Source organism: Piliocolobus tephrosceles, chromosome 14 (assembly GCF_002776525.5).
Source record: "Piliocolobus tephrosceles isolate RC106 chromosome 14, ASM277652v3, whole genome shotgun sequence".
Taxonomy (NCBI): Eukaryota; Metazoa; Chordata; class Mammalia; order Primates; family Cercopithecidae; genus Piliocolobus; species Piliocolobus tephrosceles.
This window is the reverse complement of record NC_045447.1, coordinates 88,506,769-88,795,126: the sequence shown is the minus strand read 5'-3', so window position 1 is coordinate 88,795,126 and position 288,358 is coordinate 88,506,769. Positions and strand designations below refer to the sequence as shown.

Sequence of the window (288,358 nt, the reverse complement as noted above, 5' to 3'; positions counted from 1 at the left end):
CATTTTCTGTGTGAATGAGAGTATAACCACTGAGCTCATTTTGCTCACCAACTCTTACTGTCCTTTTGTTTTTTCACACATTACTCATTCAGAGCCATTTATAAGATTGTTACATGGGTGCCTTTTCCTATAGGGTTTTAGTAGGATCTGGGGCCCCACATGGCTAAATAGTACTAGGTCATGTGAGATAGCTCCCTGGTAAAGCCACTATAGTTACTCTCAAACTTGACTACAATTTACAGACTCCTTTCCATATTCTTGACTCCTTGATGTAAAGGCACCTTCATCTTCTGTATTCTTGTTCCATCACACTTTCTTGGGTTTCCAGTATTCCCTCACCTGCTTTGCAGTTGATTCCTTCTCCTCAGCCTACTAATAAATTTAGGTTGTTTTCTATACAAAAGAAACAAATAGTCTTTTTCTTGATTTACCTAGCTTTCAAGCTGCCACTCTAACCCTTCACCTCCAGATTAATTGAAAGAGCAATTAACATTTGATCTTCAGCCCATGGAGTGTGCCCCATCACTTTCCTGAAACTCCACTATGACTACCAACTTGCTTGACTCTTCTCAGTTCTCACTGAACTCGTGGCATTTGATATTGACCATTTTTCCTTCATGGCACCCTCTCTTTTCTATGTTTCCTTAAGACTCTTCTTCTTTGGCTGTTCTACTTCTTTGTCGACTTACTTTTGGTCTTTCTGAGAGCCTCTTGTTCCTTCATACAAGCTGGAAATCTTAGTCATTTACAATCTCCTTCCCACCCCATTGCTCTTAGCTATTAACCTTGCCTTCTAACTCCGTCCCTCCCCAGCCATTCCTCACCCCCACATCTTCAAAGCGATCTGTTTGGTCTACCCTACTGCTCCTACCTTAAAACCACCATTATTTATTTTCCAAAACAAAAGTGTATACTTTCATTTGCCCTTGAGTTTGTCTTAGCATTCTGATTGGGTTGTCTCCTTTTAAACTTTCCTGTGTTTCTATCAGAATTATCTTTATGAATGCTAAATCGTCACTCAGGTAGAAGCCTTCAATGACTTCCTGTTACCCAAAGACAGACTGCAAACCCCTTGAGTTTTTCTTCAATGCTCTTGAAAGCTTGATCTCAATTCAAATTTCCAGGCTCATAAGCATGATCTCTTTCATTCACTATTTCTGCCTTGCAGAATATGACTGACCACATAGTAACACCTCCCTGTGGAGGTCTAAAAGGTGTCTCAAACAAAATGTTCCAACACTGTCCTCTCTCATCTCAGGAAATGGCAACTCTGTCCTCCCAGTTCCTGAGGCTAAAGTCTTACAATACTTGTCCTCCATTTTTTCATATCCCTACATCCCATCTATCAGTAAATCTTTCAAAATATATCAAGACTCTGATCATGTTTTGCTACTTCCACATAACACCGTTTTTAAGCAATCATAATCTCTTCCTTGGATTATAGTATGGCCTCCAAACTATTGCTCTCTAGTAGTCTTTTTCCAGAAACAGCCAGAATAATCCTTTTAAACTGAAAGTTGAACTGAGTCACTCTTGCTTAAATGGCATTCCTCCTCACTTTGCAAAAGCAAAGTCCAAACAGAGTCTACAACACCCTGTTCTGCTCTCCAGCCACCCCCCAACCTCATTTCTCTCAGTGCATTTCACTGTGGCTACACCCTCCTCCTTAAACATGACAAGCATGGACCTGCCCCAGGACATTGGCACTTGCTGTTACCTATCACCGGAATACTCTTCATTTATTCATATTGCTGCCCCTCTCTTCCTTCAACTCTGTGCTCAAATTTCACCTTATGAGAGAGACTTTGCCTAACCATCCTATATAAAACAGGAACTTTCCTATTCCCAATGCTTTCTAACTCTTAAGTTGATGCGTACACACACACACACACACACACACTATACTATACTATATGTACTATATATTTATTTTCTATTTCCTTTTACTAGAATGTAACTAGAAACTTTATCTGTTTTGATTACCGCTCTTCCTCTTGAGCATAGACCAGTGCCTGGCACATAGTAGGTACTCAATAAATGTATAATGAGTAAATATGAATATAGTCTCACAACTCCTTAAGTAGTGAAGCCAAGACTGAAACTCAGTTTTATCAGACTCAGATGCCCATACACTTTAAGCATTTCACACTGTTTATGAAGGCCCTACCTTCCAGGTGGAATTAATGTGTTCCATAAACCTCTGTATATACCTTTATTACGTCTGTTACTTTAACTGTGTTGTGATTATAGTTACCTGTCTCTCTGTCCTAATACATTTGCTTTTCTGTAAGGTGGGAACCACATCTTACCCATATCTCTCACGCCTAATATGATCCATAGTGGGAGTGGAATACTTTTTGTTTTTAGTGATGACTTCAGAAAGGAGCCATCTTTTCTGCTGATCTTACTTTTTGCCAACACTCCCCAAAGGAAGTGATTTTCATTCCTTTCCTTATGCAGCAACAAAAACCCAGAGAGATGTGCAAAATTGGGCTCATTATGCTGCTTACTCTCCTAGGTATAAAGCAGTTGCCATCATGAGACCAAAGTTCTCCACTTTAATTTTGATTTTATGAAATAGCAAAACTGTTGCAGGGGATTTCTCTAGAGCCTTGTAATTTAGGACTGAAGCAGACAGAAGAGAATGAGTTAAACTTGGAAGAGGTGTTCCCAACACATAGTCCTTGTGTAACCAAACAAATCTCTTGGTGCTATATTATCCACCCTCTTCTTTGTTTCCAGTATATAGCTCTTAATGTGTTTTCAGCATTTTGTTGTTATTTTAGGTCAGTGAAGTAGTCTGTTAATAACTTGGTATTAATACTGTCTTTCTACGGGTACTGCATCTTGGTAGGGAGCTCAGAGAATCATGCTTCTGGGATGTCGTGAAGTATGATGGGCAGCTGAGTGCCTTCTGCAGCCCAGAGGTGTAATTGGTTCAGAGGAAATACATCTTTGAGGCTAATATTACCTGTCTTTCTTCAATTCCCTATATAAATATGTTTGGAGATATTACATTGATGATTGGAAGCTGTCAGGATACCATGCGCAATAATGTGGTTAAAAGATATTAGGCAAGCTTTTTCTAATACTGAGAAGCCATTCTGATTAACCTGTTCAATAATAACTTTGAAGGCAGTATATTCATAAGCATGTATTTATCTCCAGCCACATAATTAAAATGCCAATCTTCTCTCTAATTTCAGAGATCTCAGCCTCCTTAAAAAGCCCTCAAGAGCCTCACCATCATTATTCAGGTAGGATGCATGTGCACATAGACATGTCAGCTGAGCTAAACATCTGTGCTTCTGCTTTTGTAAACAGAAACATTGACAAATTCCGTGTTACTGACATGGCTCCCAACTTGAAAAGTTATTGTTTGCTTTGATGGGAAGAACATTCCAATGTCTAACTTTGCCATTGACTTGGGAAAACAAGTTTTCAGAATTTAAGAGAATTTGGATTTTTGCAAAATATTTGCATTCTCAAGTCCCAGACTGCGAAGTAGAAAGATGACCTTGAGATCTAAAAATTCTTTGCAAGCTCAAAGCCAGCCCCAAACCAGAGATCTCAATGTTTTGGACTGGGGAAAAGGCAGACCTGAAAGTAGTTCCTTGAGGGAGGGTTTTGTACCCTCAGTGGGGCCTCAGTGAGTAAGATCACTGAATGAATGCCAGCCCCACGGAGTGAGTTCAACAAAGATGTTATTAAACAAAGATGTCAAGGGTCTTGACTCTTTTAAGTAACATCACTTCCCAGTGCTTCAGTTGTCTTTCTTTCAAAGTGGGAATAATTGTACTTGCCCTTCCTGAGGAACAGTCTGCCAAAGGGCTAGTTGAGAATTAAGAGGAAAACACTTTGAAATGCAAAGCAATATAAAAACCAACTGGACTGGTGCCATTGGGTGGTTTCTTGGGAGTCATTGCTCTCAGCGTTGGACGAGATAATACATGGGTAAGCCTTTTACAAATCTAAAGCTCAATACATGAGTAAGAACTTATTGGTGTGATAATTACTGTTATAATTACATGAGGTTGTTTGTTCAGGGTCTAGTAATAGATTGCCTTATCCTGAATTCTCCTTTGTAGTGAATGGAGTTGCAGTAGATTCCAGACTCCTCAATCCGGGCTCTTACAACTGAGTCTTTCAGCTCCGCAGTAATCTATTATTTTGACTCCAGCCGTCAACTTAAGAAAGTCTCTAGTGAGGAATACTGTAACTCATGTTGACTCTGATCTGTTAGGCTATAGCTCTTAACAGGAAAATGCAGATCACTCGCTTCTAATTAAAATCGGTCTTCAGCTCTCTCTGGAAAAAGAAGATGAACTGTGCAAAGTGAACAATAGGTGTCCCCACAGTCCACTGTGCTTTGGATTTGCTTTGGAAAGGAAAACCAAAGTTCACAGATTAAAATGCCATTTAAAAGAAAGTTCCACATATGTATGGATTAGTATGTGATTTGGTATTCAGGAGAGTGGAGGTGACAGTCCTACCTCAGACCATGTGACATAATCTCACATTAAATGCCTCTAAAATTGGGATTTCTTTCCTGTTTAAGGCATAGTTTATTTTTTAGACTATATTATAGATTATATTTTTGATAATGGCAGAAATAAGAGGTCTTTGAAATTAAATAGCATTATATGAATATATTGATGTGGAGAGGCTTTCTGTAAATTCGGCCCATTGATGCATACTTAAAATAGAAAATCTGTTTTTGTTTGCAGCCACTGAAAGGAATAATTTAATGAGGCTTTCTCAGACCATACCATTTACACCAATCCAACTGTTTGGTGAGTAGCATTTCTACCTTCTTGAGGTTATGCCAGGACAGAGGCATAAAATCTGAGTGAATCACAGGAGAAACCACATTGCATTATTTTAGTTGAACATTTCGTTTTGTCTATGGTTGTAGTTTAGTGAGATTCATTTCCTAAAATGGAAACTCTTGTTAACTGTCATGGCCAGCATTCAGGGACAAAATCTAATACTATGGGAATAAGACCTATAATGAGCAGCAGTTGGGAAGAAAGCAATAATATTGCACCTGGCATTCACTGACTCAAGACTGGAAGTAAGTAGGAAAGAAAAGAACAAACCAACCATTTATAATAAGCACAGGAGAAAGCGATAAATGTCAATATGGTGAAAGCCAACAGGCATCTGAAGAGAAATGTTTTGTGTATTGTTTTTTGTTTATTTTGTTTTGTGTACACTAATTGCTCTTACCTCAAACTGCAAATGTCATTTTAAAAGTCTAGAGTAGTAAAGAAAAACAAGCTCACACTGGCGAAGCCTACCAAAATTTCTCTGTCTGGCAGGATAAGGCATGAGCAAGTTGACAATATAGCAAGGGTCCCCAAAGTGTCCTTGAGCTTGATTCTTCTCACACTGTTCACAGGGGCACAGACCGGGTTGACTTTTGATTGTTTGTATTTATTTATTTATTTTTATTTTAATATTTTTTTTGAGATGGAGTTTCGCTCTCGTTGCCCAGGCTGGAGTGCAATGGTGGGATCTCGGCTCACTGCAACCTCTGCCTCCTGGGTTCGAGTGATTCTCCTGCCTCAGCCTCCCATGCAGCTGGGATTACAGGCATGCACCACCATGCCCAGCTAATTTTTGTATTTTTAGTAGAGACGGGGTTTCACCATGTTAGTCAGGCTGGTCTCAAACTCCTAACCTCAGGTGATCCACCTGGCCCAGCCTCCCAAAGTGCTGGGATTACAGGCGTGAGCCACCACACTCGGCCTGGCTTCTGACTGTTAATGCAGATGCCTTCCCCTTCCATTTGGCCCCATGGCTGGCTTTGCAAATCAATAGCTCTGCTCTAAAGCCTCTAAGGATTTAGAACTTCAAAGAGATCTTCAGTGGCATTTATCTGGGCACCAAGAATAAATATTTGAGAGGTTTGAAAAGTTGTTACTGAGCATTACCTAGATGTGTTTATTGGTGAGGAATTAGATGCAGGAGTGAGGGATTGGATTCCTTTCTTGGTAAACCAGTACTGTGTTCATTAAAAAAAAAAAAAAAATGAAGCAAAGGTGTAAGGGGGAAATGAAACACCAGCTGAAACTGGACAGAAGTTGTGTATAGAGTATGTTGCTCTGTTAAGGAACATTAAACACCGACTTGGTAGCGTTTCGGTTCAATAGGAATTTTTCCCTCTTCAACAGCCTAAAAGTGGAAGCTATGTAGCAGTTAAGTAGTATTTTGTGTCTAAAATCCTTTAAGTGGGATTGAGTTTGTATCTGAGGTTGTAATTCACTTTGGCCATATTAGCCTATTTAACCTTTACAACAGCCCAATGAAAACAGTATTTTCATCCCCATTTTTCTGATGGGGAAATTGAGGTTTTAAGTAACTTGTCCAAAGACACAAAGGAAGGAAGGAGAGGCTCTGGGATATGACGTTGATACTATTTGACTCCAGCTGAGTTAAACCATGCATTTTCAATGGAGTATTATCACCCCCAGAAAAAAAATAAGTTTTTTTTTAAATGATATAAAGCACAGATCTACATAGAGTACACATAAGCAGATATACAGAATTTTTTAATACAAGTTGAGCTTGTATTAAATTCAAGCTGAAATGCATCTGAAATCTAAAATGCTCCAAAGTCTGAAACTTTTTGAGTGCTAATGTGATGCCACAAGTGGAAAACTCCCACACCTGACCTCCTGTGACAGGTCAGAGTCAAGACACTTTCAAAACTTTGTTTCGTGCACAAGATTATTAAAAATACTGTATACCATTACTATGAGGCTATATGTATAAGGTGTATGTGAAACAAATGAATTTTGTGTTTGGGCTTGGGCCCCATCCCCAAGATATGTCATTATATATACATACATATTCCAAAAATCTGAAAAAACCTGAAATTTGAAACACTTCTGGTCCTAAGCATTTTGGATAAAGGATATGCAACCTGTATTAATAGGTCATGAGAAGAACAATTAGAAAAGAATGTCTAATTAGGCCCTTAGGGGGATGATAATGAGCAACACCATCAGGTTAAACCGTCTCTTTAGAAGGATTTATCTTTAACAGAAGAAGCATATCCTTACTACTTTGCTTTTGTACAGTTTAACAGCTTAATTCTTTTGTATCCTCTGATACTTGTCCCTTCTCCCCTTCCCCACATCTACTAGACAATAAATAACATAGAAACATGGCCAGATCCATGTCCTTATTCTGTTCTGTTCCCTGCTAGTCCCATCCTCCTCTGGTCGTTTGGATAACTGAACTGATTCTGCATTGATATTTAGGATACTATCCATGTCACAGACATGGCGATCTTACTGAATTCCTTGCCTTCACTTCTCTTTGCAGCAGGGGAAGAAATAACTGTCTACAGGTTGGAGGAGAGTTCCCCTTTAAACCTTGATAAAAGCATGTCCTCTTGGTCTCAGCATGGGAGAGCTGCAATGATACAGGTGTTGTCCCGAGAAGAGATGGATGGGGGCCTCCGTAAAGCTATGAGAGTTGTCAGCACTTGGTCTGAGGATGACATTCTCAAGCCGGGACAGGTTTTCATTGTCAAGTCCTTTCTTCCTGAGGTTGTGCGGACATGGCATAAAATCTTCCAGGAGAGCACTGTGCTTCATCTTTGCCTCAGGGTAAGTCTGAAACTCGGAGACCCATAGCCCAGAGGGACAGGTCAAAGAAAAGAGATCTGGTTACATCCTTATCTGAGGCCATTATCTTCAACCCAAAGGGGAGCCTATTATTTTTTAGAGGTAGTATTGTTTTGTAGGACTTTTGCTTTTGGGGCAGGCAGTGGTGGGAGTTGAATAAGGCTAAAAATCACATTCAGGTAGCCTATCTTAATTTTATGATCATAGCTGTACAACAGTAAACCAATATTTTTATCAATGCTCCCTATTTTGTAGGAAATTCAACAACAAAGAGCTGCTCAAAAATTGATCTATATCTTCAACCAAGTGAAACCACAAACCATTCCCTATACACCAAGGTAAGAAAATCTGGGCATCTTGGCCCTTTATTTTAAGTAGGAATTTCTATCTATCTCATCTCAGCCCATTACTCATGAGAAATCTTATCCATGGGGAAATTCCCCATGATCTTATTTTTGGATTCTTCCTTCCATAATTTCAGAGACTGGCAAAAGGAGAATTAGAGACCCCAGAGATACCTTGGTGTTAATCATTGGACTTAAACATGAGTGGAAAAAAGAGATTCAGAGGCTATAACTAAGATTTCAGTTATGGGAAACAGACAGATCTTGGGTGTTATTATTAATGTGCAGGGGCATTATGGCAGAAAAATTATTCTTATTGTAAGCATGGTCTCTTCCCCCAATATCTTATAGAAAGTAAGAATTTTGTAAGAATAAACTCTTGTTACTTTCACTTGAGTGTTTTCATACACTTGGATTCATTTATTGAGACAGAGATCATAATTTGGTGCTGGACTTAGAGTAAAGCTTCATTCTTTGATTTATAAGGAACTTTATAGAGCACAGCAAGAAAAGTTGGGTCTGGTACTCATGAAAGAGTTGGAAAGTTGCCTCAAAGCGAAGGGAGGTGGGTAAGCATGGCAAGAAAAATTAACAATATTTGCATCCTATCCCTTCCATAGAAAGGGCAAGGGCATGTGCATTGAGGCTGCATCATACCAGGGTTAGGTAATCTTTCCTGCTGATGACTGTTCAGTAAGGTAAGTCCCACTTTTGCTGTATTGTCGGGGATCAATGGCCTCTTTTTCCCTGACAGGTTCCTGGAAGTTTTCTTAATCTACTGCCATTCAGCCAATCAGTGGTTGACCATTGAGAAGTATATGACAGGGGAGTTCCGGAAGTATAACAACAACAATGGTGATGAAATCACCCCCACCAACACTCTGGAGGAGCTGATGTTGGCTTTCTCTCACTGGACCTATGAGTACACTCGGGGAGAGCTGCTGGTTTTAGATTTGCAAGGTGATTGATGATGTAGGATTTGATACAACAAGCATGAGGCAAAGTGTAAAGAGATCTTGCAAGAGCAAGGATGGGTAATATATGGAGTTGCTCTGTTTAGCTTTGAAGGGAGGTGGGCACATTTATTTCGAGACATTGTAAAGTGATAATCATGGAATCTGCTATGTTATTTCCCACTTAGGTAGAGGGAAAAATGTAGGCAGATGATTTTCTGTTTAAAATGCAAAGACATCTAAATTTTTGAGCAAAATGAGAAATGATTTTTGTAACAAATTTTTCAGTTTTATGACCTCACCTTAGTCTTATGTTAATATTTAGGCATGCATTTATATGCATAGGAACATTTAAATTCTGAGTGTTTTTCATGATTTTGAGCTCATTGCTTTAGCAATTTATAATTTAGCTTGCTCTCTTTGCTGTGTCCCTTGTTATAACAGTTCATGAAAATACACAGACTGAGAGAGGCAATGCAGCATACTCTTATTTAATGGAAGCCTTTGATCAGCACATCTCCTGACTATCAACACCTCACATGTGACTTATAATTCTGCGGCACAAAACAGAGTGTCTCCAGCAGGCTTGCCTAGCAGGGACAGAACAAAATATGTATTGAGGTCAAAGTTTAGTCCTTAGGCTCACTGACTGGGGCTTTGGTTTTAAATAAGAGATTTAGTCCAGGAAGTTTCCTAGAAGTTACCTCATTTTAATCCTAGAAGCAGCACCTTGAGGTAAATATTATGGGAATTTAGGCCCAGAAAGTTTAATGACTTGCCCAGAGTTGCACAGCTACTTAAGGGGGAGCCAGGATGCAGACTTAAGCTATTCTTAACACATCCCTGTTCTTTTCTTTTCATTGCTCTTTTATTTCTTTTAAGAGTTTCATATGTAGAGGGTATAACCATCTTACGGTTTGTTTGAACAACTTGGGCCTTTTTCTTGTCCTGTCTGACTTTCCCAGCCTCTGGTTCTGGGATTCTATGCTGAAAGCTGGGTTTGGAGGTTGGAGAATGTAGAGATAAGCAGACAGTCCTGGGGCATCATGAGCCATGTCTGCTAAGACTGCAAAGTCACTTTGATTGAAACTTCTGTCACATGCTCAAGGATGTGACACAAATTTTTAAACTACATATAAGTGCATTTTTTAAATGACATATAAGTGCTTCTGTCCTTTCAGATTGATGCTACTCACAGAGTTGAATTATATTTCTAATTCAATTCAAACCCAATATTTTAGGAAGCAATATAAACAAAGTTAAAATGACCAAGTTGATTCCACTTTTAAACCAGCAAGTACTTGATCCATATAAACCCAGAGCATTGATGCCCAAGGCATCTATTTTTGTAGCTCAAATTGGAGAGAGGTTGATTGTTTTCATCTGTATTTGACTGTGCTTTTGAGTTTTGGGTGGAGTTGTTTAAAAAAGAAAAACAGAAACACAAAACAAAACAACCAAAGAAAAACTTTAAGGAATTAATGATGACTCTTCAGTGTGTTTTGTATTCCACTTGAATAGGTTTTTGTTTAATGATGTTTATGTTTGGGGATTTTTATGTCTCTTAGTAATCTGAAGTAACATTAAACAGAACAAATGCTGTGTTGACAGTCTTGAGGGAAAAAAAGAATTAACTTTATTCTTTTACTGGGCAATTATGTGAATTGCAGAAATAGGCCACTCCAAATAAACAATGTCAAAACATTGACCTTCAAAGAAGGGAGGAGTGGACATCATAGAATGAGTGTGATGAAATTTGAGATACTTATTGGAGAGTTTTGGTCAATTGGTTAGACCTGGATTTATGGAAGAATGTGAATCCTATAATAGTAATTATGAGCAGTTACACTACTACTACTAGCTAACATTTACTATGTTTGTGCCAGGCACTTGGCTAAAGGCTTATGTGCATTATTATATTTAATCCAAACCAGGTTGGAAAGGGAAAATGGAATGTAATTTTTAAAATCTCTTGATGGTTTTTGGTTCAGTTTTATATGATCTTTAATTTATTTGTATTTGTAGTCTTGGAGAGATGATGCACCTTGTCTGGGTGGTGTAAGTGGAGACAGAGGCTCACGTGCAGCAGTTAGGAGGAGGAGCTCTAGAGTTGCAATGCCGGAGTCTGACTTCTGGCTCCACTGTGAATTAGCTGCATAACACGGAGGAGCAACCACTTGGAGTCCCACTTCCCTCATTTGTAAATGGGGAAAATAATATTAGACACTTAAGCCATAGAGTTGTTAAGGGCAAGAATTGAGACAAGTTCCTGATACACAGCCTTCAGTAAATGTTAGTAATTGTTGCTGTTAGTATTAGTCTCTGTGTGACTCTTTAATATGGAGGTTAATCTGCAGTTGCAGGCAGTCTGTGGTCCTGTTGGTGCTGCAGAGAGACTGCAGCCTCTGCTTCTATAGAAGAAGGCTCTGCTCAGCGTGCTGTGGTTCCCTACCGCTTTGAGAGAGAGAAGGAGTGTAAAACACTCGAGGAGTTTATTCTTTCAGTTTCTTTTCTTCTCCTCTTTGCTTTCTTCCAAGGGAGTACCAATAACTAACCCCAGAAGCTGCCACACCAGGCCAGAAACTGTACTCTAAGGAGAGACTTGACCAATTTCCAATCACTTGTAATTACGCTGAAGTTTTTTGGTCTCTTTCCACTTAAAAATATCCTACATGTGAGGGCCTGAATCATCATCATTAAAATCCAACATTTAATTCCCAGCAACAGAAATTGAAAACAATTGTATTTCAAATTCCAGTGGTTTATAGCATTTTTTAGCTCATTGTATTTTTCAACATTAATTTGGAGATAAAAGTTTTAGAGTTATTAATTTTTTATTCAACACAACAAAGCAGTTTCCAGAATGGCAGCATTGGCATCGACGTCATCATCATCATAAATTCTGCTACTACAAAAAAGGTAGCTCCTTTCCACCAATGTACAAGTTCATTGATGTACTCAAAAGTGGTTGGGATCAGAATGTCAATCTCTGAGTTCCTCATAAAGACATGCCGCGTATTACCTGACATGAGCATTTACTCTCTTTAAGTCAGATTGGTATTTGGGGCTGCTCTTTTTTCTTTTCTTTTCTTTTCTTTTCTTTTCTTTTCTTTTCTTTTCTTTTCTTTTTTCTTTTTTTCCTTCTTTTCTTCTCTTCTCTTCTCTTTCCTTACCTTCTTTTCTTTCCTTACCTTCTTTTCTTTTCTTTTCTTTTTTCTTGTGGGGGGACAAGGTCTCCCTGCGTAGCCAGTGCAGTCAGACAATCATGGCTCACTGCAGCTTCAGCCTTCCTGGGCTCAAACAATACTCCACCTCAGCTTCCCGAGTAGCTGGGACCACAGGCGCGTGCTGCCATACCTGGCCAATTTTTGTAGGTGTAGTGATGGGGTTTCACTATGTTGGCCAGGCCAGTCTCAAACTCCTGGGCTCAAGAGATCTGCCTGCCTCTGCCTCCCCAAGTGCTGGGATTACAGGTATGAGCCACCGTGCCTGGCCTATTCTCTATTTTCACACAATGAAAGGTCCTTCTGCCATTTGTGTGCCCCAAAATATGTATATATTAATCTTTGGACTGTCAGATTGGATTTAGGGGTATAAAGGTTTGTGGATACTCTTTACCCTCTTTCTTATAAGGAGTTCTGTTCCTTAGGGAACATAGTACTTTAGGGAAATGAGATAATCAATCAGAAACATGATTTTACTAGTGGTAAGGAAATAAAATTTCACTTCACAAGAAGTTCTTGATAGTAGAAGAATGATACAAGTAACAGTGAACATTTTTTCAGCTTCCTAGGGGGCAGACACTTTGCTAAGCAGTTTGTGTCCAGTAGTTCATTTAATCCTCTCAGTAACCCTTTAAGATAAGGCCCATTATTATTCACAATTTCAGATGACAAAACTGAGGTTCAGAGAGATTAAGGGAGCTATCCAGGTCACCCAATTTCAAGCTCTAGGTTATTTTTCTAAGGAAGTCAGTTTCATAGGGTAAAAGTCTATAAGGATTACATTTTCTTATGAAAGGTTTAGTGTATTGTAAAACATACAGACAATAGCAAAAATCTTTTTAAAACATATTGGTTAGAAAACATGAGTTTTCTCAACAAATAGAAATACACTAAAATTTACAAATTTTATATAATGTTAAAATAATCTTCCCTCAAGGTTAGTTGCTTTCAAGCAAAGAGAAGCAGAGCTGACTAGAGAATGATCTCAGAAATCACTGGATTGTGCCCAAATCTTACTGGCTGGCTTGGAATATTTCCACCAGTGGAAATCAGCCTCCTCACCACTAGTATTTTATAAGAGATCCACTTTAGGTGCTGATTCCTGTTTTGATAAATTTTAACTTTACATTGCACCTATGTTACCTTTTTAGGCTTTAGTGTCATCTTTTTTTCAAAGGTAAATTTTATTGAAGACTTATATACATTTAGAAAATTCACATAGCATAAGCATACATCTCAAAGAATTTTCACAACTGAATACACAGTTGTAACCATCACCAAGATCAGTAATTTAGTGGTTTCTATTCTACTGTTTATAAGTAGAATAAAAGTATAAATATGTGACCAGGCATGGTGGCTCAGGCTTGTAATCCCAGCACTTTGGAAGGTCGAGGTGGGCAGATCATCTAAGGTCGGGAGATCGAGACCAGCTTGACCAACATGGAGAAGCCCTGTCTCTACTAAAAATGCAAAATTAGCTGGGCATGGTGGCGCATGCCTATAGACCAGCTACTCAGGAGGCTGAGGCAGGAGAATCGCTTGAACCTGGGAGGCGGAGGTTGTGGTGAGCCGAGATCATGCCACTGCACTCCAGCCTGGGCAACAAGAGCAAAACTCCGTCTCAAAAAAAAAAAAAAAAAAAAAGTATAAGTATGTGTCTCTTTGATGGAGCAGAAGTTGTACCTGCAAAACCACGCAGCACCATGCACCTTGCTGAGCACTGATGGAATCCATCCAAGGAGACCAGAGACCAATGTTAGGAACACAAACTTTGGCTCAGCGTTAATCCTGTTATGACCATGTATGGACTGTGCAACCTCTGACAGATGACATAATTGGTTTGAACATCGGTGTACTCATTGATGTAAATGAGGATAAAATGTAAAGTGAGACTATGAGGATAACACTTTTCTTTTATAATTGCTGAGAATTAGAGAAAATAAAATTAGAATATCTGATATATGCAAGTGGTAAATGAATGACAGATGCCATTATCAGTAACTGTGAACACACCACTAAAACAATCATTTACGGCCTAGAAATTTATTATAACAGAGGGTTTGTGGGAAACAGCACATTAACTAAAATTTTCAAACATTTCTGAACAATTTTTATAGTGCATTTAATTTACATGATTTTTTTGAGAATTAAAATATTTCATTTTTTTATATTTAGTTTTTATATATCTTTTTATATTTAGGGGGTACAAGTACAGATTTTTTTTTACATGCCCTTTTTTTTTCTTTGAGGTGGAGTTAAGCTCTGCTGCCCAGGCTTGAGTGCAGTGGCGTGATCTCAACTCACTGCAACCTCTGCCTCTCTGGTTCAAATGATTCTTCTGCCTCAGCCTTCCGAGTAGCTGAGATTACAGGCAAGCGCCATCAAACCCGGCTAATTTTTGTACTTTTAGTAGAGATGGGGTTTCACCATGTTGGCCAGGCTGGTCTCAAACTCTTAATCTCAGGTCATCTGCCCGCCTGCAACTCCCAAAGAGCTGGGATTACAGGCGTGAGCCACCGTGCCCAGCCAAATTTCTTACATGCCAGTGTTGCTTAGTGGTGAAGTATGGGCTCATGATGTTTGATTTACTACAGAGTGACTGTGAGTTTTAAATTAAGAAATTAGAATTTCATTATTATTTTCTTGAATTTCTAAGAAAATGAAATCTCTATTTGCTAAATGAATTTTGTTTCTTCTTTTGAGGTGTTGGAGAAAATTTGACAGATCCATCTGTTATAAAACCTGAAGTCAAACAGTAAGTTAACTTATATGTTATCATTTAGAAAATTGCATTTAACACATAGTAAATGGTTTTAAAAATAATTTACAAACATATATGTTCCCTGCCTAGATTCTAGAAAGGTTTTTAGGTAGCTTATGTATATAGACCAAAAACAATATGATTATAAAAAAGCATAGATTAGGAAATGGGGGTAAAAAGAAAATACAGAAATATGTAAAATGATATTAAATCTGCAGTTAGATTTGTACACATAAATGGAAATTATAAGGACTAATGCAAATTCGACTGGGTTTCCAATGTGTAAGTTTAGCTTCTGCGGGTTTGATATGAGAACAATGTCATAGCGGAAGCACAGTTTCCTTTGTTGTCTTCACAATGGAGTCATTGCATCTTATCATGGGCAGCATCTTCATTCATATGCTTATAAAATGAAAGCTGAGGGCATAAAGTGTGCTATTTAGTAACAGCAAATCTTATGAGAGGACAAAACAATGGAGTTTAAATATGAACCGTCAGATAATCTGACTTAATTAAGAGCTGAATTTTAAATTCTATAGAGAAATGACTCAACCTGTCCCTTGAATTCCCATGGGTATTTTATCCCAGAAGCAGGCTTTTGGGAAGACTTGGCAGTAAAGGATCTCAGGTTGTATTCTTGTATTCAAGGTGGGGTAGAAAGAAGTGATGGTGAGGGTTAAACACTGATCAATATGGCAGGCAACAATGGTTCTCAAATAAGAACTTACATCACAATCACCAGGAGAGCCTGTGAAAACACAGATTGCTGGGCCTCACTCCCAGAGTTTCTGCTTCAGTAGGTTTGGGGTAGGGCCAAATAATCTGCATTTCTTACAAGTTCCCAGGGAATTATGATGCTGCTGGTCCAGAGACCACTCTTGAGAACTGCCAGCATACATTTTTACTTCTTAGTTGTCATAATTGTGTACACTTGGCCCCTGGGTAGTAGTTATATGTATATAACTACATAAGTGGGCAATCAATAAAATCAGAAATTTTTACTTTCCCTCCCCAAGAACTCATAAATATTCACTGCTTTAGTGCTCTGTTATTTTACTGAGTGATTTAATCTAAATATGTAGGCTTCTATGCAAAGAGGCCCATCTAAAAGTGTATTAGATATTTAATTGGACTAGGTGAACTAGAGAACATAAAGGTGATCCGTATTGAACATACACATTTAATTCCTATGATATTTATTTGACTGTGGCATCCATGTTACCACGCTATGTACATAAAGACTTTATTATTTTTCACTTAAGCTCTGCTTAGGTGTTTTTAGCTAAGAATATTATTTCTTCAGTAGCCCTGTATGCCTAAGGGTTAGTAGTAAGAATCTTATACTGAAAGTACTTTATAATTTTGCAGTGGAAATTTTTTGCATATATAATGAACCAAGTTTATGTATACCCCATCTATCATTTATTAAATTTTGACCTTGGCATATGTCACTTAATATGACCTGAATATTCTGTCATTTAGAATTCTAAGATTATATTATCCCCCTTGACAGGTAGGTATTTAATTGCATGCTATAGGCCAGTGGGCCTCAGTTTCTGTTAAAGTCACCTGGGGAACTTAAAAAAAATTGCCAAGGATTGGCATCAAATTAGAATCTCTGAAGATAGGGCCCTGATATCTGTATTTTTTTAAAGTTCCTCATGTGATTCTATGGACAACCAGGGTTGAGAAACTCTGTCTTATGGCAACTTTATTTTTTTATGACTTAAGGATAGTAACTCTGGAAACTGATAGGACGGCTTCGTTGTGGCCTGCCTGGTTTTGTGGGGTGACCCAATTTTGGATGTAGTTGGCCTTCATGGTCAAGATAACAAGAACTACTATTTTTCTCATGCTCATGAGGAATTATGTCCGATTAGTTCCATGGGGCTCACATTTCGAATGCCTTATGTGTCTGAAGCACTTGCTACACGAAGCATGGGACATGGACCAACAAGGTCAGCATCATCGGGAAGAGGGTTAGACATGCAGAATCTCAGGACCCTGCCCAGACATACTGAATCAAAATCTGAATTTCCACAAGATCCTCAGGTGATCCGGTGTGAATTAAAGTTTGGAAAGCACTGATTTAAGCAAGTGCTTTCACAGGTTATTTATTTTAACCTTTGCAACAACAATGAAAGGAAGCATTTTCAATCCCAGTTCACAAATGAGAAAACTTAGGCTCAGTGAAGATGGTGACTTTCCTATGAGGAGAAGGGGTCAATGAGAGGACAACCCTCTACCAAAAGAGAAAATATTCTTGTGTTGTAAATTCTCATATCGTTTCTAATGCTTATTGTCTCTTAACTTTCCCTAACCTTCTGCCTTGGTTATTGGTCATTTGGGATTAGTTTTTTAGCTTGCTGCTTTGATAGTTTTGGGCATTTGACAAGTATGAAACGATGATGAGATGTTCTTTAGTAAATCTATGTATAGATGGCACTAATTAGCGTTTCCTCGCATGTGGAACCAAGCTACCACCTGCTTTTCCTGTGTTGTGAAAAATCTGGAAAACAGCTCCTTGTATTTTTTTTAAAACCTGGTTATCTAAGACTGCAAGGCTCTAGGCGTGCTGTAGCGGGTAGATGCAAATGAATTTCCCTACAACTCCCCTTCATTCTCCCCTGCACTGGGAGTGGTCGAACTCCTGCTATATGCATTTTGTAGTAATTTTGATTCTTTTGTCTTAACTTTCCCAGAGCTCATAGAGGGAAATCATTTAACTTACAGCTTTTATCTGAGATTTAGTGTTGCATCTCTAAGTTGGGGATTTTTGTGTTTTACTGGGAGAAAGAAATGGCAGGTATTGAAAGCAAATGAATGAAATATTCTAACAGGGTCATGTTGGAGAGACTATGAAAAGGCATTCTTCAATTTAAACGACTAAAATAACACTGTGTTTCACTTTATTGGCATCGTAGAATCCCGGTCTAAATGCTGAGTGCTTTGACTTTTTTGCCACCTTCAGTTTCACCTTATTGAAGTGGTACCTTACCAGATGGACAGAGAGAGAGGAATAGTTAACAAGAGGCAGCTTATGCAGCCGGGTAAATACCACCAGAGCTGTGCTCTGTAAGAGCGATTGAGTGACCAGGAAAGTTAATCCTGGGTGTCTGTTCACTTGGTATTCCCGAAAGAGTTCCTCCACCTACTCGCCTCGGAGCAAAGAGGCAATCTGAGATCAAACTGACATCAGCCCTCATTCTGAGCTTGGCACATCTTCAGAGCAGCTACTGTTATTCTGCCAAAAGGAAGTGGAAATTGAGATAAATGTTTCAATCCTTGGATGGAAAAAAGTCCATTTTTACACCACGTCCCTTTCGAAAAACCGCATTCCTTAGAAGCGAAGTTTATTGTTTCCTTTTGCGATAGTTTGCTTTACTTTTTTCTTAAGACGTATTTAAGAGCGGTAATTGAGTTCAGATTTTAAAATGTGCTGTTTCCACTCTGCTTGTCATTAAAATAAAATATTAGCTTTCATAAAGTTTCTTGGGAAATGTTTCTGGTGTGCTCTGCTCTGTGGTGTGCTGTGTCAACGTCCAAAGATTGATGGTCGCCTTTGATATGATAACGGATGAACACTGATCTTAGAATCTGCTGGGAATTTGTTATGATTATAGAGTATTCAAAAGGTGCCTTATATATACTGATTCTATTTGTAACTCTGTCACCTACATCGAGCATATGTACTTTACTTCCACCAACACATTGTGTCATAGTCTTGTCTTTCCACAAAAAGCCCAGCTAGAGCAGTTTGCCGGAGAGCAAGTGGCTTTGAAAAAGCCATGAGTACGGATCTGGGGTTTACTCGGGTGTTTGTTTTTGAGGATGGCTATTTTCGGAAAAGTATTTGGGTTGGAAGCAATGTCTATGCATCGTTTTAGAAGGAGTGTCCCAAAAGCAAGTGTATTTTACTTTATATCTTACCTTTGGGGTATTCTAGTAAAACATTTGGTAATGAATGTCACTCTTTCACCCCATGTTCATTAAAAAGGATTTCACTGTATTTTGTTTTAATGTGGTACATAGAAAATTCACTCTTCTATCAGATTAGCGTTGAAATGCGTTTCACAGTAGGTCTTGGAGTTGGGAACAAAGATTTAAGTGCATTTGAATTTTAAATTTGCAAACCTAACATTGTTGTTTCCCCAAAGTGCTCTGTTCTTTGTTGGCTCCTTTAAGTTTACTGGGTTACTATGGGATACTGTTCGGTATCTCAGAGAATCCTAGTTGAGCTCCTTTTTCTTAGCTGTGATCTAATTGATATTCTGATATTTCCTCTAGATCAAGAGGAATGGTGTTTGGACCGGCCAATTTGGGGGAAGATGCAATTAGAAACTTCATTGCAAAACATAATTGTAACTCCTGCTGCCGGAAGCTCAAACTCCCGGGTATGCCACTAACAGTTCTGTTTTTCTCTAAGTAAATCTCTCGTAGAACAACATCCTTTGTAACCTGGGATAAAGTAGAAAATTGTAATCACATTTTTATCTCATTCACAGTCATTCGCAGGGCCTGACTTTCTGACTGCAAAATTTTCAAGTATCTAAAGGGATTAAAAGGACAGGGATTTACTTTGGGTTCTGCCAAAATGTGATAAAACAACATGGGGCCCAATAGTTGTCACAGTCACTCCAAAGGAAAAGTTCCACTGACTTTCAATGGGATGAAATCTGACAGAGGCAGGTCTTTGCCCTCCCCACCCCCAACTTTGGGTCCTGCCAGCTGCCGGCGGCCTCAGGGTGTTGTCCACAGCGTTTCTGTTTCTATTCTATTCTAATTTACCCATTGGGTACTTGGGAGGGTGTGGTATGGAGGGAAATGACACCCTCAATCAAAGTAGTGCTTTTTACTGTAAAAATCTGCTGCTACTTTAAACACGCATTGCAACATGTATTTTTAAAAATCTGATTTGATAACATGACGTACTTAAAAATTCCTACTATAAAAGCAAGCAGCTGGAGGCCTGTGCCCTCCAAATGGGCAGTCCCAGCCCTGTTGCATTCCTTTCTTTTGTCCCAGAAGGGAAGCATCATGTGTACCTCAGCTTGCCCACTACTTTTAGTCACACCAAACTTGTCCTTACAGTGGGATTTCACTTATCTTAAGCGAGTAGCTCTTCTTGCCTTATAATAAATGATCATACCCTGAATTTGAAGTCAGTGAAAGAGCACAATCCATTGTAACCTGGGATGGGGCAGATGTAAATTTACAACAAACAAAGGTGATTTTTTTTTTTTTGAGACGGGGTCTCACTATGTCGCCCAGGCTGGAGTGCAGTATCGCAGTCTCGGCTCACTGCAACCTCTGCCTCCCAGGTTCAAACGATTCTCCTGCCTCAGCTTCCTGAGTAGCTGGGACTACAGACACTCGCCACCATGCCCAGCTAATTTTTTTGTATTTTTAGTAGAGACAGGGTTTCACCATGTTGGCCAGGATGGTCTCAAACTCCTGACCTCGTGATCCGCCCACCTCAGCCTCCCCCAAAGTGCTGGGATTACAGGTATGAGCCACTGCGCCCAGCCACAAGGGTGATTTCTAATCTTGTTGGAGTTAGAGGTACGGGGAGCTCCCGTGGTGAAGGCATAGAGAGACAGAGCAGGAGCAGGCTTCCAGTTCCACTGGGAATATAGTGGTCAGTCAGCGGTGGGGAGATCAAAATGCAGCAGTCAGAGAGGGGAGGGCCATAACTCTCACAACTGGCCAGGACTCACTCTCACAAATCACGTACCTGACGTGGCAAAGAGATTGTGCACAACCGAGCTGCCCGCTGGCTTCTCTGGTCAAAAGGAGCTCAGGAAGGGGCTGGGACTGGACTGAGAGTCATCAGGACCTCCAGGTAAGGGCCCTCTGGAAGGCAGGAGCTGACAACGATCAGAGTCATTCCTTGATGGCAGGCTGGAGTCCGGCTCATTCACTCAGCATCCTCCAGTACTGTCCTTTTCCCAGGTCTGATTCATTCTTACCCTGGAAGGGTAGCCTGCATTCTTGAAGATACAAGGACTACATCTAAGGAGCCAGGATACAGGGAGACTTGAGACAGAACTCACTGCTTCCAATCCTTGAGCTCAGTTAGTAGTCCTGTAGGATTAAACTTGAGATAATTTTTTTACATTACACTGGTAGGTGTTTTGTTTGTTTGTTTGAGACAGAGTTTTGCTCTTGTCGCCCAGGCTGGAGTGTAATGGGGCAATCTCAGCTCACTGCAACCTCCGCCTCCCGGGTTCAAGTGATTCTCCTGCCTCAGCCTCCCGAGTAGCTGGGATTACAGGTGCCTGCTGCCACGCCCAGTTAATTTTTGTATTTTTAGTAGAGATGGGGTTTCACCATGTTGGCCAGGCTGGTCTTGAACTCTTGACATCAGGTTATCCACCTGCCTCGGCCTCCCAAAGTGCTGGGATTACAAGCATGATAGACTGGTAGGTTTTGAGTAATTCAGCAATTCCACCATCTCTAGTCCTAATTCATCTTTTCTTTCAAAACCTTAGCTTTTGACCGACATTTAAGTGGAAATAAGAAATATCCTTGTTTATTCAGACATTTGGTAATCTAAATAAAAGAGAGTTTTGTCTGGAAAATAGGATTAGAGGTGATTTTTCATTTTTGTTTGATTACATTTCCCTTCATATTTTTTTTTATATGAGAGGCAGTTTAGGATAGTATAAAGGGCATAGGCCCTGTAGCCAGAGAGGCCGAACTCACATTTCAGTTCTGCTTTTTACCAGCTGTATGACCTTGGGCTTCAGTTTCCTCATCTGTAAAACAGGCATAATAACACCTGTTTCATAAAGTTTGTGTGAAGATTGAATTATGTAGTATACGTATTAGTCTGTTTTTATGCTGTTGATAAAGAAAATACGTGAGACTGGGCAATTTATAAGAGAAAGAGGTTTAATAAACTTACAGTTTCACATGGCTGGGGAGGCCTCACAATCATGGCAGAAGACAAGGAGGAACAAGTCTCTTCTCACATGGATGGCAGCAGGCAAAGAGAGAGCTTGTGTAAGGAAACTCTCGTTTTTAAAACTATCAGATCTTGTGAGACTCATTCACTATCACGAAAAGAGTGCAGGAAAGATCCATCCCCATAATTCAGTCACCTCCCAGTGGATTCCCCCCATGACATGTAGGAATTGTGGGAGTTACAAGTCAAGATGAAATCTGGGGAGGGGACATGGCCAAACCATATCAACATACATGTTCAATAAATGTTGATTGTTTTATTATTAATATATAATTGTATTAGTTTTATGTCCACATAATCCTCATTTAGCATTAAAAATAATACAAGAAATACATGTTCTAGGCTAGCAAATACAATCAGTATAGCACAAAAAGGTCACAAACATTTTAACCCCATTTTCCTCCATACCTATCTTACAAAGGTTATGCCTCTTAATATTTTCTTTTAACTTTTTTCTTTTCAGATGGAAGGAGGGCTTAGGAAGCATAGGATCTGATAACTGTATGGAACTTTTATTGGCTGTACCAAACCTGAGGTGCAGGTTTTGTCACAGAAAACTGACCACTGAGATGAGGAGTCAGCCTTCTTGGCTGACCTCTCTGCCTCTGCCTGTCATTCAACAGTAAAATGCCCCATTTCCCATTTGGTCTCACTTAACCCTGGCCAGATTATGCCTCATAGGGCACTGTGTATTGAAGCAAGCAACCAAGTCTATCTTCCCTGCCCCCATAAACAGCGCCCAAACAGCATAGGGAAGGGAGAGGGGATATTGGGGTGGGAAAGGAGGCTTAATTTAGACATGGTCGAGGGTTTGAGTTCCACATATCTATGGTCTGAGGAAGAGGAGATCTCTCTGAACACTTGGCAAAGCCTAAAGTCCCATTTGTCTTCATGAGCAGTAGGTTATTGGAGTTCCACTATAACCTTTTTACTTGTCCTCCTTGCAGATTTAAAAAGAAATGACTATTCCCCTGAAAGGATAAATTCCACCTTTGGACTTGAGATAAAAATAGAATCAGCTGAGAAGCCTCCAGCAAGGGAGAGGGGTAGAAATTCCCCAGAAGATGATATGCAACTATAAAAAGGGAGGAGCAAGAAGATCCCAGTGCTTGCCCTGCCTGCCAGGAACTCTGTGATAACATAGATTGATTGATGTGACATTGATTACATCAGCATCTCCTTGGAACACGCCTTCTGAGCCTCACATCTCCTTCTGTCCAAAGGCCTCATTGGTATATGATCAATGGGTTCTCCTGACCTCTGTCCAGGACTGACCTCTGTCCAGGACACTTTGCAGCTCCATCCTCAAGTTCCACATGAAGACGCTTGGATGAGTCAGCTGGGAATATTGTTCTTGTATACCTCATTGCTTTAGCTGGTCACTTGGAACCTTGGAGCAGAATCCTGCACATTGAAGAATGGTGAGGGGGAGATACATTTATTTTATTTTCTTACTATGTGTGCAGACCGGACCCCCTACTGCTGTTTGTCACCTCACCCACAGATTGTATTTATGTCTATATATATGTTCATAAAAAGTTATGTGATTTCCTCCTCTGTCTTTTCGACGGCACAGGACTTTGAATAGCAGTGATAGGAAAAACAGTGGAATGAGGGTGGATTTGCACAGATTGGAGCACATTCCTGCACAAACCACCAAGTATACTGGCAAAATCTATATGGGTTTCACATATTGTCAGTGAATCATATAATGCCTGGATATTTCAGGTTTCTGTAAAAGAAAGGGAAATTTAAAACAAATACCTTTCCATATATACATGGAGTATATATTTTATATATATATATTTTTTTTGAGATGAAGGTTTGCTCTTTTGGCCCAGGCTAGAGTGCAATGGTGTGATCTCGGCTCACTTCAACCTCTGCCTCCCAGGCTTAAGTGATTCTTGTGCCTCAGCCTCCCGAGTGTGCACACCACAGGTGTGCACCACTATGCCTGGCTAATTTTGTCTTTTTAGTAGAGACGGGGTTTCACCACGTTGGCCAGGCTGGTCTCAAACTCCTGACCTTAAGTGATCCGCCTGCCTTGGCTTCCCAAAGTGCTGGGATAACAGGTGTGAGCCACTGCGCCTGGCCTATTTTTTTTTTTTTTTTTTTTCTTTTTTAAACAAGAGAGCAAGAATATGAAGAACTGGAAATTACTAAAAAAGGGTTTCCCTTCCTTTAAGCGCAGGGGTACTATTAGTTAGGAGTTGACTAGCTCAGCCTGTAAAACACCACTCCTCTTTCTAAAGTTGTATATGTAATATTGAAGGTTAAATTACTTTATGTCAGGTCCTATGAAGAAAGATAAGGTTTCAGACTGAAAACATGTTTCACAGGTGTTTGCTTCCTTCCAGGGCAGAGTTCCCTATTCCCCTGGAGTAAAGAATGTATATATATTTTGAAATATGGCTAAGAACATGTCATTGGTTTATGAGGCCCAAGGTGAAGGACTCCTGGAAGCCACACTGTAGCGTATTTGAGGGATCAGTCATCCCTCTTGTATGCTGGGCCTGGTTGCCCTACCTCGAACAAGCACCAGCTTTTCACATAAGGAGAGATTGGGGGCTGGGAGTCCACTCCCCATCCTATTGCATCCCCTTTCTTATTATAAGGTGCCGCAGTCCACTGGCAGCAAACCTCCTGGGTTTGAAAAATTCAAACTTGTTTTTATCTTTAATCCTGACATTAGCTGACTTGCTACTGAGCTTGCTTTAAAAAGCTATACTCCTACATTCTTAGGTATACAGGGGAAATGTTGAATAGGAGGGTGGAAAACCAAGAACTTAGTATGCCAATGATTGCCTCTGATTCTTGTAAGTTTGAGTTCCACAAGGGTTACTTTATACCCCTTTTACTTGGGTTTTTGGTTGGTGGAAGGTGGGAAATTTGGGTGATTTATTGATTGGCAATGAGGATAAAATGTTAATATTTTTGGGGGGGCTTAACAACTTTATCTTATTCTACAAATCAGTAAAGGAACAATTGGTACTCACCTCAGTGCAGCACTCAACTATGAAAAAAGGCAGAGTTTGCCTGCCCAATGGCCAAAGTAAAGACATCAGTTCATTGGTCAAATATTTGTTACCTGGAATGGAACTTGAAAGAAAATACATTTGGATTTCACATTTCTGTGGTGTGCTTTTTCTTTTGTTTGTTTTAAGAAAAATCAACAGAATAACATTTTTAAAAGATGAACTGCTGAGCAAAAGTCATTGTGGGAATACATGAATGCAAATACCAGTGCAGCAGTCTTGACTTTGAGTGGTCCATGACCACAAAAGGGTGGAGTATTCATTCAGTCAGTCGATTTTATTCAACAGATATTAAGTGCCTTCTCTGTACTGCATTAGTGATGAGGATGTGGTGGTGCACATGGCATGTTTTTGTCCTCAGAAAGCTTTGTCTCATGTTTCTTTTTGTTTGTTTGTTTTGTTCCACGTTTGGATTTCTAAGCAAATAAATTTAACTTCTGGCCAAATGTCAAATTCAGAAATGTGTTTCATATCCTATCTGCCAGTGGGCGGTAGGTTTGGACTGGGTAAGAGAATTAGGACAAATAAGAAGCCATGGCTGGGGCTGGTTTTAGGATCTACTGAGGAAAAGCAGACCACATAATCCTTGTCTGAGCACAAAGGCCGTATCACAGACAGGATCTGAATTTGACTTTGGCAACCAGAGAAGCAGCCACGTTCCAGAGAGACCTCTCCTGAAGGCATCCAGTGCATAGGATTTTCTTTGCACAAGGCCATATGGTCCTGGAGTGACTCCTGCCCCCTACTATCTTAAAGCTTCTTAGAGCTCTGGGGAATGGAATCAGATATAATTTTGGGTATTTTTTGCCCTGTTATTATTTTCTGCAGTTTTGCAAAACAAATACCAGGTGACTAAGAATTCCCAGCAACCATTTAGTCAATGCTTTCAAAGAATTTTTTTGAGTTGTTGTTGTTTGTTACTGTAGTTTTAGATGAGATCTATTGCTCTGGTTCTAGAAATCATGACACAGATTCCCTTGTTGTCTCTCGTTGTCCTTCTCAATTAGTCACCAACATCGAGCACAAAGGAAAGCACATAATATGCTTTCAACAATATTTGTTGAAAGAAAAAAATCTTCAAATAATAGTGGATTTCATTCACTAGGTAATAAACCAGATTTGCACTTTTAATCTAAAATTAATTACTTACTTTAATCTAGAAGGAAGTAATTACCAATTCCTTAAGACCCAACACAATTCTTTTGATCTTTCTCTGTTTTAATTTTCTAGGAAATAGCTTTTAACAACCTACACCTTGTCTATTGAATTCTCACCCAGTTCTTGCCCTTATCACCGTTGGTGAGAATGCCAGAGTGCAGTCCTTCACTGGTGACTATTGAAATGAGATGATAACTTTCCAGAAACTGCCTAGAAATAATCATCACTTTATTACCTTTTGAAAAGAAGGTTGATAGAAAAGATTGTTCATTACCATACCCTAGTATGATTTCTTTACTCACATCTCTCTAAAGCATGAGAAAGGGAGGATTATTCTCTGAGGTCAGAATTTGAAGGCTGTGTGTTTGCCTCTTTGAAGTCTTGGTATTTAATTTTCTGTAGTCATTTCTTGGGCAATTTTCTAAGAAACTAGTTGAAGCTAATTTATCATAAGTTAAAGTCAAATGACAGAAAGGATTTTTCCCCCTTAACAGCATTTTATTCCACAGAGGTTAGCTTCTGAAGGAAAATGAGACTTAAATAGCATTTCGAATCTCTAGCCACATGGGTGGGTACACAGAACAGAAAGGATTCTGGAAACCACACTGATTTTTCATTTAGCATGGTTATTATTTTGTGACTTTTCTTTATAGACTATGATGTAGACATAAAGTACTGTATTTTTATGAAACATCCTCCTAAAAATAATTAGATAAGTTGCTTAATTTTTCAAAGAAAGACTTTTAGTTCTCAAAGGATAATAAACCTTGGTCTCTTGTTCTCAAACATTTAATATAACTTTATATAATTCATTTAACCTTTCTGTTAACCCCTAATGCTGAAATGGAGATGAAGATACTTTTTCAAATGAAGGTGAGTGATAATGAGAGATCATTTATGAAGTTCTCTGAGAATCTCATTTAAAAGGCTTCTTGTGAGCATGGAATTCAGTTCAATAAATAATAAGGGGTTTTCATTTTTGATATTATGTGATAGTGATTTAATGTTTGCAGAGGATGCTCAGTGGACCTATTTCAGCATGAACCCAGGTGATTTCTGCTATTTCTCCCTTTCCCAGAGGAAAGAACTCATTGCTGCCTTTTTGTTTTAAAACTTAATTAAATAGTTCAAGATGAGAAAACTCACCATTTCACAGTATGTCTTATTTATTTTGCTTTTTGATGGATTTGGGTTTACTCAGCTAATTTCTTTTGCCATCCTTTGCCCAAAGAGAGCGTTCCAGGAGAAAAAGTAAAGCGCCAAGCTGGCACCATCATTGGTGGCATTTTGAGGCATGAAAAGAGAGTAGGTTTAGAATCTTGATACTTATAAAACTTGAAGGTTTAAAAAAAATTGACTGGGTGCAGTGGCACACACCTGTAATCCCAGCACTTTGGGAGGCCGAGGCAGGCGGATCAGGAGGTCAGGAGGCTGAGACCATCCTGGCCAAAATGATGAAACCCTGTCTCTACCAAAAATACAAAAATCAGCTGGGTGTGGTGGCGGGCACCAGTAATCCCAGCTACTTGGGAGGCTGAGGCAGGAGAATTGCTTGAACCCGGGAGGCGGAGGTTGCAGTGAGCCGAGATCACACCACCGCACTCTGCCTGGGTGACAAAGTGAGACTCCATCTCAAAAAAAAAAACAAAAAATTAATTTTAATGGTGATTTAAATTTTGTCAGTATTGGGTTGTTTAGGAATAAGAAAATTCTGGTCTATAAGTTACCAGCATCTGCTTTTAGCAACTGACTTTCTTTAGGATTTTCATCTTATAGTGCATTTTTTCTTTGTAATTTTAAAAAATTCCATCTGCTAAATTAGTCACAAAGTTCTTCCAAATATTATGGTGGAGACTCTTTTGCCAATGCCTCTCCCTGTATGGACATAACAGTTGCCTTTGGTTGGAGGGATTTGGGGAAAGCAGCAGTGATGTCACGTGACTGCACTTTGGCTTTGAATAAATCTTTTCTTCTGTATCCTAATGGTCACCCCCCAGCAGGTCACAGGACTTCAGGATGCTTTGGTAACCAAAAGAAACCCTTGGTATGTTGCCATGTTTTAGAACTCCCTAGTCAGCCTGGAAATTTTGTCGATAAGGACTTGGGGAGCAGAGGTGCTGGTAAAAACGATGAAGAGGAGGAGGAGAAACGATCATCAGATGTGTGTGTCTGTTATGGGTGAGGTTAGAGAGTGTCATAGATGGTGGCAGGATTGGTGAATTATTTTACTGAGAAAGTAGGGAGTGGTGTGTTCTGGAAGATCACATGTATCTTGCAGATGAAAACAAATATGGGCTGGGCTTCATGGGATGGGGTGTTTGCCTACCACAAAAGGGCTTCTGGGGATATCTTAGAAGGTGGGGTGGAAAGAAAGGTGTGGTGGTGATCTGTGATTAGGTCCTTAGTTTTGTGCAACTGTTCACTGTATATCCTACTTAAGAAATATTTTTTGAGCATTACCACATGTTATTCTCTGACACTAAGATTAAACTTATTAGATAAGATCCACTTCTGTCTTTAAGGATCTCTAAAACAAATAAGGAGTTTACAATATGCTGATTCATCATTGCTCAGCCATGATCATTATAATGGTTGTAATACGTATTGAGCAGTCATTATGTCTTAGGCATTGTGCTAAATGTGCACTATACATAATTTCATTTAATCTGAATAATGACTTAATGGGCCAGAACTATTATTCCCATTATAAATATTTTAAAATACTGCTTATGAATTAAGTAACTTGATTAAATCAGCTACCAAAGGGAGAGCTGGGATTTGAAGTTAGATCAAATTGATGACGTAGAATTCTATGCAATGCTAGCCAGCACACTTAAAAGTACTAGAGCATGAATCCCTATGATGGTTTGAAAGATAAGATTTGAAAATCAGGACCTAACTTAGGCTATCAGAAGAGAAAAAACAAAATGAAGTCTATAGAATGTTTCCTGATGTCTTCTCTGCTCCTGTCATGTCAGGAAAATCTTTCTTGCACAGTTAATGGCCATCTGTGGACCCCGTGAGTCCATGGGAAAGCCAGTCCCTCTTGGCATGTCATGAGGGAATGGGTGGGTTCTTTCGAGTCTGGTGCTGTCAGCTGCTGAATTTTTCTGCCTCCATTTGTATGTCTGCCCCTCCCCTCCTTTTTTTGGCTCCTTAGACAATTTGTTGGTCAACACAATAATACTTACCATTTGAAAGCATTTAGTGACCTGCAGTGTATCAATTTATAGTGAGAAGTAGAACCTATGCAAGTTACAAAACTTTTATCAGCCTGACCATCATACGGTGTCCCTGGAGGCCATGGAAGCTGGATTATAATCAAGAGGTTGCTTGAAGTGCATGGAATCAGAACAAAGAGAGGTAGATAAATCAAATTTTTACTGGTGTCAGGCTAAGACATCCTGTTTCATCTCATCTTCTCTGGAAGGATGGGCCTGCCAGTGGGAGTGGAATACTTCAGACTCATTCCAAAGGATGCAACAGAATTTCAAGCAACTCTTAGATCAGCCTTGAGAAACATGGACCATGATAAGAAAATATTTATTTTCTCTTTTTCCACCCTCTCTCACCTTTCTCCCTCTCTCTCACTCTTTCTCTTTTTTTCTCTTTCTCCTCCCTTCTTTATTCCTTTATTCTTTCTCTGATGCCCTCTTTATGTTACCTCTTTTTACACTTATTGGCTACAAATGTGGATCAATAAACATCACTGATTTTAAGAGATACCAGTTTTCCCAAAAATGTAAAATTAGAAAATGTGAGAGCTAAAAGGATAAATAAGAAAAATTAAATCCAAAGAAATTGTGCTTCACCCAAAGTTAATTTCTGTAACTATTGTTAGAAGACAGACTATAACTCGGGCCTCCTAAGTCACCCTTATTTAGTCTAATAATAGCCTCATTTGTATGTTAAAGCAAATAATTTTCTCTTGTGTTAAAATTTTAGTTTTCCTGAAAAATATTCAGATATGTATATAGTTAAATTTTAAACTTGGAGATCTTTTTAAGACTGTCATTAAGATGAGCCAAGTGATATTTTAGTTGTCTATGTCTTTTAATGAGGATAATTCATTAGATATGTGATTTCAGAACTCTAGTTGCAAAATGTTATTACAAATTAATGATTTTTACCAATTCTCTTTGCTTATTTGTATGTGCCTCTGTGTGTGTGTGTGTGTATGTGTATATATAAATAAAAGGTAAACTATCTGGGTGATTTTTCAAGTGAAAAAACCCTGTAAGATTTGGATTTCAAATATTTCATTTATTTAAATAATTTATAATTATTTTCCATTGTCATTAAAAAAACCTATTAGGCTTGTGGTGCCTTGAATTTTTCTAGGGAAAAACTGGGATTATAGAAAATTCTCTAGGCCTTGGAGCCAGATGGATTTGGGTTTGAAATGAAGCTCTGCCGCTGAGTAGTTTGTGGTCTTGGGCAACTCGTTTCACCTCTCTGAACCTCAATCTGTTATCTGAACATGGCAGGAAAATCTGTAAGTATACCGAATTGTTATTCCTTCTTGCTGTTTTCTATCCCAACAAGGTAGTGGATGGTCATGCCTCAGGACGTTAATGGCATACCACAGAGCTGGCAAGGCCCCAGTATGACAACCTCCCTCCAAGACTTCTGGAAATGGAATGGAGCTGTTATTGGAGTTGCTGAGGCAGAAGGTGTCTTCCTGTGGTAAAGAGAAGAGAGATTCATTTATGGAGATAGGGAAGACGATGATGTTTTTGGTAAGAAGTGTAGGCTAGTGCATAGATACCAGGAGGACTGACCATAGCTATAGCCTAAGAAGTCATAGGAAGCAATAATGTCCATGCCAATCATGGAGCAGATGGAGTCACTTGCCTGGGAATCAACTACAGGGCTCTAAACCGTAGGCCTGATGACTTAAAGGTGAGAAGACCTCCCATATCTTCCAGGCCTCCTGTGAACTACCTTTGTCCTCACCCAAATTTGACTGACAGTAATTCTCTCATCATTTACAGAGGGGACCTATGTCTAGATTTAGACAAATAAGGTAGTGTGCCATTTCTTGCGACAGAGTGTTATAGAGCAAATTCATCTGCGTAAATTAATGTCTAACAAGCATGGTTATTGCTAGAATTAGGGATGATGTACATAAGGCACTTGGTACAGTGTCTGGCACACAAATAGGCATGATGGGAAATTATGAAAAATGTCATATTATGAATAATTTTATTTCCAAATCATGAATTATTATTTAAGTTATTTTTTAATCACCAAAACTATCTCAAACCCAAGATTGGTAAAGCTGGAGCTGCTTCTCTTTTTCAAAGACTAAATAGTTCATGACATAGATATTAGAATGTCAGTATTGAAATGGTTCTCTATGATGTGGGCTAGGCAACATAATATATAGGCACCGAAATGTGAAGACTTAACACAGTGAGTAGTTATTTCTTGCCTACTTAAAAGTCCAGGGCAGTGGCAAGTCATTGGGTTCTCTGCTCCACACAGTCTTTCTGGGATCCAGGCTGACAGGGTTCTGCCGTCTTCAACAGATGGATCTCAAGGTAACCCTGGGGTTTCTCAGCCCAGTCACCTGAAGAGGAAAAGAACATGGAGGAACACACACGAGAAATTTTAGGGGCCAGCCCTAGAAGTGGTACACATCCTTTTGTTCACATACCACTGGCTAGAACTCAATCAGAAGGCCATGCCCACCCACAAAAATGCCTTCTAGTAGTGTGTCCAAGAAAAAGAGAAAAATGATTTTAATGAACGGTTAGCAATCTCTGCCAAATTAAGGATTACCTATTCTGGTCTAATTCTTCATTTAATTGTGTGTAGCTCTGGAAGTTGGAGTTTTTTTGGGGATGGCTTTTCCAAGTGGGTTTTTTCTTTATACAGAAGTACCTAACACAGAGTTTTTCTTAGTTGGAACGTGGTAGCCTTTCTACTAGCTCTCCATGTCTTCTTGCACCAGGCATCTTCAAAATCTCATCAGACATACTCCCTTTTATTTTCTCATAATTCATTTATAATGGCCAAATCTGTTGGATCCAGGAAGTAAAATCTAATTGTAATGAGAGTGGCTTTATTGAGTACTGTTGGTTTTTGACAGCTATAAAATATTCCCATTGTAACTCTCCTCTTGCTGCTTGACACCTATCTGTACCCTCTGCCTCCCCATCATTCTAAGCAACATCATGTGAAATCAAACATTTCTTGTCCTCCTTTCTAAGTTGTATACAACCAGCTAGCAGGCAAATAGGCCGTGAGGTAAAAGCAGAAATTTACATAAGGATCCTATTAATATACCATACAAATGAGGGTCCTGTGGAGAATGTTTATTCATTTCCTATACTGAATGGCCATGATCACTGTAAATTTTCACCATGGTAAGACCTAATATGGAAGTAGAGAGCTTGGATATACGTAAGAGATGGTAATTGACTAAATTTTATAAAGAGAGTTTTTTTGTTTGTTTGTTTTTTTGGGGTTTGAGGTGGAGTCTTGCTCTGTTGCCCAGGAGGGCAGTGGTGTCATCTCAGCTCACTTCAACCTCCGCTTCCTGAGTTCAAGTGATCCTCCTGCCTCAGCCTCCCAAGTAGTTGGGATCACAGGTATGCACCAACACACCCAGCTAGTTTTTGTATTTTTAGTATTTAATTTTTGTATTTTTAGTCGAACTCCTGACCTCTGGTGATCCGCCTGCCTCGGCCTCCCAAAGTGCTGGGATTACAGGTGTGAGCCATCACACCCTGCCAAAGAGAGTTAATGATCATGTACCTTTTCCACACAGTAGAAGACCTTAAAGAGCGCTCCAACTTTAAAGGTTGTATTTATAAGCTTGAAAATGATTTTTAAGCTTGGATCATTTCTTGAAGGGCAATGGGTGGGGAATTGAAATCTTATAATGAAATGTTACAATTCATCAAATTTTAAAATTGAAGACATTTCTAGAGTACTATTGTGAAAATTTATGATCTGCCGGGTGAGGTGGCTCACACCTGTAATCCCAGCACTTTTGGGAGGCCGAGGCAGGCAGATCACCTGAGGTCAGGAATTCAACACCAGCCTGGCCAACATGGTGAAACCCCGTCTCTCCTAAAGATACAAAAATTAGCCAGGAGTGGTGGCAGACACCTGTAATCCCAGCTACTTGGGAGGCTGAGGCAGGAGAATTGCTTGAACCTGGGAGGCGGAGGTTGCAGAGAGCCGAGATCGCACCATTGCACTCCAGCCTGGGGGACAAGAGTGAGACTTCATTTCAAAAAAAAAGAAAAGAAAAGAAAAGAAAATTTATGATCTACCTTTTTTTTAAGCCCCAAGAACCACAGATGACAGAACATAGCTGAGACAGAGCATGTGATCTTTTCATAACTCCCCGGTGGCTGCTTGGTTTTTATTTGTTCAATTATTGACTTATGATTTAACTAAGATCAATTTTGTGCCTAGTATTTGCAAGGCACTATGCCCCGATTAGTAAGGTGGACACTCACAGGTTCATAAGAAGACAGACATAAAATAATCTCCTTGCACCAAAAGCTATAGTGGAGGCATTTGCAAAATGCTATTGGAGTTTAGCTAAGGAGAGACTTTCTTTTTCGAGTGGGAAGGGAGGGCTTAACAAAGAATGATAAACGGTTTACTTGGTAGAGGAAACAGCATCTGGGGGAGATGTTTAGGGAATGGTGAATAGTTGTGTGGCTAGTTCATAGAGCATACCTTGGGATAAGGTAGAGAAGATAGCAAAAGATGAAGGTGGAAAGAATGGGTAAATGTGTTAAAAGCCTTTTATGTAATTATAAGGAGTTAAGTTTTGTCATGCAGGTTAGAGAAGTTAGCAGATGTTTTAAGCATAATTAATTCTAAGTCAATTTACTGATTAATTACTTCTGCAAACATTTATGAATCGTCCACTGAGTGCGAACTACTTGGCCTTAGAAGTGTAACAGTGAATAAGATGTGGACTCCGCCCATGGGAACTTATAGTTTGGTGAATGATTATAACCAATAGAGATAGTTCTAAGGTTTCTTGGGAAGAGTGTTAGTTGCTCATATCATCAACCTCTTCCAAATGCATTTGATTTCACCATTAATCTCATTATTAACTTTTATGTGGCTGATGGAAGTTTCCTCAATCTTTGTCACGTGCGTTTTTGAAAATACTGCTATCTTATTGATCTATAATGTAAACCCTGTGTGAAAACAATGTGCTTCATGTACAAGCAAGAAAAAAATCCCTCATCCATCCTTTCAATCTGGTTGTCCCCTCCTCACACCTGTCCCGTAAAGGAAGCCTAGAGTAGCCAACAGTGACAGGTTTTACTGTACTCTGAGACAAGTTGCTGTAACTATGTGTGCACTGAGGGATACACAGCCCCAAATTAATTGTTCTGGCACAAGGTGGTAAATGTAGAGAGAGAGACAAGGTACATCAGAAGCTATTCTGTGGGCACGTAGTATGTGTAGCCGGGGTTGGGGGTAGGGGCATGCGGAGGCTTCCTGGAGAAGGTATTGCAGAAGAAGATAGGAAAAGGACATTTTGAGCAGAAGGTGTGTCTGGGGAAAAGGAGTGGTTTGCTTTGATTGGAGCATCAAATGTTTCAGAACGACTGTTTTGTTTGCTTCATGGAGGAGAAATTAGAGGCTGAAAGTGGGAGAATGATGTGGTCATCTTAATAAATACAGGATTTTAAAGATAGTGCTCAGGTTCATTTGACCAACATCTCTTCCTTTATGGCCATCCAGTGAATTCAAGAGAGATGTGAGAGGGAGAAAGGAAACACTTTTATTGACTCAACAAAGCTCTCCCATAAGTTCATATTCTTGCTTCAAGAAATCTCATAAAACAATGAAAATCATGGCCCTAGTATAAACTACCAAACATTTCTTCTGCCATGGTCTAGTTTTTAACGTTGTTGGCATCTTTTATACGACCTGTGTCTTTTCTGAGATTTTGAGCGTCACATATTTGACTTTGCTTGGTTTCCCTGGACTGAATGAACCGCCTGCATTAGTGATAGATTTTGAATGGACCAGAGAGTCTGAACCTGGGCATTCAGGAGAAGCATGCTGAGAAAAAAAAAACACTTAAAAAGGACTGCAGAGCCACATGTGGTGGCTTGCGCCTGTAATCCCAACACTTTGGGAGGCCGAGGTGGGCAGATCACTTGAGGTCAAGGAGTTCGAGACCAGCCTGGCCAACATGGTGAAACCCCGTCTCTACTAAAAATACAAAAATTAGCTGGTTGTGGTGGCGCATGCCTGTAATCCCAGCTACTCGGGAGGCTGAGGCACGAGAATCAGTCAAACTTGGGAGGCAGAGGCTGCAGTGAGCCAAAATCACACCACTGCACTCCTGCCTGGTTGACAGAGAGAAACTCTGTCTCAAAAACAAACAAATAAACAATGGCCTGCAGGTGTGCATAATTTTAAAAGGTAGAAAATGGCCTTGCCCCTATATACTTTTAGAGTAAGGAAAGACAACTAAATGTTAAAAGTTCTAAGCAGGGAAGTGGAATTTCCTCAGGTCTCTGAACCTTGACCCTGCTCAAAGCAATTCCTAAATGATGAGTAGATTATAAAATTGTGTATCTCTGACTGATGTACTTTTGAGTCCCCAGAGAAAATATTTCAATAGGCTTTGGCGAATTAGCCAAAAACTCTGCACTATTCTCTGGGTGAGGGAGGATTTAACTGCCCAGGGCTCTGCTCGCGGCCACTTGCCTACCTGGGAAGAATGCTTTGGCATTCTTTGGGAGGAAGAAGGCCATATAAGGTTAAGGCAGTACCAGCAAGCTCTTGCCCTGTCTGCTGACACAGAAAGCTTCTGTGCCTTCTCATCTTGTGTTTGGCCTCACTCAGTTACAGTAACCTCCTGCTGGTCCCGCTGTGATCAAGACACTCACCCCAGCCTCCATCCTGAGCCTCCCAGCCCCAGCTAGGATTTGAACTCATGGTCCCGAGAGCAGAATGGATTAGTGCTCAAGGGCTCCCATGCTGACTTCATCAAAGCTTTTCTGTGCACATCTCCATTATGTGAACAGCTCTGTTAACCAAACCTATTATCTTTCCCCCTTGGTTTTCAACTTGAGAAAGGGAAAGCAACTTCTTTAATGGCCCACAGATTGATGATTAACATTTTACATGTCCCTGCTGCTAAGTAAAAGAACTGCTTTGTGGACAGTGAAAATGCCTAGGAGAAGGAAGCGGGAGTCAACTTGGTTTATTAAGTTGTGCTGCTTCATTAATCACCATCTTTTTTTATGGCAGCGCTTAAAGGCCCATCCATTGTACTTCTCAGGAATGGGGTAGATCAAAACCAAGTGCTTTTAGTGCACCTTTGACATCTGGCATAGCAGCCGGCTATCTGCGATATTGCTCTCAAGCAGTATGGGGAGCGGCATTTACTGTGACCATGCTGGCCCCTCTGATTTAAGCTACTGCAGAGGGCAATGAATTACCTTAAAGGAGCTCCACTGCAGAACTCCAAGTTTTATGCCGGACCCCTGCCAGCTTCCCCACTTTGTGAGTATGAACAATCAGACAATTGAACTGATTTGACTTTGCCACTCCCGGAGTTTCATTGCTGCGAACCTGGGGATGTAATGATGGCAATGCCATGCTAAGTGCCTCTCTGACTAGCAGCCGTGCCTGCTGCCCATTCAAGTAGGGCACCCATTCTTGTTAGCTGAAAACTGCTCTGATTTGCAGCAAGGGGGAAAAGAGATCCCATGCAATCAGATTAACTCAATTCTGAATGTTATTTTCATTTAACACTGTGGAACCAGGCAGTGTCCCAATTTCTTTTTTTTAATGGTAAACTCATTAAAAGGCAGGGCTCTTTTGCAAGATGCCGTATAGCACTGATGTGGAAGGCACCTGCTAAGTCCTGATACAGATTGCAGACACACACATTCCTAGAAACTTAGAGATTGCAGACACACACGTTCATAGAAACTTACAGATTGCAGACACACACATTCATGGAAACTTACATATATAACACACGTATATTCCTACTCCATAGACAGGCTGTCTTATACAAAGAATCAGCACCATAAATATTTATTGAATTGATTAATTAATCCAAGAAGATAAAACATTTCCCCATCCAGGGACAAAAATTTCATTGACTTCTGCAACAATAAGTGTTAGAAGACAATAAAATGCTATTTACCAGCTTTCAGGGAAAAAGTTAAAATTTATTATCCAAGAATCCTCTACTCCACCAATTTATTGTTACTGTGTGAAAATGCAAAAAAAAAAAAAAAAAAAAAAAATCCAAATAAACAGGATTGCAAAAGAATAGTAACTACATGGTTTTCTTAGATAATGGAAAAAAAGACTATTTTCAAAGACATTTGTCAGACCACTGAAAGATGAATCAAATGCAAAGACAGGAGGAAATAATAATAATAATTAACAGTGCTTGCTATGTGCTGGGTACTCTTCTGGGTCCATATATTAATTTATTTAATTATTCTTGTGCAAACCAATGAGATGTAGCTACTATTATTATTCCCCATTTCCAGTGAGGAAGCTGAGGCATAAAGAAGTTCACTTTCTTGCTCAAAACCATCCATCCAATAAAAGGTGGGGCCAGGATTTGAACCCCAGCATTTTGGGCTTCAAACTTTGCACTCTTTTTTTTTTTGAGACGGAGTCTCGCTCTGTCGCCCAGGCTGGAGTGCAGTGGCCGGATCTCAGCTCACTGCAAGCTCCGCCTCCCGGGTTTTACGCCATTCTCCTGCCTCAGCCTCCCGAGTAGCTGGGACTACAGGCGCCCGCCACCTCGCCCGGCTAGTTTTTTTTTTTTGTATTTTTTAGTAGAGACGGGGTTTCACCGTGTTAGCCAGGATGGCAAACTTCGCACTCTTAACCCTTACACTATGCTGCCTCTAATAAGACTTTAAACATAATCACAGAAATTAATATTGATGATTCTAAATTATTACCTCACTTATTATTTATAAAACTGAATGCTAAAAATATTTTTGTTCTAAATGATATGCTGCAAAACCCAAGAAAAAGATAATAAGGACAAAGGAAGTAGAGTAACTCGTCTTTTAAGCAAAGATACTAAATATACAGCTTAAAACAAAAAATAAAAAATAATTGTTTTGACTTTGAAGTTGATGATTGCATGAATATAGGCTTAAGCACATTCTTAAAGAAAAGAAAGATTTACTGTAACCACTCATAAAACATTTAAAAGAATATCTAGCTATAATTCAGATCAAATATCTATGAAAGACATCTAAAAACACTGGAAAAAGACATAACATAAAATAAGAGAATCTCTAGCTAATATATTATGACTTAGGATTAACAGGACCGAAAGACAGCTATGTAGAAAAAAAAATAGAAAACAAAAATCTAGAAATCAGTCAATGTAACAATTATTTATAGTAATAAACATAATTTATAATGTCCCAGAGCTGACATGGGACAAAAGATGGGAGAAGTGGGTGGATACTTTACCTGGAGAAAAAAAAAAAGAAAAAAAAATATATATATATGTATATATGTATGGAATATATATATAGAATATATATATATATTTTAAATTTTTTGAAATGGAATATCTTCTGTCACCCAGGCTGGCACAATCTTGGCTCACTGCAACCTCCGCCTCCCAGGTTCAAGTGATTCTCTGGTCTCAGCCTCGCAAGTACCTTGGATTACAGTGGACCTGGTATATTTTAAAGAAAGAACAATCAGGATTTGCTGATAGATTGGATTCCTGAAGATTCCTCATTTTACCATGCAAACATTTACTGCATTTAATTAGGCATGCTTTTTTTTTTTTTTCCAAGTAAATGGCCTGAAGCACAGTGACCCTTCTCAATCTGAAACATCTTTTTTGCTTTAGCCTGAATTATTCCTCCTATTCCAAATTTTTTCTGTTCTCTTCCTTAATTGGCTAGATCCCTCTGACTTGTTCTTTGTATCCAGTTATTATTTTCTCAAATCATTTTTATCCCTTCATTCTTTTCTTTGCATTCCCTAAGTGCTTCTCAGGTTTATTTCTTATTTTGTTCGTTGGTTTATTTTGTTAATCGGGGTTGACATTTTTGCAGTCCCAAGGAATGCATCCATGGCTAGACAGTCAGATCAGTGGTCACTCCTGAGACATGGTAGACTGCAGTCTTGTGACTGGGGACAAGGAGGGAGATAGCAACAGAGGGCCCCAACCTTCAGTAGATGGGGAACATTCAAGCCTAGGGATCCTGGCAGATGGAAACACAGGATCAGCAGCAAGGAGAGTTCATGCTTACCTGTCAAAGATAGTGCTTGATCCCATAGATTCTCCTCTCTGAGTCAGCAAACAGGGTTCAAGCAGGCTCAGTTGCTGGGAGTTTTTTTAAAAAAAAATTATTTTAAAAGCTGTGCTGCTTAGAAGCCTAAGAGGAAGAAACTGATAAAATCAACAGCACAGATGTATATGTAATTAAATTCTCATACTAATTGGTGATATCTGTTTGTAGCTCTCTCCCACTGTACCCAATAATCTGATCTGTCAGAAGCTTCTTTTACAACTTTTTCAAAAAGTCAACTTTTTGTTTTATTGATCAATTCTACATAGTTTGGATTAATTTCTGCTCTTTATATTATTTTCCTTTTTCAATTTTATTTGTGTTTATTTTAACTTCTTGAGCTGAAAACTTAGTTCAGTTTAGATATTGCTTTCTAAACTGTATACACATATATGTGTGTTCCACTAAGTTCCACTTGGTTACATCCCATAAATATTGGTATTTAGAACTCACATTATTTTCATTTCTAAATCATTTGTAATTTGATTTCTCCTTTAATCCAATAATTACTTAGAAATTTATTCTTAAATTTCTAGGTGCTTTGATTTTTGTTGTTGTTGGTGGTGATGGGGTCTTTATTTTCTTGTTTAACTTTTCTAATTTTTCTGTTATGGTAATTTCATGCTTTTGGAATTTATTGAGACTTTTTGTGAGTCAATACAAAGTAAATTTTTATGAATGTTCCATGTGTTTGAAAATAATGTGCATTTTTCCCAGGGCTTTAAAAAAAGAAAATAATGTCCATTTTTTCTTTATTGGGTACAGAGTTAAAAATTTTTATGTAGTAGATTAAACTCGTTAACTGTGTTATTAAAATATTTTCTAAATTTTATTTTAAAAAAAACCTGTTTGATCTAGGATCTGAGAACTGTATGATTTTTGTCTTTTGTGGGTTTTTCAATTTCCCCTTGGAACGCAAATAGATTTTGCTTTATATATTTCAAAACTGCATGGTTAGATACACGGCAAAAGTAGATGATGGTCGGGCACAGTGGCTCACGCCTGTAATCCCAGGACTTTGGGAGGTTGAGGTGGGCGGATTACTTGAGCCCAGGAGCTCAAGACCAGCCTAGTCAACATGGCAAAACCCCATCTCTAAAAAAAAAAAAAAAAAAAAGGCTGGTCATGATGATGTGCACCTGTAGTTCCAGCTACTCAGTAGGCTAAGGTGGGAGGGTCACCTGAGCCTGGGAGGTCGAGGCTTCATTGAGCCGTGATCACGTCACTGCACTCCAGCCTGGGCAACAGAGTGAGACCCTGTCTTGAAAAAAAAACAAAAAAGTAAATGACTATAGATGAATTTAACTTTTTGAAATGCTAAATAATCCAAACTACAATTTTCTTGATTTTTTTTGTCTGATTACTATTTCTGCATACTAAAAAAACTTCTTGCTAGCATTTGTCTATGACATTTTTTTCCATTAATTTCTGTCAGTTATGAGGTCAACACAAATACCAATTAGATATTTGAAGAAGTTTTTCTCCATTGGTGGAAACCTATGGGATATTTTTTCCAATATTTAATTTTTGATTTTTATGGATACATAATAGTTACACATATTTATAGGTACATGTAATATTTTGACACAAACATACAATGTGTAATGATAAAATCAGGATAATTGGGGTATCTAGCACCTCAAATATTTATTTCTTTGAATTGGGAGCATTCCATTTCACTCTTTTAGTTATTTTGAAATATACAATAAATTATTGTTAACTATAGTTGCTGTATTGTGCTACTGAACACTAGACCTTATTCCTTCTCCCTAACTGTATTTTTGTACCCGGTAATCATCCCTTCTTTATCTCCCCATCCCCACTACGCTTCCTAGCTTCTGGTAACCATTATTCTACTCTCTACCTTCATTTATTTTTTCAGCTCCTATGTATTAGTGAGAACATGCAATATTTGTTTTTTTGTGTCTGACTTATTTCATTTAACATAATATCCTTCAGTTCTATCTGTGTTGTTGCAAATGACAGGATTTCATTCTTTTTCATGACTAAGTAATATTTCATCATGCATATGTACCACATTTTCTTTATCCGTTTATCAACTGATGGGCCCTTAGATTGATTCCATATCTTGGTTATCTTGAATAGTGGTGCTATAAATATGGTGATGTGGCTGTCTAGATATTTCTTTTTTTTTATTTTTTTTATTTTTTTTTGAGACAGAATCTCACCAGGCTGGAGTGCACTGGTGCAATCTCGGCTCACTGCAACCTCCACCTCCTGGGTTCAAGCGATTCTCGTGCCTCAGCCTCCCGAGCAGATGAGACTACAGGTGTACACTGCCACCCCTGGCTAACTTTTTGTATTTTTAGTAGAGACGGGGTTTAGCCATGTTGGCTAGGCTGGCCTCGAACTTTTGGTCTCAAGTGATCCGCACATCAGCCTCCCCAAGTGTTGGAATTATAGGCATGAGCCACTGTGCCTGACCTAGATATCTCTTTGATATATTGTTGTCTTTTGGATAAGTCATTTTACCTGGAGTAAGATGATATCTAATTGTAATTTTAATTTGCATTTCTTTGATTTTTAGTGATATTGAGCATTTTTTTCCATACGTGTTAATCATTTGTATGTCTTTCTTTTTTTTTTTTGAGACAGAGTTTTGCTCTGTCGCCTAAGCTGGAGTGGAGTGATGTGATCTCGGCTCACTGCAACCTCCACCTCCCCGGTTCAAGTGTTTCTCATGCCTCAGCCTCCTGAGTAGCTGGGATTTTAGGCACACGCCACCACACCCGGCTAATTTTTGTATTTTTTGTAAACCCTAGGTTTCACCATGTTGGCCAGGCTGGTCTCAAACTCCTGACCTCAAATGATCCCCCTATCTTGGCCTCCCAAAGTACTGGGATTAGAAGTGCGAGCCACTGTGCCTGGCTTGTATGTCTTCTTTTGACAAATGTCTATTCAAATCTTTTGCCCATTTTAAAATCAGATTATTATTTTTTTGCTATTGAGTTTTTACTGATATTTTATATAGTCTGGTTATTAATCCCTTGTCAGATGAGTAGTTTGCAAATGTTTTCTTCCATTCTGTGGGTTGTGTCTTCACTGTGTCAATTGTTTCCCTTGCTGTGCAGAAGCTTTTCAGCTTGACATGACCCCATTCGTCCATTTTTGCTTCTGGTGCCTGTGCTTTTGAAGTCTTACTCAAAAAATCTTTTTTTTTTAAATATTTGTTTTTATTTTTCTTTTCTTTTCTTATTATTATTATACTTTAAGTTCTAGGGTACATGTGCACAGCGTGCAGGTTTGTTACATGTGTATACATGTGCCATGTTTGTGTGCTGCACCCATTAACTTGTCATTTACACTAGGTATATCTCCTAATGCTATCCCTCCCCACTCCCTGCTCCCCACAATAGGCCCTGGTGTGTGATGTTCCTCTTCCTGTGTCCAAGTGATCTCATTGTTCACTTCCCACCTATGAGTGAGAACATGCGGTGTCTGGTTTTCTGTTCTTGTGATAGTTTGCTCAGAATGATGGTTTCCAGCTGCATCCATGTCCCTACAAAGGACATGAACTCATCATTTTTTATGGCTGCATAGTATTCCATGTGTATATGTGCCACATTTTCTTAATTCAGTCTGTCACTGATGGACATTTGGGTTGATTCCAAGTCTTTGCTATTGTGAGTAGTGCCGCAATGAACATACGTGTGCATGTGTCTTTATAGCAGCATGTTTTATAATCCTTTGGGTATATGCCCAGTAATGGGATGGCTGGGTCAAATGGTATTTCTAGTTCTAGATCCTTGAGGAATCGCCACACTGTTTTCCACAATGGTTGAACTAGTTTACAATCCCACCAACAGTGTAAAAGTGTTCCTATTTCTCCACATCCTCCCCAGCACCTATTGTTTCCTGATTTTTTAATGATTGCCATTCTAACTGGTGTACTAGTGTGAGATGGTATCTCATTGTGGTTTTGATTTGCATTTCTCTGATGGAGAGTGATGATGAGCATTTTTTCATGTTCTGTTGGCTGTATGAATGTTATACACCAGTAACAGACAAACAGAGAGCCAAATCATGAATGAACTCCCATTCACAATAGCTTCAAAGATAATAAAATACCTAGGAATCCAACTTACAAGGGATGTAAAGGACCTCTTCAAGGAGAACTACAAACCACTGCTCAGTGAAATGAAAGAGGACACAAACAAATGGAAGAACATACCATGCTCATGGATAGAAAGAATCAGTATCATGAAAATGACCATACTGCCCAAGGTAATTTATAGATTCAATGCCATCCCCATTAAGCTACCAATGACTTTCTTCACAGAATTGGAAAAAACTACTTTAAAGTTCATATGGAACCAAAAAAGACCCCGCATTGCCAAGACAATCCTCAGCCAAAAGAACAAAGCTGGAGGCATCACGCTACCTGACTTCAAACTATACTACAAGGCTACAGTAACCAAAACAGCATGGTACTGGTACCAAAACAGAGATATAGACCAATGGAACAGAAATTCTGAGAGCCCTCAGAAATAATACCACACATCTACAGTCATCTGATCTTTGACAAACCTGAAAAAAACAAGAAATGGGGAAAGGATTCCTATTTAATAAATGGTGCTGGGAAAATTGGCTAGCCGTAAGTAGAAAGCTGAAACTGGATCCTTTCCTTACTCCTTATACAAAAATTAATTCAAGATGGATTAGAGACTTAAATGTTACACCTAAAACCATAAAAACCCTAGAAGAAAACCTAGGTAATACCATTCAGGACATAAGCATGGGCAAGGACTTCATGTCTAAAACACCAAAAGCAATGGCAACAAAAGCCAAAATTGACAAATGGGATCGAATTAAACTAAAGAGCTTCTGCACAGCAAGAGAAACTACCATCAGAGTGAACAGGCAACCTATAAAATGGGAGAAAATTTTTGCAATCTATTCATCTGACAAAGGGCTAATATCTAGAACCTACAAAGAACTCAGACAAATTTACAAGAAAAAAACAACCCACCCCATCAAAAAGTGGGCAAAGGATATGAACAAACACTTACTCAAAAAATCTTTACTCAGACCAGTGTTCTGAAGTGTTTCTGCAATGTTTTCTTCTCAAGAAATGTTTTTAGTTTCAGGTCTCAGACTTAAGTCTTTAATCCACTTTGATTTGACTTTTATATATGACAAGAGATAGGCATCTAGTTTCATTCTGCTGTGTTTGGATATCCAGTTTTGTGAGCACCATTCACTGAAGAGACGGTTCTTTCCCTAATGTATGTTCTTGGTATCTCTGTCAAGAAAGATTTGGCTTTAAATACATGGATTTATCTCCGTGTTCTCTATTCTGTTCTGTTGGTCTATGTGTCTGTTTTTATGCCAATATCATATTGTTTTGGCTACTATAGCTTTGTAGTATAATTTGAAGTCAGGTAATGTAATGCTTCCAGCTTTGTTCTTTTTGCTCAGTATTGTTTTGGCTATCCTAGGTGTTTTGTGGTTCCATTTAAATTTTTGGATTTTTCTATTTCTGTGAAGCATGTCATTGATAGGGATTGCACTTAATCTGGAGATTGCTTTTGATAATACAAACATTTAAAACAATTTTAAATGTTTTTATTTCAATAGGTTTTTGGGGGAACAGGTGGTGTTTGGTTACACGAATAAGTTCTTTAGTGGTAATTTCTGAGATTTGGGTGCATTCATCACTTGAGCAGTGTACACTGTACCCAATGTGTAGTCTTTTATCCCTCTCCACCCCTCACCCTTTCCTTCAAGTCCCCAAAGTCCAATGTATCATTCTTATGGCTTTCCATACTCATAGCTTAACTCCCACATATGAGTGATAACATGTGATGTTTAGTTTTCCATTCCTGAGTTACTTCACTTAGAATAATAGTCTCTGATTCCATCCAGGTTGCTGCAAAAGCCGTTATTTTGTTCCTTTTTATTCCTAAGTAGTATTCCATTGTCTGTGTGTGTGTGTATATATGTGTGTGTATATATATATACGCCACATATATGTGCCATACGTGTGTGTGTGTGTGTGTGTGTGTGTGTGTGTGTATGTATATGCCACATTTTCCTTATCCACTTGTTGACTGATGGGATTGGAGCTGGTTCCATATTTTTGCAACTGCAAATAGTGCTGCTATAAACATGAGTGTGCAAGTATCTTTTTTTATGTCTGTTTTCAATAGTGTGTTGGTGCACACCTACTCCACCTACTCAGGAGGCTGAGGCACAAGAATTGCTTGAGCCCATAAGCCTAGATCACACCACTGCACTCCAGCCTGGGTGACAGAGAGAGAGTCCATCTCAAGATATACAGATGGTCAAAAAGGATATGGAAAAACACTCAACATCATCACTAATTATCAGGGAAATGCAAATCAAAACCATAATGTGCTACCAACTCACTTCTGCAAGAATGGCCATAATAAAAAATCAAAAGATAATAGATGTTGGCATGGATGCAGTGAAAAGGGAACACTTTTACACTGTTGGTGGGAATGTAAACTAGTACAGCCACTGTGGAAAACAGTGTGGTGATTCCTTAAAGAACTAAAAGTAGATCTACCATTTGATTCAGCAATCCCCTGTTAGGTATCTACCCAGAGGAAAAGAAGTCATGATATGAAAAACATACTTTCAGTATTTTATAGTTTTCATTGTAGAGATCTTTTACAGCTTTGGTTAATTCCTAGGTATTTTATTTTATTTGTAGCTATTATTAGCAGAATTAGTTTCTTGGTTTATTTTTCAGATTGTTCACTGTTGGCATATATAAATGTTACTGATTTTTTGTATGTTGATTTTGTATCCTAAAACTTTACTGAATTTATCAGTTTTAATAGATTTTTGTGGAGTCTGTAGGTTTTTTTCCAAAATATAGATCATATAATCTTCAAAAAAGGATAATTTTACTTTTTATTTTCCAGTGTGGATGTCCTTTATTTCTTTCTCTTGTTCTAATTGCTCTGCCTAGGACTCCTAGTACTGTGTTCAATAACAGTGGTGAAAGTGGGCATCCTTGTCTTGTTCCAAATCTTAGAGGAAAGACTTTCAGTTTTTCCCATTCAGTATGATACCAGATATCGGCTTGTCATATATAGCTTTTATCAAGTTGAGGTATGTTCCTTCTATACCCAGTTTTTTAAGGGTTTTTATCATGAAGTGATGTTGAATTTTACTGAATGCTTTTTTGGCATCTATTGAAATGATCATATGGTTTTGTGTTGTTCATTCTGTTGATATGATGTATTACAATTCTTGATTTGCATATGTCGAGCCATCCTTGCATCCCTGGGATGAATTCTACTTGATTATGATGAATGATCTTCTCAATATGTTGTTGGATTTGGTTTGATAATATATTGTTGAGGATTTCTGCATCTATGTTCACCAGAGATATTGGTCTGCAGCTAGTGGTGAAGCTAGCTAGGACTGAGCTCCTCCTACCAGGGCAGGGAATTACCCTCCAGGCTAAAATGCTTCCCCAGTGAGCACTTGCAGAACTCTTCCCTGTGCTGTGTTCTTCTGTGATAGGGAAATGCTAAGTTCCAATGCAAAGTTCCACACTCACTTCACTCTCCCTCCCCCAACACATGGATTTTCTCTCTGTGTGGCATTGTCTGGGGTTGGGAGACGGGTGGAGCAGAAATTCAAGACTGTCCTTCCTACCCTCTTCAATGACTCTTTCCCTGAAATTATATTCCAATTAGGTACTGTGATTGCTCACTTTATTTTTTTAGTCCCATGAAAGTGCTTTTTGCATGGATAATTGTTTAATGTTGTGTTCCTGCAGGGAGACAATCACTGGAGGGCTCTCTTAGACTATCTTGCTCCGCCTTCTCCCTTAAGGTTCTCTTTTAAAATAACACATATTTAGATTAAAAAAAAAAAAAAAACCTGATTTGTGATTCTATATATTCTTTCTTTTTAGTTTTCTTTTCATTCTTTGCCTTGCTATAAAACTCTATAAAGGGTAATTAACACATCTGTTACAAATTAGTGCATATAAATTTATTTTGTGTCATTTTATTATATATTTTCTGTTCATTATGCTGTCTGTTGTTTCTCTTTTTTCCAGGAATGTAGTATGCTTCTCCATGTACTTCAATTTTTTTTCCGTCTTACAATAAGAGTTTGTAAGTGTGATCATATGAGATTTTGTACATTATGCTATTTATTACTGTAGTCAGTGAATTTTCTTCATTTCATTTCTTACTGATACAGTACTTTAAAATGTAGATTTTTGCGTATGTTTCATCAATGCCACTATCTAATAAAATTATCTTTTTACTTTGAATAGATTGTTGGAAAATAGTCTTTTTGTGTTTTGTAGATATACAATAATATTGCTTATAACACAAAGATGATTTTTTTCTTTTATTCTCATATTTATTCCAAATATATAATTCTTTTTATCAGGTATATATAGTTTCCTTCTATTCATATATTAGTCAGAGGTTTTTTTTTATGACGTATGTCTTTTTGGAGGCTATTAGTAAAACTGTAGGCTCTTCTTTAATCAATTCTTATATAATATTTATTTCAACCTAAATTTTATGTGGAAAGTTTATTTTATAGCTTTTAGGAATCATTTTTCTTTCCTTTCAGCATCTGCATACAATAAAGCAGGTAATATTACTACAATAATAATACAATGTGATGTATCATTTATTTAATGGTATAATTTAATAACTATAAATAATCTTAAATTTCTAGTAATCTAAAGATCTGAAGTTCTTTATATTTCTCATTTGTACTTTACTTCATTTTATAGTGGGAAATTGTACTTCAAAGCTGGATTTTGGAAGTACTGTTTGCAAATACTAATTTTCTGTAATACTTGTTTTTCTCATAATGGGCTGTTGTGTTCAGATAAAAATATATGTGAAAGATGTCATAAGATATAAAGAACTCTGCAGTGGTTATTCACTGTTAGTATACTAAGTGCTCAATCAGTATCTGTTAATTCAATTTGATACCTAACTTGGCCACCTTAACAGCATATTTCCTTTTTCAATAATCTATGTCCTTTTAAAAAGGAATATGTGATCCTGTGCCCAGGGATGCGTTAGGTATGTAGGAATTATTTACTTACAGATGAATTACAACATAAAGCCTTTTCTAAAGGCAGATTTTAGGGCTTGTTTTTACTGTCGATGCTGACAACACATCTGTGAAATACATGCTTCCCAGTGGTCATTTTGGTCAAACATGAAGCTGAGCAGATGCATGCTTGAGCTCCAACCACCTGGCAGGCCTTTGTTGACTTGGCAAGAGTCTCCAGGCTGGGAAATTTGAAGAACACATTTCATTCCAGCTGAAGGCAGGATTATGAGTTGATGATTTGCTGTGAGACCCAAGGTTTACTGTAGGGATTTATATTCGGAATGAAATGGGAAGCTTGGGGATTTGTATCCATCGGGCACAAGGACCAGGAGCCAGAAGGTGAATTATAGACTAAAGCTGTTTCACCAGCTGGTGAGACTTTGCAATTCAATTCCAATGCAGGTAGAACTGCATTCATTAACAACGGGCAATCAGGCAAATTGGCATAGACCTTGCCAGAGTCTTTACCTACAAGGGAAACATCTTTCCACAAGGTAAGTGGAGACTTAGAAAATATTCCCTGTGGTTTCTCCTAGGTTGAGTTTCATGAACCATTTCCCAAGTAAAGAACCTCAGAATGTCTTCTTCTGCTTTGTGGTCATCAGATGTGTTCAGGTATCAGAGCTCCTGGGAGTCACATGCTCCTTACAGAAAAATAATACCTCATTATCAAATATTACTATTAGTCATAAAATAATTTAATAAACATTTTGGTTTTAAATATTATTTCATTGGTGGTTAAATTCTAGTATAAACTTAATATTAGCCAAGGCTTTCTTATTTTATGAGCTCTAGCTTCAACACACAATTCCTTGCCCATGGACAGCTAAAACTCTTTTCAGGATTTCTGTGAGTTTCTGGGTATTTAAATCCTCAGCATCACAGAAATCATTTTGAGGTTTTTACAAAAAAAATTGAAAGTGCACGGGAATGACATTGTTCACTGAGCAGCAAACAACTTAAAAACTATACCTGAGCCATCCCTGTTCTTAAAATCCTCTGGGCCATTCTGCCATCAAGAGTTTCTCGTTGACCTGTTGGTTCATCAGTGCCCAAATTGCATGATCTCATTGAGGCTTTTCTTGGTGTCTCCTCCCCTGGTTTCTTTATGCACTTCTTCTGTCTTAGAGAGCCTTGGAAACTGAATTATTCTCTTAAACTTTTAAGTACAAAGCCATACAGAATGGCTTTGTACTTAATGGACAGAATGGAACATTTTGTGTTCAACGGACATTGTCTTTCTGAGCAGGTAGTTGTGATTTTAAGTAACAGGTATTTTTTCCTGGTTCACCAATATAGATGAGTGGCATCCAGTCCTAATATTTTAAAAAAGAATTATAAGAGAGAACAATCAACGATTGATCTAGCTTGTGGATGACCAGTCTGGTGAGGGAATAGTGGTAGAAACACTGGGCTAAAAATAAGCTTCCCAGGTAGGTATACTGAGCCTCTGTAACCAGCCTACTTCTGACCTTCCTCCTCCACTCTCCCTCCATCACTGCTCACCATGTATTCAACTGCCTATGGAGCCAGGCAGGCAGCAAATGCTCACAAGAAGAAAACCAGAGAAAATGTGTCCTGTCTAAAGGGAACAGCCTTGACTGGGCTCTCATCAATTTTTGCATGTGGGAATGTGGGAACCATGTTGCCATATCTTCTGGTTTTTACAAAATAATCTAGAAATTTTGATTTGATACAAAATTTTCTAATTAGGATAAGCCTAACAAAACATGTCTGGGGGCAACATTTAGAATGCAGCTACCAGTTATTCTATATTCTAGACCTTTGTCTCTGTCTCAACATGCTTCTTTCACTACATGTTGTGACAAACATCTTGGCATCCTTCAGGGCTGAGTTCAAATGGCCCCTTTTCTCTGTTTTGTCATTCTCTCCTATAGATATTCCCAAATAGTTTTACGCACTTCTTCACCACTACTACTTCTCCTTGTCCTTCTCCTCCTCCTCCTCCTCCTCCTCCTCCTCCTCCTCCTCCTCCTCCTTCTCTCTGTCTCTCTGTCTCTCTCTCTCTCTTTTTTTTCCAAGTCTTGCTCTGTCATCAAAACTGGAGTGTAGTGGCATGATCTCAGCTCAGGGCAACCTCTGCCTCCTGGGTTCACGTGATTCTTGTGGCTCAGCCTCCCGAGTAGCTGGGATTACAGATGTGCGCCGTCACCCCACCTGGCTAATTTTTGTATTTTTAGTAGAGACAGGGTTTTGCCACGTTGATCAGGCTGGTACTTCTTTGCGGTTCCCAGAATTATCTCTTCAAATACCTCTTTCTAAATGTGTCACGGCATTTTTTTTCTTTTTTTTCTTTTTGCTGGTCTGCTTGCTTTGCTACATTGTGAAAAACTTAAAGATAGGGACCATGTTAACCATCCTTTCGTCCTTAGAATCTGGCATAGTACTTAGCACATAGTAAGCTCTCAACATTTGTTGAATGCATGAAGGAAATAGACATGATTCTGGGATCTGAGACCTGAGATCTGTTTTCTGCTTTACCTCTCAAATTCTTTTTGCTATAAGGCAAGGCATTGTGATCAAGTGTAATGTACATTGCCTTTGAAAAATTGTTATTCCTAATCTTTGGGGGCAAGCAAAACAAATAGCTGATACAATCTATATGGAAAACTAATGTGAAAAAAACTTACCGGTTGTATTGATCAAATGTCTGGGCTCTTTCCTTGAAAAGTCTGTTTTTGAAGAGTATTTTCCTGTGCAGTTTATTGACAGCGACTGGGCAGGCATTTGTTCTTGCCAGGGTTGGGGGGAATGTGTGAGCAAAGTACAAGGTGGAAGCTGGATGAAACTGTAAGCATCTGGAACTCTTTTTTTCTGGAATGTGAATTAGAAAGAGCAATTTAACTGCTACCTTGAATCTATGTAAAAAAGAGATTTAAATTTTACTAAGGAATAAATTAGTATTTCCCCCAAAATACTCTCAGATGGTCATTCAACCATCTGAGAATTGAGGTCTCCACAAGTTTAGATTAAAATTACTTTTAAAATTTAAAATCCTAACTTCAGGGAGGAATGGTATTTTCAAAAGGAGGATTTAAATAGAGAAAACTTAGAGCCCCCTCCCTGTTATCCTGAAATAATTCGTTTGATTAAAAAAATCAATAAACGTGAAGATTGTCTTTTAGTTGGAAGATGTAGAATTAAGATCTGTGCCAAGGGATTATTTTAATAGCAAACATTTTTATGACTTTTTTCTTCAAGACTAGAAACATTTTAGGGCTTAATGGCTTTAAGCACAAGACAAAAAAATCAAGTTTCTGTGTATGTCACGTTTTTAGATTGTCTACTATGTGTGCAGGGAATTTTGAGGTGTAATGAACAAGAATTCTCTAGCCAATGATGTGGATGTGTGGTTTGAGAAGAAAAGGTTTCCGGCAACTGAGGGGCGTGAGAGTTGCTATTTATTTTGGGAAAGTCTTTCCTGACTCTTCTCTCTCCACTCGCCTACTTCCAACCCATCCCACCTTAAAATAATGTTTAATCTTTCCAAAGGGGGAAAAATCCAAGTGGCATTAAAGCCAAGCGAGTTTGAAGACTGCAGGACTTTAGGCTTGTAACATGTGGTGAGGATGGAAAGTACAGAGGAGGAAGTTGTTAACAGTCTAGAGGATACCAGGTGGTAGCTCAGTATGGCTCACAGCTCGGGTAGAACTTGTCCTGCCATTTGGTGAGTCTCTTCTGCTGCCACTTGGAGCTGTAAAGGAATTCTTAATTCCCCTCTTCATCCTCCTGGTTAAATATTTTTACCTTGCTGCGCGAAGGTGTTGTAAATTCTTTTGGTTCATGTTTAAATACACAGTGGGCCATTCAATCCCTGGGAAATCTGCATGAGTTAATAAACAAATACCCTCTTCACATCGGAGGCCTCTGTGGTATCTAGAATTTGAGATTAAGTGCCTGTGTTCTAGAGTCATCTTAATCACTGCATATTCCTTCATGATCCAACCCTTGCAGATTGAAAATTCTTCTCTTTGGTGCCCCATGTGAGACATAGTAATCTTTGCAAAGCCCTCAGGAGCCTGGGAGTCAGCTTTCTACCCAGTAAAAGTCCTTGAGGGAAGGAAGTACAAAGAGGCTTAGGTATGAGTCAGAGGAGGGAAAATGAAGGGGGAAAAGTACAGATGAAGTTCTCAAAAAAATTCTCTTCCGTGATGGACAGATATTCCTTTATTCTTCATACATAAGGTTTGAGATCAGGTATTTTCCCACCATGGGCCAACATGCACAAATCAATCTGTGTTGAGCATCTTTTTATCCTGGTGCTTTGACATCATGGGCCTCACTGATGCAGGAAAGACTGCCCTTTCCGGGGCTACCCAGTTCCTTGAGGCAGTTAATTATTTGCCTCTGAGCCCACTTTTTGAATGCAAATTCACCAATCCAGAGTCCATACTCCCCACCATCTTTATTGAGCTCTCACACAGGGTAACATTAGCCCCCTTGCCTAATCGCCTAGAGCCAGGTACTAAACAACTAGAGACCACCACCACACCACAGAGTCAACTGAAATTATTCAAATTAGTCAATCCTAAACCTCCTTAGTCTACTTTACCTGTTCCTTTTCACAACCACAATAAAGGGTCTTACCCACATGTCCCCCTTGTTCCCTCTGCCTCCTGGCACTTACACCGGTGCTTCCCCTTGTGCTCTGTGTGGTGTGGCATATCCCCTTCTCTTGGAAACTGTGAGTAACAAACTATCTTCTCAATGGTAATTGTCTCCTGATCTCCTGGCTTCACAATACCTGAATATTACTAAAACCTACATTGTAACACAAGTGCCTGCAAAAACCATGTTCTAAATGGGTATGACTGGCATCGATGACTTAGACAGGATCCCTGATTGGTCTCCATGTCAAGAATCTGTGTTCCTGGTTGTTCTGATGATGTTCTTCAAATGAACACAACTTGTTTTTATGAGCAGATTAAATTGTGAGGGATAGCAGGGATAAGAGAGAATTTTTATTGTGCAAACAACCAGACTGCGAGCAAGGATTGAAAGATGTATCAATTTTATTAAAAGTTTTTTAAAAATACTTTAAGTTCTAGGGTACATGTGCACAGTGTGCAGGTTTGTTACATATGTATACATGTGCCATGTTGGTGTGCTGCACCCATTAACTCGTCATTTACATTAGGTATATCTCCTAATGCTATCTCTCCCCGCTCCCCACTACCCCACGACAGGCGTGTGAGTTAATAAGACAGAGATAGGTTTGGACATGCACTTGCTCTGCTTAGTCTCAATGAGCAGAACTAGCTATAACTTGGGGAAAAGATATGAGAGGAAAGATTTTTATCTCACTATTAAGAAACTAATTAAACAATTAACATTATTAAAAAACCAAATGGGCTGTGGTGGGTAACAATGAATTCAAGAGTAGAGCTAAATAGAGAATAACAGATCATCTGTAGTGACATCTTATAATTTTCTTTGTAGCTGGTGTAGCAGTTGTAATAAGGGTTACTCTTTATAATTATTTATATTATATCTTTTTCCTCTGTATATCCACCTTTCTTGGACCCAGACCATAGATTCCATGAGGACTAAGTCTGTACCTGTCATATTTCACGATTGCATTATTAGTGACTTTGTTGGAATTGTAGTGGGTCAATAAATACGTATTGAATAAATAAGTTGAATACATGTTTGTTGCAGTATCTGACGGAAGATGAAATTAGAGACTTTCCTGAATTTCTTTCATATTTGGATCAGGACTTCTAACTGTTCCTAAACCCTGTTTACTTTTCTTTGTGGGCACACAGAACTAACTAGGCTATGTATCTCAGCCCCCTCCACTGCTGTGGTGCTATGGGATTAATTCTGGGTGATGAAGTGTGGGTAGGCCTAGCCCATGTAAATCTGCTGTGTAATCCTGCATGTTCTTTCTTGCTTCCTTCATCTTCTAACCACATGCAAGGCATCTAGCGACTAGATAGACATCTAAAATGACATTTGATCTGCTGTTCTGACTGCTGTAACAGGAACATATGATCACAGATATAATGGTTTCCATCTCTTAAAAAGTAGGAACTTTTCTAAAATTTCTTACCTGGGCAGGGATATACTTCAATAAGTAATCAGTTATCCAGATTCTCTACTTTTTGACTGAGATTTTGTGATTTGATCAAACCAGACTGGAAAGTTGCAAAAGGGCGTGCCAACACCAGGCTCTGATGCCGAATTTGCTTTACACATTAACCTCCCAGATCTCTCTGTTTCTTGTTTCCTGCCCAGCTGAGTCTTCTGTGAAAATCCGAGAAGATATGTCTAATATCAAGCTCCTTCTCTTGTTGCTTTTGGCTAAATCTCTGGAGAAAGGGAAAGACCATTCTTTCAATGTCCATTGCCAGTGGGCTACCACTTTCCTTTTCATTGCTTATGGTGAAAAGCATGTCTATGTCTGATGATTCTGCTGGAGGGTGATTTTCTCAAGGGCAAAATCAGTGAAATCACAGCAAATAGTCGGGAAGCTAGAAGTAGAAAAGGAGAGCAGACTCCAATAAATGTAGTTGACACATGTATTGAGTGCCACCATGCCATGACCTACCTCATGATCCCAGGTGGTTTAAAGGTCTCTGAGACACAGCTGTCAAGAATTTTACAGTCTCTGGGAATAATATTGAGTCAACCAGTTAAGCTTAGCAAGTTCAAGTTCAGAAAACAATGAGAGAAAACTTACAGCATGGTGGCTTTGTAATCTGAGACATCTCACTGCTAAGATGTTATTAGAAGTTTCACTTCACTTCTGCCTCTTCTCTAAATGGATTAAGGAGCTGCTGCCACCTGGAATATGTGGCCACACCCGGGCTATGTCTTTGATAGTTGCCATGCCTCATGCACACTGGCCTAGTGTGATTGTGGGAATGTGTCACCAGGACTTGCTCTTAATTAAAGAAGAGGATCTATGAACAGAACAAAGCTTTGTGCATAAAACATACTTAATTTATGAATTTTGATAACTCTATCAAAAGCTAATAATTATCATGTTGTATGGTCCAAGCTGAATTTTAAAAATGGTAAGTTTTATCTTGTATTGCAATGCTGCCTAGATCTAGGTTTCTGAAAAAACTTTAGATAACTTTTTAGCCAAGAGTTCTATGACCAGTCATTGACGACAATTGACATGAGCCTGGGATAGGTTGAGGTAATATGTTTGCCATCTCTGACTAGACACTTGAAGACCTCATTATAAACCAAGGGACCTACATGGTACTCTCACAGAACCATCAGTGCAGTTCTCTGTTTCTGTAATCTCTGAGCAGAGCCACATGGGATCTGAACGTCTTGAGTAGAGATATGGCTTGAAACATACTGGAAGCTTTTCATTGGTTCCAAAGACCAGCAAAGGCTGGAAGAAACTTTATAGAAGGGTTTCCAGGGCTCATCCTGTCACTTGCATCAGTGCTTTTACTTTTAAAATCTGTTAAATCTTGCTTTAAACTACTGTACTTGGAGCATTTCAGCTCTGGGGACCCCAATCTGCAGCAACTTCCAAGCACCTGAAAAATTGCTGACCTGTCTTGGAGCTACCTTTTTCAACATCACTGTGAGTCTGTGATTATCTTCAATTGCTTCCTAATCCAGCTCCAAATGAGATTCAGAGCATTCATATGTTGGTGGGCATTGATTTTGGTAGTGGAGCAGCTTGATTCAAAACAAAACAAAAAAATCAGATGCAGAGACTTAATCATTAATTATCTGAAAGCGTTCATCAGATGTAGGGATTGTCACATCCATTTCAAACCTGCTGCACGTTATTTCAACAAAGTGCTTGCAAGGGAGTTGCTTATGGTTCTGCTAGCTGGGGCTTCCTTTTATTAAAGTGCTGAGAAAAAGAGAGTTATTATCTTTGAGAGATGCTGCTCTCATTTTAATTGTAACTTGGTAAGCTATTTGGCTAGAATGGATTCTGAGTCTTTTCTCAATGAATATTTCTAACTCAGGCCAGGTCCCTGAGGACACAAGAATTTCCTGAAAAAAAAAAAAAAAAAAATTAACCATTACTTACTAGAAAAAGGAAAACTCTGTAGGTAAGAACCCATGGGATAATGTTTTCAAAGCTAAATCTTATCTTTTCTACCCATTCCTTGTTCCCAGGGGTGAGAGTGGGAATTGGGGTGGGGAGGAAAGAAAACCATTAGGCGGGTCCTTTTTTCTTTTTCTTCTTTTAATTTTGTTCAGCATTAAAGGAGGGAACTTCATAAACATTGATTGTCATTTACAGAAAACATTCAGAAATCATGTGTGCATTATCCGGGAATGCTAACAGTATTGAACTAATAATTTACAGGACATAAAATAAGGACAAAAACCTATTACATTCTAAAGTAATATAAAACTCTTTTTTAATTGTTAGGGAGTGCTGTTTTATTCTAGTATATTTATAATTAAAAAAACTCAATGCTTACTTCCTAAATGACTCAGGCTGCAGTTTTACTCACATACACAGAAATTAGGGCTTATATATTAAACAAGGAGAGCGAGATCAAAAAATTGTAGATTTTAAAACTATGTATGTCACTGGGTTTATTTGTGATTTGCCTTTTGCCTCTACAGGCCAATAAGAATACCTGGTAATAATGTAATTAAACTCCAGAAAAATCAGTGGTGACTATAAGAGACATTATTGTTTTAAAAAAGTAGAATTATTATGCTTTTTAGAGTGAATATTTTTATTTTACATACTTGTGGCAACACAACTTTCATGCATTGCCAACAGTGGTGTGCATGCTAATGAGATGCAAACTGTGCCCCTCCCATGCTGCCCCCCAGGCGCAGTAGGTTAATGGGCACAGCCAAGCCCCAGGCAGCCCAAGGTTTCACAGGACTTAGAGTCGCTCTTCACTTTACAAGTGTAGGCTGGAGCTGAGGTGAAAACATTAAATCTCTGAATGTTGGAAGTATATGAAAATCATTTCTCTCAATCCTAAAAGCAAGGAAGCATTGTCAGGGATTTCAAAAATATTGGAATGTCTCATTTAAATCTAAATATCTTTTTATTATTATAAATCGATCATCATAAAATACTAGCCTTTTAAAGTCATATTTGGGATGCAGGAAAAGCATCAGTTTCAACGACTTGCTCCTGCCTGTGTTGCTATAGCTCATGACACCTTGGATTTTCCTCCCTCTCAGTCTCTCCCCAACCCTCCCCCAGGTTCTTTACAACATTTATTTGGTGAAGGTCAGTTATGGCTTCAGCAAATGTGTGGTCTGACCTCAGGTTATTAATAAGAAATAAATGTGTACAAAAATATTTTGTTCATCAGAAAGCAGAGTTTGTTTTCTTTAAGCTATTCCATGCAGAAAGGATTTGGACAAAGCCATTTGCTACAAGGAAAGATGACTTAACTCAGGCAATTTTTTCTTTTTTTTAAATTTTCCTTTTTCATATTGTCTAGTTAGAGATGGAGTTTGCAGGTCTTAGGCCGATCTTCAATACAAACTCTTTGGAGCAGATTTAATTGACAGCCCTGTCCCTTTCTCAGTCATATTACAAAAAGAAGCATACACTTAACACCAATGACCCGTCAAGATGCTTAAACTGTTACAACCAGTTTCCATTAAAAAACTGAGAAGTACATAACACGCAGAAAGGAAGCAAGTACATATTTGCTCTTTGTTGATTTCCCCCTCTAAAAAAATTGTTACAAAGTCTTATGCTTAAACAGAGACATAGAAAAATCCGTGTACTCACTGTCTCCAGTTATTTACAGCAAAAAGTACAGAGACAGCATACATTGTATTAGACCTTCCACAAGCATATATTAAAAGTAATTACATTTGAAAAAATATGTTTATTTTTCCTCTACATTTCTACAATACATACTCAGTTTTCTGTGGGTGTAATTTTTCTTTCTTGTGTGTGTGTTAATCAGATGAAGCAGACGGCACTGTGCTTGGATGTGGGATTTGTAGCTTTCCAGATGTACCTAATGTGTGTCTACGCATGGTTGTGACAGAGGCACGCGAATGCTTGCCACTAACCACTGCCAGAAGAGTATAGTTGAATACAAGGATCGTGCTGCCCAGCTGGGGTGCAGATGCCCTGTGCTGCCCTGAGCAGGGCTCATTCAATTCCGGTAACCCTTGTGCTTTATTTTTGGCCATGAGAACAATCACTGAGCTGCTTTCTCTGATCCACTGGAGGCCATGCTTACGGTCACGCAGGAGGCAAAGATTGCTATGGCCCATTCACATCGGAGGAATTTCAGCAGCTTAGGAAAAAAGTGCACAAACAGAAAACCCCCATCTGCTGCATAGGTCCACGGTCTGCACTTCCAAACAATGGAGGACTACATGATCACGACTATAGAATAAATTCTTCACATACGACGAAGGGAAAATAAACACTTGTCACAGATATTGAAGTCACACAGTTAAAGAAACACGTCGAGACCCAAAAGAATAAAAGTCACGTATTTGCCTTTCAGAAAAAAGTCGCAAGAAATCTAGCCCCCTGGCTCTATGAAGAAGGGAGTTTGGGCAAGACAAGTTGAAGTACCTTTTAGAAACCATCACTAAATTGAATTGTTTTCATTTTTAGACTGTTGGCTATTTTGTAAACTGACCTCCTGTTATATCCTCTAGTTGTGACAATCAAATACGAAAACAAAATAGAGTATCATAAGGGGAAGATCTCCATCCCCTCCTTCCAAAACTAATATCATTCTAATATTGCCCAGGGTTGAATCTGGCCGGACTTGCTGCAGTTGAGCTGGTCCCAGATGCGATGTTGCTTTAAACCAGAGGCTGCAAGCTGACCATTTATGGGCCCTCTTCTGCTCAGTGATGTATTTGTTTGGTCTGCACTAAGCTCTGAATCAACTGCCATTATGTATAATTTCGGAGACTTTATAAAATTCAGAAGCTCTAGCAGCATTCAGCTTCAGCTAAATCGTGGATGTCCCTTTTTCCACAGGGCATTTCCTGGCCAGCTTGTCACTGGGCTGCTTCACCCATTTGCATTAAGCCCCCTGGCCGTTTTAGGCTTTCGAATTTTCAGCCCCTGCTTTAAATGGCAAACTACCCTCTACCCTGTACCCTCTGGTCCTGAGAGCCAAAAACGAATAGAGTGTCAGCTTTTTTTTTGAAAGACCCCCATAGGTTCCCACATCAGGTCTTTACTCTAGTTGCTGCTTATACTGGCAGTTGGAAACAGAACATCAAATAGCACTTCATCTAAAGCAGATGGTGGGCTTTCCCCTCTTCTTTATACAGGGGACTTTGTGCAGAGTTTCACTACAGAAGCACACTTTAAAATTATTGCTGTTCTGTTGGATGGTGCTTCTGTCAGGGCACAGACATCCATGGCCTGAATTAACTGTCAATTGTAGCAGCTTCCTTGGAAATAAAAGTTTATAGAAAAAAAAGAGTCAGGAAGAAATTATTTCTTCTAATTTCCGATAGAAGTAGACTTTTTCCTTGCTTCTATAATGAAGAGAAACAAAGAACATAGAACAACACTGCCATTATTTGCATCTGATTGCTGTTTTCGAAAAAAGCTGGTAAGTTTTAGGTTGTCCTTGGGACCCAGGACTTGTTTTTGCCTTCAAGCCTGGGACACACTGCATTGTAGAGAGTGAGCGTGAATTGATCTTTGTGGTTTTCTACAAACTGTTTAACTTGACTGCTGTGAAGTTACGCTTTGAACAAGGCAGCTATGATAGGAAATGTACTGACACCTCCCTGGGACCTCTTGTTAATATGCAGAGTATACTAGGATTTAAAATGTCTTAGAATCTACCAAAGAAATCTAATCACTCAGGAGATCGTTATAGTCTCTGATTTTACCTACTCAGAGGCATTTTAGTCCAGAGCCCTGAACGCAGTGCTAAAACAAGGGAAATTCAGAAAGGGTGTGTTTGTGGAGAACATCTCCACCTTCAGCTTTCAGTCTTTGGGGGATAAAAGAACCACCGAAGGCAGGGTGGGGTGGCTCATGCCTGTAATCCTAGCACTTTGGGAGGCCAAGGTGGGTGGATCATGCGAGGTCAGGAGTTCAAGACCAGCCTGGCCAACATGGTGAAACCCCATCTCTACTAAAAATACAAAAATTAGCCGGGTGTGGGGGCATGTGCCTGTAATCCCAGTTATTCGGGAGGCTGAGGCAGGAGAATCACTTGAACCCGGGAGGCAGAGGTTGCAGTGAGCTGAGATCTCACACCGCTGCATTGCAGCCTGAGCAAAATGTTGAACAAGATCTGTCTCAAAACAGAAAAGGAGCCACAGAACAAGGGGCACAAAGATTAGCTGAGTCATGGACAGTACGGGTATATGCGAGTGTCAACCCAGATTTGGAATCCTTTCCTGTTCTATTTTCCCTCCAAAATTTCCCTTTCTTTTTATGGACCACAAATACACTGAAGTTTGAATTTACCCAGTTTCACCTCCCTTGTCCATTTTATCTAATGCCAGTGAGATTTCTGTAATTTCCTTGTTCAGGATTTGTATAGAAAAGTTTGGATTTGCAGGGAGATAAAAATTCCTCTGAACGGGACAGCTAGATTATTTGGCTCTTAGCGGAGTTTAGAAAATGAGACCAAGTTGTCCTTACTTGGGTGCAACTTTTCAGCAAGTCCAAATAATTCAATCCAGTTTATGACATGAAGTTACTGCTTGTTGGCCTGAAAGCCTTGTCAGAGAGGTGCTCTCAGCGGCATAGTTAATGTGTACCATTCACGTTTTGTTGTCATTTTCCCGTTTTTAACTTTTTCCTCCTTCTTGATGTATTTTTTTTTAATGAAACATCCCTGAGTGGACACAGTGCAACATCTGCATCAAGCAGTGATTGTCATTTATGAAGCATGAAGTGAGAAGCCCAGATCGTGGATTTTTTTCTTCCAGTGCACACTTGATCATGACTGTTGTGAACATTTGTTAGTCCTCATGGGGAAGGAACAAAGTTCTGGGATTGTAGGTACAAAATACCTTGACATGCAGTCATAGGAGATCTTCGAAGGGCAGCTTTTTAAGGCTTTTTGCCATTGAAAACATGACTGGATTCTCTTTTAAGGGAAGGTTGGGCAACTGTAACCCAAACTAGAAATCTCTTCTCTCAACTAAGTGGGCTGAGTACTTCCTGGTTGCCATTGTTTTGTTCTGGTTCAGATGCTAGCTCTGTTTCCTTCCTCCCAGCTTCAAAAGGTCCATGCTGTCCCAATGAAATGCTTACACTAGTGGAAACAACACAAATTCAAAAGCAGTATCTCCCAAGGTAAATGTGGGGAGCAATCTTTTCCCTATATCACTCATGGGAAAAGGGAGGAAAAAATTCTGAGCCACTTCATCAATTGAGCCAATTTAAATCCTCTAAGGTAAATTGGAGGAAATAAATAATTCCCTCTGCAACTGAGCAGGAATTACAGGCTGACAATGGAAAACACCAGGCCAACAGAACAATGAAAACAAAGTTTGACATAAGTTCAAAGCTCAAAGGGAAACACCAAGTAGACACATGAAGCATCGCGTATCACAAGCCAATCATAAAACATACATTGCATTTGGAAATGGCTTGGTTTAATTGAGTGCCTTCCATTACCCTGTTTTCCTAGCAATCAGTAGAGTAATCTTTCCATTAGAAGGAAATATGACTCTGGGAATTAATTCTTTATACAAAGAGCTAGCAGGAGTGACATTTACACCAAAAAGAATTGAGTCCCTGTAGCAGCATAATAAGCAGTCTACAGCTGTCTTCTTAGAACCAAAGGTAATTTGGTTCAATGTAGTTAAATTAATTGAATATAACAGTAGTTGAGAAACAGATTCATTATTTTAAAGCCTTTTTGTTTTTCCCCATTGGTTTAGAATTCATCAATCATGAGGTGAGAAAATGTTCCATTTTCTAAAAGGAAAAGGCGACACTACTGTTTTGATCATCAATCAAGAGTTCTGTGGTATCTTGGAGATGCTGCTTAACCATGAACTTCAGGAGAGCACAGAGATTAAAAAAAAAATAATCAAAGTTTCCACTGATGGAAACTTACAAAGCAGGTGTGTGTGTGTGTGTGTTTAACAAGGAGAAAAGGGCAGTTATTTAGGAGTTGGTGGCTGGGATATGCTTACAGGAGACCATAATTGTCATTGTCTTATACACAAACTTCTCTCCTAGCTTGCTTTTTTTTTTTTTTTTTAAGTTTTATTTTAAATCAGAAAATACCAAAGGTATAGGTCTCCAGGACACAGACAGAACAAATTTCTTGGAATATATGCTTTTCTTATGATTAATTTCATTGGTGAACAGGTGGAGAAGTGAGAATTTGTATAAGGAAGTCTAAAATCTCTGATCCCAATGTCATCCTTGTATTCTTTACTTCTAAAAGTTGCTAAAAAAATAATTCTAGGGTAAATGGCTGATATAATTGTAAACTGCATAGGAATTAGTTTTGCCTTTGGGGTACGTTAGTTCTCCAGAATAACACAGATCTTTTTTTTCTAATCTGTCAAGTTTTTGCTACATTTTTATATTACAGCATTTTATAATATGCCTCCTCCTTTATTGCCGCTTTTCCTAATAAAGGTATTAAAGAGAAGGAATATAAAGATTACTTCTTTACTTTGGGTCTTCTCTTTCTATCTTTTCTTGCCAAAACATGGTGAGAGAGAAAATGTTTACATGAAATGGCATTGTTGCCCTGGGTTTATTCTTTTAATGTTTCTAGAAAAAAATTGCTGGTAGTCATAATCCACGGATTGTAGTTTTCAGTTGAAGACACAATAAGCACTGAAATCAAGCTTCCTTTACAACTGGAAATCCAAAAGAAAAAAGTGTTTTTATGTGTTCTGGTGAAAAATAGAAAATACCTACTGTTTGGTCAAAAAAGTCTTGGACCTTGCAATATTATCTGTGGCCTAATTCTTGAAACAGGAAAATGGCTCCAAATACTGCCCCCTTCCCAATATGTACCATCTTGACAAGGCTTTGATGTCACTGACAGAAATAGAGTTTGTATATAGAGGCCACACATTATGTTTATTCCTTTGTAGACTTATTTCTGAGTTCGTACCGTCCTGCCATTGACTATAGATGAAAACTCTGGCTGGGAAAACAACATCCTGATTGTCTAACATAAAGGTAACATATAACACAGAAGGTAAATCATAGAAGAGAGCCTGACTGAACCTCCATTGCTAGTAGGTATGGTATTTAAGCCACAGTGCATGTGCATGTATAAGTAATAGTCATATATAATATTCTCACATATTATATACTTATTACATACATGCACAGTACTTTCCAAGACAGCTACAAATTTACACATGCATCAACTACCTAAAAACATAGAAATAGGTAAGCCTATTAAGTGGAATTTTCTTAAATTATATTTGAACAATCAACAGGAAAAGTAATCATGTAAAGTACCGCTCTTTTCTTGTATATATCTACAATAAAATTCTATAAACAGTTGTCTCCCAAAACATACCCGAATAAAATTAAAAAAAGGATAACACCCAGTGTCCTATATTTGTATATTTATGGTCATTTCAAAAACAAACAAACAAATAAAAGAGCCCCACTCAGGTGCATATTTACATTCTTCAAACTGTAGCGGTGAAAAATAATTCTATTAAGTGCAGGACATTCCTAATGTTGCAGTAGTGACATTTTTCTTAAGTCTTCATGAACACATTGCTTTTGTCTTAATGGTGATGCATTCCATGACTATGAGACAGTTCTCTTGTCCCCTTCATTTGCAGCCGGTGGCACAGTCAGGATTAAAGAGCTCCTTGTATAACGGAGGAAACAGTGTATTCACTATCTCTGGATGAGATTGCTTAAATACCTGCAGCTTCTCCCCGTGCAAGTTGCAAACTGCCGTGATGGTTGGTATCTTGGCTATTAACTGCAGAACGGAGAGACAGAGAGGGAGATAGAGAGGGAAGCTCATTAGTGGAATCAGTGTCCTTTCTGGCCCCAGATGAAGGTAAACGGCTTTGGAAAAAGCTGTTCAGAAAGAAAGAAGGCTCAATTTCAGCTTTTTCTCTTAGAACAAAACAAAATAAAACATACTCCCTGCCCCTCGCCACTCCATCTCCTAAAGGAAAAATAAAGAGTAAGGAAGCAAGCAAGAAAGCAGGACCAAGATCCCTGATTCATTGCTCTTAAATAAGTATTTATGAGAGGTTTTCTAGTTAATAGTTTTCCAGTTTAATAGTTGCAAGTGGGTGCTCTGTAGGCAGGCTACCTGAGTTCCAAAAGAGCTTAGGAATGGTGTAGCTGTCACTTTGTCTGTGTCTCAGTTTTCTCATTTGTAAAATGGGCTCACTAACAGTACCTACTTCATTGGGTTGTTGTGTGGACTGAGGGAGGCAATTCCTATAAAAGCGTTAAGAACACTGGAGATGTGAAGTGTAATTGTTAGTGAACATTATTATCACCCATCATTTCCCATAGATTTTTGCAACATGAATATTAGATTTGCAGCTTTGGAAGATGATAATATTTAGGGATATACAACCAAACTGTATGAGGTGTAATCTATAATAATCTGGACTGCTTGGCGATCAAGCTCACTAACCCACTTGTATAGGGGCTCTCTAATCCATTTCCACTGTAATGCATAATATGAAACACACAGAGAATTTGGGAGGTCACTGGCACTCAGCTTCCTTAGGAAGGTGTTCTGAAAATGAGTGCAAGGATATCCACTTATACTCGTTAGGTTTTGATGTACGTATCATGTAAGATGTAATTTTTTGGGTTAAGATACCCAGAAGACAGTGTTCTATAATAATTTAAATGCTGTATGGGTCTTAGGAGATGAACAATTCCAGCTTTTAACACACTTATAGTTTAGGAACACTTCGAATCCATCACTTTTGTGTCAAAATTAGCTTAAACAACAGTCACTGTGATTAAATTATTGTGAGAGAAATGTTCTTGTGTAGAGAACACTCTTATAAAAGATAAGCATGATAGCTCATATAGCTGACTAAAGACACACTTGGAAGTGATGAAAAATACAATTAAACAAAACCTATCTCGTCACCAGTTAGGTTCATCATCATATTCCCTACCCTGTTCAATAACAAGAATCCATTTCAGCCTTTGAAATAAGAGAGAAAATAGATAATTAGTTGCCTTGTGGTTTTTAAAAATCAGAAACTTCCACTCTTTCATTAACTTTCCTTTTAACAATTAATGACTATATAACCATACTAGGAGCAATTTAAAAACAGCATCAGGATTCGAACTGTTGGCACATTCAGTAAAGGGATCTAGAACATGTAAAGAAGTTTAGAGTTCAGACTTTCCAATCTTAACCATCTCCACTGCTATTTAAAGATGGGGATGGACATGAAAAATGAGGAATCTTTGTCAATAGAATGGATGCTAAATTTTACACTGAGAATCAAAACTTTATCTCCAACATTATTAATTTTTTTTTCATTCTTGATACACCACAAGGAATTGCATGCCTAATAAGTAGCAGGCACCTTGGCTAAACACCAGAACGCACAAAACATTATGACTCTTGTTTCTAGTCTACTTGATGAGACTGATGAAATAAGTTTACCACGCAGTCAAAAGCAGACTGAAAAACTGTGGTGAGTGCCAAGAAGAACAGCGGGAGGAAAAGTGGGATGTAAGAAGGTGCTCTGACTTGTGGCAGGCCCGGGAAGGCTGCTCTGAGAAAGTGACATTGAAGCTGAGCTCTGATGGAAGAGTGAGAGAGCTAATCAGGAGCTGGGGCAGAGGGTACATAACATGCCCTAGGATCACGCGCAAAGATGCTGCAGCACTTGGCACTCTGGAAGAACCGAAGGCAGTTCAGGGTCGCTGGAGCAGTGGGTGAGGTAATGCCAGAGGGGTGTGCATGGCCAGATTATGTAAGCCCTCATAGTTCACGTTATGTTCTCTGAGAGGGTTTTAAGCAAAAAAGAAAGATGATTCAGAGTCCCATTCTGAAAGACTCACTTTGGGTCCAGGGTGGAAAACTGTGTCTTTTCTATATTTTCATAGGTACAGAGTGTTCAAGTGTCCACTTAACTAGAGTCGCTTGGGAAATTATTCAAACTCTCTTAACCAGCTGGCTCACACAGAAGGAGACTACAAGAATTTAGGAACAGTTCTTGTACATTGTAATTCTCCCTGAAATAGCTGTTGAATGCAGAGTGGCTCTGAACGCTTTCTACAATCATCTGCAGTTGAATTGATGACGTGCAGAGCTCCTGAAACTTCCAGATGCAACTCTATAATTATTGTCAATCTTGTCAAGAAGAGTGGCTGAGGTGCTTCTTAAAAATGCAGATTACTGGGACCTACTCCTGGAGGATTCAGGTTCAGTGAGTTTGGGTGAAGCTCAGACTCCATGTTTGGAGCAAACACGCCCTGCAGACACTGATGCAGTGGGTTCGTGGGATCAACTTTGAAAAACACGGCTTCCGGGGTTCAAATTTTATACATTTACAACTGGTTTTCAAAACTGAAAAGTTGAGCCAGGCACAGTGGCCCAGTTCTGTAATCCCAACTACTCAGGAGGCAGGAGCAAGAAGATTGCTTGAAGCCAGGAGTTCGAGACCAACCTGGCCAACATAGCAAGATTTTGTACCTTAAAAAGTTTTTAAAAAAGTAAATTATACATTGAATTTGAAACAGTCCTGTGAACTACGTGTAGAATTAGCTGGTTTTCCAGGAGGCAGACATGGAAGTTCTCACATGTAGAGAGGAAAGGTTCCATGTGCTTAGAGCTGTTAGTTTGGTGGGGGTCAAGTAATGAAATTCCTGAGTTTCCTGTGATACACGAATACTACATAGAGAGGATTAGTCTGTTGATAAAGAACATGGGCTTTGGAGTTGGGCTGCCTGGGTTTGAATCCTATTTCTGTCCTTTACAGCTATGTGATCTCAGGCAAGTCACTTAACCTCTCAGCTTTCTTATCCATCAGATGGCGATTATAACAGTCCCTGCCTCAGAGGGAGGTTGTGAGGATTAAGTGAGTCAACAAAAATTTTTTTATAGTGGTTCCTGACACACAATGGTGATCTATGTGGTAGCTGTCATGCTTCCACTCCCACAGCCTGAGAGAGCTCTCTTCCTTTCAGGAGAGGAAGAGTCAAGGCCATGCTTTTCAGTCAGAGGACATGGAGGGCAGGAAGCCAGCTTAGCTCTGAACCAAACTCCAAAAGTGGAGGAGTCATTAACCAAAAGTTAATGCATGGCAAAGTCAGCCATCGACGTTTATTGAAATGAAAAAGCAAAATCATATTGATTTTTCATTTTCTTATAGCAATGCAAGTAAGTTGCTTATTTTACTAACTGTGACTCACAATGTAGAATCCTATGTATAACAATTCTTGAAGCGTTTTTTGGCTCCTTTAGTGACAGGGTGGTGTGGGACATGAAATGTATAAGAGGATGACTGAAACCCTTTTATAGTTGCTCATTTGCCCTGGAAATATTTAATTACGTGTCTGGTTTTGGGATGTTAATATGAACTCTTCCTCCTTTCCTGGAAAAAAACTGGGATTTAAGAGTCTGGTTCAGGACCCAGTTCTGCCTTCTTTTATGTGATTTGGATCTAGTTCCTGTTGCTCATCTGTAGAATGGGCCAGATGGTGGGAATTGCTTTCTGTTAAAGAGCACCCAGACCGCTTCAGCAAACAGCACCGAGAAGGCAAAGAGCTCTACCAGTGTCCGTGCTCTTGGAATAGGCTGACTGCAAGACACCCAGGCGGCTGGAAACAGAAGTGCCGACAGGGGTATCCATCACTCTGAGGCATGGTGGGCCAGGAGGCCATGCGGAGGCGGCAGCAGCACTTGTCAGAGCCCAGAAGAGCCTGGTGTAGAGAGCAGCAGGCAATCACTTACTGCTCATTAATATTATGTACTGCAGCCAGGGGACCCCCATTTCAAAGGGAGCTCAGAGCAGCCTCCACAGCAGTTAATAGCTCAACAACTTTTTAAACAGCTGGGGAAGTGATCCAGAAGCACTTGGACATGGAGGGGGTAGTCAATTTTAAATCATCATAAAATTCCTTCATGTTTAAATAATCCCCATAGCAGAAGTAGACAGAGGGTCTATCAAAAGGCATTTTCACACCCATCTCTTTCTTATGACGAGCATTTCTTATGAGAAGGGAGCTTTAGCTTACACCTACAGGGGTCTACAAGAAGAAAAAGCAGCTGTTTGAGAAGAGATAATAATCCTATGCTTCTCTCCAGAGGGCAGTTTTATGAGAAAATTCACAATTTTATAACTGGTACATTTGATGTTAGAAAAATGGAACATGCAGAGGGTAAAACTAGTGATCTTGTTCATGCAGGATTCCAGGCCACCAAGTGCCCTCCAACCTAAAGCAGGAAGCCAGCAATGGTTTGATCAAATTGGAAGAAGCTTCAGGAGCACTAATGAAAACAGGACACATAAAGTGAAGCTGAACACATCAATTTCACATGTCCATTTGATTTTCTTTTCTTTGTTTCTTTTTCTTTTTTTTGTTTTTGGTTTTTGTTGAGCCAAATCTAGTTGGATTTGAATTATAACATTAAACTTGAGATATCTTTCCAGGTCATAAGCTCTGCCCCGACTATCCTGACCCCATCCTTAGCATCTGTGTGGCAGTGCCTGTACTTTCTACCCTGGGCATGGCTGACCAAAGTGGAAGTGGACACTTGACTCAGCTGGGGCTGGAATAGGAAATCAGACTGAGAGTCAGCAAGCTGCTTTCTAATTGTAGCAGAAACTACCGGTAACCTACGGAGCAAAGAACTAGCCATATTTCATCACGTGAACCAGGGAAGCACAGAAAACTGGTACTCAGAGAGGGAGAAGAATGATCCCTACGGAGAGATAAGTGTATAAGATGAATAATTTGGAAGGCTTCCCAATTCATCATTCCAGTACTTTCCCGATTGATGCTGCATTTTAAACCTTGGGTTCTGTGAGATACTGCTTCATTATTTGTTTTATTTTTATTTTTTATACTTTTGCTTAACCTAGTTGGAGTTGGTTCCTCTTGTAACCAAAGAGTCTTTTTTTTTTTTTTTTTTTTTTTTTGACAGAGTCTTGCTGTGTTGACAGGCTGGAATGCAGTGGTGTGATCTCGACTCACTGCAACTTCTACCTCCGGGTTCAAGCAATTCTCCTGCCTCAGCTTCCCGAGTAGCTGGGACTACAGGTGCACACCACCACGCCCAGCTACTTTTTGTATTTTTAGTAGAGATGGGGTTTCACCACGTTGGCCAGGATGGTCTCGATCTCTTGACCTTGTGATCCTCCCACCTCAGCCTCCCAAAGTGCTGGGCTTACAGGCCAAAGAGTCTTAACGAATACATCAACTTGCAATTTGATGAATGAGGAGTAATATCAAAAGCTTTCTTCTCATTTACGGGCCATTAATCTGATGGACAACTCTTGGAATTTCTGGATGTTGTACCATTAGTATATGCCAGCAAACCATAAACAGTTAAAATACATTGAAATAATCTGGCTTATCAGTGGAGTTCCTCAAGGAAACCCGCCATGTGTTATTCACCATTGTCTCCTTGCACCTGGCACGTAGTACGTATTCATAATAAATGCAGGTTCAAACAGAAAACTATCCCAGGAGAGAGCTGTGTTTTTTCAGTCTAGATTTGAAATTTAAAAACTTGGGGGATCTGTTGAACCGTTTTCTATAATTTTGCCTATTCTTGCATTGGTTTAAAGTATATTGACTGTTGGGAGGAAGCCTGAGGGAGGCTTTGGGGATGCCAGTTTTACCTCGGCAGTGGTCACACGGGTATGCTAACTTTGTGATAATTCACTAAGGTATGTACTTACGACTTGGGAACTTTTCCCTATGTGTGTTATACTTTTTAAAAGTATAGACATTTCAAAATATGAAACAAAGTCCTGACCAAATAGAAATGCGAATGGGGAGACTAAGACCAAGAGTCACATCATCTGGGTAAGGGCTCCTCGAGTGCTGATTAGACAGACTATGCTGTTCAAGATGAAAGTGAACCCAAATCTCTAGTCACACCTGCTAGGAATTCTAATATAACACCCAGGGTTTTTTTGTTTTGTTTTTTGGGACAGAGCCTTGTTCTGTCTCTCAGGCTGGAGTGTAGTGGCGCGATCTCGGCTCACTGCCACCTCCGCTTCATGGGTTCAAGCGATTCTCCTGCCTTAGCCTCTTGAGTAGCTGGGATTACAGGCGCCTGCCACCATGCCAGGCTAATTTTTATATTTTTGATAAACATGTGGTTTCACCGTGTTGACCAGGGCTGGTCTTGAACTGACCTTAGGTGATCCGCCCACCTCGGTCTCCCAAATGCTGGGATTATAGGCATGAGCAATGGTGCCTGGCCCATCCCATTATTAATCATAGTGAAGTCTATTTTGATCTCAGTGAGAAAGCAATAAAAATCACTATAAATATCTTTTGCAGTTTTCATTGATCTCTCAATCACTGGTCCATAGAGTCCATCTACAAATCAACATGATTGTTTTCCCTAAATCTGAACGATAATGCACTACCAATGTGACCAGAAATGATTTCTTTCAAGTACAATTTCAATTATTAACATGCAAAATAGGATTGTTTAAGCCTTCCATCTTTTAAGCTTTTTTTTTTTTTTTTTTTTTTTTTTTTTTTGGTAATTCATCATTGTTATAATAGGAAGACAAGCTTCTCTCTCATATTGAGGATATAGTTTTGTTATCTTTATGCTAGAAACAAACATAGGAGTTAAGAAGTTAGTGAATCTCTTGGCATGTACCTTTCCCAGCTCAGCTTACTGCAATTCTCCCTGGGAACGTGCAGAGGTCTGAGCTGGAAAGAGACTTTTTCTGGGCCTCTCAAACATTTAGGAGTAGCTGCCAAAACATTAAGAGTTCAGGTGCTGGAAGCGGCTTAACTGGGTTCAAATTCTGGCTCTCCCACTTAGAAGCTGCTTAACCTTAGGCAAGATATGTAATCACTTGAAGTTTCAACTAATGAGAGTATAGTTTTGAGAATTAAATGTTAATCTATTTAGAATCTATCAGCACAGTGCCTGGCCCAAAGTAAATGCTCAATTCCTTTCAATTTTTGCCATTCTTTTTATCAGTCATGTGATTCTGATCGTGTATTTCTTTTCACTGTAGTCAGTGAGGCACTTATTTTTTCCTCCACAGCATGTGAACTTGTATCTCATCTATGTCTATTTATCTTGCATATTTGACCTGCAGTAAATATTTATTGAGTGAACAAAAATGATAAAAATGAATTTTAGAAACACTTCCTACTTTGCCCTATTTCCACGTGAATGTTTCTTTTGCAATATGAAAGCTGTGGCTCTGATGTTGTGTCAATATATCACATTATCATTATATCCTGCAAAGTGAAGGCTGCATACTCTAGATAGTGTCTCGCCTGAAAGCTGAAGGTAATGCTCAGGTTCCTCACCTGGATAAGAGGATTTTGCTCAGAGAGAATGATGAAAGCAAGAGAATGTGTCTGGAGTAGGCAGGTGAATCTCCCTCTTGTCTGAACCTCAGAGATTCTAGATCAGCCATGTCCAATAAAAATAAAATGTGGACTACAGATGTAACCTAAAACTTTGCAGCAGCCACATTATACAAAGTTAAAAGAAAGAACAGGTGGAAATTAATTTTATAATATATTTTATGTAACTTGAAGTACCTAAAACATTATTATTTCAACATAGAATCATAAAAAGTATGAATGAGATATTTTCCATTCTGTTTTAAATCTGAACTCTTTGAAATTAGTACATATAAGTCTAAAGGCTTAGGAAGGAGAATCTTGTACCATAGATGCCCAAGGTAGTGCTGGCCACGGCATAGTAAGTCAGAAGTCAGGAAATCAAGGGAATGCCTCCCTTTCTCGTCTTTCTGCACCTTGTTGGAATGGGATGGGTGCATGATGGGGAAAGGTGGACTTTGTACACTTGATTATCTGGAGTTAGACCAATCTCCTCTCTCTATGTCGTAGCCTGTATGGATTACGTCTTTTTGAGAAGTCTGGCTTCTTAGCAGTCTGTGGGGGACCCAGAGAAAGCCTAGTGTTTACTCTGGGGCTCAGCTGTGTGCGGGAGGATCTGCCTCCTCTGTGGCCCACGTGGCAATGGCAGTGAATCAAGCAAACTATTTGAGGAGACGAACTTCAAAGTTCAAAGTTAGCACAGGCTTCAGTCATTCTTCTAAGTCAGGATATTCTCTTTCCATGGCTACCCTTAGATTCCCACTGCATTTTCATTAACATGACATAACCTGGGACTACACTAATTCCTTGTGGATGCAGGTGTGTGGTTAGGACATCTACATGGTTAGCAGGAGCTTAGAAAGAATGATGGGAAAAGAGAGAGCCCCACAGGGGACAGGATATAACGTTCTGACCAGCCAGAAACAGGAAGAGAGAGAGGGAGATTGTGAACTTCAGCAAAGTGACTATAGACTCCTCTACATCCTAGGAGAATTAGAAAGGATTTATCAGCATAGAGGTATGGGCCTAAAATCACCCAGAGGCGTGGTGTGGCCCATGATTCCTGGAAAGCTTGCATGTAAAGCACATGGTGAGGCACAAGCACTTGAACATGTTTTCAGAAGTGAATTGAAGGCATGGTACTCGCTGAATGTTAGTTGTGAGAAAATAAAAAGCAACATTCTCTCTAAGCCTGCATATGGTGAGCTGAGTGGGTTTTGCCTCTGAGGGATATCAGCAGTTCTTTATGCCTTCCTGTTGGATATATGTGTTGTTATAAAGTTAGCTATTTTCAAACTTCTCGATACAGCTTTGGGCAAGAACACACCTCCAGGAGTGTTGTATCTATTTTCAGGAGTGCTGGGAAAAATAAATATGCTATCTAACAATATTTCATGACTCTAATTAACCAGGAGGCACAAAAGGAGGGGCTAGACTGGGGAAGGCCAACATTAAGCAAGGCTTCAGCTATGGGCCTGACCTGGAGACTGCATTTGGGAAAGGGCTGGACACATGCATCTGAGGACAAGATGTGAGCCTGACACCACAGATCCAAGCTTTGGCCTTGGCTGTGAGCACACTGCCACAGCCTGGTCCCAGCTGGACTGGCCTTCCTTATCCTCCACCCTCTGCACCTCCCGTCAGGGCAACAAGAATGGCAGACTCAGGGACTTTAATAGAGAAAGCCCTAGAATGGAAGCATCAACAGTCTTTACAGTTCAAACATTTACTGCCCTATCTCTTACCCTGTCTCTACCACTGGCAGTGGTCCTGCTGTTCTAAACTGAGTGGGGAAAGAGCATCACAGGTTCCTAATCCCCACGGCTGTCTTCACTGAGGAAGTAAACCTCCGAAAGTGAGTCATGGCGACATCCAAAGCCCAAGTCACGGAGCTCTTCCTGGAAGCCTCCCGGGCATGCTGACCTCTGGACCTGGGCTTTGCACACACTGGATGCTTTGCAGCTTTGAGGCTGGAGTATTGTTCTCAACTGAATGACCATAGTGCACTGAGTACTAATTTGGATCCTTAAGACTTGGCAAAATCAGTCTTTTTCTTCACTTATTATAACAGTAAAATATCAAAAGAGTCCCTAAAACAATCCCACTGGACTGGATATTGGAAGGCAACACAAGATGTCAGGAAGAACCTTTGTTTGTCTCTTTAGGGAGTCAAAGAAGATAATACTGAAGAGACCTTAAAGACCATGCAGCCCAACCTACTCATTTCCCAGACAAGAAAAGTGAAGCCCGGAGAACAGATGGGCTGCCTCCTCTAGTCATATGGGGATTAAAAATATATATGTATATTTATTTTTTATATATATATATGTGTGTTTTTTTTCCATGAGCTTTAGTGAAAGTGACCAGTGTTATCTCATTTCCTGGCTTCTCAAATCCAAGATCCAGCCAAATCTAACTATTATTTATAGACTGAATATACCTTATGCTTTCCTACCTCCATGCCATTGCCCCCATCACTTGGAATGCCATCCTGCACTTCTTCAACCTCCCAACTTCCATCTTTTGAAATAATTTTCATCTATCAGTGATTAGCTCAAATATGCCATCTCTTAGATAAAAATTTCTCTGTGAAATAATTTTTTTTTTTCTGTCAACAACAACAGCTATCACACAGCAACAGCACTTACATATTACCTATTATGGACTGGGCAGCTTACTTATATTTTATCTCATCTAGTTCTCAAAATAGCCATATATTGGTATATCTTTAGTCACATGTCCAGGGACACTCAACTAGCAAGTGGCTTTGATGGTTTATTATAAATATGCTATGTACCATAATTATGCTGATAAGGAGAAGAAACTAGATTCTTTAATAGGGTTTTTTCCCCCCTAATCAACTCTCTCTTTTCCCCAAACCAAAATACAAGTTAACACATGGGGATTGAAATCTTCTAGTTAGTATTAGGATACATAATCCTCACATTTTCAAACCTTCTAAGGTTAGAGTTTGGCCCAAAGTAGAAGGCACTGCTACCTGAACTTTAATTTCAGGAAGTAGGCATGTGGAAAGTGTGTTGGAAAGTGTGCTCCTGCAGGATGCAGTTCAGTGATTGTGGATGAGCCCTGTACCTCTAACCTAGTGTGTGTTAACACCTATTCAGGGTTGAATACGTCAGCGGTAGAAATAATCTGTGCACACGTCACAGAAGGCAGATGTACCCTCTACCTACTGGAGATTTCATGGAGCCCCTGGACTTCAACACAACATTTTGGGAACATGTGCATTTTTTTAGAGACAGGTTTCACAACATTCACTGGAGTCCCCAAGGGATCTATGAATAACAAATATTAAGAATGGCCCTGTTTTAGAGGTATTGTGGAAGGCAGAAGAGCTCCACGACTACGATGGCATAAGGAGCCTTTCTGAAAAGATAAGAAGAATCTGTGGTGGGATGAAACAATTTCTCTCTCATTTAAATAAAATATTCCTTTTTGGGAATTTATTGAGAGGGCATCCTAGACAGTGATGGTACATTTGTCCAGAGTGTTAAAGCAGTCAGGAGCTAACAGGGCTCACTCCATATTCCTAACCCTCCAGGATTTGATAATGGACATTTGAGACTTAGACAAATGCAGTGACTATCAGAAGCCGCAAAGATCAGAGCTGTGGTAAATGAAAATTCAGTTCTCATTCAATTTCATGGTCAGTCCGCATTCGTTCAGATAACACCCTATTAAAATGATAACTGTTAGAAGAAAGGAGCCACACAAAAACCCAATATCTGCATGTGGCCTACAGAAGCAATGCTTTGTCACCTGGTTCTAGCCAATTTTATCCAAGAAATGATCCTCTTCCAATGCTTTTTCAACTTTGCAACATTACCTGTCTATAAGAAAAGAACCAAATTGTGTACTTTTCCAAATAAAGATGGAGAAAGGGAAGTTAATCTGATCTACAGCTGATATAATTTTCTTTCTTGCCTTCAAATATCTTTTGTTCTTCAATTTCTGTCTTCTTCCTACCTCGCATACCTGAAATCATAACCAGGACAGTGGGAGGTAGAAAGTGGTGAAGCATAAACGTTTTACCCTCCTAGGGGAGTAATAATCACCATTTCGCAACGTGCTAGAATCTCATTTGAACATCACAGCACATCTGTACAGGAGAAGAAATGGTCATCTTTATTTTATAGATGATGAGACCATGGTTTTCATACAAGCAGACAATCCTCCCAAGCAAGCAGAATAGCAAGAATTTTCATCTAACTTTGTGTTTTTTCAAGACTTTAATTTTAGGATGGTAAATATGGGGACAAAAGTCTTCAGGAGATCCCAAATGCAGAAAACATCCCTCCACATTAATTAACAAGATGTATTTATGCATGTACGCTACCAAGCAACTATAGAGACACACGCATATATTTACATTATTGTCTTTTCTGCCCAGTGAATCTGAAAGAAAGCATGTTGAAGTTCTGCTATTGACTGGAGAATACAGGTGCAGAGAGTAGGTGATTTGTCCTTGACCACCTAATAAATGAAAAGTTACGTCAAAGAGAACTATTGCTCTATAATGTGGAAATGTTCTTGCTAGTGATGCGTTAATTTTAACAAAATGTTACCATAATGAAGCAGCATATTTAACTCATGGAGGTTTTTTTATAGCAGTACTCTGTATGTGCAAAGTAAAATCTGATGGTGTTTCCAAATAGAGTCTTTACCATCCCCCTTTCTAAAACAAAGAACTTCAAGGGCAGAGTGGGAAGGTTTTAATGATAAAAATATAAAGAGTAGGATTCCTATGATCTTTAACCAAGAATAAGCTCAATTTCTTAATTTCTTACCCTCTAAAATATTCTGGTTCTTAAGAAATCAAAGATACTTTAAAATCTAAGATAATTCTGGCTGCCCAAAAATTTCAGATCTTGAGAAATCAAAGGTACTTTAAGATATAAAATAATGCTGACTACCAATCATTGAGAATTACCTTTTCATTTGGGATTATTTTACTTTGGTAAACACTTTTTTTCGGTACTCTAATTAAAGATCATTCTTAATTAAGCTGAATCAAGAAACTGATGGCATGTTGCATGAATTTTGTTCCAGGGAAACTTGCCCATTTTGAAAGAACCTCTCAGCATGAAGAGATCAGCATTGCAGGGAAATTTACAAGTCATCCGTCTAATCTTGTACTCTGGGTAGGAATGTCATTTATAACATACCTGAGAAGTGACTAGGTAGTACCTACTAGAACATGACCTATGACACGGAGCTCACTGCTTTACACAGAAGTCCACCCCGCTGTGTAACAATTCTCATCATTTGATGGTTCTTATTTTGAATAAAAATCTACCTACTTTTAACTTTGTCCAAGACCTGGCTCCTGAACCAGCACAAAGCCCTCTCTTTCTTCACATATGAATTTTGAAGACTTGTTTCCTTGCTTTGAGTGTTTGTTCTTCCGATAAAACACCCTTGGTTTCTTTGATTTGTCTTCCTGCACCTTGGGTTCAGATCTGTCAGTATCATCCCTCTACAAGAAAGCCCTTTTTGCAATCTATGACAATTCACTAGTCTCTCTTTTAAATTGCATACCTCAAAATTTACGCAGTCTTTGGTAACTTTCAGAAATTGTTGCTGCTGAGAAATTTCCCTTGATTTATAAGCAGGCCTTTTTGCTCACTGTGCTCTCTTTTGGTTGTGGTGGCTCTGTGATCTGGGGACCTACCTTTGCCAAGGTCTCATCATCCAGGTGATTCTTCTGAATCACATGTTGAAGTGCAAAATAAATTTTTTCCTGAAGCTTCTGGACCTTCCTTGGTTCTATAAGCCAGGCTCGGTCTGATGAAAGAAAGAGTAGATAAGTGGAGGGAACATCAACTTTATTTTGCTTCACCCACATATATAAGTGCCAAACTTCAGACCCATTTCGTATTACTTAGTTCTAAGTTGCTTCTGAAGACATGTCATTATTTACATAAAACATAAGTATTTCATAGGCAATACCAACATGCCAGGAATGCACAATGTTATGACACGGGAAGTCACTTTGCAGAAAAGGACACAATGGTTCAGATGATCTGCTTCTTTGTTTCTTATTGTCTGTGACAATTTACATCTCTCACTCTTTGCTTTGGACATATGCTTAGGTTTTCTTTCAAAGTAGAAGTTAGCGATTTGTGAAGAAGAATTATAGAAGTGAAGAAAATCACAGGAATATTTTTGGTGTTCAGGATCCCTTTTCCTTTTCTCAGCTTATTTTCTCATCAGATATAAAGCTGAAGCTATGTTAGAATTTATATAGCATAAACATAAATCAGTTTCAAAAATTCACTTCTAAGTTCTATTTTCCTATATTGAATTCTTAAATGGTGAATAGGACAATCCCTTCTTTCCTTCCCCCTCTCTTTATCTGTTTCTCCCTGCCCTCAGACCCTCTCTCCCTTCTTTCCTTCCTTCCCTCCTTTCTTCCTCTCTTTTTTCTCCCTCCCTTCCTCCCTCCCCTCCCACACTTCTTCCTTCCCTCCTCCCCCTCTCCTTCACTCTCTCTTCCTTCCTTCCTAGAAGATTTATACACCATGGTGACAAAATTCAGCCCAGTGCCTTAGTTTGGACCTTTATGGAAGAGACACCCCAAATCTTCAAATGCCGAACAAATACTCATGGAAAAGAACTCGAACATGATCTTCCTGAACACAGTTCAGGTCAGGTAAGAAACTCAATTCTGTAACCCTAGACAGGATGAAGACAAGTCTAGCCAACAGTTAAGCAAACCCTTACGTAAGTGAGTACAAAAGCTTTCAGTGACAATTGTCAATCAGAATACATTAAGTTCCACTCCCTTTCCCTTCCCTAAGCTGTTTGGAGCTGAATAAACAGTGGCTTTTATGTCAGGACCCTGGAGAAAGAATAGGGGGCTGTCTGGCAGGAGATGGAGCCTACATAGGCTGGAAATCTTTTTGAATATGGCACTAAGCCAGGGTGGCAAATGAGGTATTTGGAGTTCATGAAGCCTCTCAGTGTGGGTCTGCTAGCAGCACTGGAAGAGTCCCCACTAGGTAGAGTAAACCAAATTGCATGCTTCCAAACTTCTCAGAATTTAATGATGATAGCATGTTTTTTTCTAGAAAAAGGTCAAAGAGCTCAGCTGATTTCTAATTCAGAAGGAAGAGGCTAGCTTTTCTTCTGATCATTTTCACAGATTGTTCATATTTAATATATTTAATATTTCATATCTTAAATATTTGCTGCTTAAAATTTACTGACTTGCTACAAATACACCTAAAAAGAAGAGTGACTCTAACGCTTCCTTTGAGCAAACAAGAACTAGAGGAAAACCATCTCCCTCATCTATAGATCCACTGGCTTAGATTTAGTTTTCTATTGAATATTCTCAATGGAAATAATCAAATGCAATGAGAAAATGGTAGAAGGAAAATTATTTGGCATGTGGCTGCTAACAGAGAAAAGTATTCTTGTCACTTCTTCCATCTATCTTTGTGCTTCCAAGCCTGGGAAACTTTCTAGGGTTTAAAAAAAAAAAAAGGCCTAGAGGAACAGCTTGATTTTAGACAGAGCCATAAAAGAAACTGTTAGTAAAAACACTCTATGTGATAACTAATTTCCATTTTTGATAAAGTGGTTAAATAAAAAGCAGTAGCAAATTAAAAATATCCTGATAAGACCATCGAGAATCGTATTAAGTATAATAAAGCCTAACAGATAAAAACTGTAGACATTGGTGTTACTGGAAAATATCGCTACGATGGCATGTTAAAATTATAACATGTAATCTTACATCACAGGTAAGATTAATTTCTTTCAGTTTCATTGAAAAATATAATAGGGCATATATAAGAAAAGAGTTCTGGTCTCTACAGATAAATGGGTAACAGAAGAAATGAATCTCTTGCCTTAAAAATTAGGCAGGAATTTGTTTTTCTTTCTGTAGAAACCTGTCAGTGATGCTGTTACCGCTTAACCCAAAATGTAACATAACAACAGCTCAGTAAGTAACTGAATTCTCATTCTGGCTAGACAGCCATATATTTATTACTACATTATTGTCGTTATATTATTATGATTATATTATTTATTATATTTTAAGCTGGCATATACTTGTTTTGTTTTGTTTTGTTTTGAGACAGAGTTTCGATCTTGTCATCCAGGCTGGAGTGCAATGGCACAATCTCGGTTTACTGCAACCTCCGCCTCCTGGGTTCAAGTGATTCTCCTGCCTCAGCTTCCCAAGGAACTGGAATTACAGGCACCCACCACCATACCTAGCTAGTTTTTGTATTTTTGGTAGAGACAGTTTTTCACCATGTTAGCCAGGCTGGTCTCAAACTCCTGACCTCAGGTGATCCGCTGGCCTCGGCCTCCCAAAGTGTTGGGATTACAGGCATGAGCCACCACGCCAGGTGTAGCATATACTTTTAAAAAGTATTTCACTCACTACAGTTCTAGTCGATCCATAAATATCGTCATACCTTGAATTCTTTGAAAACTTGGCATTTCTGTGCATTTTAGAGCCAGCAGAGGTCTTAGTTATTATGGAGTCCATCCCTCTTATTTTATAGAAGAGGAAACTAGGGCTCTGAGGGGTCAAATGTTTAATATCACACAGATACATGGTGACAGAGCTGGTACCAGAATGTCCACCTCCATGTCTGAAGTTTTTCCTCTTCTACTGGGCAGTCTTCAGTATTAGTAATTTTCCCCTCTGCTGTCCTCACCTCCTTTTAAAACTCCTGATACAGGTGACCCTTCTACAATGTGGGTTTGAACTGTGTAGGTCCAGTTATATGAAGATTTTCCTTCTGTTTCTGCCACCCCGGGACTGCGAGAACAAACCCTCCTCTTCCTCCTTCTCCTCAACCTACTCAGTATAAAGACGACCAGGATGAAGACCTTTATGATAATCCACTTCCACTTAATGAAAAGGAAATCTGTTTCCTCTTGCTTATAATTTTCTGAGTACCATTTTCTTTTCTCTAGCTTACTTTACTGTAAGAATACAGTATACAATACATTTAACATGTAAGGTATGTGTCAATCAACTGTTTATGTGATCAGCGAGGCTTCTGGTAAACAGTAGGCTATTGGTAGTGAAATTATTTGGAGTCCGAGGTTACATGCAGATTTTTGACTGCATGCAGGGGATTGATGCTCCGACCCCTGCGTTGTTCAAGGTCAAATGTATTGCTAAGAAAATAGGCACTAGGATTTGTCTGAAGTGAGCACATCAACATGAATTTGGGCAAAGATGCCAACACAAGAGGTATTTAAAGAGTAGTAAGTGTTCCTTTTACTTATGTAGGTCCCCATTCTGGAGCTTTCGTTTAGGTACATTTCTACTGTGTCTCATCCAACTGGACATTTATTTTCTAGGCACTTTATTCTTAAAGTCAAAATAGAACTTGGCTGTAACTTAGGCCACTATTTGTCTTCCTTTATTTGTTAAGGAATGATTCTGCTTATCTGAATCTGGAATAACCCCTACCTCATGCTCTACTCTTGCTTTTGGGCCAAAATTGGTCATTTTAATAAACTTGAGGCTACTTCCCTTTTCACTGTCCAAAAATATCAAAAGCCTGGTAAAGAAAATACAGTTCTGTTGAAGTTTCTCCTGAACACTTTGGCTTAGGCAGGTGTCATCAATGTTAAAAATAGTAAAACAAGTTCTTAAAAATGGTAAGAGAACTGAGACTGCCCTACCTGGAGATATCAGAACAGCAGATGAGAACAAAGCGATCTCCTCCTCGGTCAGCTGCAAGGAACACAAATTCTTTGCAAAGTCAAATGCTTCATTCACTAGGTCATCAGAACCTATAAAGGAGAAGAAAAATGGAATAAAAATACTTGAACTTGAAATGGGGCAAGAGTAAGAAAAATCTGAGCTATCCAAGGAGGTGCATACTAGACTTCTAGAAAAGATATTTTTTAAGTTTCTAATTATAAAAAGTGACTGACACTAATCAAAGAATGAAAAAATTGGGCAACATCTTGGCCAGGCAATCAAAGTTAACATTACCTACCAACGACAAGCAAGTAGACTTAGTGCGTGAGCAGTGTCACATCTGCTTGGGAATCCATACTATGATTATATCCTTATAAATTTGAAATGCTTTCGCATTAAAGAATATAAAATAAGTGATTTGGGGATCCTTTACAATAGAGATAGTATTCATAGAAAACCTAAAACATTACATATAGGGGCTGAGAATTGTCAGTCTTCGTAGCACTTGAAGCTAGCAATGTAAGGTATTCTGGTCTTTTAAACTGAGACGTTAGAAATATATTATGGAACAGAGATGAGATACACTTCAGTTTTGCAATTTCCTTGGAAATTTGATTAAGGAGCTAGAGTTCATTTCTTACTACCTTCTAATGAATGACTCACAGGTCAGTTGCTTAGCTGTTGTGAATTTTGGAAAATAATGTTGCATCTCTACACTGATCCCTGGTAAATGTTTATTTGATGAAGCTGGAAATATACTGAGGTTGCTTGCCAAGGCTTTTCCTCCTTTCTTGAAAATCTAGCCCTTGGAGATGACATGGATGTGTATCAACTGTAGAAGGGAAACATTGCCAGCCCCAATGGACTTGTTGTTGGCTGCCATATCAACTAACAGCACAAGAGGTGAAAGGGCAGTGGCCTTCTTTGGTGTCCATGGGCAGGATATGGAACAGATGGCACTATCAATCGTTAAAACCTTTCCTGGCATCAGCCCATCTTTGCTAATGTTCTTCCTATCCATGCCATGCACTGATGACTGGATGTGATGATATACAACACTTCCAAACAAAGACTGACTCTGTTAGTGCCTTCCCACAGGAATGGTCTGGGATCATTGTGGGCAGGTTGGCATGAACTCTCTGTGCTCCCAGAACTTTGTGAATTAACTTCCGTGGGTGAGAAACAAGTAGAGGAGCTCCTCTTTGAATTAACTATGTTAACTCATGATGATAAATTGACATAAGAAACTTAAGAGGTCACCCCATGGATGACCAGGGGTCTACGCAATATACAATAAAGTTGAAAAAAAAAAGCTGATTTCACAAAGAATGATCTGTAATTCAGCCCAGCTCTTTTAGCATCAGTCTCCAGTTCTTTTTCTTTTCTTTTCTTTCTTTCTTTCTTTCTTTCTTTCTTTCTTTCTTTCTTTCTTTCTTTCTTTCTTTCTTTCTTTCTTTCTTCCTTCCTTCCTTCCTTCCTTCCTTCCCTCTCTCCCTCCCTCCCTTCTCTTTCTCTTTCTTTCTCTCTCTTTCTTTCTTTTCTTTCTTTCTTTCTTTCTTTCTTTCTTTCTTTCTTTCTTTCTTTCTTTCTTTCTTTCTTTCTTTCTTTCTTTCTTTTTCTTTCTTTCTTTCTTTCTTTCTTTCTTTCTTTCTTTCTTTCTTTCTTTCTTTCTTTCTTTTTTCTTTCCTTCTTTCTTCCTTTCTTTCTTTTTTTCTTCCTTCCTTCTTTCTTCCTTTCTTTCTTTTTTTCCTTCCTTCCTTCCTTATTTCTTTCTTTCTTTTTTTTTTTTTTAATAGGGTCTCGCTTTGTCACCCAGGCTGTAGTGCAGTGGTGTGAAGATGACTCACAGTAGCCTCCATCTCCCAGGATCAAGCAATCTTCCTGCCTCGGCCTCCCAACTACCTGGGACTACAGGTGTGTGTCACATGCCCGGCTAATTTTATTTACTTATTTTATTTATGTGAGATGGAGTCTTGCTCTGTCACACAAGCTGGAGTGCAGTGGCATGATCTCGGCTCACAGCAACCTCCGCCTCCTGTGTTCAAGTGATTCTCTTGCCTCAGCCTCCCGAGTAGTTGGAATTACAGGCGTGAACCACCATGCCCACGTCTCAGTAGGGTTGTTTTCAGGAGGGTCCTCAGTTCTCTCTTTCTTTTGTATCGGAGGCCACAGTTACAAGATCAGGAGAGGCTCGCCTGAATTAGAAGCTCACCTGGTCCATCCCCTATCGAATAATGAGATACTGGTTCACATCAAAGGTATTTCATTTGCCAATTTCAATCTAAGTGGAGAAACTGATGGTAGCTAATAAAATTGTGTCCTCATCAAAGGGAAACTTACCTAAGGCTTTGAACATTTGCATTCCTCCATATTTTCCTTCAAACAGAACAGTGTTGTTTAATGGGTTGAAGGCACGGCACATTCTCACTAAAACCACTTCCAAGCAACCTATGAGTAAAAAATAAAAATAAAAATAAAGTAAAAATATACATATATATCCAATAATAAGAAGTTATTACTGCATATAGCTAAGAGACTTTCAAGAACTTTAAAACACACAGAGAGACACATACAGACACACAGGCACACACCTGCAGAAATCCCTTAAGTGCCTTCCCCTAAAATAACTATTAGGTAGGTGCAAAAATAATTGCAGCTTTTGCCATTGAAAGTAATGGCAAAAACCTAATATATTTGCACCAACTTAATATGTTAGAAATAAAGTTTTCTTGATACTTACATGAAGAATTAAGGAGAAAATATATTTTACAGGTGGCTAAGCTGGAGGGCAGTGACATTATTTGTTGAAAATACATTTCTCTCTATTTTTTGACTAATATTAAAGCTAGTTTGATTCTTGAATTTGCAATTGATGAAATGAGGGCAGGAATTTTGTCTGCAGTGATAGGCAGCCATGATTATTGTATTCACTCTTGCATCTCCAGGACCAAGAAAAGTTTCTGGCACATAGTAGTTGCTAAGTAAATATTTATTGAATGAATTTGTTTACTACCATTGTTTTTCCCTTTGAGCACTATTAACATCCTGAGGAAATACTGCTGCATAGCTTCTCCATGTTTTGGAGAAATGGACTTTTGCCCCATAGTGTCGTTGCAGTTAACAGCCAGACTCAGCAGCCACAGATTTGCATGAGAGCATCATTCTGGTGATTAGCCTACAACTTTGGTAGCTGTCTTAGGCCACCACTTTATCTTTGTGTCTCTGTTTTATTTCCTTTGCCGTAAATATGTTTGCTGATTTCTCTCTGCTTGTCTTTGGTATGTCACCTAGCATAGAGGCTTATACATGGGAAGGATTTGCAAGTATTGATTGAAGGAATGCTTTTCTGACACACACAGTAGATGGGTACCATTTATTGAGTATCTACACAATGGAAGGAACTTTCTTTGGCCTCTTACATTCATTTTTTATCTTTGCTCCTTAGAGTAACTATTTCAGATGAGTTTATTTGCCCTATTTTATGGAGGAGTTATGCGAGGCCTACCTTTTTGACTAGAGTCAACATTTTTACACCAGGTAGAGATGTTAAAGGTTATATGGTTCAGTGGTTCCCAAATGTCAGCCCATGGATTGGCTATATCTGAGTCTTAGTTAGAGATACAGTGAACTGGGTTCCCCTCTGGGAGATTTGGATTCCATGGGACTCACGGTGCCCATGTCTCTGAACTGTCAATAGTCTCCTTTGATGTTGTTGATGCAATTCTGAGTTTGGAATTCATTGTTTCTAGTCCATCTCTTTATTTTACAAATGAAGAAACCGCTATCTAGAGAGTTTAGCTCAAGTTCACATATCAAGTGTGGCAGATTTCACTTTTCAAAGAGGATCAGAAAAAATATCTTCCATCCCATATGTTTTCTAGGACCTTACCACTCCCCTATCAAGTAGTGGAATCCATGTCTCCTGTCCTTAAATCTGGGTGGGCCTTCATGACCGATGGTATATAATGGAAATAGCAATATTTTGTTTTCTGAAGTTAAGTTAGAAAAGTCTATGCATTTCTGCCTTGTTCTCTTGGGGTGCTAGCTTTTGGAGCATAGTGATTATGTTGTGAGCAAGTCCAAGCAGTCTATGGAGGGTCTCACGTGGAGAGGAACTGAGGCCCCCAGCCCAGTTCCAGGCTGTCAACCAGCACAGCTCATCAGCCATGTGAATGAGCCAATTTGAAAGTGGATTCCTCTGCCCTCAGCTGAACTGACTCAGTGAATGCCACATGGAGCAGAGAGAAGGTCATTCCTGCTGAGTCCTGCCCAAATTGTAGCTTTGAGAGAAAATAAATAATTCCTGTTGTTTTAGTTAAATTTTGCAGTGGTTTAGATGACTGGTACATCAAGTTGGCACTTCAGTCTAGGTTTTCATCAGCTTGCGTCATTGGGTAAAGAAGCAGCAATATCTTAGAATAACAGTTATATTTGGCCCAAGTTCAAATGCCAACTTTGCTGTGTACTGGTTTTGTAATATTGAACATAGATCTTCAGTTCTCTGAATCTTTTCCTCCTCCTCTGTAAGATGGAAATAATTATATATATGATCTCACAAGATTACTTGAGATGTCATAGGGAAACATAAACATATATGTATGTTATTTTACATATGAGTATGTTACTATTATTATCATGGCCTAGGACTATGAAAATTCACATAAACACCATCATGGTTCTTATCTTCTATTTTCAAAGGGGCCCAAGAAAGACAAATAATTTCTTTTTTCTGTTTGGTAATAACATCTGCAAAGTCAATCATATGCAGAGTTTCTTGAGCTACTTCCGTTAAAATTGTGTGTGTCAGAGACTGTGTGAGGGAAGGGTAGGGAAAGATTAGAGTACTGTGGAGTTTCTCCTGGTGTATACTGGCTGCAGGCTATCCTCATTAAAATGATTGGAAATGACCACAGAGGCAGAACTCAGCTAGCCTGCATTTTTTTTTTCCTTTCACAGAAGGCAAGGAGTACGTTTTAGCGCCGGCTCAGCAATTCAGCCACCTTGACACGCTAATTACTTGCACTGCCTGTCAAGCTGCGTATCTCAACCTCCGCAATTAATAGCTCCACTTTCAATAAGCAAAATTGTATTTGACTTCAAAGGGGAACTGAATGAGTATCAGGGCATTTTTATTACTGAGCGTTTCCTCGGGGAGTTGGCTGACAGTGTGGGTGGTAGAAATGAGCTGCATATCGGAAGGAGGATTTTCTAGAACCAACACAGTGCTAAGGGCTGACCACATCCTTATCTGAAATAGGCCCCCCATGAATCTTCTTGCTTACCTGACTTCAGAAGTAGAATTTGATCATTTTGACAGAGCTCCATGAAGCCTGTTATCCGCTTTGCAAACTCCACCACGTATTGGATGGCGTGAGTGATCTGGATGGCACATTGTTGCCACAGTGCTTCCCTGGACTTCAGGAGAGAAGACGCACAATGTAAATAGGGCAAACGACGTATGGAGAGTCAACAGAACACTCAGATTTGCCTTCCTGGTGCTTACCTGTCAGTTGGGGCCCAAGGAGGGAATTTATATGATTCCTTTAAAAAAAGAGGGCAGTACTTTTATTTTTTTTCCCCTAAGATAACATTTTGACCTGTTTGGACCTCAGTAGGCCAAAATGATCAAAGTACTGAGGCTGAAATAATAGCAACGTTGTTTATAGTATGTAAGGATAGCTTTGTTATTTTCTTTACTATTTTTTTCCTCCTTTTCCTCCTTCTCACCTAAACGAAGCCTGAGTTTGTAAAGAAAATAACAAATCTATCTTTACATACTATTAATACAAAAAGCAAAGCTTTGCATTGAGGGATAGCGGTTTCATTCACAGGCTTCCATGACGTCATTTTCATGGGTACCTGATGGACACTAAATTTGTAATATTTTTATGTTGTGTCTTTTTTCCAGACCTACAGAGATTGTTTTTTGGCATAAAAAGAATTCCAAGGAAAAACGCATTATATCAAATCCAATCATTCTCCTAAGTTCAATAGAATCCCCCAGATATATTTTAGTCCTCGGGTTATTTTTTGAAATGTGTTAATTCTAATTTGTATTGACCATAGCGACACAATACCTTTGTTTCCCTATTTATATAAAAAAACCTAGGATTTAATTGTTCTGGTGGAGAAAAATCAGCATATTGTAAACATTTATTTAGATATACACACACTTATATATTTTATTCAAGTTCCATCTACTGGTAGATTTTGTAATTGAGGATCTCTATCCCAAAGTAATATAATGTAAATGCTGAAAAACAACAATAAATTCCTCTTAAAAACTTCTTCAATAAACCCAAAGAAATAACTTTGGACTCTTTTTAACATGTAGGGCAAGAAAAAAATTTAGAAAGCTTTGTTCTATATATTTGTTGTGTAAGTTTGTGACAGTTACAACTATTGTGATTATTACATTGCTCCTGCTTCTTGCCTCGACCCAAGAATTCACCAAGAGATGTTCTAAAGTCATTTGATGAAGGCACAGTCTCTGTAGTCACTCAAATAGGGCAGTGGTTTTCAATCAGGGTAGTTTTGCCTCCTTGGAAACAGGTGGCAGTATCTGGAGACATTTCTGGTTGTCACAAGTGTGTGTGAGGGTGATGCCACATCTAGTGGGTAGAGCCAGGGATGCTGGTAAGTATCGAACAATTTTCAGGATGCCCTTACAGAACAGAATTGCCCAGTGCAACATGCCAATAGTGCTGAGTTTGAGCAAGACAGCAATAGGGTAATCACAGAAAAACTTTCTCATGGTCTCCCAGAGTACCTTGCTTTGATAAGCTTTAATTTCTTCGTAGGTGTGGGTCTGCCACGCCAGCTGGTGCAGCTCTTCCATGGTGTATTGACATGTCTCCAAATGGGACTTAATGATGTTCTGTGCAATTCGATCTGTGAGAAAAGATATCAAGTCAAAGTTTTGTGAATAAAATCACTCTGCTCATTAGCTTTTAATGTGTTGACTATAAGAATGCCTTTTGGAGATACTCCAACAGTATTAAAGTGTCTTTAACATTGCTATCTATCTTAAAATCTTCAGACAAACTCTTTATTGCCTTTTTTCAACTTTCAGTATTTTAATCAAAATTTACTGCTTTCCTCCAGATCTTTTGATCACAACTTAGGGGTTTTACAAGTTGTAAACCATTCAAAGGTATTTATTTATAAAAAAGACATAAAATTATCATATTTCTTGCTTTTGGGCTTGGAAGTCAACTAACAGTCTTAACACTTGTACTCCAAAACACTTTAAAATGTTTTGAAAATCACTAGAACCCTATTGTTTATCTCAGAAAAGGGGCATTAAAATATAAATTTATTTGCCTATATATGTTTTAAAAGGAAGCATTAAAGAATAAACTAAAAGAAAGGCTATGTATAGAGGAAATAGGGAATAGAATACAGGGACAAGGAAAGAAATTACATTTTCTGATAATATTTTTGTAGATTTGACTTTGGGGCAATGTAAACATCTGACATAATAATGGGAGAGGTGGTATACACAACATGATATTGGCTTATGAGTTGATAATGATTGGAATTGGGTCATAGGGAGCACTATATTCTCTTTTTTAATTTTTTACATAATAACCTTTTTCTTTTAAAAGGTTTAAAAATGATTAAATGATTATATTCACAAAAATTAGTAGCAAGCACAGTTTTGGGCAGTTTATCTCAATCCAGTTGTATTTCACATTGTATCTTAAATACCAATCATTTTGGGTTTTGAGACATGAAAGCTGAGCAATAGAACCAGATAAAAGGGGAGAGCTGTCCTTTATAAAAGCCTGCTGTGGGAAATCGAGACCTCCTGGTCAACACGGTGAAACCCCATCTCGACTAAAAAAACACACAAAAAATTAGCCAGGCGTGGTGGCACCCTCCTGTAATCCCAGCTACTCAGGAGGCTGAGGCAGGAGAATCGCTTGAACCTGGGAGGTGGAGGTTGCACCACTGCACTCCAATCTGGGTGACAGAGCGAGACTCGGTCTCAAAAACAAAGCAAAACAAAACAAAACCAGCCTGCTGTGAGTCCCCTGAAGGCGGCTAGAGCTAGGAGGCAGTCCCTCGTAATCCCACCTGCTAGTTGAAAATAAACTTTTCTTGTATTTCAGGTTGTGCCATTTCAAACGTAAGTTCTGTTCTTTCTAAACGGCCAACCCCATTTCTCCAGGACAGCCCTCAAAGCAGCATTTGGGTGTCTCCTTTCTATCTCACTCAGCTTCTGGTATACAGGGTACGAAGTAAATTACATTTTAGTGATGTAGAGAACAAAAACTTGTAAACTTAAACTTCTAATACATTTTCCAAAAAAAAATCTCCTATAGACCATCACCCAGCACATTGGAAACACTGAATAAATGGTAGCCACCGTTATCCTTATTAGGACAGTCTGCATAGTTCATCATCAGGGGAGCAATATGATGACTCCAGTGGAGATAAAATTCAGGGGATATATTTAATTCTGCAATCCATCCTACTGAAGGAAGATATTTCAATATTTATTAGAGTTTTTCAATCAAAATAAAATAATACACATAGAAGATGCTACCAAATGCTAACTTCTGACGATAGTTCTACTCTATTGGGTTCAGCATTGAGCATTTCAAGACTTGCATTGCTTATGATGTTACAAAATCCTTTCTTTAGAAAATCCTGTATTCGAAGTTTTATTGAACATTCTTCTACAGTATAAAAAGGATAAAAATTCCTCTATCCATCATATTAAAATAGATTGGTATGTCATGGCTCATCATTTTTCAATTTCACTGGGGCAGTCTAATTACTTAGAATCTAGAAAACATATTTGCTCTCCAGTAGGTATATAATGATAACAAAAGATTTTATAGCTTTATAGTTTTCAAACTATTATTTTCTTGGTGTAGTTTGTTTTCATCTTCAAAGACATGCTGATGTGTTGGTAATTTACAGGCTTCAAGGTTTATAAACAAGACGATCATTGCCACTCAAAATTGTAAAAACTCTATCTGTTCCTTTATGATATCTGCCTGGAACTGCTGGCTGAAGCTTAAGAATTCTCTGGCCTTCTGATATCAAAATATAGGAGTCTATGGTTTATGAGGAAGGGTAGGTACAATAAATACGTGGGAAGGTTAAGGAAATAGGAAATTAAACCCACATGCATGCTTCAGGACTCAACCTGGATGGCCATGCCTGGTGAAAGTTTCCCTGCCAACCATGTCCTCAGGAAGAAGGGCTGGCTGCCATCACACTTTGATTCTGCCTTCATTGAGCCGCTGTTCCAGTGAGACTCCTACTGTGGTTATTTGAATCCCTATGTTTGTCCCACACCCTTTAAGATTATGAGCTCTTCAAGAACTGGATAGCAGATCCCAGCATAATGCCTTCATATATTCATTCACCAAATATTTTTGAGAAGGTACTCTATATCAGGTCAAGGTACAGATTAAAAAACAAAGATTTTGGCTTTTCTATTCTTTTCCTTTCTTTTCTTTCTTTCTCTTTTTTCTTTTTTTGAGATCAGGTCTCACTCTGCTGCCCTGGTTGGAGAGCAGTGGCACAACCTTGGCTCACTGCAACCTCCATCTCCCAGGTTCAAGCTATTCTCGTGCCTCAGCCTCCCGAGTAGCTGTGATTACAGGTGCCCACCATCATGCCTGACTAATTTTTGTATTTTTAGTAGAGACAGAGTTTTCTCATCTTGGTCAGGCTGGTCTCGAACTCCTGACCTTAAGTGATCCACCTGCTTCAGCCTCCTAAAGTGCTGGGATTACAGGCATGAGCCACCATCCCCTACCCTTGCCTTTGTTTTAAAGTATCTTACAACAATATAATTTCATATCATGATGCAATAAATGCCCACAGTTATTGTGGGAGCCCAAAGAAGAAAGTGGCTAACTTGGTCTGGGGGTAGGGGCAGGAAAATAACCATAGAGGAGATACCTTGGTCTTGAAGGATGAGCACAGTTTGCCACATGGAGAAGAGAAAGATGCATGCCAGGTAGAGGGAATGATAGATAGAAAGCTAGCTGTAGGCTAGGTAATTTCTGACATTACATCTTATATATTTACAACCTTTACTTCTTTACAACCAGTCTCCCCTTTACTAAGGATAGAAGTGAGGTGTAGAAAGAGCAAGTGAAGGCCTGGTGTGGTGGCTCACACCTGTAATCCCAGCATTTTGGGAGGCCAAGGCAGGCAGATCATGAGGTCAGGAGATCGAGACCATTCTGGCCAACATGGTGAAACCCCATCTCTATTAAAAATACAAAAAAAAATAAAAAAAATAAATAAATAGCTGGGCATGGTGGCAGGTGCCTGTAATCCCAGCTACTTGGGAGGCTGAGACAGGAAAATCCCTTGAACCAGGGAGTCGGAGGCTGCAGTGAGCCAAGATCAGGCCGCTGCACTCCAGCCTGGCAACAGAGCGTGACTCCATCAAAAAAAAAAAAAAAAAAAAAAAGACCAAGATAGTTTCTATGGAGCTAGTAAGCAATGTTTTGAAACCGAGTCTGTTTCCTGGCTTGAATTTTTACCAATTCAGAGATAACTGGTAACCAACCAAAGTTGTAAAATATGGTCTGTTTTTTGGCTTATTTATTTATTTTTGAGACAGAGTCTCATTCTGTCACCCAGGCTGGAGTGCAGTGGCATGACTGTGGCTCACTGCAACCTCCACTTCTGGGGTTGAAGTGATTCTCCTGCCTCAGCCTCCCGAGTAGCTGGGACAATAGGTGCATGCCACCATGCCTGGCTAATTTTTGTATTTTCAGTAGAGACAGGGTTTCTCCATGTTGGCCAGGCTGTTCTCGAACTCCTGACCTCAGGTGATCTGCCCTCCTTGGCTTCCCAAAGTGTTGGGATTGCTGGCGTAAGCCACCACGCCTGGCCTTGGTTTTTGTTTTAGAAAGGTGACTTTGGTCATGGTAAAGATGGGATGGCATTAGTGAATACATGAAATTAATCAGGCTGTTGCGAAAATTCAGGCAAGCTCTGAGGAAGGTCTGGACTAGGTCATAATGACAGAGGTGGAGTGGAGGAGCTAGATTCAAGACAATTTTGAAGGAGAATACATGGGACCAGCAGATGTGGCACTGAGAGAAAATATTAAATATAGTAGGTACTCAACCAATGTTGAGTTAGGGAAGATAATGCTGAAGATGATCCGTCCATCCCTTCTTCCTTCCTTCAATTGTCTGCTTTATTTCGCAAAGGACTTGTAAGAGTTAGATTGATCCTTTGTTTGATGATCTTAAAGCCTAAGCACTCAGATGGCTTTGAAGTCAAATGGTAAGCATGCAAAATTATTTTCCATATCCTTGTGGTGGGAAATACAAGTCAAATCTCTTTTGAGCATAAGACTTATTATGAATGGCAATGAAGACAAAAGCACAGTAGCAGCAATTGCAGACACATTCCTCCCCCACTTTCTCTCACTGTTCTGCAGTGCAGAGGTGAGCCACGTGCAAAAACCAACTTGACCCTCTCAAATCTCAGGTTGATACAAGACACGGTACAGCTAGACTTAGTCTCATGGGAGCAAGGCTGGAGGGCTCATTCTGTCAATTAGAAAGATGCTTGAATGTCCAAGGAGATGGTTTGCTTAGACTGAGAGTCTGCAGTTGTGAAAAAAGAAGGATTTAAAAAGAAAGGCCAAAGGAGAGACAATGAATACAGTATGCAAAGTTCCTGTTGGGAGCCAAAGGAACTTTCAAGAGTCCTTGCTTGGAAAAGTAGAAAACGTAAAAGTAAATGTAGTCCTCTCTAGGGACCAGCCACATGAGAAAGTCCAGACAAAAGAGACTGAGGTAAAAGAGCAGAGGATATGGAATCTTTCTGGGCAATCTCACATCCTTCATCCGTTACCCTAACTTGGATTGCAGCTGTTTTCAGCTCAGTTTTTGTTGGATTCTTTGACTGGCTTGGGCTGCAGATGGTACATGTCGAAGAAGAAGTCAGCATGCTCTGTGCTGGAATAGTAAGTCCAACAGGAATATTGCCCAGATAACTAACTGATGGGAAATTCCACCACCTGCAAAGGAGATGCACACGAATTCTACGCTCTGCGATTCCTCAGACCAGGGATGAGGCTGGAGAATTCTTAAGTGGGTGTGAAAGAAAACTTGTAATGAAAATGCAGCTACATCTTTTTAGTAGTTAAGATTCCCTACATGTGTTCAGTGAGACAGAGGTTTGTTCAGTTTACTAAGAGTATGTGGGCTGCTTTGATAGTTAATATAATCATGTAGAGGAAAGAAAAACAATTGTATATGCTCAGTCTGTCCAGTCATTCCTTTTAATCACGATAAGGAAAAAGTGAACATTGATGCAGGCAAGGGAAAATTGGGTGTGTATTACAGGTTAATATTAAGTCCACATTCCTCATTTTCTATTTGTTAATTTCATGAACAATCACTTGCTATCACTTTCTCTCTTTCTCTTCCTTTCCCTTCTATATTATCATATGTATAAACACATAAAACCTCCCCCCCTGCAAAACTGCTGTTTTGTTTTCAACTTTGGCCCTGATACTATTCTTCATGGAAGGCTTATTTTAATCCAAGATTTATATTCAATTAACATAATTTGTAACTTTATATATTAAGCAACTTTATGGGATAGAAATGGCAATGTGTGATTCAAATGAATAAAAAGTCTTAGAAAGTGTTAAAATAATTGATATAGGTAAATATACTTCTGTATCACTTTGATGAAAAAATATTTTAAACTATTGTTAAAATCGTCACACCTCCCTTAGAAGTCTTAAGAGTAATCTTTAATTTTGAGGTGGGCAATAAGAAGAGAGAAATTAAATTTTTGAAGGGAAAACTAGAATAAAATTGATGGTAATTCTCAATAGTGTGTGCAGTAATTATAGAACCCTGGGGCTGGAACTAACCTCCTTCCTCCATTTGCAAATGGACTGTATCTAAATAATCCTAGAAATTAGTTGAGTCTCCTTTCTCTCTCTCTCTCTGTCTTTCCCTGAGTCTGTAAAGGACTTCTACATATCCTATCCCATCCTCAATACTCTTCATTGTGATCTATTAATAAATCAGAGAAGAAAGTCCAATGTAAGGATTTACAGCATGATTGAGATGTGCATGATAAGGTTTATACAGGCAGGTAAATAGAGTTTTAAAAGGTCAATTATATCAGACGATGTAAAAAGGTGTAAGACTAATATTTTGAAGCAATGTTTAAAGAAATACATGAAAAATAACTTCTCTTACATATTGATCCACATAGTTAAGCAAAGTTTGGAAACAAGTCATCCAAATTACCTAATTCTATGTAGAAAGAAAAAGGGCTACATCTGCTTATTTTGGTGAGAAAGAAGTAAACTGACAAGCAAGGTGACAATGTCTTGTTTATAACTGTGATGTTATAAAATAAGGACCAGCTTGCAGCTACTAAAATAGCAAGTGACCTTCTGCAGCTCTGATTTCAACCACTCAGCGGGTTTTTTCTACCAAAGCGGCTTATTTTAGCTTCACTAGACATTTCAGCAAATGGCGCTCTCCAAAGGCTACGGTGTCTCAGATACGGATTGCACGGGTAGTTTCATTAGAATCCCACATCCTGGGAGTGGGGAAAGTTGAGTATATCTTTAAAAACTGCTGCTTTCAGTGTTATTGCCAAGAGCACCCGAGGCCCAGCTGCACCAAGGCGAGAAAGCTGAGACTCAGAGCTATATATAGCGCTAGAGGGTGTTGCTCCTGAACTTCCTAATTCTCTACCCCCACTTCCTCCCTCCATTTTTTTCTTCCTCATGAGAAAGAATGGTTTCTTCCTGGAGAACTATACCCTCTATTCATTTTTCTCCACAAGGGACTTTTTTTTTTTTTTTTAAAGTTTTAAGTATTCTTCCTAAAGTACCGTATCTCAGCCTCAATCGAAGTGATTAATGAATTTTTAATTTGTCACTTGCCTTAAGGATCTAGAGTACCACTGAATTCTCTGTTTAGTTTATACTACTAGTGCGAAAATGGAATTCTTAGGGGATTCACTTTGAATTAGTGGCAAGATATCTCTATGGACTTGCTCAAGGCATGTTTTAAGTGCCTACTTTAGGTTTTCATAATATCAAGATTTCTTAGAATCTGTGCTCTTAGGCGGTAACTAAAACATATAAAAACAGTTGGTTGAAAGGTGAAACATTTAACCAAATGCACACACATTTTTCCTTTTTCAAAACAGACTGTCAGTTTTGTTTTCTGTCATTAGATAGAACAAGTCTAGTGGTTTGTCATTGATGGCAATGTCAGAAAAGACAATGTCATTTAAAGACCTTTCTGATTTTTCTAATCCCTAGAGATGGTTATTTTTAGCATAAATAGAATTCTGCTGTCAGAATAAAACCATCAATATATTTAAGCTTAAAACAGCAATCTGTTAGTGATCTCTAGATTCAAAGGAAGAGTAGTAGATTTAGAATTTCGTTTCCTTAAGTTTTTTTAAGCAGAATTTGGGGGCATCAATAATTTATAACTTATTTGTTGGCTCAGTTCATGGTCCAACCACTCATTACTTCCTCCTCAATTAATCAGGATAGCTTTCAGTCTCCTTTACATGTAAATTCTGTTGCCAACTCACATATCAGAGAATGGCATAACTGATTTTTACTTCATGCAGACCTGAATATTCTAAGACCAATTTGCTCCTAGAGTTCTTCAGAAAAAAGTATGTTGACAAAATGTAAGATTATGCTGTTAACTTTTAAAAATGATAAAAATATAATAAAATACAGTTCAATAAACTATGAAATGGAAAAAAAATTAAAAAATCAGATTAATGCAAGTAATGGTAATAGCTGGGCAAAAACCGAATGAATAGATTAATAAAGTAATTAACATTTTCTCAAATTTTAGGAAGCTGAAGTAAGATAGCATTTTTTTTTTTCTTTTGAGTTGGAGTCATGCTCTGGCTGGAGTGCAGTGGTGCCCCCTTGGTTCACTGCAACCTCTGTCTACCTGGCTTAAGGGATTCTCCTTTCTCAGTCTTGCAACTAGCTGGGACTACAGGCACGAGCCACCACACCTGGCTAATTTTTGTATCTTTTAGTATAGAGGAGGTTTCACCATGTTGGCGAGTCTGGTCTCGAACTCCTGGCCTCAGGTGATTTGCCTGCCTCAGCCTCCCAAAGTGAGCCACCGTGCCTGGCTTCAAGTAAGATAGCATTTTCTAATAGAAGGTAAGAAAGCAGGAAGTAAAGCTGAAAGAATCTACATGGCATTTGTGTTTAAACAGAGTATATCCAAAGCGGGGAAAAAAAGCACAAGCAGCAAAAACAAGTTAACTATCTAAGAGGGTGCTTTCTTTATTTAACAAGAGAAAGCTGTTTTGGATCACAAGCATTTTGCTGTATTGCAAGTGTGTGTCTAATTTTTGGGAAATTAGAGTTTCCTTTCTTGAAATCGGGTGACGAAATTGAGAAAGAATCTATTATAAAAAGATTACATTTAAAAGTGAACTTTTACAGTAAAAGATCTCCTCCACAGAACAATCAGAAAGATTAATTTACTTAAATGTCCTGCAGTTGATGAGTTTTAAGGGAGTTACATAGTAAGACCAAGGAAGTCAACATGGCCCCTTTCAGTCTTTTAGTTTGTGCATTTGGGGAAGTCGCTTAACCTATTTAACTCCGTTTTTTGGGGTTTGATCCTCCATCTGCAAGAGGATTTGGCATCAGTGATGTTTTCTAAGCGCTGTGTGAAGCTTGACAACTTGAGTCTGGAGAGGCTACATGAGAATTTTCTTCCAATTATTTTGAGGTGGAGTCCCGCTCTGTCGCCCAGGCTGAAGTGCAGTGGCGCGATCTTGGCTCACTGCAACCTCCACCTCTCAGGTTCAAGCAATTCTCCTGCCTCAGCCTCCCAAGAAGCTGGGATTACAGGCACATGCCACCACACCTGGATGATTTTTGTATTTTTAGTGGAGACAGGGTTTCTCCATGTTGGCCAGGCTGGTCTCAAACTCCTGACCTCATGTGATCCACCCGCCTCGGCCTCCCAAAGTGCTGGGATTATAGGCATGAGCCGCAGTGCCCGGCCGACGTGAGATTTTTCTTTGTTTGGACGCATGAGGGAGAAGCCTTGCAGAGTTACAGAGGGTTAGAGTACGGTTTACAGGCTTAAAAGCACTTGAAGAGTCTTGATAGGACAAACCAAAACAGCACAATCCAGAGGCCATGAAAATCTTCCTTTAGTCTCCTCAAAAACTGCACCTCCACACGCTACCAAAGGACAACAAATGGGTCACAGATGATGAAACCTCATTATGAAAATTGCTCAGGGCCATCACTAGGATTGATTTTCACCATTTGAATCTTGTTGACATATGGATTGATTGTTAATTTAAACAGATGCAATCTCTCCCCCACCTCGCCACCCTTTTGGAGTCAATTCATTTCTGACCTTTCGAAGAACTAATTTAGAGGTAATCTTTGGAGGCCATTTTTATATTTTCAAACACCCTAAATTTTAAAAAGTACATTGGTAATTTAAATAATGCACTTAATTGACTAATGCTTTAAAATAGTGGGTTTTTATGGTTCCTTATTGTGTCAAATTGTTCCAGAACAAACTTCGCTGAAAACCACATAGCAGTTCCCCAATAGGCCTCATAAACATGCCTCAAACATAAACAGCAAATTCAGTCTCCTCAGCATTAAGATTATGTTGTCAAGAGAAAGCCTAAACAAAAAATAAAATAAAACAAACAACAATTTTTTTCCAGCTGGGACAATTTCCAGCAGGTTTCCCCGCATTTGCAAACATCACAGAAATAAATCCTGTATTGGTTAGCAGAGAGCACCCATTAAATTGGTTGCATACCATGGTAATCACACCAGAGTATACTAATCTCCATCAACCTTGTGATCAATTGGCATTTCTGTGTTCCATAGCCCATGTGGTATTTTAACCCTTACCAACTCTTCCAAAACTGGGTGCTTGAAAATGTGGCTAATACATTCACCCCCACCAGTGGAAAAGTAATTCAGAGCTCTGAGAGCCAATGTCAAAGCTTGCAATGCCTTAAAAGTATGGCTTCTCTGCAGTATAACATCTTGTAATACGATTCAATGTGGAAACTGTCATTAGGGACTGATTCTGAGGTCACTTCATAAATAGAAACATTTCCTACTCCTCCAAGTCACAGGCAGAACCTCCTGAAATCTCCTTTCCTTTTGCTTACTGTAGAAGATTTTATAATTACTATGGCTTTTGAAATTGAATGTATAAAATGGAGTTGGCTTTCCAGTAGCTTCTCAATAATATTTTGTTGTTGTTGTTGGTAGATTCTAGAATCTTCTTTCGAGGTTCTGAATTCTAAGACAAAATGTGATCCCAAACTAGTTATCACCAGGAGAAATACACTGAGGAAGATAAATTTTGCACAATTTCAACTCAAAATAAAAAAGGTGCTTTAGAAGATTAACGTAATCTAGTGAATTGCTAGCACATTGAGAAAACTGTATTAACAGAGGCACAAGCATGTAGTGACTGATATGCACACATGTACTGTAAGTAGATATGTATGTCCACGAGTACTTGAATTGAGCATATATGTGTGTGTTGTTTGTGACGTAAATCATATTTATATTTGTTTGGAAACTGGCTGGTTACAAAGTGCTTTGTATACATTCTACCATTTATTGCCGTTGTGGGGAAGCACTGCACATGTTATTAGGTGATTGTAGACCATCATTGCAGGGTTATGAGAGGATATCTAGAAAGATATGCATTCAAATAACCCTAGGGATTAACTGTAGAGTCCGTGGTTCCAGGTATCCTCTACAATAATTCCTGGCCATAGACTGGTTAATACTATAGGTGTAACCATGATAGGGGTCCTAGGAATATGACAAACTGGCCCCAAACTGGAAGAATTCCTTTTTGAGATAGAAAGCAGAATTTTGAAATTAAGTAGGCTTTGGGAGATATTCTGGGGTTGGCACAGAACATAGTGGTGTTAAAATTTCAGAAGAGTCAAGTAAGCCTCTCTCCAATGACCCAGGTGACCCAGATAGGTGGGTTCCTTAGTAGTCAAGAACATATCTTCTGCCAGGCGTGGTGGCTCATGGCTGTAATATCAGCACTTTTTGGAGGCTGAGGTGGGTGTATCACCTGAGGTCAGGAGTTCGAGACCAGCCTGGGCAACATGGTGAAACCGTCTCTACTAAAAATACAAAAATTAGCCAGGCCTGTAATCCCAGCTACTCGAGATGCTGAGGCAGGAGAATCGCTTGAACCTGGGAGGCAGAGGTTGCAGTGAGCTGAGATTGCACCACTGCACTCCAGCCTGGGTGACAGGCAGACTCAGCTTAAAAAAAAAAAAAAAGAACCTATCTTCATTTTATGAACATATTTGCTTTTTCTTCAAGAGGAGCTTGGAAGTGATCAGGTTGTAGTGAACTAGTGAGGACAGGTGTGTTTGCCCGAAAGCTGCATCTGTACAGCAGCTCACTGTTTCATTGGATTGTACATGAATTTGGAGTGGTTTGGGATTGGCTACAAGCCTTTCCTTGAGCTGCTCCTGGTTGTCTTACATTCATTTTAATCTGATTTCTTTTTTTTTTTTTTTTTTTTTTTTTGGAGGGTGGATGGAGAGAAGAGGCTGGTGTACAGTTCTGATTTGGCAGTGGGTTGTTAACTGCATGTTTGTCATTTCACTCAGTGAAAGCCCCAAGTATCGTCCTGCTCTCCAGGAGGGAGGTGTGCTGGCTACTGCCATAGACAAGTTATTCAGCATAATTCAGAATTGCTTAGTTGCTTCCCAGTCCTCTCCTCTCTTCTACCCTATTCTTGTCTGTGTCCGTGGCTATAACAAGGGGGGAATATTAATGCACATGACCAAAGATCTCTGGAAGGTGAAAGAACCATAGTCTTTAAAAGTCATTTGGTCCAATTGTCTTATATTTCAGATGGTGAGACAGAATCTCAGACAGCTGGACGAATTTTGAATACGTTCACGTGGCTAGTATGCAGAGTTAGGACCTCCAGTCTCAATGTACTTTCCCTAAATTGCCTGCAAGGGTGTGTGGTTGGGGTGGGGGTGAGAGAAGGGTTAGATGATAATGAAAGTTCACAAGATGTCTCCTCTCAAGGCAAGGAAGAAAGAGGTAAACACTGAATTTTCCTGTCCCCATATTGTTCAAATAATTTTTCTTGCTAGTTTGGTCTACTTCTATCTGTTTTAATGATGTATTGGACAGTTACTTCTAAATGGAATGCTTACCTGTATTTGATACAGGTTCTATCACAGGACACAGGAAGTATATAGCAAGAGTTAAGTTCTATTCTCTGCACCATTTCTGCATGGGTAGTTAGATGTGCATAATAGATTTAAACAGTATAAGATATTTATCCTTAAAAGCATATGCCATTAAAGGTGCTGCTTTAAGACCAAAGCATCTTCTTGGGGTTCTTAATAAGCTACAATTGAAACACCACCACTTTTAATAGAATTCCGCAAAATAAAACACTACTAGTAAAATCTTCTGTATTTTTATGTAGCCTTAATAGAATGAAGTAGTACATTACAGGGACTAGATTGCTTTTAGGCCAATACCTCTTTGTAATCTCCTTTAACTATTAATACTCAGTTTCTGTAATAGGTGAATTTTTAAAAAAGAGATTTATATTTATTTATGATGGTTAACATTCCAGGTTCTATAAATAGAACACAAAAGCAATATGAAAATAAGTCCATGTTAAAGACTATACAAGAAGAGATCAATTAATTCACATTTCATTGTCTTTATCTGGAGAGAAAATTACTGAATAGAAGAGCAAACCAAGGTAATGTTTGTAAAAGGCAATGTATACCCTTAGCATTGTAGCTAATTTGATGGATTTTTTAAATATAGAAAAGCATGTTGTTTGGCTGTTTGAATTGTCTTGTTATCTGGGATCTTGTAGATACATTGTCAATCACTTCCAGCTTAAATGAGCTTTCATTAAGAGTATTAGTCCTGCAGAGTTCCCCAACTCATCTGAGCTCGTTAGTGGTGAGGCAAAGACAAGATGTTCTACTTTCCTTTTCTGTATGTTTACGGAGCATCTTTTAGCTAGCTTCCTCTCCTTGCCACCAACCACTGCAAAATTTTATCCCTAAAGATATAACACATCCATCACGCCAGCTTGAAGTAAAATTCCAGCTAAACCCAGTTAATATTGCTGTCTAAATATTAATTTTCAGCTTACTTGTTGCCATTCTTTTATTTCATGGCTTATTTTTCCTACAGTTTTAGAAAAACCCAAGAATGTAACTCCTGAAATGTTTCATGGTTTTCTGTTTGCTTATCCACATTTTATTCCCCTCAAAAGTTGGGAATAAAACATTCCTGATAAGAGATGTGGCTCAGGTTGATCAATACCTGCCATTTCCCTCACCTCCAGAAGAATGTGGTAGCATCCTGCCCAGAACGTATTCTATAGGATGTGGTGAATTGCCATGACTGTTCATTTTCATGGTATCTCCTAGATGGTGAGGGCAGAAACCTTGTTCTGCTCTTCCTGAGTGTATGGCACATTTCAAAAATAGGTATTTGAAGAAATGCCTGGCAGTCTAGGACAGTGACTTAACATTAACCTTAGAATTCAAGTTTTATCACGTAACTAACTCTGTATCCTAGGAACATCACTCACTGTTTCAGACTCTCAATTTCTTCATCTGTGCAATGAAATGGTTTCTTCACTGCTCACCTGAAGGAATTGGTGTGAGCCTCAAAATCACTAAAATGCATGAAAGGATTTTCTACATTTTTCTCCATGTATCAAACATTATCATGAGGGGCCTTAACCTAGGAATTTTGTAGTTTCATTGGTGAACTTTCAGTAAGACAAGTTGGTTTTCGGGAGAATATTCCTGACTCTGCTAATATTCAAAAACTGACTTTTTGGGATCTGCATGCAGTTGCTTATACAGTTGTGTTATGGTTCTTACATGCATATTTTTATCAAACATTTTAAACTCTTGATATCTATTCTATATGGACTGATCTGAAAACTGGTTTTTAAAAGCGATCTGCTTTTAAGATGGCCCCATATCAGAAGCATAATGACCTAGTTGCACACATTTCATTATTCTCTTAGAATCCAGAGGAAGCAGATCAGGACTTCTGGTAGCCAATGATGATGTTAAATTTTTTTTTTGGTGTGACATAATCTCAAATTCACCCAGTCGGGATGTGGCAAAATCCGATTTTCAGTTTTATATGCATAGGGTTTTTTTCTATGGCAAGTTGCCACCAACCAGATTGGTTTAGATGCCCATTAATGAAATCAAGTCAAAATGACAGCGTGCGTACTCTGAAAGCTCCAGTTTGCAGCGCATAGAAGGAGGTCAGGTAGGCAGCAAACACCAAACCTGTTTTGCTGTGAGAATAGCAGTCAGCTTGGGAGGAGCTGCCATTGGTGGGAGGAAATACAGTATAATGGTTAGAAGAATGAGTTTTGATGTACTCAGTTATGGGCTCATATGTGTTCTTTGTTTTTTACAAGTTATATAACTTCTAAGCCTCGATTTTTCCATCAGTAAAATAAATACACAAATACTTACATAACAGGCATAATGGGATTGTTATGAGGATTAAAATATGACATTGCTCATCACAGTGTAGGTGCTCGATCAAAGGTAATTATATTATCTGCAATAACCAGTGATATTAAGTAATAGTCAATTAAAATATCAGTTATATTATTAATAATAATGGTGCTTACACATGATAGGTATTGTACTAAGAACTCATAAATATTAACTCATTTAATCCACACACACAGATAAAGACTGTTACTGCCCTGGGTTGACAACTGAGACTCAGAGAAGTTAAGTGAATTGTTTAAGGGAAAAGGCACAATTGAGTTTTGAACAAAGGCACTTTGACTCCAGAAGCAGAGTTCTTAGCCACCACACTATACCACAGATGCCTTCCTGCCCCGTGATACTGTCAAGGATTTAATATTTTAGTGAAATGAATGTCAATGTTTTGGATGGTGCAGGAATGACAGGAAAGACACTATTGTGGCTCTTCATAGGTACCTAGATTCAACACTCATAGAATGTGTTTGTGTCCACTAGGTGGCATTGCTGTTTTAACGAAATGTGAACCAAGCCAATATTTAGGCTTAGGGGTCTGCTAAATTTGAGAGCACTGGCAGGACGGTACATTTGGATCCCTAAATGTCTGATGAAAAAATCCTCCAATATTTGAAACATATTTAAAGATATCTAAAGACTAGAGGTTGAAACAATTGAGGAAAATATATGTGAGTTTATTTTGCATGTCAGTGTCTGTGCAGAATATCTGGATACATTTTGAGATTCTCTAGTCTGGTTCTATCAGTTCACAGGATAGACTCAGGGTCAGAGGGGAAAAATGACTTGTTCAGGGTCACCCAGACCTGATGGTTTGGCTGTAGTTCTCTTTCCATAATATTTCCTGTGGTTGCTAAATCATAAAAAAAATTATGATTTATGAATTCTTAGAAGACTCCCCTTTTGAATACAGGGCAGAAGATTGCTCCACTGTTGCGAGTTTTTGTTTTATAAGGATTCAAACATGTCTCCCAAATTAATAGTAGACTCAGGAACTTAGATATTAAGTAGTATAAACGCAAAGGAAGGTGCCTTTTCCCTCTTGAAAAGATCGAATGACTGTTTTAAATGAACATCCCTATTAGTTGACAATGCAGTTTATGAATTGAGACCCATGGAAGGTAGCAGGTTAACAGAGGAGTGGAGGGACTCTGGAATCAGACCGTCTGAGGTGAACTCTGTCACTTAGTAACTATAGGACTCTGGGAAATTATGAGACATCTCTAAGCCTTGGTTTCAGCATCTGTATAACAGAAATATTCTTTTAATTTATCTTTTAAGATGTTCATGAAAAGTAAATGTGTGAAGGGCCCATGATATAGTAGAAACAAGGTTAAGGATGACAGTAATAATTGACTATTTTTGTTATTATAGTTGTTGTTGTTTTTTTTTTTTTTTGAGACGGAGTCTCGCTCTGTTGCCCGGGCTGGAGTGCAGTGGCCAGATCTCAGCTCACTGCAAGCTCTGCCACCCGGGTTGACGCCATTCTCCTGCCTCAGCCTCCCGAGTAGCTGGGATTACAGGCGCCCGCCACCTCGTCCAGCTAGTTTTTTGTATTTTTTAGTAGAGACGGGGTTTCACCGTGTTAGCCAGGATGGTCTTGATCTCTTGACCTCGTGATCCGCCCGTCTCGGCCTCCCAAAGTGCTGGGATTACAGGCTTGAGCCACCGTGCCCGGCCCTGATTTTTTTTTTTTATGTCTCTCAGCTGTGAAAGTCATTACAGGTGCTTTGTCAACAATGTTACTCACTGTCACCTGCTGAATTGCTAAAAGGGAGAAAACAACACTTCCGGTTTATAACTGTGTACCATCGCTTCTTCCTCAACCAGATGGTACAAGTAGTCAAGAATATGGCCATGTATTTCATGATGTGTTCACAGCAGCTTAATTTAAAACACTTGTAGGCTTTAGGCTCCTATTTGCAGGTTAGACAGAGAAGGTGACTGAGCATGCAGCATAAAACAGTAATAGCTAAGAGTTATTGAGCAGTTCCTGAGTGCCAAACATTGCTATGTTTTACATGTATTAACTCGTTTAAACTTTACAATGTCCCTGTGAGCTACAAACTCGTGCTTTCCCCCTTGTAAAGATGAAGGAACTGGGATTGAGAAACTTGCTCCAGCTTAAATAATAAGCCAAAGAGCCAGGATTTAAACTCAGGTAGCACAATTCTTAATCGCTCTGCTCCGCCACCTCTTTGGGTAACATGTCAAGAGCCCTCGAAGGTTCCTGAGCTCTAACCTGCTTTCTCCAGTACACTAAATATGGCAGTGAAGCCTGGGATCACATCGCCACTGTTTGCTTAGCTCTTCTAGGCTACTGTTAACATGCCACCCTGTTACCCAGGAGAGTAATGTGTTAAACCTACTTCGATATTTTTATGGCAGTTAGTTGATGAGATTAACTGGTTAAACATTTAATAGACTCCTGCGTTTGATGGAGTAAAACAAAGTTGCAGCGGGTCAGAAGAGAGCTTGACTAAGACAGGGCACTCTTGAAGATTGCTCCTTAGGAATCGGAGGAAAGAGGATCAGCTTTCTGATGCAATCATGCCTGTGACTAGCTTATTTGTTACTCTCGTGTTCCGTAACATTCCAGACTACACTCTTTTCATTGCTGTAATTCAGAATCCCATATGGAATTCTTGAATTCAGATTTACAAGAGTCTTGGCGGTCCTCTGGTCTATCGCCCTGACTTCACCAAGAAGGAAGCTGAGATACTGTTTGCTTAGTTTGTCCCCATTTATCTTAGAGGAAGAGTTGGGCCCCTGTTCGTTTGGTTATTCCACACTGTTTCTATATCCTTCAGCAATTTCACTTTGAATAGCATCAACTTTGAATACATGCCGAAATTTCCCTGTTTATACCAATAACATTTTTCCTTCAGTGAGAACCCAAATTCAACAGATAGCATCTGTTCTTTACAGATAGCATCTCTCTATTTATAATTTCTTCTTTCTTCCTTTGCTTGAAATAAACTTTTATGGGGCGGGGAAAAATGACATTTATTAGAATATATTTTAAAATAAATTTGTTTTCTCAGTGGAAGCTGTGAATCCAAGTAATTCCATTTAAATCTAAGAAAATGACCATATTAAATAGGACCAAAGTAAATTCAAAGCAGAATCTCAGAAAAAGCCACTGGGAGGAGACTTCCACTTACCGATTTCAGTCATGGTTATCCCTGGTGCTAACTGCCCATTGTTGAAAGAGCTATAGGTAAACAAGTTGGGTACGGATGTGAGGTCGTAGATAGGTTCTTGCTTTATCTGTTTGATTCCAGTCATGTCAAGTCCTGACTGATCAGGGGACGGCTGACCGGAATCGACGTTGTAATAACCCTCAGACTTGGGCAGGTCAATGACGTGCCCGTTGGCATAAGTGCCGCTGGTCTCGTTGTTCAGGTTGCTCAGGCCGTTGCTAATGCTGCTGCTGTACACCCTGGCGAGGGCTTCTGCCTCCCCACTCTGCTGCTGCCGCTGTTCCTGCAGCCGCTGCTGGTGCTTCTGCACCTCAGCATACAGGCTGTCCCTTTGCTTCTTGGACATCCTCCCAAACTTCACAGCTGGGTTGGAAAGAAAAGCAGAAAACAGCACTTGTGGTTATCATTCGCGTTAACCACCTCAGGTACAACGGGTCACGGGATGGTTGTGCCTTCAACATCAGATGCACACATGTCTAACACCATCACTTAAGAACACATTCATCATCCTGGCTAACCCGGTGAAACCCCGTCTCTACTAAAAAATACAAAAATCTAGCCGGGCGAGGTGGCGGGCGCCTGTAGTCCCAGCTACTCGGGAAGCTGAGGCAGGAGAATGGCGTCAACCCGGGAGGCGGAGCTTGCAGTGAGCTGAGATCCGGCCACTGCACTCCAGCCCGGGCAACAGCAAGACTCCGTCTCAAAAAAAAAAAAAAAAAAAGAACCCATTCATTTGCACTCCACATCTGGGGAAAGGTTATATTCAGAGGGTTCCTGTCCTGGTTTACGCCCACAGTGAGAAATAAATCTAAGCCAGGAAGAAATAGAAAAACTTATTACGTATTTCTCGTTGCCATGAAGTTAGAAAGCATGTTTTCCTCTTTTTTTCTTACCTGTGAAAAAAAAAAATCGCAAAAAACCAAAATACCGAATACCAAAAAAACCAAATACCAAATTAGTAATAGTACCCACTATGAAAATGTTAACCAACTAACTTTTATTCATTAGGATTACTAGATCGCTAGATTGGACCCTAGTATTTCACTTTCAAATCTATTTTCTGTTTTCTTTCTTAAATTTCTTTTTACTTTTTACAATAATTTTCTTTAAGAGACAGGGTCTTGCTCTGTTGCCCAGGCTGGAGTGCAATGGCATGATCATAGCTCACTGAAACCTCAGGCTCCCTGGGCTCAAGCAATCCTCCCGCCTCAGCCTCCTGAGTAGCTAGGACTACAGGTGCATGCCACCAGGTCCAGCTTTTTTTTTTTTTTTTTTTTAATTTTTGTAGAGATGGGGCCTTACTACATTGCCCAGGCTGATCTTGAACTCCTGGCCTCAAGCAAGCCTCCTGTTTCGGCCTCCCAAAGTGCTGGGATTACAGATGTGAGCCACTGCACCTGGTCAGGTCGACTTTCTAAATAGTGTGTTGGGTAAGACCAAAGGCATGGGGCTGGGTGATAAACATAATTTTAAGTGACGGCATCATTTGCCTTCAGTTGGCTTTTGGGATAAAATGATAAGAATCTTTGGAAAATAGCAATTTGGGGCATCCGATGCCCAGCAAGTGATCAAAACAGTAACTATCTTTTCTCATTCTACCACTCCCAAGTTTTATTTTTCCTATCTCTTCTGGCAATATTCTCAGGCAGTCTGAGGAAAAAGAAGGAAGAAGTGCTGCAAGTAGTCACAGAGTAATATCAAGGTGCTTTCATTTCAATGTGTTGTTTCTTCAGATACTTAACCTCCTGAACTGTTGTGAATATTGACATTTCTCCTCACAGGTTGTCAACTGCCTTTTTAGGATGTGAACATCCTAAGTCACAGGACTACCTTCTCTGAATTATCTAGCATCGTTCAGCTCATGTTAATAGTGGGGGCTATGGCAAACTTGGAGGCTCCTGTCTGAGTTTCTGTTTTCTGTTCTTTTGTGATGGTATGCCCACCACCTCTTGGTATTAGGAGCTCAGAGAATGGAGAAAGAAGGAAATGGAGTTTAGAAAAAGGCTCAGTTCCTGGATTCAATCACGAGGGTTGATGCTCTTCTGAGAATATCTAAATGGTGAAGTGCTTAAAAACTATCTAGCACAAAGGGAACACAGAAGAGAGTCCCACAGTCTGAAAGAGCTGCCATTCACCCTTCTCCTCCAATATTCTTCCAAAATTCATTTTCTTTTTCCATTGGGTACAGAGCTACCATATTTATCTGAGCACAGGCTGATCAGAGTGGAGACTGTACTTCCTCATCCCCCTCACTGGCAGGTGTGTAGGTGATTAAGTTCTGATTCACGGGAAGTAAATGGAAGTGTCGCATTCACTTGTGGGTATTGGGGCATGTTTTCCTCCTTCTTGCCTGCTGGATTGTGGATGTGAGGGCTGGGCTTGAAGAAGCCAAACTCTTTCTGTATCTTCTTAATCCTTCTTAAAAACCTACATTCTGGGGCCAGGCGCTGTGGCTCACACTCCTAATCCCAGCACTTTGGGAGGCCAAGGCAGGCAGATCACGTGGTCAGGAGATCACGCTCATCCTGGCTAACATGGTGAAACCCCGTCTCTACTAAAAATACACACACACACACACACACACACACACACACACAATTAGCCGGGTGTGGTGGTATGTGCTTGTAGTCCCGGCTACTGGGGAGGCTGAGGCAGAAGAATCCCTTGAACCCGGCAGGTGGAAGTTGCAGTGAGCCCAAAGAAGTTGCAGTGAGCCGAGACTGAGCCACTGCACTCCAGCCTGGGCAACAGAGGGAGACTCCATCTCAAAACACAAAACAAAACACAACACAACAAACAAACAAACAAACAAACAAACAAAAAACCGTACATTCTGGCTTTCTGTTGCTGCCTAAGTAGGAAAACGAAGTGATAATTATCTAGTAATTTTTTCTGTGTGAAGACAAACAATCTGACTCATTCAGACTAAACTCCCCTTTCCATCTTAGTGGTTGGTTTTATATGGTCTTGAATTATTTAGATCATTGTATTTAACTTTGTTTGTAGAGACACTACCTTTCTGATTCTCAGAGACAAATTTATTTGCTTACTAATTGAGGTGACATTTCCGGTTTGTCTGTGTACCGAATTCTACAGTAACTTGTAGGGCAAGCTTCCTCTGTATCTTTATATTACATCTTTCTAAGCAATTTATTACATATTATTCTCTAGAGGAAAAACACCTTTTGTATAGGAAAAAATAAACAACTATAAATATCGATTCAGAAAGAACATCCCCTTCTCCCCCAGGAAAGGAGAGCTCTGTATTTGCTGCCCCTCTGCCCTTTGTGTTTGGGTAGGTTCAGAATAGCTCTTTGTTGTAGAGTCGTGGAAGTGAATACAAGTTTTGTATCCATTGCTATAGATCAGGATTTTTTGTTTTAGCTAGGGTAGATCTACTTTCTGATTTATTTTAGTATAGTAATTTTGCATTTTATTGGTTTGAAATTTATAGGAATTAAAGACTGAGAATAAGAAACTCTTCTAACATAAATACAGAAACGTGTTTTTTTTTTTTTTTTTTAAACTCTTTTTCCATTTAATCCTTGCTTTAGATTTCTGTTTACTCTATGTTTAGGTGAAATATACTTTGTGGAGGACTGATTGCATTAATGACCCTGATTCCTCTTATCTATTTCTTTCCATGCCCTTCCACATGTCAATTTGCAGTGCTCTTTCATTCTTTGCAGGCATCCTGCCCAGGGTCATGTGACCTACTGTGGACCAATGGAATACTGACAAATGTGACACAGCAGAGACTTGAAAAAGGCTTGTGTGATTGTGGACCTCACCATGACAAGGACATGCCTGAGCTATCTTGCTGGAGGATAAACTTGCTGGGGGATATGTGAAGCAGAGCCAAATCTCCTTGGTCATATCAGGCAACGCCATCTACAATAAGCAGAGCCATAGAACTGACCTGCCGCTGATGTACGCAGAAATCTGCTGTTAACTACAGACATCATAATCACAAGCTAACAATGTCAAAAGAGTATGTTGTGAAGACCTCTGCCACAGTTAACATCTAAAAACTCAACAAAGAAAAGCTCTGCATTTTTTACAAAATTGACTTATCAGGTCACTGAGCAACTGAAATATTTTCAAAGAAGCAACTTAAAACTACTACATTTTAGAGTTATTTCAAGTGTAATCCTAAATCAAAGACTTCACTGACAATGACTATAATACTATTCTATGATTAATTTTCCATTTATTTCAGAAACATTGATGAGTCAGTGTTTCAGTTTTATGCCCCTTCTTGCAATAACAGTGGTGACAAATTTGGGAAAAAATTACAGTACATGGCTAAAATAAACCCACTGACTTTCTTAACATAATTCATGTTCACTATTTGTAAATACATTTGTTGAATGCATAGAACTATTTTAACAAAGGCCATGTTCATATTTCAAATATTAGCATTCTTCTTATCACTACATATTAATCAGACTGGCATATATTTTAACTGTTTGCCCCTCTCAAACTTGAATTATTCTGTTAATGACATTCACTTGACTGTAAAGACAGCCTCTTGTTAAACTGCTACCTCTTAAAGAAACCAGCACAATTCTGTATACATTGCAAGTGCTTTATAAATATTCAGTGATGATGGTATTTGCTTATGATATGCTCTTAACCCTCCTTTTGATCCCATAATAGCAAAGAACAATTTTATGTGAAAGTATCGGAAATCACTTTATATTTATTTGAATTGTGGTATTCTAAACGGAATGGAAGTTTTTGATATTTGAAAAATAAAGTCATAGCTCCTTCAAAGATTTCTATTTACATAACACATGAACATGTGTTTTTGGTTTCAAGAGAGCCCAACTGACTATCATCTATGACTTTCTATAAATTTCTAAAATTATTTTATCTACTACCTTTGGTTGTAAAGTTCTTTATATTTACATTTTGCTGCTTACCAATGAAACTGGTCTTAATTTAACTCTTTTCAGCTTCAGAGATGTGCCTCTTCTGCCACCCTTTTTTTTAGTGCTGTAGGCTTTGTATTAGAAGTCTGATTCAATCTACCTAAGCCTATTCATTATTTTAAAATCCCTCTCTCCTCCTTCCTCTTTTTCTCCAACAGAACTCCCTGTGATGTTGAAATGTTCTCTGTGCTTTCCAATATGGTAGCTGCAAGCTGCATGCTCCTAATGAACACTTGAAATATAGCTAGTGTGACTGAAGAACTGAATTTTAAATTTTATTTAATTTAAATTCATTTACATTTAAATTATTTATATAGTGACATGTGGATTGGGCAATGCAGTTCTGGATAGAAGAAGCTTCATCTGTGAAACCTGTCCTTTTAGGGCAAGTTCTGTCTTTTTGTAGAGACATGCCACTCGGGAGGACATATTCTAGTGAGTATCAATTTGTAGTAGCACAATTGGAAACAGTTATCCTGAAGATTCCTTTGTGAAGGGTGTAGGAAAAAGAAAAAAAAATAAAATGATAGAGAAGATTCAGTGGGCTTACGCATGCTACCAGTTCACACACAGACACACACACCCATGCACACATGCCTTTACCTTTTTATACACATAAAGACACAAGTGTGTGTATTCCAAGTGGATTTGATTTTTGATTCTTCGCTTAAGCTAAATTTGAACAAATTCATTATTGATAAATTTGATGACTACCGATATATTTTTGATAGCTAATATACCAATATAGCAGTGAAATTTCAGGAGAGAATGAAAATCCAGTGTTTTCAACAGTTATTTTAAGCTGTCTCCTAGTGGCCACAGTAAACAGCCAGATATGGTGAAATAAACATTCTTGGAGCCTAATCGACAGAGAGCAAATGCATATAGCAAAATGAAGATGCCACTTTATCTCTGAGGGAAGCAGGGGGCTGTAGAAAGCAGTTAGGTATGAAGGCATCTCACTTTGGCTATTGGTACAATTTCTAAAGCACTTTAAAAATGCTTGCTGAATCAGAAGAAGGTAGGGATTCTTCTGATTCAGAAATAATCTTGCCTTTCATTCTTGACTCCTTACTAGACATAGGTAATCAACCATAATTTCAGGGCTTTGGAATCATTCAATACTACATACTAGGCAATACTTATCAATAGGAGAGAAAACCTATTCGGCTTCCCTGGTATTAGCATAATTTACTTGGCATGAGGCACCCGTCCTAATGAAGGTTCAGACCAAACTTCATCTGCGTGATATAGTGAAGAGGCAGCTTTTTCTCTTATAGAGAATCATTTGTTTTCTCTTCTGCTTGAGCCCTTTCTTCTCCAGATTCCCCACCCCACCCACACCCCTGACCATTTCTCCTCATGATAAATTTCACATAAGATGTGCTTAGGAGGCATTTTTGAAGATGTCCCAGACAGCCTCAGGATTGTCTCTGGACCTAAAGTTGAAATGAATCATTATTCTTAATCCTCAGTGTCCTTAGACACTATATTGCTTTTATTTGCATAGAGGTTTATGTGCTGCAATGAATTCCTTCCTCACTGAGAATAAATTGTGGCTCTGTCAAAAGACCCTCCCATCCTCCTGACACATTTCTTTTATGTTATGGGATTCAGACCGTCTAGATTTTGTGGGCTGATGTCACTAAATCTGCTGAATCTGCCTTGGGTCATATATTCATCTCTTGCCCATAATTCTGTTCGCCAGCACAGACACAGACTTGCCCTTCCAGAAAGATACTTCCTTTTAGTGTAGGAAGAAGTAACAAAAACAAATACCCTATGGCTTATCTCTTTGCACAATTATTAATGGGGCTTTTTGGACACTGTGAATTAGTGTGTTACCTACTGCCATATGGTAGAAATGAAGTACAAAATCATCAACTCAGATTCCCATATAATTATACCAAATAAGTATCCGAAACTACTCAATCCTCTCTCTTAACTTGTTTGCCTTGATTATACAGAAGTATCCATTGCTATAAATTTATCTTAGGAGTAAATACATGTGGTTAGTGAGTCAAGTAAAACAAATAAAACAAAAAAGTCAGTTAATAGAAAAATTTTGGAAACCTCATCTCTGTAGCTTTAGAAACTACCTATAAACTGAAGGGTTTCAGGTCAGATTCTTTGTTTTTTTTTTTTTTTTTTTGGTCAAATTTATTTTATAGGTGTACTTTTGTGCAGGACAAATTTAGATGGATTGGGAATTAGAGAAAAGGTAAAGAATCTAATCACTCATGAAATCCCTTTATACTAAATGCATGCCAATTATTCACATCTTTTTACAACTTGGAAGTTTCTTGTTTTGTGTGCGTCTATACAGCCTTGAATTTCACCAGAGGGAGTGCGACCAGATGCGCAGAATCCACAGTGATTGACATAAAAAGAGAAGGTGTCGGGGCATTGTCTATGTCTTAGGCTCTAGGTAGAAGGGATTTCCATCGTTTATTCAATAAACATTTAGGTGTGTACTTTAAAGCAGAGCCTGATGTTTTAGTGGGAACAAGACAGAAATGGCCCCAGGACTCAGGGCCATTCACTGTGTGATATAGGGGTGATGTGTCCAGTGTCCATAGGGAAAGAATTACTTTGGATGAATGACTGAAAATGGAAACAAAGCTAGGTGAAATTCTTCGTTCATCTTGTTTGAGTTCATTTGTCCTCTTTCATTACTCTAAGATGTTCCCTCGGGAAACCAAGCAATTCAGTGTGGGTAGGCGTGAAGCTGGAGTGCAGATGGTATCATATTCTGAGGAGGACATCACCTACACAGCCCTTCCAAGACTTGGACTTCGCTCTAGTCTTTGGAAACTTCATTATGGGCTCAGATAGTCCAGTTCCTCCTCTGGGTAGCTATGAGCAGCCAGCAGGACTTCCAGGCTTCCCACAGAAGCATATGCCATTCCTTAGTGTCTCTACACAGTAAGCAAGCCCAGTCAGACCTATCCAGTGAACATACTCGGATGTGGTCCTGGTTTGCTTAGGACTTTCGGGCATTATTTCTGAAAGTCTCATGTCTCAGGAAATCCCTCATTTGCAGGCAAACCTAGACAGATGGCGAAAAGGCACAGCAATGCAAGCCCACTCCACCCTGCTGCTAAACCTTTGTCCTGCTCTCACAAACATATTGTAAAGATGTTGTAAGTGTTGTAAGTTCCTGTTTTTCTGTGGCATGGCAGGGTCACAGGATGCGTTTAAGTATTACTTGCAAAACTTGTTGTGAAACCTGTCGCAATATGATTAACTGCCTTTGTGTGAGACTGCTTTCCCACCTCCGGTTTGCGAAAACAAGCCCTGCCCTGTCCTGCCAGCCCCTGATAAACGTCATCAGAGTTTCAAAATTAACGGAAATATCAGAAATGGCGGGAACCAATCATAATAAGCCGAATCGCCTTGTTCAAATACCAGCCAATCATATATCTAGTTTGTATAATGACTCTGTGCCTGTTTACCCCAGACTATATAACACTGTCCTGAGCCCAGTTGGGGAGCTCTCCTGCCTGGCTCGTTTCACGAGTGAGTGAGAGCTCCAGGTTCGAACCTGTAATAAAGATCCTTGCTGCTTGGCTTTGACTCTGGACTCTGGTGGTCTTCTCCGGGGAATAAACGGTCTGGGCATAACAATGGTCACCGTCAACCTAGGCCTATGTGGCTTCCACTAAACCCAGTTAGCACAAATTGCTCCATGAGCTACGGTAAAGTCTTTGCTTTCTTCTTATTTCATAGGCAATGCTCTCTTTTTGTATATTCTTACTTTTCCTTTTAATGCACTACCAGCACGATGATTTTCTTTTCTTCTTATCCCCAATTCCCTTGTCTAGAATTCTTCCAGCAGCTTAAATAGACTCCAGCAAAGCATCCATTTGAAAGGGCTTAAGTAAGAAACAGGAATGTAATGCCTTACCATCTCTTGACATTCCCAGGGCAAGACACTTCTGCAGGCGGCAGTGTTGGCAACGGTTTCTGTTGGTTCTGTCAATTAAACAGTTTCTCTGCCTTGGGCAGGAATAAGAGGCATTGTTCTGCTGGCTCCTCCTAAAGAATCCCTTGAGGGAAAAAGAGAAGGGGAGAGAAACAGATTTATAAGAAGGGAAACAGAGAACATTAACATATACATTTGCTACATTTTCTGCAGTGAACATAACTGAGTTTAATTTTTAAAGCTCTTTGGATACCTCTTCTCATATGGCTTGCAGATATTTCTGCTGGAGAAAATAGATGCTATCTGCAGAGATATGAGGGTATCATTCATTTACCCATTCACTCATTCATTCATTCCTCGAATAAATGTTTGCTAAAGACATTTGCAGCTGTGCTGTTCTATGCAGAAATAAACAGAAGTTTCTGTCCCGCAAAGAGCAGCGGGGAAGGAGTAGCAAAGGAGAGTGCTAAACCAAACATGACAGAACTTGATGGGGACAATCACATAGGCTTGTATCAAGTGCTGTGGTGGTGAGGAACTTGAGGTATTGGTAAGAAAAAGCAACACTGAGGAGTTTGTGCTACTGTTTTCTTAGTTTCTAAGATGTGGTTTCCCCCACCATAAACTTTTTGAATTTGGCTAGAATGCAGCTGAAAAGTGTTTTATTTTTCTACCTTTTTGAGGTGTCTTGCTATGTTGTTCATGCTAGAGTGCAGTGACTATTTGCAGGCAGGATCATAGTGTACTGTGGCCTCAAACTCCTAGACTCAAGTGATCCTCCTGCCTCAACCTATAGCTGGGACTACAGGTGTGTGTGTGCACTGTGGCTGGGTCTGGAAAGTTGTTTTTAATAATCAACCATACTTTTGAAAAAATAAAATATTATATATAAGCTGTTCAACAACAAAAAGTATTAAGTAAAAACTGAATGAATGGTTTCTACTTGGCCTCAGGTTATTCAGTGTAAGATGTCTTCATGCAAGTCCATTTGGGTTCATCAGGTACAAAATGAACTGCCAGTGACCATACACTGCTTCTCTAAATAAATCCACAGCTGAGTTGATTTTTAAAAAAATTTTCCTTAGTTGTCTTATAGAAAACTCTATTGGGGAAAATAAGCATTTTCTCCAGAGATAGATTAAGTTATCATTCATCCATTCATTGACTCATGTAATCAATTTCCCTCATCACTCTTTACTCTTGAATTGTCTAGAGAAAAAAGGAAAAATGCAACGTATCATGAGCAAAATGATGGTCTACATTAAGCTTTCTAAGACAAATTTTGGAAAAAGATACCCCACAGCATCATCTTTTGGAAGGAGGAAGTCTAGAAAAGTTCAGGAATGGTAGATTCAATGCTTATCTTGCAGAGAAGCCTGGAATAGATCCTCTGACTTCCCTCAAACAGCTTCTTTGTTTCCTCAACTATCTACAGGATGAAGAAGCAGAGCCAGGGCTAGGTGAGCCTAGTGAGGCAAACACCTTGCCCACAACATTAAAAGGTCACCTAAAATTTTTGTAATTAGAAAATACAATATTTTAACATAATGTGTTAAAAAATCGACATTAATGCAAAAATACCCAATAACTTAAAGAAGGGATCTGTGTTACTGATTTTCCTTTTGTCTTAAGCTCCAATATGGCTCAGCATGGCACTGGTGAAGACAGCTTAGTCAATCTGTGAGGAATCTCAGACATGGAGGTGTGGTCGAGGATCTCCTCAGAGAGAGAGAGAGAGTCCCAACTGGCTTCGCCATTCAACAACAAGGACTAGTTTCATCCCCATACATCCACGTGCATTCCTTATTTAATAAACCAGTGATGGCAGAATGAGACACGTGACTGTCCAGTTTGACTGAATTCATGGAGCATCTTAGAATAGAGATCAAGCGTAAGCCCCCCAGGGATTGAAATGATGTACTTTATATACTGTGAAAACTGTCAGAAAGCATAACCTCAGCCCATCAGTCTTGATTAAAGATGACTTGAAATTTACATTTTAAGACAGAATTGTGTGGTTTTTATCTTTGGATACTCTACTGCTACTTAGCAAAAGAGTTGACAGGACAGAAAAGACTTTTCTGAAGTCACAGCTACAGCCCTAATTTAAGACCAATTTGACATTAATTACGACGCGTTTCTTGCTTATCTGTTGCTCATTATTGCAAATGAGGTTTTTGGCATGAAAGAGAGATTGTGTTCCAAATTTTATTGAATGAATAGAAATTTGAATAAGTGCACAAGCTGAATTGATGTTATTCAGAATGGGTTGTTTATGTTGACTTGAAAACAGCATTATGAAAACTCAGAGGTTGATACTGAATGTGCTGACATTGACATCAAATTCTGAAGAGAATTTTTAAGTTTTCTATTTGCAGAAAATTGTAGCATATATACAAATGTGGGTTTTTTCCATGAATTAAAAAAATAATGTGGTGTATAGTGCCATTTTAACTAAAACCTCAGAGTATGCTTCATAATAACAACATAATTTCTTTGATTGTGGATTCTTCCTTTAAGTAGAAAAGGTGACACTTGTTCTTGGCTATTGGCCTGTTGGGTTATATTTGCACATTAGTTAAATCTTTTGGAAATTACTGTTTAAAATATTTTGCTTTTTAACCTGAACATATCCCCATCTTTTGAAATCACACATTTTTCAAATAGAGCTTACACAATCAAATGCCAAACATCTCCATTTTGACATTGATCTAAAAATCAGTTTTAGTAGATATTATGTAAACCAGAGCTCTCAAGATTGCATAACAAGCCAATATAATGGTAGAAATACTTTCACTGGAGAAGATTCTGACTCCTAAATTATTATTGTTTATGAAGAAAACTATTTGTCTATCTGCCTAGAGGATGTAATAACTTATTCCAGGAGGGTAAAAAACTGCTGACATAATTTTGCTTTCTTGTTTATTCTTGATGAGTTGAAAAATTGCATTAAAGTGGATAACATGCAATTCTTAATTATAGGGCTGCAGAGGAACAGAATGCAAAGAACAGCTCATGATATTCACAAATAGATTATCACTAATCATCTTTAAAGTACAGCAGTGTGTTGACAGGTTAGTACGTTAATATGCTCCCTCTTCTTCCCTCACGCACTTTATTCTTATTTATTTCCTTTTCTTTTCTTCACTCCAGTTTTAATTCCAGGACTCATGCCTTTTTGAGACTATTATGAAGACATTGTCAATTTATCACACAGTACCAGTATTTGACAGTTACAGTGTGTTTTGCCTTGTGTACATTTGAAAGCCTGTTTAAGATTAAGATTAGATCTTAGACTCTATGACTGTACTACCCCTCCTTCGGTTTACTGATCTTAAAAGAATAATTCACTTTGCTTGCATCTTTGATCAAAAACATAATTGCTCTTGCCAATAACTTTACCAGCATATTACCTTTCCCTCCCAGACTGTGGCTGCATTTTATTTGTTCTGTTTACACATGGTCCTTTAACTATAGCTATAGAACTATTTAGATTTTCCCTGGCTATTCTGTCTCTCACACTCTCTTTCTTTCCTTCTAATGATGCATTATTAAAACTTACTGTTAAATTTCAAAGTTCTTTTATTTCAGATTCAGTCTACGTTTACTGCTATTCCTCCAGCTCTTTATTTAAGAGAGGAACTTGCTCACAGGAATTAGTTTGCCACGGGAAGGGTGGGTGGAATCTGTCTGGAAGTGGAATGCTGGATTGAGACTGAAAAACCCTGTGTTTTTGGCCATGCTCTGTTCTTCACTGTCTGAATCAATGATGTTGATCAGATGACATAATCTTGTTTATACCTCAGGACCTCATCGGAAAATGAAGGGGTGGGTGGGGGTAGGTGAATTTTAGTTGATTTAGAGATAATCTTGTTGGCTTCTAACATACCATGCTTCCAGTTTTCTTTTCTTTCTTTCTTTCTTTCTTTTTTTTTCCTGTAACGTGAGAATAAAGGATGGCCATATGCATATTGTAGCTGTTACCTTCACTTCCTCTTTCTCAAGCAGATAGTTAAATATGTACCTATTAGTTTATAATCTTTATTTTAACCTTTAGTTTTTTCATATAGTAATAAGTGCCTTGGAATTTACTGGAGACAATACTGCTGAAACAGCAAGAGTCAGTATTTATATCTCTGTAAATGTGAATAATTCAAAGTTTTAAATATGAATCCATTTTTAAAGAGCTGCTGACCAGTTAGACAATAACAAAAAGGTAAAAGGCAAAAGAACAGAAAATCAACCCTCCCACCCACCACGTGAGAATTCCTGAATGTCAGCAGCAGGCAGAAGGATCCTTTAGCAAGCCTTCCTTAAAAAGGTGTTACCTCGTCTTGTGAGGTACACAGATGCCTGAGGCAAATACAGAATGGTGCGGTCTGAAAGTCCCATACCTTGCAGCCTTCACATGTGATGACTCCGTAGTGGATCCCAGAGGACTTATCGCCACAAATTTTGCATGGTATCACTTCAATTTGTGCTGAAAGGAGAAAATACACATTTTGAGCATACAAAAGTTTTCTTTCTCCTTTCACTCTTCCTATCTCCCCATCTATCTCTGCCTTGATGTTTGTATTTGAAAATACTGGGTGTGGGTGGTGGTATGGGAATCGTCCACTAGTATTTACATGGCTGTCCTAAACTTCTTCTAAGTCAAAGTACATTTCTCTGCCATTGTTTGCTTTGTTTTTCTCAAACTAAAAAAATATAACCAGAAACCAGTTTTCCAAAGTCTTGCATTCACTGTTTTCTCCTTTGTAAATTTGACCTTAAAAATAGTGGGACTCAAAAAGCCTTTGAACCCACGGCTTTTCTTTTCTTATTTTGCACTTGAAACACTAAGTTACTGAGAGCTTTCACAAGGCCTTATCTCAGTGATATTTAAAACAAATACATAAATAAAGCAAAACTATGGGATGGGGCAGTGCATGGTAGCTTTATACATTGTGTGGCTGGATATTTACTTACAAAAATGCCAATAATAAATCAGTCCAATATTTATTGAGCATGCTGTATATGTTCTCTAAGATAATAAAGGCTGTTGATGGAGGATAAGATATGCTAATTATACAAATAATCCAATTAATAAAATAAAATTAATACAAGGAGAAATCAGGATAAATTATGAGGGTACTAAATTTGAATTCAATACAAACTGAAATCGTTTCATTGGAGATGAAGGCATTTTTGTTGATTCTAAAGATTGTGCAGGATTTAGTTAGGCTGAAGGGAAAGGCAAAGGCCATTTCTGCAGGCAGAAGGGAAATGAAAAAAGATTGGAGGCCTGGGATGATTGTGGATTGTGATCATTGAGACAATAACTTGGCTATAATGCAAATTTAGGTCAGATGATTGGCTAGAGGGATGACGCCCGATTATGGAGTTCCTGGGGTTAGGCAGCGGGGTTTTTCACCTGATCTCACTGGCCATAAGGAATCAACGAAGTGAACAGGGTAAAGAAATGATGAAAGTAACTCTCCTTAGAAAGGTGAGTTTGGCAGGCTACCCATAAACAAGAAGAAGACCAACTAAAGATTACATCTAACGTGTTAGGAGATAAAAACATGGCTTATTATATCAGTGGCAGGATAAATGGAGGGGAAGACATAAATAGAAAGATGGTTCAAAGGCAAAAGGTAGATTATATAATTTAAAAAGGGAACAGATGTGGAAATGGAGAGTCAAAGGTGACTCCTAGCTTCCTAGCCAAGAGGCTGAGATAAAGTAGTAGGTTTGACAGAAATGGGGTTAGTGGTAAGACAATTACTTTGGTGGAATATGGTGGGGCATGGGATTTCTATTTTCTATATGTGCAATTTGGTGTAATGTCCTGTATATAGAACCTCTTGGTAAGATGATTTTAAATAATCAGCACACAGGTTATGGATGAATCCATGAGATAAAATTTATTTAGAATGTAGTGATTCCTATGTCTGATAGTATTCTAAGAGTTGTTAAAATTACACACACTAGAAGATCTGCTATTTCCTCTTCCAATTTAAAATAATTATGCAAAATATACTTCAAAATGCTTTGTATATCAATCTGCCACTTGGATGCTTTTCTACAGTTTCTCACTCTTGAATATACAAAACAAATAAATGCAAGACATTGCCCTCTTTTTCTTATTATTTTACATTTTTTTAAAAAGACAATACTTAGCTTTAGGGTAGTACATAAAATTTTTTAAAAAGTAAATATTTCACAGAAATTTCAAATCATCTTTGTAAGCAAAAAAACCTCAGTGTTATGTGCCTATTTTTCATGTGAAAAAATTGAGGATCCAGGTTAAGTTCTGCTTTTGAGTTGAATTGGGAATTGACAACCAGAAATTAGCTAAATATCCTGATACTTCATTCAGTAACCATTCTCTGACTTCCACACAGACAAAATAAGCTTACAGTTTTAAATTCCTGTATTTCTCCAATAGCTCCAGCTGAAGAGCTAAAGACAAACAGCATCAGAAGAAACAAAGTCACCTAAAATACTTATGAGACTAAGTATACATTTCTTTTCATTTCTTTTTATTTTAGCTTTTAGATTACATGAGCTAGTATTTGTTTTCAAGATTTTGTGATAGGAGAAAACTATGAGATTTGATGTTATTCTATTCTGTCCTTCCGGACTCCAGTCCTTAGTCTGCTAATGATTGGAGCCACGGCCAAGATAAAATATCTGATCTTACGTTTTCTGGTTTGTAAAGCATAACTGACAAACTTCATAGATTTGTGAGGATCAGATAGATATTTTACGTGAGGCACCTTGTAAAATGGTAAGGCGCTAGGAAATGTTAGTCTTCATTATCATCATCATCACATCAATCATCCTTGTTAACTGGTTTTCTAAAACTTTTGGACACAAAATATGACAAGCCACATTATTATTCCTTTATCAAAGATCTTTTCATTTAAAAATAATCTAATGAATGACACTGCAAGTCATTTGTACTACGGGTTTTTTTTTTTTTTTTTTGCAATAACTTTTCAAATGCTGGGTTGTTTATAGCGATTATAAAATTGACTAAAAACCTCAGGTATCCATCGTATGGTTTTTGGCTTATATAATATTAAGTCAAAGGTTCTCTTTGCATAAATTACTCCCCAGGGAGTAGCTTACATGTGGGGAAAATCTGCTTCAATAAGTTTTTAATTATAAAATGATCTAACTTTAAAGGAAATGAAAATAGAGATAATTTGCCCCCCGGGGTGTGACAAGATGTTTTTGAAAGCCACAGAGGTTATCTTACACAACTTTGGAAATACAAATGAGATAAGGAACATTCGATAGAGCATCTGCATATTTATACATATTTATAATCCTGGCTCAACATGTAATCCTGAAGAACTATAAACATCTTAACAGCATTTTTAAAGAGAAGTAAGTCACTCAAAATGGTATATGTGTACAGCTGTGTGTGGAAAGGGGTTATCGGTTTGGAAATCTGTGACCATTTTAACTTAATGCAATAGAATAAATCATCTGAGGTTTATGACAGGTAAAGGTAGATTAAAGTCATTTAAAGTACTAATTCTTTTCTCTCTTGTAAGGAAATAAACTGCTTCTGAGCTACAGCTTTATAGTTTATACTATTTGTTTGTTTGTTTGTTTTTTTGAGACAGAATCTTGCTCTGTTGCCAGGCTGGAGTGGAGTGGTGCAATCTCAGCTCACTGCAACCTCCACCTCCCTGGTTCAAGAGATTCTCCTGCCTCAGCCTCCCCAGTAGCTGGGACTACAGGTGTGCGCCACCACACCCAACTAATTTTTGTATTTTTCGTAGAGATGGGGTTTCACCATGTTGGCCAGGATGGTCTCGATCTCCTGACCTTGTGATCTGCCTGCCTCAGCCTCCCAAAGTGCTGGGGTTACAGGCATGAGTCACCACACCTGGCCTATACTATGTATTTTATAAAGCACATCTTCCGGACAGCATTTCACAAACTGATTAGAACAACAAATCCCATTATTGCTTCAATGCCTGCCATTTCTAAATATCTTGCCATTATAACAGGCATAGCCTCTGGTGGAATTGTCTTGCAGTGAATACAGATCTAGTGACATGCTATTGACTACGGTTTCCAGCTGAATATCTTGGGAGGATTTGGTTGTTTGGACTTCACCAGCTGTTACAATAAAGGTAATAGAAGGAAACTGAGGAAAGAGTTTGACTTTTGTACTTTTGCTTGACTCATGGATTTATTCAACAATAGTATTCCCCAAGAGACAAACTTAGAGGAAATGAAATGCCCTGAGAGATGGCTCTAGTGAAGTTTATTCATTTTTCATATTTTTCAATTTCTTATATATTCATTTCACTTAAATTTTTCTGTTGGTAATCCTTTGTGGAGGCTATGGTTAAAATGTTATGTATTAACTAATATTTTTGTTTATAAAATCAATGCTATATAGTTTTATCTTTTTTGAAACAATATTCTGACAGTGTCAAAGAGTGTCATGAAAAATTTAAAATAATTTGTTGCTTTATTTTATATTAGAACAATTGATGAAGTACAATTAGTTTACTATCTAGTGATCTGGCAGGCAGAGCCTATTCAACAACTATGGAATAAACCAAATTTCTTTCCCCCTCTGAAGATGGCAATTCTGTCCCCCGAGCTCCCCCTGAAAACTCCTTCTTTGTTTAGAGTTCCTTGCCACAACTTCGCACAATCTACCATGTTTTCACTTCTTTCTGCGTATCAAAACACATATTTTTAGTTCTGCCCCCTCAGAACCTCTGCTAGTAACAGCAGGTGTTAAGATTATATAAACTAATCCAGCTAATTAGTTAACTAGAAAATGTATCACTTTGATGCAACAAAATACCTTAACTCTTAAAAGCATCCATTAAGAATGGTAATAATAATAGACTTTTCACGTACTTTCTGGTTGAAGGAAACATTTTTACTGTGTTTGTTCTTATGGCTCTCAATTCTCACCATTCCAACTCTTACAATTCAACTTGGCCATTCCTATATTCTGGGCATTTTAAATCAATTGAAGACAGAGACAAGATCATACTTTGTTTTCTACTGTGTCTAAAGGAGAATTTTTATAACTCCTTAAAGTAGTTCTAAATGTTTTATTTATTTCAGTATAACCACAAGATTTGAAATACTCCTTCTTATAAAAGAGGCAAGAGGCAATATTAATTTTTTTTGAGTCAGAGTCTCACCTTGTCATCTAGGCTGGAGTGCAGTGTGATTGTGGCTCACTGCAGCCTCAAATCCCCAGACTGAGAGGATCCTCCCATCTTAGCCTCCTAAGTGTCCGGGACTATAGGTGTGCACCACCATGCCTGGCTAATTTTTACATTTTTTTCGTAGGGATAGACTCTTGCTATGTTGTCCAGGCTGGTCTCTAACTTCTGGCCCCAAGTGATTCACTTGCCTTGACCTCCCAAAGGGCTGAAATTACAGGCATGAGCCACCATGCTGGATCTGATTTTTCATATTTGGGGTAAAGAGAATGAACTAGAGATTGTGGGGGATATATATTTTGGAAAAGGCCCCCAAGTGATTCTTGTACATGAGAAGGCTCCCATTGGGAATTAAATGAGTTAAGTTATTAGCTAGGAATTTTCTCTACCATATAAATCACCTGTGAAGGTGGAAAAACTCAGGGACAGGTCAGATCTGAACATTTTAAAGAGTCAACAGTATTTCTCTCTATGTTTTCTCACTTTTGTTTTGGGGCTATACTTGTAGCATCTTTGTTTTCTGCTCTCTCTCTCTCTTTTTTTTTTTGCCTTAAGGACATCTGACCCGGCTATGATTCCTGGACACCGGACACTGTATTCCTCGACACAGATTACATTCCTGAACATTGGATTCACCTATCAGCTTCTGTTTCCCATACTTTTACAGTTATGCTAAAAGTGGGCAGTGCAATTAAATCTCTTAATGTCTGAGTAAAGCACAATTTACACATGTAGAAATTTCCAATAAAGATGACTATTTTGGTTAAAAATCCTTTTGCAGATGGTCTCAGTAGCCCAAGTTGTATCTCATCTACCCAAATTGTATCTCATCTACCATCTGCGACAAATCCAAGTTAAAATCTCTGTTTGTACTCTTTCCCTCTCTCACTGGCAGACTGATAAGTATCTCTATTAGGTACAAAATATTCTGATGTCACCTAATAACAAACCCGAAGGTCTGTGATGCAGCAGGTATCCCTGGGAACCAGTTCTACTGGAACTGTGATTCATCAGACAGTAGCCCCAAGGTTGGGATGGGATAGGACCTTGGAAAAATAAGATCCTCAGAGGACAAATACAAAAGTCTTGAACTTTGGCCCGTATACCATGCTAGAAGGTGGTGATTCTAAAAGATTCCTGTCGTTGGATTGTGCCCACGTGTATCTCATCAGTGCAGAGGGCATCTCAACATCAGCTTCCTGCCTAAATATGCAATACAGTGCATGAAATTCAGTGCACTCTAATTTCTACTATAATACTCTCATGTCTATCAGCACCTGGGGTCTTCTCTGTAATACTCTGGGTGGTGGGCTGTGTGAATTTTCTGTTCCAATGGCCAATAGCTACTAAATAACTAAAAGATACATTTGATTTTATATTAGCTTTATATTGTTTTAATTCCCTATACCATTTATCATTGAAAGCTAGATTAAGAAAAAAATTACTACCATATGATAATGACAAAAGAAGATCATTTTCAAAGGCATCATGTGTAGGATTATCGCAATAGAGGCTGATTTATCTTTTACATGTGAACATTTACCCCTGAAATGTTGTTTGCTCGCTCCCCAGAGGACTGAAACAATAGAACACGAGACCAACAAATAATGACAGCAATTAGTATAATCATTAAGAGAAAATACTGATAAGTTAAATACTCCCCTTGTAAACAAGGTAAATCACTTTATAACTTTCAGTGGCTTTAAACTCATACTTTAGGAATTAATTCCCATGAAATTCCTCTTGTCCTGTCAACATTTTAATTATAATGGGATAATTTGTGCATGGAACCTGATGTTATTCAGGTTGAGTGAATGTCTTCCATGACCACTCAAGGTGTGGTCCACAGACTGTGGCATTGGCATTGCCGGGGATCATGGTAAAATTGCAGACTACCATGACTCACTCAAGACCAGCTGAATCCAAATTTGCTTTAGAATGAGATCCCAAGGCTAGCATTCGAGTCTGAGAAGCACTGTTCTGTGATGTCCAGGTAGCCACAGTTTTAGCTAATGTAAGAACTGATGGCATTTTAAATTTTCCTGGATTCTGGAAAAGTGGTTTCTGCTTTTGCCTTTTAGGCATTTCCTTTGGATTATAAAGGCAGTAGGATAAGTGAAAGGTTAGAAGAAAATAAAAAAGAAAAAAAAAAAAGAGAAAACTCTGGTCACTAATTGACGAGGCAGAAAAAAGAGAACACAGCATATTCCTGAAATATCTTGCGTTACTGTAATTAACACCCAGTGTACGAGGCTTCCTTTGCAGATTTAATGATTGTTACCTGCACCCACATTTTCTCCACATTCTAGCAATGCTTGGTAATGACACCTCCCTCTTCTGTACACTCACTCTTGTGGTTGTGGCAACTAGCTCGCTCCTTGGATACTCAGTACTGACAAAGGCTCTCTTGAGAAGGTTAAAAAACATACAGTTTTTCTATTTTGAAAATTGAATGGTACAAAGTCTACTTCTTTTGATAAAGGTAAGGGAGATCAAGCAGTTTTTTGAAACCAAGCAATGAATTCATTTTAGCGATTCACAGTTGTTCTGGAAATGCAACATTTGAAAAGCTGTCCTGTCTCATTGAGGCAGATTAGTTAACTCAGAGTTCAAGGGTCATGATAGATATTCATGGCATTCCTCTCATCTGTTGTGTGCTGTCCTGAGACTTGCTGACTCAAAGTGTGGTCCCTGACCAGTAGCATTGGCCTTCCCTGGGTACCTGATAGAAATGCAGCGTTTTGCTCCTACCCTGGGCCTATAAGAATCTGGGTTGTGGCTGGGCGCAGTGGCTCATGCCTGTAATCCCAGTACGTTGGGAGGCTGAGGCGGGTGGATTACCAGGTCAAGAGATGGAGACCATCTTGGCCAACATGGTGAAACTGTGTCTCTACTAAAATACAAAAATTAGCTGGGTGTGGTGGTGTACGCCTGTAGTCCCAGTTACTCAGGAGGCTGAGGCAGGAGAATCACTTGAACCTGGGAGGTGGAGGTTGCAGTGAGCTGAGATCATGCCACTGCACTCTGGCCTGGGTGACAGACCAAGACTCTGTCTCAAAGGAAAAAAAAGGAATCTGGGTTGTAACAGCATCTCTGTGATTCATATACATGATAACATTTGAGAGGTTCTAAAAAAGAGGAAAGCAATACATTCTATAATTTACCCCTCAGGATCTGTGTTCCCAAACCTCTCCTCTCTGTGAAGAGAACTTTATCTATCTCTTGCTTTCTATATGAAGACATGTACTCTACTTGATAGCTCATTTTATCCAGTTATGAAAAGAAGAAACAGAATTATTTACTTCAGTAAATAAAACTCGTCTCTCTTTAGTTCCTTATTTTTTTTCTAAACCCTCAAAACCTTCAACAGGAAGCTTGTGATTACACAGCATCACCTTCACTGAAGGACAGGGATACGGCACACCACAAAACCAGGTCTCAGAGATAATTTAGAATGACCCGGCAGAGTTTATTCCTTGGAGAATAATTTAAAAAGAGCAAAAAATATCGTTTCAGAAAATGAAAAAAAAAATACAGCTTTTCTATGTTGAAAATCAAATTGCTTTAAGAGAATGGAGAGACGTCAGGACTGAGTGAAAATATTGTGAAACATGTATGTAATAAAGTACTTGAATCCAAAATATACAAACCGCTCTTAAAATTCAAAAAGTGGGCAATATCTGAATAGACACTTCACAAAAGAAGATTTGTGAATGGAAAATAAGCATATGAAAAGATGCTGAATATCATATGTTATTAAGGAATTGCAAATTAAAAGCAATGAGGTGCCACTATAAACCTATTAAAAAACCGATAATACCAAATGCTGGAGAGGAGGTAGGGCAAATGGGATGCTTGCTTGTTGCTGTTAGGAATGCAAAATGGTACACTCACTTTGGAATGCAGTTTGACAGTTTCTTACAAAGCTACACATAGTCTTACCAAACCACCCAGCAATTGCGTGTCTAGGTATTTACCACTGAACTGAAAACTTATGTCCACATGACAACCTGCACACAAATATTTATGGCAACTTCATTCACAATTACCCCAAACTGGAAACGACTAAGATGTCCTTCAACAGGTGAACAGACAAACCAACTGTGGTACATTTGTGCATTGTAACATTATTCGGCAATATAAAAAGAGCTATTAAGCCAAGAAAATATATGTTGGAAACTTAAATGGATATCACTGAGTGAAAGAAGACAGTTCGATTCCAACTACGTAATATTTTTCAAAGGGTAAAACTACAAAGATAATTTAAAAAATCACTGGTTGCCGTGGGTTTGGAGTGGGGGAAGAGGATGAAGGGTAAAGGGCAGGGAATTGTTAGGGAAGTGAAACTATTCTGTACAGTACTGTAATGACAGGTACACGTCATTACAGATTTGTCACAGCCTATAGAATATTACAACACAAAGAATAAATGGTTAATAATAATGTATCAGTGTTGGTTTATAATTCTAACAAGTATACCATACTTATGCAAAATAACAGTAGAGGAAATTGTGTCTGGGGGTTGGTGAGTGCATAGAACTCTATGTACTATCTGCTCAACTATTTTGTAAATCTAAAGTGGTGCTAAAATGTCTATTAACTTTTCAAAAAAGTGAATTGCACAGAGGTGCTTCTTTTGCTGGAGGTAGTTAGGAGCATCGGAGATGGTCCAGCAAAGACAAGTAAGGAGTACGTTAAGAACAATCAACTCTCACCGCTCAACTACACAGAAACTGAACAACCTGCTCCTGAATGACTACTGGGTACATAACGAAATGAAGGCAGAAATAAAGATGTTCTTTGAAATCAATGAGAACAAAGACACAACATACCAGAATCTCTGGGACACTTTTAAAGCAGTGTGTAGAGGGAAATTTATAGCACTAAATGCCCACAAGAGAAAGCAGGAAAGATCTAAAATTGACACCCTAACATCACAATTAAAAGAACTAGAGAAGCAAGAGCAAACACATTCAAAAGCTAGCAGAAGGCAAGAAATAACTAAGATCAGAGCAGAACTGAAGGAGACACAAAAATACCCTTCAAAAAATCAATGGATCCAGGAGCTGGTTTTTTGAAAAGATCGACAAAATTGATAGGCTGCTAGCAAGACTAATAAAGAAGAAAAGGGAGAAGAATAAAATAGAAGCAATAAAAATGATAAAGGGGATATCACCACCGATCCCACAGAAATACAAACTACTATCAGAAAATACTATAAACAGTTCTACACAAATAAACTAGAAAATCTAGAAGAAATGGATAAATTCCTGGACACATACACCCTCCCAAGACTAAACCAGGAAGAAGTTGAATCCCTGAATAGACCAATAACAGGCTCTGAAATTGAGGCCATAATTAATAGCCTACCAACCAAAAAAAGTCGAGGACCAGACGGATTCACAGCTGAATTCTACCAGAGGTACAAGGAGGAGCTGGTACCATTCCTTCTGAAACTATTCCAATCAATAGAAAAAGAGGGAATCCTCCCTAACTCATTTTATGAGGCCAACATCATCCTGGTACTAAAGCCTGATCATCCAGATACCATCATCCTGATACCAAAGCAGAGACACAACAACAAAAAAAAGAATTTTAGACCAATATCCCGATGAACATCAATGCAAAAATCCTCAATAAAATACTGGAAAACTGAATCCAGCAGCACATCAAAAAGCTTATCCACCATAATCAAGTGGGTTTCATCCCTGGGATGCAAGGCTGGTTCAACATTCGCAAATCAATAAACATAATCCAGCATATAAACAGAACCAAAGACAAAAACCACATGATTATCTCAATAGATGCAGAAAAGGCCTTTGACAAAATTCAACAGTCCTTCATGCTAAGAATAACCAACTCCTGTAAGCCCAGCACTTTGGGAGGCTGAGGTGGGCAGATCATGAGGTCAGGAGTTCGAAACCAGCCTGACTAACATGGTGAAACCCCGCCTCTACTAAAAATACAAAAATTAGCCTGGCATGGTGGCGTGCGCCTGTAATCCCAGCTACTCAGGAGGCTGAGGCAGGAGAATCACTTGAACCTGGGAGGCAGAGGTTGCAGTGAGCTGAGATCACGCCACAGCACTCAAGCCTGGGCGACAGAGTGAGACTCCGTCTCAAAAACAAAAACAAACAAAAAAAACCCCAAGAAAACAAAAACAATTCAGCTAACATCTGTTTATTTTACACCACAGTTATGTGCAAAACCAAGTTTCTATCTTCACAATTATTACTATAATTCTACAGCCACACACGTTTATATCACCTGAATGCAGGGCAGACAGATGACTGCTAAATAAACCTGGAAGAAGACGATGTTAATATGAACTGGGGGAAGCTGGGAAGCTTTGGTGCTGAGGTGGCTTTTGAGCCAGGTCTTGGAAATTGAGCAAGTTTCAAGTAGTAAATACTGATGGGAAAGGGCAATCTTAGTTGGTGGTTAAAAAGTGAAAAAGGAAAATCTAATAACAAGAACAAAATTCCAGATGACATGTTTATTTTGGAGACTTAGTTAACAGGGTTAAATGAAAAGTAACTAGTAGCAGAATGCTTCCAGAATTATCAATCATGCCTTAATCTGCAGTCACTAACCATATATCAAGTTGAATAATATGAAATTGCCACCTTTTTGTGCAAAAAATGGTTAATATTGCCAATTTCATATAGTTCGACCAAGTATTATTCACTGTATTCTGAGATGTAATTCCTATACTGCATTGTTTTCCAGAATACTTGAAAAGACCAAGGATTTAATGCATGCTTGCTAACTATAAATATAAAGCCATTAAATTAGATACTTGGAGTCAGACAATTCAAAGATTGGGACAATAACCTTTGGCCCTCCACCCCCCACAATATACACACCCACACACGAGCAAAAGTCAAGTAACTAAAGTTTGGTGTTAGAAAGCATACATGCTGTTTCTCATTGTATTCATTGATAGACACAGTAGAGACCATTCCTGAAGTTCTCAGCACTTGTTCAGAGAGTTTGAAAATAAGCAAAACATGTCTTTTTCTGGTTGGTGGCAAAGAAAGACTAAATCTCTTGAGTGTGTTAAAAAAAGAGACGAGACAGGACGGCAGAGAAAAGAAGGAGGCTATGTTCTAAAATATAATGATCAGAACCAATTTCAATGCCTTTGTTTTAGAAAAAAGAAACGTTGTAAAATAAAAGTGACATCATATCTTCTCATGAGGTATGTGAGTGGATTATCACCCCACACTGAGATAATGTCCATGTAAGATTAGAATGTTAGGATTCTATTAACATTTCTCTTCCTAATCTAATAGTAACTTTATTTAACTGGTTCATAACATTTTACCAATTTGCCTGTAGTGTTATTTGTCCCTTTTTCACGTTTACAGACACTTTTAATTTTTAATGTGCCTTTAGCCACTGATGCCCCAAATACTTATATACACAAACTATAGAACATGGGTGAGATATTTACTGGCATGCGCATGTGTGTGTGTGTGTGTGTGTGTGTGCGCGATTGTTTGGATAATCTAAAAGAGCTTTGACTTTTTTTGAACATAGAGGATGCTACGACTATATTGTCAATTTCTGCACTGAGAATGACGTTGTTACATAATTTATGTTCCAGCAAATTTGCAATTTAGCCTCCATTGCTTAAGAATTGAATCTTGATATAAAAGGAAATTATAGAATTAAAGAGATAATTTTAGTTCTTATTTCATCTCTAGAGATACGAATGACTTTAGAGGTCAGAGAAAGGCAAGTTTGAGTTTAGTTTATCCTTACCCTTGGGGCCTTTTTGAAAAGGAGACATACAGAATTTAAAGGAAAATATTCTCATTTGCAAGCCATACCAGAAATTGCTTCAGGAGCGAAATGATAATTTGGAATATTACTCTAGAAGCTCCCTCTTATAATTTCACCCTATGTGAAATGTCACAAAGGCCCAGTGTCAGTGTGGGACTGAGGTGGAGGTTTAGTCACCCAGCAAATGTAGAATTAGTGAATAGCTCCCTCAAAGACTGACGCGTCTGTTCTGCTGATACTGCACACTTTCTCTAAAGAGATTACCAGCATAATCCTAAATATTATGGGACCCGAGGTATCTTATATTTGAGCGCATCAGATCCAGCATGCTGCACCTAATCCCTAACAGCTTTATTCAGTGTTTATGTAAGCTGGTGAAGTTGTACGAACATGTCGACTGTCCCTTGTTTCCAGAGACAACATCACTCTGTATAATTGCCACAAAAAGTAGTGAGAAACGATATTATAATTTTCAAATTTCACTTTAACAAATTTCCATCTTTCTAATTGCTTTTTTTTACAAGTAGAACAATCTAATGATCTTTTGGTGATCTATACTAACATTTGAATGGAGATATTTATAGTTGTTCCGTTTGTTAGCTGTGTTTCTTATACATTAATTTGTAGCAAAGGCATGTTGATGCTACCATGTAAATTGGATCGGTACAAAAAATTTCTTCTCCATTTTTTAGACATTTGAATTACTTCTAAAGAGGCAGAGTTTTTTTGGGGGGCAATATTAGACGAGAAGACATTACCAAAAACTAGGAATTACTAAGCATAACACCAGGTATTCTACTGTAGGATTTTTTTTTTTTTTTAAACTACAGTTTTAATTTGGGATACTCATTTTAATTCTACTAAAATTTAAGTAGAGAAAGATAAATATCTGGTTCTCTTTGCAAAATGCAAAAACATATTTGTTCATACAGTTCATTTAAAAAGTGAATTGTGCGTGTGTGTGTGTATATGTGTACATAAATCCCAAAAATCGACCACTATGTTTCATATAATTTTACAGTAGAAGATAACTTCATGTTTTTTTAAACACAAAATCAGAGGAGAAAGAAACATTTCTGCTCACCTTTGAGCCACTGCTTATTGTAATTCAGACCCAAAGAAGATTAAGTACATAGACGTTAATATGTCTAGTGTTATTAATTTCTAAACAATAGTGGCAACAATATCCTGAGTAAATCTGTCAGTAGCAAGGATAAATACTTAAAGACTCCATTGATGTCAGAAATACAATCTGCTGGTTATAGCTTATTTCACCAATAAAATCTTTAAATGCATATATTTTGAAATTGGTAATTGCATAGAAACAGTATTTACTTTTTTCCCTGCACATACAAGCACCAGGAAGCTATAAGCATTGTGAAAAGATGTGATTCTGAGTTTATATATTAAAGGAGTTCTAGTTTGATAAGTATTGAACAATGCAGTGTCTATATTATTTGAAACAATTATATCAATTTACATTTTAATATTTACAACTGTTGTGCATTGCTATCTAGTACTAGCAAGGAAATGACAATAAATCATTTTACCCTGAAATATTTTTAAAACAAGAGCTCCAAATCTGCCTATGTTATGAGATAATGTGTGTCTAGGGAATTATGCACTAACTTGTAAAAAATTTTGGAGAAAAACTGAAATGTAATTCACCTCATTGTTAATAATCATTCAACCAAATAGCTATTACGTTTGAAAATACGTTTCTTACATATGATATAGCATCTGGTATCATATATATAAATCGAATGGATTTTTTTAAAACTTAAAAAAGTAAAATGACTATGATAGCAATGCCGATGACCAAAATCAAAGCTACAAAACTGTGAGAAGGATATTCATATGATTAACCTAATGTTAGTATAATGTGGTGGATAACTACTTGAATTTAATCTCAAAACTTATGCATTTGATAGTTCACTCCAGGATATGGCAATATTTATATATAAATATCTTCTCCAGTGTAAAATTAAGCCTGAGTGACTTGTTTCACTATATACATTCCTGAGTCAGAAAATATTTTATTGTTCCCACACCTAGCTATCAATTTATTTTGCTGAGAGCTTATAAATGCTTACTTCCTTGCCTGGGGGATGGTCCATACAGTTAAATGTCAGAAGAGAGAAGAAAATGTAAAACTCACCAGTGGCGTCAGCTTTAGTTTTGAGCTGGTTCTCACACATTTTGACGTAGCAATTAAAAGTCTAACTGAAAAATATGACACTTTTCACTGGGGAGGTCTGAAGACTGCCCCTGCGTTAACCCACAACTACAGTCCTAACAGACTGCATTAATGAGATTAAATGAAAGAGGAGTTAAAGGCATCAACGGCTCCATTTCATTAAGTAAGGGTGAAAGGCTGCTCAGGCACTGAAGGTGGGAGGGAGAATATCGGTTTTTCTTTTTGATGCTACTTATTCGCTAAAGAATGCAGCATTTGCTTAATAGCAATCAGCAACTTCAAGATGTTCCCACCCCCAAATTATACAGATACATATAATTTCTGCACTTAAATTCCCCTTTGTTTTCATCCTGTTGGAAACAGATTTGATATGCATATGGCATGTAACAAAAGTTATCCCTGTGACTATAAAAGTACAACATAAATTTTCTTCAGAATTAGTTTGTCTCAAATTATTTTGGATGAAGGATTGCATCAAGGTATTACCATGTTCCTATCCTGTCAAATATTGGATCACAGCTGTCTATGAAGTAGTTAATACAGCAGAGGAGCATTTTAGAGTCTAAGACAATACGCACACCTAACAGGAGCAGCAGCAGCAAGAAAGCCTGAGCACCAGTGTAGAGACAACACCAGGTGACCTCACCCGGCCCCACACCTGAAGTCTAAAGTAACTTCATTTCCCCAGTGTGCCGAGGTGCTCCCACTTGCAAGAATGATGAAGAAACAAAGACAGAAATTTCTGATCCTCGCTAGGAAGGCTAAATATATGAATAGGTAAAAATTGCATTAACTTCCATGGGAACAAAATATGTTCTTTATATGAAAGCAAAATGCCTACATATGTATTAGCTTTATTTAACTTTACAGAGTTGCTCAATTGCTTGCATGATGAATCTCAGATATTTCTCTTTGCTCTTCTCATCCCCTACCACCTTTGACAGCTCTTGATTTCTTTCCACTAATCGCTTATCACAAACCTTTTTCTTCTCATTTTTTTAAAAATAAATTTTATTATGTATATTTAAAATATACAACATGATGTTATAGGACACATGTATTGTATGTAGTAAAATGGTTACTATAGTGGAACAAGTTAACATATCCATCATCTCGCATAATTACCCATTCCCTCCTTGTGACAAGAGCATTTAGTCTACTACTCATTTAGTAGAAAATACTATACACTATTATGACAAATGGCTTCTTTTTTTTTTTTTTTTAAATAAGATTGCCTTTAATTTGAAAAAGTGGTATTTGAATATGAAACAAATCATAACATACAAAAAGGTATAAAGGGAAAATTTTAATCTCTTTCCATGAGCCCCACCCTTGGCCCTCAGTACTACCCCAGTGAGTTACCAACTGATATTTCCTTGCTTTTTTTTCAGAGCAAGTCTATGCATATGCAACCATGTATGTTGGTGGGAGTGTAAATTAGTTCAGCCACTGTGGAAAGCAAGTGGATATTGCTCAGCTTCAAACAGTACTACCATTGAACCCAGCAATCCCATTATTAGATATACACTCAAAGGAAAACAAATCGTTCTACCAAAGACACATGCACCCATGTGTTCATCACAGCTTTATTCAGAATAGCAAAAACATGCAATCAGCCCAGATGCCCATCAGTGGTGGCTTGGATAAAGAAAATATGGTACATATACACCATGGAATACTACACAGCCATAAAAAATAATAAAATCATGTCCTTTATAGCAACGTAGATGCAGCTGGAGGCCATTATCCGAAGTAAATTAACACAAGAACAGAAAACAAATGGTTTATTAATCCTCCTTTTGTTCCTGTCTTCTCTTAAACGTCTCCACTTTCTCCTGGCTTACACTGTAGTAGAACTGCTTTTTGATAGGGAGAAAGGCAAGGGGTGGACAGGAGGCTGGGAAATCCATTCAAGATATTTTCGGCATGGTAGAGCTGAACTTAGTGGTTCTCAGCTGTGGATGCCCATTGGGAAAACCCAGAGAGCTTAAAAATATTGATGTCCAGGGATTTCCTTCTTACTCTCATTGATTTGTTTGGTGGGCGGGGGTGGGGGGCAAGGCGTCTGGAATTTTAAACACTTCTAAAGTAATTCTAATGGGCAGCAGGGACTGAAGACCCTTGGAATGGTCCTCAGAATCACCGGAGACATATAGCATAGATTCCTGACCCCAGCAACTACTGAGTCAGAATCTGAGGAGGGGTCTGGGGATCTATATTCATAAGCACTTAGGTATTCGTTATGATTAGATACATTTGGTAAAAACTTTAGCAAAGAATCTTGGGCTTTGAGTTAACACATCTGGTTGTCACTTCTTGGGTAAATTACTTAACTTTTTGTACCTCAGGCTACTCGTGTCTGAAATAAGATTGTAACATTTACTCATTAAATCATAAAAGGAGTAAATGTGAAAGCGCTTAATATTATGTCTGAAACATTTGGGAATAAGTAAACGTAGTTCAATATGAATCTTCATGCCTTTGCTCATTGTGGTGATATGCATTTTGGCTGTTGACTTTGGTTATTCATTCATTCAATATTTATTAATTAATTCATAAGTAATAATTTTGTGCTTGGAAATAAATATGAGGAAGCTCACAGTCCAGTGTGTATTTAAATCCTATGGATTTAATCCTATTTGATTGTTTTCATTGTAATTGTTAGTTTTCTGTATTATACAAGAAATAACATTCTAACTTAGAAGATCTGTAGGTAATGAGGATAAGTAAGAAAACCATTTAAGAACTTCTTTTTTTTTTGTCGGAAAGAAAATCGATTTGGGAGATATCAAATATTTGATGTGTTATAGTTCAAATGTGGAGACAGAATTGTTCCCTGTGAAGTATTTAAAGGTTATTAAATATTAACTTGAGTAAATGAAATTAGTAGGCACCCTTCACAGGGTGCTGAAAGCCAAGTATTAGGCATAGAAACTTATACATCTTTATGTCTCCTGAGCCTTGATAAAAATCCAGCGCCCGCTCTTGCAACCAGGAAGTGGGTACAAAAGAGCATCAAAGGAGAATTAATAGCATCTTGAAGCACAGAGTATGCTCGTTGCCTAGAAACAAAGGGCAGAGTTGGAGACAGGAGCTCAGATAGGAGGGGTGGATCCAGCCTGTGTTTAGGAAAAAAGGAGGATGGTTGGTATCTCTCTAAAGTTTCAGTTTTATCACATCACCTTCCTTATCAAAAACTTTTCAGCCCTCTAGGTTCCACAAAACAAACCCAAGCTCCTCCTTGGCCTACCTTTCTACAACCTGGGCTAGCTCCGTCTTCAGGCACTCACTTCTGATCCTAGATCAAAGCCATCCATTCACCTGAGCCATCCCACATGCCTCACTTCTCTGCCTTTTCATGCCACCTCTATCTCCTCCTTGAACTTCCTGACAGCCTCTCTCCACTCTCCTCCAATTACCTGCACCTAACCTAAGTTTGAAGACCCAGCTCAACTCCCACCACGTTTGCAAAGTGTCCGCTGACCATTCACCCACAGTAATTTCTGCTTACCCTGGGATCCTATGTCTCCACCACTCATTTGGTCCTGGTACTCTTCAATAATCCTGTTTATATGCTTCTCTTTCACCTTGACTATAAGCTCCTTAGGGATAAAACCCTCTCTTTGTGTGTCTCCCAGTGTCTAACATGGGGATTCGATAAAATGAATGGAGCTGGCTGGGCATGGTGGCTCACGCCTGTAATCCCAGCACTTTGGGAGGCTGAGGCAGGCGGATCACCTGAGGTCAGGAGTTCAAGAACAGCCTGGCCAACATGGTGAAACCCCGTCTCTACTAAAAATACAAAAAAGTTAGCTGGGCGTGGTGGTGAGTGTCTATAATCCCAGCTGCTCAAGGGGCTGAGGCAGAAGAATCACTTGAACCTGGGAGGTGGAGATTGGGATATGTTTGTTTCCTTGCTTGCCGATGTTTAGTGGGGATGAGAGATAGTTTAAAAAGAAAAGCACTTGCCTCTTTTTATTCTTAATTTAATCATAAGTGGTTCTAAGTGTAGGAACAAGGAAGTTGCAACAAAAAAAACTTCTCTTGATTTCCTGTTTTCCCTTAATATATAACCTGTCCCTTTATCCCCTTGATCTGGCATTTAATTGTCACTTTGAACTGTTGGTCCCAATGGTTTAGGTCTGTTTCTGTCTTGTTGGTAGATTTCATTTTCTCTGGTTGGGGATCTTAACTTTAGAGGCAAGAGGGAGTTGATTTCTCCCCTGGGTAGCTCTCCCTTGACCCCATCTCAGAGTAGGCAGCAGCTATTATGCACTTTTCACACTAACACGATGCTTACAGCCGTCCCTAGTATCAGAATACATTACACTAGGGGGACAGAAAAGTTCTCCAACCACCCACCGCTGCCAAGATTCAGGGGGAAATGAGGGATAAATTCCCTTAAATAGAAGAAATGTCATAAAAAATAGCTCGATTTTATAGAACCCATCCCACGGTGGTTCTTGAAAAGTGTAGTCCCCAGACCAGTAAAGTCAGCGGCATCACCGGGAACTTGTTAAACATGTAGATTCTTAGCTACCACTCCAGACCTACTGAATCAGAGACTCTGGCACTGAGCTCAACCATCTATGTGTTCACTAGCTCTCTGGATGGTTCTGAGGCATGCTCATGTTTCAGAACTCCTGGTTTACACCACGGGTTTTCTAGTCAGAAGGAGCTAAATTTAATAAACAGCTCTGTTACTCACTAGCTGTGTAGTCTGGATAAGTTGATTTTCAGATGTTTCAGTTTCATCATCTGTAAAATGGTGATGCTATGGTCTGAATGTGTGCATCCTCCCCAAATTAATATGTTGAAATTCTTACCCTCGAGATGATGGTATTAGGAAGTGGGGTCTTTGAGAGATGATCAGAGAATGAAGGCAGAGCCCTCATGAATTGGGTTAGTGTTACTGTACAAGAGGCTCAAGGGAGCTGCCTTGTCCCTTCCATCATGTGAGGACCGGGGAGAAGGCTGTGAACCAGAAAGCAAGACCTAGGCACTGAATCTGCTGGCACCTTGATCTTCGACTAACCAGCCTCTAGAACGGTAAGAAATAAATTTCCGTCACTTATATGACACACAGTCTATGGTACTTTGTTATAACAGCCCAAATAAACTAAGACAGGTGATAAGAACACCTACCTAATAGAAATATTGAAGAATTTAAAATGAGATAATTCCTGCAAAGCAGTCAGTCCAGCCCTGGGCACATAATAAACATTCAATAACTTTAAGCCATTACTAGAATACTATTTTAGTGGAGAATAGAAAGTGTTTCATACTTTAAAAATCTCTGTTATTTTTCTCTACACGTTTCTCAAAACTTGGCTGCACATTAAAATCACTTGGGGAGCTTTTTAAAAAAATATCTGATTCCTAAGAGATTTACATCAGACTAATTTAGCAAGAATTTTTGGGAATTGAAACCAGGCATTTTTATTTTATAGAAGATACCAAGATCATTATGAGGTACAGTAAAATCTGCTGTTGCAATGTATTATAATCAATATTGTCATGAGAAAGTGTCATGAGATTAAAAGCAGCTGATAATTAATCATCAGTAATGTGAGATGTTGTATTCATTATTTACATGATTTTGCCCAAATTCAGTAGTACAGAAGTCCAGAGAAATGCCAAAAGTCAGGTTCTAGAGCAGGGTTTCTTATGCTTGTCATTGATATTTGGGACTGGATAATTTTTTTTTTCTGGGGAGCTGTTCTGTGTATTTTAAACATCCTTGGCCTCTATCCACTAGTTGCCAGTGTTGCCCCTCACTTACGACAACCAAATAGGTTTCCAAATATTGCCAAATACTCACTGGGGACAAAATAGGCCCCAGCTGACAACCACTGTTCTAGAGTTTCAGTGCCTAGACCCAAATCCAGGCTTTACTATGTAACAGTATGATTAGTGCAAGTTACTTAATCCCTCTGTGCCTCGATTTCTTCTGTGAAGTAGAGATGAAAATTATACCCAACTGATAAAGTTCAGTTTTGCTGTTTGAGAAATAAAAGAGAAAATGCATATGAAGCACAGGTGATGGTGTCTGGAACATGGTAAATATTCAGTAAATATCAGCTATCAATTATATGTTTATTGATAGTCTTATTTTGATTCCATTCACTGAAAAATATCTTCTGAAGTCTTTACATTGAAGTCATGTATCCTTCTGGAGGCAGTATGGGTCATATTAAAAAAAAAAAAGAAGTTGTGTGTCCATTCATTAATTCATCCTTTGAGTTGAGAATCAGAATGACCAACTACTCATTACCTCCTAGGGTCAACAGTTGGTAGGTGATAAAGAAAAAAGCAAGGGTGAAAGGATGTGTCAGAATTAGAGGTTCTGTTTCTACACTTCTCTAGCTATGCAATGCTGGGAAGTTACAGCTCCTCAGAACCATTGTTTCCTCATTTGTAAATTAGGAAAAATAATTACTATTTTGTGTATTTGTTATGAGAATTGAATCAGATAATATATGTGAATGCACTTAAGCCAATATCCTGGTATATAGTAGGCACTCATTAAACATTTAATTCCATTAAAATTATAGATGAGAGCACAGAAGGAAACAGTGTGGGAATAATGTGGGTATATCTGTGTCTTTCTGAACTTCGTATGACATCATTTCATCTGAATTGATGAGTAAGCAGTGAAAAATATTTTTTCAATCATGACAGCATTTTGTTCTGTCAAATCTGCATTGGCAAAATGTATCTAAAGGGTACTTACTAAAATTCAGTATTATTAATGTAGTCAATTCTTTAGAAGGCTAAAAGAATGAGTTAATCTGTTTACAGTTTGGCAAATGCATCATTTGTGCTATTGAGCACTAATTATTTTTTACAATTCACTAAGAAACTTGAGCAGTTTAATTTTTGTGCAATGTAGAATAGGGATTATAGCTTTAATTAGTAGTAAAATTATTCTGGTGACTGGGTTTGCAAATATCTTAACTTTGATTCAAATCCATGTTATAAAAAACCATTCACAGTTTCAAGTATTTTCCCAAAAGTACTTCTATTTACTTTTCATCAAAGGGAAAGTTACACAGATAATAGAGTAGAAAACAAAGCAACTAGTGATTTTCTTATTGGATGACATTAGGAGTAGAATCCAAAATTCAAACAGCAGAAATCTTGTGCCCTGATTGCTCATTTACTAAACATGTTTCCCAGCTTCTTTCCAATATTTTTTATGTTAAATCATAAGAAAACAGGAATGACTTCACAATATCATGTAAAATAGAGTCTTTCTGTTCCATTATATTGTATAAGTTATTAGATAAAATATATAAGGTAGATTTTGGGGAACAATTTTTGTTTGCATAAAAAGTGCTAAACATTTTTTATATTAAGCAAACATCCCCTAACTCAGTAGAAATTGAAGCTATTTAGGAATAGAGATCTGGATGTTAGAAAAAAACTGTAACAATCATTTCTTGAATTCTGACATTTGTTCATTTATCAAATACCTCTTTGTTGAGTGGATATTCTAGTACTCAAGGTAAGTACTTCATGGAACTTTCAGCCCATAAGCTTATTGTGCAGGAAGAGAAATAGACTTTTCCGGTTCTCATTCAGCATCTATTCAACAATGGTGAGTTCAGCATGTTGCAAAACAAGTTCCCCTGTGGCATTCTCCTGAAACCAATTACGATTCCCTCCAGCCCATATGTAGGTAGTATGCCTATAAACCTTGCTAAAATAAAAACACAATTTCTGTGTTGCTTCACTGATCTTATCAGTACAGTAAACCCTATCAGAAATGCTATGAGATGAGTTTGTGATTATTTAATATCTGATATGCTCAAGATGACTACCAATGATACCATTTTACTTCCCAAGTCGTAAGGCTCTAGTCAGTAATTCGTCCGACAGCCATGGTGTAGAGTGTCTATAGTGTCTGCAGTGCATGTGTGTCTATACGAATATATGTATATACGTATATAGATATGTACATATGTATACACTTATGTGTGTGTATGTATATATATAAATAAATTTATACACAGTATAAACATGTATCTATGTGAAATGCATCTTTGTCTGCTCTTGAATGTAGGACATTTCAATTATTTCTAACTTCTGAAACGTTTTCATTTATCCAGGAATCACAAAGATTGCCATCAAAGAAGAAACACATCTGTAGTACCCCAATATACCTTTTATCTGGACACTTATGCTTAAGTAAAGTGGCAAGCCTCACAGTTACAACCCTCAACTTAGTGGTGAGCTTCAGTCCTGCCTTAATGATGTTTGTTCTACCTCCTTGCAATCTGAAGTCATTTCCCTGAGTGGAGGAGAAACCATTCAAAAAAATAGACAAAGAAATTGATAACATAAGAATCTTTCGCAAGGGATCTTAACTTGGAAGTTGACTTCAGATAAGACCCTTCAGAAGCCCATATATGATGAAGACTTCTATTATTTGGTGTCATGGGTGAAGGTAGTAATTTTGCATGGTGCTGAATATGCAGCACCACAGGATGAGCTTTGATTGTTTTAATCCAGAATACATGGCTATAAGCTGCTGCACCCGGGACCTATATTATTACACATTTGTGCATGGATTTCATCCATGCTAGCTCAGAATTTTCTACCAAAACCATTCTTATCTCTCATGAGTCTGGTCTTCCATTGTGGTTATCACAGCAACAAGAACAACAACAAATAGAATAGCTGCTTCTTTATAAACATTAGTACTTTTTAACCCTAGATGTGTAGGTTTGGTTCATTTATTGCTATTCTTTAGATCTCATTCTGTTTTCTTTCTTTCTGTACAAAGGCACCCACAACATGTACTCATTTACATAAGAACACAACAATCCTGTCAGAAAGAATACAGGTACAGTCATTAATGTTAAACCACCTCAGCTTGTTCCAAAACCAGCAAGAGAGTTGAGTTTCTCATCTTATATCTTCTAAGGAACATATTCACCAGGAGACAGCTTAACAACCAACTACAGTAAATTTACTTAAAAATGTAGAAAAGTCCAAGAATGGTAGCATTATCTCTGTGTGCAGCCCAAATTTGCATTCGTTGAAAGAAATTTGTCCCTGAAGTATCTTACAAGGTAGAACTGCGTACGGTTCTTTTCCCTCGCTCATCCTGGGACATCTCACAGCCAACCAAAATCATGAATATTTTACTGAACAGAGTGAGAAACAAATGAGGGATGTGAAGCCATATGAACAATTCACATTGCCAAACTAAATGCAGACTTAGCGTCATTGAAGAACTACATCTTTCTAACTCAAAAGTGAAAAACAGGAGTTTAGTTTACTTAAAGGTAAAAGCAGAAAATTCAGAGAGGCAACCAAAAACAAATATATCATGCCATTCATTGTCTTCATTTTCTGATCTCTCCAGGGTCCATAGAATTAAACAGTAGTAATAGCTAGCATGGGTTGAGAACTTATTACAGTAGGTGCCAGGCATTGTGTTAAGATATTTAAATGCATTATCTCATTTATTTAATCACAACAACTCTGGGTGATAGATGTTAGTACTCTCAAGTAACTGGTGAAGAAACTGAGGCACAGCAGGGCTAAGGGATGGAACTTTAGATTGGCGATTCTCCACATGTGTTCCTCCAATGAGTAGCATCAGTACCACTTCCTGCTCCTGTGTGTTCGTTAGAGATGCCAATTCCCTGACCCACCTCAAACATACTGAGATGTGGTCCAGGAACCCTAGGAATGAAAATTATAGCAATCTGTGTCTTAAAACATCTCCAGCCTGATTCTAATGCTTGCTAACATCTGTGAAGAATGGCTTATATTACATAATTAATAAGGTGGATCCATGTCTGTTTGAGCATTTAAGCCCATTCTCTAAGTCACGTACACTATATATAGACTCACTTACAAAGGTGAGTGAATTTAGAGCATTTCAAGAAGGACATACTTTTTAATGTTTAAGTATTAAATATTGATATTTCTTCTGTTTGAGGAAGTCTTGAAGAATTGTGCTTCCAACCCCCATATTTTCAGTAGGGCTAGGTGATCTCTGCCAACAAAGACAAACTACATATTACACAAGCCTTTTCCTCTTTAATCTAAGGAGCAGACGGACACTGGGTCACCCCCTTGCTAGGAGAAATTTGGTGGCTACCATGGTGGACACACCGCCTACACTGTGGAAAATACGGTATGTCACTGTTGTTGAAGTTTAAATTCCCCAAAAGGCCTCTGTTGGGATATTGCTGGTCCATAGGAGGTTACTGACCAAAAATACCATGAGTTTTTGGTTTGAGAGTCTTATCTACAATCCTCCTAACCCTCATGAAATTTGACTACCTGCCGTAAATCCGTGTTTCCGAATGAGAATTGTCACTTGTTTTTTCTTTCTACCTTTTAATCACAGACATTAGGCTGGGTCGGCATTTTCATCATTACCATTTTTACTTATTATCATTAATACCTATGCTATATTTAATGTTGAATGTTATTTTGGGACTGAATGAAAACATATTAAACTCTGGTTTCCCTGAAGATAGGAAAAAGTACAAAGAGAAATACATATGCATAATGATCTCTCTCCTTTTCTTTCTAGGATGAAGGGTTACTATATAAAACTTGGGGGCTTACCCTATTTTATCAGAACAAATGAAAAAGTACTGAATGTGAATACAATGTACCGAATGTAGTAACGTTTGCATTTCCATTTTATTTACTTTTTGTTTCGTATCCCTAATACTTACCTGTTGTTCAAGTTGCTGTCCTAAGTACCATTAACTGGTAAATGAAAATTATTTTCAAACTGCTTGAAAAGCATTATTAAAATATAGCTGCTTTGGAGGTCAACAAAGCCTGGGGAATCTTCAGTGATAAATGTAATATCAAAGACTTAAAAGACTTCTTCTTCTACCATATTTAAACAATTTATTTTTTCCTGAGCTGAGATAAAAATTGCCAAGTAGAAATAATTGCTATTTAACACCACTACACTTACTAACAAATAACAATTGGGTGATCTAGATAAATAAATGTTGAATTATTGTCTTATGTTTGAAAATTAAGAGCTGTATCGCAATGGCCAAAGAATTTTTCAGATGAGTAGGAACATTTTACTAAAGAACAATATATATTGTGAACTCTGTGATAAAAACACTCATAGAATGAGTAACCCAATTTGCCCATGCCTTTGCAACGAATGGGACCAAGAATAGTTGATGTTGGGAATGTAAAAATGATCTTCTGTTTGCTAAAGGCAGTTGATGGGTGATGTGTTGAATGCACAGCTGCCTTAGGTATGTTTTAGAAAAGTGCTTATTCGGAGTTTATATTGCTTAGAGTGTGAAAAAGACAGCTTCCTTAGCATACCTCAAAATAGGTAAAGATTCAAATAATATTTACTCAAAAAATGAATCAACCTGTGAATTAGGACCTCATCAGCATTGGATATATCCTGCCCTATTTGAGATTCTAGATCATTAGTTTAGCAAATAATAGAACATTTTAAAAAGAATTGTGTTCTATGTAAATTATAGGGATATGAGAAAAATAAAATAATATTTAGTGCTTAAGCTACCTTTCCATATACAAGAACATAGTACCAGCTTGCGCTGCTCCATTCACATGGAAGGGAATAAACTTCTCTCTCGTCTTTCTTTTTAGCATAATGGTTAGGATGATGACACTCAACCTTTTAAAAAAATTATTACAGGCCGGGCGCGGTGGCTCAAGCCTGTAATCCCAGCACTTTGGGAGGCCGAGACGGGCGGATCACGAGGTCAGGAGATTGAGACCATCCTGGCTAACACGGTGAAACCCCGTCTCTACTAAAAAATACAAAAAACTAGCCGGGCGAGGTGGCGGGCGCCTGTAGTCCCAGCTACTTGGGAGGCTGAGACAGGAGAAGGGCTTAAACCCGGGAGGCGGAGCTTGCAGTGAGCTGAGATCTGGCCACTGCACTCCAGCGTGGGCCACAGAGCGAGACTCCGTCTCCAAAAAAAAATTAATAATAATAATAAAACATTAAAAAAATAAAAAATTAAAAAAATTATTACAGCACACTTAAGCAAGGCAAAGACCTCACAGTCCACCTACCACACCCATTATCACTCTCTAGTGGATTTCCAGCTCTCTGGGTGTCACACAGGCAAAATAGCAACTTTACAATGTGTTATGTTAGCCTGAACCCTTGGTAGAGTGATGTATTAGAGCATCTATAAACTACATAATAACATGTTCATTTTAGTTTGTGAATACCAACATTTTAGTAACTCCTAGTAATCAACTAAGTAAGTTACTAGTGAATTGGTCCTTATTCTTATACAAAAATGAAACTCAGCAGAATAATTATTTGTATATTATAAGACCTGAGATAAGGACTTGTGATAGTTAATTAGAGTCTTGCCTGGAGGAATTCATGACCCTCCCAGTGGACTGAGACTAAATCTTTGGGAAACACCAGTTTGTGGCATGAGCTTTGGACTTGTACTCATGTTATGACTAGTCCACTTAAGAGATGCATCCTTAGTCAACAGAATCAACCTCTCTGTGTCCAACTTTCCCCATTTATCAAACTGGTGCCATGATTCCTTCCTCATGTTTGGCAAATAGAAAGTGCTGAGCAGATAGATGGTGGTCACTACTGAGCCTCATCCTATAGCTGAGCTCACTGCCACTGCATCAAAAAGAGCTGCAAAAGCCCAGACATGATGAGTGCCTGTGTTTTCTTCATCACTGGAGGCTGGGCATCCTCTCCGAGAGCCACTACTGGGCATATGCATGTTTTGGGGTCGAGTACCTGAAACTCTTCTGACTTGGCAGATCATGTACCAAATAGAGCTGTCCCGACAGACCATGCATTCCTTCCCCTAGAAGCTAGTTCTTATTCCCTACAATTCCAAGACAGGGAAAATCACACCTACTGATTAATTCAGCAATAAATTCTTACCAAATGCATACTAAATGCCTGGGCTTATACTCATTTACACTAGCTAGTTATCCAGCTAACAAGTTGCTTGTTATTTTGGGAGAACATTATAAACATTATCATTCTTATACTAATTATAACAGCAATAATTGTTACCATAAATGATAATATTTTATATTTAAATGGAACTGTACATTTTTAACTTAAAATTTTTCACCATTTATAAATGAAACCTATTTATACAGTGAAGAATTTCTCTACAGAGCAGAAAGAAAGGCATTCAATAGCCAGATATAGGAAAAGGAATTGCCAACTAAGTACAGGATTTCTTTTAGGGGAGAAAGGTGCTATATTACTCAAGAATTGTTCATTTTCTTCTCCTCTGTGGATATGGCTCAGTTCAAACAAAATAGCTTAGGGACATAACAGTCCATTAGTAAGGTCAGCTGCCAAGGACAGATCGTCACTTGTCATCATGTGTATCCTGTTATCATTAGGGCTTTGGAACCGAACACTGCATTAAGCATTTCTCAAATACAAATCCAGAAGTCCTTTTCTCACTATCAGAATGTCCACCTCTGCTGTTTTCATTTAGTACCATACACAGTGCCAAAAGGTATCATGCATGCATCTTTAACATTTATTCTTTAAAACAACAAGATAGGATTCCTTCATTTAGTCATTACTTGGAAAATTATTAAGTGCTTATGATGCTTCCGGTCCAGAAACTCATTAAACAGTTTCTATAACAATTTTACATCTTGAGATATTTATCTGAGGAAAAAGCACAAAGTTTTGGCAAAAAGGTCATTGTGGAAGACATTTTATTCAGCCTGGGGAGACAGTGCGTGAGGGTTGTCTTCCAAGGTTTGTGATGTTTCCTCTAAGCACAATGAGGGCAGTGATGTTGATGGAGGACCTGGATGGAAGTTAAATGTGCCATGATGACATAGTGGGGCCCCTGGCTCAGCACGATGGAGGGCAGGGAGTGTCCGTGTGGGAATGGCCAGCACACCGTTCTGCTGACCGTGTGAGAAGCTAAGTTCAAGGTCTACTTTTGCTTTTAAGGCGTTTCCTTGTCACTGTAGCCAGTGTCAAAATTAAGAAGTTGCTTTGCTTGTTCAACTCATCTCTTCTAGTGGGTGAGTGAATCTCATCTAGGCTGAGATAAAGGAAAACTCATTCACTTCCATTCACCCCCTAAAATACAACCAGCAATTAGGAATTTGGAGGGCAAGTGCCCGCATGACTACAACTCCTTATTTCTTTTGCTCTTAATCAGAAGCTCTCTATAGACAGGTGGGCAAACAGGATTTCTAGCAATGTCCCACGGTAGGAAGTCCTTCTATACTGAAAAATTTGGAAATCTCACAGGAAGCTTTGTAGTGAGAAATCATAGAGAATTGAGTAATAATCCTTTTTAAAGTTCCAAATTTAATGTGGTGCCCTTGAGGCAAACTTTTATTCACACATATTAGAAGTTGTTTATGCATAGAGTATTTCTGATATGATAAACAAGGAACTGGTAAAACTGATTGCCTTGGGGAGATGGTTAGGCATGTGAGGGGAATATATAATTGAAAACCTTCTCTACTACTAAAATATTTTTTATATATATAAAATTCAAATATTCTCTATGCAAAATTAAATTAAATTAAAATTTAAAATAAAAAACCACAATTGTTAAAATATTACTTTTAGTGGATATGTAATATTTCTTCATGTAATGTGCCTTAATTTATTCAAATTTTTTCATAAGTGAATGTTTAAGTTGTTTCTAAGCTTCTTTTCTCTACTATAGATTGCACGTCTGTTTGCTTCTCTTATTCCTAGAAGAGGAATAGCTAAGAAAAAGAGTATAATTATTTCAAAAGTTCTTTGAAACATTGCACATTGCATGAGCATGCCTATCTTATGCCTCTTACTAACAATGAATATTATTATTTTTTAAAAATAGTAATTGCTAATGTAATAGGTGAACAATGGCCTCTTGAAAACTTCACATTATAATACAATAACATATTTTACCCCAGATTGCCTTCTACCTGCCATTTAACATGAATTTTTGGCTTTTATATGTTTTGTATCAAGCATTAGTCTAATAGAATTACAATTTTAAAGGGAAATCTGCTCAACCCTAGATAGAAGTCATCTGTAGATTGCCCATAATTTTGGTAAACTATGCATTATTTTAGATATTGCTGGGTAAAGAATAGAGTTAATTATCAATGTAGAAGATGTACTGATAAAATAGGACTCATACTTCAATAAAAAATTTCATATATTAATGTTGTTGACTCTAAAGCCTTTGAAATATTTTAATATCTTGGTATCTGAGTCTATCTCAGTAAGAAAACTGTACCAAATCTAGCAGGAGACCATAAACTCCGTTCCGTAGTTTAAGCTGGGAAAAGCTGTGACTCAGAGGATGATCTAAAATAACCGTTGGGGATGATGGACTGTGCAGCCCATCAGTGATCCCAGAAACACCAATCGCCTCAGAAGGACTTCATGAAGTTTTCTACATCTTCATTAACTTTCAGCAAGATGGCCAAAGCACCTCAGTGATGAACAGAGAGGTTTAATTTAATTCACTTTGAATATGACCTTCACCTTTAAATAAATGTTTCCATAATGTGATTAAAGACACCATCAAGTCTGAAAATACTTTTGGTCTGTCTAGTGTCCAAGATTTTTTGATCATTTATTCCTTTTAAGACATTGTCTTTGCCCAGGAATTACTTTCAAGAATAAAACCACCTCTAGGAGAAATACTGCAATCTTGAATGTGAATTAGTCTTTTACGAGTCTGGAGCTTATTGCTAAGACACAGGATGGGTAAGTTTTAATGTAGCTGGGGAGAGGGACATGTCCAGAGCTGCCCTAAGTGTCATTATTGCAAACTAGTCCTTATAAGACTGCTAAATTGTTGGCTATCTGAGAGGCAGACCTAAGTCTGGGCAGGAGATGGCAGCATAAAAAGGGAAGGTAGAAATTCACTGGAGAAAAATCTCAACTTCATAATTTGTCTAGTGCTAGTCCTCAAGTTTCTTACCTGGTTCTTAGCGGCTCCACAGCTAATAGTTTGTAAAATAACTAGAATTTCTGGAATGTTTAAAGTTCATCCCATGGTCTGGCTCAATCACTATTCCTGGGCAGTCATCAGCACCCCAGAAGAAGGTCAGGTACGGGGCAGAAAAAGAGCCAGGGCATGGAGACAGAGTTCTGTCCCTGCCACGACTCAACCTTATGACCTTGGGCACATCACTGAACCTTACTCCTCAATGTAGCTAATTATGTATTGCTACATGGTTACAATGTGGTTGGTGGTATAAATTGAAATATTGTATTTTTAAAAGTTTTGTAAACATTTTAGCATTTACAAAGCCTTTTAAAAGACCATGCTAAATACAACACAACTCTAGAATGAATGTTATTGTTAGTATTACTACTATTAGTAAGGATTCTCTGGGATTGACTGCTCTTTGGGGACAGCAGAGGAAAGGAGATAGTAGATAGCATTCAAAATGTTAGAAAATCTGTGGGCTTGTTTTAATTTCTTTAAAAGTGTTTATATTACTCATTCTGATTGAAGTAGTTTCCATATTTTCACCTTAGAGGCCGTTGAATAATAGTTAGCATTTCAATTTGTGGCATTTTTTTCTGGTGGAAAGACTGGAGTTGGGAGTCCAATGTCTTGCTATGTACAAGACAACAAACCCATTTTTACTTAATTACATAGGTATGTGTTTAAGAAGTATGGTCCAAAGGGTGGAGTGTGGGGAGAATGGGGAAATATTAGTCAAAAGGTACAAAGCCTCTGTGCTATGGTTTGAGTTTGTCCCCACCAAAACTCTTGCTGAAATTTTATCTCCATTGTGGCAGTGTCAGGAGGTGCAGTCTAGTGGGAGGTGTTTGGGTCATGCAGGTGGATCCCTCATGCATATCTTGGTGCTGTTCTCATGGTCATGAGAGAGATTTAACAAGTTATTGAGGGAGTAGAGTATTCATGTGAGAGGGGATTGTTGTAAAGTGAGGTTCCTCTTCTGGTTTGGTCCTCTCTTTGCATGTGTCTGCTCCTCCTTTGACTTTCTTTGCTGTTATGATACATCATTAAAGCTCTCACTGGAAGCCAGGGTCATACCTTTGACTTTCCTAGCCTGCAGAGGCATGAAATAAATAAACCTCTTTTCTTTATAAACTACCCAGCCTCAGGTATTCTGTTGTAGTGACACTAAACGGGACACTCAATTAGATAGGAGGAATGAGTCTGATTATTATTATATCAATTGCACAGCATGCTGAATGCGGTTAATAAATGAGTACTGTATACTTCAATATTGCTAAGAGGCAAATTCTAATGTTCTCAACACAAAACTGTGAATTAGTTTAATATTCCACGTTGTATTTAGAAATCATAACACAACTTTGTACCCACAAATATATACAACTATAAACCATACTTTGTCAATATATAATTTAAAAAACAAATTTTAAAAAAGTACAGCCCAGTTGGAAAAGTGTGTGTGGGTCCAACATGCTGACCAACTCTGGGCCTGAAGGAGATTCGGTTATGATTGCTCTTTTTCTCTGAACCGCAGATCAAGAGTGCTCTGCCATGATCTTCAGAGGGGAATGGATGGTAGATTTTGCCCAGTGTTTGGAGGAAAAACAGAACCTAAAAAAGATGGTCTCCTAGTACGTTCACTAGGATCACTCCTGTGATCCTAGGAATCACAGACTCTGAGATGTAAGTGACCTTAGAGGTCATTAATCTACTACTTTTCACCTCCAACACCCAGGGCCCCAATCGATTGATGGGCAATTGACACGCCAAGAGAGTGAGTTCGAGCCGCTGATCAGCACAGTCCAATACAAATATAATGCAAAATATATATGGAATTCAAATTTTTCTAGTAACCACATTAAAAATGTAGCACAAACAGCTGAAAATAATTCCATTAATGTAATTTATTTAACCTTATATATCAAATATTATCATTTCAGCATGTAACTAATATAATTTTTTTTTTTTTTTGAGACAGAGTTTCCCCCTTGTTGCTCAGGCTGGAGTGCAATGACACTATCTCGGCTCACCACAACCTCCGCCTCCCAGGTTCAAGCGATTCTCCTGCCTCGGCCTCCCAGAGTAGCTGGGATTACAGGTGCCTGGGACCACGCCCAGCTAATTTTGTATTTTTAGCGGAGACAGGGTTTCTCCATGTTGGTCAGGCTGATCTTGAACTCCCAGCCTCAGATGATCCACCCACCTCGGCCTCCCAAAGTGCTGGGATTACAGGCGTGAGCCACCATGCCCAGCTACCAATGTAAAATTATTGAGACTTTTTACTTTCTTTTTTCATACTGTATTTCCAATATGTGTTTTACATTTGGACCACATCTCAATTTGTTTTCATTTGAATTTTCTCAATTTCTTTTAACGTTAGATTTTCAAAGATTGAAGTGAAACACAGTTCTGCCAAAATGATATAGTTACGCTTAATGGGAAATATTTTAAATCGCTTTGATATTTAAATTTAATAATGTTAAAAATTTCATTTATTCTGTGCATGTTTCAAGTGCTCACTCGCCCCCATGTGGCCCTGTAGCTGCTGTATTTGTCGGTGCCTCTCTACATAACGTTCCTTTTCAGTTATAGAGTCAAGACTTGATATTTGCCGTCTGGTGCTTGGCTTATAGGAGAAACTCAACAAATGAGTTTTGACTGACTTGAGACTAAAACTTGGGTATTCTAATTCATTTTTCAGATGTACCAGTTACCAATGATCGGGTATTGCTCCTACTTCCTATAGAGCAGTGGTTCTCAAAGCGTTGTCTCCTATGGAAACATCTGCATCACCTGGGAGCTTGTAGGAAATGCAAATCCTTGGGACCTAATTTCAGACCCACTGACCTAGAAACTCTTGGGGTTGGCCCCAGAGATCTGTGAGAACTACTGCTGTAGGTCTAAACAAGTCTTGTTTTCCCTAGGGCTTTCCCTGGGAATGAAGGGATGCCGAGAGAGCAAGAGCTTCTCATTCTGCAGTGCTGTCTGATAGAATTTTCTGTGATAGTGGAAATGTTTTATATCTGCACTGTCTAATATGGTAGCCACTAGTCACATGACCATTGACCATTTGAAATGTGGCTGGTGCAAATCAAGAACTAAGTTGTAAATTCTCTTTCATTTTAATTAGCTTAAATATAAATTTAGAGAGCTGCATGTGGTTAGTGGCTATCTAATTAACCTCTTTTACCAACACGTGGGGAAAGCATGGGTTCAGTAATTGTAGTGAGGAATCATCAATCCAAACTTGGAGTGAGCTCAGGGTTAAGTCTGAGGCAGAATCTGTGAGGCAACAGCCCTGTCTTCTCCAGGGATACTCTCTGAGAATGGAGAAAAAATGGATTCACTGAATCAGTGTGTGTTCCAAATCCAGGATTAGGGTAATCAAAACAACCCATAGCCCATTGTTTGATCGAGACCTGTGGACTTACATTTTCTAGGTCAGCAGTAGAACCATGAAGTCTCACAAGGAGGCCACGACACACAATAATCATATTTTGTATTTAGTGATTGGACAAGCTGTTCTCATCCTCTGGTCCCTGAGTTATCAGAACTGGAAGTCTATTAATTTTTTAATGACACAGGCTATCTGGCTGTGCTGATGGTGACCCTTTTTATTTGTTAATTCTCTTTTCTAAAAAGTGCTTTCTGGAGCTGACGAATGTCTCTACCTTTGCCCTGTACTCTTCTTCCCTCTGCTGTTCTTGGGGGCAATTACTATGATTTCCCGTGCTTCTAAAGTACAGGTGTTTTCCATAATGACATAGAGAAAAAGAAAATGACTGGATTTCAAGGGATGAGGATGAGACAGAAAGCCCTCAGTGCTACAGCTCTTATTACTCAAAATAAGAGTGAATTAGAAGAAAAGCGACTTACATTTTTTGTTCAGGTCATCATGCCTTACTTAAACCAACTCAAACTCTGAGTTTCCCTGGACACAGATCATATTTGATCATGAGATTGAAGTGGGCTCTATGGAGCTGGGATGTAGCTCCTGTGGAAATTTACTAGCTAAGACAGAGGGACCGCACAGTTCTGTGGGACCTTTGAGGAGCCCATTGCAACATGCTTGGTAAATTAGGTGCCCCTAAAAGAGTAAATATGACCCCAACAAACTCCAGCTCCTCAACCTGATCCTCACCCACCTACTCTTCCCATAGAGAGGAAATTTAGTTTGTATTTAGTTGTAAATCTTAGATGATGGCTAGACCATCCTTACTTGCAAGTGGAACCAAAAAAACAACATATGATGAACAGAGGGTGTCACATAAACTGGTAAACTGGCAAAACAACTCTTTCTTTGACAAAAGGAAAGGGATACCAAGCTGTTGTTTTCAATTGCTCCACCTGAAATCTTGCCAAACACTGTGCTCTCTCTACCTCATCGATCTAATGCTTTAATTGGCAGACAGTAAAGTCTGATGGGAAAGTAATGGTTTCTTAAATACTTGAGAATGAAAAGCAAATTAAGTTAGCACAGTGTAAAAGGCAAGTAATTACATAATGTCAATCTTGTTTTATACAGTTTAGTCTTAAACAGCATACAAAGAAAGGGCACGGTCAGGAGTGAATAAAGTAACACTGCTTTGTTAGGTTACTTAAGCTCTGCTTACTTTTGGTGAGCCATGAGCTTCAGGGAGCCTGTCTCCCAAGTTGTCACTTTCTACTGCCTGTCCTAATGCATACTAACCATTGACAGGACGATCGTCATTCTGAGTCAAGGACTAGTCTCGGTTCGTAGGCATGTTTCTGAATAGAAAGATAACCTGACTGCATTTGGAACCGAAGCAAAGAGTCACAGCATACCTTATGGTTCTGGGAGAGTGACTCAATTGGTGAAGGCTCCCCAGTTTTTGGCTATGTCCAAGGCTGGATTTATGGCTTCAGGATGTACTTCATCCTTAGGGCCTGGGTTTTATCATCCACCAAAAAGGGACACCCTCAGGGACTGGATGTATAGAATAATCAATGGCATGGACAGGGACATACACGTAAAAAGGGAAGGATATCCTGGTGTCGAGAAAGATGAATCGGAACTTATAGGATAGATGAAAATTGGGGTATCAATGAAGCAGCTTCCCTGCCTCCCTCCTTCCCTCCTTTTTCTCTTTTTCTTTCTTCTTTTCCTCTCAAATGAAAATAGTGGAATTTTATATGCATGCGTTTGTGTGCATGTGTTTACTCTTTACACAAGCTTTATAGGCTGCAGCCAGAGATGTAAAGAAGAAAGTAAAACTGCAAGTAATACTATTTCCCAGAAAACAATCACTGTTAAGAGTTTAGAATATGTTTTTATGAACTTTCCCTATGCATATTCCCAACTTTCTGTTTTATTCTCTGTCTCTCTGTCTCATATATATCAATGTGATGATATAAAAAATTGTATTAAGTATACTATATCAACATATATACTACATATAGATAGTATATATGATTTTCATATTTTGGATGCAGATAGCCCCAGTTTTGAATATGCCTTAAGGAGTAGGAAAATAAGGACTGTGGTTCTTTTGTTCGGAGCTTCCATGAGGTTTGATTGAAATAACCATCGAGGACCTGGAAATTTGGGTTGAAGTATGAGAGGGGTGTGCTGACAGCTGTGAGTGCTTGGATGCATCATGGGCAGTGCTATGCAGTGTTTATACCTGCACAGCTGGTGCCGGTAATGCAAAGGTCTCACTCATGCAAAAGGCATATGGATAACTCAGGGTCCATCAGGGTGAATGTTCCTTATTTCAGTCAATTGACATTATGCTAAGTAAGTTTTATTCTTATAAAAACATACTGAAGTCTCAGCCATCCAGAATTTTATAGATGGAGCCTTTGCAAATTCCCCAAAAATACTGTGGTTGCTATTTCAAGCACCATTATTTTTCTACTGGAGGCTCTTTGCATGGAGTGCTTTCTAAAATATATTACATAATTTTTATTTTTTCTGATTATAGTATTCTGAATATGAGTTAACTTTTTGTGAAGACTCAGCTCCCTTTTCAGAACCCATTGCACTGATGTAATATATCAAGACCCAGGTCTTTTGAGGTATGTAGAAACGTTGGTGTTTACACAAAAATGGCACCAGATGGTCATGCTTTATAAGCTCTTGTGTCTTCTATTTGTAGGTCTCTGTTCCTCTATTTGCTGAGAATCTATTGCTCTTCTGGCTGGATTAGTGCATTTTCCTGCAGCAACATTATCCACTGTCCTGTCCCTTCCTTTCCATTAACTCCAATTCACTCCTTCTTATGGAGGACTTGGAAAGCAGATATCCAAGCTTGCTGGAATTATGTGTAATGTAGAATAAAATGGAAAAATAAAAATAGACTCAGCATAGGCCCAGCCTGATTTTACATCCTGGAAGAGTGATGAACTTTAGGAATGAACTTTGCCACCTATTTTGTTTATTTAGAAGTTCTTCTTCCTCTTCTGTTTTTTTTTTTTTTTTTTTTTTTTGAGATGGATTTTGGCTCTTGTTACCCAGGCTGGAGTGCAACGGTGTAATCTTGGCTCACTGCAACCTCCCCCTCCCAGGTTCAAGTGATTCTCATGCCTCAGCCTCCCAAGTAGCTGGGATTATAGGCGTGCACCACTGTGCCCAGCTAATTTTGTGTTTTTAGTAGAGATGGGGTTTCACCATGTTGATCAGGCTAGTCCCGAACTCCTGACCTCACGTGATCCACCCGTTTTGGCCTCCCAAAGTGCTGGGATTATAGGTGTGAGCCACCGTACCTGGCCTCTTCCTCTTCTGTTTTAATCAAGTCATGGTTATGGTGCCTGACTTACAACCAATAACAATTTGTTGAGTTGAATTAAGCAAAACTTACAGTATGTATCTTGGGAAAACATCACTAGATATTTCAGTAATGGATGGACAAAAGGCTGTACCTGAAGATACCTTGAGTAGAAAGTTGCTGTGATTCTCATCAGCCCAAGGAACAGTCAATAGATACAAGGAAGACTTTCCTAAGGATCAGAAAGCTCCTCGCAGGCCTCCTGACAGCTTCCCCGAGCTCTCCTCATCCCTGAATCATGGTTTTTGGAATCTTCGTGATAGACTCCCAGTGCCTCTTTATCACCCACCGCAGGTTTTGAGACATGTTGCTGACCATTACTAGCCATTTGGGTCTGGCTCTTCAGATCATGTACAGGTAGTACTTGTTTTTCTCTCTGAAGTACTCTTCTTTCCAGCAGCATGTAAGTCATCTATTCCGAGGCAGTGGGTGGTAAAAGAAGGGTTTCTCTAAGCCCTTGGTTGTTTCTTATTATCCAGTTCTACAGCAATGTCATGGGGATATTCCAAAGCACCTGGTGACCAGCCACGTGGGAAATCTCCCAGGGCAGTGCTTCCCAAACTTAATGTATGTAAAAAGCACTTTTATAAAACAGATTCTAGTTCAGTAGATATGAGATGGGGCCTGAGAACTTGAATTTTTAATAAATCCTTCCACTCTAGGTACTATACTTTCTGTAGCAAGAAAGCAAATTCTTGTCATATCATTCCTGAAGTTCTGCATTTCCACTGTTTACTTTTCTAGGGATGTGAGAATCCTGAAGCAGGAGATTGAGGGTTCCAAGAAGATCCAAGTGAGTATGGATGGCTATGGTCAGTTTCTGAACTATCAAAATTTGAGCCATTGTAAACAGTCATCTGCTTCCTATTTTGCAAAACCAAAAAGAAAAAACACTCCATAAAAATGGCACACTGTCAAAACAAGCAATTATCCTCTCTCTCTCTCTCTCTCAGTCTCTCTCTCTTTCACTCTCACACACACACACACCCCATACAAGCTTTCAGTAGCATTCTAAACTTTAGAAATAATGAGAAAAATGTTTGGTAAAATATGAAAGCCAGGGTCTCTTCTACTTGTTGTACATTAATAAATAAAACATATTTAATCTATCTACTGGAATCCCTGTGATATAAACAATTTAGTGTGAATACATTTGGCTTCCAGCTGTCAGTGAATTTAGGTAAATCCAGCTTTAAGAAAAACATGTTTTATGTGAAAAACAATTTCAAATTCCATGAAAGCATCTACTTATTATTTCAATCATATCATACTAGGGCAGTAAAATAAATAATCAGACTAGTCTCCAGGATTTTATGATCTACGTCCACGTAGTAGTATCAGCTATCCACATTAAATTAGAGTGTTTATGGCTTTGTTTTATCTAGATTATTTGCCATAAATCTGGAGTTTTCTTTTCTTTGTAACTAGTGTGTGCAACTTTTGTGTTCTCCTAAAATGTTTTCAAAGCTAAGGTACTCCATCTTGAAAAGGGAGTTAAAGAGGAGACCATGATGTTTTGCCTGCTGAATAGACACCGATTCACACAGTGGAAAGCAGTTCATTCACATGCCTAGGATATCACAGTCCCAAATCTAGACTGGGGCCATTTTTAAAAGGCAATATAAAGCTAGTTGAATTTTAGAAGTTTCAGTCTACGCTAAGGTCCTTTTTACAAAAATTCAACTAGAAATTTCAGTGCTTTCTAATGCTTGGAAGAAGGGATCTTCATCTTTACCTCTTTTCACTCTATTCAGCTGGCTCTGAAGCTTCTTCTAAAATAACCAAATTGGCCGGGTATGATGGCTCATGCCTGTAATCCCGGCACTTTGGGAGGCCGAGGTGGATAGATCACGAGGTCAGGAGATCGAGACTATCCTGGTTAACATGGTGAAACCCCATCTGTACTAAAAATGCAAAAAGTTAGCCTGGCATGATAGCACACGCCTGTAGTCCCAGCTGCTCGGGAGGCTGAGGGAGAAGAATCGCTTGAATCCGGGAGGCAGAGGTTGCAGTGAGACAAGATTGCACCACTGCACTGCATTCCAGCCAGGGTGACAGAGCGAGACTCTGTCTCAAAAACAAAACAAAAAAATAGATTAGGAAGATTTTTGAAGTGAAAATACAAATATCTCCTAAAGGGCAACGATGTATGTCTGCAAAATCTAAAATCCCCCTTGGGGCCTTGTGAGGTCCATAGAGAACTGCTATTTGGCTGGACCAGAGGTCTCATTTGACATGAAACCTATTGTGGAAAGAGCTCGCTGTGTGCAAATCAACCTGCTTGGCATTTTATATGGATTATTTTATTCAATCCTCATGACGATTTTCAGGTACAGGTGAGGAAACAGAAGATTAGAGAGGCTTAGTACATTTCTTCAAACCACACAATATGTATATGGCAGAAACAGGACTTACACTGAGATCATGGTACAGCATTTTAACCACTACAACTCTTAGACTATAACCCAGATTATTATATAAGTAATAAAGTATTTCTATTATATTTTACAAAGACTCATAATTGCTCTGAAAGCAATCAGTCTGTCACCAAATGTATCTGAGAGGTTACTGTGCACCAGGCACAAACCTAGGCACTAAGAATAGAGTGGTAAACAAAAGACACTGCATTTCAGTCCAGTAGACAGTACTGCTACTCCTAGAGGTCTTACTACTCCCAGCACTGCTGCTGCTACTACTACTATTGCTACTACTACTATTACTACTACTACTACAATTATTGTCACTACTGAGAGCTTACTATGTGCTCAGTAGGATTTTAAATACTTTCTATACATTGCCTCATTGAGGTAGGTAATGCTGTTATCCACATGTTACAGATGAGAAAACTGAAGTGCAGATAAATATTAAGTAACTTGCCCAAGGTCACACAGGTAGTGAATGGAGGGGGTGGAATTTGAATTTAAGTAGTCTGACACCAAAGTCTATGTTCTTATCCACCACAGAAAGCCACTAACTATAATAAATTAATAGCAAGTGTGCAAATTGCAGCAAAGAATAGGGCATGTATAACTGGAGACACAACCTGGTGTCTGCGGTTAGAAAGGACTTCCCTGAGGAAGACCTGATGCTTGTGGTTTGGGTGGAGTGCAGAACACGCAAGACCAGCAAGTCCCTGGGGGAGGAGACCGTGGGGTTCATGTGAGGGCACATGAGGAGCCTCCAGTGATACTCATCCTGTGCTTTTTTTCCTTTTCTTTTTAAATTTTGTTTACATGAATGTGGAGACGAAACATCTAAGAGTGAAAAAGAAAACTAATATTTATTGAGTTTTAGGCACTTTGTTAGCCACAGCTGTACAATAAATTATTTTAAATTATCATAAATGTCCTATGAGATAAGTCTTGGTATCATTTTAAGAATAAGGTTTACAAAGTGACTTGCCCACTGTCTCACAGGTTGAAACTAGGATTTGCATCCAGTTCTGGTCTGGGCTCTTATCACTGACCCGTGGGGACCCTATTTGAGGAGAAAATTTGGGGCCATGGTTTGTGTGTTGGGGGAGGGAGGTGGAAACCTGTGTAGTCATATTTCAGGAATGGAAGACATAAGAAGACACAGGAACCCACTTAAAGTTTTTTGTTCTTTTTTGAAACTCTCTACTTCCTTCATCCCACTTTCTGTCTTTCCTGTCTATTTGCAAAATTACTAAATCCTTAGATTGACTCTAACTGTGGACAAATGATTCCAAGGAATATTCTGACCTAAAACATGGACAATTATTTTCAAGTGATGTTTCTGAGACGCTCTGTAATTGGACGTCCAATAAGTCCTCCCTGTACTATGCTGTGAATGTTAACATCATGTTTCATTTTAAAGGAAAGTTATGATTACAATAATGATTTTCCTAAGCATGAACATGAAGCCTTTACTTCTTTTTGTGTCCTTTGTTTTTTAAAAAAATCATCATTTAATGATCATAGCCAAATCCAGAGGAGGACAAAAAGAAATAAGAAACATTAACAGGGAAAGCAGGCCAGAGAAAAATATACAACTGTTTTCCTCAGAGGATTAAAAGATATCTTGCTTTGAATCACTTTGTACCCATGCAACAAGGTAATACATGTGCTTTAGCTGACTAAACAAGATTCCATTGATAGCTTAAAAGCTCTGGTTCTTATGTAATGAATATACTATTTCATGTACTAATGGCCCGAAAAGAATGAGAAATGTTTTTTATCTTACTTTCAGAAGGAAAGTTAACTGGATGATGAATTAAGAGTATAATACCTTGTTCTAAATCAAAGAATGCTCAACCATAATGAATGATGATCTGCAATAATATTACACCATATATAATAGCATATATTAGGATGAGAGGTAGACTTATTTTCATCAATAACTTTGGCTCTTAAAAGCATTATTTTATGTGTAGATTAAAAACATAGGTATTGATTTCTTTTAAGGCAAACATCAAAATTCATTGACCTGACTTTGCAAAGGCAATATTTTCCTCATAAGACAGTATATCCATATGTTTACTGAACCACAGAATCACTTTTTGTACTGTTCTACATATTCCAGATGTCTTATAGTTAAAGAATATTAGAGTCAGACGGAGGCTTAGCCCAAATCCTTCAATTTCCAGGCGAGGAAATTGAGTCTCACTGAGAGTGAGAGACTTGCCCTAATGATTACGCTTGCCCCACTATCACGCTGGTGGAAAAGCATGCTTGTTTAAATTTAGTCTACTCTTCTCACCACCATTTCCCCCGCCTTCATTAAATATTTTGAAAACTGTCTTCTAAATGCAGAGAAAACTTACTGTTTAAAAAACTCCTATGAGCAATATAGAATTCTATAACCTAAGAGCCATGTGTGAAAGGGGAACAATAATCAAAATCTAGTGACAAATTATGCACATTTATATTGGAAGGATTTTTCAGACTAAATTCATGCCAGTTTAATCTGGTAGATTATTGCAGTAATGGCTCCCAGTGTTGCACATTTCCCTATATCCACACTTTCTGGTAGTGCCTCCCACTCTGCCTTTAAAATTGGCCGTGTGATTTGCTTTGGCTAATGGAACAATAGCAATCCTAAGAGTAGCAGAGATTGACATGTGAGCACACACTGTGCCTTGCCATCACTTGTTGCTCTTTGGAATGCTAACATCACACGTGAAAAAGCCCAGGCTAGCCTACTGGAGGATAAGTCATGCCAGCTGAGGCCCCCTTCCCTTGACTAACCATCCTTCCAACCCCAAACATGTGTGTGAGGCCATCCTGGATCATCCATCCCTAGCTGAGTCCTCAGCTGACCTCAGAGATCAGCTAAACTGACTCAGACAAGAAAAACCACCCAGTTGACCCACAGACTCACAATTAATAATACATATTTGTTTTACAGGTTCTTAAGTTTTGGAGTAGTTTGAGGGACAGTAAGGCTATGACTGAAAAACATAGAGAACAATATATAAAATAGGCAAGAGGGCGATTCCAGGTTAATCCATGTAGTCTGGCAATTCTTCAATAGTTCCAAAAATAAAAACCATCCAATGCCTCTTATCTTTAGAGGTGACAGAAGTTTGCATATAACAGTAACTTCTGATAAAGAATTTCACATATTCCACTGGAAGATGGTTAGGAAAAGACATGCTATGAATCGTATCTGATGGGAGCAATAAAGCTCTAACCAATGAAAGCTCAAATCCTGAAACCATCGATTCAGAACACCATGGATTGACTAGGTTGGACCTCTTTAATTATTTGATCATTATTAATTCATAAGTATTTATATCATTCATAGTATTACTTTCAGTTTAGATGAAGTTGCTTAATTTGTTGATGGAGAAAGTTAAAATTCAAAGTTAAACAATCTGAACTGTCAGGCAGTACCAGCTAACATCTGTACCAAGAGAATGGAAAGATTGATTAGGAGCTCACTGGGTATCAGATATGACATTTAGTATGGAGCATGAGGTTAAAAAAAACTGAACAATGCATCTACATTGACATGGGCAGGAGAAGGCTACAGTGTTAATCACATGATTAAACCAAAGTTAAAAAAATGTTGTTCAATCTCATTGTCCTTCTGAGTGATACTAGCACATGCTCTGGTAATCCCTGTTCTACTCTAAATTCAAATACAGGGCAAAACACAAACAAAAACATTTGCCAGATTTAGAGAAAACATTCCAACTTTGTCCATGTGGAGTAGCATAAAAAGTAGGAACAATTATTCCCAAATAAAATACTCTGAAAATACACACACACACGGACATTACATACATACTCATTTGCATACAATTTTATTTTCAAAACAACAGTACAAATACAAATAAATAAAACATGCTTCTCTTTTTTTGTTTTTTCTTTTCAGGTAGGGTCTCACTCTGTCACCCAGGTTGGAGTGCAGTGGTACGATGTTGGCTTACTGCAACCTCCACGTCCTAGGCTCAAATGATTCTGCCTAAGCCTCCCAAGTTTTTGGGACTACAGGGATGTGCCACCATGCCTGTCTAATGTTTGTATATTTTGTAGAGACGGGGTTTTGCCATGTTGTCCAGGCTGGTCTCGAACTCCTGGACTCAAGTGATCCACCTGCCTTGGCATCCCAAAGTGCTGGGTTTACAGGCATGAGCCACCACACCTGGCCCAAAATACAATTCTCTACAATATATCTGTTAGCTCTAGATTTTATATACCATTAACATCTGTGGGTCATTAACACTTTGGTAAATTTGTAAGTATCTTATGCTCTTTAAATATCCCCTGTGAAAAAAGTGCTGTGTAGATTTTTAAAATATATGAATGCTCATGAGCTTATATAGGGTTAGAGTTGAGTGGTAATATGCACAAACCATGTGAATAGCTGTTTATAGTGGAGAAAAAAGGGAGTAGTTGACGGTATAGTACCATTGAGGCTGTTCTTCATAATCTAATGGTCAGGGCAAGGCAAAAGGGGGACTATAGCTATCAGCTGCCTTCTTTCTAACACAGAATTCAGAAAGAGGAGAGGACTTTACCAAGATTACCAAAAGGCACTACATTTTCAGTTTGACAACTTTAGAATAATTTATGAACCGGTTAAAAAATTTGATAGCAGACACCTGCTTACATTAAAAGAAAATAAAAGTGTGGAGTTTCATATAGAATATGTTACTCAAACTTTGGAGAACTCCATTTCCTTTTGTATTTTCATATATTTTTACTCTTTCAGTCCTTAATATATTTTGAAATTAGGCTAGGGAGAGTAGTTTCCAAAATTTGGAATAAAAAGGCCTGCTTTGGAATAGGTATGTTTTCAGACCCATCCTGAGTCGTACTTTTGGAAGCTGTCAATGGGGAGGATTAACAATTATAAAATGCTATCAATGCACTCAGTAAAACATCTACATTTGAAAAATGACTATACTTATCTATTTGAGATGATAGTTATTTAGTCTGCAGGCAATACTTAGTGTGGGTATAGGTTGGGTGGCTCTGCCATTACCCTGAAGATCTCTGGCTGGACTACTGCGTTAGGGCTGAGATTGAAAGGGTGATGGGGACCCAGTCCACCAGAGCCCTGGGTGTATCATCACTTCAACACATTCCATAGCATTTGTTTCTGTATGGCTGTTTTGTCTCCAACAACCCAACTTCCCATCCATTGATAGCCAGTGTTAGTGCTGGAAGCTTTTGTTAGCATAACTGGCAGCTCCCAGACTCATTCTGTGGCTCCTGCCTCCCTTTTTCCTATAGCTCCATGAGTCAGAGGGTCTTGACAGTAGCTACTGTCTCCATTACCAATGATGTATCTCCAGTACCAACAAACAATGACTTTAAATAGAATAAACTGAAGTCTTCCTGGGTGTGTTCCATTAATGGCTTTCTGTCCTCTGTGATACTGGGCTGAAATGAAGACCAGTAGACTCTGGGCTCTGAGAACCAACAGATAACCTTTCTGATGCAATGAATGGCATGGTGAAAGTCCCGGATTGCTCTTTAGAACAAAGCATACCACACTTCCTGCAGAAATAATAAGAAACTAACAATTAAATGAGTACTGACTATAAGCTGAACATTGTAGTAAGTCCTGTTTTATCTATTATCTCATTTAATCTTCACAACAGCCCTATAAATAATTATATTATCATAATACCCATTTTGCATAAGAAAACTGAGAGGCATAGAGAGGATAATGCTTTGCCCAAGATTATGCAGCCAGTACAACTCCAGACAGACTGGCTCCCAAGGAACTCTCTACCACTCCATCATACTATCTATACATGCTGCAGTAATGACACAGCAGTATTTAAAAAAAAAAACTACAACAAAACCCACATAATTGGTAAGACTGCACAGGGAATAGCAATAAAATTCTGTATGATTTGCTGCACTGAGTCTACCAGTAATAGCCTATTTCATGATATTAATATTTTTTAATTCTCAGCTTCTCCAGCCAGAGTCTTGAGGTTAGAGAAAGTGTTTATGGCTGTCAAGACTGGCACACAGAGAGACAGTGCAAGCTAAGTCCTCTGAAATGTTATCTCACAGAAAAAGTTGCATTTTTGTACCAGTTCTACACAAAGACAACATTTGCATAAGCTTGAGCAACACCATCAAAGTACTCAGTCTGTCTCATAGTGAGCTTATTTTCTGGCTGGCAAATGCTGAATTCTGCCTTATAGAGGGAAGAGACATCTTTTACTAGTAGACGGCCCACCAGAACTAACACTGAGCATATTTGGATTCAGCTTTGAGAATCTCAAAAAAGTTGAGAGGGTTAGTGCTAAATAATATTTACTCCTTAGATGTTATACTTCAGCCATATGCCAATATCCTCACTCCAGCCTGAGTTCTAAGGATGGATAGAGCTGGTTTCTGGTCTGAACTGTTCATCTTCTACAACTGACAGAACATCAACCTGGGGGTAACTTTTGGAAATCTGTTTGATTGAAAATGCTCCCTGGACAAAACAATCATTTGGCAAACAAATAACTACCTGTAGAATTAGTAACCCAAATTAAGGATATCATAAATATTCGGAAATAGAAACAATCCTGAAAAGAGAGGTAAAGCAGTATCTGTTTCGCAGAATTACCATGACTGTGTACAGAAAATGGATCCATTGCTTCTGGAGGAACTGTTTGGGTGTTCGGGGAAGGTGCTTGGGGGCATGTGCAGCTTTGAGAGTTGTCTGCATGGGTACGTGGCAGTTCCTCTTTAGTCTATCAGCTACTTTATAAGCATCTACTGAGGCAATAGTAAGTTGGTAAAAAGAAACACTTACATGACCCCTACATTAAAAAGTAGGTTTGTGTCAGTCCTTGAAGTGGTATGCCTTGCAGACTTTTGGGGGAAGAGGGTAGGTACAGGGAGCAATGTATGCATTCTCCAACCTTCCACTTGTGTACATGGGGGCCAGTCCATGTGCCACATTGCTGCCTTATTCATGAGTAGGACCTGTAGGACATATGATCCCATATAGACACCTGAGCAGGTCCAAGCTCATGGGTCATCTCTTGAACATTTAGCAGCTCTCACTTTTCTATCCCTCCTACAAAGAAAATTTTGACGCATACCAAAAAGTGAATCTTTTTTCTTTTTTACAAGATACACTACTCAGATCCTACTACTGTTTGTCTTGTGCATACAGGATCTTTAGGAATTTGCAAGCTAAAGTGCCTTCTGAGACACACTTAAAGGGAGATGGGCACAAGACTACAGGGTGTGTGGGCTGAGGTGAACTAGTAAGTACCTGCTCTGTCCAAAGGAGCAGTGGCTGCTGAGATCCAGCTGATTGTTGCTAAGCAAGAATGCAGACTCAGACATCTTCCAATCTTGTACTGTTGGTAACTAATCCTAGTGTTTTAAGGACACTGTAAGGGCCAAAAAAAAAAAAAAAACAACACTATGAAGGGTATTTGGCATGCAGTCTGCCAGTTTGTAGCCTCTGTAAGGTTCTCTTCAATTTAATAATTTGCTCACATTTTTGAGTAACAATGGCATTCCTTATCTGCCATTCATGGGACATGAGCTCTGAGCCATTTTTCTAATATGGGGGAAATCTTCCAGTGGCCCATTTGCCATCTTGACTAGTTCTTTATTGTACACATAGGAAAAGCCAGCTGGAAATTCACAATCGAGAAAGGTAGGAAGTCAATTACCCTAGAATGGTTAACTGGCTCATAAATTCAACCCTAAATCTTGGTCTGATTAATATCATGGCCTAAACAACTAAATATGGTTATAAACTTTTCAGTCTTATAATTTTCCCACTCCACTTAAAGCACAATGCTATTTTGAGTGTTATTTCTCCTGACGGAATACACTATTTCATCCATGCTGGTAACTTCAAGAAGAGATATAAATAGACATTGAATAGATGATAGAATATTTATACTGTCACCACAAACCCAAGGAATCTGATTTTTCTTTGAACTGATTGATACAGATGAAAATTCTTCATTTCACTTCATGAGTATAGACTTTAAGAGCTAAAATAACAATGCTACTTTTTAGAATGTAAAATAACAATCTACACATGTATAAAGTACATAGCAGGCACCTTTGAGTTTCTGAAGCCCTATAGAAATTGTGGCATAAAATATATAATGTAATAATCCATCAGAGGAACGCCCTGTGTTCTCATGCCTACTTGCACTCATGAATTCAATAACAGATGATGCTTGGTTCTCAGGGGGTAATCGGTTTATTAAGAGAGAATTTCTTTGCAGACCAGGGCCTCTGAATAAATGGATGGAGATCTCCCAACTTTTGTAGGGAGAGTAGAAGATTAAAAGAGGAAGATTTAGGGTCACATTTTATGGTTAATGTCTCTTGCTCCTTTGTATATTGGTCTGAGGTCTGCAGACTTTTCCTGCTCAAGCAGGTGGAGACACCTTCCAAATGTGTGGTGAGGTTGTGAAGGCAATCAATTCATTTCTGGCAACCCTCACTTGTTAATAGAAGCCTTCCTTTGGTCTTAAGTTCCTGGGATAAGAGATGAAAAACAAAACAAACCTGGTTTCCTTAGTAAATGATCTCTTCCCCGTTTTCCCCCTGAAACTAATCTTAGTTTATCAGTCAGCTGATGTAGCAGTAGAGCACATGGAGAATGTTTGTTTACAGCTCAAGAAAGAGTAGACCTTTTCCTAACCTTTTCCCACTATCTGTTGTATATGTCATGGGTGCATTTTCTGGTCTCTGAGATTGCATGGAGCCTTTTCTCTGGGGCTTAGGACCTTTTAGAAGGTTTCAAGGGTTGAGGTTCTTAAGGGGCTGGTGAATATTCACAAGGGAAGAAGGAAGCTAGGAAATACATTTTTTTTTTATTATTATACTTTAAGTTCTAGGGTACATGTGCACAATGTGCAGGTTTGTTACATATGTATACATGTGCCATGTTGGTGTGCTGCATCCATTAACTCGTCATTTACATTAGGTGTATCTCCTAATGCTATACCCCCCTCCCCTCCCCACAATAGGACCCGGTGTGTGATGATCCCCTTCCTGTGTCCAAGTGATCTCATTGTTCAATTCCCACCTATGAGTGAGAATATGAGGTATTTGGTTTTCTGTTCTTGTGATAGTTTGCTGAGAATGATGGTCTCCAGCTGCATCTATGTCCCTACAAAGGACAAGATCTCATCCTTTTTATGGCTGCATGGTATTCCATGGTGTATATGTGCCACATTTTCTTAATCCAGTCTGTCACTGGTAGACATTTGGGTTGATTCCAAGTCTTTGCTATTGTGAATAGTGCTGCAATAAACATATGTGTGCATGTGTCGTTATAGCAACATGACTTACAATCCTTTGGGCATATCCCCAGTAGTGGGATGGCTAGGTCAAATGGTATTTCTAGTTCTAGATCCTTGAGGAATCGCCACGCTGTTTTCCACAATTGTTGAACTAGTTTACAGTCCCACCAACAGTGTAAAAGTGTTCCTATTTCTCCACATCCTCTCCAGCACCTGTTGTTTCCTGATTTTTTAATGATTGCCATTCTAACTGGTGTGAGATGGTATCTCACTGTGGTTTTGGGAAATACATTCTTATTTCAACTTCGGGACACAGAGAAATTATGTAAGATGTCTGTGATTCTGTGCAACCAAGTTCAGGGACTACTCAGGAATAAGTCTGAGAGGGAAGAAATTAGACTGCATCCCCATCTGAACTTCTGGCTCCTCCCCACAGCGGGATGGGGCAAAGCTTCATTCACATCTGGAGATTCAATGGAGTATTGGATTCCGAAAGAGCTATGACTTCCCCTTATTTACTTGTGGACTTTCTAGAGAAATTTTCCTGTTACTACTTTTGCTGTTATAAACATTCCCATCATGCAGTAAAAGTAATAGAGGCACAATTTATTTCAGTGGCTTCCCCAAGGTAAGATGACATCATTATAAAACACTGGCTAGCTGAGTTTTCTTGTCACCTGTTTGGGCTGATTTCTGTGAATTGGTTGGGATCAGCAGTTTAAGGAAAATGCAACTAACTGATTTACTATCCCTGATGGACATATTTTGATAGCCTTAATTGTTTTCAGAAAAAATAGTATATTCCTAAAAAATCATTATAGAATTATTTTTGGAGCACTGCAGTGACAAACAAGAAGTGATAATCTCTCTCTAATCTTCCCATTAGCCACCATCAATTAGTGTACCAGCAAGACTTTACTCTTGGTCTTACACTGTTTGCTAGGCAGTATCTCGCAGAAAGATGATTCTGGATCCCAATCAAGGAACAAGATCTATCAGAATAATTTCACTTTCTTAAGTATCCATGCAAATCTTGGCAAAAGGTAACATTGGATTAGCAAATTACCGCAGAAAAACATTCAATTGTATTTTATACATATTTGGGAGATTGTTTGTGTCACAGGGAAGTTTATTTTACACTGGCTGATGACTTCCTCATCCTTCCAGTTACACTCTTGTTGAGGTATATTATATCTGTGCCATTTCCAGGTTTTACTCCTGCTAAATACGGTCGTCACCACTTATTCAAACAGTTATGTTCTTAAACCCCTAGTGGATGCCTGAAACCACAGACAGCACCAAACCTTCTAAATATCATGTTTTTTCCTATACATACCTATGATAGTTTAATTTATAAATTAGGCACAATAAGAGATTAACAACAACAATAATAAAATAGAATAATTTTAACAACATACTGTAAAAGTTTATATGAATGTGGTTTATCTCTCTCTCAAAATATCTTAATATTTTCAGATGATAGTTAACCGCGTATAATTGAAACTGCTGGAGGCGAAACCGTGGATAAGAGGGAACTACTGTAAAACCCTTTAAGGCTTCTCTGAAAATGCCACCCCTGCTCTCCCAATGCTCTGTGGTCAGATAAGTCTTCCCCAAAAGAAACTCTGTCCACTGACAGATGAGAGCCAAGGCTGAGTGGTACAAATTGAAATAAAAATCTGCTATTTTCCATTTCGTACTGCTGGGGCTTTCTATGTTACTCCCTTCCTTTGTGGTGAGTGTGATACCATAGGAAAAGTCAATGAAAGGGCTTCTCAAGTTCAGGTTTGCAATTTACATTCTTAGGCAAATAAGCTGGTTATCCAGAAGCTTTGTTAACCATCAATATTTTCATCTTGTGTCAATCCAAGTTTTGTGTATTGTAACATTGTAGCTTTTAACAAAACCAGGAGAAAAAAAAAGTGACCCACCCCTCAGAATTCATTTAATTCTGTTGTCCTCGAGGAAAGCCTTTGGAAATTCAGCCTGTTTAAAATGCTCAAAGATGCTGCTAGCAACTTAAAACAGGCAAATCGCAAAAAAGAAAGAAATATAAAACTGTGAAAGTACACTTTGCAATGTGTAAATCATTAATTAATGTGTTTAATAAATAATAAAACAGCAGTTTTGCTACTGTCCAGCACTTAATATCTATTTAATTTAAAGTTCTATGTTCATTTGCTTGACTTGCTGAAAGTCCTATGAAATGGGATGCTTCTTATAAGACTAAATATTATTTACTAAATGTAAATTGTTGCTTATTAGTCTAGATGAGGAAACAATGGAATAAACATTAGAAAATCTCAAAAATATAATTTAATGATTAACTACAAATCTTCATACATAGGATTAATACACTATAAACACTGGTTCATTCGGAAGAGACATTCATCTATTCATATACACAAAATCAAGGTCAGTGAGTGCTCTCTTTTCACTTGCAGATAATTGGTGATTGGCGAGCTGGAGTACAGCAGAACAGGCAGAGGACAAGGGATGAGGACATGCTGAAACACATCAACCAGCAGAGTACCTGATTGGCAATCAGAACTCGTGCAAATGACTTGGGTGGAAAGATAGAACCCCAGTAGCGATTTAACCAGAATACACTTCATATAGAAACAGTGCCAAAGACTAAAGTCTTGTACCATTTTAACTACACTGGTGGTATATGGTATTAAAAAGCTATGCTTAAAAGAATCTTCTACTCCAAATAAACTTTTAAAATTCAAAATAAAATATCTTTTACAGCATTTTATGTCACAATTTAAAGAATTCATTTGATAAGGCAACTCTATCACTTGGTTGTCTTTTTTTATTTCATTACAATTTTTTTCTTCCATCTTTTATTTTAGGTTCAGAAGATACACGTGCAGGTTGGTTACATGGGTAAACTGTGTGTCATCGGTGTTTTGATGTGGTTGTCTCTGTCTTCCCAAAGTCCCTCATTCCCTAAACCTAAACAAACTTCACTCAACCAAATAATGTGGCAATAGGACCATCTCTAGGAATATGTTCAGTTTGGATCTTCGTAATGCTCTCTATAAACATTTACTGCTTTCTTTCTCACATGAGCCATTAACGACCTAATATGGTCACTATCTTGTCCCCTTCCTAGACCCCTGTTTTTATCGTATGATCTTGGTGACTGGAAACACTAAAAATTTAGCGAGGATTGCTGTTGGATGACCCCTACTGTCCTAAGACTTTTAGTACAAAGGAAAACAGCAAGCGTAGTGAAAAATGCCCGATAAGGAGGCAGAGTGTTTAGTCCCAATTTTATCTTCCTCATTTGCTCCTGTATGACTTTGAGCAAGCCACTTACCTTCTCAGGTCCTCAGTCTCCTGATCTGTAAAGTGGGAGGGTGGGTGGGGATTAATACTTTATCCACTTAGGTTGCATAATATTTTCAGATTTCTTCCAGTTCTGCTACTTAGGATTCTTTGAGTTGGGACCCGAGAGCTGTGGAGAGAGTCTCAAGGAGGGTCCCAAGGTTCCTTTTAGTTAAGAAACCAAACTGAACGAAAGTAATTACTGCTTGGCACCATAACTAATCTGTCAGTGTGTCAGGCATTTTATACAGGTTTTCATTTAGTTCTCATAACAAACCAACAGAGCCAATGCTTTGGCCTCCATTTTATAGGGTGGGAATCTGGGGATTAGTGAGGCTAAATAACTGGGAAGTAAAAGAGCTGGGGCAAACCCGCTTTTTGGTGTTGGTGTCTCTGCCCCATTTCACTTTGCATCTGTAATGGATGTCACCTTTTGCTAACTTTCTCTCCAGAAGTGTTTTGCTCTTGTTTTTGGAGGCCGTCTATCATTCACCTTGCAATTGCATGCCCATAGCTCACAGTTTCTTCCAAATAGAAAGATACACATTACTTTGCCTGCAGACAGGTATTTTCCATTTGAAGAGTCATGTACTGTGATGCCTGATAGTGCTCCCTAGAGCAAATTTAGGGTGAGGAAGAACAAAGGAAACTAAGTAGATTCCTAAAAGTAGACTGACTTGCGTTAAAGCCCTTGAGTACAAATTGAAGGTAGTAATAATTTGGAAGACAAAGGAAAGACACTAAGATCATTCTTAAAAGGAGGATAGGACTCTTTTACAGAACCATTTTGACATTAGAGAAGAAACTAAATTCAATTCATAGAACTGATTGTACGAGAAGAAACTGATGAACATAGAGAGAGAGAAAAAAAAAAAACAAAACAAAACTCAGCAAAATTCAATTGCTTCAGTGTGGAAGAAGATAAGAAACATAGTTTTTAACGGGTAAACATTTTCATCTTAAGCATCTCACTTAAGCAGAATACATAGACACACACATGCAGTCTTTCTTGTAACCTGCATATACTTGAAACCTCTAGAGCACTGGCCTTGGAGGCAATGTTGGTGGGGTAGAGCATTATTTCGGCATCCACACTGCCTGGACATGAAAACTGGATTCTCCTCTTATAGGCTGTGTGACTGTAGACAAATGAATGAGCATTACTGCCACGGTTTCCCCCATGGGTTCATTATGAGTATTGACAGAGTTAACATATATAAAGCACTTGCCGGTACATGGCATGTAGTACCCACTAGTGAAGTGTTAGCTATTATTATTATATAAGAATGTTCTTTAAAAAAGGCTTCTGGAACCTTACCAGCATGAAACTAAAAAAGCCTTTCAAAATAACATTTTCTAAGCCCACCAATTGCTTTCCCGGGCAGGTTCAAAAAATATACACTGATTAAAAATTTCATTTTAAAATGAAGCTGTAAAGATTGATGGATAATTTTCCAAAATGAAATCCAGAGGTTTCCCCGCTAGTCTTAAAAAAATTGTTTGCATTATAATCATCATGACATGTACAAGGACAATTCCATTTTCTCCCTCCTACTGAGCCCTCTTTTGTCCCCTATGAAATCTTGAATTCCCTTCAAGTCTCTTTCTCCCTAAGCCTAGCTAATGCTGTGGTCTGCCACTGTTGCCCTTATCCCCACTTCTGTGATGTTTCCATACTTCAAGGCAGGCCACAGAATGGCTGGCATACAACTGGGAATTCCTGCAAGGCTCGTCAAGTTAATAGTGATTAGCTGTTACAGACAGGAGCCAGGATGGGTGTACATGGTCCCAAACAATGGAGTCTAACATGCATCCACAAAAGCTTTCATCTTGAGAACATAGCCTCTTGTGAGATATTATCAGAAGTCTCAAGGTAATTGCATTTTACTGGAATCAAACCTAACAAGTATTTTATAATTAAAGATCATGCTGGTTTCCTTTACTATCACCTGCAACTTAATCATGTACTTGAAGCTTCCCACAAATAGCGAGGCTGTTTAATATTTATTGAACACCCACAATTACCTTTACATTTCATTTCTCTGGAAACTCGCTCCTTTGGGTTTGGCTTCGAGAGACCTTGAAGAAGACCATTATTTTATTAAGAAGGAGGCAAAGAAATCCTGCGTGATACTATTAATAATAACACCAGCTCACATTTCACAGCGCTTTTTCATTTACAAAGTGCTTTTACATTCATTATCTCATTTGATCTTCATAACATTGTGCCTGATTTGTCCTTCCTACTCTGTGGAGTCTAATATTCCCTGTGCCACTCTATAAGGAGACTGCTTTTTATCCCTCCCTCTTTTGACTTTTAATCTATGCAAGATTTTAGGAGGCAGATCTGTAACTTATACAGCAAACTGCACAACATTTTTCTGTGTCAACTGCCTTGTGAGCTCTAGTAGTCAGAATTTTTAACAACTGAGCCTTTTGAAATAATGAGCCTATTCCTTGGTGAGTGTCCAGGCATATACATTTGTCCTGGAAGATAATAATAGTAAATGAAAGTTAGAAAATTTTGCAGGCAATCCATAAAAACACAGGCTTTCCTGTCGGGCAGGTGAATACAAATCATTCTGGCTCTACCACTTCCTGTACTGCTCCAGGGGCTTCAGAAAAGTTTCTCAAGCGCTCAGGTGGAGAGAATGGCAGTGTTAAGCCGTGTCAAATGAACAATCGACTTGGGTGAAAAGAAGGTAACTGTGAAGCAAATGCAAAGCCCTGCAGGTCTTCCATCTTCCCTTTGTCCTGGGACTGTTGCCAACCAATGGACATTTTCCCGAGCAATTCTGGAGCCATCACGGAGGCTGAGACTCAGTTTCCTTGTTTGTAAAATGAGAAGAGTAATACCTGGTAATTTAAAATTACCAGGGTAATTTTAAAGGGTAAACAATGTGATTTGTTACACGTCTGGGCATAAAACTATAGTCTTGTGGTTGTTGTTACTGAGAGAGGCACGGTCTACCTTTGTTGTATCAGTCCAGGTATTCAAGGTGTCCATACTCATTGTCAACATGGCACAAGTCATTTTTCAAGGGTTTAGGACACACTTTAAGTAATTTCAATTTCTTATAGTTATTTACTTCCATATTCCTCCTACGCAATACTCTTTTGGCCCCCATCAGTGCTAAGTTTCAGTCTCACAGAAGCTTAACTCGGCACTGAGCAGCGTGATTGGGAGTGATGATAGGAAGGGGCTCTCATTTGTGTTAAAACTCCTTCCCGAGGCATTGCTTTCTGTCTTTTCCTCTTTATAATCTCAGAAGTCACTAGAATTTTAAGATTTCTTCTTGCTTGTGAAAATCATATCACTAGTGACTTGGATTCTCAATCATACGGCTAGTTTATGGCTTTTTAATGACGTTTTCAAGGTGCAGGTTTACATGGTAAATTTACCTATGAGTTATGGGAGATCCCAAAAGGTTGGAGTTTGTGCCCAATTCTGAATGCAACATTTTGTTGTTTTACAATAATCTGGTTGCACTATAATGTGGTTGGTGGTGAAGGCCTAAGGACACACAAACAGCCATGCTTCTACCAGATTCCATGCTTTACTTATTTATTTCTTAGAGCTCTTTAACACTACTATTTATGCAATTGTTGTTAGCAGCATATTTAAATTAATAAAGAAAGAAATATTAAGGGAAAATATCTATGAGGTAAAATGGAGAAGATAATTTGAGGACAAACATTGAAGTAAACCATCTTGAAGTATCAAAGTGATAAAACAACACAGCAGAATACTGGCTTATTTCCCCTCGTAACTTGCTGTTAATTAAGATCACACTTTATTTATTTGGTACTGTATTTACGGAGGACCCCTGCAACCGACTCAGGGCTGGGTCTGTTTGCTAATCGGGTAGTGGGAGTCGTATGTGTGAATCAAAGCTGTTTCTGCCCCTTTTCAGGGGAAGGAGTGGGTAGGATAATGAGACTGCCAGATGATTGGGAAAGACACAATGAGGAGGCCGTCAATAAAAGCTGTGGAAATCTAGAATGGACATCGTCTTCATCTTGCTGGATTGATGCGGGCATCATAATGGCACCTCTGTTCCTTTAAAATACTGCTCAGATAATGGCCTGGCCTCCCACGCATTCCGAGAGGGTGCCTCTAGCCTTACTGAAACCCTATCCTGACCACAGACCTTATTTCCCCTTGCAGCTTTGATACCCTGTCCAGCCAAGTTATCCTCCAGAGACACAGTTGCTGTTTCTTTCGATGTGCTCCACAGTGGTTTTAGAAACGGCTTCAAGAGCACCTGAGGACAGAAATTCCCTCTGCCTTCCCTACCCTTTCCCTCTCATCACCCACAGATGTTGTCAAGAGTTTCATTAGTGAAGTTCTTTAACATTAATCTATGGAGACAATCTGGCAGTTGGTTATTGCTCTGAAAAGCAACCAAAAGGAGTTGGAAACCAGACAGTAACCGGGAGATTTTTGGCCAAGTGCTTTGTCCTTGTGAGTTTTTGAAGCAGTGTAAGTCATTAGCAAGCCCCTGCTAATTGAATTTGATTTCATGTCAACACTGTCACAGTCACATAGAGTGCATCAATAAAATCCCAACGCTGTTTGCTGCAATCATTAGGCCCAGTTTTTTTTTTTTTTTTTTTTTTTTTTTTTTTAAATAACAAAAGCTCGGCCTTTGGTTGAAGGTTGTCACATCAAGCTCAGGGAATGCAGTGCTTCCTGGCCTTCCATGGAAAAAATTCAAGCACTGACGCTGTCATTTAGAGTGGAGCCAAAATTGAATGCAAAAACACACTTGTACAAATGACATGCACAAGTGGCTGATTGGCCCCTCATTGATATCTGATGTGCAACCCCCTCAAAACAGTTACAGATCATGCTTGAATTCTTTACAACATGTACCAGTTAATTAAATGTCCAAAATGGCACCACATACTTTGTTCAAAAAAGTGAGGTCCATGGAGTTAAGACGTAGAAAAAAAACATTGAAAAACTCTCTAGTCTTCAGTAATTGAAGTACGTGTAAAACTTTTGTTACTTTTACCTCAAGTTACATACTTGATAGGTTGGGAAAATGGGCACCTGACTAAATTACCAAAATAGTTTAATACAAAGAAGATAAGATTTTTGTGATCTACAATTAAAAGGTTCTGAAGGGTGAAAAATTACCCTCTCAAATTCAGGTACAATTTGCTAATTTTGAAACAGTTGTTTGATAAGCAGTTTCCTCACATTCTTACCCTTTGTGCCACATGTGAAGGGAAAATTGGGAGTATCTTTCACAAGGTGGCACTGGGAATTGTTTTAACTTATATTGTCATGTTACACCTGGATGAGGAAACATATAAAGTAATTAAGTGAAACCTACTGAGGAAAACAGGGATTGCGGCTGAATCAAGTGTAGAAAGAAAAAATATTCCAAGGGGTTTTCCTTACTGGTTTTAATTTAGCTCTGGGCCATGGTAGAGTGATTCTGCTGGTTTTGTATCTTGTTACCCTCAAGAGCACCCTTTTTCCCTCCTGTGACCTGCACTTCAAGGGTGATACCATCACCTCATCAATTGTCAATGCTACCAGTTCAATAACCAGCTATCAAGGTGGGGCATCTTTCTTGACAAGAAGCAGATCTTGGCTCTCTCCAAAAACAGCCTGCATGCAGTACCAGGTAACCCCAGATTTCCTCAGTCATCTAAGCTCAGGAAAAAGACTTCACACCTGTGCTTTCTTTGGGACATGTTCATAGTCAAATAAGGATTATATTTCCTGTGACTGGTCTTGAGACATAACTGACCATAATATTTTTTTTTTTCCCCATCGGTACCTATCATAACCATCTTCCTTTAAAACCAGTGAAAAGTGTCTATTTTAATAAATGTTATCTGTGCTTCCCTATCCTGTTGAATTTAGCAGTCTGAATTTTAAAAAGAGACAGAATGATGGAACTTTTCATGTAGTATCGCATGGTACAATAATAGTTATTCTAGGGAATTAGCTTTCACTAAACCCTAGCAAGAGTCGCAAATTAGTATCTCAGGTGGTGCTATGTTAGACTTTAGAAGGCCTTCCCCAGGTAGAGAAAGAAAGTTTCCCAGAGGTCTCTGCACTATGCAATATCATGTTATGCAGAAACCAGTTAAGAGCCTCAGGAGGGTGGAGGGAGGTGCAGAGATGCGCACCGACTGGGAATGTCCACGGAAGGAATTCTCACTGCTTCTTTGTGTGAGGAAGATGGCTCAGAAAGCATTTACTACAACCTGTGCTGGAAATCCTGCCTTGCAGCCTTGCCTTTCCTCTACGAGAATAGGGCTATATTTAACATCTGCAACCTCTCATTTTATCAAACTATAGGAGCATGACATTGTGGAGGTCAAAGTTACCATATTAGAAACTAGAATTCTCATTTAAAAAATTAACCTAAAATTTAAAAGAAATTAGTTCACCTTTTACTATTATGAAAAAATAATGTTGAGTAATATTAGGTGCTCTCTGGCAGTGGTATTATTTGGTTAAAATATCAGAGGTAATTGAAGTAAAAACAGGATACAAATTTAGTTTTTAAAATTCTTTTAACAATGATAATCTTTTTCAAGTAAAAATGTGAGATAGTGAATAGAGAATTCTATCCTCTTTTTTTTTTTTTTTTTTGGAGAGAACAACTGTTCCCCAACTCTAGTAATTAAAACTATGTTTTTTTTTTAAAGGAAAGTAGTAAGTGCTGTCGTGAAAAATACTGCTCCAGAGTACTCTCTGCTGTGTAGTACTGTAATGCATCAATATTCATGTGTCTGCATACCACAATATTTCGTGCATACCACGAAACTTTAATGCACACATTTCTCCGTAGGTTAAATTATTTTCTATTTTGTTTATGACTTTTCTATCTATAAAACTAACAAGCATTTAATATTAATTAATGCACCTCCCTCTGCCCTCCTGAGACTCTTACCTGGTTTCTGCATAACATGATATTGCATAATGCAGAGACCTCTGGGGAACTTTCTCTACCTGGGGAAGGCCTTCTAAACTCTAACTTCCATTTTTCGAAGTCTAGGATTTGAGGGATGAATGATTTAGTCATGGTTTAGGTGAAATTCTTTGTTTCAAATTTAATCGAGACAATATGCATTTTAAGACTTTAATTCTGCTTATAGTAATTTAACCATTTTTTAGGAAATGCTCTGACTTTGCTGTCGATACCAACATCAACCACACGATGTCACCAATAACTGCAATACCGACAGCCTTGGGCCGAAACTAATGCACACATTTCTCCATAGGTTAAATTATTTTCTATTTTGTTCATGACTTTTCCATCTATAAAACTAACAAGCATTTAATATTACTTATATTATTTATTATTAATTTACTCCACTAGTGCGATTCCCAGAATTTACAATTTTTGAGGTTTACTTTTAAAAATATTAATAATAAAATGTAAAAGTAATATCCTTTTAAAAGATCCATTTGCTTAGTCACCTTCACATATGTTCTGATGATATAACTCAGAAGTATAATAAGAGTTAATCAAAGGGCATGTATTGAACACTATTTTTCAGGCTCTGTGGTGAGACACATTCATACACACACACACACACACACACGTGTGTGCACACACAAATTCATAAGCTGTAGTACAATTGAGTCCTAATCAAGAATTGTCCTAGAATTCTTTTCTTATGTGAAAGCTAGAAAGAATAGAATACTCTTGCCCCCCTGAAATTGTACCACATAATATTTATGTGTTCTATAATTATTCTTTTTGGCATAACACAATATTAACTAAAGTAACATTTGACCTCTTTTCATGAAGGTAAAGACAATCTTTTCTATCTCCAATTCTTCCCACAAATGTATTCTGAGTTTGCAAGGTTAAAAAAAAAAACATATTGTGATTGTAAGACCAACTTTTTCCCTTGAAATGGTTTATCATAATATTATGCTTAATTATGCAAATATGCTGGAGGCGTTTTTTATGGATGCATCAGCCAAATTCAAATACATTAAAGATGACAAATACATATTCATTTACACATTCAGCACATATATGCCTGTATGCAGAATTCAATTAATTTACAAATAAATTGGTACATGTAATGATACAAATATTAAAAAGTGAGAAGGTATGGAAGAAAGCTATTTGAAGAATGCTTATGGAAAACGTCCTTCCATTAAAAACAACAAACTTCTAAGGAATTAAATTTAGTGTGTGGATTATTCTCTATGTCATTCCAAAGAAGATTTCTGAAGAAGGAAGAATTTTAGTGTTGTAAGATTGACAGTTTTACTAGCTCTAAAAAATATCAACTGAAGTTTCATATTGTTAAAATGGATATACTGTTATTTTTAAAGTAACATAGGAGGGGAGGAGAAAATAAAAAAGATCTTAATCAAAAACTTTAATGAGATCTAAAAAAACAGAATAAAAATTTCAAGAGTTTTCAAATATTTGATGGAGAAAACATGCAGGTGAATCTTCAATTTAATAAGCTAGATATTTGGCCTTATTTATATACAATCAAAGAAAGAGAAATGTATATGTGTATTAGAGTTGTCAGATAGATAGATTTGTGAAAAATGGAGTATGTAATTTTCTTTTTATTATTTTCCTGAGGTATTTTAAAATCATAAACCAAACTTCAAATTTTTTAATTTTGTGGATTATTTTTAAAGTCACCTGGTTTCAGTGATGAGCAGGGGCTTATAAAAACAGCACACATTTTACCTTTAAGGCTAGGATTTGTGATTGGTTTTTACATTTGCTATTTCAATGCAACACGTCCGCTTTACAAATTAATCTTATCCCCAGACATCAAAAAATACAAGGTAAATATTTTTTACTTTTTTTGGTATGTAATAAACACTCTTGAATTGACCTTACTTTTAAAACTGTCATCATAATGAACTTTCACAAAAAAATACTACTGACAATTATAAATAAACCTGCCTATAGCTACACTATACACTATATACTTTAATATACATATACATTCCTAATGTCTTTGAGTGCCGTCTTTTTAATAACAAAGTTAAAAAAAATCTCATGTATTCATAAAAACTAAGAAAAATAAACACAAGCTTTATAAAATAAAGCTTCAAATAATGACAGATATACCATTGTATTAATTAATGACCTCCCAATTTGGACTTGCATAACAATAATAATTATTCCATTTTATAATGATCTATTAAGAATTTTTTCCACTTGTGTCTGGTGACTGAAGTGGATTCATATATGGTTATTTACACAATAACATATCAATGGTTTATATTTATCCTAGCAACAACCTGCTCAGCTAACAAAACCCTTAACATTGGTATATTCACACTAATGTGTCTAGCTAAACACATTATGTTTTCTTAGAAGAGTTCTTCTAATAAGGGCTTTTTCGAGTGTATGATTGTCAATATTTGATAAAAGATGAAAGATTTTCATAACTTTGGAACTGGGACACTATAAATATCTTGAGGAAACTGCAAATCTTTTAATATACATTTATACTTATGATTTTAGGTTTAGATTTTAAATGTTCATTTCACTCTAAGTGATAATGCTAGTACAAACCATTGTAACATTTTAAAGACAAACTTCCAGTTAATTTTCTTTTTTTTTTTTTTTTTTCTGAGACAGAGTCTTTCTCTGTCGCCCAGGCTGGAGTGCAGTGGCACGACCTTGGCTCACTGCAACCTCTGCCTCCCGGGCTCAAGCAATTCCCTGGCTCAGTCTCCCGAGTAGCTGGGATTATAGGCGCCCACCACCACACTCAGATAATTTTTGTATTTTTAGTAGAGACGGGGTTTCACCATCTTGGCCAGGTTGGTCTTGAACTCCTGACCTCATTATCCACCCACCTCAGCCTCTCAAAGTGCTGGGATTACAGGCGTGAGCCACCGTGCCCGGCTCCAGTTTAATTTTCTTAAGAAAAGAATTGATTGCTCCTCTCATAGTCATATTTACTGTGCTAATTTTCATGATTATAGTTGACCTCTCTCTATCCCTTATAAAATGACCTAAAACATATCACGATAATTTTGTTGAGTTTCTATTTTCAAAAAAAAAAAAAAAAAAAATACATAAATAGATACTCTAGGCCAATATGGAAGCAAAATACTTTTCACCTGAATCAAGCAGCTTTTGGGAGTGTTGTCCAGTACTGAATTTTATTTTATTTTGTTTTGTGTGTCAAAACTGCACACACTTAACATGTGAAAGGTGTTATAAGAATTTGGAATATTGAGCTCTGTTTGGAATATTGACAGCAGGAAGAATTGGGGATGATATGTTAGCTTATTAACCAGGATAATTTGTCCGTTTAAATTACAGATTTGTGGTTAATGAACACCACATATAAAGCCTCTTGAGTTGCTAAAACCCTGGGTTGTAAAAATAAAATGACAGTAGGCTTAAAAGCTCTATGACAAGTCACCTGGCAGTTCTTGATGCTTGCTCTGGAATTCGTCAAAATGTATTTTCTTTCATGGCACTTCCATTCCAAAGAAAACACACATACATGCAATATCTTCGAATAAAAGGAACCATTGGCTCAGAGAGAGGAACACTTCAGAGTTTTGAAAATGGGGCTGCCGAGTCTTTATCTGTCGTAAGTGGTACCATTTTCCTTATGACTGGGAACGAAGTCTGAGAATGAGGGGAGACTGTGGTGCTGAATTCAATTCAACGTAACAGATCCTGTTAAAACTCTGGTTTCTATTAAACCACAGGATCTATTAAAACCATGGTTTCTGTGGAGACCATTATTTCCCCCTACATTTATCATGTTCCTGTTCCTGAGAGCTGTGAAGAACTCAGCTTCTCTGTCCTTGCCATTACCTACTCTGAATTCTTACCCCTTTCCTGATCTTGGTTATGTGAGCTCAGTAACCAAGAAGAAAATGTGAATGTCAATCTCTGTTTCCTTCCTTTGGAATCCATCCAGCTTTCCTAGGACTAGAGAGTGTCCTCTTAAGTAGAGGGCATTCCGGCCAGGCGCGGTGGCTCACACCCATAATTCCAGCACTTTGTGAGGCCGAGGCGGGTGGATCACTTGAGAACAGGAGTTCAAGACCAGCCTAGGCAACATGGTGAAACCTCATCTCTACTAAAAATACAAAACCTTAGCTGAGTGTGGTGGTGTGTGCATGTATTTCCAGGTACTCAGGAGGTTGAGACACGGCAATCCCTCGAACCCAGGAGACGGAGGTTGTAGTGAGCCGAGATCACGCCATTGTACTCCAACCTGGGCGACAGATCGAGCCTCTGTCTCAGAGAAAAAGAAAGAGTTGGAAGGGGGGCATTTGTTGCCCCAAATGAGGTAGGCAAGCAACAGCTTTTGGAAAACCAAGACCCACAGAAACTTCTGGGTTATTTTAGGTTCCTACATAGAAAGAACACTCACATAAACAAATGACAATGTCAATATGGCTGAATAACTGATAAACTTATGACATCTCTGATTTAGTTGGGGCTATCACCCTTACATCTTACCCCGCTTCTTTATTTTATTTATTTGTTTTTTTGAGACGGAATCTTACTCTGTCTCCAGGTTGGAGTACAGTGGCACCATCTCGGTTCACTGCAATCTCCATTTCCTGGATTCAAGCGATTCTCTTGCCTCAGTCTTGCGAGTACCTGAGACTACAGGCCACCATGTCAAGCTAATTGTTGTGTTGTCAGTAGAGACGGTGTTTCACCATGTTGGCCAGGCTAGTCTCGAACCCCTGACCACAGGTGATCCACCCGCCTTGGCCTCCCAAAGTCTTGAGATTACAGGTGTGAGCTACTGTGCCCAGCCAGAAGGGCTTATTTTATAAAAGATGAAGATTTGGAGAAGAAGATATAAAGAACCACTGTGGAAACACAAAACTGTTGATAGTAGTAGAGACAGAATAATACAATGAATACAACTAACAAAATAATAGAAAATAACATAAATAATGTGTTCTCAAAACATGAGAATAAATGTACATGCATTATCTAGTATCTTCCCAACAACTCTACGAAGCAGAATGATTTTGAGATTCTAACATAAAAAGTTTAGATTTCATAGAGCCAGAAAAAAATGAATTGCTGTAAAAGCTTTTGATGAAAGGCATTAATGGAGAGCATATTTGGGCTAATTAATTTCCCGGGTCTTGGATTTTATCATTTCCTCACTCTTCCTTCATCGTTTGAGGTGACAGGGGTTGGTGAAGGACAGCAGAGGAAGGAAGCAGATTTACCATTGCCCTCAATAGGTAGCACATACATTGATGACTATGGTCTTTTTCACCTACATTAATACTTTGTCAGTGCCTGAGAGCAACATTGGAATGTATGAAGCATTCTTACACAACCCTTTCAACGAGGAATTTTCGGATTGGAGATCATCAGAACATCTTCTTCAAAGAGCACTTGTCATTAATCAGGGAAGTTTTATTCAATTTAGGCAATTCTGATATTCTTGTAAGAGACATGAAGGGGACTCTGACCTAAGTCTAAGTACAGACGATGAAACTAGGAGATCTCACTCAACAGCGTATTCATAGGACAATCACATATAACCTGAAAAAGATTTATTTTGCCAACACACAAGCAGAAAAGTTTAAATTAAAACATATGAAAAAGAAGATGCTTTTTAGGGAAAGGCATGGTCTAAGATATTAAGACACGTTTTTACATTTCACTTTTTGAATAAATGTAAAGATAAATAATTTTCATCTTCACAATTGAAAAATTTAACTACTGAGGGCTCATGCGTCTGCCTATCAAACTAAAAATAAACAAACCACTTTGATCTCTAAGGTATAGAACTCTTATGAAAAAAGTTTGATGCTGATATTTGCCAGCAAAAATGAGAGCTGGCAGTGAACAGTGACGAAACACATCATATATGTGACGTTACTCAACATACTGATTTTGATGTTACTGTGTCTCAAAGATTCCTTGTTCTTCTGCTCAAAGTCACTAGATGTTCAACCAAAGAAGAAACAGTCAGAAATCCACCTGTTGGTTCTGCCTAGCAATTCTCAAATAGTAATTTTATTTGTATAAATTTGTGAATAAATGGATTTTTGCACAGGGTCCTTTCTGCTGAGTGAGTATATTGCAAAGACTGTGTCTTTGTAAAGAGTGGGTGTTTTTAGCTCAGAGTTATCCTGATATCTGGTATTCAAGTCATTAGTTACTGAATACCAGATTCAAGTAACACATAATAGGAACCACCACTGACAGAGATGTAACAACACAATAGGAAATTTAAAGAGATGCTTGTTTTCTTTTTCTGTGTCTGACAAGTGCCCATTACAGTAAAGAGATCTTCTTTGTGATAGTCGCCACTGCTCAAAAATGCCAGTGAACCAATATTTACTCAACCCATGCTGAGAACTTGTAAGCAGAAAGATGTTCTGAATGTTTGCTGCCAATCAGAAAGCCACACTTTCTCAATGCCACCAACCCAAGCCTAAGCTTCTGGCCTCTTTACACCTTTCAAAAAAAAAAACTAGAACTGAGAAATTGAGATCCCATTAAATCTCAACCTGTCAGTGCTTTCTCCTAGTCTATTTCTTTTTTAAAATCTTCTTTTTCATTTCTAAGTTTTTTTGAATCCTAGTGAATGCTATATTTTTTAAAAAGGAGACTTAAATAAAAACCATGTTTACATTAACTCTACCTACCTTTCACCAGCTGCATATTTACTGACTACTCAAAGAACCATAATTGGCTATATAAAGTGATGACTGCAGAAATGCAAAGAGGGAAGGAAAACAGAGCAACCAAGAGATACAGCAGCCAAAAAAGTACAATTCTTTTCAGCAATCTACCCAAATGGGAGAAAATGGTGGGCTTGCAAGTTACAGTAATTTGCAGTCACATAACTCACAAGGAAGTAGATGCAAGAAAGGAAAACTACACTAGAAAATGGTTTCCTTGGAAAACAATTCGAATACAGAGGCATAGGCATTATTACTTTGAACATGAGGCATATACACAAATCCTTATGCTTCATTTGCTTTTTCTGTAAGTTAATGAATTGTGATTAACCTCCTAGTTCTATGCCTATTATATAGCAATGATAGTGATCTTTGCAGCTACATCATGGGGGAGATGGACAGATGTTAGAATACCATCTTTACGGAGACTCAGAGGGGCTAAGTGTCTCCTCTAAGGTAACATGGCCCAAAGCAGCTGATACCAGCAACTAAGACCAGGTTTTCTAATTCATAGATTAGAATTCTTTATATGTTTTATTGCGTAGGACGTTGCACATGACAGCTAGATGATATGTGTCGAAGAAGAGAAATAAGAAACAGGCATATTAAATTTTGCAGTGGCTATTCTCCATTTGCCTACAGCGGCATTCTCTTGCCATTGTTTGTCTTGTTTTGGGCCTCAGAAGCCTGGCACTTATGAAGGACATCACTAGTCTTTCCTGCCTTCTGGCTTCGCGTTATAGTCACCGTTGGAAGGCATCTTTTTCCACTCCTGTCTTTGGCACAGCTCTGGCAGTGTCTGCATCCCTCTCAGATTTGCTTTCCTCAGTCTCTAATCCACCCACTCCAAGGTTCTACCTGGAAACAGGCTCCCCTAGAGTTGTAGCCACTTCCTCTGTTGTTAGTTCTGTGTGCCTCAGCATCGCTTAGCCCTGCCCATACTGTGTAGATAGTCCCTTCATTACAAGTCTCTTCAAGACACATCACTGTCAAAAATGCACAACTTCAATCTAATCACAGAGGAACATTGGACAAATCCATATGGAGGAAACATCAATGAAATAACTGGCCTTTACACTTTAAAATGTTAATGTCATGAAAGAAGAAAACGAACTGAGGAAATAGTTCTGATTAAATGATACTGAGGTCTGGGTGTGGTGGCTCATGCCTGTAATCCCAGCACTTTGGGAGGCTGAGGCAGGTGGATCACAAGGTCAGGAGTTCGAGACTAGCCTGGCCAATATGGTGAAACCCCGTCACTACTAAAAATACAAAAATTAGTCAGGTGTGGTAGCAGGCACCTGTAGTCCCAGCTACTCGGGAGGCTGAGGCAGATGAATCGCTTGAACCTGGGAGCTGGAGGTTGCAGTGAGCTGAGATTGTGCCACTGCACTCCAGCCTGGTGACAGAGTGAGACTCTGCCTCAAAAAAAAAAAAAAAAAAAAAAAAACTGAAGAGACATGACAACTGAAGGCATGCGTGATCCTGGATTGGACTCCACTTAAGATTTTTAATTTTTGCTAAAAACAACATTATTGGGAAAGTAGGTGAAATATAAATAAGGTCTGTTCATTAGGTAGTGGCAACATATCATTGTTAATTTCTTGCTTTTGATTAGTGTACTATAATTATATGAGATAATGTTTTTATTTTAAGAAATGCATATTGAAGTATTTAGCGAAGTAAAAGAACACCTGCCTTAAAATGAGTTTTAGATGGGGGAGAGGGAGAAAGGGAGCAAGAATGAGAAAGCAACAGTGATAAAGTGTTAATAATTGGGAAATCTCGGTGAGGTGAATATGGAAGTATTTTTGCTATTTTTGCAACTTTTCTGTAAGTTTGACAGCATTTCAAAATAAAAAACATTTAAAAAGAGTTTTCAAAAATCCTAGTTGTGTGCTGTCTCATTCTTACTAAGTTCCTCACTGACATGGATTCCAATGTCCATGTCGACTGATGTTTGTTAAGAAATGATGATCCCACCATTCAACTCCTTTATTGAGATACATGAGCCAACACTGGGTCATGGTGAAAGAGTAGGGAGAAAAAAAAAGATAGCTTCCTAGTACATCCGGTCTAAGAAGAGGCAAATTAGCAAGACAGTGATTGGAGTGCCTCCCAAAGCATTCAGAGCTCCACCTCTGGTCTCAGATGGGATTCCCAAACAAATGAAAATGTATAAATTTCTTGATATCCTTGGTATAAAATGCATTGCAGTAATATTATATATTACAGATACAACAATTTATTCATACATACACACAGAGAAGATTACAGGAATCACAGTACATTATAAAGTATTCTACTTGAATTCCTACTTCATTGGATCTAACTTTGAGATACCAAGAATAATATTTGAGCATATCCTTATAGGAAAGATATGGAGTCACACCTGACATATAATTGTGTATACAATAAGACAGTAGACTGAAATATACAGCGCATTTGGGTATAGAAGTTTTCGAGGGTTCAAGGGTAACAGAGTCAAGATTACTAGTGATTTGCAAGACCCCACCTTAAGAAAATGGTCTAAGTAAACACCATCAGCAATATGACATACTGACAACATACACCATCCTCTGATACAGCACAATGAAAGGCATACAATGTTTTATGATATTCTGGCTAAAAATGCATAGAAGCAATCTACTCATGAAAATATCAGACAAACCCACATTGAGTGGAGTGACATTCTACATAATACCTGGCCAGTACTCATCAAATGTGCTAAGGTCATGAGAGACAAGAAAGACCGAGAGATTCTCATAGATTAGAGAAACACATCATCAACTAAATGCACATGTAATTCTGGATTGGATCCTGGAAGAGAAAAATGACATTAGAGCAAAAACTGGTGAAATTTGAAAAATGTTTGTGATTTAATTAGTATTATTGTACCAATGTTAATTTCCCGGTTTTGATCACAGTATTCTGGTTACATAAATTGTTAACATTAGGGAAAGTTGGGTAAAGGCTGTGTGTGAACTCTCTGTACTATTTTTGCACCTTCCTGTAAGTCTAAAATTACGATATTTCAAAATAAAAAATAAAATATGACTAAGGACTCATTCTTCCTAATAAAACCATCACAATTCTAGTTTGAATGTTTCCAATTTTGTGGATGAACATGGCACATTAAATCCTAAAATGTTATTTTATGCTAGAAATAAAAGATTTGTTTTATTTCTATTGTTTATTTCATGTAGTTGGTACTTAGAGACAGATGTCAAAACATGATTGTATAGTCTTATGTTATTTATTAAAAAAATAAGATATTTACTTTAGTACCTTTCAGGGGAATGTATTTCTTTATTAACTATTTCTCCTGATATTTCACTCCTCTTTTTGATTGACATTTAGAACAAGAGGGAGAGAAACATAGAATGCAGCGATGACTATTTAATGAGCTGAAATAGTCCATTCCTCCCATGTTGGGGAGAGACTCAATGAAGGCCTCTCAGGAAGTTGGAGATTTCTACTCCTACAATTTGATTCTAATATTTCTTCTTCTCATTCAATTCTCTGGGAGTATGTAGAAGAGTGTGGCTTACTCTCTTACAGAAGAATGGAAGGGAAGTTGAATCTATTGGCAGCAACATCATCTTTCATTTGACTCAGGAGCTGGGAGGAATAACTGCTTCTTACCCACACTATAGAATGAAAGCAAAGACTACAGTCTCATGCTGGATTTCAAGGTTTAATCCTGATAACCAATGTGTTTTCAGATAGAATGAAGGCAAACAGTGTACATTCCCATGGTTCTAACTGGACCGTGTAACAGAAACAGAAACCCATGTTGTTGTATGAAAGAACCATTTATGTGTTTTACTTTTGATTTTTAGTGAGGGCAAGTAATTATGAAATTACAAATAAACTGTGATAATCACATACCATTTATCTATACTGAAATACGTTTAGGTTTATTATTATATAAATTTATTATTTTATTATATAAATTATTATTAGACAAATTTATTAGAAAAATTTCAAAAGAATGACTAAGATCTTTGGAATCTGCCTTAAAATTTAACTCAACCACTTTTGGTCTCTCTTTGGAAAGATATCAAATGTTTCTACCAAATCTAAAAACTTCTGAGAATATATGTATTTTCTTAGATCTACGAAAAAGCAACCCTACTCATGCCATTTTCTCTGATGTTTTCAGTTCAATAACCTGGTTTAGAGTTGGATGTGATTGTTCACAGATGGAGACACAGTGCTCTTTAACACACTTCGTGTGGATGACGTTCTTACACTGCTAGAGAATTTAAGGGATGTGGCACATTGAACCCTCCACCCTACTTCGAATTCTGAGTACTTTCATTAAGCCACACTGACAAGCACACAACAAATTAAAAACATTTTGCACTTCAAGTCGTGACTTGCAATTTGAACTTTGTAGACTAAGCTGTAAGGTAAACACCCAAAGGATGCTTCTAGAGATGGATCCTTACTCCTAAACGACATATTGTATGACAACCTTGAGGTTCTCACATGTCACTGAAGAATAGTGAACAGAAATGGGTAAATTGTAGAGGAAACAAATGCTCCAATTCTCTTGGTATTTTCTGAATACCTTTGCTTTAGTTTTTTGAGATGTGAATTTCAAGCAGGATTCATTCCATATGACTATTCAATATTAATACATTCAAATGACATTTTGCAAATGATTTGCAATGTGGTCATACGACATTTATGTGGAATTCTTAGATGTTTCCTTACTGTCCTTGCTTGAAAGATCCTGAGAGTCCTAACTCAGATACTTTCTATATGACCTTGAACAACGCCTTTAAAAAAAGCAGGCCTTGTTTTTTTCATAAACAAGGGAGGATAACAGTATTACATCTACTGCATGAGAAGGTTATGAATATTTCAATATTGCTATCAAGGTGCATTCATCTCTTTGGTAGGAAAATGTCATAGAAAACCAGAATATTACTATTATTATCCTGTCTAGCCTGAGTGATCTTTAAAGTCCAAAGGTCCTGTCTTTGTGTATAAAAATCCAGTCTGAAATATCTGGATTTGTTGTTAAATTTCATCAGGTTTTTAGCTCTGTCAATAATGTGCAAAGTCAAAGGTGAAACCGTAGCTATATTAAAAAGAAAAACAACTCACCACGATTTAAAAACATGCAAGGAATCATGGTAGCTAAGGTTATATGAAATGGGTTTCATGGGTCTGGGTCGAGGGAGTTGTCATCCAGTAACTCCATGCAATACCAGTCTCATTTTCAGATTCTGGCAGGAGCAGCTAGGTCTAACGTGTCTGCCTTCCATTAATTTCTGTACCTTGGAGCTTGGGAGGCAATGTATAATGACTCACTCTACCTCTTCCAGGGTTTTAGAAGCCTAGTATTCTGGTATATATGGTAAATAAAATGATTTGTTAAAAAGACACAAATATACAAGGAAATATTGGGAAATATTGTTTACAGAAATCTGGTGCCTTGGATTTTTCAAAACAGTAGTAGTTTTATATATTTTGCCCCCTGCCCTGGGCCCATGGTGGTTATCAAATCATATGCACAGAGTTTGGAAAATATGGCTACCAAATACAACATTTTCAAGTGGACAACCATGCTCCTATCCAAGAGACTGAAGTCTTAATTAAATGGGTCAGTTACACTCTCCCTAGAATTTTCTTTTCATAATTGTTGCTAGCAATGACCACTTACATGTGTCTGATTTTAATAGGCTCTCTTCAAGAGGGATATTTAATACAGCACTCGAGTACTCAGATCCTTTCTACAGCTAAAAGTCCCAGGATAACAGGCAAATAACCAGTCTTAAGGCTTATGTAAAATGACATCATATAGATTGCAAAGCTCCTGAAGACAAGTAGGGCTTGAAGATTCTCATTGTTTCTCCCTCTATCTCTTCTCAGCACTTTGTCCTTATTCTTCTTACGTTGCATTACTGTGATATTTTTAAAGTTCTGTCTCTCCAAATACACTGGAAATTCTGAAGGTCAGGTACTATAATCCACTCACTCCATACAAGGGTGTTCAATAAATATGACCTGGATGAACAGGCGAATGAATGGATGCAGTTTATGATAACAAGTGAATCTTCCATTCATTTGAGTTCTAAAGTCAACATATGTATCTGTTTAATATAGGCTTAAAATGAGAAGGCGAACTAAGTAAAAAAGGTAGTGAAAGAGGGAAAACTGGCAGAAGTAATAGGCCTATCTCAAAGAAGTGCCCACACAAGGACAACAGATTCTGAATGATGAATAATAACAGTCCCCAGCTCTGACAGTCACCTGTCCTGCTCGAGCTCAACTGAATATCCTTTCAATCCGTAGGCACACAGGCTGGATGTAGCTATTTGAGGAACAGCCGCAAAAGGAAGGGTAGCTCTGAGGGTTGTGAGAATTCAAGTGGAATATAACATTAATCAAGATGTTCACAGTATGGGAAAAATACAGTAGTTTTAAAAATAGCAATATTTACATAAAGTAAATGTTAATGAAAATGTATACACAATGAAGCATATATAAGTATCGGCTAATAATTGTTTGCTCTGGAGGATAAGACTATGACAGGTCATTTTTATTTTCTTGTTGTTTAAATATTTTCTAAATTTTACACAGTAATTGATTATCATATCTTAAGTTGTATAAACTTAAAACTTATAGAAAAATACACCATGAACCAATAAATGTGCCTCATAAGAGCAACCAGAAAGAAATCAAACATGATGTTTCCGCCTTGTTAGGAAGTCAAAAGCAAAACCAGAAAAAGGAACCAGACAGAAGTTTAGTCTCTATGCTTCTGCTTGTTGCAATTTTGTGCTGAAGCCCTAATAAGTTTGTCCTGGTTACTTGAGTTGTGAGGGATATTATAAAGAATCTTCAGCCATCACATAATTAAGGCCAAAGTTGTGAAAAACCACGTTAACAATGATAGTGGGATCTTCTGTAAAAGCAAAATCATTTCCTTAGTCCAAATCATAAGTATCGGTATATTTGCATACCTGAATACTTTAGTGTGCATGGGGTTGGATGTTTCAACCACAGGTCACGAACTCCTGACTCAAATTGACTGAAACAATTAAAAAATGTACTAACTCCCTTAAAATATCCAGAGACAGGAAAAGCTCAAGGTGCAATTAAGGTTCAGATTGTTTTCTTGGCACTATTCTCCTCTGTGTGTAAGGCTTGTTCCTCAAGCTGGCTTTCTGCATGGTTCCAGATGTTTGCCAGCAGCAACAGGGGTTACCTGCTTCCTCATTCATGTCTGTGGAGGGGCAGGAGTAGCTCTGTCTCAAGTATAGAATAGTAGTTTTCTCATCTATTTATTTGAGCCAACAATGATGTTAGAGAATGCCATGTGATGACTGGCTTGAGCCTGTTTCCCAGAGCAATCCCAGGCAAAGGAGAAGAGGTTACCTTGATTCATTTAGACTGATTCAATCTGATAATGGGGATGAGAATAGGATCAACTTCACCCGCATCTATGAGCTACACGGGGAGTTTGCTCCTGGAAGAACAGCTGGGAGGGGAGGTACTAGTGGGTAGAAAAAAGGTGTAAATGAACACTAAATAGGCAAGGACATATCTACTACACGATAGTATAGTCAGAGTAAAAAAAAAATTATCAAGAAATGAGTCAAGACAACCAGAATCTATTGACATTAACACATCATTTGACTGTGAAGAAAGCCACAAAATTTCTGGGTTTCAGCTATTGTAGCAATAGCAGGATGGTGTGAAAATATTTCTATGGCCCCATTCAGCTCCATTATCAGATCATTACTCATTTCCTACCGCCCCCATCCTGGCTGCCTGCTCCCCAGCACACAAAGCACCCACTACAGCATATAGGTAAATACTTTTAAAGGAATGACTTTGCTGGTGAATTTTTTTGTTGTTGTTGCCATTTATCTTATGGCAGATCAGCCAATTGCTATGACCCAGCAAAGTAAAACAGTGTGTGGTGCAATTATCTGGGAAATATAAGACCATCTATGCCATCAGATAATGCAGGGAAGGGTGGGCTTTGTTTCCTGAACAATCTGCCTGGTCGCTGTGGATGGTCCCCAAATCCTCAGATAAATGGACAGGGCTCCACTTTTCTTTGGCTGCATAACTCCAGTTCTTTGTGAATCAGGATCAAACTCCTTGCTGTAGAGATAAGATCATTTATGCCACATTTTAAAAGCAAGAGTTCCTTTTGAAAGGCTCATTTTACTCTTTTAGTGTCATATGACACTCTTTCACCATCCCAGAGGGTCCTACGACCTACAGCAGAGGCCCTTGTGTTTCTACAATAACATATCTCAGTAATAAGTATAATAATAAGTATATAAACGAACTGGATTCGTGTAATGCTCTGTGTTCCCACAAATAGTTCCAGGGACTTACAGAAGTTATTTCAACCACTAGCCTTCACATTGGTGGCTATACATAAATGTTTAAATTTCTAACAATAATTATGTTATATCAGCATCAAAATTACAAAGGCAGAAAGTAACAACATCAACAATTTGCAACAGAAAACTCGATCTCAGAAAAAAGTGAATTTAAACTTTGCAAATACATGCAAATAAGGAACCATTGATATTTTATGACCCAATTAATTTTAAAAAATCACCAAAATATATTTTAAAAATGTGAACACTGCCTAAATTGTGGAGTCAGCTGTATGAACTTGAGAAGTGACTTCTCTGAGAAATTTCTGCTGGGCTTACAGATGCTAATACCTTCTTATTTTCCCACGCTGACATCATATGCAAACTACCATGTCAAGAACGCATTTGCAGAATACATAAGCAGTGGAATGAAACATTATTAGTTCTTATTTGCAGCTGCTGCCAACCCCTGAGCCCAAGCTCTAATTGGAATTACAGTGAATTTAAAAGCAGTGGACACTCCAGGATCTGAATAACGTACAGGGAGCTGCCATCCAAGATCCACATTCTTTCAAAATGCATACTTCTGAAAACTCAAAGTTAAATAAACCCTTGAACTTCATGACTTGATGAATGCAGAGTTTAAAAATATGTGACTTCAAGTCTTTGCTGAATTATGTATAGATTTGTTTGAGCAATAATAAATTTAAAATGGAAACGTACCATATACTTATATGTATTAAGGTTTTATTTCTCTCCCATCAAAAGTAATTTTCAAAGAGCCGTTGGTTTCTGGATTCTTCTCCATCGAAAAGAGCAAGCTCCCACTTTAAATGTCTCCTGATTACTGGCTGCTTCTCAGGCTAATAAAAGCTGCTAAATCACTGCTAGGACAAAGGTCCCCACTGTGGTGCATGAAAAAGAAGATTTACAGTCATATGCTATGCTGAACAGCCTTGTCGAGGGCAACACAGTGCCCTGCGTCTGTGACAGGCTAAAACAAACCGCATGCCAGATCTGATTTCAGACTTACATAAGAGGCCAGCCAGGCTGTAGCCTCAGTGCTTAGGAGAATAAACTGAATTGAGAGGGGGCTGTGAGGGAGAAAAATGGGGGCCAGGCCATGCAATTAGCATGTGCCTAGTTTTAATGACTGATTTCCTCAGATAGCCAATTCCCAGTGTTGATTTTGCTTCTGTGCCCACGTTTCTCTCTAGGTCTTTTTTTTTTTTTTCTCTCTCCTCTTCTGTACACAGACACATTCAGATTGAGAGAAACACCACCCAACCATTGGGGTAACTGTATCGTATTTGGCTATATTCACAACTATAGAAAGGAGATGCTGGGCAACGTTCTAGGATGACAAGATATCTTTTTAGTGGGGACTGAATTCTTAATGCCATCTTACTAGCAGAGAAAAAGGGGGCACACTGCTGTGGCCTGGTGCTACCAAATATTCATTGGTCATCTGAATTTTCAGGCTAGTATTTCAACTATCTTTCCACTTTTACTGAGACCTTTGTATTAATTCAGTCCTCAATAAACAAACAAACAGAAAGCTTGTATTGAAGCTATGATCAGATAAAGGCTTGTGAAGATAGATAGTGGCCTTCTATTCTGTTTTTTTTTTTTTTTTTTAAGTTATTCAAATTACATCTGGAAGAGGCTGGACTTTGGGTTGTTCTACACTCCCTTCTAAGGTTTAGCTGTGGCTAAACAGGGCTGGCTGTGTCTGCTTGTTATTTATGCAGCTTTTAAATAACAAACTCCTGCAACTGTCCAAAAAGAAATGAAAAGCCCAGGTGCTTCGGTGAAGCATAACTTTCCCTGATGTAGGATAGGAGGGCACAGACAAAAAGCAATGATGATTGGACCTAACCTGGGCTTCTCAGGTTGCAATGGCAGAGAAAGGAAGGAAGTCCAGTTCAAAATGCAAATACATGGCACTAGGAGTCAGGAGGCCCAGGTTCTGGTCCTGATTTTGATGCTAAGCTGGATCACCCCAAGCAAATTACTTTACTTTTCTGGTTCTCAGTTGTCTCACCTGTGCAATCAAGAGTTTGGAGTAAATCAGTGGTTGTCAAACTTAAGCGTGGATTGAGATCTCCTAACAAAAGGGCTTGTTAAAGCACCAATTGTTGGACTCCATCTCTAAGGTCTGATTCAGCAGGTGGGGCCCGAGAATTCACGATCTCCAACTGTTAATTGGAAATTAACAATCTCCCCCGTGATGCTGACACTGTGGGTCAGGGAGTCACTCATTGAGAACTGTTGAATTAGATGATTTCCAAGAGATCTTCAAGTTCTAAAGTGCTACAGATCATTTATTTCATGCCAGTTCTAGATGGTTGCATATTGTTTACGCCTGGGTCAAAAAAACTAAAGACTGGCCCCATAGCTCAGCCTACTCTGGTTTTAGTAGGAAATCATAAGATCCCAATTTTCTTTGAAGTCATTTGCTTGCTACTTAAAACAGAGGGTGTAAAATAATTGAAAATGCAAAGTAATTTTTTCAAACAAGTAAATGGTCTATCAATTGGTGGCTGTACAAATTGGCCTGCAAAGATAGGTTTGGTGATCCATTTAAGTTCATGCTTATAGAACTTGTGCTTTCTCTTTGAATCCATTTACTCCTTGTGTTTAAAAATCACATTTTTGACATAAACTTCACCTCAATGTTGACTACTACCCTCAGTGCCTGATACATAAATGGTAACCTGTTAGTCACTGGTAAGGTATGTGATGCCAATTCTGGTTATAGTTCTGTTACTGATAAAATATAGCCTTTGAGAAGTAATTTTACTACTCCGGGTCTCAAAATTCTTATGGATAAAAAGAGCATTCTTACCCGGAATTCTTAATATTTATTTATGATTCTGAATTTTCAAATATGTAAGTAGATGAAATGTTTGGTTCCTGAAACAGAACCAAAATGTAAATGAAAAAAGAGGCAAACTACGTAAGTCTCATCTGGTGGCTCCAGATTCAGGAAGAAAAATAATTGTTAAAACCCATCTGCTCTCACCAGGACTACCCAAAATTGGTCTTCCTGCTTCCACTTCTGCTCCATACCCCTCTGTGTAAAATCCTCCAACAGCTTCTCCCTGCTCTCAGAATAAAATCCAAACTCTATATCAAGGCTCCTTCCCCTCTCCAAACTCATCCGCCCTAAGTCAGCTTCCCGTGGCTTCCTAAACTCCATGGTGGCCTTCTTTCTGATCCTTGAACACTCCAAGTTTATTTCCTCCTCATGGTCTTTCCACCAAAAACACCTGTCTGAAATGCTCTCTTGCTTAGGTCTGCCCTTTGATTCGGATCTTCAGACAGTTCTTCCATGACTGCCAATCTTTCTCTATTACATTGCCCTGTTTTAACGGCATAGCACTTACCATTATTATTATTTTATGTCTTTATATCTTTATTGCCTGTCCCTCTGTGAGGGCAGAAATCTTCTCTGCATTGACCACCTTATACTGAGAGCCTAGAAGGGTGCACCGTGCAGGATATGTGCTCAATATATTAGTTTATGGAATGAATGAGTGAATGAGTAAGTGATATTACAAACATGATATGGAAGAAGCCCTTTTGCTCAGTATAGAAACATGATCCTACATTGAACTATTAATAGCTAAACACTTATATTGTGCATATCACATGCTAGGCATTTTTAAAGTTCTCTATTTATTAACATATTAATATTTAACTCTCATAACATACTTAAGGATGTAGTCCCATTATCATATTCCACATTTTACAAAGGAGGAAATGGAAGCGGAGAGAAGTTACTCGACTTGCTCAAAGTCAGAAAGCCAGGAAGTACATGGCCAAGATTCAAACTTAGGTTGTCTGTTTTCAGAGATTGTGCTCTTAATCATTATGTTATAGATGATAAGGTAAAATTCTGAAAATCCTCCCCACAAAACATATCCTTGCAAACGATTACCCAATAACACTGGATCACTTCTGCTGAGGAGATTCTCATTACCTTAAAATCAGCCCATTTCTTACAGTGAAAGCTCTGATAAGAAATTCTCCCTTTTCCGACCCCAAATTTCTCCCAGTGCTACCGCCACCCTTTCGTTGCAGCTTCACTCCTTGAGGCCTATAGAACAACCGTAACCTTTCTTCCACCTGCCCCCCAAGCATTTGCAAGCTACTCAGCATTGCCTCCTTGAATCTTTCCTTCTCCACTGACCATCCCTTGTTCTTTCAATGGCCTCTTGTGTAGTGATACTTTAGCTCTCTTACTATACTGGCTGCTCTTCCCTGAACATGCTCCATCTAGTGTATATCCTCTAAAAATTTGGTCCCCGCATTGGATACCGTATTTTTGGTATGATCCAGTCATCAAAAAAGGGTGAAAAAGTACTTCATAATAAACTTTTGAAAATCAAACGAATGGTGACCACTATAATTTTTTTCCCAGGATGAACTTTTGCATTCCAATTTACTCTGAGAGATTTCCATGTACACTGTGAAAAAACCTAAGATTACGCTAAATGAAACTACCTACTGTTAAGTCTCTAATTATATTGTGTAAGTTGGGATTCCTGAATTAATTTCCAGTATAGTAGTCTGTCCCAGTCTGTACCTTCTGTGGTTTCAGTTACTGGTGGTCAACCTTGGTCCAAAAATATTAAATAAAAAATTCCATAAATGAACAATTCATAAGGTTTAAGTAGTGTGTTGAAATCTCTCGCCATCCCGCTCTGTCTCATCTGGGACATGAATCACCTCTTTGACCACTGTATCCATAGTGTTGACGCTCTCTGCCCCTTAGTCACTTAGTATGATATGGTGACTTAGTATGATATGACCTGGTGATCATATCAACTATTGTGATATCATAGTGCTTGTGTTCAAGTCACTCTTCTTTTATTTAAAAATGGCCCCAGTGCACTTGCTGGTGATTTACATATGCCAAAAGAAGCCATAAAGCGCTTTCTTTAAGCGAAAAGTGTAAAAGTTTTGACTTACAATAAGGAAAAATCATACTGTATATAGGGTTCACTACTATCCAAAGTTTCAGGAATCCACTGATGTTCTTAGAATATATCCCCCTCAGATAAATGAGGAATACCATAATACGAAAACAACAAATTTAATTTGTGTCAGTGCGCATACATTATCTCTAGATCGGCACTGTACCATGGAATAGAATGCAAATGTTACACGTAATTTAGAACTTTTTAGTAGCTGCATTTAAAAAAGTAAAAAGAAATAGATAAAAATTTAAAATGTATTTTGGTTAGTCCAATATATCTAAAATATTATTTTTACATGCAAGCAATATAAAAATTATTAATAACATAGTTAATGTTTTTTGGTAGTCTTCAGGATCAATGGTACATTTTACACTTATAGAACATGTTCATTTGGACTGGCCACATTTCAACTGCCCAACAGCTAGTGGTGCCATATTGGAAAATGCAGCTAGAAATGCTCATAGAAGAGATAATGCCTGGCAGATATTTATTCTTTGGTCTGCCCTTTAGAGTTTGCTATTTACGATTACCAGTATACAGGATCAACCTGACAATTGCTTTCTTCCAGAGTAGCTGTATAAGAAAAGAGCAAATGGTTTTAAGTGTCATCCTTTTCTGTCAAATGTACTGTCAAGTGGTAATTGAAAGGTGGAAGGGACCAAAGTTGGTACTGGCCAATGAAGAGAAACTTGCACAGAGCTAGAAATAAAAACTACTTCTCTAACATTGGAAACTAATGGAAAAGTATTTCTCAACCCTAGCTAGGCAATAAGACCACTTGTAGAGCTTTCAAAGCTTACTGTTACCCAAGCCCCAACCTGGTCTGCTTAATGAGAATTTCTGGAGATAGAGTTCAGGTTATCCTGATCAGTGGCCAAAGTTAAGAAAAATTCTGTCTCAAAAACACAGACACATAATCCTGCAAGCAGTCAAAAAATATGCATAATCCTACAAGCAGTCTTTTTGTCTTTTCTTTCTTTCTTTCTTTCTTTTTTTGAGACGGAATTTTGCTCTGTCGCCCAGGCTGGAGCGCGGTGGTGGTGATGCGATCTCGGCTCACTGCAACCTCCGCCTCCCGGGTTCAAGCGATTCTCCTGCCTCAGCCTCATGAGTAGCTGGGACTACAGGCCCCTGCTCCCATGCCCAGTTAATTTTTGTATTTTTAGTAGAGACAGGGTTTCATCGTGTTAGCTAGGCTAGTCCTGAACTCCTGACCTCAGGTGATCCACCCGCCTCAGCCTCCCAAAGTGTTGGGATTACAGGCGTGAACCACTGTGGCTGGTCGACAAGCAGTCTTAAACAATGTGGATGAGAATATAAACAGGTACAACTTTTCACAGAAAGCAACTGAGCAGTACGCATATTTCAAAAGTCTCTAAATACTGATACCATTTGATGTAATATTGCATTTTCATGTGGTCAAAGATTTAAATAAAGGATTGAAAATTTAAATAAAAGATTGAAAGAGCATTATTTTAAATATATTTTATTTAAAAGAACACAAATATCCAATAATGATGCGGCTATTAAACACATATGAGGTACTCATTATCCATATTATGGATCACCATGAAAGTTCATGAAAAATAACTAAAACCATAAAAAAATTCCTTATAATATTTTAAATGAAAAGAGTAGAATACTAAATTTGTTTATGGTATTATGTTTAGAAAATAAGGTTGGAAGAGAATTCACTGACATATTTTAATATGTTTATTTTTTCTTTATGTTTCTGCATTTTCCACCTTCTCTGCAATGACCAGTTATTACTTTTGAAGCTCATGCTGCTCTCAGGATAGCTGCATTGAGCCACTCTAGGGAGCAAGAAGCCACAACATAAATGAAGTTGTGCAGTGTTCTGTTTGTGCAGCAAACCGAGATTATGCTGTAAATCCACTTATTCTGAAAAAGTAAATTGCAAAATAAGAAACACTAAAAAGAATTAATCTGGACAAGAAGTAGTGAATTCCATGGGATAAAGAAAATATTTTCTAACCAGCAAGCTCACTTCCAGTGTAGGGTTTGTCCCTGCGTTATTTTGAAATTATAGTTTTCTTATACTTCTCAGCCAGCAGAAACTGCTGCTTCACAGAAGCTGAAGTTGTAGAAATCTTTCCAAATATAAAAATTACCTAATTTATAATCTCAATGAAGGCAATACTATTCAATGAAAAAAAGATAATTTCCAGGATAAGAGAAAGTGATCATAAGACAAGCTGCAATAATAACAGCTAACTCACACTCATTAGCTCTTGATCTGCCCCGTCCTTTCCCTCTCCCCACACGGTCATGCCATTATGGGTAACAGTATGACCTGGCTGCTCTTGCTAAAAAACATGGGGAGTCATCTTTGAGTGCTCTCTCATACTCCATATTTAATCCATTAGCAACCTATTTGTTCTTTCTTTAAAAACTATATTGAAAACTCAACATTAAAAAAAATTTAAACCATTTTCAGAGCTACATTTCTGGTCTAAGTCCCTCTTATTTCCAGCCTGGATTATTACAGTAGCCTGGTAGTCGGTCTTTCTGGTTTCTTACTTGCCTCCTTTCAGCCTATTTTCTGCAGCCAGGAGGATTTTTAAAAAACATGTCAGATAATATCACTCTCCATTCCACCCTTGAATGAATTCCTATTTTACTTAACATAAAAACAAATTATTTACAATGTTGTACAAGGTCTTATGTAACCATGGGTCATAGGAATCACTACCTCTCCCCCCGCTCATTAATTCTGTGACCTCATCTTCTCACACACTGCTGTTCTTTTAACATACCAGGTGCCCTCCCACCTCAGGGCCTTTGCATGGGCTATTCCTTCTGCTTGGGGTGTTATTGAGCAGATATCCACATCCCTTACTCCCTTGCCAACTTCAGATCTGGATACAAATATCATCATTTTGGTGAGGCCTCCCTGACAACTCTATTTAAAATTGCAAGCCTCTTGAGTTTACTATTAGAATTTCCCAAATCGTCTGTGATTAACCTCCAATCTTGGTTCTCCAATCATAACTCTATCTCCTTCAATATTGACAGAAGGTCTTTGGTCCTTGGTTAACTGACAGATTTTTAATCATCACCTATTTTCCCTCCTCTCTAGCTCTAAATCTTAGTAGGCTTTACCATCCTTCTTCTTTTCATCCTGCTTCCCTCCAAGTTCAAACAACCTCCTTATTTAAAGCCAGGTTCCTAATACCTCAGATCCCATCTCTTCCTTTCTTGCTCTGTGCCATGCTTCATCAATGATCTCTCTCATGCATATTTTCTTTTAGTTTTAATTCTCTCCACCAACCTACACACATACTTGGGTCTCTCCTCTGAAAACAAAATGATCCAAAACAATCTAACAACTTTTTTTTTTTTTGAGATGGAGTCTCTCTCTGTCACCTAGGCTGGAGTGCAGTGGCGTGACCTTGGCTCACTGCAGCCTCTGCCTCCTGGGTTCAAGAGATTCTCCTGCCTCAGCCTCCCGAGTAGCTGGGACTACAGGCACGTGCCACCATGCCTGGCTAATTTTTTGTATTTTTAGTAGAGACAGGGTTTCATCATGTTGGCCAGGCTGGTCTCAAACTCCTAAATTTTGATCCCGATATTCTTCTGTCTTCACTCCCATTGTCAGTATTATCCAAACATAGTCCTTTATTTGCATCACCTCTAAACTCACTCACAAGAGATAATCAGGCTCCATCCTAAACCTACTACATCAGAATCTCTAGGTGGGCTTTGATTACATGCATTAAACAACAACAGCAACCAAATCCACAGGTGATTCAAATGCACAACAGGGTCTAGACATACCTAGCACCACAGTCTCAGTTCCTAGCAGTCTATCTGCCACTTCTCTCCGAGAACTTTTCCCTCTGAGCTGTCTGTGATTAAAGTTCTATGCATCAAAGCCAATGGCTTTTTCTTAGCTTTCTTCTTCCTGAAACTCTCATCAGTTTATGATGCCATTGATTATGTCCTTCTTCTAAAACCTTTTTCACTTGCTTCTGTGACAGTGTTCTACACTAACTCTTTTTTTTTTCTGCATTCTTTGTTAGTACCTCTTCCTCTTTCTGCCCCCTAAAGCCAGACAATCCTCCAAGGTCTCATATTAACCCTGATCGCTTCTCTTACTATATCATTTATGAGAGATATCAGCTGCTTCAGCAATTTTCAATGATGACTTTTCTGAAGATGATTCCCTAAACCCTGGCATATCTCTCCTTTCAAGTGGCAAACCCAGATTTCCACCATTTTTCCACAGGAACCTCCAAGCTCCTTTACCTAAAATCAAATCAATTTTTGCTTCCCATCATGGCAGTTTGAAATCTTCGTCATTTTTAGATTGCTTTATCCAGATCATCCCCATTGATCAGATGCCAAAGCTCACATATTTTCCTTCTGCCATGTCTTTATATTTATCCTTTTGTCTATAATTATAAAAATTTTCATTAGTATCACTCTTCTAGACTAACACAACAACCTGTACATATTTCTCTATTGCCAGTTAGTTTCCTTTTATTTTTATGCCTTTGCATTTTGTTAGATGACTATGTTTGAAACAAAATGTTGACTGTGTCATTGCCCTGATTTAAAGGCTCTACCAAAGGTCCATCAGTTACTGGCTTATGCCAATGATAATAGGTATACGTCCTCTGGAAAAAAAAAAAAAAAACAACTTTCAGGTAAAATAAGAGTTACTCAATTGTAATTTCCATATTGCAGTTTAATATTCTAAGGAGCACTGCAAGTCTTCAAAAAGAGTGTCTGAAGTGTTTCTAAATGTAATTGACCTGGGAACTTCTTTCTCTCCTGAGAAATTTCCCCAGCCTAATCAGATTAGTTTTCTACAACCTCTCCCCAACCTTCTCATCTCTCTGTCTTCACCCTTGCTTGTTTTTCTTCTTGAGGGTACTCTGCTTCTTTCTCTGATTTTCAAAGGCTTTTCTCAGACATTACCTATTTCACGAACACTTCTCCTGATTACCTATACTGGGAAATTGGATTCATTCATTTCTGAAACAGAGAATGAGTTAGCTATGATAATGTTAGATATATTTATTATAAATGACTTGGGTTATCTAAAAAAAAAAAATCCTGTGGGCTAGTTGTTTGTGTAAAATAATGGAATGATTTGATGCCTAAAAAAAGGCAGCACAATCTTACTCCAACTAGAACTACCAATGTGCTCCAAATCCCCATGCCTGCAATAACCTTGGGTTAAACACTGTACCAGAAGATCTCTTTTGAGGCACAAAATTGGAAGGGAGGGCCTGTGAGTAAATTAAGCCATGAACTCCATGCAACTTAATACTAGTTAACTAGATAGCAATCACTTTGCAAAAACAGAAGGAAGAACCCTCAACTCCAATAAGCACTGCAAAAAAATCCTGCTCTCAGTGGAAATAGAAGGGAAGAGCAAATTTGCAGTTCTGTAGTACATAGCAATTTCCACAGGACTGTCAATACATTCCCACTTTCAAGTGCTGAAATATCCCATATTGCTAATCCCGATTTTAGGATGAGGTGAACGAGCCTCCAAGGAGTTAAATGGCCTCCCCGTTTGTGCCCGACCACTCAGTGGCCATGCTGAATGCAAATTCTAAAGATCTGCTTTCAAAGTTTATGTTTATTCCTCTAGATGTGATGGAGACCTGACTGTGACATCTGTTATCCTTCTGCAGGTGGGGGTTGACTCAGCTGATGGAGCTGGCTGGATAGACGAAGGGTTTTCCCCTCAGGATTCCTGTGCACACAGAGGAGACAAGTATCTGTGCACTTGTTTCTGCCAGGACACCATGGTAAAAGCATAGAGGAGAGATGGTCATGATGCAGTTTCCTAGTCGGGGACTTCCATGAGCTACAGCATTGCATGACAGCCCAGTAAGGCTGTGTTTGGAGGGAGAAGAATAAGCAAGAAGGGAGGCAGGTGAAGACATTCAGGCTCTGAAGATGAATGTCAATTTAGCACAGAGCTAGGCCTCTGTATCAGGCCTGCAGCCTCAGAGCACATTTATTTATTAATTTAGCCCCACTGTACGCAAATGAGAAAATTATAAGCAATCACTGGAGCACATCCCTTCCCCCTACCTTTGGCTTTAACAATATAAGGTACTGAATTGCGCGGAGACATCCTGTGGTCTCTGGAACCTGAAGAACAGTCTTTGCGTGTGTGTGAGTGCGGAAATGAGGGCTTGGTGTACCGGTGTGGGCCTTTTCAGCCTCCGTCATGTGACCAGATAGCAATCAACATCAATAGCTGTGTCCTCAAATCAGAAGGATAATGATAGAGAATGGAGCAAACAGAGGCACCGAGGCAAGCGGCAAGCCTGAGAGTGTTTGGAGGAGGCGGGAACGGAGGCCGAGTAATGAAGACAAAATAAGCAAGTGAAAAGGTATTGTGTCTGCTGACAGTACATTTCACTGGCTCTCCTCCACCAAAGAGAGTCACTGGTACAATATCCTGAACGATTTCATCCAATTTAAACCCTAGGTCAAGGGATTGGAAACAAAACCGTCTAGCAGCTTGAGTCTAGCTTCAAGGTGTTCTATTTAATTGCAAATCCACATCACAGCCTAGTTTACACCTATATATGAAACTAGGTTTCATATTATATGCATTTAGCTGAGACTGTGTTTCACAGTAATTTCCTCCCAGGCTCTGATGAAGTGATATTAATTTCCTTTTCATTACTACAAAGAAAAATATCTCCCAATTCTCTTTTAAAGATCATTGATAAGGGGATTATATTAGTTTTTGATAGAAGTGATTAGGGAGATATTATTTACTGACTCAATTTGTTTTCATTTGGACATATGTGCATTATTTCAAAATAGTTCCAACTCCTTTGCTTCCTCCTCCATCAATTGAAGATTAAAAAAAAAAAAATTAAACTCAAATTCGTTGAACTTCCGGATTTACCCAGAGCAGTCTTTTGAAAACAGCCTCATGATTTCTGGGATTGATGTGGTCCTGAAGTCAGGGCTCGAATAGTGTCTGGCACACACAAAAAATGGGCTCAACAAATCTTTGTTGAATGAAATGATAAAGAATGAACAAAGAGGATTCTTTGAAATTGAAAGAGCAAATGGGCCTCTGTTGTTTTCCCACAATGCATGAGTTGGCCGAGTGGCATGTGATGCAGCTCTTCCTCAAAGTGGTGTTCCCCACTGTCCTGTTGCTCATATATCTGCGTGTACCTGAAGCTTGTAGATACCGCTAGGGGTGAAAACAAGTATTCTCACTTGAGGATGGGTTGCCATATATGGTGGAAAGAAGCATGCTGGTGCCTACCAAGCTCACTGGTGTGATTAATACCAAAATCAGTGAATGATTGAGTGGTGTGAGTGTACCTGACAGAAGGGCTTTGATGGGCCCGTCTGTCTGAAGGCTCTCACAATCAGGGACTGTGAGAATTAATGATGTGCAAATGGAATGAACATGTGCTAAGTACCTAAAATATGCCAGGCAGTATGCTGGGCATTTTATATATGCTACAGTATTTAATTTTCATAACCTGTCTTTTAAGGTAGATTCCATTATTCCCATTTTAAGTGTGAGAATGCTGAAGCTCAGAAGGCTTAAGTACCTTGCCTGGCACTACAAAGATAGGCTGTGCAAAGACCAGACCTTGATCCAGATTCTTGTACTCCCAGAGGCTTTCCACAATACCCTACTACCTTTTAAGTGGGCCCTAAGAAACAAGATTGAGAAATGTGTTCTTGGGATATCCTTGGAAGAATTCTTAGATAATTAATACTGGAATTATGAGCATCTTGAGTAGAGTTAGCCATAATTTTTGGAAAAAGATACCGGATAAGAAGCAGGAAAGGGATGATTTTGCTAAATCGGAGAAGTAACATCTTTTATCAGTTGTGAAAAACTGCAGAGGATCTTCTTAAATATTGCCTCTCGTTTTCTCTCCCTATCTTTCTGTGAGTCTAGTTACTTTTCTATTAGACATTCATCTCTATTTCTCTTCCTTTGTTTTTTGTATTTTCTAGCTTCTTGCCTTTCTGTGCTGCATTGCGGATAATGTCTTCACTAAGTCTCTCTTCGGTTGTGCCTACTTTGCAATTTAATGTCCACTGAAATTTGATTTCAATCAATATACTTTTCATTTCTGTAAATGTTTTTGCTTTTTTGCAAATATGTTTGGTGTTATTCATTGTCTCCTGCTTACTACTTACATAATATGTATCACTTTTTATTTCTTGAATCACAGGAAGCATACTAATTTCATATTTGGATCCTGTAATTCTAGTATCTGAAGTTTTAAGGAATCTAGATTTTCTGTCTGTGTTTCAGTTGGGGTTTTTTGTTTACTTTAGTGTTTTTGTCATTTTTGACTGTTAATTTATATTGTGTAGAACTTTGTGTGAATTCTTTGAAGTCTGGATTGAAGTTTCATTTTTTTTTTTTTTTTTAAGAGGATTGCATTTGCTTCTAGGTAGGTATCTAAGGGTACTGTCATTTATTTAAGATAAATTTTTGTATTGGATTGGGCTCCCTCTCACCCACATAGGTAGTATAAATTTGGGCTGAAAATCCACAAGAGGACAACTTTGTAGTATTAATTCTTAGGAATGTTTTTGTAGCCGTTAAATCTGAAAAATGATCTAATGTCATGGAGGTCTCCTATTAGAATCTCCATTAGGAGAAGTTCCTAAGATTACTATTCTGTCTCTTGTACTCCCCACAGCTATTGAAATGAAAACTCATGAGGGTTGGCAGATAGCTCAGAAATAAAAGCTTAAATGCCGTCCTTCTCCTTTCTGGATTAGGTATGTTTGGAAGTTTATTAAAGGGAAGCTTATTTTTCTACCCAAACCTTTGTGTTGAAACTTTGCAAAATCTCTTACAGTTTAAACACACATCAATCTATAAATAGCCCTGTTCCCAGAACTGCATCATCTCTAAAACTTCAAAACATAGTTTAGGAAAAGAATCAATCACAGGCTAAATAGAGTCAGTTTAAGAAAATGAAGGGAGGCTGGAGGATAAGATAGCTGTTTACAGGGGAGGGCTGTTCTTTTGCACTATGCACATCACTCTAAGTTTTTATGGCAAGAATTATTTTATCATTTAAATCTGTCTTTTAAAATATAATTGTTTAATATAGAGCCCACTTCTCTTGATTCTAGCTTTGTTATGTGTTTTTTTGTTTGTTTGGTTGGTTGGGTGCTTCTCAAAAGCCTTTCTTTTTTTTTTTTTTTTTTTTTTTTTTTTGAGATGGAGTCTCTTTCTGTTGCCCAGGCTGGAGAGCAGTGGCGCGATCTTGGTTCACTGCAACCCCCACTTCCAAGGTTCAAGTGATTTTCGTGCCTCAGCCTCCTGAGTAGCTGAGATTACAGGCATGCACCATGACACCCAGCTACTTTTATATTTTTAGTAGAGACAGGGTTTCACTATGTTAGCCAGGCTAGTCTCAAACTCCTTATGTCTGGGGATCCACCTGCCTTGGCTTCCTAAAGTGCTGGAATTATAGGCGTGCAGCACCGTGCCCGGCTCAACAATGTATTTTTAAAAGATGTTTTCTCAGGCACCTTCATAGATGCTGGTTGGGGGACGACATGATACAAACACTACAGGGAGCAGTTTGGAAATGTATATAAAATAACAGATGTATTTAACTCTTCGACTCTGCAATCTCACTTTTGAAAATTTGTCTGACAGATTTACCTGCATACCTACAAGATGATGTATTTATGTGGTTCTTCATTGACGCTTTGTTTCTAAAAGCAAAAGACTGGAAGCATCCCCAATCTCAACAGAGAAGCATTTAAATTAAATATGGTACATCTATTCAATGTAATACTATGCACCTTAAAAAAAAAAATAGAATGAGAAAGATCTCTGTACCAATAATGAGATATTTTAAGTAAAAAATGTAAATCACAAATTAGAGGGTATTATATTCTACCTTTTGTACAATTGAGGAGGAAGTTACCAATAGATTTTCTTATTTGCTGTATGCGTTGATTTACTTAATGAACAGATAGCTTGCGCATTTTTCGATGTATTTTCTGAGTATTAAACCACTTAATACTCATTAGGACCCTTCGATGTGGATACTGTTTTCTTTATTTTTGCAGATGCAGAAATTGAAGCACAGAGGGGTTATGTAACATGACTGAGGTTACACAGCTGTGATGTGGAAGGATGCAAAAGAAAGTAACACAAATGATAAGATAGAGGCAGCAGGTCGGGGCACAGAGCGAGCCGATCGGGCAGGGGTGGGAGCAAAAGCCCTCAGTATATTCCCTGTTATATTTTGTCTTCAAACTGCGTGGATCAATGACATAAACAATATATATATATTTTAAAATGTATACAGCCTTTTTAGTTGTTTTCAGTGCAAGTTATTTAGTTTGCCATATTGCTAGTAGAGGAAGGTGCAAAGGTGCGAAGGTTGATGTAAATCTTGTTTATTTCAGTCTTCCCTCTCTATCACACTGAAAAAAACCTTTTCATTCAAATGAAAGTCTTTCCTTTTCCCTTTTAGATTTGAAAATGATGATTGCTTTTTTGTCTGGGAGATGACTTAGGGCTGAGGAAAGGAGCAAAATTACTCTGTTTCTTTGGAAAAAAAATTTTTTTTTGGAGAGATTAAGGTGGGTAGGTGATTTGGTACTTTAACCACAAAACTTAAGGTTTTCTGGATTGGGCTTGAAATAATACTTTCCTTCTACCTACACATGGAATTCATGGTAAAAGCTAGCCCCATCTCACTGTCCCCTGGCTTCCCTGCCATTCTTTATTCCCTTATCCAGCTTTATTTTTCTTCATGGCATTTATGGATAAATGCCATTTGTATCATTTTTTTTGTTGTCGTGTTCATAATCTTCTTCACTACAAATCAACAAAACACTCTGTGAGGGCAAGAGCCTTGTCCGGCTTCTTAATGCTGTAGCCCAGTACTTTAAAACAGTGTCTCAAATGTGGCCTGCTTTCCGTAAATATGTATGAAAGTTATGAATAGAAAGTTCCAGTTTATATTCGAAATGAGCAATTTTGTACATGACATTTTGTTTCTTTTGTTTGTTCTCATCCGAACAACAGCCAATCTTGGAAAGCTGTGCACTCATTTTTACAGCATGATAGAAGTAGTCTCTCTAAAGAGACTGCATTTCAAGGGGTGTTATAAAGAGAAACCAGCAACGTCTAAATGAAATCTTAATGCAAAACATGCCTATAAATTTAAAACTAAATATATGTCATTATCTCTAATGTTTGCTTACAATTTTCTGCTGTGGTTCTTAATTGATTGCTTACTTCCATAAGGTATTCCTCAACGTGTGAGGTGTACTCATGAATACCATTCTACAGCGTTTGTTTTAAAATTTAACTTGCTATTTCTAACCTTCACAGAACATGAACTTCAGTTTAGCTTTTTAAAGATATATTTCTATATAATCATAAGTGGGGCAGGGAGTGTAGGTCCGAATTTTGTTTTTGTATTTAATTAGTGTAGAGTTCATTAGCAAAAGCACTTCAGGAATGAAAACAACAGCCGCCGCCATCATCTTCTTTGCGGTGGGCATTATTATGTGTGTTTGACTAATTAAGGAGCTGGGGATCAGGGAAGTTGAGTGAATTGTCCAAGGTCACACAGCCAGACAATCTTGGATTAGAAATGCCAAACTGCCAGCTTTATCTGACTCTAAAGACTATGCTCTTAATTGTGACTGGAATATTTCCCTTTTGCTAATTAACCCTTCCTTTTAATTGTGTTTATTTATGTATTTATTTGCATCTTTGTCTTTTGCTGTAAGCTACTAAAAATTACTTTATGAAGTAGATCAGGTATAATCTGTACATACATATACATATATAAATAAATGTCTCCCCAAATTTTTTGATTTTATTTGTATATTAGTTGATTAATTAATGATTGCAAATAAATAATAACAATTGAGGTGCACAGCATTTATAATAGTATTGCTGAAGCAAAATACTAACAGAGGAAGCACTTTCACAATAAATTATGCAAAACAGATAATCTCTTGAAAATGTTTCCCTGCTTTTCAAATCCTAAAGTGTTATTTCTTTCATTCATCTTTAGTTTTTTAACTGAGGGGGTGAACAGTGGACAAAACCAAATAAATTTCTTTATTGTTAACATTTCTTTTACTATTTTAAAATTATCCAAGAGTGCTCCTTGAGAACAAGAATTCAGTCATGCATCACTTAACTTGGGGGATAAGTTCAGAGACATGCATGTTAGGTGATTTCATTGTTGTGTAAACAGCACAGAGTGTACTTACACAAGTCTCAACCGTACAGCTTACTATATAGCTAGGCTATATGATTTAACTATTGCTCCTAGGTTACAAACATGCATAGCATGTGATTGAACTAAATACTGTAGGCAGTTGTAACATAATGGTAAATAGTTGTGCATCTGAACATATCTAAACATAGAAAAGGCATAGCAAAAATAGAGTATAAAAGATAAAAGTGGTATCCCTATATAGGAAACTTACCATGAGTGGAGCTTGCAGGACTGGAAGTTGCTCTGGATGAGTCAGTGAGTGAGAGCTGAGTGAATGAAGGCCTAGGACATTACTGTACACTACCGTAGACTTCCTAAACACTTTACACTTAGGCTACACTATATATATATTTTTAAAGTAGTTGTGCTACAATGTTGCAACTGCTATGACATAACTAGGAGACAGATATTTCTCACCTCCATTTTTCATTCAAATAAAAGTCTGATGGTACCCTCATCAGATCAAAATGTTGCTATGTGGCACATGACTGTATTATGTCTTTCATTAGTTAACATACATCTTTTTGTTATTTCTATGTCTGTACTGCTAAAACTCATCAAATGACATTTAAAACTTCAAATGGCATGCAACTAGTCTGCAACAAAGCTCTTTGAAAATGTTTAATTTTGGACTAATGAATAAAATGCTTATTTTTAAAGCAGAATGAATAAAATTAAATGTTATTCGTGTTTTTAAGAAAACAAACACCTGTTTGATGATTTTTTTTCAACTCTTGTTAAAAAAACTAGAGTTGAGGGTTTCATGTGGGGGAAACAAATTAGCCTTTTTAAGTTTCAGGAGATGCTGTGGGGACTTTCTTTTGAATAAACAAAAGTGAGTAAGAGAAAAAAATAAAAACTTTAAGCACTAGAAAGCCATATGCAGAAAAAGTCTTTGCTTTCAGATGCTTAATACATTATTACTTCATTCACCTCTGTTTACTATATAAGAGGATAGACAGTCTTTATTCTTCAAGTTCCCAAGCAAAAACAGATTTTCGTGCCAGGAACCATGGGGAAGAGACAATGATGAATGATGAAGGAGGCACCATGACATTCTAGAAAACTACATTAAATCCAGATAATAAAGAGCTGCATTCTATTTTCAGCTTGGCTCTTAACTGGCTCTATAACTTGGAATAAGTCACTTAACCTCATGGGCTCAGTTTCCTTATTTGTAAAATGGGTCTTATAACTGCCTTATATATATTGCCAAGTGGTTGTAGGAATCAATTCAAATTCAAATAAGTAAACTGCATGAGCAAAGGATGAAAGTGCAGCATTAATGTAAGAGAGAATTCTCCCTTGTGTGGGTCATGGGAATAGTTAAAACATTATAGAAAAGTTTTAAAAGTCTCTCTCTTTCTTTCTCTCTCTCTGCAAGTTAAAAGCTTTTTGAATGGCACATGTTAAACTGTTGTCTTTATTGCTGTCTCACCAGGTGACTGTGGGCTAGTAAGCTGATGTTTTCTTTTTGTAGTTCTTACATTTTCAGAATTTTTTTTTCTTGCTATGGAAACAACTTAACAAATGACTCCAGATACACAGTCCATTTCTGGAACCTTGAAGTTACTGACTTGGTCTTATTGCTACGGGAAAGTCAGAGTGAACAATTGGTTTGGAATAATATAGTCAATTGAGTTTGCCCTAGAAAGTGAGATTAGGGAGGTTTACAGTTGTTTATAATTAATTTAACAAATATATGAACTAATGGCTCTGTCATGTCCCAAAAAGAGGTGAAGGATTTCAGTTAACGTATCTCCAAAGACTTAGATGAACTTGAAGAACTAGTTAACATAGCAAGGATCCTCTCTATTATCCTATAGAAATACATCAGAGTTAATATAATTTTTCTAATTTCCTCTTCCTCTTCTACTACCTCTTTTCTTCCTCGTTCTCCTTCTTCTCTTCCCTCCCCTCCTCCTCCTCTTCAGCATCATCAGAATCCTACTCAGTTTTAATGCAGTATTTTAGCCCCCCACTTTTTTTTTTAGCACAGTAAGTATAGCAACTGACTCCTCTCTTTTTTAAACCTTTTAAAAACAAGATGTTATTTTAATTATCTAAATCATAATAAACCATAAACTGACTAAAGTCTTGTCTTTTCTTGGTGGAAGTAACTGAACAGAAAAATACTTCTTGTAAGCAGAGAGATGCATTATATTTTACGAGACTTTGTAATAAATTTACTTTTTAGATATGACTCTATTGTTTCCATTTGGCGGTATCTGTTGAATCGATGACCTAAGAATGTCCTAAGACCAGGACCTACTATCCCTTATATCCATAATTTATAGATAATCAACAACAGCAACAACTTAAAATCCTATGTCATTTTATTTTCCAGTCATTTGTTCTTACACTTGGCTTCTTAAAAATGAGTAATGTTAAAATATATTTAATGTGTATACTACTAACCTATAAATTCCAACACGCATGCATTATTACTGGATTTTTTTTAGCAAGTCCCCAAAGTTTTTTCTGAATTTGGATAGCTCATGGGAATTATTGTCACCTCATACCCTGAAACATTTCTGAAGCAGCCAGACATCTTCTTTTGTTAATATGCTTACCATAAAATGGCAAAGGAAGTTTCTCTAAAATCCTTGCAAATATCAAATATCAAAACCATTTCTCAGAGTTCTTAAATTGAGAGATAAAATTGTCTGCGGGGGTGTTGATTTTACTAGGGTAAACAGAAGCCTCCCGTGATTGTGTTTTACTAGAACTAGGGAGAGGAAGATTGGAAAATGTATTCCAAGATTTTTTCCATTCTGCCATCCTAGGCACAGCCCTGGAATCCCAGAGACACATACATTTATTCTCATTAGCCAGGCGTTCCCTTGATTTAGCCATTCTGAGTAACCTAGAAGCAGGTGGGAAAAAGATCTGCTTAGTCTTTATTCAATGGGCAATGTAAATCCCTCTCCTGTAACACAAAGATTTGTTTTTTCATCTCCTTTTTCTGTGTATTTTAATATAGTGAATAGAACAATCTGTTTCTTTTTGTAAAATGTTGTACACACAGACACACACACACACACACAACACACACACACACCCCTATGTTGCCCTGGGAAAGCCTGCAGTTTTCATGTAAAATAACTGCATGTTTCACCTTGTTCTCCAGGGCTTCAAATTGCCAATCTTGTGATGCGCTGTCACAACTTATGCGTGACTGACTGGTTACAGAGCCCGCTGATCTATATGGAGAGGTGAGAATTTGTCACTGTGCATAAGCAGAAAGATCAGTCAGATACAGTGATAGATCTGTTCTTTGCCGGGATTCGTCTGCTGCTATATTAGGGTAGCTTGGCAGCTGCCAAATCCAATTGTGAGCCTGGTTTTGTGGTTGAGAAAACAGGAAAAGACGAAGTAATGTCCTGACATAGCCACTTTGGGGTACACTAGCTGCAGAATGAAAATATTATTGTGATCATTATGTCAAAATATTCCCTTCCTCTGTATCCACCATAGGGGGTGCAGCAGCAACGTCAGCATCTTTTCTCAGGCATTGCAGAGGGAATTTATATATGGTGGCACTGGGGTTCAAGTTAGCATGTAGTGTGTAAATGGGTAGACAGGCAGGCTCACCCAAAACTCAGTCTGACTTTTTCCAGACTGCTAATTAGAATTAGCATCTGTCATTAAAAATGAAGCTATCACTCTGGTGCCAGGGGCAAAATATGGTCAAATGACCCTTAAACAAGCTGCAATGGTGTTCTATGAAAATATTACAGATTTTGCAAAACTCATTAATGATGCTGAAGACAATGCACTCATTAGATTGGAGGGTATAAAATGCACACAGTGGCTTATCTGCTTTTGTGTTCATTCACTCAGCTGTGTTCATTACTATTCATGTGGATTAAAGAGGGGAGAAGAAATAAGATCAAAGAAATAATATCAGGCCATTATCAATCATATTTAACCAGTGCCCTTTAACTACCAACCTCCATTCACGATTCTGTATCTGAGAGAAACTTCTTTCTCAGAACCCTCTTAGCTCCTTAAGGGAGTGCTAAAAGGCATTTAGTTTATTTTTATCCCTATATGAACCTTGCCATTTTAACCATAGGAAGAAAATATCAAACAGGGAAGGAAAAGATAATTATGAAATAGTAGAAGGAACGGCTTCAGAAAACCTAAACGTGGGCTCAGTCCTGAAGTACACCGAGTAGAGATATAAATAATTTAGTCAACAGAACAGCTATCCTGATGCCACAGTAGCCATCCACTATTTGGAGGGATTTTCTCCCCAATTCAAGATTAAAGAAACAAATCAATAGGACAGTGTCCTTCTTTAATGACCCCTTTACCAACCCCTAATGCACAAGTTTTTTTCAAGAATGTCATTAACTTTTTAACTTTTCAGTAAGAGAACAAGTTCAATATTCTTAAAAGTCTGAAATTTCAGCATGAATATATTTAGTAAAAAGGAATCAGACATTTCTCTAGGTTCCTCCTAATTAAGGAATCATAACTACCATAGCTGATGGATATAATAACAAAGCCAAGCATGTGAGAACTGACACCATTGTCTCTCTGGACTGATGCTCAGCCCTGCAATAAATTTAAATAAGCTTGACCAGGTCCAACCAGATTAAACTAATTTTTCAAAAAAGTGTGTGTTGGGGGGTAGATTTTTAAAAGACAATAAAATCATATGCATTAGAGCTGGTTAGCTCTTGGAAAACCACGTTGTGATGAAAAACATACATGTCAAAGGGACTCCGTTTCTATTTTATCGTCATTCGTACTTCTCCAGGTTGGGGATGTTGCTGTCACTGCCACTGTGAGTAATTTTTCAGGACATTTTACAGAATGTTTCAAAAGTGTAGATCTCATCAATTCCCAGAATGGGAGCAGCTGAATGAGGGCTCCTGTGGAACTATAAAGTCCTGCAAAATTTTGCATAAATATGAGGAAAGCCCCAGGAAAAACATTTTGACACTGACTGGATCCTCTCGTGGGGAAGCATCTATCATTTTCCTCATGGGGAAGTTACATTTGTGAGATAATTCTATAAAATGAATTAGAAAGTCTTTGGACAATATTTGTGTGGAGCAGCGGTAGCAAACACAAATGCCTAGAGAATCCAGGCAGGTAGTGTAATGAGTAAAGCAAGTCCAGTGGGCAATGGAAATACAGAGAAAGTGATGCCCGTTTCAAGATGGAAGCCTCTTCTCAGCTCCAGATAAGCTGCCTTATGGGAGTGGGGGGCCCAAATCTCCTAACTTTTTAAAAGAGAAACTGGAAATCTGAATTTCTGCAAATTTCCTGATTTCAAAATGAAGGTCACTTATTCAAAATGAGCCCCCCCCAAAATAACAAATATATATATATATATATTTGTGTGTGTGCGTGTATAGAAAAAACATGCATATGTATATAAACATATATGTAACACACATATATATGTATAAACATATGTATAATATATATGTTATACATATATGTATTTTATATATGTATACACATACATATATGGAATTCATCACACCAGCTGCCATTTTTAGCTCTTGGAACATGCTACCACACTATCCACATTTACTAAGGGTCTCCCGAACATAAAGCTCACTACTTATGATCTGAAGGATTTGTTGGATATGTTAAAGACAAGAATTTTACTCCTAAAGAGTATGATGTATAGCTGAACCAATAAGCAAAGTAGCAATGTACAGTATGGCACTGGATTCTTAACTCTGATTAGTAGTAGTAATAAGACTAAAATAGGCTTTTGAGGAATAAAGATCAGGAAGAGTGAAGGAGAGTGGGAAGGGAAAAATAGAACTAAACTTAGAGTGGTGCTTTGGAACTGGATATCAGAACTGATCACTAAGCAAAAGTGGGGAGAGTGGAGAATCTGTTAGATTTGAATGATCTTCAAAGATATACACATCTATGTGATGTGACTGTTGAAACAGGATTGTTGCTGAAATAGGATTACATTTACATTTAGCCACTTCCCTTATGTATAGAATAGCATAGGAAATAATTATATAAATATTAGTCATTTACTTCTTAGAAACTAATATTCACTCTAGAGATGATAGATAGCTGATCAAGGATAGGTAAGCTTGAAACAAAATTTCTGATTGCAAATGATTCCACAGCATTATATGTTCTTTTATTTTTATTCACAGTGACAGTGTGTCAGCTTAGATAAAAAGAAACACTGAAGGTTTTTCACGGGCTTCAGACATCACATAGCATTAATTCTGATGAAAAATTTTCAAGATGTGACTTTAAATGGCAATGATTTTGACACTGTGAATTTCAAGACTAGGAATTCATCACCCCTCCAGATAAACTGCACCCCATCTGCAAGAAGACAGCAGTCTTTATACAAAATTTCTCAAGTAAAGTTTAGTATGTTTACACTCAAAATTTACCAGGGGAGGGTGGATAGAGAAAAGCTATTCTGAGTTCATTTGTACTTATGTTTCTTTCAAAAGAAGATATCATTTAAAAATGTAGGGCTTATTTTTTTTCTCTTGTATATTAAAGAAGGCAAATAACAATAAAACTTGATTGTCATTCTATTTAAAGAAGGCAATTATGCAGTGGTTATACATATCCTAAGCTCAGATGTCTGAACCTAAGATGTCTGAGCTCTCTAAATGGATCTCATAATAGAATTGCATTTCACAGAGGGATAAAATGGTATAAAACCCCAAGCTTGGTATTTCTGAAGTGGGAATGCCATTCATTCAGGAGGGGAAATTCAGCTTCTCAGTATTTCCAGATCTTCAGTTTATCTTGGGCATAATACATAGAAAACTGGAAGCTTTGGGGCCACTTTTGATTTGGTTGTGCACATGGACCTAGTCTGAAGGTGGCATCTTGCACCCATTGTGGGTAGGCAGCTTTTGGGTAATGGATGCGTTTTAAAAAGCAGAAAACTTGACTTTGATCAATCATTGTCGCTTTGATACAATAATCAGTGAAATCGCAGTGTTTAGGCCATCAGTTTACATCTTTGCAAAGATGTGAGCTCGCTCATACTGACTGGTAACTATTTCAAAGTAAACTGCCTCCTTAACAAAATGTTCTCAGGTACTGAAGGTTTTTTTCATGACACAAATAGCATCATTAGGGGAGTACTATATTGCAGGATAGTATCATTAACAATATAATAGCCTAGTGCCTTATGAAACAAGGAAAAATGAAGAGTTATAAATAAATTCACTTCTGGGATAAGAATAACGTTTAACAAATGAAAATGATAAAAAAGAAAAAAAAATTTTTTAAATATCTCAGTCATTGGGAAATAAACAATTAGCCTACATTAGAAACAACGCCACCTTGAGGCCAGCGTGGAAGGATCAATGTTCTTAATTCATACCTACCAGGAAGAATGACATAAAGGAAAATGAATAATTTCAAACCACAAGCCATAGGTGTTGGTCTGATTTGCAGATCAGTTCCTTTGGGTTATCAGCATAAATGTCAGAGTGACAATTTTTCCTCTACTTGGTCCATCGTCCCTCGATCTACATGACAAGAAAGACCAAATTTCCTCTCTAGGTGGCCATATGGCCAATTCTACTGCAGAAAGCAATGCGAAGTTTTCGCAGCAGCATCCATAATATGACCAGTGTCACCTTTACAGATGCTGGCTTCACTTTAATCTTGCGGCTGTATTTGGCTTCAAATTCAGGGTATACCAACTATGATAGATTTGACTTTGCTAAACCTAAAGAAAAGGTGGAGAATTTTCAGTCAACACCCAAAAGAAATGAATAGAATCATGTTTTCTTCCTCAACCATCAAAATCTAATAGGGAATATAATTTTATTTCTACTTGGAAAATATTTTGCTTCTGTGACCTTTCATCCTACTTGGAGTGGAATTTGGATTTATCTCAGAGATTTGTAGAAACAGAAAGGGAGGATCAATTTTCAGAAGAAACATGAAGTGTTTATACATTTGGGATGAGAGACAGGATATTTATATTACAGAGTCTTGAGTGGGCACACCATCAGTCTGATGTACTTTTTTTTTTTGACATAGCTGTGAAGTGTTGCTAAATTAATATGCAAATTTATTATTTTTAATTTATTTATTTTAATAGGTTTTTAGGGAACATGTGGTGTTAGGTTACATGAATAAGTCCTTCAGTGGTGATTTCTGAGATTTTGGAGCACCTATCACCCTAATATACCAATTTAACTTTAAAAATCTGTAATTTAGGACAGAAACCAGGGAGCTAGTTTTCATTTCCCTAGGTGTCATGCTTTTACACAAAGATATGTAATAATAAAAATGACAGTATCCAACATCTATTGCCTGCTGTTATGTACTAGCCACTGTTTAAAGCACTTTTAAGGTACTTTATATTAGCTCTTTTAAACATACTGTTTATATTTTAAAATAAACACAAACTTACTATTTATTAATAGTAAATTTTACTATTTTAATTCTCAAAAGTCATTGAGCCAAGTACTACTGTTATGCCCATTTTAAAGATGAGAAGTTGAGACAAAGAAAACCTCAATTTTCAAAGATTTAAATATTGGAGAAATATGCAGTGATCCTACAAGGAGCAGAAACTATGGAGACTTTTTTTTTTTTTTTTTTTTTTTTGAGACGGAGTCTCACTCTGTCGCCCAGGCTGGAGTGCAGTGGCGCGATCTCCGCTCACTGCAAGCTCCGCCTCCCGGGTTCACGCCATTCTCCTGCCTCAGCCTCCGAGTAGCTGGGACTACAGGCGCCCGCCATCACGCCCAGCTAATGTTTTTTTGTATTTTTAGTAGAGACGGGGTTTCACCATGTTAGCCAGGATGGTCTTGATCTCCTGACCTCATGATCCACCCGCCTCGGCCTCCCAAAGTGCTGGGATTACAGGCGTGAGCTACCGCAGCTGGCCTGGAGACATTTTTTATGGTTAAGAACTAAATTATTAAATCTGATCTCAGTGTTACTTTTTTTTCTAGTTTTGCATTAACTATTCTTAGATTATAAATTTCTTATTTATCTTCTTCATTCTTCTGTTCAGTCCTGTTTCCATGACAGACTATCCTTCTTTCCTTTCTTTCTTAATTTTTCTATAGCAAATCAACCTTTAGAAGCCCTTGGGTTTTAATATCTCTCCCCTGTATCAAGAAAAATAAATGTTATCATCTAAAAGTCCATGCTTGGAAATTCTGTAATAGCAGGAGGAATTTTTCTTAATTATGAAATATTTGGTGCTTGCAATAATATTTCCTCTACTCTTTAACTATCTTCATAGATAATGAATAGGGCACTTCTCCTTAAAATGGCTGTCAAAGAGAGTTCAATCAACCATTTTTTGAAAGAAGCTTCAAGAATTTGAATCCTGCTGGTCTGAAATCTTAGCTCCAACACTCACTGAGTGAGTATGTAAGCTTAGGAATGTTATTTAACCTACCTTAATCTCATTTCCTCATGGAAAATATGGCATTAATAGCAATATCCACTTCATGGCATTGCCTATCCAGTGCCTGGGACAGAGTAAGCACAAAACAAATGTTGGTCACTCTTCTCGCCTGTGCAACAAAACCTAAAGCATAGGACATAGAATAGCACCTAGTAGCTCTTCAATAAATGCTAGCGCAACATTACAAAAGAAGAAGAAAATAACTTCAGTAATATTACAAAAGAAGATGTTACATCCAGAAGAAATAATTTTCAGGTTGTCCTAAACGGCATTGAAAACCCAATTACGCTCACAGCTAGAGTGTAAAAACTACTTTAGGTATATCCACAGTCTATCTCTGTCTTTCTCTCATTTGTTCACAGTTTACAAGTGGAAAGGGTAACAAGACTTTGGCCTGGCACACTCAATCCTGGATTCAAACATCCAGAGCTGCTGCTTTTCCCACCGCCAGACGGACGGCTGTGCGAGGAGAGATTAGGAGACACTTGAGACATTGATGCCTGAGGCTTGCAGTACTAACCAGAATAAACATTTTTCTTTTTTCAGTAAAGCAAATATGCAGGGAGCAGCTGCGCTAGGAGAGTAGTATTTTCACAGTTACTTCTAGTAATAACTGCACTTTAAAAGTGTTTCAACACTTGGACTCTAAGAACCCCTCAGTCCCTTTATGTAGATTACAGTTTCACTCAAGTTGGGTAATTTCTTTCTCCTTTTCCTTTGAGGTCTCTCTGGTCCTTGCCCTGGTAAAAAAAAAGATCTCTGGTTTTATGCCACTGAGGTTTAGGGAAAAGAAAGTGACAGATTTGGAGTTTCTTTTAAAAACACATAGATAGTTTAAAAATAAATTATAGCAAACTATATTTATGGTCATCTGTTGATCGTCTATATAGATCTCTGTCTTGGAAGAGTAGCTCCGAAACCCCATTTGGAATCATGTGAAATTACGTCACCACTCACAGCATGGTGTTAGCAGCCATCTATCTTCAAGTGCATGAAGTCAACCTGCTACCCTATAAACACGCTGCTGGTGAGATACACAGAGAGAAATATTTTGGAAGAGTGAAAACATTCTTAGTCAAAGCCTGGGCTCGTTTGTAGTGACAAAATAGATTTGAAGGGACAACTCCTAAACTCCCAAGACAGGCACAGGAAACGGTGCAAAGAGCACCGGCCTTCATGTGATCAGACTTGGGAATCTTCGATGAAACATGAATTGCGGACGGTTGTGTTCTCTCTTCTGTAAAAACAGGGGGTTGAGCTAAATGATACTGAGTCTGTAAAATCTAAAATCATTTTTGGTAATAATATATGTTGTTTAAATTTTGTCATATAAAAAATAATTCCCTGCAATGCATCCTTCTGACAGTCTCTAAACCTCTTCCTTGCTTTATTATTCTTTGTAGAACTTACTATCATCACAAATACTTTCAGTTTCACTTGTTTTAAAATTATTGTCTGTCCTTCCCTTCTGGAAAGTACGTTTCATTCGGTTAGGGGGTTTTGGTCTCTTTTGTCACAGCTTGATTCCCAGATTTTGGAACAGCGACTGGCACATAATAGGTATTCAATAAATAATTCAGAATGAATGATTCATAACTGTTCATAACTTAGCATCTTGTTTTCCACAGTAGAGTATGGTAACTAAACCTACTCCTCACATCCTATCTAAAAAATGCTTGAGAATAAATTTCTAATGTGAAATCTGAATAACAAAGTCCTTTCACGCTGAAAAATGTATTACTATTACAGTAACAGATAATGGTCGATTACTCATGCTTATGGTTTCTGAATTCTCATGAGTCTTTTGGCTAGCTTTAATTAATAAGGATGTCTTTCACAAGTTGTCTTTTGAGAGTAGCTGTAAATCTATCAACATATAATATTAGCACTTGATGGAATTTAGCTCTTTAATCCCAATGTTCCATTCAGGGAGGCTTATGTTTGTAAACCTCCCTGAAAGGCAACCCTTCCAAGCTCTCTGTAATCATAAGTCCAGTGATAGAGCCTGATGCAACTCTCTTTGTGGCCTTTGCTTGCTTTTTGTTTCTTAAAGCATCAATTTCTAAAAGGTATATTGGCCCCCTTTTTTCTTCTGATCAGCCATGAGCATCTCCCATCTTTGCCCTAAGTGTCTCTTTTATATTATTGCAGATGTGGTACATTCTGAAATTGGTTATAACTACACAATTTTAAAAATCAGATACCACTGCAGCAATACCACAAATCACAGTATATTGGGCATCTAAGAAAATACACCTTCCTCAAGTTTCTGGCACCAATGTGAGTTTTTGGTAGTTGACAGGAAGTTTGTGTTGGATGGCTTACAGATGCATCCTCATTAGCTAGAAGAAGTCATGGAAAATTCTGAGAAGTAGGCATTTGATGAAAATAGACCCATTCTATTGTGGCAGAGCAGCTTCGAAGATGAGAAAGGAGAAAGTGTGATGGAGGAGGCACTGAGCAGGGGAAGGAAGGCGAGCTCCATGCTGGGATCACTGTTGCTGACTGCCCAGTTGGGTCTGGATAAGTCTTTTAGGGTTTTCTTATTGGCTGCTCAAGCCACTAAGTTAAATGTAAATCTTTTATTTTCTAAGGGGAAAGTGTGTGAGAGTTAACTGGAGTAATGAATCTCAAGCTTTAGCTTCAGAATTATGTTGGGGAGTTTTGTTAAAGTGAAAGTGAATGTTTGTTACATTATTGGGTCCCTGTTACAAATTTTGATTCAGTAATCTGCATTTCAAATGAATTCCCTTGTGATTCTGATGCAAGCCAGGAGTGCCTACTACAGCTTGAGTGATTCCAAATTAGACGAGTTTTTGATAGTCCATTTTGGTTTCTTATTGTGAAAGAGACTGTGTGTGAAGAAGCTGTAAATTAGATTCATCGACACAAACAACTTTTTCTTAAAGTGACTGTATCCCATCCTTGTATTTTCTAACTAGTCATTTTGCAATTTTTTCCCCTATACTTTAAAAAATTTAGTAATTAACTCTAGTACATTTGCATTTGCTTTCTCAATGTCTCTCAGCCTTGGCTCTATGTGAAAATCACCGGAATCTTTAAAAAAGATTCATTTGGTTGGGAATCTCAGGACGCAAAGGGTTCCTGAATTTCATCGAGGTTCTGTTAGAATGGGGATGGAAAGCAAAAAACAGTAGAATTCTATACTTATTACAAAAACTGAAAATGTATGCTCTTTAATTTATTCATCTTCCCATGGGAACATCTGAACTTAAATCCGGTTTCCCACATACCTGCCTACTTGCTGTTCATAGAGTGAAAATTCTGTGTGGGTATGACATCCTCTTGTCCTTTTAAGAGGGACCAGGAAGAAAATCTGGCTGGTTTAATAAAATGCGAAATGTAAGATGGGAAATGGAAGATCATTTGATCAATTATGTATAAAGACAAACCTCTAGCTTTCTCTGTGAAAGAGTAACAACACAGTTTTACCACCCTACTGCCTAACTTTATTAACTAGACTATATAGCTGTTTGGTTTCCCATTGGTTTCTAAAAATGGATATTGGGAACATGACTTCTCCCACCTTGACTTTAGAATGCATTTTATATGGCATGCAAGCCTTTAGCTAGTAATGAAAAATCAATTTAACCTCCAACTCTTTATAACTTCTACATTTTTCTTACAAAGGAATTATTAAGTCACAGTAGTGATTACGGCACATAAAACACACTTCTTTCTCCATTCAGTTGACAAATGAAGTATTGCTTGTTTTTTGAAAATCAGAAGTCTCATATTGTCATTCTTGATCTAAAGATTATATAGCTTTGGGTTAATCTTTTGTTTATTTACCAGCATTAAGAATGTAAGTCACTAAGTGGACTTAGTTTTAAGTAAGATTAAATATAATTTCATGAGTAATTATTGGGTACTTTGTATATCCTTAGCTTTGTGCTATGGCAGATTCCAGGTGAAAATAATAATTTCCCTTTCTAAAGATTTTCCTTATTAGATTATTAGAATTTTGAAATGTTAGGTATTAGGAAACTAGAATCAAAGACATATTTTTCAAAAAATTTTTAACAAATTTAAAGAAAAATCAGGTTTCCAGATGTGATCTTTGCAGGCTGTATAATACTTTTATTTTTCTCTTTCATTGTTGAACATAAAAAAAGACAAATATAATTTTTTGAATGTGGTTTTTCATATTTGAATTATAATGGTTGATCTAAGCTTTGATTACCAGACAAGGGAAGAATCAATAGTGGTTGAAAAAAAGTATTTACATTCTGCAAATAGAGAAGACACCACAGGCATATTTTGAACAAACAATAGGATAGGTATTTAAACATTACATTCTGCTATAAATTAGTGGAACCTTTTATGCATGCATTTAAATCAACAGCTCATCTTGTAGAGAGGAAACGAAAAGGTCAGCAAAAAATAAAGGTAATTAGCTTTTCAGCAGAAGTCGAGACCTTTGGATTTCCTTCAAGATCTCTTAAGACTTAGCATGGAAGAGATTATAATGACTCTGCTGTAGTATCAATCATTCAAGGCAAGTTTTTTCCCAATTTCGTTATCCATAACATCTAGTAAAAGTGAATCACCTTTTTGATATTGCTCTTGCTTTGACTGACCTTAACTGTTCCTTCCTCTGGTACCCCACTTTTCTTCAAGCCTTTCCACAGTCTTCTCTTCACTTGCCATCCATGACAAAGTAAGTCTCCTCTCCTGTGACTTCCTAGCACCTCAGGTAAAACCCCACCCTGGTATATCCCACTGTACTGGAATTACTGGTTGGTTATGTCTCCAGCTTTCTGTAAATGATGAGATATTTACCTGGTTCCTCTTTACTCCCTTCAAATTAGCACAGGTTTTGGTACATACTATTTGGTAAAAAAAAAAAAAAAAAAAAAGGTGTTGTTGATTCAGTGAATAAAGTCATGGCAATAATTTTCATGTCGCAAATTTCAAACTCTGGTGTGGTGCGCCATTGACTCATTCTCAAGAGCATTTCACAGCTCAGGAATTAAAGACTGACTATGAACCCAAACAGCCTCAGGTGCATATATCAGTTCATCAAAAGTCAGGCCACACTTAATATTGATTCAAGAAGGAAGATTCAACAGGAAACAAAAGATTACTTATCCTTATTAAAAGAATCAAGCTTAAAAAGTGTTTGGATTAACCATCTTCTAGACAAAGAGTTTAGTTAAAGCTAGTTTGGAAAAAGCATAACAGGTGATTTTTTTCCTTTTAATGTTCTGATTATAGGGCACTGACAATCAGGCCAAGAATTTTATTTTGAAAGCTCTGGCTTGAGTCCTTTAGTTGTGAATTGTTTATATATGTACAACAACACAGATATGGGACAATCATACTTTTAAATCAGATCCATGGCCTGTAAACACAGATTTATATTTTACATCTCTCCCAGTTAACGAAGATACAAGAACAAGATTTTGTAATCTTTTTTTCCTGAATCCAATGGCAGTTGTGATAAAGTTTTGCTAAAGGTGGAGCTCTTTAAAGGAAAGCATGAAAATGGGCAGATTGAAGAGAGGAAGAGGAAGATGCAGGCCAAACAAACGCTTTGAAAATAAATGGGAAAGAAATTAGAAGACTACTCAGATAAAATCAATGAAAAAGAGGGAAAAAAAGAAGAAAAGATGAAAGGATAACAAAAGAAGAGAGAAAATGAACCAGTCTTAAGTGAGAGAACTATGAGATAATGGAAAAACTGAGAAATGACAGAGAAAAATAGACTTGTAAGAAAATGTAAGGGAAAAACATAAGACTATAGAAAAGTAAAAAACTACGTTTAAATTTTAATTTTTAAATTAAAAGAGGAGGAATTTGAGAGAATCAACAGATAACAACCAGAGTCAAACCTCAAGAAATATCTACCAAATGTTTATTGCTTGTTACGCACTTAAACTGAAGTGGCACCATCCCTACCCTATACATCAGTGTGATGTGCTAGGTTAATAAGAATTAGGTAGAGCTAGAAGTAAGAAAAGAGGTGCTCACATGCGTTTTACATTCTGCTTCTTTTTTTAGGCCAGTAGTGATTTGCAGTGACGCCCCTATTCATCAAAACATTTCCTTCCATTTTTTAGTTGATTATCTGGGTACAGTGGAGCACCAAACAATGACTTTGGCTTACAGGTTATTCCTTGTGAAGAATAACCTACACAGATTCTGATTTATGTTGTCCTCTTTTTGGTAACCATTTTTAAAAAACTGAATATCAACACCATCCTCTAGGGAAGCAAGTGACAGACAATGCACTGCATTGTAAATAATTTATTTTAGCAAAATCAAAGAATTAGGATTTACCTTTATTGAGGCAAACACCCATCCACTGCTGTATTACCACTTTGTGATCAGTTATTGGGTTAATAATGTGAACTCAATTTCTCAGCCTTTATTTGACCTACATACAGGTAACTCAGACAATAATGCAATAAAAATCACTGTATAGAATAATTTTGCTTCGTTGTTCCTGGAGAGAAGGTGAATTCTACCTTCTATTTTTCTAATGCTTGTAAGATTTTGATGTCAGTTACTTTAGATCTAAAACTGCTTGATTTCTATTATTATATTAATGATGCATCAAATAATGGGCATTTTCAGCATGCTCAGTGGAAATCAATAAGTTCAACACAATGCAATTCTCCAAAGACAGTCAATTTTTTAGAGGGCTGAAAATGTAAAACAAATTGAAGGCATGCTAAAATGCAGTAATTTTACTAAGTTTACTGCTAACATTCAGTAATTATAAATGTTTTCTAGAGAAAGTTATCTTTCTATTAATCCATCCATCTTCTACTTTGTTGCAAAAAAGTCTTAAGTGACTGCTCAATACATTTTCATTGAATGTATCAATGGTGTGACAACAGAAAACAAAAGCCAAATAAGAACAGAACCAAGGCCTGTTGCAGACAAGAGCAGGAATTAGTATAGGATAAAATACACAAGGAGCATATTTATAAAATGTCAAATGTCTGCAGCAATGCTGCTTCACTAGTCCTTACAATTTTATAGTAAACCATCTAAAGAGGCTAACTGTACTTTCATACTATTACAGATTAGGAAACAAGGTATGGTTCAATTTTCTTGGTGTTTTCATTTAACAGACACTCGTGACAGGTACTGTATTCAGCAATAGGGATAAAATGATGAAAAATTAGCCTGTGACAATCCGAGATCAGGAGTAAACTGTAGAAGCCTGGCTCTCTTAGTGTAACCATGTCACTTGCTCAGTAACTTTTCCAGATGACATAATCACGACATTGCAGGAGAATCCTATGGAAAAGTTCTGAAATATATTATTGAAAGCTGTGCTATTTACTATAGAGATATTGTTCATTGTTCAAACTTTTATTTACTGTCAAGACTTCTTTTAAAGTTTCAGAAAAGGTTCACTTTGGTGTGTGTTTGATTTTTTTGTTTTTAGATTTTGAAATCTGAATTTAATTTTGTACAGCGGAGTACATTATGGACCCCTGATTTATCCAACTAAAAGGTCATGGGCTAATCCTTTTGGATTATGGTGAAGGAAAAGAAACACTTTAGTTAATTATAGAATGAGTTTGCATGATTTATCACCCCCAGATCTGTTATGGAAAACTTTCAAGGGATTCAATATACATGTGGTTATTTTTCTGGATGATACTGTTGTTGTTACAGCTGGACTTCACCATCTGAATCATCCTGGGCTTATGATTAGACCCTCAAGTGAAACATTATTTGGAATAAATTATCTTTCCAGAGTGAAAACAAGAGTTTCAGCTCAAGCTTGGTGATTAATGCAGTGGTACAATGAAGTTTTAGTTAACAGCAGGATTTAGAGACCAGGAAGATGCTATGTTCATGTATTTTTCTAGCTGGTAGGGAATGCCAATTGGCATCTGGTTGCCTAATAAACTAAATACAGGGTTAGCCACATGAAGATGATTGACTCAATTTAACACCTTGACCCGGTTAATTAATCTGTCAAATCACAGAATGTTACCATTTATTTTCATGTCTAACAGACCTGCAATAGTGCGGAGCTATAGATAGGAAATAGACTATAGAATACATAAGACTCTAAGGTTAGTCATAATGGTTAGCTCGTTATCAGGCAAGATGCAAGATCAAAGAACCACAGGCAGGTTCACAATGTGCAGAAAAAAATGCCAGGCCCAGAAATATAAAAGATATATTAAATTCTTGGTAGCTGTTTGAAGCCAACTTTTAAAAGTTGAACTATGGTATATTTTTGCTATCTATCAAATAATAACACAACCAGTTAAGAACCTGGCAATTTATCTCACTATCATCTGAATTTAATAAACAAAAAATAATTTTTAAAAAGAACCTGGTAGATTTGGTATCTATTGCCTTATTTAATTCTCACACCTATTCAGTGATGTAGCTGTCATTGGTATCATATTAGACAGGTGAGGAAACAGATGAAGAGGAGTGGGTAAACGATCCTAGCCGACGCTGAACATAAGTAGGGCAGAAAGACACTTATTTTCAGAATTCAAGGTTTTCAAAGTTGTTTTTTGCTTTCAGTCAGTCTGCCTTTTACTACTACACTGCTACAGCCATCCACAAATATAATATGGGCTCTTTACATTAACAGCGTTATATTTGTGTGGCAAAATTGCTTGTGAATGACTGTTTAGATTTTGTGGCTGCATTAGATGAGAAAGAATAAGAATGTCTAGGTCTGGTCTTATCCCTCCCACTGATTGTCTGGTTAAGCCGCTGATTTTTTTTTCCCTTTCTTTTTGTACAGCATTGGAAAAAATGTCTTTCTTCATCGTCTGCGAAATCCTTAAGGGCAGACTTTATTTTTTTTTTTACTTCTCTCTCTAAGTCTCTATGTGCTGTGTGTAGCAGTTAGCAAAGTGGGCTTTTCAGTTTTCAAGGATAATATATAGTGCATTATCGTACCTGCCTCTCAGAGGTATTTTAATTGATATGTAGTTAATGAAGGACGTGGTGATGTTCTTAGAAATTGCTGTGAAATGTGAATTAAAAAATGATCAACGGGACTAGTGGGCACAGCTTGTCAGGCATGTTTTTAATTAGCATTTATGTAACTTTCCTATTTCTGGGCATCCTTGGGAAGACACATTTAATTTAAGAAATTAAAAAGGAAAATTTATTTTTCCAAAACGTTTCCTGACCTTCACAGAATAAAAACCAATGAACCCGAGCTTCGGAGACGACAGACTGTCGGGAATTGTAAAGATGATTTGGGCAGTGCATTGTTTGGCGGGAGGAGCTCAGCCTTCCACTAACAGAAAAGTCTACGTCAGCATTTACTTAGAAAATTTCTTTTAAAAGAGTTACAGAAGCCGTCCACAAGTATCAATATTCTCTGTACAAACTCATATCTTTGTTCTGTTCTCTTGCTCTTGTGCCGTCTCTCTCTTTTTGAATTTCCTATAAAAGCTAAATTAGGTCTCAAGGGTTCTGCACCACTAAGCAAGGATCTCTTCTAGTCCATTGTGATGGAAGTAAATGTACTCAGGAGAAAGATGTACTTGAAGGAAAGGCTAAAGAATCTCCCTTCATTGAATTCTCCTGTCTCCCACACAACCTACCCACCCTGACTTCTCTAAATACTTCCCGCGTGCATGCGTCTACACACTCCAACTAGCCCTCAGAAAAATTGTGCATTAGGTAGAATATTTATCTGAAATCAGCACAACCTTTCTGGCCCCATCTCGACTTTGTCAAGAGGAGATGGAACTATCTTTCAAGTTTTCAGGCCTTTGAGCTTTTTCCTCATATCCCTATGAAAATATGTTCTTAGGAAAGGATTCGGTAAACTCATTTACTGGAGTATAAATAAAATTTAGGCTGAATTTCTCTGTAAAATATACTTTATCATAGCATTCAAGAACAGCCATCCTCTTCTTTTGATATATGTGACCCTTACCTTACTACAGTTCTAATGAATATTGTATTCTTGGTGTATTGTAAGATAATGAGACTATGTAACAATTAACTGTAATTCTAACAAGTTGGAGAAAAAGCATATTTTAGGGGACAGGTCTACTAGACTTTAAAATCACAAAGGACACTGTAGTTCAGGATTTTGGAACTACATGGTTCTGAGGTAGAATCCCAATGGCACATCTTATATCTGTTTGATTTTGGACAGGTTACCTAGTCTATAACAGCCCCTGCTCCCTCAAAAACTAAAATAACTGAAAATCAATCCTTGTAACAATATAAGAAAAATTTTATACTGGAGGGCATGAACTTAAGAACTTTGAAAGCTGGAAAGTACTCTGGAGACAACCACAGCCCACATTCTCATTCAGAAATGAGGAGGGATGGGGGGCCAAGAGGTGACTTGCACAGGCTCCACAGTTAAGGGTAGCAACACGCCTCTTGATTTAAATTCTAGAAGTCTTTCCACTGAACCCCCAGAAGACAGTCTGTCTTTTGTGAGATAGCAGAGTACCACTGTGTTGGATACTCCTTGCACTTGAGTGTGAGCCACATGTTCTCAAATTAATTCAGGTTGTCTTAGGGTCAGTTGCAGTGTGTGGTCATTGGTGGCAATTTTTAAAATGCCCATTCGGTAGAAAGACATGCTTTCCAATGTTTTTGAACGATCATCCTCTCATTTCACACATTCAATTAACAGTGCCATGGAGGGAAGCTTTCATCTTATGGATGACTTAAAGAAGAAGATAAATGAGTGCATTTCCCTAGACTACTCACTTAGCTTTGGCTTGACTAGAGTAAGGGAGGTGTACCCCAGAAAGGACCTCTGAGACAAATGAGACAGACCCAGAGGAGGAGGTCAGCTTGAAGCATCTTGCAGCTATAGGTCAGTAATGGGGAGGGCAGAGCTGTTAAAAATCTGAATTAGAATCCCAGTTCCTTCAAATACTATCTGGGTAACTGGACAAATGACTTAACCTCTCTGTGCTTCATTTTCTTCACCTGTGACATAGGGATAAAAATAGTACTAATCTCAAGGGTTTATTTTGATGATTAACTGAGGTAATTCATATGAAGTATTCACCACAGTGCCTTTCACATAGTGAGTGTTCAACAAGAATTACCTATGATGATGAAGAAGATTTAGACTAATGCCAGGGAATGTGAACCTTATAACTTATTTTTATTTATATTACACATTTATAATATTTTTTCCAAGATCATTTCTCTCATAGTGACATTTTAAATATAATTTTTTCTTTTTCTGGAAACTAAACACTAAAAGGTAAAACAACGGTTTTAGGGCAATGCCCACTAGAGTATGGGGCTAGCCTTCTTTAAAAAATACAATTAGATTAAAATGTCTGGTAAGAAAATATTCCTATTTCTGGATTCAAATATAAGTTTGTTTATCAAATGCCTTTTAAACATTACAGCATTAATCTATATAAAACTTTGTATTCGGAAATAGGTTCTGCCTGAGAAAGCAGGTTTTTGACTGCTAACAAGGTGCTAACATCCACACCACCACGCCGTACCTTTCTGCCAACTGACTTGGCTTGTATTTAATTAGACCACAAGATGTTGGACCGAGTATAGTGCAAGTTACATAAGTTTCACAATTTAGATCTCCTGATGTCAGTACCTTTCGTTACAGCAGAAAACACCATCGGAATCATGGGAATAAAGGGAATCTTCAAAATGAAATGATGAAGAAAAACATTGATTCGTTTGAAGAAAAAAATGATGAGAGAATTTCAGTTTTTTTTAAAAGGTGACACGTGCATTTTGCAGGTGTGTATTTGCAAGTAGACTCAGATGAAATTTTGAGTTTTTCTAATGGAAAGCATATTTTTTAGTGGGAGGGAGAGGAAAGACTCAGCTATTTCAGATTCTTGGAAGAATCTTCAAAAGTTATGTGTAAAATATGAGAAAATAAAATAATAATTAGCTCCCATTGAAAAAGGGGTGAACTCCTTCATAAAATACTCCCCTGAAAGAACAAATCCCCTTCCACAGCTATGTAAAAACCACAATGGGTATAATAATATTCAGTGAGATGGTATGTGAGGAAACACTGCAATTTATGTTTGGTAAATGTTGTGTCTATAAATTTTTCCAAGCAGATTGTGCTAAACAAATGTAAATAAATATAAGGAAAAAACACCAGACTCAAATCAAGTGTACCAGGTATGTTGGGAACTGTTAGGTGGGAGGGAGGACACTTACTATGAGACAGGTTTTAGGGAGGTAACTGATATGTCAGTTTAGCTGACATTGCTGTCACTGAATGCCAAACCAAGTCCCCAGACCGCCTCTCTGCTTCATGCTTGACTCCTCTTTTTATTCAGTGACCCCTAAATCATTAAGAGGCAAGTTTTAAACACAGGAACAGTCACAGATTTCCTTTTTTTCAAAAGTTCAAAAGCTAGGCCCCCAACATTTTTAATTTATCTCAGTACAACAAAACTCCTATTTTGACATTTCAGCATCTCTCAATTCTTTCTTCTAATAACCAAATATCTGCTTCCCAGTGAGAACTCCCTTGGAGGCCTATTGTACTGGGGTAATTATATATATATTATAGATGTTAGTCTAAGACTGTCCAAGCCTCAGCTTTCTCATTTGCAATGTAGAGATAACAATACTTCACTTTTTTTGTGTGTGACAATAAAAATTCAAGAACAATGTTAAGCCACTTAGTGAGGGCTAAATATCAGGTGCAATGCTAAGCATGTTATGATGTTATCTAATTTGATTGAACTCTTACAATGGGCCTATGATGAAGGTATTATTTATCTTCACTTTACAAAAAAAATGAGGCTTAGAGAAATTAAGTAGCATGGTAAGCAGTAGAGGTGGCATGGGCACCTGGACTGCTTTACTTCCATGCCTGGGATTGTAACTAGCCCCTCTAGGAGGTCAAGGACCAAACACAGTATCTGACACATAGGGTAGAGTCAATGTTAGTTCCCTCTCTTATGCTTTGTTTCATTTGGGGTGGTGCACACACATGATTTCTGCTGCCAAGATTTTGTTCCTTCTGTCCTTCCACCTGAAACGTTTCTCTGTGATTCTTTGCCAGTGAAATTCTACGCAATTTGAAGGCTTGGCTCAAGTGACTTCTCATAGAGTTCTTCCTAATCACTGGGATATTGATCTTCTTTTTAAGTCATCTAGCTTTTACCGGTTACAGGTGTCATTTGGCAATGCCATAGTGTGTTGTACTCTTACTTAACAATTTGCATCTGTCATTTTGCAACATTATAGGTTCACTTTGCAAGAAAAGTGACAGCATTTTGGAATGGTGAGAACACAGACTCAGGAGACAGAGTGCCTGGGTCTGAATTCCAGTTATGCCATTTACTAGATGTGTGACTTTGGACAAGTCACTTAACCTTCCTGTACCTTAGCCTCTTCGTCTATCAAATGGACCTAATAATAAACACTGTTTAATCACAAATTTGCTGTGAGGATTAACTGAGTTAATATTTATTAGAAGTTAGATGCAAACATGACACGTAAGTGCTTTAATGGTGTTAGTTTGTTGAATAAATACGTTTTCTTCATTGGATCTTTTTCAACAACTATGTAATGCTTACAGCATACTAGATACAACAGATGTTTGTTGATTTATTAATTGGCCAGGTTTTTATTTACCTTTCCTCATGCTAATTAATTTGAATTTTCAATGACCTATTATGGAGAAGATATAGAGTTGGAGTTGAGGATTCAAGGCTGTGTGACCTCAAGGGGTTCAAAAATATAAAAGACAAATATATGAGAAGTTATACTTGAGGGTTAATTAATTATTAATATTATATTTAATAATTATTAGTCAATATTATATTGAAATAACTATTGAATTATATACAAAATTATATTGAAATAATTGAATACTATAGCTTCATTCTAGTAACTGTGGTCAAGCTGCCTAGTACTTCTAGAAATAGAGCTCCTTGGCCAATATCTAAGCTCAATGAGGTTTACAATTGTCTTATTCTCCTCTATAATTCATTTTACATATATATAATTATATATTATTAAATATATATTATATAAATATCATTTAGCATATTTTAAATATACTGTTATCCTCTTAAGGCTTAAATACTTCTACTCATTTATTCAACATTTATTGAATTTCAGGTTTTGTGGTAGGTGATGGGAATACTAAGTTCAATAAGACATATAACCTGTCTTTAGGGACTTGATAGTCAAGTGTTGGGGTCAGCAAACTACTGCCCACTCCAATTAAACCTGCCACCTGTTTTTGTAAATAAAGTTTTATTGGAAGATTGCCATGATTGTTCATTTACACATTGACTGTGGCTATGTTTGTGCTACTCTGACATTTTATGCTACAATGTCAGAGCAAAAGAGACCACATGGGCCACAAAGTCTAGAATATTTACTATTTGGGGTTTTACATAAAAGTTTACAGATATGTGGTCTAGCGGAATGTACTGAAGCATCTCTTTGAGGAGGATACTGTTTTGATTTCAGGGTTGCTGATTCTGAGGTTACTAGTTATTCACAATTTCTGCAGAAAACTAGCACTTTAAAAAACTTGAGTGAAATAAGCAGTAACTGTTGTCCAAAGCTTCTCAGATATGATTGTGCCTCGTCATCTAAGAAAAGTTAATGAAGAATGATCATTCTGGGTTCTTTAAAGAGTTTGAAATAGTTGTTGCCCAAATACTTGACTAATGCAGTTTCTAAGTAATAAGGATACTGTGTTAATATGGACCAGAAAAACCATGGCTGAACACTGTGGAACAGGAATCGTGGGACCCACGGCATTCTTTTCTATTTCAGAACTATTGTAAAAGCAGATTACATAGTATATACAATAACACTGCAAAGCATGTAATTTTTGAAGCATTTTAGATTTTAAATATTAAAATAGAACTAAGGAGTTTCTATTTAAATATACCCATAGACTCTAAATCTCAAAATGTTTTAATAGCCATATCATACATTTGAAAAGAAAATGCATAAACAAACTTTTTACAGGGATTTTACAATATCTACTTTTCTCCTTGAATTCTTGCTTTCACTTCCTGCACATGATTTTATTCTAATGTCTGAATTCTCATGATTGAAAATTACTAGGTTATACCTCTCTCCAAAAAAAGTATATATTTTAGATTTAACCATTTTTTTTTCCTCTGTGAACACAAGTTCTGAGTTAAAATTCCTTCTAGATTGAATTATTGTCATTATCACTAGAACACAATTGATAAAAATCACATACATACATTACAAATTTTATACTTACTAGGTCGGTGCAAAAGTTATGATGGTTTTTGCTGAAGTAATGGCAAAAACTGCAATAACTTTTGCATCAACCTAATACTAAATATAATAGTAAATATTAAAAGAAAATTTATCTTTTAATGGACCAGAGCGAGGTTTTTTTCTTTCACTTAATTCTGGTACTTTTGCTTGACTATTATTTACTACTAGAATGTAATGGGGTTTCACATTGATTCTATTTATGTTTTGTTTTTAGGAATGCAAGTGTTGAAAAACTTATTCACATAAATATGCAGAGGAAAGTGGAACTAATTTTGCCATAGCAATTGAACTCACTTCCTTAAACTCATTCTGAGATATATGCTTCAAATCACATAGCATTCACATAGCATTCTATTATCAAAAACTATTTTTAATGATCAATAACTGAGAATTTGAATACATCTTCCTTCAATTTCATTGAAAGTAAACTACCTGACTTCCAAAAGACGATTTTGCCCATTCATTAAAATCACTCATTTTCTCAACATCAAAATCAGTATTTCAAATTGTCTGTTTTTTACTGCAGTGGAAGTTTTCCATGTTGGGAACCATGCACATAATAAGATTTGAAATGAGTGAGAGAGTTCAATCTTTCTTTCATGCAGTGGAAGTGAGATTATTGTAAAGGGGGAGGCAGAAAAGAGGAAGCAGCTTTCTCAGAGAATATACACAAAAAACTAAGGATCCTAAAATGATTCTATTCAGAAAACCTTCATATAGTCCTAGGGCAACATTTCTCAATCTCAACATTACGGGCATTTTGGACAAGATGGTTCTTTGCTTTGTGGGCTGTCTTGTATATTGCAGGACGTTTAACAGCATTCCTGACCTCTACCTATGGGACATTAGTAGCATCTTCTTAGTTGTGACAACTCCACATTTTTCTAGATATTGTCATATATCTCCTGCAGGGCAAAATCACTGCCTGTTTCGAATAACTGCATTGGGGTGTTAGTACTAATATATGAAGACTACTTTAGCAGTGAACATCATAGTGCATTCTGCCCTACTAAATAGCGATGAGTTTGTAACAGTCTTATGAACAAATTGAGATTCTTCATTTACCACAGAGTGTAGGAATATTTAAAGCATTCCCACAGCTCCGCCAGTGGGAATCAATTCATCATTCATCTTATATTTTGTGAACTGGTATGTATGTGTTGGCATTCTTTAACATCCTTAGGAATTGCAATCTTGCAGCTTTGTCAGGGGATAGATACGAGCTAGTTTAATAGAGACAAATTTAAGGCAAGCGGATTAATTTTTCTGTATGAGTATCCTGATCTTTCCTCTAACATTTAAAATAAATTTCCCCAATTATGAGCCTTTAGAGACAAAAAGAGTGGTATTAATCCACTGTTAAAGAATTTAATAAGGCAGAATTCTTCTTTTCTCAATGATGGAAAAAGTTTTTTTAAATTCATCATCTTCTTCTTATTATTATTATCACTTGTATTATTACTATTTCTAGTACCTATTGTGAATTGTAATATATGATTCTCAAAAAGACCAGACTCTAAGGTCTTGAGAGTATGGGATGGGATTCTATTCACCTGTGCATCTTCAAAACTTAAGATAGTGTCTGGTACGTAATAGATCCTTGATGAATGTTGGATGATGAAGGAAAGAGTAGTTGTGCCAATATCAAATCGGTTAATTGCCATCAAACTTTCAACTTTAACATTATCATCATACTAGATGACCTCAGGCAAACGGAAGAGCTAAAACACAATGAGTGAAAGATAAAGCATAGCCTTATTACTATGCCAGAGTAATTGAGCATTCATTCACTTTGACACTTTTTTTTTTAAATTTTCTTTTGCTATATAGATGAGGGCTTGCTATGTTGCCTAGGCTGGTCTTGAACTCCTGGCCTAGACTCCTTACGCACCAGGACCACAGGCCTGGGCCACTGTGCCTCCCACACTTTGGCACTTACAACTGATCTACAGAGACTCTGTGGGAAAATTTGAAAGGATAGAAAAAAAAAGAAGAAGAAGAAGAAAATAGTTTCTAAAATGTTAATATCAAGGGTTGATTTTTAACAGTTTTATGTTTTCTTCAATTGCTCTTTTATGGATTTTTTATATAATGTAAGTCATATGGTACATACAATTTTGCATTTTACTTATTTTTTGTTAGTCTTTATGCTTAGTGGTCAGGATAATGTCCTTTTTGCTCACCATTTTATCCTCGGTACCTAAAATAAATGATTAAGTACATGTAGATATTTAAGGCTAGTGAAGTACATTGAATACATCACGAGTATATAATAGTATACACAGTGAATACATATTACATGAAAGTATGTGGTAAAGAATATTACAACTAAGGTTTTCCTGTATATTGAAAACATCATGGTGAGGATGCAATACGTTTTTAGGAACAGGTCTTTAGGTATAAAGTCTTTTTTTGTGCTTTAGTTTAGTTCTTTGGAAAGATCCCAGAAGGTGAATTACTGGGCTAAAGAGTATGATATTTTTAAGGGTTTAAGTTAAAAGACTGTACCACTATAAATTCCTGCTACAGAATATGAGGGTGTCATCACAACTGCTATTGTTTGACAGGTGAAGATGCTACTCATTCTGTTTGCATTCTTTAATAAGTGAAGTTGAGCTCTTTTTTTCAAATGTTTATTAACCACTTATATTTCCTCCTTTTGTAAATCAAATATTTATATTTTTGATTTGGTACAATTTTTTGAAGTGTGGAAACTGCATTTTAAAACTGTTTTAAAAGCGCTCTTTTAGAGTTTTCTTTAGTCTGGCTACTCTGTGCACATTCCTATTCATACCTGTCCTGAGTATCTCAAAAGATTGCTGTGTGTGTCATTTAGACAGTGGCTACATGAGCTTATCGAGAACTATAAAGTACGAAACACAGGCAAGAGATTATTATACATTTTAACTGCTATTACATTTGTAGAGATGAGACTGCATCTGTCAGCTCCTCTCAGGTTTACATAGTTCCTCTCTTAAATGTTTTCAGAATTTTCCTTAAGCTGCAGAACACAGACTGACAGAATTAGTGAATATGAAGAAACATACCACTATATCTAAAACAGAGCAAGCAAAGAAGATATTTTACATGCCGTGAAACAAAGAGGATCACCTGAGATAAGTGTGCAGTCTTTTCAATCTGATATTGTTAAACACAGTAGATACTAAATATAAGATGAAGAGAACCCAATGTGGCTCATTTTCTTTCTAATAGCATCTGTGGTCAAATTTAGTCAAGTTGTGGGTGTCAGGACCATTCTATAATACGATCAGTTGGAGTCCTGCAGAATAAATGACAGGGTAGGGTTGGTGTTTCAAGCTATGTTTTTTATAGTACAGTTTACATTAAAGAGGGCTGAAAAATCACTAACAGTAGACTAATAACTGTGCTTTAAAGAATTGCAAATAAACTTCGTTTGAAAGCATAAAAATTAATCACATAAATGATAGCTTGATGTAAGGAATATTATGTTTCAGCCAAAATGCAAAACAAATTAAATTGCAATATTGTTAAGGAGGAGCAGAACTCTGCATTTCTTTAGAATTAATGTCAAATTTAATTTTTTTTTCTTTATAATGTTGGGCGCGATTAGACATGGCACTTTCTTAATGTTGTCAAGGTTCTTTCCTTAAGAAAACATCTTATGCTTGTACATGACATAGAAGGATGATAATAGGCCTTTGATATAAATAGTGTGTTGATGAGAGTTCCAGTCTCAGTCAATCAGACAAAATTAATTAAACTCAGGTGGATAAATGGTGGTATGCTAGGCTGTTAACATAGTTTTTTTTTCATTGAAATGCTTATAGCTGAAGATAGAGAACCTTCCTCTTAACAGGCGTAAAAACTAGAAAGAATTGACAAGCTGAGGGTCAAATGAGTGCATTCACATCACAAACTAAAAGTGTATGTTGCCTATTGAAGGAAGATAATTTTTTTTATTGTCTTCATAGCTATTTCTGACAAAATTGCTGCCTTAAAGTGGATACAGATTCTTAGTGAGGAAAAAAAATCTATAAATATACAATTTTTTCAAAATTTTGAAGTCCATACAAAAGGAGATCTATTTGTTTATTAAATTAAATATTTGGAACTTTCAAGGGAATAATCATGGAAAGATAAAAAATGTACCACTTATACATTGAATTTGTTATTATTTTGACTAGACAGATCCAGTTTAGAATCTGTAGATGTTTCCATAATACTTATTTTATTTTAGTTTTTCCTCAGATTGGTAAACGCCATTATCATTATGTTGGGAGTGAAAGCTGTGGAGAGCTATGGTTTATCCGAGGGGGTCTTGTGATTAAATAATAGTTTTACTGTATTATTCTCTATTCTTTATGTGGTCAAAACACTGGTGAGAGTTGTGGTAACAAGTTTTATCTTAAGGGCCAGTGCTGGCCAAATGGTAGCAGAGGTTGCATTTGGACTTAGCAAGTATTAATGCCATGATTGATTAGGGATATCTACTATCAATACAGGGGTGGCAAAAAATAGTATGGCGAGAGAGAGAGAGAGCATAGATTAATAAAAATAGAACTGGATTTGGAGGCAGGAACCTTTGTTTCCAGTCAAATTTTGGTATTAGACTCTTTCAACAAATGTCATCGATTTTTCTCATTTAAGAAAACGGGACATAATTAATATTGAACATTTAAGAAATTCAAATGAAACAAATATTATCTAAGGAATTCATTAAGAGTTTTATAAGAAATGTAGTTTTGTTGTGCTTGAGACTGTTACCTTGGAGGGTATTGCTTCTTAGACATCATAAGTGTTCAATAGTTAAGATTCGCTGAGTTGCATTTAAACCTTCTTCACTATAGAAGGGGTCACCTACAACTCTGTCAGATATTTCCCTTGACTTTTAAAGCATTCTTTTATTTTTAAAAAGCATGTTTTTTACTCTTAATCAGTACACAAATCAACCATGTTAGATAATCTTTCAAAAATCATTAATGAACATAAGGATACAGTACATTTTGGTGGAAAAAATTCCAAATCAATTTATTTTGTTACAAAAGAACACTTTCTAACACCAATCACATAAATTTTAATTTATTCTGACATGAGCAACAGCCAGAACTTATCTTTGGTAATATTAGTAAACAAAGTAAAAACACAACTGGAAGGGTATTAATGCTGTCTGACTAGGATATTTCTGAGTTGTCTTTGGGATAATTTACTCCAAAAGCTCTTTTCCTTTGGTACTTAACTTTTTTTTTAAATCACAAGAATGAAAGTATATATGCAAGGATAAAAGTGCTTAGAATTAAGCTTATTAAAAAGTAGTCAGCATTGAAGTGGGAAAAAAAGTCAGCATATTGAACTGTTTGTTTAAAATTTAATTTTAGAGCAAACAGATTAATAAGTTGGGATCCTAAAAAATTCTAAATAATTTATTTAAAATATTTTATTTTTGTCAAAAACAAACTATTGCCAAGAAGCATGTACCTTAACGATATGATGTGTTTTTCCTGAACAAATGTTCCTCTATTCTACCAGACTGTGTGGCATTTGCTCATACTCAACAACTGTGGAAACTTGGAACAAGGTTTCTTCTCCTTTCTTTAAAAGTCTTTAATTCCTTTGCATGTGCCAGGCACAATTTATATACAAGTTAACAGGAAATGTTCTGTGTAATAATTTTATTATTTGTCCTGACAATGATAATGAAAGCCAATTATTCATTAGGAACTCAGTATGTCTAAGTTCTTGAAACTTGTGTGTTATTGTTTAGTTCTGGACTCTGGAAGTCAGCAGCTGCTGGATGGTTAAATATGATTTGAGTGTTTATTCTGATTCAAGCTATATGATAAAATTTTTACTTTGGACACTTAGAATATGAGTTTTCATACTAATGCAAATTACAAACCCACACGAAGCCCTATGTGGTCCTTTCCTTGGACAGGTAAAATGACACTTTTTAAATGTAGCCTGTCAAATACAACTGGTTTCACTTATTTTCATTACACTAGGCAAATAAAAATCATATGTCTGCATTTCATGTTCTCAGAGCTAATTACCGGCAACAACACATTTAGATCCTATTTAATAAGATTGTCTTTAAATTGCTTTTTAATGGAAAAACCAAAATAGCGGTTTACTGTTTACTAAGTATGACGCATATTTACATAAAAGCTAGAGTAAAAACACTAGACTCACATTATATGTAACACTTTAAGTAAAACGACTGTTCTCCAAGGGTTTAGCCTCCATTCACCAACCAGAATAGTACACTGGCCCAGGCATAACATGAAGTGGTTGTATGTGTCCATTGTCACATAACCTAGGAACACCAGAGACAAATTGCAATAAGGGGTGGGGGAATGAGTGTCCAGAAAACTGATCGTCTTATTAAATAGCTGTTTAATCAAGGCTAGTAAAAGTTACAGGGGCCTTCCAAGCCTTTTTGGAAAAACCTCAGGAAATGGAATCATTCATGCAGTTTTTGAATTCTTCTATTTGCAAGGAAAAAAACTGGAAGTACCACAGCCACTATGTTATGTGGATATCGTTACAACAGAAGGGCACAATTCCTTAGTCTAATATATTCTATGAATACTCAGCATTTAAAACAATTATTTATGTTTCAAGACTTAAAAGGTATGACTGTGTGGTCTTGCCCACTATGTGGAAATTTGAAGATGAGATTCATGCTAATGCAGAGGGTTATGGCCAAGAGTGACAATTTGGCTGCTTGCAAGTTTCAAATGGAGGCATTTGCTTATGTGAGTTTATCCCAGCTCAGAGCCTGTTTTTCAGCTTTGTGGTCTCAGACATTTGATTTTACCAGTGTTTCAGAGTAGATCAGACATTAGTATGAGGACCCATGTTAACTCAGTTCACAAGAGCTAATGTCTAAGACCAGAATGACAAACTATCCTTTCGAAATGACAGAGCTTTAACTGAGGACTGTAGCAGACACTTTCCAGCCTGATCAGCAGCTCACTCACAGTGCTGGGGTGGAACCAGCTAATATTTGCCTCTCACACTCAGGTTTTTATTACTAAAAGTCTCCAGAATTTTCCTTATTTAAATATGCTGAAGAAAGAGAATAGCTCAAAAGTCAGCAAGAACACTATGTGTTGACTTTATAACTTAATTTTCAGGGTACAGTGTTATATCCAAGTATGTGGAATGGGAGAGTTTAAAGAACATCACTGTGGCCCTCAGCTATGGCCTACGTACTCTTTTACTTCAATGGATTTTATTCTACTTGATATCTAGTAATCTAAGATCCTCTCCAGAGCAGATATCACTACTTTCAGATCATAGCTTGAACATTAAAGAAAACGAAACTCAATATATATCTGCTATTTCCTTTTTAAAAAAATAAATAAGAATTTTCCTTATAAAAACAAACATATGGATATTATAAAGTATTTTTACGTTTCCTTTTCCTTGGTGATACTTTTTAAAAAACAAGCTATACCCTCTTCCTTACACTGATGTTCATCTCACCTTCAATATATTTTCTTTTTGTAATTTAAAAAGAAATTTAAAGGATTTTTTTTCAATTGTCACTTCAGAATAATTTTACTACTAAAAGTTTTGAGAGCAGTACTATTATCTGTGCTACGTCAGATTATGTTCTTTTGGGGATAGTTCTACTATAAACTCAATTTCACATAACACCAACTATATAAGGCAACTGGGGAGTACAACTAACAGTAATTTAATAGACCTCATTTATGATGAACAAATTAACCCAAAGAGGGAGTTCTACTTTACTTATCTTTAGAGGCCTATCTCAAACATCACTTCCCGGTTGAGAGCTAGTCCGACTTTCTGGTAGCGTCCTTGCCATGTTCCATTGTGCTTTCTCTTTGATCCTAGCTTCGACTATACAGATGACTGTGCTTTATCAACCTAAGCATCCCTGGGGTTCAGCCCTGTACCTTACTTTGGGTGGATGTATCCAATAAGTCTTTAGTAAATAAATATGTGAGTCACATACATTTCTTTTTATATATATGACTGTAAAAGATGACATCATCTTTGAGCTTATTCCTTTTGAAATTAAAACTGAAATATTTTGGGGAAGATGGTATCATTCTTGTACTTGAGAGTATAACTTAATTTGGGCTCCTAAAAATGAGTTGATCAATGAGTTTGACAAAGTTTTCAGAACAGATGAGAATCAAGCTTAGTTGGTTTCAGATAAGGAGAGACATTTGTATTTGAAAATATTAAAACAAAACAAAACAAAATAAAGCTGGTCAGAAAATTAAAATTAAAGAAATCTACATTTTTTGCAGCTAATAATACTCATTTATTTCATGCCAAGTTCTGGTTATAAATGCCAAGGCCTTTTTAAAAAGCTCTTGCTGTTTCTTTTTTAAGGATAATTTTGTGCTTAAATTCAGAATACCATTTGTACATCTAATTCATGCCTAAAATATTGTATATTCTGGTTGTCACATGATTACAACATAATCTAGTGAAATTCAGTTAATGGTGTAGCAGTCTTTAAAAGAAGAATTCTATATTGAGCAATTGAGTGAGAATTTTTTAAATACACAATTTAAAATTAATTTATTGCAATATTTATTGCAATAAGCTTTACTATGAGGTAAACTATGTAAGAGTTTTCTTTAAGTGTCCCGAGTTTTTCATATACTCCACAGTGCCAAGATATTTGGTTTATACGAGCACAAAGTCATAAGTAGGGTAGTAAGAAAAGTATAATTTAGTAAACAACTAGATTAATTTGATCTTTCTTTACTGATGTCCATGATTCCCCTAAATTGGAGAAATATAAGCCAGGACCACATGATATCATAACTAATCACACACAAAAATGACATTAATAAATACCCATTCTAGTAATTTTAATGTCAGCATACCCAGCCAGTTAATAAAATATTTACTCTGCAGAGGTGAACATGCTTAAGTCAAAGCAAATTACTTTTGTTCTTTTATAAGAGCATATTTTTGAGTAAGATTTTAGCCTCATATTTTGGCAAAGGCAAGATGTTCGGTTTGGCTTTTGTAAAAACATGCCTGTATCAAGAATATCCTAATGTAAATTTAACACAAAATGTATCATTTAATTATTACTATAAAGTTGTAATCTATTTACAAAATTTACAAAATAACTACTAACCAAGCAGCATGCATGACATATTGAGTATAAAATACTGTACCTTCTAAGTGTTATTTTTTAATGTTTTAAATGCTTACTATGCAAGGTGTACAACAATGTGGACAGAATATTCTCGAATAATTCTCGCTCCTCAGATATGCACTAATAAATTTGCACTTATTACAGAGCCACCAAATCTGGGACTTGAGATATTAATGGCCACATAGATATATTTTAGAGGTTACCTGAGCAAGCCAAAAATCTAGGTGGTTTGAAATATACAATAATTTTGTCACATTATGTTCATAATATTTCCTTTCATAAGAATCTACCCCCAGTGCCATTAGTTAACCACATGGTTATTATATGTAGCTTGATTCACTATAAATGCCGTTATAACACCTGTGGTTTCCCTCATTAAGAATTGAATGCATGGGGTCAGGGGTTGAAAGGGCAGCATATGCGCTATGAAAGAACTAGTTAACATAGCCTATTATATTGGTGCACTGGTAAATCTCATTTCTATTCATCAGATGATTAGTTCAATCAATATTTATTCCTCTATGCTTCCTTTGTCTTGTGCTACAAAGGAAACATCCTTCAAATTCATGGCATAAACCTTGTTATCTATGAATTTGTTGCTTAATTTGAGAGGGAATATTTTATTTACTTGGCAGTCCTGAATTCTTTGATTCCCTTTCCCTCTAATTATCATTAGGTAGTATAATGGAGTTTTGTGTAGATTATTTATAAATAGATGTTATTAACAGTTTCTTTTTTATGAGACTCTAGTACCACGTGTATTCATATCTTCCCTTTGAATGCTCTGGAAAGTTGCTTCTGTTTCTCTAAATATGTTTGAGTTTGGAAGTCTGGATTGTGAAAGCAAAGATAAGAATGACTTTCTCTCTCAAATATTCATTCTTCTTGTCTGAGTGGGTGGTTATAGGCACATACATATACATATTGCGTATCAGTGTGTATCAACAGACGCCTCCAAAGACTGCTATTATCTGCTGGGGATTCTGTTAAGTCAGAGATTCTATTCAAAGCAAGATAAATATTTGCAAAAAGCTGTAATTGGAAGATGATTAAAAAATTACAGGAATAATACTTTTTGTTTAGAGTGCTTATTTCATCAAAGGTCATCATTCATTGTATCACAAAAGACTTATTTCATTAGTCGGCTTGATTTCTATCCTTTAGATAAGAATAGATAGAATAACAGAACTACATCTAGAATAAAAAACATACATTAACTATTAAGCACAATTTCCATTTCTAATATTTACTTTTCTATATATTTTAACATCACAATAAATGTTTTGTTAATGTTAATTAAACTAATGACAATATAAATAAAGCCTTTTTTTGTCTTTGTAGAATAAACACAGAAATAGTTTAGTCTAAAGAAATTATCCTCATATTATTAGAATGTCACCTCAATCACAAATAACTTTTGCACTCACAACATATGTGCTCATGAACCTTTGATGTGTTTCAATTTGGCCAGAATTTGACAGTCTTCACTTTGGCATTAATTCTTATTTCCTAATATGTTTACTTGTAAGTCTTAAATTTCACCAGTGCCCAGTGGCACTGATATTATTATTCACAATTTTAAGCCTCACTTTATATACAAATTTGCAGAATCCCAGCAGACCCATGCATATATAATTTTTTAACTAATAATTTTTGAAGTCATAATATTAAACTATTAATTAAATGCTATAATATGTACTTTAAATTAGAGGTATATTATTTATTGCAATGGAATAATCTAGTAATGTGCTGTGATTTATACTTTTATATCTTAGAACTACTGTAATGAGAGGTCTAAAAACCATATAGTCCGTCTTGTATTTCTAAAAGGTGAATACAGGTTTATAAAAGGTGATGTCATAGCTGAAAAAGCAATTTACTTATCTTTTTATGTAGAAAAGCTTTGTGTATCAAATCATATTAAATCCCTGTTGACAATTGTGTATACACTACTTTTGGGGAAAAAAGTAGGTATTATGAGATTTAAATGTCATTTTCATGAAGACCAACCCAAAAACTTTGTAAATTTTTGGTGTAATAAAATTTTTGTTCCTGTAAAATTAGGTTTCATGGCTTGGAAACACTTCATTTAAAATATAATCTATGCAAATACACTCCTGAATAGTTGTTTTTATGGCTGATCATAGTTTGGTGTTATCAAATTGCTGCCAGAATGAGTAAATGTTAACATTCATATTTGGTTAAGAGTATAAAATAATGTTTTTATGTATGTTAAATGATCACATAAACCACTTTAATAATGATGCAAAACCTCATCTTTTAGGGATTCTCTAATGAGCAAAAGCTATATTGTGGTTGAGGGAAAATCCAAAGATTAGTAAGTTTTAAGTAAATGTCAACAAAGGAGTTTTAATCTTGTGTCCCTCAGGTTTATAAAGTTTGCTGCTCAATTTCTTCATCTACATTTTCCTCCTGGTTTCCTAATTTCTGATTGTTAGAAAATATTGAAAAGTAAAAGCCTTGGTGGTAATAATACCTATCCCAGAAGTCCAGTATGTCAAGCACTTCTGTGTCATAATACTTGTTACAAACTCACCCATGATGCTGAGGGAGGAAGGAGGACAGAGTCACCTGATGGTACCATTTAAGAAAATATTTTATTTTTATGGCTATATATTATTTCATCAATACTTGAAATACAGCTTCAGAATTTCCTTTTAAACTGTTTGAATAATTACATTTCTTGGAATGAAGACAGCTTACTGATGATTACTTAATGAGCAATTATTAATGGACTACTAACAGAGATGTCCTTCCAGCAATGTTTTTTTAATTGCGGGAGGTGGAATGTTGGTTAGAAATATTTAATTGGAACTTGTGGAGGAAATTAAGAGAGAGAACTTGTTCAGGAAATCTAAAGGCCCTGCCAGCAGGACATTCAGAGCTCCATACTTCTGAAGGGCTGCCATACCTCTGAAAGCAAGCCGCCTCTTTTCTAAAGTTTAGCACTTAGTAAAAATTAACTACCTGCAAATAAGAGAGGAAAACTAGACTTTAAAAAAGCCAGACCCAATCCTTGTTTATAGCAAGCATAAAACCAGATTTCTAATCCGCCCCAGCGACAATCACCTATTGATTACGACGACATCTGTGCCCCTGTTTTGGGAAGCAGGGTTTTCCGTGGAGGCAGGACTGAAAAATCCGACCATTTCCGCGCCCCTGTGTAATAAACAGCCCACAGATCTTTCAAGAAGGACCCTTGAAACCCACACCTCAGCTCACTTCTTTCTCACCCAGTGATGGGCCCATCACTAGGGAAGGTCCTCCCTTCCGCCTTCAGAAGTTATTCCTTTCAGTAGTGAAATCTACGGAGAAGCCTCTCTGGAACTTCTGTGGTACCCTCTTACAGACAAAGGATGAAAGGATTTGTGCGCCACCAAATACAACCTCCTCAGCCCCAGGCCAGAGTAAGCCACCGCGCTGTATCCGGGACTCAGTTCAGCCGTGGGACAGGACAAGGACGTCAAAGATCAGGGACTCTTAAGCCCTTTTTTCCCCCGTAGCTTCCCTGGGGATAAAGTCTCTTAAATGCCCTAGGCGGGGGAGGAGTAGGGGGTGGGAATAGGTTTGCTGGATTGGCCCCGAAGGAGACCACTGAATCCCAGATCATCTTTCCATCGCGCAAAGCGCCCTGATTCAGGACAGTTGTTAGCTGCAAACTGTGTAGCCCAGGCGCTAACTAGGACCACCTGGGAATGGAAAGCGCGCTTGTGGATGAGGGAAATGGAGTGGGCCCACAGTAAAGCCCAGGTCTAAAACCGTCCCTCTGCCAACAGAGGGTGCTTAGTAGCCCTGCTACGAGCGAAAGCTGATTCTTTTCGCGCTTTCACTTCTCAAGTTCACTCTCAAGTTCAACCCCCAACTCCACAAGACGTCAGAGTAGCCTGGATCTTTTCTCAATCCCATTCTTATGGAACAGCCTCTCATACTGCGGAAGGGCATTGTCCGGAGATAATATGAAGAGGTAGTAAAGGAAGACACTAGGGGTCAGGAAAGGGCAACCAGCAAGGGCCATAGAGCGACCTGGCCATCTTTTAAGCTTACATTTTCTCCAGCGCGTTCCCCTAAGGCCGCCTGAGAGCTGCCTCAAATTAGAAGTTGTAAGGGGTCCTCGGACGCCTGGCGAGGCTGGCGCCCTCTGGGATAGGTCTGTGGGCTTAAACTGGTTTTCTCAAGGTAAGCATGAGGACCAGCGCCTGGCTTTTAATCCTTCCAGCTTCTGGAGTCCTCAAAGAGACCGCCGTGGCGAACCTGGACAGTCATCTGCAAACTGCTCCTTCAGGAGAGGCTAGATCAAGCTACAACCCACCCCCACCCGGCGCCGCACTCCATTCTACCATGTAAGGAGTGAGAGGCTTTTATGCCCTAGGTCCTAGTGCCGGGTCCGAGTTGAGGTGGTGCATGGTTTCCAAGAAAGTATGAACCCAGCCACAGGGGGAAAGTTAGAAGGGAAGAAGTGGAGGGACGAACTGGCAGCTCCACACTGGGACGGGTGAAACCGAAAGAATGGATGGGATGGTGAGATGGGCTAGAAAAGAAAAACAAAAGACTGGGCGTCTCTTACTAAGCCAAGGTTCTCTACTCGCCAATTGCCCAAGTATAGTTTCTTGAAAGAATTTAGACAGTGGAGCATGTAACCAACCCCCAACAGGTACAATCAGCTGGAGCCAGCGCGCACACACACGGGTGCCCCACTCCCAGCGAACCGGCCAATCAAGACCATCCCATCAGGACGTCCTTGTTTCTTATCTGCAGTCAACCCCCTCCCCCATGGACAATCTCTCTCTGTTCCTTCTTCTCCTTCCCTTTCCTGACACATCCCAGCGTCCAGCCAGCAAACCCTTGAGTCCAGGCTCGGGGCTCACCGCGTGCGGGAGGGAGTGGGAGTGAGACCCGCTGCCTCCTGGGGTGCTCCTCGAGGGGAACAGGGGGAGTGGGTGGGAGAGGATCACAGTCAATGGAAGGAGGAGACCAGTGATTGCATCCGAACTCTCCCAAGTGCTCCCTGCCTAGACCACCTCTCTCCGAGTCTGGGATGCAGGAAGGTCTGGAGCTGGCCGTTACTAACTTTCTGTTGTCAAGACCCAGGGGTACTTGAGAAGGATAGAGAAGAACCCCCGATGAACAGCGGTGTGGCCAGGAAGAGAGACTGGGGGTGGGGGTGGGTGCCCAGAGCTTGCACAGATCCCCATGTCAGGCGGACACCTGCCTGGCTCTTCAGTAAAAGAGTGAAGAAAAGCCGAGCACAGCGCGAAGGAAACCTGAGGTCTCCGGCAAGGCAGAAGAGGAGACCAAGTGACTTCCCGAAACCCATCCGCCAGCCCTTCGAGAGGCCCAGAGTCCAGCCGGAGCAGGTGTAACGCTACAGTCCCTGGCGCGCATCCCCGCAGACCCCAGCTCGCCCGGGGGTCCCGCCGCCGCCATCGCCTGCGACTGCGAGGGTCCTGGCCCGAGGGTGCACCAGCACCTCCTTCCACTACTGGCCCTTTATCTGACAAAAGAGCCGGAGTCCATGGCTCTCCGGCCGTGAGTAGTGTGGCCTTTCCAAGCCTCCAGAACTTTCTCATTACAACTTTTCCGGGGTCGCACTACTCCCTGGGCCGCGCGGGCTCGGGCACGAGGACCTGGCCAGGGCGCAGCGCCTGCACGAAGGCGCGCGCCAGAGAACTAACTGTTCCCTCAGCCGCGTCCAGCCTCGCAGCACTGCTCTTCTGCTTGCTATTCCTGCGAAGGGACATGCCTGCTTGCCAGGACGCTAGTGGGCCTCGTAATCTTGCGAGTGTGTGCCCGCGCGTGTCCACCCTGCCCCCGGCCGGTGCGCCCCGCGCGCCCAACCCCGGCCGCCGACCACTGCGCGCGGGGCACTTCCAAACTGCTCCTGTCCAGAGGCATCCCTCTCTCGGCTTTCTCCATCCCGCGTCCGCTTCCGCACCCGAGAGCGAAAAGCAAAAATGATTCAGTGCAACTCAAGGACTGGTAGGAACCAAGTAGCCTGTCTCCCCTCTCCAAAAAAGCGCCCTCCCGCGTTCCTCCAGAACTCCCGAAAGGCATCAACACCTTCCCACAACTTTCTACGCCCAGGCCATTTGCAGCCCCACCTGCGAGAGCGAATTCGGGAAACTGCGCCTGGACAACCTCTTTCCCCTTAGACTGGGTGCCCTCCCCTCCCCCATCTCCCCGTCTGGCTGGAGTTGGCCGGACTCGGGGAGCCTCGGTGCCGGCAGACTCGCTTACCTCGCATGGTGTGGCCGCTCTCCCGCTCCGCGTAGTCATGAAGCTGCTCCCAGCCCGAACCCTGGAGAGCCCAAAAATCCCGCTCAGCACGAGTGAAGAAGGTGGTCGGCGAAGAGCTGCTCTGCCGAGAAAACCATCCCTTTAGGCGGACGCCGTGGCCGCAGGGTGACGTTTGCCGTCGCCGCCGCTATGTTAACAGTTTTGATGTTGGTGGTGACTGTTTTGATGGTTGTTTGTTTGTTTGTTTGTTTTCAGGAAGGGTGAAAAAAAATGTTCTGGCTGTCTGGTGCCTGGGTTTTGTTTTGGTTTTGTTTTTCTTTTTCTTTCTCTCCAATGTGCTTGCTTTTTAAAAATGCCACCGCCTCCGGCTCAGAAGATTTCTTTTGTGATCACTTGGACTGAGGAGGAGGAGGAAGGGCAGCAGCAGGAGGAGGAGTTGGTGGTGGTTTTGTTAGTTACAAAGAAGAGGGAGAAGGAGCAAGGGGGAAAAAAGGAAACAGAAAGAAAAGAAAGAAAGGCGGTGTGGATGGCAGAGCATGTGCGTTTTCACATGACATCTGTGCCTGTTAGCGGATCCACAATGTGAATTTTCACTGTTCAGTTACAGGGAGGAAGGGAGCAGCGAGAGAGAAAGAGAGGGGAGAGATGGAGAGAGAGCGCTGAGAGGGGCTTATACGCGAGGGCGGGCTTGGCCGCGACTTCCAGGCCCCGCCTGCTGTCAGCGCAGCCGCCAATCAGCGCCCAGCAGCGCCTGGAGAGGCTGGGACCGCGGGGAGGGGACGCGGTGGAGGCGGGGGGTGGGGCGGGGGCTGGGGACGAGGTAGTCCGAGGCGGCCGGGGCTGCGACGGGGAATTGGAGACTGTCCGAACTGGGCAGAGGAGAAGGGCCGACCGGGAGAGTCGGGCAGATCCGCAGGTGACAGGCACTTCCGATTCCAGCAGAGAAGGGGACACTGATCGCGGAAAACCTTCGGAGGCAAGAGACGCGGGGCTCCCCGGGTTTCACGTTCGGTCCCTCTCTCGCAACCCCCACGGGCCCAGCAGAGTTAGTTTTGAATTTATGGCAGCGCTTTGCCGAGCGCTGTTTGGGGAAACTTCGGTCTCCGGCAGGGGTTTCCGTGGGCAGGTGGTTTGGGTGTTGGTGGTAGAATAATGCAAACCAACTTCCATCACTTTTAGCACAACTAAAATGCAGTCCCATGCAAGTAGCTGTCCCCTTCCTTTAAAAACGTCTATCAGATGCTCCCTGACCCTCTTCTAAAGAAAAAAAAAATTCGTGTATATGTTCTTTTGTCAGGGAAATTGATTTTTATTAGCATTTGGAGAATCCCCTGAGAGATGGACTACAGGACTGAAGGAAAACTGCTCAAACTGGCGGTGTAGCCACCTTACTAATTCAAGAGAAATGGCTGTTGCTAGAAGGTGTGACTGTAGGGTGCTCTTAGAAAGGTTTTAGAAGGAAGATATTGTTAACTTTAGTTGCTATCAGAAGACATTTACCCTAGTTAGATTGGTAACTGAACATAGATCAACTTATTTGTATTCCTTAGGTGAAAATTGTCATCTATGACCATTTATTTGTATTCTGATAAAAATCTAATACATATATCAAAACTGTTCCTTTGCAAGTTTTTCCTCAGTTGACAAAATAAGCATATAAATGATTACATCTACTTCCTTCCCAATAGTAGGGAACTTCTTAAATACTTGAGTTAATCCCAATCTCCCTAAAAGATTGGGAGGTGAAAACTTTTGCCTCATTCCCTCAGTCTTGAGACTGGGAGATGTCTACTCATTAGCATACCTGTTGGCACAGCAGGCCTCATCATTACTTAAGTATCCAAATACTTTGATTTTTGACTGGTATTTATTCATGATATGTCATATAACACAAAGTACAATGTAGAATTGGCAGTTATTTAGTTAATTAGGTCACTCTACACTGCCGAGTAGTTTTTCCTTCCTGATTAGATAAAAAATGAATTATCTGCTGAATTTTCACCAGTGTGTAAATTGACGTAGCCCTGCTAGATGCCATCCCATTTGCAAACCAATGTGTAATTTAGGAAAATTTTAGTATTAAGAGTGATTGAATCATTAATTAAATGAAATGAACAAAAGGAAGTTACTGTTCAGAATAGTTATTCCTTTATAAATACCTTTCTCCTAGATTTGTAATTGACACAGTAGTTAATCTTTTAAGATAATATTTAAGGCTCCCTGGTTTTATCATTTTTAATCAAGTAAAATATATTCATCATAACCACGTTAAAGCTGTACAAAGTTATGCCTAATTTAGTCGCTTCATTAAAAATTACTGAATATAAAATAGTCAAGAAACAAACTGTGACTATATCATTTTAATTTTGCTGCTTCAAGCAGAGACACAGGAATATTGAAAATTCCAAAGGCTTTGTAAACATTGTGTAATTATTATTGTTGTTGTTATCATTGTAGATTTCTATTTCTCTTTAGGGTAAACAGGAATTTCAAAATTCAAAAATTTAAACATTTCTGTAATTTTAACTTTCCAAACATTTATTGAATTCTGAATTTTTTAAAAATTCTGCAATATCTGTAATCCTTGAAAAAGGTAGTCAACAGATGTATAAAAAGTATTTACCCCTCCATACATTTTTATATTCTCTTTGTTTTGTGGTTTCAACAAGGCATAATTTTCTTAGAACATATTTCTTAATTGCTTCTGAGTAATTTTGAAGAAATTATTAATTAGAAGACTCTATGCTATTTCATTTTTCAAAACTATGTATATAATCTCTATGGTGATGCAAAAGTATGTATTTTCTCTTTAAATACTGATCATTGGTTAAACTGTGGTGGCCTGGGACATTTTGGATCTTTCTAAAAATTTAAAAACTGGTTTGTTAAGTGTTTCTAATAATTTTCACATTTATTTCAAATGAATGGAGCCCATTTATGTAAAATAAATATTAAGACTTTGAATGAAAGAAATATTTTCTAAGAACTCACAAAACACATATATATAATCTGATGGTTTTGTAACTTATCTGCCAGCAAATAATCATATTTCAAGTGGCATAATAATACATTACTATGATGTCCCTGCTCATATGAAGTACAGTATCAGTAATTTTATTTGAATGATTATGTTTGGTTTCCTATAAGCTTGAAACTGCTTTATGCTCTGGGCCTGAAGGATTTTCTAAGTTGATAGTTACTTTTTGATTAATTTAAATGACAATCAGTCACATAGCACTGTCCTCAATCTCAAGAATTGACATAAGATTCCAGTTAGGCTTGCCTGCTTACTTGTTTTTCTGACACATTAGCACCCCTCATGTTGAGCTGTACCACGGAATATTAATGACAACAAATATCCTGAAAGAGGCAAAGTTTTAATGTAAGCCAACCAGGTAGGGTGACCATGGTATTTAGGATTATTTCAATCCTAAAATGCTTAAACAGGAAGTCATAGTTCATGATATTCTGAGCTGGTAAGTCAGAATATTCCCTGGGCAGGGAATATTTTAAATAATTAAGAATCTTGAAGGGACATTAGCAATACTGATAACAATGTTACATTTAGGAATGACTGATCACAAGGTTACATTTAGGAATGACTGAAAGATCGGTTGTGTTTAACTCTATTTAGGGAGCTGTGTGGTTGTGAAAATTGGGAAAGAGATATAAAGCTGCTGTTAAATATTGGAAAAGCCAGAAAAATGTAAGAACTTTTAACATTCAAACCTTTTACAAGTGAGAAGGGTGAAGTACTGAGCTCCCTGTTGCTGAAGGCATCCAAAAAAGGGTTGAATGAAAGGTTCTGGTAGAGATGCTCTAGTATACAGATTTCTATACGAGGTTGGAAATTGTTTAGGTTACCTCCAAGATCCTCTGTAGCTCTAAGTGTACAGTTGGCTTCTGTGTCCATGGGTTCTGCATCTGTGGATTCAACCAAGAGCAGAGTAAAAATAAATTGTGTCTGTATTGAACATGTACAGACGTTTTTCTTGACACCATTCCCTAAACAATACAGTACAATAATTATTTATATAGTGTTTACATTGGCATTGTAAGTAATCTAGAGATGATGCAAAGTATATAGGAAGATGTGCATAGGTTATATGCAAATACTACTCATCATTTTATATCAGAAACTTGAATATCTGTGGGTTTTGGTGTTGGTGGCGGGTCCTGGAACCAATCCCCCACGCATACCAAGGGATGCCTGTATTCACATGGAGTAAAGGTTTCTACGACTGCCCCAGCAGGCATCAGAGCCATATTTCCTAGTTGAGAATGCAAAATTCGTGACAGCAGGAGCCAGGATTTCCCTAGAGTTTGTAAGAGGTCCTGGTACTTTATAGGTGCTTGATAATTATTGGTGGAATGAATGCTTTCTAATCTTTCAGACACTGGATGTGAACCACAAATGGAGTGAAGACCTGAGTAAGATCCTTCTTTCTTAATTTCTGTTGAATGGAAAGAGGAGGGTGGGGAGAATCTGCATTTTAAACTCTCCTAATTTGGGGAAGCAAAAAATAATGGTTGAGATTGGTTATGTAGTTATACAAGAAAGCTAAAATTTAGTTATTTTCATATTTATTACTATTCTTAATTTAATTAATTAATTTTTTGAGAGGGAGTCTCATTGGAGGCTGGAGTGCAGTGGTGCAGCCTCAGCTCACTGCAGCCTCTACCTCTTGGGTTCAAGTGATTCTCCTGCCTCAGCCTCCTGAGTAGCTGGGATTACAGGTGTCCGCCACCATGCTCAGCTAATTTTTGTATTTTAGTGAGACGTGGTTTCACCATGTTGGCCACACTGGTCTCAAACTCCTGACTCAATTGATCCTCCTGCCTCAGCCTCCCACAGTGCTGAGATGACAGACGTGAGCCACCGTGCCCATCCCTAGTCTCAATTTTATTCCCAGGTACTGAGTCTTCTTCATAATCTTTAAGTTATTTAAGTTCTGCTTCATTTTAAAGTATAGATGCAAGTTCAACAAGTTTTCAAAATAATAGGAAAAGCAAATATTAAAATAGAGCATGCACTTTTGTAATAAATTGGAAAAGGTGATAAGGGCCAAAGCATGAATTAACCCCAGTATGTGGGAGACGTAAGGCTAGCTTTCAGACAAGGACAAAACATACAGATCAGGAAAATAAGAGCTAACATTTATTGGATGAATCACATGATCTCTCGACCTATCTAATTTCTATTTCTTACAAGAGTCTACATGTTATACATTATATTTCTTCCCTAAAAATTGGTTTATTGCTAAAAGACCAGAGGCTTTAAAAAGTTAACTTATTTAAGATCACAAATCTTAAAATACTGGATCCAAGATTCAAACTCAGAAGTAGCCACTAAAATGTGTTTCATGAGTGCAGGAACTTTCTTGATTTTATGTTATTTTTTCAATGTTGAATCCACAGAACCTAGAGTCTCTTGCCTGATAAATAGTAGATGTTTAAAATACACTTGTGAATAAATAAACAGACATTTGAATCCTCGTCCACTACACAGTAGTGCATATGTACATTCTCATCACTAAATGACATTAAATAAAGAACAGTGAATTTTGACTTTAAAAATAAAAGGTCATTCTGAAAAATTTATGGAACAATGATGGCCTGATTTGGTCCTTCATGGAGTTTAGGAAAATACTTCTGCAATAAATATTTCAGGTTGTAAATAATGTAAGCCTGAATTAAATGGGCACCAGGAAAAAGGGGGAAAATGAAAAGGTTGGATGCATAACACATTTTGCAGGCAGAAGCTATGACGTCTAAGGCATGATTAGACCAGTGGTGCTGACCGGCAGAGTGTTGGGTAAAGGGAGAGAGAAGTCAAACCAAAGCTTCACCAGTAGGAGGCTTATAGAATGAATATCCCACTAATCTAATCAATATATAAGGAAGGAAGAGCAGATTCTTGTTTAAATAGGGGAAAATATTGACATTAATTTTCAGTTGTGCATATCAGTGACAATGTACAGCAGATAGTTGGCTATAGATAGAACTGGAGATTTGGGAATTGGTTAGAGGTGAAAGTAAGGATTTCTGACATTCAGGCCAGGAGTGTTGGCTCTCGCCTGTAATGCAGCACATTGGGAAGCCGAGGCGGGCAGATCACTTGAGGTCAGGAGTTCGAGACCAGCCTGGCCAATGTAGTGAAACCCCGTCTCTACTAAAAATACAAAAATTAGCCAGATGTGGTGGTGGCCATCTGTAATCCCCGCTACTTGGGAGGCTGAGGTGGAGGTTGCAGTGAGCCGAGATTGCACCACTGGACTCCAGGTGACCGAGCGACACTCCATCTCAAAAAATTTATGACATTTAGAAACACCAAGGAGAATAGAGACAATATTAGATTTAAATGTGAACAAATAAGTACATAAAATAATAGAAAATAATATAATTACATGTTTTTTGAGACAGTGTCTCGCTCTGTCGCCCAGGCTGGAGTGCAGTGGCGCGACCTCGGCTCACTGCAAGCTCAGGCTCCCAGGTTCACGCCATTCTCCTGCCTCAGCCTCCAGAGCAGCTGGGACCACAGGCGCCTGCCACCACGCCCGGCTAATTTTGTTTTTGTATTTTTAGTAGAGACGGGGTTTCACCTTGTTAGCCAGGATGGTCTCCATCTCCTGACCTCCTGATCCACCCGCCTGGGCCTCCCAAAGTGCTGGGATTACAGGCGTGAGCCACCGCGCCCGGCCTAGAATTACATTTTTGTGTATATTTATATGATATTTTAAATAGGGTTGAACTTGTCTACATCAGGAAACCCAGACACCATAAGGTTAGATATATTTTCCTATACACAAAGTAAATATTTTAAATGGCAAAGACCCCAAAACAAAATCAATAGGCTGGAGAAAATATTTACTGCCGATGTGACAGATGAAAGATTAGTAGCCTTCATAACAAATGTATGCAAACTTACAAATTGATAAACATTAGATTTAAAAAAGCCCTAAAGCTGAGGTTGGTAGAGAAGAAAGGGAAGATAATTTAGTGGCTAATGTCTTTTTTTTTTTTTTTACTTTATGGTTCTTGATACAGGTGAATAATTTCTTCTTCATGTTTATGGCTCTGTGAATAAGGTTGAGAAGTTCCTTTCCAGATCAACTGACAGGGCTTTAGGATAATTTCTTGTATATTTATTGAAGTATGAATTATGCAAAAATAATACTTTGTGTAACTTCACTGTTCTTACTGATAGTGGTTTTTTTTTTTTTTTTTTTTTTGAGATGGAGTCTTGCTCTGTCGCCCAGGCTGGAGTGCAGTGGCCGGATCTCAGCTCACTGCAAGCTCCGCCTCCCGGGTTTACGCCATTCTCCTGCCTCAGCCTCCCGAGTAGCTGGGACTACAGGCGCCTGCCACCTCGCCCGGCTAGTTTTTTGTATTTTTTAGTAGAGACGGGGTTTCACCGTGTTAGCCAGGATGGTCTCGATCTCCTGACCTCGTGATCCTCCCGTCTCGGCCTCCCAAGGTGCTGGGATTACAGGCTTGAGCCACAACGCCCGGCCACTGATAGTCTTTAAAATTTATCTTGAATTGGCTACATTTCTGTACCTTCACTGCCTTATCTAATCTAAGTTCCTCTCCTGCCTAGATGGGTATAATATTCTTAGAATATTTTGTCTGTCTCCATTCTTGCCTCTCACCCCATTACTTTCCCAACTGGCAGTTAGAACTTTTAAAATCAGATAATAAACATTCCCCTGCTAAAACACATTAGTGTCTTCCTATTGCATTTAGAAAATAACCCATACTCCTTACCGTGGCTTAGAAGTAGGGTGCATACATATTATAGTTTGCCCTGAAACCCTGCATAATTATTAAAAGTGCCCCTTTCATTTTCGAATGTGTTCCTGTTTGGGCAATGCATAATAGAATTATCCTGATGATTATAAAGCTCTGCTGGCTTAAATATTACGGTCTCAGAGAAATTGACTCTCATAATACCACCTAAGAGAGAACTCGTTTATAGTTCTTTATAAAAAATCTGTTTTCTTTATAGTATATATCAGAATTTATGATTGTTTCTTTTATTTTATTATCTAATGAAAGAATTCAATTAATTTACAATTAATATTATTATTAGCTGCAGGAGGCAGTCACCACTTCTTGTATTTTGTATTGTATTATCAGTGCCTGGTATGATGCCTGACAGTTCGTACATGCTTAGTAAGTTTGTTCAGTGAATTGATAACTTTGACTAATTGCCACAAATAAAATGATTTAAGTAATAATTCCTTTTCTTTTTGAAAACTTTGTTCACATATTTGCTAAGATGTCTCCAGATCTCATTATGGCCACATTAAAAAAATGCATGCAATATTGTTTTTCCTTTCAAAGCAACTGACATATAGTGATGATTAAATGTATTGGTTTGTGAGTAAATAAAACAGGACAACAAAAACAAACAAAAACTGATTTTGTCCCCAGATCTGCTATTTGCAATGTGACTTCTAGCTGGTTGTGAACCTACTGGTTATGGACTGCATGTTTGTGTCCTCTCTAAATTCATATGTTGAAGCTCCAACCCAACCCCCATTGGATGGTCTAAAGAGGTAGGGCCTTTGGGAGGCAAGTAGGTTTAGATGGGCTGTGAGGGTGGAGCCCCCCCATGATGGGATTAGTGCCCTTATAAGGAGAGGAAGAAACACCAGAATTTCCTCTCTCTCTGCCATGTGAGAGTACAGCAAGAAAGTGAGCTGTCTGCAAGCTCTGAAGAGGCCTCTCACCAGACACCAAATCTGGCAACACCTTGATTTTGAACTTCTCAGTCTCCAGAACTGTGAGAAATAAATGTTGTTTAAGCCACCCAGTCTGCAGTATTTTGTTATAGCAGCCTAAGTTGACTAAGGCACTGCCTGAAACTCAGTGTACGTACACACACACACACACACACACACACACACACACATATATACTTATGTAGTTTTTGTGTGTGTGTATATATACATACACACACACACACATAGAATACACACACAGTTTTTTACATGTATGTACTGTGCATATATATGTATATATATGTAAAATAAGGCTAATACACTTAAAAGGATAAAATGAGATGTACTAGTATAATGCTCAGAACATCACAATCAAACAAAAGTCATTAACTATTGAAAAATTTTATTGTTTTATTGGGAAAATCTGTTTCATGTATTGGTAATAGCACAATTTTCAGTTCAGGTCAGTTAGGCTTTGCTTGTTCATCATACTCTACACCTACTGTTAAGTGCTCAAAAAATGTACAGAATATAAACTAATTTAATATTTACCCTATTATCAGGTATTTTCAATTTGATTTTTCCCAACTGATTTATGACTGCCCTTTTTTTCCTTCCTTATTATATTTTGGATTGATCAGTTTTGGATTACTTCACTTACTTTCCTTCTGTTTGCATGCTGGCTATACATTCTTTCACTATTCTACTAGTAATTTCTCTAAAGATTAACATGTATCTTTGGGTTATTATAATTAATATAAACTAGTACTCTTACTACATTCCAGTCAATGCTGAGACCTTCAACATTTAACTCTGATAATCTTTCCTCACCTCCTGAATGCTGTGTTACTGTTGTCATGCAATGTTAACTCTACATATATTTTTTAACCTTCTTAAGATAACATTATTCCTTAAGATAATATTAATTGCTATTGCTATTATTGTTATTATTTTGTCTGGTCAGAATTTCTTCAGTTTTCCCCGATACTCAGCCTATCCAGTTTTCTTGAATTTTTTGTGTTTCCCTTTGAGATTATTTTACTTAACTATCTTTAGCAGTTTAGTGGGACTTTTAAATGTATGGCCCTTATTCATGTAATTCCATTGTCTTCTGTCTTACATCTTCTCTGCTGAAGAGTCAGCTATCAGTCTTATGGTTGCTCCTTTGAAAATCAAGTGTCTTATTTTTTGGATCCTTTTGCAATGTCTTTGTCTTTGGTTTTCAGCTGTTTTATTGCAATGTGCTTAGGTGTGGGTTTTCTTTTTAATTGCTCTCTCTAGATTTTGAAACAATTCTTGGATCTGTGGCTGGGTATCTTTTAGCGTTTGGAATGTTCTTGATATTTACTCATAAATGTAGTTCTCATCTCATTCTCACTGGTTTCCCTTCTGGAGGGAGATGGTGTTGCATGCATGCTAGAACCTTTCACCATGTCACCATGTCCCACATGTCCCTTTCAGTTTATATGTAGTCTCCGTCTTTTGTGTTCTTCAGATTTCCATCAGTATATTTTATACTTACCTGATTTCTAGTTTATTAATCCTTTCCTCAGCTATGTCCCATCTTTAAGTCTGTTGTCAGACCTATCTACTGAGGCATTTATTTCAGTAACTGTTTTCAGTCTTCTAATTTCCATTTTGTTCTTGTTTATAGATTTCAGTTATCTGATAAAATCCTCCATCTTGTCCTTTATTTTCTTGAACATGTGAATACACAGTTACTCTAAAGCCCATGTCAGATAAGTCCAATATCCAGGTCATCTGTTCATTTGATATATTGTTAATTTATTCTCTAGACTTTTTAAATTTAAATTCTGGGCATAGTTTATAAAAATTAAAGAATCTCTGGGTGATCAAAATGCTGCTTTTTATGGGAATGCTTTCTTTCTCTGTTCCAGAGAAGATTGGAATGAACAGAGAAAACACAAGTCAAGACAATTTTGAAGATTTGAATTTGAAAAAAATTTTGCTGAAAAACATGTACATAGGCCAAACTTGACTCAGGGTATTTTCCATGAAGATTAAAGAACTTACTATGTGTTTCTTCTTTGCAAGCATCAAAATTGTTACTGGTATATAGCTGCATGTTTATAATATCACTAAAATTACTTTGGTCTTTTCAACACACTCACCAAAATCAGATCATTTCCTAGTACAAAATGTTTTTATCTTTTCTATTGCTTAAAGGAGTAGATGGGAATCTGTGTTTTCCCTTGAGATTCTACAATTTGGTGAAAGCTCATCCTTGGAGTTTATTGCCACATTTCTTTCCTTGAAATAAAAGCTGTGCAGCTAACTGCAGCTACCTTAGGGACTAAGATTATAATTACCATGTCCCTCCCTTAGAATGCATCCACATACAGGCCATAGGTTGCTCAGTTTGAATGCTTGGCATTCCTGGGACCTGATGGCATTTTGATAAATGATGCACATACGTAATTTGAAAAATTTTAAATGCATTGGCAGAGATCAGGAAATGTTCGTGTTAATAAAAGCATAATTTTCTGGATCAAAGCAGATAAGGGAGGCCAATTTTCTCAGATGAGGAGAGCTGCAGAATCTGTTTAGTAAATGAGAAGAGAGGTTGAGGGAAGATGAGCCCTTTAAATGAGAGCAAAATACTTTATCAATGTAAACCAATTTTAGAGTCGTCCCTTTTCCTCTTTGAAGGGACACTGGGAGTTAAGGAATGAAATCAGCATGCTTTTTAAAAAAACGTTCTAAGCAAGTCTACCTGAACTCCCTAGTGGGATGGCTACAACCTCAGTCAGTTTATATCAAAATGTGGAAAAAATGTTTCATCTGAATGTAAATTCTGTTAACTCGACAGCCTGGACTTAGAAGAGGGAGAAAAAAACAACAAAAAACAAAACAAAACGAACAAACAAACAAACAAACAAACAAAAAAACAAAAGCATTAGATGAAAGGTAGGAATAAAGAATAAGGAAAGGAATGAGAATTAAGGGATTAAAAAGGCCTTGAGAGAGACAGGGAGGGCACACATATATCTTTAACAGAATGGTAGCTAAAGTGCACTATATATTTCATATATTAGAATTATAGAATGACTATAATTTTATATGATAGAATGACTATATTATAGAATGCCATATTATAGACTGACTATAATAAATGAGAAAGAGCAGGGGTGATGCCTAAGGATGGTGAGCAGAAAAGGAAGAAGAGGGTTACAAAGGAAAAAGAGAAGAGGACAAAGGACAGGGGCAACTTTTACTTTGCTTATTGGCTTATGTGAAGGGGAGTTGATCACTTAGGACCGAATTGATTGTTTGTTTTTCTGAGGAGTAGTTCTGGCGTTTTTGTTGTTTGTTTGTAATTTTTGCAATTAAGTCTCAAGGGTCTTCTCTTAATGGCCTCTGTAAACTACCAATCCCTATCTTTAGCAACCATGGCCTATTCTGGGAAAAGGGAGTGATGGGCTTTTCTGCTTAGGTTTAGTTTATGTCCAACATGCAAACATGAAACCAATAATACAAGGCGATGTTCACAGTCCCCCAGTAAAAGTTTCAGAAAGGCTTGTTTTTCTGTACTGCAAAGCAAGCACATATCCATTAACTAAATTGCTTTATGAAGTTGTAAAAAATATTTTGGTAAAGCTGATATTGTTCATTTGGGAATTATGTACAATTAATGAAATTAGTGCTATGAGACAACTATCAACTATATGTTAAAACGGGAAAGAGTTCCTTCCAAATATCAGTGACTCTACAATACAGTGAAGGTACAATAGGTTTAAGTGAGTCTTCTTTTTTCTTTTTTTCTTCAATAGGTTTGTTATACTCAAAATGTACCAGAAACAGGAACAAAAGTATTTTATAAAACAATTAATTTTTTTGTGGTCTAAGAGTCCCAAAGGGTTATGTTATCAAAGTAGAAGCAGAAAAGCATGGCTTTGAAAATAATTGGTCATGTCATGTCACACTTAACACATGTGCAGTGTGTCCCCAGAGAAGACTAGTGAAGTTATTTCATATATTTAAATGGGGATAAGTTGATAAAGAGTTGTAGAGATTTGCTTAGATCCCTTGTATACACTATCTTTGCTTCTGGAGATAAAGGCAGGATATAAATGAAATGGGTAAATGGAAGAGTTCGTGGCAGCAAATAAGTTTGTGTTCTCTGCCACTTCCAAGAGGTCCCTTGCATAAACTTGCTGCCCCAAGAGATTTGGAAATGGAAGAACAGTGACCAGCAGAGGGAGTAGTGCTGGTGCCAGGACCCGATTTAGCAAACACCTAAACTTTATTGGTTTAGAAGGAGCCAGAGAACTTGAACACAGCAATGATGGCAAATAACAGGGACCAGCATCTTCTCATTCGTGGGAAGCTAATGGCAGGCTACAAAATCACTACTTTTTTTTTTTTTTTTTTTTTTGAGATGGAGTCTTGCTCTGTCACCCAGGCGTGCAATGGTATGATCTTGGCTCACTGTAACCTCTGCCTCCTGGGTTCAAGCAATTCTCCTGCTTCAGCCTCCTGAGTAGCTGGAATTATAGGTTCACGCCACCACGCCTGGCTAATTTTTGTATTTGGTAGAGACGGGGTTTCACCATGTTGGTCAGGCTGGTCTTGAACTCCTGACCTCGTGATCCACCCGCTTCGGCCTCCTAAAGTGCTGGGACTACAGGCGTGAGCCACCGCACCCAGCCCAAAATCACTATTTTAACCTCAATCCATTGAGCTCAAAATTAAGTAGAACAAACCATACTCATCTGCCTTAATGGTTGTTATTTCACTTTATTTTTATTAAAGTAGCAGATGTATGACTGAGGTATCAGGGAAGTGCAGATATTAATTTTTTCAAAGTTGTCTTTAATCAAGAGTAGTTTATTACAGTACATCTTGTATTTATTTCTCATATGTTACTACCTGTCCATAGAGTCAATTTATTTTTTTCCTGGCAAATCTATGTTTCATTTAAATGTTGAAATACCTAAGTCTTTATTAACCTGGGTGCAGCTTGGCCTTCTTACCTTGGAAGTCTACCTTTTCTGGTTGATAATAGATCCTTACATTAGCTCTCAGAAAGCCCTACAATCTCCAAAAAGTATCTTTCTTTCCCTCCTTCCTTCCTTCCTTCCTTCCTTCCTTCCTTCCTTCCTTCCTTCTCTCTCTCTTTCTTTCTCCTGGCTCAGCTTCTTGACTAGCTGGGATTACAGGCGCACACCACCACAGCTGGCTAATTTTTATATTTTTAGTAGAAACAAGGTTTCACCAAGTTGGCCAGGCTGGTCTCAAACTGCTAAACTCATGATCTGCCTGCCTTGGCCTCCCAAAGTGCTGGGATTAGAGGTGTGAGCCACCACACCCGGCCAAGAATTGTTTTTTCTAAAGGACTAATGAACTTGACAGTGACAAAAGAACAGAAAATAGAAACATTAAAATGCCTAAGGAAAAGGAAACAGGTTTTGATCCCTGTGGACTGTGATGAGTGGGGACCAACTCGGTGTCTGTGCAAGCATCCTGGACTTGAGAAAAATGTGGAGGATGTAGTTACACATGATTCATCTAGGGATGAAAAAGGGAATTATTTTTGAAAAGCATAGTTTAAAAAGCAGACTTTATAAAGCCATCATTATATTTACAGGTGGATTTGTCATTCATTTAAAGATTCAACAAATATAGATTTAAGTAAAATCTGCCACTTCAATTTCCTATACATTTCAACAAAGGGCAAACCTTGAGTAAATTCAGTCGCAAAGACAGTAAAAATAGTTAAAAATCATTGAAATTTATTTAGACAGAAGGCCTTCCATAAAATATTCTAAGATACAGATAAGTCTGAAAAATTATTGTCCTATATAATTTTGCTTTATAATTTAAGTAGGAAATTTGTAGGAATTTTACAAACAAAAAGAAATACCCAAAAACCAAGCTATTAAGCAAACTAAATAAATAGATAAACTCAAATATACCAATAAGATGATCTTATAATCACATCAAAATGATTTAGAGTTTTTAATAGACTTTTTTTAGAGCAGTTTTAGGTTTATAGAAAAATTGAGCAGAAAGTACAGAGAGTTCCCATATGCACCCTCCCACTTCCACAACGATTTTCTCTAGTAATAATATCTTGCATTCATGTGGTAAGTTTTTTTATAGTTAATGAACTAATGTTGATATATTATTATTAACTATTGTTCATAGTTTACATTAAAGTTCGTAATTTGTGTTGTATATTCTATGGGTTTTGACAAGTCTATAATGACGTGTGTGCACCATTGTAGTAGCATACAGAGTAGTTTCACTGCCCCAAAAATCCTCTGTGCTCCACCTAGATATCCCTTCCCCCCACAATCTCTGATAACTGCTGATCATTTTACTGTCTCCATAGTTTTGCCTTTTCCAGAATGTCATATATTTACAATCATACAGTATAGAGCCCTTTCAGATTAGTTTCTTATACTTAGTAGTATGCATTGACTTTTCCTTCATATCTTTTCATGGGCTAACTCATTTTTTTTTTTTTGGCACCAAATAATATTATTCCAATGTCTGGATATCCACCGTTTGTTTATCCACCTACTGAAGGACATCTTGGTTGCTTTCAAGTTTTGGCAATTATGAATAAAGCTGCCATAAATACTCGTGTGCAGATTTTGAATGGACATAAATTTTCAATTTATTTATGTAAATACCAAGGAATGTGTGATTGCTGGATTACATAGTAAGAGCATGCCTAGTTTTAACAAGAAACCACCACACAATCTTTCAAAGTGGCTATAGCATTTTGCATTCCTAGCAGCAGTAAATCAGAGTTTCTGTTGCTCAACATCCTTGCCAGCCTTTGGTGGTGTCAGTGTTCTGGCTTTTCACCATTTTAATAGGTGTGTAGTGGTATCTCGTTGCTATTTTAATTTGTAATTTTCTAATAACATATCATGTTGGGCATCTTTCCATATGCTTATTTGCATTTGCATGTCTTCATTAGTGAGGTGTTTGTTCAGATCTTTTGTTTAGAAATGATCATTTTAAATTTATAAAATGTATACAATAGTCAACAGAGAAAGTCTGGAAAAACAAAAATGTTATTTAAAATCACATTTAACCACACTATTGTTGTTTTTATATTCTCTTTTTCCATTATTTTGTTCAAATGCAAAAGAATTTTACTTAATTATCATTATGTACATACAATTTTATATGGTCTTTTAGAAATATTATAACATATCTTGTAATTATTAATACAATTTATTATAAATAAGCAGGTATATTATAATTAACTTAATCATTTTCTTATATTGGATATTTAGATTACTTCCATGTGTCAGGCAATGTTTTTAAAAGCTTTCTTTTCTTAACAAAGCAAATTTATAAATCTTTCTTTTTTTTGAGACTCTGCCATTCAGGCTGGAGTGCAATGGTGTAATCACTGCTCGTAGTAGCCTCAGACTCCCAGGATCAAGTGATCCTCCGAAATAAACATCCTGAGTAGCTGGGACTACAGGTGTGTACCACCACACCCAGGTAGTAATTCTTCTTCCTCTTCCTCTTCCTCTCCTTCACCTTCTCCTTCTCCTTTTCCTTCTTCTTCCTCTTTTTCTTCTTCTATTTTTGTACAGACAGAGTCTTACTATGTTTCCCTAGCTGATCTCAATAGAACTCTTGGACTCAAGTAATCCTCCTGCCTTGGCCACCCAAAGTGCTGGGAAGTGCTGGGATTACAGGCGTGAGCCACTGAACCTGAACCCTGTAGATTTCTTTTTGAGTTGAAAACTGCAAATTCTGCTAAATCTTTTTTTTTTTTTTTTTGTAGATTAAAGTGACCTATGTTGGAAATGCAGAATTATTTTGTGGATAAGCTTAATAGAAAACATGTTCTAATGGACTTGGCGTGGTGGCTCATGCCTGTAATCCCAGCACTTTGGGAGGCCAAGGCAGGTGGATCACGAGGTCAGAAGATCGAGACCATCCTGGCTAACACGGAATTAGCTGGGCGTGGTGGCGGGCACCTGTGGTCCCAGCTACTGGGGGAGGCTGAGGCAGAAGAATGGCGTGAACTCAGGAGGCGGAGCTTGCAGTGAGCTGAGATCACGCCACTGCACTCCAGCCTGGGCAACAGAAAGAGAGGCTGTTTCATAAAATAATAATAATAATATAAACAGGAGATTATAGATAGATACGGATCATTTTTACGTGTAATAAAATGCTGATAAGGTTTTGCCCTGGTGGAGCCTCCAACATATGATAGTTAATTTGGTGACTGAAAACCCAGAAGGTAGAGAAGTGTCTTTTAGGGATATAACCCTATCATAAAAGCTCCACGCCTAGTCAATTCTCTGAAGAACTTCTCAAAGGTGGCACAGTTTTGATCTTTGGAAGTTTTAACATGTTCTCTGTGATCCTAGCATTTCTAATTAGAACCTTGACATTTCTTGTGACTTATCAGAATCCTGCATTGGCAGGGAGCTCTGTAACCACTTTACTATGCTAGAAGAATGAGGTCAGGATGGAGGTCTCTGAGCTAGAAGAAGGATTAGCCCAGGAAAAGGGTAAGGATTCAGAGTCAGAGAATGGTCATTTACTCCATCTCTTCCTTGTTTCTCACTTTTCATACCAATCCAACAGGAATTTTTGAGAATTAAAGGTAGTACCAGCATCTAATTATTATTATATAAATGTTAGTCTCCTCCTTGGAACAACTCCTCTTGTTCATGGTTTGTTGAAATTCTAATTGTCAAGGAAAGGCAATTCTGTAGCATATCTGCATGGTCAGGATTCTATAGGTTACAAGTGACAAGAAAAACAATCAAGCACTTAAAAAATAGCACTAGCTTGAGAAAAACAAGCAATTATTGGCTTATGGCCAGAAGGAGCACAGTGGGATATGGGACTTCACACAGTATCATCAGGCTTGTCACTTTCCATCTTCTGAGTGTGTCTTACTTTGTGTTGTCTTTCTTCTCATGTCCCTAGGAGATGGCGAAGCTAGTTACCAGATGTTCTAGCTTATATGCTACCATCTGAGTAAACTCTGTGCAAATGGCTTATCTCTTCTAACAGTTTCAGCAAAAGCCCCAGATCTGATATCAATTGTCTTGGTCTGGATCATATTCACATCCTTGACCCAGTAGTTGTAGGTCTGATTGGCAAGTCTGGAAAGGGGTCCTTGGTGATCTCTGAAGGGGTCAGCCCTACTGGAATTATGTGGGAGGAAAATATCTCCAAAAGAAAATGAGTTGACAGTCAAAACTTCATGTGTGCTTTCTTTCTTTTCTTTTCTTTTTTTTTTTCTTGAGACAGAGTCTTGCTCTGTTGTCCAAGCTGGAGGGCAGTGGTGTGATGTTGGCTCACTACAACCTCTGCCTCCTGGGTTCAAGCAGTTCTGCCTCAGCCTCCCGAGTAGCTGGGATTACAGTCACGTGCCACCACGCCTGGCTAATTTTTGTAGTTTTAGTAGGGACAGAGTTTCAGCATGTTAGTCAAGCTGGTCTCAAACTCCTGACCTCGTGATCTGCCCACCTCGGCCTCCCAAAGTACTGGGATTACAGGCATGAGCCATCGCGCCTGGCCCACATGTGTGCATTTTACACATTTGTATAGGGATTTCTTTTGTGATCCTTTCTAAGGAACATTGCAGGAGGGAAAGACAGTGAAAAAAATCACATCTATTCTCATTTGTTCTACCCCATGGGAAAAAAGAACTCCTGAATCAAGTGCTCATGCCACAGGAGTTATAGGACAGCCAGCCTTGTGGAACATGAGGAGCTGCCACCATCTTCTCTTTATACCTTCTACCTGGTCCAATTCCACCTTGTTTCCCTGAATTGTCACTGAGCATTCTATACAAGTGAGGATAGTGTTTGTAAATCACAGAAAACCAAGTTTATCTGTGGAGAACCACATGGAGAGTTATTATTGTTATTTTACACTATGTGAAGGCCAGAGGTAAGCAGGCTCATACAGTATCTTCATGATTCCATCAGGGACACAGGGCCTTCTGTCTGTTCCTTAGATACTCGTAGGATATGGATTTTGTCCTCTTGCATTTTCCCTGAAGATCTCAAGATATTTTCTCCACTGCCTGCATTACCTCAGGACGAAGCAGAAGGCAGAGGGCAGAAGGTGCATGCCAGCTAACTGTCCTCCCTTAGAGAGAGAGAGAGAGAGAGAGAGAGAAAGAGAAAGAGAGAAAAAGAGAGAGAGAGAGAGAAAGGGGCCCCTGGCAGCTAGGAACTGGCCTGGCGCTATCAATGGGCCTTGTTGCTAGGAGCTGACCTGGCACTCATGGCTAGGCCTTAGCAACTAAAGAGACAGTGCTAGAGATACCAGAATTATAGTGACGGTTTTGGAGAAAAGGGGTGGAATAAACCTTTGACTACTCACAAGCTGGACTAGATTTGACATAACAGTACACGGCCCAAGTGGACCACTGTAAATACATCTCAAAAAGTTATATTAATTCTCTGTCTGGATTTATGTAACTAGTCTCAGAGAAGGCAAACTGAGACAGCAAATGGCAAAACTGTGAAATACAGTTTTATTTGCACACAGGAGGACCTAGTTTTGACATTTTGTTAAACAACCAAGATTTATTCCTTAAAAAATTAAATAACGTAAGTGATACATAAACACTTCTGTATTATGAAACATTCAAGTATTAAATAATATGAGAATATAGAGTGAACATCACAATTTCCTTTCCCTTCCTCCACAATCTTCCCTCACTAGCAGGAACTACTGCTAAAATATTCGTGCATTTATTAGAGAACTGTTCACTTTACATTCACACTTGTAATTTTAGTTTCTTGTGTGTGTGTGTGTGTGCGCGCGCGCGAGTGTGTGTGCGTATCATTGTCTTTCCTTATACATACAAGTTAATCTCTTACCATAACAAGTAGAACTGCTGAGTCTAAGGTTTAACTTTAACCTTTTGCTGGATGTGACCAGACTCCAAAATGTCCTTTTCCAATTTCCATGGCCACAAATGGTGTATGAAAGTCGTCATTTCCTCTTACTCTCACCAACCCAGAGTCACTCACTCTTCAGTTAAGCACTTGCTACTCCATTGTTGGTTTAATTTACATTTCCCTGATTACTACTGATGTTGAGGACCCTTCCATATGTTTATGGGCTGTTAGGAATTCTTGTTCTATGAATTGTTTATCTTTATTCTTCCCTTGCTGATTTGTTTGGAGTGTTTATGTAGTACAGATATTAATTCTTTGTTGCAATCATATGAGTTAAAAACACTGTCTCTCACTCTGCGGTTTGCCTTTTAGCTTACTATAATGTCTTTTTCTTGTAAAATAATTTAATATGGAATGATCTGAAAAATGTTTTCCTTTTAGCTTCTGGGTTTTGTGTTTTACAATGAAACTTTTCCTTATTCCATTCTTGTAAGAATTTTCTCCCATATTTTGTTCAAATACTTTATAGTTTGGCTTTAGGTTTAGCCAGGAATCTGAGCTTTCTCATTTGGTATAATATAGGTAGGAATCAAACGTGTCTTTTCCTACATGGTGTAATGGAATCAAAATTCTCAGGTCCATTTTCCAGCTCTGCTGTTTGCTGGTAGTTCAGAATGACTAGCGTCTTCTGTGCCTCAGTTTTATTATCACTAAAACACGAATAATACTTTTATCTACCTCATAGGATTGTGGGACTGATAAAATGAATTATTACATGAAAAACACTTAGAATAGTGTCTGGCATATTGTAAACTCTTCTTAATATATGCTAAACACAACAAAAATCCCCTAAACTCCCCAAACAAAGCAACAACAGCAACAAAACAAATCCAAACTCTCCTCTAGTGAACTGATACATCATATTTACTATAATATATATACACAAATAGGTCTGTTTTTGGATTCTACTCAGTTTTATTGATCTCATTGGGCCACTTTTCTTTATTTACTATAACTTTAAGATATATTTGCCGTCTGGAAGGGCATATGCCTCTCATTGTTTGATATGGTTTGGCTGTGACCCCACCCAAAATCTAATCTTGAATTTTAATCCTCATAATCCACATAAGGCCCATGTGCATCCCATAATTCCCTGGGCTAGACCAGGTGGAGGTAATTGGATCATGGAGGCTGTTTCCCCCATGCTGTTCTTGTGATAATGAGTGAGTCTCATGAGATCGGATGGTTTTATAAGCATCTGTCATTTTCCCTCCTTGCACTCACTCTGTCCTGCCACCTGTGGAGAAGGTGCCTGCTTCTCCTTTGCCTTCTACCATGATTGTAAGTTTCCTGAGGCCACCCCAGCAATGAAAAAATGTGAGTCGATAAATCTCTTTCCTGTATAAATTACCCAGTCTTGGGTATTTCTTCATAGCAGTGTGAAAACAGACTAATACATTGTTCTTTTTTTTTTTTTTTTTTTTTTAATTATCCTCCAGCATGTTGTTTTCTACAGATGAATTTTAGAATTTTCTTTTTAAGTTCTATAAGAAACATCTTGTTGACTTCAATAAAAAGTGTTAGGTTCCACAGGAATTTATTTAGGATTTTAATTACATGTATGAGTTACTTTAGGGTGAATTAATATATTTACAGTATTGAATTTTCCTGGAAGATGGGTTCACATGTCATACATTACTCCAAAAATTTATCTTGTTTTATGTTCTTCAGCAAAATGTTAGTGTTTTCTTCACATCTTGCTTCTAATTGTAAAGTGGCTGAAGAACTCCTGATGCTGTTACTGTTAGTCAGACACGGGGACAATGGGAGAGTCTTGTCATATCTTAGCAATTTTGACTTGGTCAAGCTCCCATCTCTGACTTAATTCCTGTAACTAGAAGAAGGTATGTATCCACAACTGCTTTGAATTTAATTAATGGACCCCACCTGTAACTCCTGGGCAATAGGGAAATTATCTAAAAAGGTAGAATAAATGGAAATATCAATTATTCCAATTTTGGGGTATACTTTTCTCTTATATTGACATTTGGCTTGATTTTATTTTTATTAATTTATTTTTTACTAAGTAGTTTCCTTGGGGAGGATTTCTACATTGCATGCTTTCTGAGTCCTTGTATGTCTGGGAGTGTCTCTTGTTTCCTTATTCACAAAATAACAAAATGTTTAAAATAGTCCATTGTCTTCATTTATTTTTGTGTAGTAAATGAGAAATTTGATGCCTACCTGATTTTCTTTCATATCTCTTTCTTCGTATCCCTCTTGCCCTTTCACCTTCCACCATGGGATGATACAGCATGCAGGCCCTACCAGATATGCACCCCTTGATTTTGGACTTCCCAGACTCCAGAACTGTGAGAAATACATCTCTCTTCTTTATAAATTACCTAGTCTCAGGTATTCTGTTGTGGCAGCAAAAAATGGACTAAGACAGTCTGCTTCCTTGAACCAACCAAGCCTCCTCAAGTAATTTGTGTTTTATTTTTCTATGTAAGTCTATGTAAGTTGAGGTTATTATACTCAGCATCTTGGGCAGTGCTATACTGGCAAGCAGTGGGGATAGCGAAAGCAGTTAATTTTCTAAATAGCTGGAATTTTTTCAGTAGTCTTTTTCTAGGACTGAGGAACAAGAGGGCTGGGATAGTTTTTCTATGAAATGAGTGCATCCTGTTACCAATCTTTTGAAACCCTTAATTGGCCTCAAGATTGAAGAGATCTGCCCCATGCTTTTCCAGAGGACACTATCCTTCCTCTGAGTCTGGTTCACATTGTGTTGTGGAGACTCTTGTAAGTCTGTGTCATTGTAATTGAGAGCATCTCCTTAGATGTTTGCAGGGTTTTCTTCAGGCTTAAAAAGTATCCTGCACTTCCTCCACCTCCTCCCCAATTGCCCTACAGACCTCCTACTGCTTGAGTCACCTCAGCTGTACCTTGGCTAAGGAAAGAAGCAAGTATTTAGGCCACTGTCTTCTGAGAATTGCCTCTGATTTATCTTTAATTTTTTATTTATTTCTGTATTAGTCTACTTTCACGCTGCTGATAAAGACATACCCAAGACTGAACAATTTACAAAAGAAAGGTTTAATTGGACTTATAGCTCCATGTGGCTGGGGAAGCCTCACAACGAGGAGGAGCAAGTAACACCTTATGTGATTGGCAGTAGGCAAAAAGAGAGAGAGAGAGCTTGTGCAGGGGAATGCCTCTTTTTAAAACCATCAGATCTTGTGAGACTTATTCACTATCACAAGAACAGAATGGAAAAGACCTGCCCCATGATTCAATTACTCCCCCACCAGGTCCCTCCTACAATACATGGGAATTCAAGATGAGATTTGGGCAAGGACACAGCCAAACCATGTCATTTCACCCCGTCCCCTCCCAAATATCATGTCCTCACATTTTGAAACCAATCATGCCTTCCCAACAGTCCCCCAAAGTCTTAACTCATTTCAGCATTAACTCAAAAGTCCACAGTCCAAAGTCTCATCTGAGACAAAGCAAGTCCCTTCCGCCTATGAGCCTGTAAATCAAAAGCAAGTTAGTTACTTATTAGATACAATGGGGGTACAGGCATTGGGTAAATATAGCCATTCCAAATGGGAAAAATTGGCCAAAACAAAGGGGCTATTGGCCCCAAGCAAGTCTGAAATTCAGCAGGGCAGTCGAATCTTAAAGTTCCAGAATGATCTCCTTTGACTCCATGTCTTCCATCCAGGTCATGCTGATGCAGGAGATAGGTTTCCATGGTCTTGGGCAGTTCCACCCCTGTGGCTTTGCAGAATACAGCCTTCCTCCCGGCTGCCTTCACTGGCTGGCATTGCCTTTCTATGGTTTTTCCAGGCACATGATGCAAGCTGTCAGAGGATCTACCATTCTGGGATCTGGAGGATGGTGGCCCTCTTCTCATAGCTCTACTGAGTGGTGCCCCAGTAGGAACTCTGTGTGGGGGTTCTGACCCCACATTTCCCTACTGTACTGCCCTAACAGAGGTTCTCCATGAGGGCCCCACCCCTGCAGCAAATTTCTGCCTGGGCATCCAGGCATTTCCATACATATTCCAAAACCTAGGCAGAAGTTCCCAAACCCCAATTCTTGACTTCTGTGCACTCACAGGCTCAACACCATGTGAAAGCTGCCAAGGCTTTGGGCTTGCACCCTCTGAAGCCATGGCCTGAGCTCTACATTGACCCTTTCAGCCATGGCTGGAGCAGCTGGGACACAGGACGCCAAGTCCCTAGGCTGCATACAGCATAGGGACCCTGGGCTCAGCCCATGAAACCACTTTTTCCTCCTAGACCTCCAGGCCTGTGATAAGAGGGAGTGCTGTAAAGACCTCTGACATGCCCTGTAGACATTTTCCTCGTTGTCTTGGTGATTAACATTCAACTCCTTATTACTTACGCAAGTTTCTGCAGCTGGCTTGAATTTCTCCTTAGAAAATGGGATTTTCTTTTCTATCACATTGTCAGGTTGCAAATTTTCCAAACTTTTATGCTCTGCTTCCCTTATAAAACTGAATGCCTTTAGCAGCACCCAAGTCAAGTCTTCAGTGCTTTGCTGCTTAGAAATTTCTTCTGCAGATACTGTAAATCATCCCTCTCAAGTTCAAAGTTCCACAGATCTCTACAGTAGGGGCAAAATGCTGCCAATATCTTTGCTAAAACATAACAAGAGTCATCTTTGATCCAGTTCCCAACAAGTTCCTCATCTCTATCTAAGACCACCTTAGCCTGGATTTCATTGTCCGTATCATTTTCAGATTTTACTCAAAGCCATTAAACAAGTCTCTAGGGAGTTTCAAACTTTCCCACATTTTCCTATCTTCTGAGCCCTCCAAACTTCCCATCTCTGCCTGTTACCTAGTTCCTAAGTTGCTTTCACATCTTTGGATATCTTTTCATCAATGTGCCACTCTATTGGTACCAATTTAGTGCATTAGTCTGTTTTCACACTGCTGATAAAGACATACCCCAGACTGAGCAATTTGCAAAAGAAAGAGGTTTAACTGGACTCACAGTTCCATGTATCTGGGGAAGCCTCACAATCATGGCAGAAGGCAAGGAGGAGAAAGTCATATCTTACATGGATGGTGGCAGAAGAAAAGAGTGACAGCTTGTACAGGGGCATGTCTCTTTTTAGAGACTTATTCACTATCATAAGAACAGCATGGGAAAGAACCGCACCCATGATTCAATTACCCCCTACCAGGTCCCTTCCACAACACATGGGAATTCAAGATGAAATCTGGTTGGGGACACAGGCAAACCATACCAATTTCTATTTCGATTTTGTTTATTTATTTTTGAGATAGGGCCTTGCTCTGTTGTCTAGGCTGGAGTGCTGTGGTGTGGTCATGGCTCACTGAAACCTTTCAATCTTTTCACCTCAGCCTTTTGAGCAGGGACTACAGGTACACATCAGCATGCCTGGCTAATTTTTTAAAGAAATTTTTTGTAGACATGGAGTCTCAGTATGTTGCCCAGGCTGGTCTCAAACTCCTGGGCTCAATCAATCCTCCTGCCTCAGCCTTCCAAAGTACTGGGATTGCAGGTGTGAGCCACTGTGCTCAGGCTGATTTATCTTTTGATGGGCTTGTACTCAAGAGAGGGTCTGAGTCTACTGTAAGTCCATTTCTCTTTAGCAAATGCAAGATGCTCTATCCATTTTGGTACCATAAATCTTCACTTAATGTCAAAATAGGTTTTTAGAAACTAAGACTTTAAGTAAAATAAGGTACTGCTGCCCTCAATTAACATTATTTTGTTATAACATTGATGAGAAAAGTATTGGTTTTGTTATACATCATTCTGCTTAAAGTCACAGTTTCAAGAACCTATCTATGATGTTAAGTGAGAACTTATTATGTATCATTTGCCTTTTGTAAAACTATTTATATTTCTAAACTCATAACTTAGAAAAAATAATATATTTTTGTTTAAGTTAATGATAGGCCATCTGGAGGATGTAATAGTTTTTCAGAATATGCTAGGAGTTAACCATTTCTTAGTTGCCATGAAAACTCATTTTATCAAATCATTTATTTATTTGACAAATAGGTTTGAATGCCTTCTTTTTGCCAGATACTGTACCAAAATGTCTTTCAGAATCTTCACTGCTCATTGTGGAGCATAGACACTCCTGAGGAGAGGGCTGTCATGTGAACTTGCATGTTCTATTGTTTGTTTCAATCAGTTTTTATTTAACAGCTTAAAAAATGTCTTCTAGTCCCAGGTCTAAAACCTTTAAAATATGATGTTGTATCTCCTCCCATAGAAAGGTGGAGTCTGTCTCCCTATCCTTTGAATCCAGACTGGTCTCGTCACTTGCGTTGGACAAGGTATATGGCAGAAGTGATGATGTGCCTGCTTTGAGCTTAGATCATTGGACGTCTTGAATGCTTCCTCTTTCTTTCTCAGATCTCTGCGGCTACTCTGTGAATTGGTCTGTACAGGCCCACTGGAGTACAGATGAGCCATTTCAGCTGAGCCTACAAGAAACATCCAGCTAAACCTAGCCCAAATTGCCAACTTGCAGAATTGTAAGCTGAATAAATGACTGCAAGCCATTAAGTTCTGAGGTGGGTGTTTTTTATGCAGAAAAAAGTAACTGCTACAACCTTGAAGCTAAATTGATACTTTTATTGTATGTATAGGATCTACATTAAGACTTAGGTAATTGGCCGGGCGCAGTGGCTCAAGCCTGTAATCCCAGCACTTTGGGAGGCCGAGGCGGGCGGATAACAAGGTCAGGAGATCGAGACCATCCTGGCTAAGACGGTGAAACCCCGTCTCTGCTAAAAATACAAAAAATTAGCCGGGCGCGTTGGCAGGCGCCTGTAGTCCCCGCTACTCGGGAGGCTGAGACAGGAGAATGGCGTGAACCTGGGAGGCGGAGCTTGCAGTGAGCCGAGATCGCGCCACTGCACTCCAGCCTGGGTGATGAGCAAGACTCCATCTCAAAAAAAAAAAAAAAAAAAAGACTTAGGTAATTGGTATCACAATAAAAATCATTACTGACATTTTGTTTTACTATTTTTATTTTTACTTAATATGTATCTGTATCTCTAGATCTATATCTGTATCATTTATATCTATATTATCATTTTTATGTAACTATGTTTGTTTATATCTCTTTCCATATTAAGAGGACTAGGTTGGTCTAAACTGGAAATCAGGGTCTAATGAATCTAATAAATAGCTGAACTGTGTGTTATCATAAGCACACATTTAAATGATTTAATTTGCATCAGAATAAAGAGAGCCTATATGGAGGGCATTTTGAAATGGACACCTTAGGAGAGATGAGGAAAACATTATCTATTCTCCAGCCCTGTTTGACAGACAATGTGTGAGCTGCATAGACATTCTCCCTATTTCTGTGGAATATAATTTGGTTTTTGTGCATGCATGATTGAAAGGAACATGCCATTTGTGATGGTTATTTTTTTTAGTGTCAACTTAACTGGATTATAAAGTACCTAGATAGCAGGTAAACCATTATTTCTGCGTGTGTCTGTGAGGGTATTTTTCAAGGAGATTGGTGTGTGATTTGGTGAATTGAGTGGGAAAGATCCCCCTAATGTGAATGAGCACCATTCAATTGTCTGGAGCCAGACAGAACACAAAGGGAGATGAAAGGTGTATTTTCTCTCTCTCTCCTGGAGCTGGGACATCCTTCTCCTGCCCTTGGGCATCAGAACTCCAGGTTCTCTAGCCTTTGGACTCTGGGACTTTTACCACTACCCACCTCCCACAACTCTGGATTCTCAGGCTTTTGACCTTGGACAAAGAGTTACACCATCAGCTTCCCTGCTTCTGAGGCCTTTGGGCTTGAACTGAGCCACACTGCAGAGTCACTGGTTCTCCAGCTTGCAGACATCTTATTGTGGGATTTCTCAGTCTCCATAATTGTGTGAGCCAATTTTCCTAATTAATCCTCTCTCATCTATTTTTATATATTCTATTGGTTTTGTCTTTGTGGAGAGCCCTAATACATTTCTGTTTTTGATAACTTAAAGTTCATGCACCAGGACGCCTTGCTTTAATTGAAGGCATCAGCACAGTGGCAGTAGAAGGGTGTGACTCAAAAGCAGAGTTATAGGCAATGGAGGAGAGTAGAAGGAAAGAACAACAGAGCCCAAGTGTGTCACAAAAAGTGACAAAAAGTCACTGTGAGGGACTTGGCTGGGAGAGGTAAATAGAAAAATCTTTTAATATTCATATGAGCTTATTGGTTCTCATTTGCTCATGGATTTTGAAGCTTTCAAGTCACTGTAATAACCAATCATTTACTACCAATGGTTCTTCTTTCTTTAAGGTTTTAAAAATGTATGTTAGAAATTAAACAAGAAAAAATAGACTGTTAAGGGAAAAATATTAATAAAAATGATTCCCCTAATGCCAAATGATAATAGAATTTTAGAAGTGAAGAATATCTGAAGGCAAAATGTACAAACAGAAGCAAAATAGTCAGATTGCAAGAAAAGTGTACTTATCTGTCCAAATGATATAGAAAATGAATTAGCGGAGAAACAATAGTATCATATTACCCGGAAGTGCTGCATTTTTCAAAAGTTACACTAAATATACTGTGATTTAATTGTTTCTTTTGAAAAATTTTAATTCATAATTGGAGTCATGTTTATGACTGCTGAGACTGAAGCATACTTTATGGAGTCAAATTCCTTCTGTTGAATTTTCCAGGCTTTAGCTACCTCAGCATATAATTCTTATATTTAGAAAAAAATGTAAATGGCATTATCCTGGAAGAAATGTTTACTCCAATTACATCAAGTTCTAATTTTTAAAAAAAATTGCAAAAGATGAAGGAAAACTGCATCATTTGAATGGAACTCTGTGATTTTGGGGTTGTACCAAATTTCCTTGATTTTATTCCTATTTCATCAATTACTTCTTTTTGGTGCTCTTCTTCCTCTCAGCCTTAAATATAATGGTTTCCAAAGGCCGAGCCTTACCTCTTTTATCTTTTCCCTTTTTTTCTGTCTGATAAAGCTCATCTAATTTGATAGCCCAGCAATGAAGATGACTCCCAATTCTTTACCTCCACTCCTGTTCCTCATCCGAGTGCTTTCATTTCCAACTTCATTGGCACCATAGCCCTTGTAGCCCATCAGCATCGCAATTGCCAACCATCCTAACGTGAATTGATCAACTCACCTTCACCACTCCTCTTTTTTCTTAACTCCCCCTCTTTTGATGAAATTGAATATCGATTATTAGCTACAGTTAAAACCATAGACTTTGATTTCTCTCCTCTTTTTCTTTTACACTAAAATCGAAAGGTTGCTAAATTCTGAAGCATCTGTAGACTATGAATATCTTGCAGCTGTTCTTTCCTTTCTATTCTTTCTGCACATACACTAATTCAGATATCAATACCTTTTACTTGGGCCACTGGACTAATCCTTTCACTGGTAATTATTTTTATTCACATTTTAATTCATTTGTCCTCCAATTAATTTGATTGTAATATGTACTCATTTAAAACTTCAAAGTGCTTCTCATGTCTCCTGAGTAAATCCCAAATTCATTATCTCCATTTTAACTTTTTTATGAAGATGTACCATTCTAAGCCAATGTCTAACTGATTTTCTTTGAGTGCTATAGATCTAGTTAAACTTTTCTACATATTCTTCCCTGTGCATGTACAATGATTTCCTGTCTCTGTTCCTTTCCTCTTTGTATATTTTTGTAGTACTGGATATTTTTTCTTCCCATATCAAAATATTCAAATTATACTTTTCCATAAAAATTCAGCTCTGATATAATCTCTGTTATAGTACCTAAAATTTATCTCTATCAGCTAAAATATATTAAGCATTTACTTTGTGCTAGATTCTGTGCTAAGTACATTATCTCATTTAATTATATACAAGATATTACTATTCCCATTTTGCAGATTAGGAGATTGAGGCACAAAGAAGGTGACTGATTTGTTCAAGATCACACAGCTAGTAAGCAACAGCATTGCTCATTTTACTTTACTACATGTCCCTTATCATTTTTTTCCACTAAGGGCAATTAATGTCTCTCTTTTCCCAATTTCCATGTAATTTTTTCTGTGCTTTTACCTACCTCTGTTTTATTATACTTATTTATGTTTAGGTCTCTTCCAAAACTGGAGCAGAAGCCATATTTGATTCGTGTTGGTGTCTCTCACAGTTCTTTGGGAAACGTAGATGATTGATTAGTATAAATACACCAAGAAAATATATTGATGCCTATTTTGCATTGCCCAAAATAATTTAAGTGGCTTACAATTTTTATAATGCAATTTCTAAAATGAAATAAGCATAAAGAAAGGAAAAGGTAAAGCAAATTCATATACAAGATTGGTTCATAGCAACTATGCAGTGTGGTCTAGTATTATTTGCCAGAGGGGTTCACAAAGTTGATGGTAAGCCAAGGCAAAAGGAGAAATACAATTCATTTACAGTAGGCCCAATGTTCATGAGATGAAAATAGGTAAGTTACTGATGAGAAGCTCAATTATTCCTGACATAGGGCTTGAAAGACATTTGATATAGTTTGGTTGTATCCTCACCTAAATCTTATCTTGAATTATAGTTCCCATAATCCCCACATATTGTGGGAGGAACCCAGTGGGAGGTAACTGAATCACGGGGGTGGCTACACCCATGCTGCTATTCTCATGATAATGAGTGAGTTCTCACGAGATCTGATGGTTTTATAGGGTTGCTTCTCCTTCCTGTTGCCATGTGAAGAAGGATGTGTTTGCTTCCTCTTCTGCCATGATTCTCAGTTTCCTGAGGCCTCCCCAGTCCTGCAAAACTGTGAGTCAATTAAATCTCTTTCCTTTATAAATTACCCAGTCATGGTTATTTCTTCAGAGCAGCTTGAAAAATGAACTAATGCAACATTTTTCTAACCTATCTTCATCAGGAAGATCTGTTTGATGTAGTAAACAGCATCCTCAACGACATCCTTAAAGTACAAGTCATGTGGGTTATTTTAAAAACGACACTTATTCTCAGTGCTGCATTCTCAAGAATGATAGGCAAGTTACCATAGAATAGAAGTAACGGTACAATAAATAGTCTTATTTCCAAAGTGGTAGAGAAGGCCACACCTAATTCAGGTGACAACTCTATCGAGCTGTTTCACACAAATTGTAGAAGGCATGATGATATACTTCATGTACGATTTCTTCTTTCTCCCTTTTTTTTAAACAGAATATGAGAGAGCAATTCAGTGTTGTAGCGGGTTTCTCAAGATTCTTGGATGTTATTAGCTACATAGTGGGTCCTTGTTACCACCCTTCCACGTAATAGAAGGAATGACAAATACTATCACAGTATGATTATATATGTTTGTGATATCACAACCATAATCACAGGTGTTGTAGTCAGCAATGACAGTAGACAGTAAAAATAACATACATATATATAATATATATGTACCCACACTCATAAACATATACATACACATAGGTGCACAAACATACACATATTTCAGTACATATTTAGCATTACTTCGCACAATAATTTATCATAAGCTACTTAAATTTGGCTTTCTTCTCTCATAAGACCTAATCCTTTTTGTCATATAACTGTCACTATTAATGATTATTTTGCTTTTGAGATGATGAGACATTACCTCAAATAAAGAAACTTCTTAACAAATTATTCTTTAAGAGTAAATAGGAAATTACATGCACTGACTTCAAAAAACCCTTGAATTTCCTACCTGGTGTTTACTGTCAAAAAGCACAATGGGCATTCAAACAGGTTCTTGTAAGAAAAAAAAATTCCGTTTGTTTTGTCATACTTTTTCCATTAATTTAAAAACCAGTGAAAGCCTGAAAACACTGGGATGTGTGAAAATAACCCCCAATTTTGAGTTTTCAAAATGCTCTTGGGAAGCACATTTGATGGATAATTGCAAATGCTTTGTGAAAGAGCTTCAGAACTGCATGAGCTTCCGGATTAAGGATGTATCATTTTAGAGCACAACAAGTCTTTTTCATGCTTTCTCACACTCTTTGTTTGACAGGCCTCATCAACCTATGCTAGTGGTGAAAACCAATTTGCTCAGTTGAACAGCTCTATAATGCTTGTTAGTTAACTGTCTCCTAAAAATCATGAAAAATAGTTAAACATTTCATGAAGTTCTAAAAATTAAAATATCCTAAAAATCTAAAAATTAGTCCACACAACAACAAAACAGCACCTTATGTAAGCATGGTTTTTGTGAAATTTGTAATACTTACACATTGCCAGGGGCATTGTGGATTGGCGTAACCCAGTTAGAAAGCATTATAATATTATATAGCATGCACTGCCATGTAGCATATAGCATATATGGAACCATAAATGTCCATTCTCTTCAGGAGAACAATTTTTTCCTTGATTGTCAGTCCCTAGATTTGGTTTGATGACAAATCTAAATCTCTGCATATATTTCTCATATGATTTAGTACTAACTTCCCTCTTGAGACTTTGAGCTACTTGAGAGCATGAATGTGTGTGTGTGTGTGTGTGTGTGTATACACACACATATATATACACATATATACACACACATATATATACACACACACATATATATATACACACACACATATATATATATACACACACAAAGAGAATGTATTTGTCTTTTGGACAATGGCTGCCATTATTCAGTAGTTATTTTTCACTAACCAGTGTGATATGCACTTTACATATATTATTTATTTTTATAATACTTCTGTTTGGTAGATATTATTATACCACCTTTAGACATGATAAAACTTGACCTCAGAAAGATTAATTAATTTAGACACACTACAGCTAGCAACTGACAAAATCCTGAGATTACAGCATGTGTAACTCTGACTCCAACGTGTAAAAGCCTCCACTACTGAACTCTTGATTTTGTTGTTGTTGTTGTTTGTTTTTTACATGTTGACTAGTATTTGAGGTTAATTGTACACAGAACTTACTTCCACAGATGTGGATCAAAGAACATTTAGAGTTGTCACTCATAGTCTGGATCACATTTAAGAGGCTGTTTATATGCTATACAGACTTTCTGAGTGTGAAAAGTTCTTTCATGATTTCCCAGCCGTCTGTCCATTTCTCAAGAGCTTGTCTGTGCTTTCCTTTCCAAGACCATAGGATAGGAAAGTTTGTCATGTGTGCACAGTATGTTCCCCACTCAGGGTTCTGAACTGTGTTGCAGTGTGGGCTGCAGCTCTGTCACCCACACTCTGTATCTTATGTCCTTTGGCTGCTCAGTAGGGAGAAACTTTCTCTTGCTGATAAATCTATAGGTCACAGTAAAATTTCTCTTCCTTTTACTCTTAAACCACAGACATTAACAGCTCAGCAGAACCTCACTCAGAACTTCCCCATAGTCAGTGCTCATGTTGTCCTTCGCACCTTCTTGACACCACCCTTGCTTAAGGCCAGCAGCTCAGAAGGGCATCAGGTAGCTGCAAAGTAACGTTACAGGCTGAGCATCAGAAAGGATCCTTCCACTAAAGTAAAATAAATGTTACCAAGATATACTTGTGTAATTAAGTACAGTTGGTAAGTGGAGGAACTTTGAAGAGTTGAAGCAACAGGCCATTCATAGCAATAATCTCATCAATCTTCACAGTAGCCTTATTGTTTAACTGTTCACCACAACACTGACTGTTTTGTGGTGTTAACTAGCTTGTTCATTTTATATGCTTTATGTTATTCCATTAAATGAATATTACACAATTTGTTTGACAATTCTACCGTTGATAGACATTAGGGTTATTTCCTATTTGGACTTCTATGAATGATATGGCTATAAAATTATTGCATATGTCTGTTGGTGGATATATATAAATATGTATGCATTCATATAGATATTAAAATAAGTACTTTAGATACTTTTAACAGTGTATTTGTGTAAAGAACAATTCATGAACCAGGCAGTAATCAGAACAAGTAGAGAGAGCTTTGCCCAGCAGCATGAGCAGTGAGCTTTTTTAGGCCGAGCACAGAAACAAAGGAGAGAAATCATCTGATTGGCTACAGCTAGGCATTTGCCTTATTTGATTATAGTTCAATCAGATGACTGACTGTGATTGGCAGAAGCTGTTCAGTTGTCTGTCTGTGATTGGCTGAAACTTGGCTGTTTGTTCCTACCAAGTTAGGCTTCAGTTTGTTTACATACTATGTTTTATTGTGGTTTGTTATAGAAACTCAAAGTATGAAGATAGCTAATGAACTGCTAATTTTGCTTTGATAATCTCCCCCTTTTGGGCAGCCTCTCAAAACCTTCAACATTGACACCACTCTCTGTTACCATCCTCGTGGACTTGTTTGGTCTTAGTATGGAATTCACAAGTCAGAGTGTCAGGTCAATTGATTGATGCTTTATGTTTTCTTTGTGTTTTTGTTATTCTAACCAGATTGAGACCATTTGATGCATAGTGAATGGCTGCATACAAGCATTTAAGACTCTTGATACAGTGTACCAGGGAGACTTTCAGGAGGATAATGAAAATTAGGGTTAGGAATTTGTTTACAAATTGTTGAATTATCTTTCCCTTTAATTTTCTTATGTGGTTTCTGGCATAAAACTGCAAAACCCTCACTACAGTTTTTGCCTGCTGTCAGATTTAAACAAACACTGTGAATATATGAATCTAAAAGCCTAACACTATGGAAAGAATCAGATGTGCAATTTGAACAGCAGTTGCACTTGGAATATGAATGAAATTTGTTATAGGATAAGCTAGAGAATCTCTAAGACCATGTAGGGATTTAGGTTTAATATGACATATTCATCATTCAGTTAAATTTCCTGTGGAAGCTATCAATTGTGAAATTATAACCACAGCATTATCTTTCCATGTATGAACAGAATAGTGGCTCAGGAAAAAGAAGGAAAAGGGTAAACATTTCACGATGACAGAGGAAAGAAGTCTTGATCTGTGATCTTGGGAAAGCTGTCCACATCTGGGATGTCACTTGCTTCTGGGAGGAAGCTCTCTGATCAGTTGAGGTCTCCAACAGGCGTACACTCCTGAGTCTGGAGGGGCCCTCTTGAGTTGAGAGATATGGACCCAAGGCTTGAGGCTTTGAAGTTTTGCTGATGTGTGGGTGGTGAGAATACAGTATGATCACTTCCAACAGGGTTAAAGGGCAATACTTCTCTGGTGTCATTCCCCAGAGATGCAGTCTGTAAGTCTTAGTTTGTGAAATGTCTGGTTATCGTTTGTGGGTCACAGAAGGCTCCTTTTACCTGATTAAAATATACGCATAATGCATTAAAGACTCACAACAGTGAATCATGCAAGAGTTTATAAGAGCAGGAGACACAGAAGGTTTTAATATTAGGGACAGAGGTCTCCCAGTAATTATTTCATACGGGGTTAATTTGTGTTTTCCAGTAGGAATGGATATGATTTCCATCAAGGTCAATGAGAATGTCTTTAGTAAAACAATCTAGTTGATTCAGTTAACTTTGTCAATTTCAATTTTTAAATGCCACTTGTCCTTTCAACTTTCCCAGAAGACTGAATATGATAGGGATAATGGTAATGTTTGTAATAACTTGTTTAACTGTTTTATAACTTTTTCAGTGAAATTAGTACTTCTATTGCTGAAGATTTCTCCAGAATGCCTGCAGTTGCCATAAACACATTTACTTTTTCCCCTAATTAATTAATCAATTTATTTCTAACTGACAAATAAAAGTTGTACAGATGCTGTGTATGACATGTTTTGAAAAATGTATAGATCATGGAATGACTTAATAGAGCTAATTAACGTATGAATTGCCTCACATATGGTAATCCCTTATTACCTACAGCTTCCCTTTCTGTGGTTTCAGTTATCTGTGGTCAACCATGGCCCAAAGACATTTCATAACTAATTTTGCACTTTGGGCTCTTGTTAAGTAAAACAAGGGCTACTTTAACACAAGCACTTGGTTACTGTGACTGTTGATCTGGTAGCCAATACAGCTACTAAGTGACTAATGGCAACTGGGCAGGATGAAGGGAAGTGGTACAGGATTTCATCATGCTACTCATATGGCATGCAATTTAAAACATATGAATTGTGTATTTCTGAAGATTTCCATTTGTGTTACAATGCCTAGGTCATTCGCCTCACTTCATCTCATCACACAGGCATATTATCATCTCATATAATCACAAGATAAAGAAGGATGAGTATAGTACAGTAAGATATTTTGAGACAGAGAAAAAGCTACCATATTTATATAACTTTTATTACAATATATTGTCATAATTGTTCTATTTTATTGTTAGTTATTGTTGTTAACCTCTTGCTGTGCCTAATTTTTAAATCATACTTTACCATAGATATATGTGTATAGGAAAAAACATAGTGTATTTAGGTTTTGATATTATTTCTAATTTTGGACATCCACTGGGGGTCTTGGAATGTATTTCATGAATAAGTGGGGGCTACTGTACTTACCATTTTTTTGTGTGTGTGGTGAGAATGCTTAAAATCTACTTTCAGTAATTTTTAAGAATACAGTACACAAAGAAACACATTTTCCAATAATCTTTTCGTTATTGTAATAGCATAGGCCTTCTTGCAGAGGAAAACTTCTATCCAATCAGAGAATATACAGGCTATTTCAAGAGCATTTTGATATTCCATTGAGGGTTGAAAATGGAATGAAAGTCATTTGTAAGTATCAAATAATTTAGCAGCTGGTGGAAATGTAACACTTGAGGTTTTGCTGTTTTACCAGGATTATGGGCTTGGCAAATGACGTATTGTTTATACATCATTAAAAAAATTTTAGAACAGTCAATATACTGATTTTTCTCATAATTTGTATGATTTTACCTACTCTACGCAGAGTACAGACTTTTTTATAATGAAGTCTTTAAGGACTCAGGAACCATAACGTGGCTATCTGGGCCCTCTCTGGGTCTTTTGTTAACATGAAATTTACATCCTTTCACATAACAACTTTGTTTTTTAACAATCAGGTGCATAGCACTGTTTATCAAATAGGTCATCATAGATGCTTTGGCTTGGGTTAATCTTATGAAATTCATTCAAATTGCATGCTCTGACAGAATGAAAATCTACCAAGGCATTTTCTTGGTATTCAATTATTTCTTATTCTGCTTGACGTTAGGTTAGCAGTTTTATGAATCAGTTAAGAATTCTCAGAGTTTGGGCAACAGTCTAACAGTATGATCTTAAAGTTGTCAGAAATCTGTACCGTTATCAGGGTCCTTTCAATGAATCTTATCAAAG

General features: G+C 38.0%; 3 protein-coding genes and 1 long non-coding RNA gene across 5 annotated transcripts in view; 3 read left to right on the top strand and 1 right to left on the bottom strand.

Moving 5' to 3' along the window:
* TRPM6 (transient receptor potential cation channel subfamily M member 6) overlaps nucleotides 1-23,434 on the top strand; it is a 160,860-nt gene extending 137,426 nt beyond the window's left edge. The window contains exons 32-39 of the mRNA XM_023213293.2: nucleotides 3,207-3,257; nucleotides 4,728-4,793; nucleotides 7,333-7,619; nucleotides 7,893-7,975; nucleotides 8,736-8,941; nucleotides 14,862-14,913; nucleotides 19,207-19,313; nucleotides 22,834-23,434. Coding sequence (XP_023069061.1) covers nucleotides 3,207-3,257; nucleotides 4,728-4,793; nucleotides 7,333-7,619; nucleotides 7,893-7,975; nucleotides 8,736-8,941; nucleotides 14,862-14,913; nucleotides 19,207-19,313; nucleotides 22,834-22,967 — 986 coding nt within the window. The 3' untranslated portion in view covers nucleotides 22,968-23,434. The remainder of the gene's footprint in view (nucleotides 1-3,206; nucleotides 3,258-4,727; nucleotides 4,794-7,332; nucleotides 7,620-7,892; nucleotides 7,976-8,735; nucleotides 8,942-14,861; nucleotides 14,914-19,206; nucleotides 19,314-22,833) is intronic.
* A 33,566-nt stretch (nucleotides 23,435-57,000) lies between these two features.
* On the bottom strand, nucleotides 57,001-252,158 carry RORB (RAR related orphan receptor B). Its single transcript, XM_023213294.3, has 10 exons — nucleotides 251,493-252,158; nucleotides 119,646-119,731; nucleotides 115,234-115,375; nucleotides 106,354-106,755; nucleotides 88,377-88,498; nucleotides 86,890-87,022; nucleotides 83,948-84,055; nucleotides 81,586-81,696; nucleotides 77,597-77,709; nucleotides 57,001-64,333 (listed from the first exon to the last, which is right to left on the bottom strand). Exons 1-10 carry the CDS (start codon nucleotides 251,497-251,499, stop codon nucleotides 64,178-64,180), a joined length of 1,380 nt encoding a protein of 459 aa, XP_023069062.1. The 5' UTR covers nucleotides 251,500-252,158; the 3' UTR covers nucleotides 57,001-64,177.
* On the top strand, nucleotides 114,838-127,300 carry LOC111543355. 2 transcript variants are annotated; one of them, XR_002731823.2, is made up of 5 exons: nucleotides 114,838-115,024; nucleotides 118,234-118,325; nucleotides 121,682-121,751; nucleotides 123,261-123,386; nucleotides 125,004-127,300. It is a non-coding gene; the product is annotated as an uncharacterized LOC111543355 (long non-coding RNA). The 2 variants fall into 2 exon arrangements; XR_002731824.2 differs by lacking the exon at nucleotides 121,682-121,751.
* On the top strand, nucleotides 251,845-254,456 carry LOC113223684. Its single transcript, XM_026453073.1, has 2 exons — nucleotides 251,845-251,942; nucleotides 252,198-254,456. Exons 1-2 carry the CDS (start codon nucleotides 251,845-251,847, stop codon nucleotides 252,643-252,645), a joined length of 546 nt encoding a protein of 181 aa, XP_026308858.1. The 3' UTR covers nucleotides 252,646-254,456.
* Nucleotides 254,457-288,358: the final 33,902 nt, after the last annotated feature.

Excerpts from the sequence above, each read along its gene's own strand:
- RORB (XM_023213294.3), bottom strand. Across the intron at positions 106,756-115,233 it reads CCTGGGAATGTCAAGAGATG|CTGTGAAGTTTGGGAGGATG; the intron begins GTAAGGCATTAC and ends TTTCCAACCCAG. Across the intron at positions 87,023-88,376 it reads TTAAAGCTTATCAAAGCAAG|TCCAGGGAAGCACTGTGGCA; the intron begins GTACTCTGGGAG and ends TCTCTCCTGAAG.
- LOC113223684 (XM_026453073.1), top strand. The coding sequence starts at position 251,845 with ATGCCACCGCCTCCGGCTCAGAAGATTTCTTTTGTGATCACTTGGACT. Across the intron at positions 251,943-252,197 it reads GAGGAGTTGGTGGTGGTTTT|GCCCCGCCTGCTGTCAGCGC; the intron begins GTTAGTTACAAA and ends CGCGACTTCCAG.